The sequence below is a fragment of the Pelophylax lessonae genome (assembly GCF_965119305.1).
Source record: "Pelophylax lessonae genome assembly, chromosome: 1".
Taxonomy (NCBI): Eukaryota; Metazoa; Chordata; class Amphibia; order Anura; family Ranidae; genus Pelophylax; species Pelophylax lessonae.
In genome coordinates this window covers 258,341,840-258,630,197 of record NC_138768.1, presented here as the reverse complement: position 1 = coordinate 258,630,197, position 288,358 = coordinate 258,341,840, and the positions used below count along the sequence as shown (strand labels likewise).

Sequence of the window (288,358 nt, the reverse complement as noted above, 5' to 3'; positions counted from 1 at the left end):
CTTTACTGATCCTTAGGTAACTTCAGGGCTATATAGAAGAGAAAGGCAACAAGTAATGTAGGAGGTAGCTTACTCCCAAATCGAGTATCTCAGATTCAATAAAGCCCCTCCTCTCTCGCTTTTTCAAAGGAGGCCTTTTTAAATACCTGCGCTCGCTGAGTGACAAAACAAAAGTTCCTGGTGCTCCAGCAGACAAACCGGATATAAGTGAGCCTCTTTACACCCCACCCCCACAGATGTCAGTGCAAGATGCGGACCCAAGGCCAGTGATTGCGCATGCTTGGTGCAGAGCCCAGCAGCTGCATGTACAATCCCCAAACCGAAGCCTCTCCCAAAGAGGTGCGGCCTCACAAGGTGTCCATGCCAGCCTAGATTACAGGAAGCAGAGTTGGGGAGGAGGAGATGCAACTGGGTCGGGCCTTCAAACTAGTTGGAGCAGCAGAGGAAAAAGGGGGGCTCCGCCCACACAATACCCCTGAAAGGGTGGCATCCAGGTCACCACAATTCGAGCACCAGCTAGTTAGACAGCACTCAGCCTGATGGTTTCCACGGGCATCAATAAGGGGACCCAAAGCCACACAGACCGTCCCCACCAGCAGGTACCCAGTCCCCCATAAGAGACCCAATGATGAAGGAAAAAATAAAGCTGTTGAGTACTGTGTATTGTGATGTAAGAACTCTGCATGAGAGATTCGTGCAGCTTCATCAAAACTGTAAATCAAAAAATACCTAAGGATAAAGATATTACAAAAACAACACACAATTTACATGTATTGCGACATTTGCAAGGAATAAATACGAACATATTACTTCGAAATATCACATTTTTGCAGGAAAATTGGTGGTGGATACGGTAAACCATCAGTACCTAGACAAATGAGGGAAGGAAATGGTGAAAATCTACATATTCCAAGTAGGGGGGGGGGGTTTGTTTTTACAAGAAGGGTTTGTAGCCAATTCCTTTGTTTAATCCAGGATTTTTCATAGTCTGTAGGGAATATATCCATTGGGTCTCAATTTGTAGTAATCCCCCCCCCCCCCCCAATTCTGTTCTAATGCATAAAAACCAATAGAATGGATATTAAATTGGTGATATAGTCCTACATGTCTACTGATAGGCGTTTCCATTTTTTTATTTTTAATCAGGGATGTATGGTCTCTGATTCTTTTGAAGAAAGGGCACTTGGTTTTTCCTATATAGAACGCATTACATTTGCATTTCATGATATAGACCACACCTATTGTCTGTTTTCTTGAGCGCTTGTATGTTATTTCTGGATAAGGTTTAACATTTTTGGATCTTTTGATCCGAAGTAAAAAAAAAAAAAAAAAAGAAGAAGAAGAAACCAATATTTGTTATACAGTGGATACGGAAAAGTATTCAGACCCCCTTAAATTTTTCACTCTTTGTTATATTGCAGCCATTTGCTAAAATCATTTAGGTTCATTCTTCTTCCTCATGAATGTACACATAGCACCCCATACTGACAGAAAAACACAGAATTGTTGACATTGTTGCAGATTAAAAAAGAAAAACTGAAATATCACATGGTCCTAAGTATTCAGACCCTTTGCTGTGACACTCATATTTAACTCAGGTGCTTTCCATTTCTTCTGATCATCCTTGAGATAGTTCTACACCTTCATTTGAGTCCAGCTGTGTTTGATTATACTGATTGGACTTGATTAGGAAAGCCACACACCTGTCTATATAAGACCTTCCAGATCACAATGCATGTCAGAGCAAATGAGAATCATGAGGTCAAAGGAACTGCCTGAAGAGCTCAGAGACAGAATTGTGGCAAAGCACAGATCTGGCCAAGGTTACAAAAAGATTTCTGCTGCACTTAAGGTTCCTAAGAGCACAGTGGCCTCCATAATCCTCAAATGGAAGACGTTTGGGACGACCAGAACCCTTCCTAGAGCTGGCCGTCCGGCCAAACTGAGCTATCGGGGGAGAAGAGCCTTGGTGAGAGAGGTAAAGAAGAACCCAAAGATCACTGTGGCTGAGCTCCAGAGATGCAGTCAGGAGATGGGAGAAAGTTGTAGAAAGTCAACCATCACTGCAGCCCTCCACCAGTCGGGGCTTTATGGCAGAGTGGCCCGACGGAAGCCTCTCCTCTGTGTAAGACACATGAAAGCCCGCATGAAGTTTGCTAAAAAACACCTGAAGGACTCCAAGATGGTGAGAAATAAGATTCTCTGGTCTGATGAGACCAAAATAGAACTTTTTGGCCTTAATTCTAAGCGGTATGTGTGGAGAAAACCAGGCACTGCTCATCACCTGTCCAATACAGTCCCAACAGTGAAGCATGGTGGTGGCAGCATCATGCTGTGGGGGTGTTTTTCAGCTGCAGGGACAGGACGACTGGTTGCAATCGAGGGAAAGATGAATGCGGCCAAGTACAGGGATATCCTGGACAAAAACCTTCTCCAGAGTGCTCTGGACCTCAGACTGGGCCGAAGGTTTACTTTCCAACAAGACAATGACCCTAAGCACACAGCTAAAATAACGAAGGAATGGCTTCACAACAACTCCGTGACTGTTCTTGAATGGCCCAGCCAGAGCCCTGACTTAAACCCAATTGAGCATCTCTGGAGAGACCTAAAAATGGCTGTCCACCAACGTTTACCATCCAACCTGACAGAACTGGAGAGGATCTGCAAGGAGGAATGGCAGAGGATCCCCAAATCCAGGTGTGAAAGACTTGTTGCATCTTTCCCAAAAAGACTCCTGGCTGTATTAGATCAAAAGGGGGCTTCTACTAAATACTGAGCAAAGGGTCTGAATACTTAGGACCATGTGATATTTCAGTTTTTCTTTAATAAATCTGCAACAATGTCAACAATTCTGTGTTTTTCTGTCAGTATGGGGTGCTATGTGTACATTCATGAGGAAGAAGAATGAACTTAAATGATTTTAGCAAATGGCTGCAATATAACAAAGAGTGAAAAATTTAAGGGGGTCTGAATACTTTCCGTACCCACTGTATATAGCGTTATCCTTCTGATGTCTACTGTATCTAGTTAGGATTCTGGTTGTTGTAGATTGTGTTTCTCTCTTGGGCTTGTAAATGACAACCTGTCCTGGGCCTTAACCCTGTTAAAGGCTTTCTTGAGGCTGGTTTTACTAAAGCCTCGTTCCAATAGAAATTTTTGCAGGGCGTTAGCCTCTCTTTGAAAATCTGTCCATGGTACAATGTAGTTTGCTCCTCAAAAACTGACTAGAGGGAATACTAACAACTAAAGGCTTAGGGTGTGAACTTGTCGCATGTAATACAGTGTTGCCTGATGGTTTTCTATATAATGTGGAGCAAAGGAAGCCTTCCTCATTAATAAAGAGCTCCATAACTAGCAAAGTAATCCTCTCTTGGTGGAAGTTGTGTAAATTTTAGATTCTAGGTTTGGCATTCCAAATTTTTCAAAAATGATATCAGGTCATCCTTTGCTCCTGCCCATATCAAAAAGATATCTATGTAACGATACCATGATACTATATTGTTCAATGCATCCATTTGTTTGTCATAAGAAAAGAGCTCACGCTGCCACCCCCCAGGTACAGGTTCCCATATGAGGGACAAAAGGAGAGAAAATGCAGCGCCTTCTAAGTGCAACAGAACGATGATTTAATATGATGTATATATAAAAAAAAACTCACAATGGAAAGCTTATTAACCACTTCCGGACCGCTTACTGTACTTGTACTGTACTGCTGGGGGCAGCTAGGGGGCGAGCGCGCGCCTTCGCCCGCGCGCTCCCACCTAGCCGATGCGGGTGTCAGGCGGTTCCGGCTGCTGCCGACACCTGCGATCACTCCCTGCTGAGAGAGGACGGTCGGCTGTTGTAAACACAGTCGACCGTTCTTCTCACTGAAATGATCACAGAGCCCATGTGATCCTTCTATATAGGATCACATGTCTCTATGGTCATTTCAGAAGCCACGACCCCCCCCCCCCAGTTAGAATCATCCAGCTAGGCTCACATTTAACCTCATCAATCATCCACAGGGTTAACCCCTTCCCTGCCAATGTCATTATTACAGTAAGTGCATATTTTTACCACAGATTACTGTAGTATTGTCACTGGTACCCCCAAAAGTGTAAAAAAAAATGTCAGTTAGGGGTCCAATCTGTCCGCCGCAATGTTGCAGTCCCGAAAAAAAAAAAAAAAAAAAAAAAAAAACAAAAATGACAAATCTTTCCTGTAGTTAGTAGATGCGACAACTTTTGCGAAACCAATCAAAATACGCTTATTGCGATTTTTTTTTTACCATGTAGCAGAAAACAAATTGGTCTAAAATGTTAAAAAAACTTACCGTTAGTGTACTGGTTAACGGCCTCTCTCTTAATCCTTCCAGGACGGCCTACATATGAGAGATTGTGGCTCGGCCTCACAGGAAACACAACTAATTTGCAGCTGTTAAAAAAGGTCCCAACCATCCTTGAGCTTCAGTAATAGAAAAGTACCTTTCCAACCGAATTTTCAAGGGATACAGTTATTCAATAACATACAGCTACACATATATACATATAGATATATATACATTTTTATCTCACCACCATCTTGGGCGGGAAGTAGGCCGGCCGTCCTGGAAGGATTAAGAGAAAGGCCGTTACCAGTACACTAACGGTAAGTTTTCTCCTTTCATCCTTCCAGGACGGCCTACATATGAGAGGATAATAAAGGAATCCATACTGGCCTACCTTAGGGCGGGACCGCTGCCTGTAAAACCTTTCTGCAAAAGGCAAGGTCTTGTTGTGACAGTACTTCCACACGATAGTGCTTTAGGAAGGTATCTTGGCTGGACCAGGTGGCTGCATGGCGGATCTGCTCCCAGGATGCTCCGGATTTTTCGGCCCAGGAAGTTGCCATGCCCCTTGTGGAATGTGCCTTAAGATTTGTTGGTGTGGGGGTACCCGACACCTTATATGACATACCAATGGCTTGTTTAATCCACCTAGAGATCGAGGGTTTTGATGCTTGTAATCCCCTCCTTGGTCCAGAATGTAGAACCAATAGGTGGCTAGATCTCCTAAAGCCCTTGGTTCTTTCTAAATATGCTAGAAGGCACCTTCTTACATCTAAGCAATGGAATTTTCGTTCTTTTGCACACTTAGGTTTTTCACAGAAAGCTGGGAGAACCATCTCTTGATTCCTGTGAAAGGAAGACACTACCTTGGGTAGGTACAGTGGGTCTGGTTTAAGAATCACCCTGTCTTGGAGAATTCGCATAAAGGGTTCCTTTATGGATAAACTTTGTAAATCTCCCACTCTCCTGGCTGTGGTGATTGCTAACAGAAAGGTTAACTTAATTGACAAAATGTTTAAACTAATTTTGTTCAAAGGTTCAAATGCTTCACTAGATAATGTCTCTAGTACTAGCGTTCGGTTCCAAACTGGAACATTAGTTCTGTTAATTGGAGATACTCTTCCCCGAGCAAACAGAAACCTTTTAATTAAAGGCTCTTTGGCCAGACTTTTGTCTAAAAAAAACAGAAAGTGCTGCTACCTGTACTTTAAGGGTGTTCACCGCCACCCCCTTATCTACCCCATCCTGTAAAAAATCCAGAATCATCGGGATTGAGGCAGAGGAATCTTTCTTCTGACTCTGCCAAGTACAGAATGTTTTCCAGATTTTGGAATAAATTTTCCTAGTTACTGGCTTTCTACTTGAAAGGAGGGTCTCAATGACTCTGAGCATCCCTTTTTCTTTTAAGATTTGGCGTTCACTACCCAGGCTGTTCGCTGAAAGAACTGCGGTCTGGGGTGAATCAGAGGTCCTTGTAGTAACAGGTCTGGAACTTCTGGTAGTTTCCATGGTGCTGTCACTGATAGGGATACCAAGGTTGCAAACCACGTCCTCTTTGGCCACCCAGGTGTGACCAGGATGAGGCGTCGTTGCGGCCATCCGCTGAGTTTCTGCAGAACTATCGCAATTAGATTCTGTGGGGGAAAGGCATAGGCTAGCCTGAAGGGCCAAGGTTGTGCTAGAGCATCCAAGTCCAGCATGCCCCTCTGTTTTGTCAGAGAAAAGAACTGTCCTACTTTTCGGTTCTGCCGAGTGGCAAACATGTCCACTTCTGGCTGACCAAACTTTTGGACTAGGCGTTGAAAAATTATGGGGTTCAGTTCCCATTCTGCCTGTTTGATGTGATGACGACTGAGGAAGTCCGCTTGCCAGTTGTCCTTCCATTTTATGTACATGGCTGAAAGGGAAATTACTCTTTTCTGCCCAGTTCAGTGTCTCCTGTGCTAAACTTAGCAGAGAGCTTGATCTGGTCCCCCCCGATGATTCAGGTAAGCTACTGCTGTAGCATTGTCTGAATGGACCTGGACTTCTTTCCCTAGAATGTCCTTCTCGAAGGCTTTTAAGGCCTTTTCCACAGCCTTCAGTTCCTTGTAATTGGAGGAGGCTTGACTCAGCTTTGTATCCCAGGTACCCTAGGTCCGTGCTTCTTTTAGGTGAGCTCCCCACCCTTCGGAACTTGCGTCCGTGGTAATCCTTACAGGCAGCTCTTGGCCCCATAGTCGCCCCTCCTCTAGGTTTTGGGGGACTGTTCACCATTTCAGTGACAAAATTACTTGCGGGGACAGTGTAATTTTCTCGTCTATGGAGTCCTGTCTCTTGTTCCAAGAGGCCAGGTGAAAAAATTGGAGGTCTCTTGAATGTAGTTGGGCCCACTCTACAGCTGGAATACATGCTGTCATTAGCCCTAGAACTCGCATGATCTGTCTCCTGGAACACCAAGGATGAGAGCAGATGTCTCTTACCGCGGAGACCACTTTTTCCACCTTTTCCCTTGGGAGGAAAAGCTTTTTGAGTCTGGTATCTATTTTGTATCCTAGATACACTTGGACCTGGGCTGGCTGTATTGAGGATTTCTCCAAATTTAATAGCCATCCTACCGCTTGAAGAACTGACATCACCTTTTGGGTGTCTGCCATAGCCTGTTTTTCTGATCTTGCAAAGATCAACATATCGTCCAGATACGGGATCAACTTTAGGCCTTGTAGGTGAAGATGGCCTACTACTTCGGCCAAGATTTTTGTAAAGATCCTTGGACTTGCTGCCAAGCCAAAAGGAAGAGCTCTGAACTGCCAATGTGCAGTGCCTTCTTCCGTCACAATGGCGAATCTGAGAAATGCTTGATGTTCCGGATAAATTGGGACATGTAGGTAAGCATCTCTTAAATCCAATGTTGTCAAGACATTCTGGTACAGATTTTTTCTGACCGCATAAATGTTCTCCATGGAGAACTTCTTGTATATCAGAAATTTGTTTAGTTTCTTGAGGTTTATTACTAGTCTGAATTTTCCTGAGGGTTTTGGCACCACAAATATGTGGGAGTAAAAGCCTTGGAATGCCTGTCCCTTTGGTACAGGTGAAATTACCCTCTGCTCCGCTAGTTCCTGAATACCCTCTAACAGTGCCTTCCTCTTTTGTTCTATTTTTGAGGGATAGGTTAGTGTTATTTCTGGCACCGGCTGTGAGGCAAACTCCAGTCGGTACCCTTCCCGAATTATCTGGAGAATGTAGGGGCTGGCAGAGAGGTTTTCCCATTGGGAAGCAAAATGGGTCAGTCTGCCCCTACCCTGATGCTGGCGTCAGTTGGTTTCTTTGGACTTAGGTCCAGGTTTAAGGAACAATAAGTTGGTTCCTTGTTTTCCCTTTTCAGGACCACCTCTCCTGGCCTGTCCCTTGAAAGGCCTTCTTTGATTTTTGTCCTGGAAGTTCCGAAAGGAATATCTTCCCGTTTTGTCCTTTCTCTTACTGGGAAATTTTTCCCCTTTTTCTGCAGATCTGGACAAGGCATCATCCAGTCCTGACCCGAACAGCAAAGAACCCTCAAAGGGTAATGCGCAGAGTCTTACTTTGGAGGCTATATCACCTTCCCATGCTTTGACCCAAAGCGCCCTTCTAGCAGAATTTACTAGTGCTGCTGTTTTTGCAGATGCTACTATTGACTCCACAGCCGAGTCTGCTAAGTAGGATACTGCTTTTCCAATCATAGCCAAGGAATCTATCAGGTCTTGTGATCCCGCCATTGTGGGGACATGTTTTGACAGTTCCTTGAGCCAAAAGTCTGCATTCCTGGCCATACAGGTATCAGCTAAGGCTGTAGTCATATTATATGCATTAGAATCCCAAGCCTTTTTTAATAAGGATTCAATCCTGCGATCCATAGGATCCTTAATATGACCGGCATTTTCAAAGGACAAATCTGTTCCTTTTGATAGCTGTGCCAGGGGAGCGTCCAGTTTTGGATTTTTTGTAAATACCTCCAATTCCTGTGGCTCAAAGGGATACCTTCTTTTCCAGCTATTTGGCCTGGATAAGGCATGCGTAGGACATTTCCATTCCTGGTGTATTATGTCTTTTAACGACTGGTGAATGGGAATGGTTCTGTACTGGGCTCTTTCCAAGCCTTTGTACACTTTGTCTTTACTGGAAGACTCCTTTACTGGGGTAGGGATTCCTTCAGTGGCATGTACCACTTTAAGGAGACCCTCCATGTATTCCAACGAAAAAAGGTTTTTGTTACTTTTAAACTTCTTTTTCCTCCTCACTGTTACTTTCTGAGTCCTTATCCGAACTGGAAGGACCTCCCATGTAACTAGTGCCTTCCCCTGGATCCTCCTGTTCCCTGACTTGTGTTGAGGGAATGGTTTGAGACCCTGACCAGAGAGAGGAGGGTCCTCTTGACCACCCACTATCCTGGGAGGATAAGCTATCCTTGGATACTTCCTCTGCTGGGGTTTGAGGGATAGCTGCTGTAGTCCTAAACGACTGAATAGTAGCTAACATTTCCTCTTGCATGGATTTAAGAAAATCTTTCATTAGGATTGATGCTTCCTGCCCTGCTAACTTATTAATACAAGTATGGCATAAGGGCTTTAAGTAAGACTTAGACAATCTAACCCCACAGTTCCCACATTTTCTAGACATGCTAGTGCTGACTGTGGAAGGGGGTCTGGCAGGGGCTTCCTGTGCCGGTGGCAGACCTGTGTATAACACAAGAAGACAAAAAAAGAGACACAATAATGTGACACAATAGCATCTCTAGTCTACCACTGCGGCTAACATTAGGTCAGGAAAATGGCAAGGCATGCCTGTCTTGCAATAGACAGCAGTCGGCCCGCCATCGGTGTAGTCACTTACCCGTTCCTGTCGCCACCTGCGCTGCCGCTTTTTCCTCTGTAGGGAGTGCGGACATCCGTGTCTCTTTTTGGGGCAATTTCAGCCCTCTCGTAGCCGGAGAATCAGCCATGAGCTCACATGGACCCGGCGTCTCCTCCACGCTGTGCCTCTTCCGGGTATCACCCGCTCCACCTCTTCCGCCAGAACTTCCGGTCTTCATAGCGAGGCTTGAGGCGCGCTCACTGGCGGGAAATTCGAAATCCTTACCGCCCAAAGGAGCTAATGGAGGAGACTTCCTGCAGAGACAACAGGACTTCAGGTATAGAGGGACCTTCACTGTAAGGTAAACCGCACTACTTGGCATGTGGGCGACCTGGAAGCTCCTGTTTCCAGGATGCAGATAGGGAGGAACCTGCCATTAGGCCGACGAAGCTGCCTTCCAGGGGTACCTCTCAGACAGTCCTTTGCCTTCAGGTTAGTAAAAAAAAAAAAAAAAAAAAACGTTCCGATGTGAGGTTGGAAACACAACTGAACTGAAGCTCAAGGATGGGTGGGACCTTTTTTAACAGCTGCAAATTAGTTGTGTTTCCTGTGAGGCGGAGCCACAATCTCTCATATGTAGGCCGTCCTGGAAGGATGAAAGGAGAAATTTAGATTTTTACAGTTGAGAATGTCATAGCAGAATGTGAAAAATATATATTTTTTTTTTTTTCAAAATTGTCGCTTTTTTTGTTAACCACTTAAGCCCCGGAAGATTTTACCGCCTTCCTGACCAGGGCCTATTTTGCGATTCGGCACTGCGTGACTTTAACGGACAATTGCGCGTCGTGCGACGCTGTAACTAAACAAATTTGACGTCCTTTTTTTCCCACAAACAGAGCTTACTTTTGGTGGTATTTGATCACCAGTGCGATTTTTTGATCATGCGCTATAAACAAAAAAAAGAGCGTCAATTTTGCAAAAACAACAATTATTTTTCACATTATTTTATATGAAATTCCCCAAAAAAAAAAAATTTAAAAAATCAAAAATTTTTAACATTTCAGGCCAATTTGTTTTATGCTACATATGTTTGGTTAATAATAATAAAAAAAAAAAAAAAAAAAACACAAAAAGCGTATTTTGATTGGTTTGCGCAAAAGTTATTGCGTTTACTAACTAAGGGAAAGATTGTCATGGTAATGGCGGCGATCTGCGATTTTTTTGCGGGACTGCGACATTGCGGCGGACAGATCGGACCCTTGACTGAAATTTTTGACACTTTTGGGGTTACCAGTGACATTACTACAGTAATCAGTGCTATATATATGCACTGTTACTGTAAAAATTACACTGGCAGTGAACGGGTTAACTTAATTTGAGAGGAAGGGTTAAGTGTGTCCCTAGGGGCGTGTTTCTTACTGTGATTGGATGTGGCTTGATGTGTAAGAACAGAGATCAACGGTCCTACATAGTAGAACCGTGTGATCTCCATTCTTACACAGGGAAGAATGACAGGCGGCTTTGTTTACATTAGCCACCTGCCTTTCTTCCCGTGTAACGGACGATCGCGAGTGCCCGGGCTCCCTAGAGCCTCACAGGCTAGCGACATAGTACTACGTTGCTTTGCCTGTGAGGGGCTGACCACCGCAGTAAATAGTCATGCGCCGGTCGGCAAGTGGTAAAAGTCCCGCACTCCATATTTTCTTGAACTCTAGACTAATTGGGATGTTGGTGCTCATTTTCTTTATTTGATCCAATCCACAAAAACACACACACATTAATATAATATATATATATATATATATATTATATACACATACACACATACATATACATACACCTTTTTTATTTTAAGCTAAAGTGGTTTCTCACCTTTGAGGGGCTCATAGGGCCAGCAAATGCTCTAACAGTTAGCGAGGGATCTTTGGGGCTGACACAGTATTTGGGCTGAGCGAGAAAGTCGTTCTGTTCCGTTGTCCAGGGTACTCCAATAATTGGAAAAGACGAGTTATCCTCCGCTCGAAGTAGAGGGACATAAAAATGCCCTGGGAGTAAAATTGTAACAAATTATAAAATTGCAAACTCCTACATAAAGGCATACATTGAAGAAATCAAAAAGAAAATCAAGTACAAAAAAAAAAACTGAATTTTTGTAAAATCTTACCGTAAAATTCCTTTCTCCGAGCCCTCCGACAGTCGCCGCCCCTTCCCAAGTCTTCACCAATGGGTATTGACCTTTGCTCCGCAGGAGTAGCTAGGCAACAAGATTTGTTAATAACAAAAGCTTTTAGCATAGACACACCCCTAGGGGCTATCCCCTTGGGAATGCTGGTGCAGGGAGGTATTGACTAAGGGGACAGCCCCTAGGGGTGTGTCTATGCTAAAAGCTTTTGTTATTAACAAATCTTGTTGCCTAGCTACTCCTGCGGAGCAAAGGTCAATACCCATTGGTGAAGACTTGGGAAGGGGCGGCGACTGTCGGAGGACGTAAGAGAAAACAAAAAACAGCACATACACTCACATATAGTACATCCTAAAGAGGATTGCGAGTCGTAAAAACGGGATTTATGTCTTACTGTAAAATTCATTTCTCTGATGTTCATTGGCGGACACAGCTCCTGATCTTCTTAACCATTGGGTTATACTGCCCCCTACAGGAGTAGGACAGTAGGCAGAAAAAAAAAAAAAGTTTGACTACGCCTATGGGCATTCCTAGGGAGTATACTCCCACTCTTACCTATAGGCTCTCAGTTTTATTACAAGCAGTGACTGAAGAAATCCAACTCCACAGAGGGGAGGGTACTGTGTCTGTCAATGAATGGAGAAATTACTTTTACGGGAAGACAAAAATCCCATTTTCTCCATCGTTTGACGGACACAGCTCTTGATCTTCTTAAGCATTGAGACGTCCCAAAGCAGTGTTAAACATGAGGGGTGGGAACAGGAGAACAAATTCCCTAAGGCTAAACCATAGCCAACCAGGTAACATGGAGCTCACCTGAAAAAAAACAAAAAAAAAAAAAAAAATACACCCTCAAAGAGGACCAGGTCCTCTAAACAGCAGTCTGCAAAACATTGCGGCCAAAGAAAGCATCTGCAGATGCCAACACCAATTTTGTAAAGGTGTGCACAGACGACCAAGGTAGCCGCCTCACAAACACCTGATGGAAGGCCCAGGAGGCACTAAGCGCCCTAGTAGAGTGCACAGTAACAAGGAAAGGAGGAACCAAATCCTTCATCAAATATGCTTGAAACACCGTCTGTCTGATCATCTGGAAAAGTTTGCAGCAGAAGCGGACAACCCCTTCCAAGGTCTTTCCGTGAGCATAAATAGAGAGTAAGACTTCGTAGCTACCAGGTACACCCTAATTGCCGAACTACATCCAAGGAACCCAAATTTCCTTAGGCTGTTTTGGCTTGGGACACAGGGAAGACAACACAATGTCTTCATTCAAATGAAAAACAACAACAACTTTTGGAAGGCACGCCAGACAGGGGCGAAGAACCACCTTATCTCTGTGAACCACCAAGTAAGAAAAGACACCGCCAGCGCCGACACCCTGCGTGCAGAAGTGATTGCCACCAAAAAGGCCACCTTCTGGGATAACGTAAGCAAAGGAACCTCCCTAGGATTTTCAAAAGGAGGTTTCTGGGAGGACTGAGCACCAAAATTGAGGTCCCAAGGCGGCAAAGGAGATCACACTGCAGGAGCCAAGTGTCAAACTCCCTGGATAAAAAGTACGCACCAAGGAAAGTGTGGCTAATGTTCGTTGAAAGAAGACCGCCAAGGCTGAGATCTGGTCCTTGATAGTACTCAAGGCCAGGCGCTGCTCAGCCCCCCGTTTGAGGAAGGTCAAGATCCGAGTCACTGAAAAGGAGCGAGGATGAACTCCAAGAGACTCACACCACACAATGTACAGACTTCCATGTACGATGGTAGATCTTTCTAGAGGTACGTTTTCCAGCTTTAAACAGCGTAGGAATCACTGAATTAGACAAACCTCTATCTTGCAGCACCTGGCATTCAAACAGCCAAGCCATTAAATCCAGCGACTGTAAAGCAGGATGGAAGATTTGCCTTGAGACAGCAGATCTTTCCTGAGAGGAAGTCTCCAAGGAATATCAGCGACCAGCCCCACCAGATCGGCGTAACAAAACCGGCGAGGCCAGTCTGGAGCCACTAAATTGACCAGAATACCTTCTGCCTCGATTCTGCACAGAAGTCTTGGCAGAAGCTTGAGAGGGGTAAAGGCGTAAATCAGACGATATTGACCCCACGGGCCACAAGCGCAACTTTAGAAACTTTTTAAGCAGGGAGTACTCATAAGGGTACCGCAGAGCAAAACGCTTAGGGACCACAAGGAGCATTTTGGACGACCCCACTGTTTAGCGACAGTTTTGGCAAAGTAAACGGGACAGGGGAACACCCTTGCCGCTGTGGAGGGCTTGTGGGTGCCAAAAAGAACTGATCCCTCCGATGCGGCATTAGCTGCATACTCCATTTTTAAAGTCTAAAACACAGATACAATCAGTGCATCCACCAGCGCCTTTTTATGCGCAGCTACAGGAGCAGAGGAATCATCCTCACTGAAAAATCTGGGTGTGTGTACACAAACCCAGCAGGATGACTCGCATCCGCGGCGGTCAAATCAGAGTCAGGATCGGATGAGACAGATGAGGCAGGTGAAGGCAGGGAATGCTTTTTGCTAGCCCATTTCCCCAGGACCAAATCCACCTTGGACACCAAAGACTTCTGGACCTGGAGGGCCTGGCAGCCTCTCAGAGGGGATCAGGTGGGTAAATGTGCTCAGAGCGAAAAAGGGGGACCCAAAAAAAAAGTGTAAAAACATTGCTAGGGACACCCCCACTGCGCTGGCAGCACAACTGGTTGCCAGGCACGGAGCACCAACCGATCCTATAGCAGAGAGGGAGAGGACCCCATCAGACTAACCACCCACTGATCAGGCATCGTAGCACCAGGCTACCTGCACACACATGCAGTGATCAGGACCTATATATGCTTCAGAGTCATGGCCGCCCTATTGGCAATGAGAAACCACTAGAAACTTGCAGCCCAATCTACAGCACACAGGCTGCAAGAAAACAGCGGCTCCCAGAGATCGGAGTTACGCCGCGTCCCGGGAACACGGTGTCCCTGCTGCGGGTACGCAAGCACAATGAGACAATGTCAGAGGATGTCTGCCTAGAACAAGAGAGCACCCCGCCTGCCATTTGTCTATACAGTGGGGGGGGGGGTTGCTAGTTAAAAAGAAAAGCAGACAGGGTTAGATCCAGACTACCATACACAGAAAATTAAGCTTGTACCTTTTAGATATTCTCTAATCTTTGCTTTCAGTTCTGTAGATTTATTTTTGCTTCGTTCACATATTACCTGTATGCAGAAAAATTATTAAATTAACATTTAGAAGTACTTTCATCACGTTGAATATTGGTACATTAGTGATAAGCTGGCTGTACCGATAAACATGTACTAGATATTAAAAATTGTCATGAAATATTAAAACTAAAACCATGCAAATAATTTCTGAAACACTTTAAAAACAAAAGTTCACACACGACCTTGCATGTAAAAAAAAAAAAAAAAAAATGCATTTTTTTTTTTTTACACTGCAGCTTGCAAGGCATTGCACCAGCAATTATTAGATTGCGGGTGCAGTGCCATGCCCCTGTAGACACTCAGTACAGCTTTCTGCCTGTACCTCTATATGGGCAATTACTGAAGTGCAGGAAGAGTCAATGAACTATCAGGGTGATCATCGGCGCTCTCGTATTTCATTGAGAACCATTAGCCGTCTGCCATAGGGGCAGATGGACTTGTACTGTTCATTCAGAGATCTCTGAGCAATGACACAGCTGTATGGCAAAACAATGCACAACGGAACAGTTTTTAAAATGTGACAGCGGGTGCAGGGAGAGAATTGGGCGTAGTGGGGGACTGTTCCAAAATAATGGATATGGATTTGTAAAAAAAATTGATAACCATTTCTCATTTAGGATCCACTTTACAATATGTGCCACTTTGTGATGATCTATCACATAAAATCTCAATATTATATTTAGGATTTTGGTTGTAACATGACAAAATGTGTAAAATTTCAAGGGGTACGAATACTTTTTCTAGGCACTGTAGGTAAAGAAGCAACTATAGCAACAAAGCTAAGGAAAGATAAATTGTTCCAGGACAATGAAAAACATTCTAAAGTATTAGGCAAGCCAAGTAATACCTCTGGTCCTTTAATGCAGTGCACAGCAATTCTAGAACTTAACGGTTTACATGAAGCACAGAAAAGCAATATTACCTCTTCTGGCGTCTGATCATACTTGTTTCTGGAATTTTTTATAACGTCAGGATGTGAACATAGCGCATTGACTACCTCTGCATTTCCAAATTTGCAAGCAAAATGCAAAGGAGTATCAAAAGCCTGAAAAGAAAGTATAAAACCAATAAAAAGTCAATATTTAGAGAGGATTTTTTTGGAATAAAACTAAGCGATCAGTAAAATTATTTACCATTTTATCTGGCGTGTTAAGATAAAGGTCAACAATATACCGAATACGTTTCTGCAGCATAACATCATCATCATCGGGATACATGAGCCTCATGAAATCTGGGTTCTCCAAAGTATTTAGCAACAGCTGGCTGATTCCAGCCTGGTTCTCTTTGGCAGCTACATGCATGACATTGTACCTGCAACCTTCCTGTAGAATACAAAATACATTCAGAGCAAACACATTATATAGAAAAATAATTAGATGCAGAGACAAACAGGTATAGAGGTTCACATCAACCAATCATAGCAAAGTTTTGATTAATCTGACCAATCAATCTTACCTGTTGCAAAACTTTTTAGAAAATAAATGCTTGTTAAAAAAATACAGCAAATCCTCGCTGAGCAGGCGGGTGACAGGATACAGTCAGCTTTCCTCCATGGGCGGTTGGATTGAAAACTGAACGCTGTTTACATCCGATGGTCATCTGATTCACCAGACGGATGGAGAACGGATCCCCCATTTGTATGTTTTTAGTAGATAGAATCGAATGTCAGCAGGTGCAAGCAGACATGTCGATTTACATTTGGCGCTCCATAAAAGGAAAGTGGATGGTCTGATCGGGTCCACCTAAAAAACTGACAGATGGACCTGATCGGCCAGCCTGGGTCAAAAAGGCTTTAATTAAAAAATAAAAAAAAACACAATTTCTTCGTTTTTGTTTTGATAGAGTGGAGAAGGATTAGAACACCTATCCGTGCATCCTCTCTATTTGCCACGTTTATCATCATCATCATCATCATCATCACCACTGAGTGCCGGTTCACATTAGCACGATCACAGGGATCGCATGTAATTCGGAGCGCACTGCTCCTAAATTACATGCAATCTCTGTGTGGTGTAAATTTCAGCCATACACTTTTTATGGCTGAATCCACACCGCAATCGCACTAAACACGCACATGACCATTTTTTTAATCCGCAGAAGAATCGGATCGCATGGTGGTTCACACTAGTGCGATCCGATTCTGTGCGAACTTGTAGATCGCACTGCGATATGTGATCTTAACTGGGGGTGTCAACTTTTACTTGACACCCCCTGCGTATGGCATATGGTATCGAACAAATGTGAACCGGCACTGAAAGTGAACTTAAAGGAAACAAAAACCACCCACCACAAATTTTAGGTTGTCCTCAGAACACTAATAGATGGAAATATCTTCCAATAGGGATGACATTTCTGGTGACAACCAGGGATTCCCTCACTTTGGAAGTGAGAGGAGATTCCTCCAGACAGGGACAGGAAGGGAAGGGAAATCTCCCCAATGGGATGGGACACCTTTGGCAAAAATAAACCTAAGAGGTTTTAACCCTCCCTTACTCTATCCAAAATTGGAGGAAAAAAAATATCCAACAGGGCCTGTTGAAGGCAATGAAATTTTATGTACATGGATAGAAAACTGGTTACATGAATGGGTGGGTCTCGAGAGTAGTGATAAAGGATTTACAAATTGTGGGTGGCATGCCCCAGGGTTCTGCCATGTGGCCAATGAGGTTCAATTTCTTTATTAAAGACACAGAGGTAAGAATCAAGAGCTTGATTTCAGTGTTTGCTGAGGATACCAAATGATGCAGGGAAATAACTTTGGCACAGGGCACAGCTTCATTACAGGAAGACCAGGACAAAAAAAACAGGTTGGGCAGCACCAGATGTGGCTCCATATTAGGAAAACTAAAGTTATGCACTTGGGGTGCCAAAAATACACATGCAAATTACACATTAGGAAGAACTCTCCTGGGAGAATCAGTGATGAAAGAGGACCCGGGGTGCTTGTAGATCACAGGCTTAGCAATAGCATGAAATACCAAGCTGCAGCTATGAAAGCTAGCAAAATATCATGCATTAAAAAGGGCATATATTCAAGAGATACTTCCATAATTTTACCCCGTTACAAAACAGTGGTTAGGTCTGATCTTAAATATGCAATTCATTTTTAAATCAACAACCCTCAAGAAAAATGTTAAATTAGAAAGAGTTTATTAACGGGCAGCATAAATGAATAAGGGGGGTGGGGGACCACACCCATGAGGCTCAAATACACACTGAAGTTGGAGGTGCTTAAGAGGGAAGAGGATTACAATGTAGACATACTGTATATCATAGGTGACTTCAGTAGGTCACCTGAAAGGGAGGTTTAGATTGAGAAAATGGTTCTGAACTGTCAGAGCAGTAAAAATATAGAACATTGCTGATAAAACACTTAGGGTGCGGCTTGTCTACAATGTCATCATGCAACGGCTGGCCAATCGCAAACAATGTTTTTCCTATGCAAGCTATTAGCCTGCTGTTTTATCCTGGTTGTATCGTATTGCTACTGTCTTGGAGTACCGTGAACTTTGGAATAAATGGTGAGTATATAAAACATGCTTCACTATGCAAGTTTATTTCTTTAACCACTTTAAGACCAGAAGGATTTGCCCCCTTAATGACCAGGCCACTTTTTTCAACTTGGCACTGCATGAATTTAACTGACAATTGCACGGTCGTGCGACGCTGTGCCCAAACGAAATGTACGTCCTTTTTTCCCCACAAATAGAGCTTTCTTTTGGGGGTATTTGATCACCTGTGCGATTTTTATTTTTTGCGCTATACACAAAAAAAAAAAAAAAAAAAAAAGCGACAATTCTGAAAAAAAATTAAAAAAAAATCTATATTTTTTTACATTCCGCTATATAACATTCCCAAAAAAAATTTAAAAATCAAAATTTAACATTTTAGGGCAATTTGTTTTCTGCTACATTTTTTTTAATGCCAAAAATAAGAATAAAAATCGCAATAAACGCATTTTGATTGGTTTGAGCAAAAGTTATTGCGTCTACTAACTACGGGAAACTTTTTAACTAGTAATGTCAGCGAACTGCGACATTGCGGCAGAGAGATCAGACCCCTGAATGACATTACTACAGTAATCAGTGCTACAAATATGCACTGTTACTGTAAGAATGACACTGGCAGGGAAGGGGTTAACATTGTGGGTGATCAAGGGGTTAAATGTGAGCCTAGGGGAGTGATTCTAACTGGGGGGTGGGGGGGCATGGCTTGTGAAATGACCATAGAGACCTGTGTTCCTATATAGAAGGATCACAGGGACTCTATGATCATTCCAGGGAGAACAGTCAGCTGTGTTTACAAGAGCTGACTGTTCTCTCTCAGCGGGAAACGATCGTGTCAGACGGCAATCGGAGCCGCCTGCCCGCTGCATTGGCTTCTCCGCTGACGAGCGGGGGCAGGAGCGCACGCTCGTCCCCTAGCCTCCTGCTCGCGACGGACATACAGTGACAGCTGCTTGCTCAGGAGCGGCTGCCTGCTGCAGTACATCTGCGGCGGGCGGTCGTAAAGAGGTTAACTTGTGTTATATTGCAACCCGCCCTTGAGTGGCAATTGTCTCCACGGGATGCCGGACTTTGGGATTTACCATATGAGAGTTTGCACATTATAATTTGTGGTCCAACCTTTCTGGTAAGAGGCGCCTGTCAACTGCTGCTATCTTGTGGTGGATTCCACTTTTTTCTTAAGCACTTACTGCACCTTTTGAGTAAATGTGGATTTTGGACATATCATGGAGGCACTTGATTTGATGAACTTTGCTTTTTACGAATTTCTGGATTTCTTTTTGTGCATGGACCCAATATACACTGCTCAAAAAAAATTTAAAGGAACACTTTATCAGAGTATAGTATCAAGTCAATTAAAGAGGAAGTAAAGCTTCCTCTGCAACGTGAACCTATAGGTAAGCCTATGATAAGTTTAGAGAGGAGTCATTTATATGTAATGAAATGAAAATAGAAGGTACAGAGGAAAAATTCAGAGGATGACATCCTAAAAAAATCCTTTATGATACATCTTTAATGCCGCCACAATTGAGTGGGGATCGGCCTAACCACAACAACATTAGCAAAAAATATTTCTCCACTGAAGGTGGGGAAAAGAAAGAAGGTTTTTTGGCTGAATCCTGAGTTAGGCAGAGAGACAATGAATGAATGATTCCAAAATGTAATGTGTGGTAAAAATACATTCCATTACATGAATGTGCGGGCATAAAAAATGCATCAAAAAAGGAAACCGTGACAATATTTGTTGTCACTTTCCTTTTTTGATACATTGTTTATGCCTGCACATTCGTGTACTGTAATGTATTTTTACCACACATTAAATTTTGGAATCATTCATTATTGTCTCTCTGCCTAACTCAGGATTCAGCCAAAAAAAAAACATTTCCCCCCCCACGCTTAGAGAGGAATAACACCGCTCAGGTGAGTGTCTACAATCCAAGGAGGGTGCTGGACCTTGTCTCGCCACCGCAAACAGCATATATGAAGAAATTGGTCACACACCACCAGGAGATTCAGTGAAGATAATCTTTATTGTACATGCAAAGCCACAAGGTACAGCAGGATGGATATGGTAGACATGTTTCACACAAATTCCATATGCTTGTTCACTACTACTACTACTACTAGTGAACAAGCCTGTGGAATTCGTGTGAAACACTTCTACCATATCCATCCTGCTGTACCTTGTGGCTTTGCATGTACAATAAAGATTATCTTCACTGAATGTCCGGGTGGTGTGCCCACCAATTTCTTCATATAAGCCTATGACAAAGCTTACCTATAGGTACTGTAAATATCTCCTAAACATGCACCGTTTAGGAGATATTTGCTTTGCATGCAGCCAGTGACATCACTGGCGCATGCCCTTTGAAGGAACGGCCGCCCGTACCATTCCTTCAGAGTCCTGTGTCGTGAACGGCGGGATCCGCACAAATGAGCAGGAAGGACATCACAGCTCCGGCCAATCAGATGGTCGGAGGAAGAGAACCCAGAAAGGAACAGGGGTGAGCATGTCAGCGGAGAGCGGGCGCTTCGTTCTAAGGTAAGTATTCCAAAATTAGTTAGGCAGCAGGGAAGCCGATCCACGGGGCCGGAGGTCGGGATTGCTCCCCTTGGAAAGAGAACAATGGTCTGCTGTTGTAAACACAGCAGACCGGTGTTCATTCCAGAGAACACAAGAGCGCCTGTGATACTCCTATTTAGGACCACAGATCTGTGTTGATTCCACAAGCCCATCCCTCTCACAGTTAGAAAACTCCCCCTAGGCTCACACTTACCCCTTTGAGTTAACCGATTCCCTGCCAATGTCATTACAGTAACAGTGCATATTTTTAGCACTGATTACTGTAGTAATGTCACTGGTCCCCCCAAAAGTGTCAAAAATGTCAGTTAGGGGTCTGATCTGTCCAGCCACAATGTTGCAGTCCCACTAAAAATCGTAGATCGCCGCCATTACTGGTAAAAAAAAAAAAAAAAAAAAAAAAAACCACCAACAATTCTTTCCCCTAGTTTATAGGCACAATAACTTTTGCGCAAAATATGCTTTTTGGGGATTTTTGTTACCAAAAATATGTAGCAGAATACAAATTGGCCTAAAAAGGATGAAAAAAAAACTGATTTTTAAATTTTTGGGGGGAACGTTATATAGCAGAAAGTGAAAAATATTGTTTTATTTTTCAGAATTGTCGCTTTTTTTGTTTATAGCGCAATAAATAAAAAGTGCACAGGTGACCAAATACCACCAAAAGAAAGCTATTTGTGGGGGGAAAAAAAAAAGGACATAAATTTTATTAGGGTACAACGTCGCAGGGGCACGTAATTGTCAGTTAAAATAACGCAGAGCCGAATTGCAAAAAAATGGCATGGCAAGGGAGCAAAACCTTCTGGGGATGTAGTGGTTAAACTCCTGGGATATTGATCTGCTCAGTTAAGAAGAAGAGGGGGTTGTTAATCCGTTTCAGATGCTTTGGTGTTAATTAAACAGGTGCACTAGATGGGCAACCATGAGACGACCTCCAAAACAGGAATAGTTTTACAGGTGAAGGCCACTGTCATTTTTTCCCCTACTCCTCTTTTCTGACTGTTTTTCACTAGTTTTGCATTTGGCTAGGGTCAGTGTCACTACTGGTAGCATGAGGCGATACCTGGACCCTAAAGAGGTTGCACAGGCAGTCCAACTCCTCCAGGATGGCACATCAATACATGCCATTTCCAGGTTTGCTGTGTCTTCTAGCACAGTCTTCAGAGCATAGAGGAGATTCTAGGAGATGAGCAGTTACTGAGGAGAACTGGAGAGGGCCATAGAAAGTCCTTAACCCATCAGCAGGACAGTTATCTGCTCCTTTGTGAAAGGAGGAACAGGATGAGCACTGCTGTAGCCCCACAAAATGACCTCCAGCAGGCCACTGGTGTGAATGTCTCTGACCAAACAATCAGAAACAGAATTCAAGAGGGTGGCCTGAGGGCCCAATGTCCCCTAGTGGGCCCTGTGCTCACTCCCCGGCACCATGGAGCTTGATTGGCATTTGCCATTAAACCCTAGAATTGGCAGGTCAGCCACTAGCGCCCTGTGCTTTTCACAGATGAGCAGTTTCACCCTGAGCACGTGACAGACGTGAAAGGGTCTGAAGAAGCCGCGGAGAATGTTATGCTGCCTGTAACATCGTTCAGCATGATCAGTTTTGGTGGTGGGTCAGTGATGGTCTGGGGAGGCATATCCATGAGAGGGACTCGCAGACCTCTACAGCCTAGACAATAGGACACTGACTGCCATTAGGTATTGGGATTAAATCCTTAGACCCATTGAGGGTGACATGTGGTGAGAGTATGCAGCCATTTCCCTGGAGGATGAAGGAATTGATACCATTGAATAGCCCCACTCCCTCACCTGCCCTAATTCCAATAGAACACCTCTGGGACATGTGTTCTAAGTTTCTGTCCATCCGAAGCCACCAGGTTGCTCCCCAGTCTGTTCAGGAGCTCAGTGATACCCTGGTTCACATCTGGGAGGAAAATACCTTAGGACAGCATCTGTGTCGCATTAGGAGAGACGTTGTCAGGCATGCATACAAGCACGTGGGGGCCATACAATCTATGCACAATTTTTTCACTTTGATTTTCAGGGAGTCTTTAAATTCAGCCCACTGTAGGTTGATCATTTTCATTTCCATCAAACAATGGGTCATCCTTTTGTTCCAAACACATTACCCAGTCCATATCAGTACAGATATCCAGTATGATATTTTTCCCCACTGAGATCTGATGTGTTTTCAAAGTTTTCCTTTCATTTTTTTGAGTAGTGTATATGCACTTTTAGTTACACATCTGCACTTTTAACTAAATAAAACTATAGATAACCACTATGTGGTTATTTTAAACTGTATTTTGGCACATTTGCACTTATAATATTAGCGCTGCATTTTTGGTTTTCAAAAATATAGAACTTTCCCCAGGAAGTGATACTAGTCAAGTGTTGACAACCTCAAAAAAAAAAAAAAAAAAAAAAAAAAAACTTAAGAGGCCTTCCTCAGGTAGCAGAATATATAGGCAATTCTAGAGATAAAAAAATAAATAAATAAAAAATAAAGAAAAAAGAAACACAAAAAAAATAGTTGAAGCCATTCAACGCCTCCCATTCAAGTCTATAGTAAAAACTTCAAACACTCTGGCAGGCAGTTGCAGTGTGGTTGCGGGGATAAAGTGGAGTTCCACCCTATTTTTATACTTACCTCCATCTTCTCGCTCCGGGTCACCTGAAAAAGAAATGGATAAATCGCATATTTTTTTTTTTTTACTTACCTCGTAGCGAAGAAAAAAATACTTACCTTACTTCCTTCTTCCTCGGCCACGGCCCGTCGTCACTTCCTGGCTCTGCAATGATTCCTGGGAGCTGAACGTCATAGCTCCCAGGAATCATTGCGCCTGCACCGGCCCCGACGTCAGTTCCGGGTCGCGCGCGTCATCCCCTTCTAAACAGCTTCTGGGCATGCCCAGAAGCTGTAGAGGGATGACGCGCGCGACCCGGAAGTGACGTCGGGGCCGGTGCAGAGCATCGTGGGACCAAAGAAGGCGGAAGAAGACGCCGAAGGGGATCTCGCTGGCTTCAAGCTGCCCACATCTGAGATGGCAGCGCTGGACAAGACGTTTGCAAGGTAAGTATTTGTCCTAACAGGTAAGTGCAACCCGGGACAGATCAGAGGCTAGCCATTGTGGAATGCACTAGCCCTGACTGTCCCGGGGGTATTAAAAAAAAAAAAAAAAAATCCAGGGTGGAACTCCGCTTTAAGATTAGTTTATTTCCTGTAATAGAATAAGCGTTTATGGAGCAGTTTTAACGTGCCTTAACACTCAAATGCTTCAAAACTGCCCATAGAGCGTTTGGGGAGCATTTTTAACCAGTCATTTACGCTTGTAAAACGCAAGTCTAATGCCCATACTAAAGCCCAAACTAAAGCTCACTGAGGCCAGTCTAATGCCCATACTAAAGTTCAATAACGCAAATCTAATGCCATACTAACGCTATAGGAGCGTTTGTTAAGCGTTAGTCAAGTGTGAACAAGTATGAATAAATATATAAAATTACCATAACTTAATAACTAATAAAGTGCAAAAAATCATGTGGTACCCCCACTCAGGGGTTACATAAATAATCCAATGAGTGAAAAATACAATAAATATATGAATAGTGCCAGTCCACTGGCACTATTCATATATTTATTGTATTTTTCACTCATTGGATTATTTATGTAACCCCTGAGTGGGGGTACCACGTTATTTTTTGCACATGTATTGCACGTTGCACTTTATTAGTTATTAATTTATGGTAATTTTATATATTTATTCATATTTATTCATTATTTAATACCTTGTTGCACTGTAATTTGGCACTGCACTTTGAGAAAATTTGGTTACTACCATATTTTTTGAACAGCTGCATTTAGGTATAGCACGTTGTATATATCCATAGCGCGGTACACCTTTACTTTCAAGTGTGAACAAGCACTTACATATTTAAACAGCTCTGATTTTAGGTAAAAAGTTAGAGCATTTTTCAGCATCTGAAAATAATGCCAAGCGCATGTGTGAACAATCTTACCTGTACCACAGTTGGGTTGTCTCCTGATCCTATAAGATAACGTGGATTGCTCCAAATTAAATCTGAGAATGTGGCTGAATCTCCTTTTTCCACAGCTTTCCTCAATTTTGCTGTCAAATCCTGAGTCCTTGGACTCTTGTAGCTGTTTGCCTTTTCCTTGCTGAGACAGTCTGTTTCTGGGGTGGAGGATGCATCTAGAGATTGCAGAAGATATAACAGTTTTTGTATGCAAAGTAAAATCTTTTTCTTGAAGTCCACAGGAGGGACACAGGACGTCATTTTCAGTTATACTGTCACCTACAGGAGGAGAACTGGACACCTGCAAATAAAACTGTAGACCAGGATAATCACTCCCTTCTACCAGCATGCCTCAAGTTTTGAAGCAAGCAGTACAAACATGATCATAAAATACAAAGAGGAAGTATTTAGGTCCTTCAATGGACAGGACATAGGTTTTTAAAAATTTTAAACATGGGTTATATGCAACTACCTTAAGGTGATTGGACACTGACAAAACAAAAGCTGCACGCATAGCCCCTATATAGCACCCTTCCACTCCCAGTAAGCCTCAGCTTTGCAGTAAGCAAAACAGAGATCATAAAGAACAGAGGGGAGAGACCTATGTTCTGTACACCAAAAATGGATTTTACTCTAAGTCAAAAGAGGACTTTTGAGTTACCTGTAAATTTTAAAATCCTTGAGTACAGTACAGGACACAGGCAACTCAGTCATACGCCATAGGACACCCCCAAGCAATGCATAAGAGTGGGCAACAAATAGGCAAACTAAACCAAAAAAGTGTAAACTGAAGACCAGGTGGCAGCCTTACAGAGTTGGGAACAGAGGCTTGGTGTCTAAAGGCCCAGTATACTCCAACAGATCTGGTGGACTGGGTGCATAGCAGTGCAGGAGGAGGCACATGTTTTTGAACATAAGCTCTAAGTAATCAAATGCCTTAATCCCTGTGCAATGGTGGATTTTGAAGCAGGGTGCCCTTTGCAAGGTACCAAGAAAAGCACAAACAGAGAATCACTTTGTCTGTCTAATGGAAGCAATAGCTTTTAGGTACACTAATGGCTTTGATTGCCTTCAGGCAATGTAGAGAGACTTGCTTTGGATGTTTAGGTGTAGGGCACAAGGTTGACAGAAAAATGTCCTCATCAGATGGAACACTGAAACCCCCCTTAGAAGAAAAGTTGGTCTTGGGTGTAATGCAACATTCTTCTTGTGAGTATGGGGAAGGATCTTGCAGCGACCATAAATGCTACTTTACCTTGTTTTTTTTTTTTATCTCTCTGCCCGTGTTTCCTGAATGGTCAAGGATTAGACTCCTCCCCAGCCTGACAGACTTTCATCTGTTAAGATTTTTCTAACTGTAGAGAATAAAAAATATTTTCCCCACTGTGACCCTATGTTCACACCTATACGCTTATCTGTGCGATTTCCATAGAAACGCACTACAGTCCATTCAACATGGTTTCCTATGGTACACATTTACATCTATGAGATTTTCAGCTAGTACATTTTTGGAAAGGGTTGGACTTTTTTTTCCCCCACAGCAGATTGCGTTTTTCAATAAAGTCACAACAGAAATACAAGTGTTGGGCTTGTGATACATCTCCCCCCCCCCCCCAATATTTTAATATAAAGCTGGTTGCTATGGAGCGGGGTGGGGCAGGGCAGGAAGCCCCCCCCCCCCTCCTGAACCATACCAGCTCGCATGCCCTTGGGGACAAGGGCCTCTTCCCCACAACCATGGGCAGTGATTGTGGGGGTCTGCAGGTGGAGGGCTTGTCGGAATCTGGGAGCCCCCTGTAACAAGAAGGTCCCCAGATCCTGCCCCCCCCCCCCCAATGTGAATGAGTATGGGGTAAATTCACGGAAAAATTGTCACGTAGAAGAAAAAAAAAAAAAATGAAATGTCCCTCAATGTAGAGCCAACGTCAAACACGTTGCACCCGGGAAAAAAAGCTCTGCACTCGTTGAAGGCTAATTGGTGACTGCCCACTCCTCCCCCTCGAATAGGAATTGGGCGGGACCACCTGGTGGCCCCACGCTCTTGTTACGTCACCGACTTAGCATGCACCGATTGTTGATGTCACAAGGGGGCATTCAATCAAGTGCCCCTTGCCCATTTAGGACTGGTCAGACAGAGGAGCGGGAAGTCGGCAGTTAGCCTTTGACGAGTGCGGAGCTTTCCCCCCCCCTTCACTCTCGGTTCGGTGGGCGACGTAGTTGACATTGGATGTACATCAGGAACCCCCACGGCTCATTGGTTAGGCTGCCTTCCCTTAGCAACCAGCTAAATGCAGTGTATTTTGTGCGTGTCCCCCTTTAAAAACAAATGCAAAAATGTATGAAACATGCATGCAAAAACCCAGGTCTGAAAATGCACCGCAAAACATACCTGTAAAACGCAACAACCGCATAGATATGAACCTAGTCTTAGAGCTGAAGTGGTGATCCACCATGACAAGGACTTTCTTTCTTGGGTGGATTGGACTTTGGGTAGATCCAGGGAAAGAGCCTGCTTTTTTCATGCGGACAATGTTTAGTTGGAGAGTTTTTGAATGGATTTGGGTTAGGGATGCACCGATCCGATATCGCCCCCGATACGGGCAAAATAGCTGGATCGGTAAAATTAAAAGATCCACGGGCCGATCTGGTTCTGCTCTTTACATAGCATGTGAGGGAGCAGAGAACAGCTGTCAAAGGAAAAAAAAAAGAGCCTCCTGCAAATGCCTTTCAACTCTCCCAGTTAAGTAAACACAATGATTACAATGTATCTTTTCATTCAGTCTGCCCGAGGAGGGAAGTTTAGAGCCGGTGTTCCGTGAGAATTACCTACCCGTGAGAAAAACCTACCCTCGTCACTTCCGGTGCACCCTCATTGTCTGTAACGCGGCGGTGACATTAAAACAGCTGCCCGACAATATGAATCATCTCCGCTCCTTCCCCTGACACTTCACTTATGTCGGCTAGCAAATATAAAAGCGCCGCCGGGTGTATGAGAAGATACATAACGGACCCGCCAGCCGCTTTTATATTTACTCGCCGACATCAGTGAAGTGACAGGGGAAGGAGCGGAGTTGATTCATATTGTAGGGCAGCTGTTTTAATGTCACCGCCGCGTGGGTAGCTTTTTTTCACGGACACCCTAATACTGTCATACTACTGCGCATGCCCAGTAGTCAGCTCCTTATCTTTTTCATTCGGTTTCCGGGGCTCTGAGTATGCGCAGTGCTGCGCTGCTCAGCTGTTCCTGCCCGGAAGTGACGAAGGTAGGTTTTTCTCACGGGGTAGGTAAATCTCACGTTACACCGGTTCACATACAGGCGACCCGACTTGCCGGGGCGACCTGTGAAGTCGCGGTGCACATCGCGCACCGCGACCTCGGAGAGACATGCACGGACTTCATATCATTGAAGTCAAAGCAGGTCGCCCCAAAGTAGTACAGGACCCTTTTTCTAAGTCGGAGCGACTTGTGTCGCTCCTATTAGAACGGGTCCTGTGCTAATCTATGGCAGACGACCTACGGCGACTTGTCAGGCGACCAAGTCACCTGACAAGTCGCCCCAGTGTGAACTGGCTCTAAACCTCTTAAAGACTAAACATGACATTTTAGATTTTGAATGCAAAATGGTTTTAAAAAAGGTATCTGGCGATACCGATCCGGAAGTATTTTTTGTTATAAGCTCACACAACAGTACTTTCGGGATCGGACTCTGCAATTTCACAAAGCAAAAGATCGGGATCGGGACCAAAAAAGTCGGATCGGTGCATCCCTGGGTAAGAGGTACTGCCTCAAAAAGGATCCCACCACAAGACTACTTAGACCTAAGTATTATATGTGCAGGGAGAGCAGCACTTTTGAAGTGGATCACCTAGCCAAAAGCCTGAAGCATCGAAATCATCTTTGGGACATTTTCTGAGAGTTGTAAGGGAGATTAATCTTTAAGCAGAAGGTCCTCTAGATAGCCTGTCCCCTAGATGTCCTCAGTTCTGATAACGGTAAGCAAAAGGTGCAAAAAACTGAATTTTTGTAAAATCTTACCGTAAAATTCCTTTCTCTGAGTCCTCCGACAGTTGCCGCCCCTTCATAATCTTCACCAATGGGTAATTGACCTTTGCTCCGTAGGAGTAGCTAGGCAACAAGATTTGTTAATATCAAAGCTTTTAGCATATCACACCCCTAGGGGGCGGTCCCCTCAGTCAATACCTCCCTGCTTCCAGCATTCTCAACTCAGTTTGGTAGCATAGCAGTAGAGTACATAAACCCCAAAAGAGGGGCGGGGGCGGCGACTGTCGGAGGACTCAGAGAAAGGAATTTTACGGTAAGATTTTGCAAAAATTCCGTTTTCTCTTATGTCCTCCGACAGTCGCCGCCCCTTCATAATCTTCACCAATGGGACGTCCCAGAGCAGTGTAGACATGAGGGGTGGGAAAAAAACGCAGCCACGCATAAAGCAATGCAGTACCCACATCAGAGAAAGGAACCTTACCAAAGTAAGAGAACCAACCTGGCAACAGGAAAACGTGCTCAACAGGAGCAACAACCCAGGAAGAACAAGTAACCCAGGGGTAAAAACACCCCAACAGCCAAGGGCCCAAACAAGGGACCCTAAGGCACTGCCGCACTAAGAACTTTACGGCCAAAGCAAGCATCTGCCGATGCCTGAACATCCACTTTGTAAAATTTGGAGAAGGTGTGAACGGACGACCAAGTCGCCGCCTTACACACCTGGGCCACAGAAGCCTGATGACGATAGGCCCAAGACGTACTCAGAGATCTGGTAGAGTGCGCCTTCACAGGGAAAGGAGGAACCTTCCCCCTCAAAGCATAGGCTTGCACAATCGTCTGTCTGATCCATTTGGCGATGGTAGCAGCCGACGCCGCCATGCCCTTCCGAGGTCCCTCTGGAAGGACGAATAGGGAATCCGACTTGCGAAAGGACTTAGTCGATGACAGGTAAAACCTGATCGCCCGAACATCCAAGGCATGCAAAGCCACCTCCTTCGGATGCTTAGGCTTTCGCGCAAAGCGAAGGCAAGACAATGTCCTCATTCAGGTGAAATTCCGAGATCCTCTTCGGAAGAAAGGAAGGGTTAGGTTTGCAAGACCATCTTATCCAAGTGAATCACCAAGTAGGGAGAGCTGCAGGACAAAGCCGCCAGCTCCGACACCCTACGAGCCGAAGTTATAGCCACCAAAAAGGCAACCTTTTTGGACAACAGAGACAACGAGATCTCCCTGATCTTTTCAAAAGGAGCATGTTGCAACACGGACAGAACAAGGTTCAAGTCCCATGGAGGCAAAGGCTCCCTCCTAGGAGGGGCCAAGTGTCGCACCCCCTGAACAAAAGTGCGAATCAACGAATTAGACGCCATTGGGCGCTGAAAAAGAACGGCCAGCGCAGAAATCTGACCCTTAATCGTGGCCAGTGCCAAACGCTGGTCCACTCCAGTTTGGAGGAAAGCCAACACTCTCGACACCGAGTATGAGCGCGGAGAAAACCCCCTGGACTCACACCAAGCGAAGTATGCTTTCCAAGTACGGTAGTATATCTTACCGGAAGAAGCTTTTCTAGCCTTAAAGTAGGGACGACCTCAGGGGAGAGACCCCTATCCCTCAGGACCTGGCTCTCAACAACCATGCCGTCAAAGCCAGCGACTGTAAAGCAGGATGGAATATCGGTCCCTGCGACAGAAGGTCTTCCCGAAGCGGCAGACGCCACGGAGCGTCGACTGCCAGATTTACGAGGTCTGCGTACCAAGACCGGCGAGGCCAGTCCGGTGCCACCAGAATCACCGTATGCGGTTCCGAGGTTAACCTGCGAAGGAACCTGGACAACAGTTGAATCGGAGGGAAGGCATACATCAGGCGATACTGATGCCAGGGCGCCACCAACGTGTCCGGGGCGTCCGCCCGCGGATCGCGCGTCCTTGCCACGAACCTTTCCACCTTGTTGTTCAGACGAGACGCGAACAGGTCCACATCCGGAAGACCCCACTTCGCGCACAACTTCTGGAAGACATCCGGGTGAAGGGACCACTCTCCCTGGTCCAGGGTCTGACGACTCAGATAGTCCGCCTGCCAGTTCTCCATCCCCGGAATGTGCACAGCCGTTATCACTGGGACGTGCGTCTCGGCCCACGACAGAATGACGTTTACTTCCCGAGCTGCACGGGCACTCCTGGTGCCCCCTTGATGGTTGATGTAGGCCACCGCTGTGGCATTGTCCGTCTGAACTCGAACCGGACGGCCCTGAAGCCGTTCCGACCAATGCAGAAGGCAAAGTTTTATCGCTCGCAATTCCAGAATGTTGATCGGAAGGGAGGATTCCTCCTCCGACCAAGTTCCCTGGGCGGACAGAACGCCCAGAACACCACCCCAGCCCGACAGGCTGGCATCCGTGGTGATCACCGTCCACGACAAAGGACTTGCCCCCCGACACCGCCGGGGACTGGAGCCACCACAAAAGACCACTTCGGGTGTGGCGGCTCAACGAGATCCGCAGATCCAGAGATTGCGGACGCCCGTCCCACTTGGCCAGGATCTCCGCCTGAAGACCCCGCGTGTGAAACTGGGCGAAGGGAATCGCCTCGAAAGCCGAGACCATCAATCCCAGACACCTCATACATGTCCGGAGGGACGAGCACTGAGTGTCCCTGAGGGACCTGACCTCGTCCTGAAGTGTCCGGAGCTTGTCTTCCGGCAGGAAGACCTTCGCTTGAACAGAGTCCAGGATCATTCCCAGGTAGGGAAGACGAACCGACGGACACAACGTTGATTTTGGAAAATTTATCGTCCAACCGAACTCCTGCAGAGTCTGCATCGTGGCGGACAGGTCGTTCACCAGGCCCTGACTGGTCGCAGACCGAAGCAAGATATCGTCCAGATACCCCAAGACAGAGATGCCCTGGGCTCTCAATAAAGCCAGGACCGGCGCAAGCACCTTGGTGAAAACCCGCGAAGCGAGACCGAAGGGTAACGCCACGAATTGGTAATGATCCTCCGCAATGGAGAATCGAAGGTACCTCTGGTGACCCTCGAAAATGGGGATGTGAAGGTACGCATCCTTCAAGTCGGTGGAGGCCATGAATTCCCCCAGAACCAGGGCAGCCACCACCGAGCGCAGGGATTCCATGCGGAACTTGCGAACCCGCACAAATCGGTTCAGAGCTTTCAAATCCAGAATCGGACGTACCTTGCCCTCCTTTCTGGGCACAGTTAACAGATTGGAGTAGAACCCCCGAAATCTGTCCCGATGAGGCACCGGAACCACCACTCCCTGGGCCCGCAGGTCCCGCACCGCCAGGTGCAGATCCTGCAAACGCTCCGGAGACAGCTGAAGATTTGAGGGGAAAAATCTGCTCGCCGGCCGAGAGAGAAACTCAATCTTGTATCCAGATCGAACGATTTCCTGAACCCACCTGTCCCGAATGCGGGCCAGCCAGGGTTGAAGAAAGCCGAGCAAACGTCCCCCCACCCCAGAACCGGGTGAGGGCGCCCCTTCAGGCCGAATTGGTATGGGCAGCGGACCCGGACTGGCCGGACTTCTGCTTACCTGCCCACGGCTTCTTCTGGGAGCCTTGGCCCTTGAAGGACTTGCCCTTGTATTGCGACCGGAAGGCATGAAAGGATCCCTGAGAGGGTCTAAACGAGGTATTCTTCTTACCGCGAACCGACTTATTCTTGTGAGTGTGGGGTAAGAGTGCTCTTACCCCCGGAAATTCCCTTTATCAGAGTATCCAAAGAGATCCCGCGTAGGGAAGATTAGCTAGAGTCTTGCGAGAGGATTGGTCAACCGACCAACATATCAGCCATATCAGGCGACGGTTCAACACCGCTACACTGGAGAGGCGTGCAACCAAAGGGACCAAATCCAAGTCCGCATCGCACAAATACATGACACCCTGATGAATTTGATCTACCATAGCCAATGTTGTCGGCGGAGCAGAGTCAGCCACCAGGGTGCGCCTGAGCACCTGCGTCCAATCCGCAATAGCTTGGGCTGCCATAATGGAAGCAAAAATAGGCTTCAGCATAGAACCAGCAACCGTATAAGCATGACGGGCCAGAGACTCCAATCTCCTGTCCGTAGGGTCCCGGAACACCGGGGTATCCTCAGCAGGAATCGCAGTAGATTTATTCAAAACTGCCACCGCGTGATCCACCTGAGGCGGCACACACCAACGCTCATCAGTGGTGGGTGCAAATGGATAACGCAGCTTGAACTTACTTGGCACAGTAAAGGGCTTCTTTAAATTGCGCCATTGCTCATCAACAGCGCGCTGAAATTCCACAGGGTAGGGAAAAGCCTGCGCTGTTTTGCGTTTCCTTTGCGTCCCATAAGAGGACATCAAAGCAGGAGGACTTGGTTCATCCTGCAGACGCAGTGTTTCCTTGATAGAAGTAATCAACTCATCCATGAGTGCAAGCTCTTCAGGCGAGCCAGGGGGAGAAGTATCAACTCCTTCTACCTCAGCCTCCCCCTCAGACCCCACAAGGTCCAGAGATGAACGAGACCCTGAGAAGGGCACTCCAGCCATGGCAGCCCCATCGCCCTCCGAATCAGAGGAAAGATAACCTGGGCCGTTTTGCGGATCGATCAGCCATTAGCATCTGCACCTGAGAAGCCAAGTTCGCTAGAACAGCAGCCAGATCAGCCCCCTCGGGGGATGCAGCAGCCCCTTGGCCCCCCACCAGGGTGGGAGGAAACTTGCAATCCTGAGAATCCATGCCCCAGTATCAACTGAAATAAAGGACTGCCCCTTTAAGACCGCGGCGAGCGCAGCCCACCGCACACTACTGGATGTACCGACCCCCGCAGGGATAAGGAGCACTGAGCAAGGAAATACAGGATAAGGAAGGTAAAAACCTGGAGAGACCACACAGCTGCTGCCACCGATCGCTGTTCCAGTGAAAAAGGAAGTGATGCAATGACTGACCGCCCTATATAGCCTTTGAAGGCTTCACAAACATGGCCGCTCGGCTGAGGGAATTTAGGCAATAAGAAAATGGCGCCGACATGTGCTTGTATGAGCGATCGCCGCAAAAATGGCGGCGTTTGGCGCCAAAACACCGCGCTGTACCACACAGGGCCGGTCACCACAGTTTGCCAAACAAAATGGCGGGCCGCATCAGCGGTCGCCGCACAGCATGTCTGAGCCCAGTCTGCCCCATACATCTCACACAGCAGAGCGGGAGAGCCCCCCCCCCCCCCGCAGCCCACAGAAAGGCAGCTATCACAGGAATCTGACAGGGAGCTCAGCACTTACACAGACATGCGGGTCACACAGTCACAGACTGACACCCAAACAGACAGGTCCCCACATAGAAAAACACTTACCATTCCGGATGGCGTGGGGAGCCTTCTCTAGCGACCAAACCGCTGTACTGAGGACAGGGAGTGTCGCAGCCAGGACGCAGTGGACTGCGGTGCGAAACCGCAAATGGCGTCCGGTGAGGTAGCCACCTCACAGGCAGCATCCCTGCAGCGAACAGGGATGGGTCGTTCAATATGCCAGGGAAACCTGAGCCGAACGCTCGATGGCAGGCTGGGGAAACCCCTGGCTCTCAGCCCTGGGATCCAGGGTGGCCAGTCCAAGACCCAGCTCCGCATGATCATCTTCATCCGAAGAAAACTAAACTAATGCTGAGAAAAAAACAGCTAAGTAAAAGAAAGAGAAAAATACTGGAAATAAAATCAAAAAGAGGATAGAAGGCTGAGACTGAAAGCCCCAGCACAGGAACAGTCAGCTACTCCTAAGCTAGGCAATTGAAAACTGAGTTGAGAATGCTGGAAGCAGGGAGGTATTGACTGAGGGGACCGCCCCCTAGGGGTGTGATATGCTAAAAGCTTTGATATTAACAAATCTTGTTGCCTAGCTACTCCTACGGAGCAAAGGTCAATTACCCATTGGTGAAGATTATGAAGGGGCGGCGACTGTCGGAGGACGTAAGAGAAATTTTTTTTTGTATACACCCTGGGAGCAGAGTACAGGCCAAAAAGCAACACAAAACACAAACTGGAAGTGGCAGTCTGCCACTTTGAAGTGTAAAAATCACTGAGGGAGGTGGGTAGATGGGAACATGCAAATGGCATCTGTTAACATCCAAGATGTCTATGTGTTCCCCTTGTCTCAGAAAGACATTTAGGCCCCTTTCACACTTGTGCAACTTGTCCTTCGACTTGGGACTGCAAAGTCACATGACGCATCATATCCCAAAGAGTACCATTCATATCTGTGCGACTTCAAAGTAGTCTCTGCGCTACTTTGGTGCGACTTGAGGTCTATAGACCTCAAGATTACACAGGCATTGCTTTAAGTTGCATCAAAGTCACGCAACTTTAATGTTGCACAAGTATGAAAGGGGCCTTACTGATCTTGCAGATTCCATATAAAATTTTTGCATTGTGAAGGAGTTTGTTTAGGATTTTCAATCCAAAATAGGTTGGGCTTTTGGCACCAAAATAAGGTTCAAGTAGAATCTCTTGAGCCTGTCCCCTGCCAGTATCGATACAATAAAAAGTGGTTCGGGGCCTTTTGCACATTTGACAGTTTTTGGTTGCGCTGAAAGAAGAAAGCGGTGAGGTGGTAGAGTTGTGAACTCTTATCGTGTATACTTTTGAAATCACCAATTGAACCCATAGGTCTGAGGTGTCTGACCAAGAAATATGCAACCTGCAATAGACATTCCCCCACATTTCGGAGTGAGGGAGCTCAATCATTGTGAAGAGAGCTTTGAGGAGGGATTGGTAGCCTTCTTGGACCAAGCCTAGTGTCGAAAAAGGGCTGAACTTGCATTTAAGCTAAACCTTGGATAGTTTCCCTCCTACAAATTTTCCCTCCTATGACAGCTTATGAATTGGTCAAGTGCCTCACCAGACGTCTTCCTTGAAAGGGCATGTGTGTGTGTGTGAGGTGCCTTTAACAGGAAGCTTCAGCTGTCCAAGCCTGAGAATTCTGCATGTATTAATGAATTGTGTCATCCTGGATATTTGCCTCATGACATGTTACAGGCCATCTACATTGAAAAGAAGAGTAGATGGCAGCTGCAACTGTTGTGCAACCCCGCAATCCTGCAAGACAGGGTCATGTTGGTTATTTAATCGTCCAGTTAGTCAGGATTTGACCACAGAAACCGTAGCAAGAGCTGGTTGCAGAGCTGGGATTGCCAAGTTAAAAAGTGTGCTTTTAAGAAAGTTTACATTTTTCTGGCAGTGGAAGCTTTAAAAAGTAAAAATATAGTGAGATGTTTGTTTAGCATAGATGGCAGGGTATAACACAGGAATAGCCCACATTTTGCAAACTGTTTGCACTAGATTGAGCACGGAAAAAGCTTCTGGAGGAGTTAAAATCCTTTTCCTGAGTTAGGAAAGGTTTTGGAAGTTTGTTCAGGTCTCTGTGTCCAGGAGGGTGTGGCGAGAATGAGAAGATTCAGTCTGCACACTATGCCAAGGCCTTTGCACACAGAAGCAATAAGTTCTGCAATGTTGGCAAACATGTAGCGGGGAAACTCATGTGATGTAACAATGAAGTAGAAAAGTCTTCTGCAGCTTCCTCCAACACTGCCTCCACATCTACTTTATTCCCGACTAATTGCACCCTCTGGGACCAAAAACATTCTGTGTGCACCAGTTTTAGTAAATCTCTGTCATGTAGGACTAAAAAAAGACTCAGTCAAGCGGGTTGGCCACACCTGAATAAGCCAAGCAAGACTCTGGAGATGGGATAGACGGTTAAATCAGAGGGCTGCAAAATTCAAACTGCACCAGAGCGGGTGTGCGAGCTGGGGACACCAGGTATAGCAGGACTGTTCAACCCCCCAGATATGTTGCAACTACATAGCATTTAAAGTAGCATTTAAAGTAGAGGAAAAACCTAAGTAATAAACCAATATTTAATTTTTCGCTTCCCTCTTACCATGACCCTGCAAGCATTTTAATAAACCGCAAAATTCCCTTTCTTTAGTGTTTCTATGCAGTTATGTGGCCACAAAGTTCTGAAAGTAGGAAGAATTATATAGTTAGTGACATCACCCACTGGTATCTATTGCTCCAAGCTGTTGTCAGCAGGGAGAGTGTCTTCTCCCTCCAGCCACACCAGAAGGAGTTAATGCTGGAGTTTTGCAGCGAAGTCACTGGAGTTCAGTCTTTGTTTCATCAGACCAGAGGTCTGTCATAAATGACAGAAAAAAACGTTTTCGGACCTCTAGGTATGTTCTAACAGCATATTAGTGACCATCATCTTTTAAACACTGGCAAAAATTAAACAGGTACTTCCTGTATAAGAGGGGTTATATAGGGGAGGACTTCCGGTTTAATCTGCCAATGTCCATTCACCTATAGGTGGTGCATAACCCACATACCACATAGTTATGGCTATAACCTGCTCGGTGTCTCGTGATGTACGATAAAGTTTTTTTTTGTTTTTTTAATAGGGTCAAAAAATTGCAAGACCTGGCCACATCCTGGAGTTGTGAGACTTGGTATCACAGTCAAACATTGAGACAGTTAACCCTCTAGAGTTCCCTCTAGTATTGAAAAGTCAAGTTTTATTCTAGTACTATGCTTTTTCCATATAGAAAAATTCTAAATATGTTGTCTATGTACTTGAAATTTTGGGAGATCCATACAGGGACATTATGTAAGATTACACCACCTCCGACCGCTCACAGTAAATATATTGCAAGTGGGCAGTAGGATCAGGCTCAGCAATGCACATGTCCCATGAGGCATTGCTCCTCACACATTCACAAAGTCCGACACTTACTGACACGTATGGACAGTGCACTGAGCTGTAGGTGTGCTGAACTTGATTTCCTGATATGTGAACCAATAATGCATTCTGTATGGAGACCAACTAATCGATTATGAAAACCATTAGCATATACTTTTATAATCAAATATTATCATCAATTCGTTGTTTCAGCCCTATATCCATTTACAAGGCAGAAAATAAAAGCAAAACAACTTCAATCCAGTCGTCTGATTTATGGACATTAGTCATATAGGTAAACACTTACCTCTAAGAAGGGGAGAAGAAATCTTTACAGGGGAAACAGGCAGTGAAGATTTGCTGGGAGAATAGTAATCACATATTCCTCTAGCAAATTTTTCAGCGTCATCTCTGGAATGGAAGGCCTTAAAACGTGACCCCTTCATCATTTTCACAACCTGAAGTACTTCCTTCTTGTTTGTATAAATGTGCACATTTTCTTTTTTAAAAAAAAAAAAAATAAAAAAAAAAAAAAGAAGAAAGGTTACATTTTTTTTAATGTTTCATGGTATTTGCACAGCAATTTTTCAAACGCAATTTTTTTTTTTTTTTTTTTTTTTTTTTAGGAAAAAACACATACATTTTAATGCACGAACACATAATAGATAGCCCAATTTTTTGGTACAATATAAAAGATGTTATGCCGAGTAAGTCGATACCAAACGTCATACTTTAAAATTGTGCACACTTGTGGAATGGCGCCAAATATGATACTTCAAAATCTCCATAGGTGACCCTTTAAATTTTTACAGGTTACCAGTTTAGAGTTAGAGGAGGAGGTCAAGAAATATTTCTCTTGCTCTAACAATCGCAGTGATACCTGTGTGGTTTGAATGCCCTTTACATATGAGAGCACGACCTACATATGCGTCCGCTTCTGCTTGCAAACACGAGGGGATGGGAGCGCTTTAAAAATCTGTTTAATTTTTTATTTTATTTTTACACTTTCATTTTTTTTTAGCACTTTTATTCCTATTACAAGGAATTTAAACATCAATTGCAATAGAAATAGGGTATGAGAGGTCCTCTTTACAGAGAGATCTGGGGTCTAGAAGTCCCCACATCTCTCCTCTTTGCTGCAAAACCTGAGGGGGGGTAAAAAAAAAAAAAAAAAAAAAAAAACACCTCATGCTTGGCGCCTTCGCAAAAGGTTCAGGCACCGTGGTGACAATCGCACTGAAGCGGTGTATGCAGAGGATTGTATTGTGAAATGCTTGTTTTTTTTACTTCTGACATGGGAGTGCATTTTCATATGGAAATAAATACTGTATCTATCGGCGGATAACACACACCTCAATTTTAGGAGCGAAATTTCAGGAAAAAAAGTTTAAATTTGAAACAGCTTTGAACAGAACTTTTTTTTTTTTTTTTAAATCAAGGACAGCCTCACCAGTGCCCATAAATGCAGCTTTAAAAGCGCAGTGTCAGTTATTGCAGCCTCGCCAGCGCCATTACACAGAGCAGGGGCGGATTGGGCCGAGGAGAAGGGAGGGCGAGCGGCCGCTGCCATCTGAAGTCCCGCCACCTATGATAGCCATCACACGTACCAGCCACAGAGGCGGGACTTCCAATGACAGCGACCGCTCATCCTTCCTTCTCAGCCCAGCCCGGCCCGCCCGCCGGGCTTTTTTTTTTTTTTTTTTTAAGATATTGGCGTTTAACACGCACTGCAGCTTTTCCCTCCATTTTTAAGAGGAAAAGGTGTGTGTTATACGCCGATAAATATGGTACTTATTAGCGATTTTTGCACTATAGTTCTTTCCTCTTGCCTCCTATATGATTAACACCATGCTTTCCTCCTATATGATTGACACTGAGAGCCACTGACTTGAGTGTACAGCCAGTGGGAATGGTGCCACTTAAAACACTGCAAAGTGCATATAGATCTACTTCACTAGTGAGGTCCATTTAAGCAGGTGAGAAGACACTCACAAGTGGGTGTATGGCACAAGCCCTCCTCGGCACTGAAAAGCATTTAAAACACCAAGTTTGGCTGTTTTGAATACTGTCAGTCTTTTTAATTTGGCGCCGAGTCCCCTCCTTGTAATGACAGCCAAGCAGCTTCTCAGCCGCATCGGTTGTCATTACAAGTCAGCCGACCGTCGGCTATGGACACCGGTACTGGAGTAATGCCTCTAGCTGCAGGCATCACCCCAGACATGCAGTTTCCCTAAATATCGGTTACCTTAGGAGCCTATATATATATATATATATATATATATATATATATATATATATATATATATATATATATATATATATATATATATATATATATATATATATATACACATATACATATACATACACATACATACACACATTTTCTACATGGTTTTCTGATATTTATTAATGCACTATAATTTGAATGCACTTTATTGAAGGAGAGTGCTGCACTTTGTGACTATAGTATATAAAGTATTTATAGACCCTGGGTTATAGGCTCATAGTTTAAAAGGTGACTGGATACCAACAAAGCTTGCAAGGACACGCTTCAAGTCCTTAGTTTTGTAGCAAGCAATGCAGAGTAACCAAGGAATGAAAGGAGAGTGGCCTGTCATTTACTATACTCCAAGACAGGGGTCAGCAACCTTTTTCCACTTAAGGACCAGATTCAATGTATGTGAATGCATGGAGGGCCACATTCACCTGCTTATAAATGAAGATGACATTACACAGCCCCGACACCTCTGGCCCCCTTTACATTACATTACACAGTCCCTCCTGCACATTACGCAGCCCCCCTCCCTACACACACCCCCGCATATTACACAGCCCCTCCCCCCCCCCCCAGCTACTTAAGTCACTGTGTTATGTTCCACAACTAGGGATAGACCAACAGTTTTTTCAGGGCAGATACCGACTTTCCGGCCACCCTTCAGGCCGATATTCTGCACATTTATAGTTTTTTTTTTTTTTACACGGTCCTTCAAATAAATAAAAAAATGTTTTAGCACTTTTATTGCTGTCACAAGGAATGTAAACACTCCATAACACTTTATAGGGGCCTGAAGGCATCATATCCCCCTTAACTCCGGCTATGTGGGCGGTGGTGAGGGTGTGGACTCTCAGGATAGTCGCATCCAATCGGAGATTGGCTCGCTGGTCTACGTATACCCCACTGTGATTTAACCCACACTTGGCGGAGTTCCTGTCTGTTTCCGGATCCCGCCTTGTGGGCTAATAGGGGCATTAAGACCTTGGCAGACAAGTGATGTCAGCACCCGGACAACATTTGAAAACCTTAAGGCTAAGTTTCAGCTCCCCATGCCTTTTTCAGGTTCCTCCAACTCCGCCATGCCTACCATGCGCAGTTCGTCACTCCCATAACCGGCCTGGAGCGTAATGACCTTGAGTCTCCTATGGGACGCTGACCTGCACAAACCTTTATCCACGATTTATAAGGCTCTGATGCCCTCCCTTCACGCTGGAATGGATGGGCTGTAGGCGGTGTGGTGTGCGGAGGAGGAGGGGCTGGATAGAGAGGACTGGGAGGATATGTGGGACCTCCCGTTTAAGCCCCTCATAGCAACTAGGGATGTGTCATATTGGACAGAATTTATTATATTCCAGAGGGGCTGCATCGTATTTATCCTAGTGTCTCGGCTTCCTGTTGGAGATGCACTTGCGACTCTCCGTTTTTCTCCCACATTTTTTGGGAGTGCCCTCTGATCGCTTCTTACTGGCGGGAGGAGTCTCGGTTCATTTCGAGCTTGACCTCCGTTTCGATCCCTTTAACAGTGGGAATTTGTCTCCTTTGACTAGTGGATCAGTTGGCAACGGCCAAGGCGACACGTACCCCGATTTGTAACCTATTATTCTGTGCAAAGAAAGCGATAGTCCTGAGGGGGAGGTCAGACCTCCACTCGACCCTTGGTTTCTGGAAGGGACCAGTTAAAACTGTGGTGCCATTGTACAAGGCAACATACATTTCCAGGGGTTGCCCCAAAAAATGTGAAAAGGTCTGGCAGGTATGGATAGCGTCTGCACTAGCGGTGGACGACCAAAACTCTGTAGCTGGAACATCATGTGTGTGCAGGTGTCTGCATGGTGGACAGCCCTCTTGTGAATGCATGGCGATGGTGAATGGAGCCTGAGTTTGAAATTCTCCTGGCAGTGACCCAGGATGTTGGGCCTGGTGGGGTTGCACAGCGGGAAACTGAGGGGGAGGAAAAGTAGTCTCCTGACAATGTATTAGGTGTGCTTTCTTATTTCCATTATCCAATTGTTGGGCACTGAGCAGTATGCTTTTGGGAGGTTACAGTTAGGACCTCCAACTTGTTTTTGTAGTGTTAGTGGTTAGGGATTGTGTTTGTTTAAGCCGGGGGATGCCCCACAGGCTTTGTTTTGTACCAATTTTATTTATTTTTTTCAATAAAAAGAATTTAAAAAAACAAAAAAAAGGAATGTAAACATCCCTTGTGACAGTAATAGGTGGTGACAGGTACTCTTTATGGAGAAATCTGGGGTCTGCAAGACCCCAAAACCCTAGTCTGCACTTAAAAGCATTCAAAACGCTGGCTGTTTAGAATATGGTCATATTTTTAAAATCTGGCGCCTTTAAGGCTCTAGTAACCGGAAATTATGTCATTACATTGCTTCCTGATTACTACATTGAAGACCCAATAAAAGCCGATTCCGGCTTTGTTGGGGTCTTCAGCCAGCCGCCGTACATGCCAGCTGGTCACTCGGGCCTCCCACTGGGACGGAAGATCCAGATCTCCCGGCGGCAGAAAGGGTGGTGACAACACACATGTCCCCTCCCACCGCTTGTAATAACAGCTGGGCGGCTGCTTAGCCGCATCGGTTGTTATTACAAGAAGGCAGACCATCCGCTCTAAAAAAAAAAAAAAAAAACAATACTGGAGTGATGTTTGTAGCTGCAGGCATCACTCCAGTACAACCACTTGAAGCAATAGCGGCAAGTTTGTAGCGGATAAAAAAAAAAAAAAAAAAAAGAAGGTTAATATCGGCCTCCGATAATCAACCCCATCGATAATCGGCCAGTCCCTAGTCACAAACATCCCCGTTTGCTAATGACAAGTTTCCCAGTGCCTGTGCTTTATTTATTCGAAACATTCAAAACAGCAATGTGCGCCAAACTATATGTAGCAGGTGGAGTCAAAAAGGGATTAAAAAAGATCACCTCCAGACGGAGAAACCATTCTCCTTGATCCAAAGTCTTGTCGGCTGAGGAAATCCGCCTGCCAATTTTCTACGCCCTGAATGTGAACAGCGGAGAAAGCTGGAACAAAGCGCTCTGCCAATCGGAGGATGGTGGCCACTTCCAAGGCCACAAGGGCACTTTTGGTGCCCCTTGGTGATTGACATAAGCCACGGCCGTGGCATTGTTCGATTGAATGCCCACTGGACAACCCCGAAGATGCTCGGTCCAGTGAACCAGGCAAAGCCTGATCACTCTCAGTTCCAGTATATTTAATCGGCAACCTGGAATCTTCCAGGGACCAGACTCATTGAGCAGAAAACCTGCCGAGAACCCCTCCCCACCCAGATAGAGACTGGCATCCGTGGTGACAATCATCCAATAGATCGGAAGAAAGGATTTTCCTTGAATGAGCATCGGAGACCGAAGCCACCATATCAGGGACTCCCTGGTCCGCTCACTCAGCTGGATCCGATTGTCCAGGGAATTGGGATTCTTGTTCCATTTGAGAAGGATCTCCTTCTGGAGGGTCCTCGTATGAAATTGAGCGAAAGGTACCGCCTCGCAGGACGCCACCATCAGTCTCAGAACTCTCATACAAGTCCAAAGGGACGACCATTTGCTGGACAGCAACAGCTGAGTCACTGTCTGGAGCTTGTGGAGTTTTTCCAGAAGGAAGAAACACCTTGGCTAAGGACGAATCCAAAGTCAGGCCCAGATAGTCCAGTCTCCTGGAGGAAACCAGGGACGACTTCTGTAGGTTCAGAATCCACCCGAACTGTGCCAGAGATTTCATGGTGATCTCCAAATTTTTAATCAGAGCCTGTGGAGACTACGCACGGAGAAGGAAGTCGTCCAGGTAGACCAGGACTGAGATCCCCCATCGTTGCAACAGCGCCAGAACCGGAGCCAAATCCTTTGTGAAGACCCGGGGAGCAGAGGCAAGACCAAAGGGCAACGCCACAAACTGAAAATGGTCCTCTCCCAATGCAAAGCGCAGAAAACGTTGGGTGTTCTGCGTAAATGGGAATGTGAAGGTAGGCATCTTTGAGGTCTATGGATGCCAGAAATTCCACGATGCAGGGAGGCCACCACCATGCAAATAAATTCCATCTTGAATTTTTGCACCCGTATGAAGCAATTCAGCACCTTTAAGTGCAGGATTGGACGCACCTTTCCCTCCTTCCTGGGTACTGTGAACAGATTTGAATAAAATGACCCAAAAACGTTCGGTACACGAAACTATTACTCCCTGTTGTACCAATTCCTGTACTGCCCCCTGAACCTGTAAGCGACCCGGGGACAGTCACACATTGGAAGGGAAGAACCTTACCGGTGGAACTGATCGAAGCTCGATCTTGTACCCCGACCGTATGACCTCGTGAACCCATTTGTCTTGAATCCGGGAGAGCCACAGGTCCGGGAACCGGCAAAGATGTCCCCCCCACACCCTTGATATGGTTGGGGGGCGCACCTTCAGGCCTTGTCCTCAGGTCTTGAGGAACCTGATTTTTGTTTTCCAGACCAGGGTTGCTTGGAACCCCCCCGAGGGGGGCCTTGAAGGGCTTTGCCTTATCGACTGATCCAGAGGGACGAAAACACTTCTTGTGTGCCGAAAAGGAGGGTTCCCGTCTGCGACTGGGGTCCTTACCCTTGGTAGCCTGTGGGAGAAAAGTGCTCTTACCCCCAAGTAAGACCTTTGATAATGTCATCCAAGGTAGCTCAAAACAGGCAATTCCCCCTAAAAAGGGAGATCAGTTAAGGCTTCCTTTGAAGCCTGATCTGCAGCCACAGCATGAGCCGGAGGACCACAGCCGAAAACGACAAACGCCCAAGTATTTGAGCAGTATTCAGCGCGGCATCGCAAACAAATTGCAGCCCTTCCATTTGGTCCAGCAGTTCTGAAAACAGCAGGGGGAAGGTGTCTCCCCTCCAGGTCACGGCGCAGTTACATAGTTACATAGTAGGTGAGGTTGAATAAAGACAATAGTCCATCCAGTTCAACCTGTGTAGGTGTGTGTGGCTGTAATCATCTCACATACCCCTGAATGCTCTGATCCTTGAGATGCAAGTCTAAGAGTCTTTTGAAAGCCACCACACTACCCGCAGAAACCACCTCTTGTGGTAGAGAATTCCACAATCTTGTAGCCCTAACAGTAAAGAACCCCCCACGTTGCCTGAGGTTAAAACGCTTCTCCTCTAATCGCATTGTATGCCCTCGAGTCCTCATGCAATCCCTTCGAATGAACAGCTTTTTTTCTAAGCTGGAATCCCCATTAAGATATTTATAAATTGCTATCATGTCCCCCCTCAGACGTCTCTTCTCCAGGGAGAATAAATCGAGCGATTGTAGACACTCTTCATAGGCAAGGTCCTCCAATCCCCTAATTAGTTTAGTTGCCCTTCTCTGGACTCTCTCCAGCTCCAACACATCCCTCCTGAGGACTGGCGACCAGAACTGGACAGAATACTCCAGATGCGGTCGGACCAGAGAGTTTTATAAAGTGGAAGGATTATAGTCTTATCTCTGGAATACATCCCTTTCTTTATGCATGCTAATATTCTGCTGGCTTTGGCAGCTGCCGCTTGACATTGCATGCTGTTGCCTAATCTATCATCAACTAAGACTCCCAGATCCTTCTCCATTTTTGATTCCCCCAAGGGTTCCCCTCCTAACGTGTATTGTGTGTTTATGTTTTTAGTCCCCAAGTGCAAAACCTTACACTTCTCCACGTTAAACCTCATTTGCCATGTCGTTGCCCACTCTGTAATTTTGTCCAGGTCATTCTGTAGGATATCTGCTTAATGCTGTGCAGTTATTCCCCTGGCCAATTTTGTGTCATCTGCAAAAACTGATATAGAACTACTGATCCCGTCCTCAATGCTGTTTATGAATAAATTGAACAAGGTTGGTCCCAGGACTGAGCCCTGGGGCACCCCGCTTACAACCTCAGACCAGTCTGAGTATGCACTGTTTATTACCACCCTTTGGACACGCCCTTTAAGCCAATTCCATATCCAAGAGCAAACCCTGCTGTCGATACCTGCAGACCTTATTTTATAAATTAAGCGCTTGTGGGGAACTGTATCAAACGCCTTAGCGAAATCCAAGTACACCACATCCACTGGTCTCCCCCTATCTAGCTCACAGCTCACCTCCTCGTAGAAAGTTAAGAGATTGGTTTGACAAGAACGCCCATTTGTAAACCCGTGCTGATTACTGCTGATGATGTTGTTTTTAGCAAACTCTACGATATAGTCCCTTATCATCCCCTCCAGAAGTTTACATACTATTGATGTCAAACCGACAGCCCTATAATTTCCCGGGATATGCCTCTGGCCCTTTTTGAATATTGGAATCATGTTAGCTTTCTTCCAATCCCCTGGTACATCTCCTGTCCTAATACTGTCAGCAAAGATCAGGAACAGTGGTCTCGATATAACTTTACTGAGTTCCTTGAGTACTCTCGGATGTACGCCATCTGGGCCTGGTGATTTGTTTGTGTTAAGTTTATCCAGCCTTTCCCTGATTTCACCCTCTGTTAGCCATAGTGGCAAGTCCTGTGTATTACTACTAACCATACATTCATGGTCAGTAACTTAGCCCATTCAGTTAATGTCTGCAAAACCAGGACAATGCTAAACATCGGTCTTAAAGCAGGCTCCCCCAAGGGGGAGAACATAGTGCGGGACACAGACTCCGCCCTACAATCCACCGGATCCCTAAAGGACGGGAAATCCTCCACCGGGATCACAGTAGCTTTATTCAGTCTGGAGACTGGCAGATCCACCGTAGGCGGCACCGTACACTTTTTAATGAGGGACTCAAGGGTAGTGCCTAGCAATCCGCTTAGGCATCCCAGGGAAGCGTTTTGGACGGTCCCATTCTTTCTTAATTATATCATGAAAGCATGCGGGAAAATGAAAAAAACTTTTGCGAAAAAGCAGTGCCAAATGCAACCTGCGCATCAGTCGCAGCTGCGTCCTCCATTTTTAGGGTATCACGTACAGACACAGTGCGTCCACCAGCGCCTTGGGCGGCAGCAAGGTCATCCTCACTATCGGAGGAGACGGGGCGCAAGGCAGTAGACCCGGAAGGGAGACCCGTGTCAGCAGTGACTGATTCAGACTCAGATTCTGAGGCATCAGGCGAGGCAGGGGTAGGCGGAGGGCGTTTTCTAGCACCTCGCCCCTTAAAGACCACCTCCACCCGGGACACAAATGAGTCCAGGACCGCCAAAAAATGCATCTATAGTCAGCTGGGAACCTGAGGGCCCTGCGGCCACCTTGAGGGGGATCAGGTGGGGGACACATGTTCAGCAGGGTCCATGTTACACCAGGGGAACCCTTTAACAAAATTTAAAAAAACTGAATTTTTGTAAAATCTTACCTGTAAAATTCCTTTCTCTGAGTCCTCCGACAGTCGCCGCCATCTCCATATTCGTCACAATGGGGTATTAGACTTTGCGCCGAAGGAGTAGCTAGGCAACAGAATATGTTAATATAAAAGCTTTAACACATCCCACCCCCAGGGGGTGGTCCCCTCAGTCAATACCCTCCTACTTCCTGTATCCATACCTCAGTTTCAGTGGAATAGCAGTAGAGTATACAACCAACCCCAAAAGAGGGGCGGGGGCGGTGACTGTCGGAGGACTCAGAGAAAGGAATTTTACAGGTAAGATTTTACAAAAATTCTGTTTTCTCTTACGTCCTCCGACAGCCGCCGCCATCTCCATATTCGTCACAATGGGGACGTCCCAAAGCAGTGCAAACATGAGGGGTGGGAAATGCAGCCGCGCCCAAGGCAACGCCGTCTCCACAGCAGAGAAAGGAACCTTACCAAAGGAAGGAAACCATCTGGGCAACAGAAGAAAAAAACTTGCTCAACAGAAGCAAAAACTCAGGAAAACAAATAACCCAGGGATAACAACATGTATCCCAAACAGCCAAGGAGCCCATACAAGAGGCTCTAAGGAACTGCCGCACTAAGAACCTTGTGGCCAAAGGAAGCATCCGCCGATGCCTGAACATCCACTCTGTAAAATTTTGTGAAGGTGTGAACAGAACGACCAAGTCGCCGCCTTACACACCTGGGCCACAGAAGCCCCATGACGACAGGCCCAAGACGTACTCAGAGATCTTGTAGAGTGCGCCTTCACAGGCATAGGGGGAACTTTCCCCTTCAAAGCATAGGCCTGTTCCACAGTCTGTCTGATCCATTTGGCAATGGTAGAGGCCGACGCAGCCAAGCCCTTCCGAGGTTCCTCAGGAAGGACAAACAAGGAATCCGACTTGCGGAAAGATTCAGTAGATTTCAGGTAAACCCTAATCGCCCGAACATCATCCAAGGAGTGCAGTTCCACCTCCTTCGGATGTTTTTTGCTTCGCGCAGAGCGAAGGTAGGACAATATCCTCATTGATGTGAAAATCCGAAACTCTCTTCGGAAGAAAAGAAGGGTTAGGTCGCAAGACCACCTTATCTAAATGAAGGACCAGATACGGAGACTTGCAGGACAAAGCTGCCAGCTCCGAAACCCTTCGAGCCGAAGTGATCGCCACCAAAAAAGCGACTTTTTTGGACAACATGGACAACGGGATTTTCCTGATCTGTTCAAAGGGAGCATGTTGCAGCACGGACAGAACAAGATTCAAGTCCCAAGGAGGTAAAGGTTCCCTCCTAGGAGGGACCAGATGTCGCACCCCTTGAACAAAAAATACTAACCAAAGAGTTAGACGCCACAGGACGTTGAAAAAGAACGGCCAGCGCAGACACCTGACCCTTGACCGTAGCCAGCGCCAAACGCTGGTCGACACCCGTCTGAAGGAAGGACAACACCCTAGACACCGAGTAAGTGCGCGGTGAAAACCCCCTGGACTCACACCAGGCAAAATAGGCCTTCCAAGTACGGTGATAGACCTTCCCCGAGGAAGACTTCCTCGCGTTAATCAAAGTGTGAATGACCCCCGGAGAGAGACCCCTATCCTTCAGGACCTCGGTTTCAACAGCCAGGCCGTCAAAGCCAGCGACCGTAAAGCAGGATGGAATATCGGCCCTTGAGACAGGAGATCTTCTCGAAGAGGTAGACGCCAAGGAGCGTCGACCGCCAGATTCACGAGGTCCGCGTACCAGGACCGGCGAGGCCAGTCCGGTGCCACAAGAATCACCATGTGTGGTTCCGAGATCAACCTGCGAAGGAACCTGGACAGCAATTGAATCGGCGGAAACGCATATAACAGCCGATACTGATGCCACGGGGCTACCAACGCGTATGCCCGAGAATCGCGCGTCCTTGCCACGAACCTTGTTCAGACGAGACGCGAACAGGTCCACCTCCGGAAGACCCCACTTCGCGCACAACATCTGGAAGACATCCGGATGGAGAGACCATTCCCCCTGATCCAGGGTCTGGCGGCTCAGATAATCCGCCTGCCAGTTCTCCACCCCCGGAATGTGTACCGCCGATATCGCCGGGACATGAGTCTCGGCCCAGGAAAGAATGTCGGGCACTTCCCGAGCCGCACAGGCACTCCTGGTGCCCCCTTGGTGATTGACGTAAGCCATCGCCGTGGCATTGTCCGTCTGAACCCGGACAGCCGCGCAGTCTGTCCGTCCAAACTTGAAGGCAGAGATTTATCGCACGCAACTCCAGAATATTGATCGGAAGGGAGGATTCCTCCTCCGACCAAGTTCCCTGGGCGGACAGAACGCCCAGAACACCACCCCAGCCCGACAGGCTGGTATCCGTGGTGATCACCGTCCATGAAAGAGGGCGAAAAGACTTAACCCCCCCCCGACACCGCCGGGGACTGGAGCCACCACAGAAGGTCCCTTCTGGTGCGATGGCTCAACGAAATCTGGATATCCAGAGATTGCGGACGCCCGTCCCACCTGGACAGGATCTCCGCCTGGAGACCCCTCGTGTGAAACTGGGCAAAGGGAATCGCCTCGAAGGCCGAGACCATCAGTCCCAGACACCGCATGCACTTCCGCAGGGATGAGCATGGAACGTCCCTGAGGGACTGGACTTCTCCCCGAAGAGTCTTGAGTTTGTCGTCCGGTAGGAAGACCTTCGCCTGGACCGAGTCCAGGATCATCCCCAAATAGGGAAGACGAACCGACGGACACAGCGTCGACTTTGGATAATTTATCGTCCAACCAAACTCCCGTAGAGTCTGCACTGTGACGGACAGATCCGACTCCAGACCCTGGCTGGTCGCAGACCAAACCAGAATATCGTCCAGGTACCCCAGGACAGAGATGCCCTGGGCCCTTAACAAGGCCAGCAGCGGTGCAAGCACCTTGGTGAAAACCCGCGGAGCCGAAGCGAGGCCAAAAGGTAACGCCACGAATTGGTAGTGATCCTCCGCAATGGCGAATCGAAGGTACCTCTGGTGACCCTCGAAAATGGGGATGTGCGCAAAATGCGCATCCTTCAAGTCGATGGAGGCCATGAATTCCCCTGGAACCAGGGCAGCCACCACCGACCGCAGAGATTCCATGTGGAACTTGCGGACCCGCACAAAGCGGTTCAGAGCTTTTAAGTCCAGAATCGGACGTACCTTGCCCTCCTTCCTGGGCACGGTGAACAGATTGGAATAGAACCCCCGAAATCTGTCCCGATGAGGCACCGGAACCACCACTCCCTGAGCCCTCAGGTCCCGCACCGCTAGGTGCAGATCCCGCAAACGCTCCGGAGACAGTTGAAGATTTGAGGGGAAAAATCTGCTCTCTGGCCGAGAGAGAAACTCGATCTTGTAACCAGATCGAACGATTTCCTGAACCCACCTGTCCCGAACCCGGGACAGCCATGGTTGTGGAAAACCGAGCAAGCGTCCCCCCACCCCAGAACCGGGTGAGGGCGCCCCTTCAGGCCGCACTGTTGTGGGCAGCGGATCCGGACTGGCCGGACTTCTGCTTACCTGTCCACGGCTTCTTCTGGGAGCCCTGACCTTTGAACGGCTTGCCCTTGTAGTGCGACCGAAAGGCACGAAAGGACCCCTGAGAGGGCCGAAAGGAAGCATGCTTCTTACCGGGAGTCGCCTTAGCCTTGTGGGATTGGGGCAAGAGCGTGCTCTTACACCCCGTGATCCCCTTTATCAGTGTATCCAAGGATTCGCCAAAAAGGCGAGAACCGTCATAGGGCAGATTGGCTAAGGTCTTGCGCGAAGATTGGTCCACCGACCAACACTTCAACCAAACCAAGTGGCGGGACAACACCGCCACACCGTGTACACGTGCGGCCAACGGGACCATATCCAAGTCCGCATCGCACAAATACATGACACCCTGATGGATTTGATCCACCATATCCAATGTCGCCGATGGGGCAGAATCAGCCACCAAAACGCGCCTAAGCACCTGCGTCCAGCTCGCGACTGCCTGGGCCGCCATAAGGGAGGCAAACAGAGCTTTCAGCATAGAACCCATAATAGAATAGGTATGACGGGCAAGAGACTCCAGCCTCTTGTCCGTGGCATCCCGGAACACCGGGGTATCCTCAGCAGGAATCGCAGTAGACTTATTCAAAACCGCTATCGCGTGATCCACCGGAGGCGGCACGCACCAGCGCTCATCAGTAGCGGGCGTGAAAGGATAACGCAGTTTGAACCTACTGGGTACCGCAAAAGGCTTGCGGATATTTACGCCATTGTTCCTTAACAGCGCTCTGGAAATCATCCGTGCAGGGAAAAACCTGCGATGTTTTGCGTCTTCTCTTTGTCCCATAAGCCGCCAAGGCAGTAGGAGGACATGGCTCATCCTGCAAGCGCAGCGTCTGCTTAATAAAAGCAACCAATTCATCCATGAGTGCAAGCTCTTCAGACGAGCCAGGGGGAGAATTATCCACCCCTTCAACCTCAGCCTCCACCTCGGACCCCACGAGATCCAGGGAGGAACGGGACCCCGATAGGGAGACCCCAGCCACAGCAGCCCCGTCACCATCACCCTCTGAATCAGAGGAAATTGAAACTCTGGGCCTTTTTGAGGATTGAGCAGCCACCAGCATTTGCACCTGAGCCGCAAGGCTAGCCACAATCGTAGCCAAATCCCCCCTGGGGGGGGAAACAGCAGTCCCCTGGCTTCCCACCAATGTGGCAGGAAATTTGCTTTCCTGAGAATCCATGCCCCAAAGTATGTGGAAGAATAAAGGGTTAACTGCCCATTTAAAAAGCGCAGCGAGCGCAGTACAATGAGACCCCCACAGGGATAAAGTACAACTTGGGCAAGGATACAGGGATAGGGAGGTAAAAACCTGGGGAGACCGCTGCTGCTTCTGCCTCGATCGGTGGCTCAGGAGAAAAGGAAATGCTGACATGCAGAGCGCTCTATGAAAGCCTATGGAAGGCTACAAGAAAATGGCCAAATGGCCCCCATCAGTGTAAACATGCGGCCGGAGCGAGTGCAGCCAAAATGGCGCCGTTTGGCGCCGAAAACCGCCGCTCCTCCACCTCAGTGAGGTGATTAAAAAAACACCATAATGTCATAAAAACATGGCGGACCGCCGCAGCGGTCACTGTAATGTGCCCCAAACACGATATGATCATGCCCCACAGCACACAGCTGTCACACACACACAGGCTGACACAGGCAGTGCAGCACAGCCCCCCCCCTCCTTGCAGCCCACAGCATGCAGGCAGAGAGATAGGGAATTTAACAGTGTGAACACAGGCAGGGTTACACAGTCCCAGACTGACACCCCCCAAACAGACAGGTCCCCACATAAATACACTTACCTCCTAGATGGCGTGGGGAACCCGCACAGGCGAACAAGCCGCTGCACATGAGGCAGGGAGAGTCGCATCCAGGACGCACAAAATCGGGGTTAAGAAACCGCACAGCGCCCAGTGAGGTAGCCACCTCACCAATCATCCCTGCACCGAACAGGGATGGGTCGTTCACTGTGCCAGGAGCGTTACCTGGCTGAACGCTCGATGGCAGGCCGGGAAGCCACTGACCCACAACCTGCGACCAGGGGGATCAGCTCGAGACCCGGCCCGCACGAATCCTCTTCATCAGAAGAATTAACTAACGCTGACAAAAACAACAGCTAAGTAAAGAGAGAGAAAAAACTCAAACAAAAATCCAAAAAGAGAAAAGGCTGAGACTAAAAGCCCCAGCATAGAAACATCCAGCCACTCCTGACAAGCTAGACATTGAAACTGAGGTATGGATACAGGAAGTAGGAGGGTATTGACTGAGGGGACCACCCCCTGGGGGTGGGATGTGTTAAAGCTTTTATATTAACATATTCTGTTGCCTAGCTACTCCTTCGGAGCAAAGTCTAATACCCCATTGTGACGAATATGGAGATGGCGGCGACTGTCGGAGGACGCAAGAGAAATTTAATTTTTTTATTAAAAAAAAAAAAAAATGTCCCGCCACGCTACAGCGCCCTCAAGTGGTCAGGCAGCGCGCCTAGTGACCCCCCGCAGAGAGAGAGAGACCTCCCAAAGGCTCACCAACCCACAGCAAGCTGCACCAGAAGGCCCAGAGTGTCTCAGTAATACGTGTCAGCAGCGATCTTCCTCCAAAAGAATGCCTGTAGATCAGTGTGCCCGGGTCTAGGGAGGGACTCCACCCACATACACGCCTCCAGGACTCCCACACAGCGAATCTATGCACTGAAATACGAGCCGGGTGTACCAAGATGGCCGCCACCATGCAGAGCACATGTGGGCTACAAAAAAATGGCGCCCCCCCCCCCCCCAGGATTACAGACGAAGCGATCAGCAGATGGGCCCTGGGAAGACAGGTAGGAACCCCCCGCCCCCAATTGCGGCCTGTACCCCAGATACAGCCCCCTGTAGACATTTTACATCCCAACATCCCCAGTAGTGAGGGGGAAGGCACAGAGGGGAACCCGGGAAAGTGAAGGTCTGACCGTCCCAGGGAAGGGCCCGCGTCCACCCCAAAATAGGGAGGAAAGGGAGGGGGGGGGGAACATTTACTCACCATACCGGAACAGGCGGGAGCCAACTCCTGACAGAACCCCTCGCCGCCGAAGTGGGGGGGCTGTCGGCCAAATAGGAACGGTGCAACTGGGCCTCAGACCGGCCGTATGCGACCTGGTGAGACGTTCCAACTCATGGGGCCAGTCCCCGTTCAGTGGGACTATGACGCGGCCGACTCAGCGGAGCTAGGGCCTGCATGCGCTCGTTGGCCGGCTGGGGTGACCACTTGATCTCAACATCCAGCCCGTCGCCCAGATCCGGCATAATTGCTTGTAAATCTCACAGGAACAATCTGGAGAAAAAAATAGCTAAAAAAAAAAAAAAAAAAAAAAAAAACTAAATTATCTAAAAAGCTTGCCAGGGCCAGAGATCCCAGCAAGGAACTTAGGTCCTTACTCCTGATTAGGCAGATTAAAACTGACATCCTATAGCAGGAAGAGAGAGGGTATACCCCCTGGGACTGCCCATAGATGTAGCCAAAACTTTTTTCTGCCAAGTGTCCTACTTCTGTATGGGGCAGCATTACCCTACTGTTCTCAAGATAGGAGAACTGCGTCTGTCAATGAGCGACAGAAAGCCAATTTTTTTAGCTGGCTCCTAGATTTAAAGCAAATTTGTCAAGCCTTGTAATAAATGTTATACTTAAGGAATTTGTATGATCTCTTTGCACATATCACACAACTCCAAAAACGTGATAAAACACCCGATTAGGTTGGATAAATGGGAATACGCAGACAGGGATGTGGAATGTCCACAGGTGTTAGGCATTCCTCCTTTCTCTGGGAGGCAGCTATTGACTTTGCAGATTCCATATAAAAATGTAAAGTCTGAAGGTATTTATTGAGGGATCTTTAAAGTGGTTGTAAAGGCTAAAAAAACTGGATTTTTTTCTTACCGTAAAATCCTTTTCTCTGAAGTTCAATGACAGACGCAGCTCCATATAAATCTTGACCATTGCTGCCTCATACAGGAGTAGAACACTAGGCAGGAAAAAGCTTTTTTACCACACCTATGGGGCCGTCCCTGCAGGCATACACCCACACTCTGCTATAGGCTTCAGTTTCGTTGCAAAACAGTGTTTAGAGGAAAAACCCCATCCCACTCAAGATAGAGGGGCAGGTGCTGCATCCGTAAATGAACTTCAGAGAAAAGGATTTTACGGTAAGACAAAAAATCCAGTTTTCTCTATTGTTCATTGACAGACGCAGCTCCATATAATTGACTATTAGGACGTCCCAAAGCAGTATTTGCACGAGGGGTGGGAAAACGCAAGAAAAAGAACGTAATTTGCTGGTAGTGCTCTCAGGAACAAAACAAACTAAAGTAAAGTCTTACAAAAAGGTTCCCAAAAAAACAAACGGCTAAGACCGAACTCCCAGCAGGGCACTGGGTCCTACTCCTAAACTAGGCAGAAAAACTGAAGCCTATAGCAGAGTGTGTGGGTGTATGCCTGCAGGGACAGCCCCATAGGCATGGTAAAGCTTTTTCCTGCCTAGTGTTCTACTCCTGTAGGGGGCAGCATAACCCAATGGTCAAGATTTATATGGAGCTGCGTCTGTCAATGAACGATAGAGAATTTTTTTTTTTTACCTTAATGCATTCTCTCCATTAGGGGAAAAAAGAACGGCAGAAAAAAAAAAAACATTTACAGAACAGGTCCTAGGTGAAAATTGTGGTAAAGTATGACTAGCGGTGGGTGTTATGTAACATCTGGTCATCCACATGAAACTAAGCTCTAAGTGGTTACATTTTTTAGCACCAAGCTAAAAAATGTTTGCACCTATTAAATACATTCCAAACATAGCCACTGTTTTTACAGTAACTGAAACACGTGGCTGCCTTACCTCTCCATGATGCTGGAATGTACATGAAGTGCAGGTTTCACCCATCATGGCGAGCACAATCCCAAAGTGGCCATCAGGGTATGAGTTCCAAAGCAAAAAGGACCACTGCCCTGGACCTATATAGCACTCTGGCTGACTAGAGCGCTTTGTACTTAATGGCAAGGTGAGGAGCGCCCGTGCAGATTCCAGTGCCCGAAGCAGCATTACAGGCCAGAATGCACTGCTTCTGTTTTGATATATGAAGAAGATGGAAGAATTAAAAAAAAGGAAAAAGTATCGACTTAGGATTCAAGCAAAAGAACTAAGGACTCAGAGTGGAGTAGGGTTATAGAGCATGTCCCAAATGCTTTGCCAGTAACCTATCATCTATAAAGCTACGAGTCTCTAACCCAGGGTCTATAAATACTTTTTGCCTGGGTCCTGTACTGTAGGATTAAAGAAACATTTTTTAAAACCCAAATACATATGTAACCACAAGCGTCAGGTTTAGCTACATACAACAATTGTGCTATGCATGTTACATAAATTGCCATACATGACAGAATAAGAGCAATAATGCTAGGGTCATCTTTCAGCAATAACTCTAAACTGATGAACCTGTTAAGCGTTTAAAACACAAGTTGACAATTTAGGGTACTGAAGGTTGTTGCCATTTTAGATCGCTTTAACACAGGCAGACTCTGCAAGCGTTTCAGCCTATTCAGCGGGGAAGCTGTCCGCTGATCAGGTGGATGACAGATCCGTGTCTGCTCCACTTATGCAGAGCATACATAGCCCGGTTTCCTCTATGGGCGGTCGTGTGTAAACGGACAACTTGCCCATTTATATCCGACCCGATCTGGCAGACGGATGGGGGATCCATCTGTTTTTAGTAGATAGGATCGGCTGTTGGCACATGTAAAACTGTCCTTGTACATCCGCTGCTCCAGAGAGGGCAATAGATGGTCCAATTGGGACAAAAAAAAAAAAAAACTGACATGCAGACAAGATCAGTCCACCCATGTGAAAGGGGCCTTACAAGTGCATGACATTTTAGGGCCTGACATGTCTGGTATTTACCCGGCACAAACTTTATTTTTGATTATAAAAAAAAAAAAAAATTAAAAAAAAATAAATTTGATATTACACTATATTGCGCTGGTATGCCCTAAAATTAGCTTGAGCATAGTTACTAAAAATAGGTTTGACAAAACTGTTGCACTAATATCTTTTGAGATACAAATTTCAACCATCACTTTATTGGCCAATGTCCCCGCTTTTAGAAAATATAAAACGTTTAGGCTCTTCACTGATATCAGGTCTAAAATGTGTATTTTAACAAGGGGGGGGGGGGGGGAGACGTTCTGTTAGGGAAAGGATTAGGGTAAATTTGAAAAGAATGTAATAGGAAATGATAGATTATACAGAAAAAAAAAAAAAAAAAAAAGAGACTTACCATTTTTGATCAGACTGTCTTCATGCAATGGACAAACAGCATAAAACACAGGGGGGTCATTAGAATGGGTTTGGTTGGTGACACATGCTTCATCCACTAGGTTCACAGGAGCTGCAGAATGATGTAGTGATGTAGTGTCTTCAACAGGGGGGTTCAGGCCAACATTATACCCAAATTCCCGCTCTTCAGAGCAATTGCTCACATGGAAACTCCGTGTATTTTGGGTACAGTCAGCTGTGTGCACAGCCTCATTTGAATTTACAGTCTCTAAATTAACACCTTGCTGTTCCAGTAATGTTCGAGCTAGCTTCCGCTCAAATGTTGATCGAGTGGTTGAAGTAATAGGCCCACATTTCAAGCCAGCTTTAAGTATCTCCTCCCTCAGTTCATCCGGGTCCAACAACTTCAGATTGGTCAGAATCTCTTCCATACTCTGCCTGCCTATAAAAAAGGAAAGAACAGTGTTCTAGTCAGCAACTGTGCCGTTTAAACCGATACAGAAAACGAAACGCATGTGAAATGGTTGATTAGCTTATTTTCTTCCCATACAGTTTATATGCCTCTCATACAAAATATTTACATCTAACTGGCTAACTTCCGTTCTAAAATGCATATGAACTCAAAAGTGCAGATTTCAGATGTTATAGGAAACACTGAAATGTTCATTGTGCATAAGCAGTACAGTAAACCCCCCTCCATTGCGGGGGTTATGTTCCGGACCCAGCCGCGAAAAGTGAAATTCCGTGAAATAGAAAAACCCTATTAAAATGCATTGTAGGCATGTTTATTTTACTGTCACTGTACGTGTAGAAGCATTTTAAGGTCTTTAAAACACACACTTTTAAAACAATAGAAACTCATTTAAACACATAAAAGATACTAAGAGACAGAGCAAGAGCTATGAAAAACACAAAAATTTCATTTTTAAATGATTTATATAGTAAAATAACATTCCAAAAAAAAAAAAAAACGCAAATTACCGAGACCGCAAAAATTGAACCGCGATGGAGCGGGGGATTACTGTATCCAGAGTTGGGGGGGGCAATGTAATTCTCTCTGAATGGAGCTGCGACTTGGCTGGAATATGTTAATGTGCCTAGGCAATCCCGCTAGGATGACAGCTTCATAGCTGTATCTTTGAATCTAAGGGTGTACTTGCATGAGGGGGTATTATACCCCCCCCCCCCCCAGGGCTGCACTCAAAACATGTTTGAAATGAAGAATTCCTGAGTACACTTATTTCTCTGCCAGCCAGACCACAGTGATCCCTGCTTCCAGGCTCATTAATTTATGGGAACAGACCAGGTTTTCACTCATGCTGAAGTGAACTGTACTGGACTACAAGTGAACCATGCCCCAGAATATCTCTTCCAAGCGGTCCTGAACATGGTTCAAAGCACTCATGCAACACAAATGAAACAGACTAAGGGAGAAATTCATGCCCAGGTATGGTAAAACCTTTCAGCAGGAGTGCACCCTCAACTTACTTATCAACCAGCGACCTACCAGTGCATGGCTGGATTGGAAGGGTGATATACTGGTTATTACTTCAGCAATGTGAGAGATACACAGTGAGGAATGAATGTTGTTCCTCCCACTAAGTGGCCTCAGAAACTCGAAGACTAGTAGGAATTTGTAATTTCTGGTTTCGGTCTCATGTAAACAAGCCGACACCAGCTTGAACAAGCATCTGATCAAACCGATCTTGAATTAAACTGACCAGAATAAAAAAAAAAAAAAAAAAAAAAAAAAATTCAAAGTGCTCCTCCTCTCTCCACGCTTGCACGCAAAGGTAAATGCATATGTAAACTGTTCGTACCACATTTGTGATGTGTATCGCTGAAAACATAGTGAAACCAACTATTCTAGCACCAGATCCCCTATGTAACTCTAAAATGGTAACCTGTAAAGGCTAATAAACAGTCGCCTATGGAGAATTTTAAAAGTACCTAGAGTGTGATAACTATTCAGTTCAGTAAAACAAGCAAAGAATCTGGGCATGGAAAGAAGGCTGGGAGAAGTTGGCAGCACTGACCCCACAGTGCTAGTGGGGAAATTGTTTGCCTGGTAAGTCTGCCATAACGTGCCGATATGCAGTGATAACTAGCACATTATGGCATAAAAGCGCCTAGAGCATTTTTTTTTTTAATCAGAGGTTTCATTCTGCTTTTGAGCTCTTAAAAAGGTTTCTTCTTGCTGGAGGCTGTCAATTTGTTGAAGGCCAGAGCCCCTGAACAGCAGTAAATCATAAAGCAGAACTAAACCAACCAATTTAACGTTTTCAAAAGCAGACATCGCCTGCTAACTCACTTTTCAGGAATCTTCCAGGACAGCACACAGAGAGGCTCCTCCCACCTAACACAGGAAACACATGATCCACATTATAAAGGCTGCTCCAGAGATAGTACCTCGGTATTTAACAAATAACCGAAAGCTGTTATATTGAAACACTATTACTCTAATGGTAATCCATCAACTTTAAGACATGTTATGGGGGTATAACCATGACTAGACACGTCAATCATAATAGGGGGAATTGGGCCATCCTGGAAGATTCCTGAAAAGTGAGTTAACAGGTAATAACCACCTTGTGGAGCTCAGAGGAACTGCAGCCTTGAGAAATGTCTCATAGTGGGAACACGGCCTTGTGCTGTGTGTGTACTGTATATCCTTCCCCTTTATCTCCTCCCTGAGTGTATGAAGAGTCGGAGCGCCTGCCAGAACAGCAGACAGAGGAGAAAGCCGAGTCTAGGAGAGAGACTGACAAACTGCAGCAGACTTGCAGGAGTGAGCGAGGAGGATCCAGTTCCTCTGCCATTGGAGTCTCCTTTCTTTTATGGACCACTTTAAGGGAGCTCCTGCTAATGAAAGAACATAGGTCGGAACCTCTGAGTGGCAATCTAAGGGTGACCAAAATAACAGGAAGCAGAGGATTTAAAGCTCTCTGGAGGTTTATGATGGAGTTGGAGGCTGACACCCAAATTATATGTTCAATTAAAGGCGCAGTGTATTGGCTTTCTGGTGAGTGTCCATTACCTTAACCACTTACCCACTGGGCACTTAAACCCCCTTCCTAACCAGACCAATTTTCAGCTTTCAGTGCTCTCACATTTTGAATGACAACACTGTCCCCATATGAAATTTTCATCCTTTTTTTTTTTTTTTTTTTTTTACACAAACAGATTTCTTTTGGTGGTATTTAATCATAATTGGGTTTTTTATTTTTTGCGCTATAAATGAAAAAAAGAGCGAAAATTTTGTAAAAAAATGAATTTTTCTTCGTTTTGGTTTTAAATTTTGCAAATTTAGTCATTTTTCTTCATAAATTTTGACTAAAATTTATACCGCTACATATCTTTAGTAAAAATAACCCAAATAAGTATACATTATTTGGTCTTTGTGAAGGTTATAGAGTCTACTAGCTAAGGTGCCAATCATTGAAAATTGATCACACCTAAAGTACTGACGGCCTATCATTTCTTGAGACCCTAACAGGTCAGGACAGTACAAATACCCCCGAAATGACCCCTTTTTGGAAAGTAGACATCCAAGGTATTTAGTAAGAGGCATGGTGAGTTTTTTGAAGTTGTAATTTTTTCCCACAATTCTTTGCAAAATGAAGATTTAAAAAAAAAAAAATATTTTTCACAAAATGGTCATATTACGAAGTTATTTCTTACACACTGTATAGGCATACTTGCAACTACACCCCAAAATACATTCTGCTACTCCTCCTGAGTATGGCGATACCACATGTGTGACACTTTTCCACAGCCTGACCACATACAGAGGCCCAACATCCAAGGAGCACCGTCAGGCGTTCTAGAAGCAAAAATTACACATATAATTTTCTGACGACCTATCACACTTTTGAAAGTCCTGGCGCACCTGCACAATGGAATTACCCACAAAATGACCCATTTTGGAAAGAAAAAACACCCCAACACATGATCTAGGAGGCATAATGCGTCTTTTGAACATGTCATTTTTTTCCACAAGTTTTTGGAAAATGTGGAAAGAAAACCAAAACGCATTTTTTTTTTTTTTTTACACAAAGTTGTCCATTTATTAGACATTTCTAACACATAGCATGTACATATCAAAAATGACACCCCAAAATACATTCTGCCACTCCTCCTGAGTATGGCGATACCACATGTGACACTTTTCCACAGCCTGGCCACATACAGAGGCCCAACATGCAGGGAGCACCGTCATTTTCTGACTTTGCATTACAATTTTGTGAGACACTGTAGGGCACTGATAAGCATTGTAGTGGCACTGTTGTGGCCCGGATGAGCACTGACATGGCATGGATGTGGTACTGATGAGGCATGGATGCGGCACTGACGTGGCATGGATGCGGCACTGATGAGCACTGACGTGGCATGGATGTGGCACGGATGAGCACTGACGTGGCATTGATGTGGCACGGATGACCACTGACGTGGCACGGATGACCACTGAAGTGGCATGGGTGTGGCACGGATGAGCACTGATGTGGCATGGGTGAGCACTGAAGTGGCATGGATGTGGCACGGATAAGCACTGACGTGGCACGGATGAGCACTGACATGGCATGGATGTGGCATGGATGAGCACTCACGTGGCTTTGATATGGCACGGGTGAGCACTGACGTGGCACGGATGAGCACTGAAGTGGCATGGATGTGGCACAGATGAGCACTGAGGTGGCACGGATGAACACTGACGTGGCATGGATGAGCACTGACGTGGCATTGATGTGGCACGGATGACCACTGACGTGGCACGGATAAGCAATGAAGTGGCATGGATGAGCACAGATGTGGCATGGATGAGCACTGAGGTGGCATGGGCGGGCACAGATGTGGGATGAATTGAGCATGGATGAGCACTGAGACAGCATGGGCAGGCACAGATGTCGCACAGATGAGGCACGGATGAGACATGGATGAGGCACGGATGGGGCACTAATTGGGCACAGTTGAGGCAGAGGAGGCGTGCAGCTGCAGTTTCTCTCCTCTCCTCGCACGCTGTACCGATTGCTGTGTACAGCGTCCGAGGAGAGGAGAGAAATGAACCGGACATGCGCCGGTTTGTTGTGACGTGATCGCTCCGTCATTGGATGGAGCGATCACGTGGTAAAGGACCGCTCTCATTGGCCCTTTACCACGATCCGTGATGCTTCGGGTCCTCGGGACCCGGCGAGCACGGACACTCCCGTGTGCGTGCCCCAGGTGGCGCGCGGGAGCGCAATTCTGGGAGGACGTTCAGGAACGCCCTCCCAGAACTATACAGCCACTTTGCAGCCGTATTTTTACAATGGCCGGTCGGAAAGTGGTTAAAGGGAATCACAAGAGGAGTGGTGAAGGTGCATGGTGTGAACATCCAAGTAATATGTACACCTGTTGGAGGAAAGGACATTATCGCACTGCCAATTTCCAATTCCCACTGAAAGCTTACTGTAAACAAGGATGTTTTAATATCGCTGCTAATGTTGGTCTTTTCCAATTGTAATGGTTTAACCACTTTAGGACCAGCCGCCGCAGATGTACTGTGGCAGGCTGGCTCGTACAGGCAAAGCGCCGTACATTTACGGCGCTCACTCCCAGGGCCGCGGGACGAACTCCCGAGCGCCCCCGGCCCCACCAATGGTCTGATTGGGTTCAGAACCGATCAGTCATCAGGTCCAGGCCAATGATTTTTGGCCTGGACCTGCTGATCGGTGCTGCCCAATCAGAAACTGACTTGTGCCTGTGTAATGTAAACACAGGCACAGAAATGACCCGCTCTCTCCTCCCAAAATCCTTTTTGGATTCATAGAGAGAAGATCAAAACTGAGTACTGCACACAGCACACACCTAGCTAGGCACACTTAACCCCCGATCATTCCCCCAGTTAACCCCTACACCCCCTGTCACATTGCACACTATAGACAGTATATAGTATTTGCCTATATTTCTGTATTAGTGTGACTTGGTTTAGCGCTTGCGACCTTTTATTTTAGGCTTAGGATACCCGCCAACCCCCCCATTAAAGATTTAACACCTTGATTGCCCTAGTTAACCCCTCCCCCCGTCACATTGCACACTATTTACAGGTAATATAGTGGTTTTCTGTATTTGTGATAGTGTGACTGTGACTTCAGTTAGCGCTAGCGAGTTAGTTTCTGTCCCAAGTAGGTTACCACATAAATAGTTAACCCCCTGATCACCCCCAGTTAACCCCTACACCCCCATCACATTGCACACTATAGACAGTATATAGCATTAGGCTTATGATAGCCGCCACCCCCCCCCAATAAAGATTTAACCCCCTGATCCCCCCCTTCATTGCCCTGTCACAGTGTCCCTTTTATATTGTAGGTTTTTTCTGATCACTATTATTAGTGTAACAGGTGACATTAGTTAGCATTCGCGTCAGTCTAGGACAGCGCAGATCCCCGGCGAATAGTTAGAAATATTAGTTCCCACAACTTGGTTTTTGCACGATCAGCATTGATTCTTGCCAGCCCCTCCACCCAACCCAGCCCACCCCACCTAGGCAAGTGCAGTAATCAATAGATTACTGTCACTTCCAAAAAAGCAACACACACAAAACCTCTGTGTTAGCAGAGCCAGGCCTGATCCCTGCTAGCATTAGCAGTTTTTTGGTAGCGGTTGAAATAGTTCTTGACAACCAGGTGCTTTTTATCCTGCGAGTCAAGAAACTGTACCTGTAATTTTTTTTTGCTAAAATGTCCAAATGGTGGTACGGTAGTGGAGAGGCCTACAGTATACTGACCATGTCAGATGAGAATGATTGGGGAAGCCTCACTGGCAGAATCAGGGTCAGTATATGAACCTTTAGAGAACAGTGGCTCCCTGACAGATAGCTCCGACAACAGATGGGTCCCTGTCAAGATCAGGTGTACCCGACCCCATTCTGGAGTTGCTGAGGTGCAGGAATTGAAGGGTGCTAGTATGGAGCAGCGAGGCAGTACTGGTGAACTGGCAAGCACCAGTGGCCTAATACACCCTGGACCTAGAACAACCAGCACTGCAGTATCGATTGGTGACGTGGTGGGTCCCATAAGTGCAGTTGAAGCTGGTGCGTTGGCTAGTACAAGTGGCCCGCAGCCACCGCAAATTCGAAGACAGGCCCGTAGAGCCCATAGTGCCCTCCCCGATGCGCTGGCATATCCTAATTGGCAACCCACTGATACAGCGCCCGTACTCCCAACCCCCCCCCCCCCATTCACTCCCCAACCTGAAATTCATGTGGTAACAGACAATTTTACTCCCCTGAATTTTTGAGCGTTTTTTCACTGAAGATCTTTTCAGATCCATTGTGGACCAAAGCAATTTATACGCTGGTCAATACATCGCCGCCAACCCAAATTCATCCCTTGCCAGACAATTCGGCTGGAAACCTATAACGGTTTCCGGGTTTAAAACCTTTCTGGGCCTTTCCCTTAACATGGGCATAACCAAAAGGAGTGAGTTGTGGTTATACAGTATTGGTCCACTAACCAAAATCACCATATGCACGTGTACTCCGCTTTCATGTCAAGGGCGAGATACGAGCGAATTCTGCGGTTTATGCACTTCAACGACAATGAAATCTGTCGTCCTCGGGGAGACCCTGAATATGACCTTCTCCACAATATTCAGCCCCTCGCAAACCACTTCAATCAGCGGTTTGCAGCCTTGTTTACCCCCAAAAAGTTGTCTGCATTGATGAGTCCCTGATTAAGTTTACTGGCCGCCTTGCTATGAAGCAGTATCACCCCAGCAAGCGTACCAGAAACGGGGTCAAACTGTATAAAGCTGTGTGGCAGGGCCATAGGCTATACAGTTAGTTTCTGGGTTTACGAAGGAAAAGATAGCACTGTGGAGCCCCCTCAACTGCCCAGACTACATAGGGAGCAGCGTTGGGACTTGGTGTCACCCTTATTCGGAAAGGGGTACCATTTGTACGTGGACAATTTTTATACAAGCGTGCCAATTTTTAGTTACTTGCTTGAACTACAAATTAGCACATGTGGCACCGTGCGACCTTCTCACCGGGGCTTCCCCCAACAGCTTGTAAATTCCCGTCTTAGTCGGGGGGGGGGTTCAAATTCCTACGGCAACGGGCGTTTTGGGGAAACCCCTGTGTGTCCACGAATATAACCTTAATATGGGAGGGGTGGACCTCAACGACAAGCTTTTGGCGCCGTTCTTAGTCGCCCGTAAAGCCAGACGATGGTACAAAAAGTTTCCATTTATTCCAATTGGCTATGCTGAACGCCTTTGTGCTATACAAAGCGTCAGGACGAACTGGATCCTTCCTAGAATTCCAGGAAGAGACCATCTGAGCGTACCTGTATCCAGGAGGTGCTCCGGCCCAACTTCCCCTACCAGATGCAGTGAGCCGGCTGCATGAGAGGCACTTTCCACAAGTCCTCCCGCGTACCCCTACCAAAAGAAACCCCCAAAGAAGATGCTGTGTCTGTAGCAGGCGCAGATTTAGGCGCGACACCCGTTATTGTCCCGACTGTCCTGACCAACCTGGTCTCTGCATTGAGACAATGCAAAAAAGGTTGGGACTTTGAATGAGAGACATGACTGAGTAAAAAATGTTATATCATATTTATTGATACATAAAAAAGGGAGTAATAATAATGTATTGCACGTATAGGCTAGCATGGTATAATAACAGTGAAGTGATAGAGTACATATGTACACCCCGACAATGACAATCTCAAAAGAACCAACATGGCAATGAAACAGTAGTACAGAGTATTAGCATGACATCATAACATCCATTGACTGACGCGTTTCGTGGACTAACGCCACTTCTTCAGAGTCAGTGTATGATCATATCTATAAGTAAATGAGTATAAGCGTATAAGTACATTGCATTAGATGGTAGTCTGGAAATTGGGGGAGAAGGGGAGAAAAAGGGGGGGGTGGGAAACAAGGTCCCCATAGCCCCAACACTTACACAGTGGTTCCAACAGTGACTGGTTCTGGGGGTGAGGGGAGCAACCCCCTGATGTCTCCCCCGGGAGCTGAGGGCACGAGGGGTCCGCGGGTAAGGCGAAGGTGTCACATATAGAGTAAATTTGTAGAAATGTTGCTGGGTAAGCGGAGTATATCTGAATAGAGTAAATGGCCATAATTAATGGTGATTAATTGTATTAGGTATACAACTTGATGTTACTGAACTGATGTGTGTGGTGAAGGAAAATAAAAATGGTGTGAGGATGGAAAATGAAGTGAGGTGAAATGGGGGGATGTGATGAGGGACTGAGATAATAAAAAGATTGTAAAATGGTCATGGTTATGATAAATGTATAACAGTAGCCAAAGTATATCTATATGAAATGAGTATAAATATTAACTGTAATAGATAAGTATGTACTATATAGGGGATATAAGGCTACTTAGTTGGTATGTATAGTAATAGAATACCTACATGGCTATGTACTTTGTGAAGAGCATAATGCTAGTAAATGGTATATGTAGTAAGGGAGTTGTGGTAAGGGAATGTCAAAACATATTAGCTTGGAAATTATATTGAGTGAATGGGTGTGGGGGTGATATGTGGTGAAGTGAACAAGTAAGGCAGCAAAAAAAAAAAAAAAAAAAAAGGGGGGGGGGGGGAGTCTTGGGATGGTGGTAAAATTGTGAACGAAGTGATAAATGTGAATAAAGACGGAAGAAGCCCGACTGATAGCTGTGCCTGAGTAAGGAAGCGTGTAATAGTAACTGAATGAAGAGCGGGGTGAGAAGGGAAGGGAATTAGTGTGAGAGTAGTAGAAGTAGAAAGATTATATAAAATGACCTGTAACAAGAGTAAATCCAGCCAGAAAGGAGAGTGTGCATTGGGGACTGTTTCCATCGCTACCACACACTAGTGGAGTATTAGCGTAGCGTACAGCATGACACAGTGTAGGCCACACTAACACAGGGTCTCAAAAGATGCTCCATGGCTATCGACATTTTGAGAGACCCTAACCTGGAAAGTTCAAGTTGAAAAAAAAAAAAAAAAAAAAAAAAAAAAAAATGTAAATTCCAAAAAATATATAAAATACAAAAGCCAAAAATAATTGTCATTTGAGTTATTTTTCTGTTCTTCTACTCTTCCTACTGTACTTTATTGTTTTTCATTCTATTGTTAGTTTGCCTTGCAAACAGCGTTTGCGCTCAGCATATATGGAAATCTATGATGGCAGCGCTGTAGGAGGTGATCTTACAACTGCAGTTAAAAAACCATTAGGTATACATGGAATTTTGTCATGTATACCCATCTTTAGAAGTGGGTTTGGATGTTTTGGGCGGCTAATGGTGGAAATACTACACAATTTTCTTGTGGTGATTTCTGTTAGGTTCCCTTTTTTCGTTCAGCCCACAGGCTGCATGGAAAAAAAAAAAAAACCTACACTGTGTCAAACAAGGACCAGCAATGTACTGGTACATTGCTGGACTTTGAGTGATTATACCAGGATGCCTGCAGATTTAGGCCTCATCTTGGTATAGTTTTTTACAGCAATTCTAGCGGATAATTGGCTGCTAGACTGCTTTTACAAACAGTGGGAGGGGACTTCCCCCCGCCCCCCCCTCTCCCGCTGCCTTCCGTGGTTTTTCTCGGGCTCTCCTGTCCCACCGGTTAACCCGAGAGTGCAGCCGGTGGTTCAATTATCTAACCATAGATGAACACTTTTCGAAAAGTAGACACCCCAGGGTATTTGCCAAGATGTATGGTGAGTATTTTGCAGCTCATTTATTTTGGAATATATTCTGCAAATAGCTTAGGGTGTCTACTTTCTGAAAAGGGGTCCTTTTGGGGGGGTTTGTGCTGTCTTGGCATTTCATTGCCTCCGAAACTGTGATGGGTAGTGAGGAGTGAAATCAACAATTTACGCCCTTTGAAAGCCTGAAGGTGGCGATTGGTTTTCGGGGTCCTGTACGCGGCTAGACTGCAAAAAAGTTTCACATGAGGTATGCCCATACTCAGGAGAAGCAGCAAAATGTATTTTGTGGTGTAATCTCACATATACCCATGGCATGTGTAGGCAATATATCATTTAGTGACAACTTTGTGTTAAAATATATATATTTTTTTAGTCATACCACCAAAAGAAAGCGGTTTGTGGGGGGGGGGGGGGGGGAGGGACATAAATTTTGTTTGAGTACAGCATTGAATGACCGCGAAATTGTCAGTTAAAGTCACGCAGTGCCAAGTTGAAAAAAAAAAAAAAAAAGGGGCCTGGTCTTTGAGCAGCCAAATCCTCCGCTCTGAAAGTGGTTAAGATGGTTTATTAATGCAAATATGGTGAGGTAACATACAGAGTTTTATAAGATTTTTTTTATTTTTATAGCAGCAACTCTATCAAAATATGACAGAGGAATAGATTGAGATTCCTTTAGTTTGAGCGCTGGGTGAAGGGTTTGTTGTGTATTTACACATCACTTCATTTTAAACAGGTAATAACTGTTTTCCAAGTCATCTTCCAGGACGGCTCACAGAGAGGACAACAGAACCACAGGGTGCACTGATCCGATATTAGGATGGAATATCGGCCTCGACACTGCCAAAATAGCTGGATCGGGGAATCTGTAAAATTTACAGATCCACGGGCCAATCCAGTTTAGTCACAGCAGAACCTATCGCGGTGTCTGCTGAGTACCAGCTCAGCCGTCACTTGCACGGAGCCGCTACTTCCTTCATAGGTCCGGCTCACAGGTGGAATGATATAAGATGCACTCAGCCTGTGAATGGAGGAGCCATACACAGTAAGCAGTGGCTTTGCTCTGTACTGCAGCCGCATGCTTCCCGGGCTCAGCCAGACAGAGTGCCTACAAGCAAATCCCTGCAAGTACCCTTATACTGTATACTGAGTATATATAACACATACACATTATATACATATACACACACTTTGCACTTTTTACATGTTTACAGTTTGATTGCTATTGTATGTTCAAGCAATAAACTTTTTTCTTGTGGCTGCATTTTATTCTTCTTTTTCATTTTGAGTTTGATTACATATTTTAGATTTTGAATGCACAATTGTTAGGTCAGGTATCGGGACTAGAAAAGTCGGATCGGTGCACCCCTACATTGAACTACCCGATTAGGGCAGGACCCCTGCTTGGAGTACTTTTTTCCCCCCCAAAGGCCTGGTCTTGGCTCGAGAGTAGGTCCAACCTGTAGTGCTTCACGAAGTTTGGAAGCTGGTCCAGGTTGCGGCTTTGCAGATTTGGAGTGGTGATGCTTTGGCCCTTTCTGCGCAAGTAGTGGCTACTGCTCTGGTAGAATGAGGTTTGATTGTCTAAGGTGGAGTCAGAGAAGATGCCAGATATGGCTCACAGAACGCTGCCTTTAACCATCTGCCAATGGTATTTTGCGAAGCCTTCTTACCTTTGTAGGGTCCACAGAAGAGAATGAGTGAACAAACCAGTGATAGATCTCCAGTCCTTTGTGCGTTCGATGTATGCAATCATGTACCCAGCATCCACGCTACTGAATTCTTCTTTAGCATTTTTGGATTTTGCACAGTAAGATGGGATTACAATTTCTTCTGTTCTATGAAAATTGCTTGCTACTTTTGGAAGAAAAGCAGGGTCCAAAGACAGGACGATTTTGTCCAGCGAACTATTACAATATGGTTCAGCGACAAGAGCACATGAATTTCAATGACCCTTCTAGCCGAAACCAAACACCACCAGGAGGGCTGTTTAAGCGGTAGGAGCCTAATGGAACAGGTCTCAAGAGGCTCGATGGGTTCACTGCAAAAAAACATTTAGGTACTAATGCAAGTGGGGTGCGTTTTTACCCAATGGCCGTTAATGTCTTGATTAAAAAGGTTCCTCAGCTATTCTAAAACTCAAATTTGAAAGGGCCGACACCTGGACTTTAAAGCCCCGTACACACGTACCAATTGTCGGCCGCAAATATTCGGCCGCCGACCGATCGGCCGATTGTAGGCTTGTTAGTATGATTCTTCCGGCAGTCGACAGCGCATTTTCGGCCGAACAGAATCTGTTGAGCAGACTTTAAAATATTTGTTGGCCGTCACCAGAACGGCCGATTGTTCGCCAGTCAGTACAGAATTCGGCCGACAATCAGCAGATTTGCAAGACTGGGCATGCTCCGAAAAGAAAAAAACACAGGGAAAGTTAACCATCACATGACATCACTTCTGCAGTCGGCTGTTATTGGCCGACAAAATTTGTGTGCAGTCTTTTGCAGTTTTCAACAGACACGACAGCCCTGGACAAAAGACGGCCGATCGTTTGGCCGACGATCAGTACGTGTGTACGGGGCTTAAGTGTACTGAGGACTAGCCCTCTTTCTGCTCCCTCTTGTAAGAAGTCCAGTATTGCCAAAATCATAGGACCTTCCTATCTTGATATTATTTATGCGCCAGCTGTAGCACTCCTTCCAGATCTTATTGTAGATTGAGTTGGTGGAAGACTTCCTGCTGGTAAGTATGGTGTAACTTTTCCTGACAGACCCTTCTGAGTTAGTAATGCTCTTTCAGAAGCCAGGCCATCAGAGAAAGTTGTCCCACAGTGGGATGATTTTCTGCTCCCTGGTAGATCAGATCTGGTGTGCAGGGCATATCCATGATTTTGCTATGCTGAGCTTTAGTAACCCCGTGAACCAAGCCCGCTTTGGCCAGTAGGGTGCTATTAAGAAGAAAACAAGACCAACTATGAAGTATCATGGGACTTTTAGGGTGCATTTCTTAGTTCATTGAGATAATAATGATCATCAGAACACAGATTATCGTTTAAAAGGGAAATTTTATTTTCCAAAAAAACTGTTTTTATTAAATAAATGTTAAAATGCATATGAAAAAAAAAAAAAAACACACATGGAACATACAAAATTCATGCCTTTCCAACAGGCAAAGTGTGAGGCATGATTTCTCGAAACGCTAAATTTGACCGGTTTCGCCAAAAAGCAGGATTCCTCAGAAAATTTTAGCGCAAAACAATTACTCTTTCTCCAATTATGGAGAAACAATGTAAGTGGGCCTCAGGATCTGAACCCATGAACGTCCAGCAGCAAAGCAGGTGTAGCCACTAATGGTCTCCCGCAGAGGGAAGTATTCCAAGAGGGAGAAAAAAAAGGCTAGCAAGCTCAGAAAGGGCAAGTGAAGGTAAAGAAGATGAATAGGCAAAATTATATGTTTTCATAAGGGTTTATACACAATCCCACGGTGATCACAGGGATCCCTCAATCTCCAAGACCATCAGGGGGAGTTCAACGGTTGCATATATTGTACTCAGATGTTGTATGCCATTAAAAATATTTAAAATAAGAATAGCTAAACATAGCCCCAAATGAATGCGGCCACCTCCCAAATGGGCAAGATAGTTGTCCAAAACACCCCCATCAGTAAGGGGATGGAATAGTCAAAGTAGACAAAGTCCACCTGTTATTCATACAGAGGTAAAGGTAGAGCATGTCTTATCCAGACCGCAAGTTAAGGGCAAGAAGGCTTTTGCTGATGAGGAGTGAGAATTTTTGATTATCTTTGGGATTGGCGCGAACAGTGGAAAAGCATACACCAGTCCCGTTTTCCAAGGTTGAGATAGGGCATCCAGTCCAGAAAAGGAATGCATCTCCGCAAATTTTTTTTTCCCCCACTTTCCTGTTCCTTCTTGTGGCAATTCGGTCTATTTGGGGACTCCCCCATATTGCTGTGATCGGTTCAAATATGGTCCAGTTCAGCCACGATTACATTTTGTGCAAGATTTCTCTGCTTAGAAAATCTGCTAGGGAGTTTTGTTCTATCCTTCAGGTAAACTGCCGATAAGGATGCTAGACTTTTCTCTGCCCAAATCAAGATCTCTTCTGCAATTCTCACGAGACTTGCTGCCCTTGTCCCACCTTGTTGATGTAGCTCAGTGTTTCTCAACCTTTCAGTCAAGGCACCCTTTACAATGACACACAATCTCGAGGCACCCCATTCTAAAATGTAAAAACTAAATTACTAGTGTTACATAATGCAGCATCACCCATATGCGTAGGACACCCAACATTAGCAGTGATTTATTCTTCCAAAGCAAAACACCTTTCCACACTGGTACCAACTAGTATTCCAATATTTCTCTTATCCCTCAGTTTATCTCCCTCACTCAGCTAATGTGACCCCAGTGCTGATGGAGAGGGGCAGGGGCAAACAAGGGCAAAACGTCCTCCTTATCAACTGATGAGGTCATTGTTTGTGAGAACACTGGCAGTTGGAAAAGAGCTTGAAAAGTTTGCTCTGAATCTAGGCGCCAGCTAAAAAAAAAAAAAGTTAGGAGCCAGTTTTTTTTTTTTTTTTTTTAAACCAACAAAATAATTTTTTCAACAACAAAACCCCTTCAGTTATGTAGCCCCGATGTGTACATTTTACAAATGCACAACACAGAATACTCCCCCCTGCCAACAAGAGCACACCCTCTCGGATTTAAATACCATGATTCTATTCTCAAGTTTCCATGGTGCCCAGCTCAATGCCATGACAATAGGGTAGATAGCGCACTGCATACCTGACCCCCTATATAATACAGCCCCCCATCCTATATAGACATTCTACCCCCCCACTCCACATACTACTGTCCCCCCTTCTGCAGTCTTACAACCCCCTCTTTAGCACATCTCCGCCATGCTGCCCCCCCCCCCCAAATATCTTGTGTAGAAGTATGACCCCCCTCTACATACCATGGCCCCCATTCTCAATAGACTACTTTTGTCCCCCCTATATAGTACAGCTCCCATCCTGCAGTGAAAAATAGGTCCACATATGGGCTATGCCATGGATGGAGGGGATGTGAAGGGGAGGTTCTGTGTAACCAGATTGATGAGGGTGATTCCAAGAACTGGCCATGCTGGGGTGACACATGGACTGATAGGACAATCTGGGGGTGTTGGGTATTTTAATGCCTGTAAAGTTTTCCTGCCAAAACGGTGAGCATAAAGGATCTGATGTGATGTGCTCCCCAGCAGTCAGAGCGGTGCTGGTGTGACACCACCAGCTGGGAGAGTTGCTTACCTGGGGGTTCTGGGCCGGATCTCCTTATCCACTGTGGCGGGCTTGCAGTTCATCAGCTGTCTGGTCCTTACGCTGCTCCGGTTGGTGGGTCTCCTTGCCAGGCCAGTGGCACAGGTGTACTTCTGGCCAGCCTTGCGCACGCGTGGGTGTTGCGGGCTGGGGATGGTGATCTCGGTCTTCTGGATGTGTGAAGGGGGCAATTGGGTCCTCCCTTTTGATGTTGGGGTACACCTTCCTCTTTGGCTTCTCAGTGCCAACACTGAATTTGGGGGTGGGTTTGGCTGGACTCTGGTCTTCTGCCCAGAACAGGTGCCTGGGAGCAGGAGCGCGATCGTCAGGGCTGATGGCTTTTTGGACTTATTGGTGGACAATGAAGATGCAAACATGGCAGCGTGAGCGGCTGCCTGAATGCTTGGACATGCAGCCCTGCCTATGGCCAGTCAGGTCCTGTGCGTGGCTGGGTACCCTCTGAATGGGCTGATAAACACAGGCGCCAGGATGAAATTTCTAGTCTCCATGGTGACCTGGCGCCTGAGATTTGTCGAGCCCTGGGTTAGAAGGTTGTAATGGTGCACAATGAAAACCTGTGGCTTTATGTACCAATTAGGCAGGCTTGAGCCACCTGCTGGCTTGTATACAAATTTTTGGGCAGTTTCTAGGCATTTTTTCAATGCACCCCTGAAGACACGTGAAGGCGACCGTAGGCAACCTGGTTGAAAAAGGCTGATGTAGCTGACCGCTGTGATGTTGTCCGAGAATATGTCCACATTCTTCACCTTATGGTTGGGCTGAAGGACCACATCGCTTGCATCACTGCTCCTTGGCATTGGATGAGTGGCTGGTCCACCGACTGTCCCAGGTGCCCTGGACCATCTGCTCAGTCATATGAGCTCCCAACCGCTTGCATCCGTCATGATCACGACCGGATTTTGCTGTGACCACAAGTGAGGTTTTCCCTGTCAACCACTACTTGGATTGACGACCTCAATTCGAAGGAATTTCCACAATCATTGGGAGGGATTCTTTCTGGCCATTCAAGACTCCTAGCATAAAAGCTTGTAAATGACTCGTGTAGCTGAGCCCACAGAACCCCTGGGATGGCTGCTGTCATTAGACCCTGTATCCTCAGATTTTTTATTGAGGTTTCTGAGGTTAAACACTTCCTTCGTTGACGTCTGAATTTTCTCTTCGGTTAGGAAGATTTTTGAGCGGGAGAAATCTACGACCTATTGCAAAGGAACAAGATTTAAATTTTTCTCGATTTATGAGCCAGCCCAAATTTTGAAGTTGCTCCATCACTTGCATCAGATTTTGCTCCACTTCCTCTACCGAGTCTCTGAATAGAAGTAAATAATCCAGGTAGGGGATTATTTGGATCCCTTTCGACCTGCAGGTCTTCCACTAGATTTTTGGTGAAAATCCGTGGAACGGAACCCAGTCCGGAAAGCAGTGCATTAAACTGAAAATAGAGAGAGTTTTTTCCCCGGTTTTTCACTGCAAACCGGAGATAAATCTGATTCTGGTCAAATTGAAATATATAAATAGGCATCCCTAAAGGGTAACCACTTTCTTAGGGGGAAAAAATAGCAAACAAAGAAAAAATAATATAGCGTATACGATTGCAATAAGTCATATTGTAATTGAATGTTATTAAAAATAAACTTTGCTTTTCAATCTGCAGCTGCTGTAAGTATCTGAAAATGCAATGCAATATGGCTACCTGGAGTTCTGTAAACAGAATGTGTACTGAATACACCCCAGAAACAATTTCCTGCTTGTGTGATTGGTTTACCAACTTTCCCAGAAGTCTGCCCAAGTATGTACACAAGTAAGATTTCAGGTATCCCCTTAAACAAAAGTCCATTTTGGGAAGATACTCCAAATAGGAACACATCTAAAGGGATGCAGGCCCAGCAGATTTCCTCAGTGCTCTGCAGCTGCACAGCTAATTGATAGTTATGAAACCACTCCCATTAGACCTACTCAGCTAAGTAGGAATCTGCAAAAAAGGTTGGTATAATCCTTGCAATGTACATAGACCACCCAGAGGGGAATGTTTTTTTCTTAACAAAAGTGGAGTAAGTCTAGGGATGCCATAAGTAAACTTGGTGTCAGAAGTTCTCTGGTGGAGTAAATGGATTCCATTTTGTATTTCACATGCGCATTGAAATTTTTCAGATTCAGGAAAGGTCGGTATTTGCCTGACAGCTTCTGCCTGAGAAAGATGAGTAGAACCCATTCTGTCTCTGGCTTTAAAGAGGTTTTTTTTTTTTTTTACCCTGAAAGAGAAACCCATAATGAGCTAGTATGCATCGCGATATACTAGCTCATTATGAAATACTTGCCTTAGGAGCCCCCACCGTGCCGCCTGCTTACCTTTATGACGGGCGACATGTTCAGTCACCCATCTTCCAGGATCGCGGCATCCGGCCATCTGATTGGCCGGAGGCGCGGTGACGTCACTCCCGCACACACGCGCGGGAGCCGACGGTCACGGCACGGGGCTCTGAAGGAACAGCACCAGCAGCAGTTTCTTCAGAGTGCATGCACCAGCGACGTCACTGGCTGCATGCAAGGTAAATATCTCCTAAACGGTACATGTTTAGGAGATATTTACAGTACCTATAGGTAAGCCTCATCATAGGCTTACCTATAGGTACAACTTGCAGAGGAGGGTTTATTTCCTCTTTAAGAGATGTAACTGATCGCTTTTTGATCCAGCATCTCCTAAAGAAGAGATGACATTGCCCTTGCCTTTTGTCTCTGAGCAGTTTGTTGCCATTAATTTTTTTGGGGGTCTGCCAATCACTTAAATTCATTCTGGATCTAGTAAGATCAGGATAGAGAATAGCGTTTTGGTGATGGTGTGCCATTGTGGGAAGAAGGACCCCAATCTTACCTCCACCCTGCCACCTGAGTCATTCAGGCTTTTGTTTTAATTGGGAGGGCTTGGAGAAAACACTCTTCCTTTCCCCCTCTTGTAGTTCCATACCCTTTTCTGGTCTTGTTCATCTGGGTCTGACTTTCCCCCATGCTGGTTTCTAGGGATTTGGAATCCCTTTGCCTTGTCAGCAGACCTTACCAGGACTGATTCAAGTTACTTACCAAAAAGCAATTCCCCTGAGAAGGGAACAGTCTGGATTTTGAAGCAGAATCTCCATTCCAGGACTTTAGCCAGACTGCTCTCCTAGCCTCATTTATAAAGGGCATCTGCAATGTATGCCACTGTTTTGTTTTAGGTAGGAAGAGCATCTAAAATGTCTTTTAGCAGTACCCCCTTCTAGGAGAGAGTAAAGTTATTTAGCCATATATCCAGTGTACGCGATGGCAGCTAAAGCAGATTAAAGTTTGCTGTGTAGGCTTCCAAAGCTTGTTTAAAAAAAAAAGGTACCCTTCTGGTTTTTTTTTATCCATTGGATCGGTATGGGATCCTGCATCTTCAAATACTAATTCTTTGATACTTTCAATAGTGAAGCGTCAATTTTGGGGCATTTTTCCCAAACTGCTGTACCTTCCTAAATGGAAAAATCGCTAACTTCAGGTTGCTGGGGAAGAAAACTCTTTCTGGCTCCTTCCATTCCTGAAAGATTGTGTATGTCAGGGAAGAGTGATTGGGGAAGGTCCCTGCTTGTTTTTTTTGTAACCCTACAAATAAATTAACCACTTAAGGACCGAGCCTATTTTTGACACATTTTGTTCACAAGTTAAAATCAGTATTTTTTCCTAGAAAACAACTTAGAACCCCCAAACATATATATTATTTTAGAAAAGACTCTGGAGAATAAAATGTCGGTCATTGCAATCATTTTTGTCACGCGGTATTTGCGCAGCGGTCTATAAAGCGCCATTTTTTTGGAAAAATTTTGAAAAATCACATTTCACTGCATTTAAAAAATACTAAACAGTAAAGTTAGCCCATTTTTTTTATATATTGTGAAAGAACATGTCACGCCGAGTAAATAGATACCCAACATGTTACGGTTTAAAATTGCGCCCCCCCGTGGGATGTCGACAAACTACGGTCAATAGAGATCTCAATCTGCGACGCTTTAAATTTATTTAACGGTTACCAGTTTAGAGGTAGAGTGTAGCTCTTTTTTTTAAATTATTGCTCACACTCTGGCGATCGCGGCGATACCTCACATGTGTGGTTTGAACAGCGATTTCATTTGCGGCTCGACTTGCGTATACGTTTTTTTTTGTGCGCGAGCTAACGGTGACGGGGGCGGCTAAATTTTTTTTTTTTTTTTTTTCCCATTTATTTTATTTATTTTTTTAACTTTATTACAGTTTTAAAAAAAAAAAAAAAATCTGATCACTTTTATTGCCGTCACAAGCAATGTAAACATCCCTTGTGACAGCAATATGTCGTGACAGGTACACTTTATGGAGGGATCGAGGGTCTAAAAGACCCTAGACCCCTCCACTACACTTCCCTGTATGCAAAATGCCAAAAACGGCGTTTTTGCATACAGCCGATTTTCAAATTTGCCGCCTTTTGCGGCACAGTAACCCGGAAGTGACGTCATGGACGCCGCCTCCGGGTTACGTCAACGGAGCACCGATCGATGCTGTTTCCGGCATTCATCGGGACTCCATCCAGCCGGCGGACGCGCCGGCTGGGTGCTCGGGGCTCCCGGTGGGACGGGAGCCCCGAGCAAAGCCACGGAAGGCGGCGGGAGGGGGGGGGGGGACGTCCCCTCCCGCCCCCCCGGGTACCGATCGAGCGGCTCCCGAGCCGCATCGGTCAGTACCGACGGAAAGCCAACCGTCGGCTTCAAACCACGGTACCGGAATGATGCCTCTAGCTAGAGGCATCATCCCGGTACACTACCGCAAAGTTTACTGACGTAGACCTACGTTAGTATGCGGTAAGTGGTTAATAACGTACCAAAAATTCTTTGCGCCTCTCACCCTCATCAAGCTCTTAAGGTATCGTAGATGGCTTTTAGAAGCTCCTCCTATTTTCTCTGATGGGAATAAAAACCTCTGACTTAAGTAGTTTTTTTCTTTTGAGTTCCCTATTTTCTGGTACGGAATCAGACTCCTCACTATTTAACACAGGGCTTGACAAATTTTCCTGAAATCTAGGAGCCAGCTAAAAAAGTTAGGAGCCAGTTTTTTTTTTTAAACTAACAACCAAGCTTTATTTAATAAAACGGATACTAAATTTACACATAAATACGACTAGAACCCCACTCTCCTCTAGCGCAATTGGATGAAAACAGACTGTCTGTCTCTTTCCATCCGATGCCATCTGATCCAATCCATGGGATGGATAGAAAATAGAACCACCATCCGTCTGCTTTTGGCGGACAGGATCAGATGGCGGCAGATTACTGCTCCATAGAGGAGAATGAAGGGTCCGATCAGGTCTGCCTGAAAAACTGACAGGCGGACCTGATCAGACAGCCTGTGTGAAAGGGGCCTTCGGCTGTGGCATGGCGATGAGGAAAAAAAAAAAAAAAGATATATATATATTTTTTTTTTTATAATAATAATAATAATAATAATAATAATAATAAGAAAAAATATATATATTTATTAATAATCAAAAAAAAAAAAAGAAAAAAATATTATTTAGTTTTTACATTAAAAATATAAATTTAAATTAATAATAAATAACCACACTCCCTGTCAAAGGTAACTAACTGGACAGGGAGATGGTAATGTATTGTGAACAAACCGTGGAAACAGTAATTACAACAGTCATTACTCCCGGCCACCACAAGAGGGCACCAGTTCCCCATTGGAAGCCTCATCTCAAGTAGGCCGAAAAGCCGGGGCCTCAATTTTTGTACGGCCCGGAAGTCCGTGCACTCCGTGCGCGGAAGTCCGTACAATAATGACAGGACACCCTCTGCAGGGCACCCCAGGCGCCAGGTCGCTAATTCTAGTCGCAAATGCGACCTGGCGCCCGGGTTTTGTCGAGGCCTGATCTAACATTTCCTCTAGAATTCCCAGATTGGATACATCCGCACTGGTCGCTGTGCTAGGACCAGCTTCGGAGGTACTGGATAGGGAACCCCCACCGCGAGTATCTTGGTGTTTAAAATCACTGCAGTGTCGGAGTCATCTTTTTCATGGAATCTAAAAACCAGGCACAGAAGGGGGAAGGAGGGAGCCCATCCAACAACAGCTCGTTCAGTATGGGAGGTACAGACTCTCTCAAAGGAAAAAAAAAGCAGGTATTGGTGGAGCAGGAAGCCTGGTCTCAGGACAGCACCTAAGAGCTCCTGACTCTCCACTAGGTGTTCCTCAGCAAGAGGAACCCAAAAACTGATGAGCTGTGGGAAGAAACCTAATTTTAAAGTTTGGTGGAGGTGGCGTTTCCTGTTGGCAAGTGGGAGGAGCCATCTCTGGTGCTGTCCTGAAAGACGTTAAAGGGAAGAAAGGTATTTAGCAAAAAAAAAAAAAAAAAAAAAACAAACACAGTAACCACTTTATGCAGCATGTCGCTTTCATGAGGTGTCAACACTTGTCAGTCAGCCGCTCCCACTCATTTCAATGGTAATACTCTATAGCCACACCTTAACGCCTATAGCATTTATGACATGTTGGTGAAGCATTTATAGAATGTTAACAGGTCATTGGGGGAGAAAGTGGCAGTTCTAGATTTCCAAGTGCATTCTGGGATACTGGAACAGGCACAGAGCAGCTCCAGCAACTTCCTTGTTGTACAAAACAGTCATGTAGTAACTCCATTCATTTGTGTTCAGGCAAAAGCATCAACCAGCCAGCAATACTAACAGTGCCTGGAAGGAGCACAGGCATTGACCATTATTGTCAGTAGGAAGCTTTATACCCAAGCTGGACCAAAGTGTCAGATCAAAGTATATGAATCCATCTTGCAAAAAAGTCACACTAAAACCCAACCACGCCTCAAAGTAGATTATTTCCTCTACAAACGGATATAAAAAGTCTACACACCCCTGTTAAAATAAAATGTCAGGTTTCTGTGATGTAAAAAAAAAAAAATTACATAGATAAATACATTTTAGAACTTTTTCCACCTTTAATGTGACCTATAAACTGTAAAAATCAGTTTAACAACAAACAAATGTTTTTAGAGGAGGGGTAAAAATAAAAAAATAAAACTAATGTGGTTGCATAAGCGTGCACACCCTCTTATAACAGGGGACGTAGCCGTGCTGAGAATTATGCAATAACATTTAAACCCATGTTAAATAGGAATCAGTACACACCTGACATAATTTAAAGTGCCTTTGATCAACCCCAAAGTTCCGTTGTTCTAGTAGGTCTTTTGATAACATTTTCTTAAGTTGCAAAAGCCATGGACCGTAGGGAGCTTCCAAAGCATCAGAGGGATCTCATTGTTAAAGGTATCAGTAAGGAGAAGGGTGCAAAAGAGTTTCCAAGGCAACATATATACCATGGAACACAGTGAAGACCTTCATGAAGAGGAGAAATAATGGCACAACAACGCCCCTCCAAAATTGATGAAAGGACAAGAAAGAAGAAAACTGGTCAGGGAGGCTGCCAAGAAGCCTACAGCAACATTAAAGGAGCTGCAGGAATATCTGGCAAGTACTGGCTGTGTGGTACATGTGACAATCTCCCGTATTCTTCATATGTCTGGGCTATGGGGTAGAGTGGCAAGACTGAAGCCTTTTCTTAAGAACAACATCCTAAACCCAGCTAACTTTTGCAAAAATACATCTGAAGTCTCCCAAAAGCATGTGGGAAAATGTGTTATGGTCTGATGAAATCAAGCTTAAATTTTTTGGCCAGAATTCATAAAGATATGTTTGGCGTAAAAACAACACTGCACATCACCAAAAGGACACCATACCCACAGAGAAGCATTGTGGTGGCATCATGCTGTTTTTCTTCAGCTTGGACAGGGGCCCTAGGCAAGGTAGAGGGAATTATGAACAGTTCCAAATACCAGTCAATATTGGCACAAAACCTTCAGGCTTCTGCTAGAAAGCTGAACATGAAGAGAAACTTAAAGCATGACAACGACCCAAAGCATACATCCAAATAAGCAAAGGAATGGCTTCACCAGAGGAAGATTAAAGTTTTGGAATAGCCCTGCCAGGGCCCAGACCTGAATCCGATTGAAAGATTTGGAGTGTTTTTGCAAAGCAGAGTAGGCAAATACTGCCAAGTCAAGATGCGCCATTTGGTAGACTCATACCCAAAAAAGACAGTGCTGTAATAAAAGCAAAATGCTTTATCAAAGTATTAGTTTAAGGGTGTGCACATTTATGAAAACATATTTCAGTTTTTCATTATTACTTCCTTCCACCTAAAAGATTTCAGTTTGTTCAACTGAGTTTTACAGTTTACGGGTCACATCAAAAGGTGGAAAAAGTCCTGAAATCATTTATCTCTCATTTTTTAATATTCAAATTTTTTAATATCAAAGAAACCTGACATTTTAACAGGGGTGTGTAGACTTTAGATCCACTGTACATAATTTCCCCTTGAAGCATTTCTGATTAGAAGAGTAACACTTCCATGGGCATTTATAAAGCATTCTTGAAGCATTTTCACTGCTTCATAAACACAATGAAAACACAAATACATCATAAGTGCTATAGGTGTGTTAATAAGTATGGATTATGAATAACAAAGCAATGCACACTTGTGAAGGAAATCTAAGGCTATGTACACGACTACACGTTAAGCTCTCTTTCATTCAACCCAGCGGGCTGAAAAAGAAAAAACCTGAAAAGGTGTCTATACTAAGGATTGTTAGTGCAGCAATCTCCCAAACACCTCCTCACTGGCTGTGATTGACAGCAAAGGGAGCCAATAGCTCTCAGCCAAAGAGGAGGGAGAGCCGATGCTTTTGTGCACATCGCTGGATCAAGATCAGGCTTAGGCAAGTATTGGGGGGGGGGGGCTACACACTGAAGGTTTTTTTACCTTAATGTATAAAAAGGAAAGAAACTGAGCTGCACGATTAGCCGTTAAAAGAAAAATCACCCCCCCCCCTCAATCTTAAAACGGCATGTCCTCGATTCTTACAGAGCTGTTCTCTGCTCACTCACAGCTGTCAAAAAAAAAAAAAAAAAAAAAAGCCCCCTCCCCAACAAATGTTTGTCAACATTGTTAAGGCCGTTATATAACTATAACCACTTAAGCCCCAGCCCTATTTGACACTTTTTGTTTACAAGTAGGGTTGAGCGGACACCTAGATGTCCGTGTTCGACGGGTTCGGCCGAACTTTAAAAAAAAGTCCGGGTCCGTGTCCCGGACTTTTACCGAACTTTTCCCGGACACCGAACCCCATTGAAGTCAATGGGGACCCGAACTTTAAGGCACTAAAATGGCTCTAAAACACCAATGGAAAGGGCTAGAGTGCTGCAAATGGCAGCAAAACGTAGTTAAGAGCATGGCAAGTGCTCTGCAAACAAATGTGGATAGGGAAATAACTTAAAAACAACAAAAAAAAAAAAACCAGAAAAATAAAACAATGTTCTTCATCTCTGAAGGACGAGGCCCATATGGAGTAGGAGGGAGGTTGAGGTGGTGGTGGATGTGGCGGTGTCATAGGCGTGCGCACAGGGTGTGCCTGGTGTACCTGGGCACACCCTAATCACCTAGGGCACATAGCATTATCGCTCTGTTTGCCAGTGAGGAGATGGGAAAGATCTCCCTCGCACCTGCTCTGCTCTATTTCTCTTTGCCAGCAGGGAGAGTAATGTATCGGGGCCATGTACATGTAGGCAAACACATGCATGTGTATTTCAACTTTGGGGTGCACACCCTAATGCAATAGGCTGCGCACACCTATGGGCGGTGTAGGTGGAAGCGGCGGTGGAGGAGGACCAGGGCCGGATTAAGAGCATCATGGTCTTGGTGCTGAGGATTTTGAAGGGCCTTAAGGGCCGTGCCTTGGCATGCACCCAGAGGAGGAAGGGTGCAGCCATGCATGCCTAATTCAACATGGAATGCTGTCTCTGAAGCCCATAAACACATCCATGCATCGGCAACTGTCCCTCCTTGTCCGGCCTTCGCGCTGTGTGGGGAGGTTCTGAGGGTGCTGCCTGGGGAAGCGAGCATAGAAGCCAGACTTCTGTGTTTACAAGTGACAGAAGAGCGGTCACAGTGAATATGGCCAACCCGGGGCCTATATAAAAGGTAGGGGCCTGCATGGAGCTGCAGCTCCAATAGCCCCTACGTTAATCTGGCCCTGAGGAGGACGACGAGGTAGCCAACACTGCTTCTTTTCACAAATTTTAAATGAGTGTACACCCCAAAAGAGTGAGAAAGAGCAAAAATGGAACAATGGCTGGGTAAGGTCGGTATCCATTGCTATTCTGCACAAGGTACGGAAATGTCCCGTGTGATCCATGCCTGGTTCATTTTAATGAACGTGAGCTTGTCCACATTGTCTCTGGACAGGCGGCTGCGCTTGTCTGTTATAACACCCCCAGCCGTGCTAAATACCCGTTCAGATAATACACTGGCTGCAGGGCACGCCAGCACCTCCAAGGCGTAAAGGGCAAGCTCAGGCCATGTGCCCAATTTGGAGACCCAGAAGTTGAAGGGGGCAGACCCCTCATTCACTACATGTAGGCGTGTGCACACATACTACTCCACCATGTTGGTAAAATGCTGCCTCCTGCTAAGACATTCCATCTGAGCTGCTGGTGCTGCTGTTTGTTGTGGCGTGCTGACAAAGCTTTTCCACATTTCGGCCATGCTAACCCTGCCTTCTGAGGTGCTGGCGGTGCCCTGGTTGAGTTGGCGACCTCCTCCTCCTCTGCCTTGTGCTTCCACTGTGGCCCCGCTGTCAGATGGGAATGCCAGCAGCATCGCGTCTACCAGCGTGCGCTTGTACTCGCGCATCTTGCGATCGCGCTCCAGTGAGTGAATTAAGGACGGTACGTTGTCCTTGTAACGGGGATCCAGCAGCGTGGCCACCCAGTAATCAGCACAAGTTAGAATGTGGGCAACTCGGCGGTCGTTGTGGAGACACTGCAGCATGTAATCGCTCATGTGTGCCAGGCTGCCCAGAGGCGACGAAAGGCTGTCCTCTGTGGGAGGGGTATCGTCCGTGTCCTCTGTATCCCCCCAGCCACGCACCAGTGATGGCCATGAGCTGGCCTGGGTGCCACCCTGCTGTGAACATGGTTCCATCTCCTCCTCCAGCTCCTCCTCCTCCTCATCCTCCAGAACTGTGCCCCTGCTGGACAATTGTGTCCCTGGCGTTTGTGTGTGCAGGAACCCACCCTCGGAGCCCCTTGCGAATGACTGCCCTGAAAGCCTTTGAAATGTTACCTCTTCATCCTCCTCCTCATCCTGTGCCACATCCTCTTCTCCTCTTCCATCATCGCCCGAATTGTTTTTTCAAGGAGGCATAGAAGTGGGATAGTTAAGCTGAGAACGGCGTCATTGCCACTGGCCATGTTGGTGGAGTACTCAAAACAGCGCAACAAGGCACACAGGTCTCGCATGGAGGCCCAGTTATTGGTGGTGAAGTGGTGCTGTTCCGCAGAGCGACTCACGCGTGCGTGCTGCAGCTGAAACTCCAATATGGCCTGCTGCTGCTCGCACAGTCTTTCCAGCATGTGCAAGGTGGAGTTCCACCTTGTGGGCACGTCACATATGAGGCGGTGAGCGGGAAGGCCGAAGTTACGCTGCAGCCCTGCCAGGCGAGCAGCAGCAGGGTGAGAACGCCGAAAGTGCGCACAGACGGCCCGCACTTTCTGCAGCAGCTCTGACATATCGGGGTAGTTTTTAAGGAACCTCTGCACCACCAAATTCAGCACATGCGCCAGGCAAGGGATGTGCGTCAAACCGGCTAGGCCCAGAGCTGCTATGAGATTTCGCCCGTTATCGCACACCACCAGGCCGGGCTTGAGGCTCGCTGGCAGCAACCACTCATTTGTCTGCTGTTCCATGCTCCTCCACAACTCCTGCGCGGTGTGTGGTTTGTCCCCCAAACAGGCAAGTTGTAAAACTGCCTGCTGTCGTTTAGCCCTGGCCGTGCTGAAGTTGGTGGTGAAGGTATTACGCTGTCCGGATGAGGAGGCGGTAGAGGATGAGGTAGCGGAGTAGGATGAGTTAGGAACAGGAGGCAAACTGAAGCGCCCTGCAATCCTCGGTGGTGGAAGGACATGTGCCAAATTGCTATCCGCCTCAGGCCCATCCGCCACTGCATTTACCCAGTGTGCCGTTAGGGAGATATAACGCCCCTGACCGTGCTTACTGGTCCACGTATCAGTAGTTAGGTGGACCTTGGCACAGATGGCGTTGCGCAGTGCACACCTGATTTTTTTCCCCCACTTGGTTGTGCAGGGAAGGGATGGCTTGCCTGGAAAAGTAGTGGCGGCTGGGCACGACATACTGTGGGACAGCCACCGACATAAGCTTTTTAAAACTGGGCGTCTCCACCAGACGGAATGACAGCATTTCAAAGGCCAATAATTGTGAAATGCTGGCATTCAGGGCCAGGGATCGCGGGTGGGTAGGGGGGTACTTCCTCTTCCTCTCAAGTGTTTGGGAGATGGAAAGCTGAACGCTTCCACGGGACATTGTGGAGATGGTTGTTGGTGACCCAGGTGGTGGTGTTGCTGACAGATCATCTGTTTGCGGGGTGGCAGGTGCCGGTATGACTACAGAGGTGGCTGGAGCGGCCGAGACTGCAGCAGAAGAGGAAGCAGGATGAGCCAGAGACGTTTCTTGGTTTTGAAGGTGTGTACTCCACTGCAGCTCGTGCTTTGCACTTAGATGCCTGATCATGCAGGTTGTGCTGAGGTTGAGAAGGTTTATGCCTCGCTTCAGGCTCTGATTGCACAGGGTGCAAACCACTCGTGTCCTGTCATCAGCACATTTTCTAAAGAACTTCCACGCTAGAGAACTCTTTTGAGCTGACTTTGGTGCGCTCGTTCCCTTGCTGCGTTGGGCAGTAGCAGGCGTAGTGTCTAGGGCACGGCCGCTCCGCTTCTGCACCCTCTTCTGCTGTGCTGGTGGCTCTGTGCGACCACCGCCTCTTCCTCCAAACTACTCAGGTCACCTGCATGACCTTCATTCCATGTGGGGTCGAGGACCTCATCGTCCTCCACATCATCTTCCACCCAGTCTTCACCCCTGCCCTCCCTGTCGGTCTCCACAATGCTGAACGCCGCAGCAGTTGGCACCTGTGTTTCGTCATCATCGGAGACGTGCTGTGATGGTCCTTCCATGTACTCATCTTGAGAAATAAGTGGTTGGGCATCGCTGCACTCAATCTCTTCCACTTCTGGGGCAGGGCTAGGTGGATGGCCCTGGGAAACCCTGCTGACAGAGTCCTCAAAAAGAATAAGAGACTGCTCTATGGCTTGGGGCTCAGACTGCTTGCCTGATTTGCAAGGGGGTGAGGTGAAAGACGGTTGGACATTGGCTGCAGGTGCCAACTCTGACCTTTCTGCAGTAGACTGGGTGGGAGACAATGTGAAGGAACTGGAGGCACTGTCAGCAGCAAACCAATCTACTATCGCCTCTCTGTGTTCTGGCCTCATCACTTCTAGAGGCGTATGATGCCCTACCAAATACTGATGCAGGTTCTGTCGCCTACTCACACTTGAGGAAGGTGTTTCACTTGTGCGTGTAGCTGGCACAGATCGTCCACGTCCTCTCCTTGCAACAGGAGCTCTAGCAGCAGCACCACCACGACCCAGGCCACGGCCCCTATTTGACGCTCTCCTCATATTTCTGAAATTTAAGATCTTGCCCTAGAAAGGTCTTTATTGAATAGCGGAACAAAAGAACAACAGTATCGCACGGGTGTATCTCACAGTCAAATATGCAAACTATGCCGCAATTTAATGTTTTTTACACCAAAAGGGTGTGTATTGAATAGCGGAATAGGATAAAAAACTGTATCTCACACGTACAAACACAGACTAGGCCCGATTAAATTTTTTCCTACCCTAAAGGGAGGATGAGGAAGAGGAGTATGGAACAGGCAGCACCCTCAAATCTTCAGAAGTATGAGATGAACCCCAAAAACTTGGAAAGGTGGATCTCACACGTACCGACACAGACTATTCCGCAATTTAATTGAGCCCCAAAGGTTTTTATTGAATAGCGGAATAGGAAATATGATAAAAAAAAAAGTGTATGTTTTTCACACGTACAGAAGCACACTAGGCCCCAATTACTATTGTTTGTACACCTAAAAGGATGGATGAGGAGGAGGAGGAGTATAGAACAGGCAGCACCCTCAAAGCTTCAGAAGTATGAGATTGTGTTCACTGTACCCCACAAAGGTTTTGTTCACTGCACCCCACAAAGATTGTCTTCACTGCACCCCACAAAGGTTTTGTTCACTGCACCCCACAAAGATTGTGTTCACTGTACCCCCCCAAAGATTTTGTTCACTGCACCCCACAAGGATTGTCTTCTCTGCACCCCACAAAGATTGTGTTCACTGCACCCCACAAAGATTGTCTTCACTGCACCCCACAAAGATTGTCTTCACTGCACCCCACAAAGATTGTCTTCACTGCACCCCACAAAGATTGTGTTCACTGCACCCCACAAAGATTGTGTTCACTGCACCCCACAAAGATTGTGTTCACTGCACCCCACAAAGATTGTCTTCACTGCACCCCACAAAGATTGTCTTCACTGCACCCCACAAAGATTGTCTTCACTGCACCCCACAAAGATTGTCTTCACTGCACCCCACAAAGATTGTCTTCACTGCACCCCACAAAGATTGTCTTCACTGCACCCCACAAAGATTGTCTTCACTGCACCCCACAAAGATTGTCTTCACTGCACCCCACAAAGATTGTCTTCACTGCACCCCACAAAGATTGTCTTCACTGCACCCCACAAAGATTGTGTTCACTGTACCCCCCCAAAGATTTTGTTCACTGCACCCCACAAGGATTGTCTTCTCTGTACCCCACAAAGATTGTGTTCACTGTACCCCACAAAAGGTTTTGTTCACTGCACCCCACAAAGATTGTGTTCACTGCACCCCACAAAGATTGTGTTCACTGCACTCCAAAAGGATTGTCTTCACTGCACCCCACAAAGATTGTGTTCACTGTACCCCCCAAAGATTGTCTTCACTGTACCCCCCAAAGATTGTCTTCACTGCACCCCCCAAAGATTGTCTTCACTGCACCCCCCAAAGATTGTCTTCACTGCACCCCCCAAAGATTGTCTTCACTGCACCCCCCAAAGATTGTCTTCACTGCACCCCCCAAAGATTGTCTTCACTGCACCCCACAAAGATTGTCTTCACTGCACCCCACAAAGATTGTCTTCACTGCACCCCACAAAGATTGTCTTCACTGCACCCCACAAAGATTGTCTTCACTGCACCCCACAAGGATTGTCTTCACTGCACCCCACAAAGGTTTTGTTCACTGCACCCCACAAAGATTGTGTTCACCCCCCAAAGATTTTGTTCACTGCACCCCACAAGGATTGTCTTCACTGCACCCCACAAAGATTGTGTTCACTGTACCCCCACAAAGATTGTGTTCACTGTACCCCCACAAAGGTTTTGTTCACTGCACCCCACAAAGATTTTGTTCACTGAACTCCAAGAGGATTGTGTTCACTGCACCCCAAAAAGATTGTGTTCACTGCAGCCCACACACAGAAAAATGGACGTGGATCACTGACACCTGCCTATCTCCTATCCCACACCACACAGCAATATCGATTGTAGAACACACTTTCCCTAAAATTCAGCAGACTCTGTCCCTAACAGGATTGAGAAGAGATCGTAGATCAGGAGAACTAAGTGCAGACCCCACCCCACACAGCAATATCGATTGTAGTTTGTAGAACACACTGACCCTATAATTCAGCAGACTCTATCCCTAAAATGCCTACAACTCGCCCTGCCTAAACACTCCGACCTGTCCCTCAATTCTATCTGGACACAAATGGTTTTTTCCTGCCTATCTTTCCCTAATCAGCAGCCAGCACGTTGATGTGTGCTCTGTCCCTGATCTAAGCAGCATAATGACGCCGCTGCGGCTGCCTCGAACTTATAAAGACTTGGTCACATGCTTCAGACGGCCAATCACAGCTACTGAGACATTTGCAGGCATGGCTGGGATGGCTTAAGGCACACCAGTTAAACGATTGTTGATTGGCTGTTGAAAGCCCGCCATGAAAAGAGCGCCAAAGCATGCAAAACCCGGAAATAAAACGACCGAACGCGGATTTTTACCCGAATATACAGTAAAGTGTCCGTGTTCGTGTTCGGGTAACAAAAATCCAATTATTCGGTACGAACACGAATAATACAGTCCGTGTTCGCTCAACACTATTTACAAGTTAAAAGCAGTATTTTTTCCTAGAAAACTACTTAGAACACCCAAACATTATGTATATTTTTTTAGCAAAGACTCTGGAGAATAAAATGTCGGTCATTGCAAAACTTTTTGTCAAGCGGTATTTGCGCAGCGGTCTTTAAAACGCCATTTTTTTGGAAAAAAATTGAAAAATCACATTTCACTGCATTTAAAAAATACTAAACAGTAAAGTTAGCCCATTTTTTTTGTATATTGTGAAAGATGATGTCACGCCGAGTAAATAGATACCCAACATGTTACGGTTTAAAATTGCGCCCCCCCGTGGGATGGCGACAAACTACGGTCAATAGAGATCTCAATCTGCGACGCTTTAAATTTATTTATTTAACGGTTACCAGTTTAGAGGTAGAGTGTAGCTCTTTTTTTTTTTTAATTATTGCACAAGCTCTGGCGATCGCGGCGATACCTCACATGTGGTGTTTGAACAGCGATTTCATTCGCGGCTCGACTTGCGTATACGTTTTTTTTGTGCGCGAGCTAACGGGGGCGGCGAAATTATTATTTTTTTTTTCTTCCTATTTATTTTTTTTAAACTTTATTACAGTTTTTTTAAAAAAAAAAAAATCTGATCACTTTTATTGCTGTCACAAGCAATGTAAACATCCCTTGTAACACCAATATGTGTGACAGGTACACTTTATGGAGGGATCGAGGGTCTAAAAGACCCTAGACCCCTCCACTACACTTCCCTGCATGCAAAACGCCGAAAACGGCATTTTTGCATACAGCCGTTTTTTAAATTTGCCGCCTTTTGCAGCACAGTAACCCGGAAGTGACGTCATGGACGCCGCCTCCGGGTTACGTCATCGGAGCCCCGATCTATGCCGTTTCCGGCATTCATCGGGACTCCATCCAGCTGGCGGACGTGCCGGCTGGGTGCTCGGGGCTCCCGGTGGGACGGGAGCCCCAGGCAAAGCCACAGAAGGCGGCGGGACATCCCCTCCCGCCCCCCCGGGTAACGATCGAGCGGCTCCCGAGCTGCATCGGTCGCTACCGACGGAAAGCCGACCGTCAGCTTCAAACCACGGTACCGGGATGATGCTTCTAGATAAACCCGCAAAGTGTACCGACGTATCGGTACGTTGATATGCGGTAAGTGGATAAACAAGGTATCATTTCATTCTTTTAGATCAAAGGAATGAATTTCTGTCAGTGAGGGCACTTGTTGCTTACATGTTAAAATCAGTTTTTGCTAGAAAATTACTTAGAACACACACACTAATATATATATATATATATATATATATATATATATATATATATATATATATATATATATATATATATATACATATATATACATATACATATATATACACACACACACACACACACACACACACACACACACACACACACACTTTTTTTTAAGCAGAGACCCTAGAAAATAAAATGGCGATTGTTGCAATCTATTGTCACACTATTTGCGCAGAAGTCTTTCAAACACCGTTTTTTGGGAAACAAACTACCACTTTAATGAATTTAAAAAACACTAGACAGTAAAGTTCGCCCGATTTTTTGGAATAATGTGAAAGGCTACCCTGAGAATCGTGATGTTAAATACCGAGGTTATGGCAGCAAATAGCTACCATAACTGCGGTATTTTTTTTTTAAACGGCGGACGGTCCGCTTTAACATAAAGGTGGTCCCAGAGGCTTATTCTCCGCAGGATCACCTATATGGGCGGCAGGAGAGGTGCCCCCCCCTCCTGTCGCTTCCCGGGACCATTGGTAGCAGAGAAAACGATCCGGTCCACTCTACTCTCAGGCAGGAAGTCAAGTGAGGACAAGATGGCCCCCACTCTACCCTTTGGCCTTGGAGGACTGGAGCAACTTCACTTTTTCATCTACTGACGAAGTCAATCACATGACGTAACGCGTATAGGGTTCGGAGCCTGCTATCGGATGTCTCCTCGCTCTGCATCTCAGTACTGAGAGGATCATATTATCAAGCCCGCACAGCTGATTTTGCCTGAAAATGTAAGTTGGATATCTATTGTATTTTTGCCCTAATATAGCTATACATACAGACAGACAGCACAAGATTTGTCCCTATTTTTTGTCTCCCATTGGAAAAAAAATCGCTAAGGACAGTGAGTGTGGAGGATCACATTTCACAAGTTACCACTGAGACAGAATGACCCCTATCCTTCAAACAGCCATGCTGTTAAAGCCAGGGACCGTAAAACAGGATGGAAAAATCGGCCCTTGAGACAATGGATCTTCCCGGAGAGGAAGTCTCCAAGAAGCATCGACTAACCTTACCAGATCTGCATACCAAGACCGGTGAGGCCAGACTGGGGCCACCAGAATCCCTTCCACCTCTATTCTGCGCAGAAGCCTCAGCGGAGGAAACACAGATCAGCCGATACTGACCCCAAGGAGCCACCAGTGTGTCTCTGGTGTCGGCCAGAGGATGCAGAGAACTGGCTTCAAACCTCTGTACCTTCTCATTGAGCAGAGAAACTAAGCGGTCTACAATCGGTTGTCCCCCACCGGACACACAACAGGGAAAACCTCTCCACGTGTTGGGACCATTCCCCCTAATCCAACACCTAACAATTCAAGTAATCCGCCTGCCAGTTCTCCACTCCAGTTATATGTACGGCGGAGAGGGCTGGAACAAAATTTTTATGCCCATATTAAGATCTCAGCCACCTCCCGGGCCACCAGAACACCCTTGGTGCCCCCTTGATTGACGTAAACCACAGCCGAATCATTGATTGAACCCGAACTGGACAACCCTGCAGACGATTATCCAGTGACTCAAGCAAAAGCTTTATCACTCCGAGATCCAGATTATTGATAGGAAGTCTGGACTCTTTCAGAGTCCAGGTCCCCTGGACACACATCTTTCCAAGTACTCCCCCCCCCCCCCCCCCCCACAGCCAGACAGGCTGGGATCCGTGGTTACCACAGTCCAATACAATAGAAGGAATGACTTGCCCTGACGCAGGGTCAAGGAACAGAGCCACCACAGAAGAGCACTTCTTGCATTTTCACTCAATCGAATCAGATTGCCCAAAGATGTTGGATCCTTGTTTCACTTGACAAGAATACCCCTTTGCAGAGGTCTCGTGTAGAACAGAGCAAACGCAACACCCCCAAAAGTAGACACCATCAGGCCTAGAGCTCGCATGCAAATCCGCAATGAGGACAGAGTGCTGGATAACAGCAACCGAGTCACCCTGTGCAACTTTTGCAGCTTTTCCGGGGGAAGAAACCCTCAGAGGTTGAGTCCAGAGTCAGTCCCAGATAAACCATTTTGGAGGCTGGGACCAGACTTTTCTGAAATTTATGGTCCAATCGAACTATTGCAGAGCCCGTACATTGATTGACAGAATGCCCACCAGAACTGAGTGGGGCTCTGCTCTTAAGAGGAGATCGCCCAGGTACCCTAGTCCTGCAATCCCCTGCTGTCACAGTAATGCCAATACCGGAGCCAACACGTTGGTGAAGACCCTGGGGACGGAGGTGAGACCAAAGGGTAACGCCACAAATTGATAATGTTCCTCTCCTACAGCGAGCAAAGACACTGGTGTCCAGCGTAAATAGGGATGCAGATATGCGTCCTCAATATCGATAGGGGCCAAAAAGTCCCCTTGGTGTAGGAACACCACTACCGTGGGAATGAACGCCATTCGAAAACCTCTGTACCCGTACAAAGCAATTCAGACCCTTGAGGTCCAGAATTGGACGCACTTTCCCTTCTTTCCTGAGAACAGTAAACCGGTTTGAATAAAACCTTTGAAAGCGTTCCCGAGAGGGAACCGCCACAAACACCCTTTGCAACAGCACATATTGTACCATCACTTGTAGATCCCTTAACTGATCGGAAGAAAGGCGTAGATTGGACGGGAAGAATCGGTCGACGTTTGGGACCTGCATTCGATCGGAGCAGCTCGTAGGCCCATTTGTCCCGAATCAAGGAGGTCCCTGGTTCCAGACAGAAAATGAAGACGTCCCCCGCCCCAGATATGGGTGAAGGTGTCTCTTCATGCAGACAGAGATTTGTCAGCAGATCTGGAGGGGCCTGTTCTCGGCTTACCCCACCACGTCTTCTTGGAACTCCCAGATTACCTAAATGGCTTAGGTCCTTTCTCCTGCGTGCCGTAGGCACGAAGTGGCCGCTTATTTGCTAAAAAAAAAAAAAAGGGCCCCGTCAATTACACGGTGACTTGCCCTTAGAGGATAGAGGGGAAAAAAAAAAAAAAAAAAAAAGAAGAGTACTCTTTCCACCTGTGAGTCCTTTGAGAAGTTCATCCAACAAAGACCCAAATAGGCAGTCCCCCATGAAGGGGAGATCCGATAGAGCCTTTTTAGAAGCCTGGTCCACAGAGCAGCTTTTTAGCCACACCATGCATGGTTACCATTATTGCGTTTAGAACTCAACTGACACGCGACAATTTTATCACAGTAGGCAGGAAAAGGGAGTACCTTTGAAGCTTTTAGGGGGGGGGATCTGCAGGCCCCCGAGGGGACTGGCGTCCCCATGTTAAAATTTTCTGCACCGATAGAATCAGTGCATCCACCAGCGCCCTTGCATGCGCAGTAAAAAAAACGGAGACATCCTCACCGCAAGGCACCCGAAGTGCGTGGACGCAGACACAGTAGAGTCACTATATGCCAAGCTCACCCTGAGAACATAAGCATGGGAGGTCGCTGACCACAGTCCTGCAAGGAGAGGCCTGCTAAAGTTCCACAAAAGAATCCCTATTAGACCTAAGGGTCGCCACCATAAAGGACAAAAAAGGACATAGGCGTGGTAACGTTTTTTTCCTGCCTAGTGTCCTACTTCTGTAGGGGGCAGCATAACCAAATAAGTAACTGCGCTAACCTGTAATTTATATAGATATTACTATATGCCGTGTGTCCCTCTTGATATAAATTGTGTGTGATATCATCTACGCAATAAAGTGCATATAGGGGCTCTAATTATGTGTGTGATGTCTCACATCTACACATTAAAATGCATACGATTAATATAAAAAACTGGTGCTCTGATTATGCATAAAAACTGGCTAATATGTAATAAATAATGTTGAAAAAATATATATATATATATAAATAAACCTTCACATCATATAGCATACAGTTGATGAAAACAATGCTATTAGGGATTTATCTATCAACCAGTCCTCTATATTTCACTTAGGCTTTTGTGTCCACAAACGCCTATATATTCTTGATTGAAAGAGGAAAGGGCTGTAGTGCCAAAGTCCTTCATATGATAAACGTGCTCCAATGCCGGTATTGTGACCCTTCACCGATCACCATGCGTGCTTATTAGTGGTAAGAAGACTCACTTACCAGATGTTGTTGATTCCTGGTGGCCTACGCCAGCAGGAATCAGTTTGCGCTTGGGTTTTTAAGTGTGTCCCGTCTTCTCTGTGCCTCCAGGATCCGCTGGATATGACTTGTGGTCCACAGTGGTATTTGGGACTTCCTCCTTTGTATGTGCTTTATGGCTCAAAATAAAAGCAAAAGGCTCCTCATAGTGCAAAGTATTAAACGACTCCTTTATTTTTAAAACCTATTTAAAAACACTCCAAAAAAACTTTTTTTAAAAAACACTACATGAGCCAAAAAGAGCCAAAACAAGCCGTAAACATACACTCTTGCGGGGAAAAAAAATTCCAAATCGTGAATAAACTCCCAATAGTAACAGTCTCCAAGACGTCAATTTGCTGACGAAACGCGTCAAGTTGGTACGCACGCCGCCACGCTCAGACCCCGCTGGTGAACTGCACGCCGCGATCCCACTTCCAGGTAGGCGGATTCACATACGAACACGGTAATAGCTCAGCCGCGAGGCTGGAAGGTGTTTGGAGAGGGGCAAGAGCGGTACATTTTCTAACAGAGACTGTTACTATTGGGAGTTTATTCACGATTTGGCATTTTTTTTCCCCACAAGAGTATGTTTACGGCTTGTTTTGGCTCTTTTTGGCTCATGTAGTGTTTTTTAAAAAAAGTTTTTTTGGAGTGTTTTTAAATAGGTTTTAAAAATAAAGGAGTCGTTAAATACTCTGCACTATGAGGAGCCTTTTGCTTTTATTTTGAGCCATAAAGCACATACAAAGGAGGAAGTCCCAAATACCACTGTGGACCACAAGTCATATCCAGCGGATCCTGGAGGCACAGAGGAGCCGGGACACACTTAAAAACCCAAGCGCAAACTGATTCCTGCTGGCGTAGGCCACCAGGAATCAACAACATCTGGTAAGTGAGTCTTCTTACCACTAATAAGCACGCATGGTGATCGGTGAAGGGTCACAATACCGGCATTGGAGCACGTTTATCATATGAAGGACTTTGGCACTACAGCCCTTTCCTCTTTCAATCAAGAATATATAGGCGTTTGTGGACACAAAAGCCTAAGTGAAATATAGAGGACTGGTTGATAGATAAATCCCTAATAGCATTGTTTTCATCAACTGTATGCTATATGATGTGAAGGTTGATTTATTTATTTATATTTATCTAACATTATTTATTACATGATATTAGCCAGTTTTTATGCATAATCAGAGCACCAGTTTTTTATATTAATCATTGTATGCATTTTAATGTGTAGATGTGAGACATCACACACACATAATTAGAGCCCCTATATGCACTTTATTGCGTAGATGTGAGATATCACACACACATAAATATCAAGAGGGACACACGGCATATAGTAATATCTATATGAATTAGAGGTCAGCGCAGTTACTTATTTTTCATACTTGCATAACTATTTCATGGTTATTTAACTTGCAGCTTTCCATCACCTATTTATTTATTTATTAAATACACCAGAGGCGCGAGTGACACAATACACACTCCAGCATAACCAAATGGTTAAGAAGAATATGGAGCCGCGTCTGTCAAACGATAGAGAAAAATGATTTTAACTTGTAAACAATTGTCAGAAATAAGCCTGGTCCTTAAGTGGTTAATAAGCAATTCCCATCTAAAGCCTGGCTCACACATATGCAGGGTGCAGTAAATGTGTTTTCTGGGTGAGGTTTGTGTTTTTTTCATATGCGTTTTTGACGCATCTGTTGTTTTGAAAGAGAAACCAAAAGAAATACATAAAAAAACGCGAGCACTGTGTTTTTAATGTGTTTCCATTGAAGTCTACTGCACCAAAGACACAACCTGCTGTGGGGGGAGGGGAAGAGACCCTGACTCTTCAAAAACTCACCCATCCATAGGAAACCATATTAAATGGACTGTAGTGCGTTTCTGCGAAACTGAAAACACACTAAAAATTGCATAGATGTGAGCCAAAGTGGTTCTAAAGGCTGAAGTATTTTTAACCTTCATGCATTTTATGTATGAAGGTAAAAAACCTGTGTGCAGCAGTCCCCCCAAACATTCACCTGAGCTCCCTCTTGATTCAGCGTTGTGCACGAGAGCATCTGCTTTCTGGGGACTCTCCCTCCTCATTCGCTGAGACAGCAATGGGGGGCTATTGGCTCCCGCTGCTGTCCATCACAGCCAATGAGGCAAGTAGCGACTTGGGAGCGCACCTGTTTGGGTGCCCCATTACAAGTTGCTTGCTGTGGGGACACCTAACAGGAGGAATGAGTTAGGGGTTGCAGCAAGGGACCTGAGAAGTGGAGGATCAGGGCTCCTCTGTGCAAAGCCACTGCACAGAGCAATTGCCTTTAACCACTTAAGCCCCGGAGGATTTGGCTGCTCAAAGACCAGGGCCTATTTTGCGATTCGGCACTGTGTGACTTTAATGGACAATTGCGTTGTCGTGCAACGCTGTACCCAAATGAAATTGACTTCTTTTTTCCCCCCACAAACAGGGCTTTCCTTTGGTGGTATTTGATCACCTGTGCGATTTTTATTTTTTGCGCTATAACCAAGAAAAAAAAAAAAGCGCGTCAATTTTGAAAAATTAACAATATTTTTCACATTCTTTTTATGAAATTCCCCAAAAAAAAAAAAATGTAAAACTCTACATTTTTTAACATTTCAGGCCAATTTGTTTTCTGCTACATATTTTTGGTAAAAAAAAAAAAAAAAAAAACGCAAGAAGCGCATTTTGATTGGTTTGCGCAAAAGTTATTGCGTTTACTAAGGGAAAGATTTATGTTATTTTTATTGTTTTTTTTTTTAAACTAGTAATGGCAGCGATCTGCGGTTTTTTTTTTTGTGGGACTGCGACATTGCGGGGGACAGATCGGACCCCTGACTAACAATTTTTGACACTTTTGGAGGTACCGTAGACATTACTACAGTAATCAGTGCTATACATATGCACTGTTACTGTAAAAATTACCCTGGCAGGGAAGGGGTTAACTTTATTAGAGATCCAGGGGTTAAGTGTGGCCCTATGGGCGTGCTTCTAACTGTCAAGGGGCGTGGCTTTTGATGTAACAACAGAGACATACGATCCTACATAGCAGGATCGTGTAGTCTCTGCAGTTACACCAGGGAGAATGACAGGCGGCTTTCTTTACATCAGCCGCCTGCCTTTCTCCCTCTCCAGCGGGAGATCACGAGTGACCGGCAGACATTTGAGCCGCCGGTCAGTCACGCTGGGATCCCTGTGAGAGAGCGGGAGCGCGCCTCCAGCGACGCGCACTCGCCCCCTATTGGCTCGTGGGCAAGAGACGTACCGGTACGTCACTTGGCCCCGGAGGGGCTGACCGCCGCAGTATGTGTACTTGCGGCCGTCGGCAAGTGGTTAATATCAATTTTAATTAGAGTGCATCTTTGACTACCCTACCCCCAGATGTGCAACATAGCTATCCAAGACAGATGAGCCACCCTAAAGCAAGCCATACATGGAGTGAATTTCTTTCCTTTCAACATGGACAGTGTTGAAAGGGGAATCCCTCCTGCCAACCAAGTCATTATATCCTCCTGGTGTGGGGGGGGGGGGGTGCAGGCGAAGTTGGGAGAAGACTGATTATTGCTAGCAGCTATACCAGCCTCTAGCAATAATCGCATGCAAGAACTTACAGTCTGGTTATAACCAAAGTTGATCAATAAACTTTGTACATTCAGCCTGCTCATATATGGTTCGAATCCTGGCCGGTTCCTGCTGCACCTGCTGAGATTTGAACTGTCTATGACCAGCCTTAGACTGTCCTGAACACCATGTGAAAAATAAATGGAAAATACCCCAAGAAACTAAACGCAGCCCCCACATTTAAGCATGTGTAAGCTGCATTATCTTTTTTGGGGATCAGTTTAATGATGCCTTGGCAGTGTAAAGTGGTTTCCTTCCATTTAGACATGCAGAGGACACTATATAGCAGCCATTACTAGATGAATCATAGTACTTTAGAAAGTAGCAGGGAAGCATCTGCTCACCTAGCCGCACCTCCCAGCCAGGCTGCGGGTTGTAGTGTGGAGGATTGGAACACTTCTGTTTACAGAATCTCTTCTCAGCCAGACGGGCCAGCCACCCCACCACCGCCACCAATACACAGGCCAAAAGGGCCGAGTAGCCCACGGTGGGGTCCCAACCAAACAGCATGTCATAAATAGGCTTCATTCTCCCACTGAACGAGGCGAGGCCCACTTTGCTCCAACTCTCCGGGACTTCTCTAGTCTGTCTAGACGTCACTCCCTCCACAGGCCGCGTCCCCTGCCTTTCCCGCCGCGCTTCCCCGTCCGTCTGCTGATAAGACAATGGGGCTCAAGTTAGGGTCGTTCTCCCTTCCTGTCCTGAAAGCGTGTCACCCCACTCTCATCACTCCAGCCGCTCCACCGTCCTCTTACGTCCCTAGCCCGCTTCGGTGGGGTGTATAATGCCTTAGCTGGGCTCACAGCCGGACTCCTCAGCACTGTGCTGTCCCTCTGGCCTGGCTTCTCCCTTCCCAGCGCTCGCTCCAACAACTCTCCGCCCTGCTCAAACTCCCTCACAGACTGTACCGGTTCCAAAACTCAGACCCGCCCTACCTCCTCCGCCTTTATGTAGGATCCACCCGGGGCCGTGACTGTACAGCCCGCCTGCTGCGACACTTCCGCTCCGGCCTGACAGGACCCCTCCGTCTCACAGCAACGGGGCTGTCCTTAGCGTGCCTGGCATACCGGCGAGGTGGAGCTTAGATGTCGCGCCAGAGTACGACTGTGCTGAGAGGAGCACAGATGGTGACATGCTGTTCTACTGAGGCTAGTCAAATCAGTGAAACATATCTTATTGCTTGAGTGATAAAAAAAAAAAACATTGAAATATAAACTCACCGGCCATCTTTGCCTTCATTCTTCGTGGCATAGATTCAACAAGGTGTTAAAAACATTCCTCAGAGATTTTGGTTAAACTATGCTCAATTGGTACTAAGGGGCCCAAAATGTGCAAAGAAAATATCTCCTACACCCCTACCACCAGCCTGAACTGTTGGCACAAGGCAGTATGGATCCATGCTTTCATGTTGTTTATGCCAAATTGTGTCTCTACCATCCAGGGGAGGATTGGGGCAGGGGGGGGGCAATTGCCCCCTGGGCCGCTCTGATGCCCTGTAAAAAGGCTGCACCGCTTCTGCCACAGACATGCCTACAGGATTCCTGGTGAAGAGAAATAAAAAGTCCCTGCTGCTGACCTACTGAGTGCGGGTTGAAGACAAAGGTAAAGCGCAGGCCTCCCTCCCAGCATGGACAGTGTAAAATGTGTCTGAGCAGAGGCCGGTTCCATGCCCCACTGGAGACTCTTCTGCCCCGGCCAGCCTCAACCCGACTGTCCCAACTCCCCCCAACCTTCCATTGCTGGCCAGGTTGGGAACCTGGATACAGCCGGTAAGTAGAGAGTGTCTGGAGCAGGGCTTCAGCTGGGAATGGGGGTCAAGAGGAGGATTGGGAGAGTGGGAGGGGGGTAAGGGAAAGTGGGAGGGGGCCCAGTCGCTGCACCATGGGCCTATGGTTTGTACTTGCCCCCTGGGCTTAAATTTGCCAGTCTGCCCCTGCTACCATCTTAATGTCAGTGTAAAGATTCAGGAGTAACTCTCAGTCAACCAACTAAGGTTCAAAAAGAGCCTTTGCCTCTTCAGAGTAGACAAGCATGTTCTACAACATCAAAGTTTTAGAATATTTTTCTCTTTTGTGCTGCGCTGCTTCTTGACGATTTCTTCAACTTTATTAAGCCAAAGACAATGGTCGATGGCTGTGTACATATCCAATTAAGCGCCGGTTCACACTACCGCGACGCTACTTCCCGGGGCGACCTCCGAGATCGCGGTGCAAGCAGCGCGCCGCGACCTTGGAGCGGCCGCCACGGACTTCATAACATTGAAGTCTATGGCGGTCGCCTCCTGGTCGCCCCAAAGAAGCTCCGGACCCTTTTTCTAAGTCGGAGCGACTTGTGTCGCTCCTATTAGAACGGGTCCGCAGCTTCTCTATGGGAGGCGACCTGCGGTGACCTGTGAGGCGACCAGGTCACCTCACAGGTCGCCTTAGTGTGAACGGGGGCTAAGAGGAATGCAGGATTTGACGGCATTCAAAAAGGTGGCGTATAATTGAACGTTTGTATGTCTTAACCACTTGCCGACCGCCGCACGACTATCTACGTCGGCGGTCAGCCCCTCACAGGCAAACTAACGTAGGGCTACGTTGCTTGCTTGTGAGGGTCTAGGGAGCGAGCGCGCGCCCCCCGGGGCGCGCTCCCGCTCCCGCGTGGTCACGGACCCCCCCGCGCGTGTGACCAGCGGACCCGATGTCCGCCGGTCACTCGGCGATCGGCGGGGGAGAGGGAGAATGTCAGGCAGCTTGTGTAAACAAACTGCCTGTCATTCTCCTCGCTGCAAAGACACTGATAAAACGGATCTGGTATGTAGATCCGTTGATCAGTGTCCTTACAGCTAGAGCCACAGCCAATCACAGTAGAAACCACGCCCCTAGGGACACACACAGCCCCTCCCTTCCAAATAAAGTTAACCCCTTCACTACCAGTGTATTTTTACAGTAACAGTGCATATGTATAGCACTGATTACTGTAGAAATGTCACTGGTAACCCCAAAAGTGTCAAAAATGTCAGTCAAGGGTCCGATCTGTCCGCCGCAATGTCGCAGTACCGCAAAAAAAATCGCAGATCGCCGCCATTACGCGTTAAAAAAAAAAACAACAAAAATGACAAAAATCTTTCCCTTTGTTAGTAAACGCGATAACTTTTGCGCAAACCAATCAAAATACGCTTTTTGCGATTTTTTTTACCAAACATAGGTAGCATAAAATAAATTGGCCGAAAATTTTTAAAAATTTTGATTTTTACATTTTTTTTGGGGGAATTTCATATAAAAAAATGTGAAAAATATTGCTATTTTTGCAAAATTGACGCTCTTTTTTTGTTTATAGCGCGTGATCAAAAAATCGCACAGGTGATCAAATACCACCAAAAGAAAGCTCTGTTTGTGGGAAAAAAAGGACGTCAAATTCGTTTAGGTACAGCGTCGCACGACCGCGCAATTGTGCGTTAAATTCACGCAGTGCCGAATCGCAAAATACCCCCTGGTCGGAATGGGGGTAAAATCTTCCGGGGCTTAAGTGGTTAACTAATACAGCCGAGACGTAGCAAGAAAAAAGTCGGATCATCAGGGACCTCATAATCAGTGAATTTTTGAACGATCCTCCTGTCCTCTCTCCAAAAACAGTCTAGTTTGGACAGGACCAGAATATAGGAAGCAATATTCCCCTCTCCTTCCGGCATCTCCAACAGGGGTCAGTAGTGTCTGGGGAAAATGTATGTAAGAGAGACGGTTTATGATGATACTATTACGTCAATGAAACATCAAGAAATGGTGACCGCACACCCAAAGTTGAAATCAAACATAGGAGTAATTTTATTCTTCATCACAGGCATCAATACAGGACTGCTATTACGTCAGAAGCCTAAAAATGTTTTCTTAAATATGCGTGCAAATTGAGGATTTGAGGGATAGTCTGATAATGTTATTCTGTTGGTCAGGGGTAAACGTATGATTCAGGTCAGTTTCTTACTTCAATATGCAGGGTAAGCAGGGCTGGTCCAAGACATTGTGCTGCCTGAGTCCAAAAATTAAATGCTACCCCCCGCCCCCCAAAAAAAAAAAATCACGCCCATCAAAAGGCCCACACAATTTTTATTTTATATCATGATAAATAAAACTAAAATTAAATGTATCAGGTAGTCAGATTTATATGCAACAGCACCTTTTCTACATGCACAATTATATGTCATACCATTATCTTCAATTCCAAACCACAAGCTCCAGTATTATTTTGTTTGTCTGAATGTCTGACATCATAGCACATACAACAATCACATAAGGAAGGTTTCCCGGAGGAGACCCTCCACCTCCTCATACTCATCAGTTTGCACTACGGCGGCAGCATGAGATGGGAAAATGTTGCCCGTAATGCGCTGCAAACTGGTGACACACAAAACTACTGGAAAAAATAATCTTGGGCATCAATTTTCTGCCCCTCTCAAAGTTCTGCCTAGGTCCAATGGACCCAGTGGGACCCATGGTAGAGCCGGCCCTGAGGGTAAGTAATGGTCTTCAGAAGGGGAGATCAGTAGGTTGATTGTTTTAGAAAAAACATTGGGAGCACTCCAAAAGGTAGTTAGGCTACAGCAAAAGCATCGTGCAGCCAGTAAGAAATGTAAAAAGTGGTGCAATTGATTTGAAGTTCAAGCGATAGGGGCCTGAAGAGTCCGTTAAGGAGGGAATGGAAGGCCAGGAATTAGTCATAAGAAAATATGACACCTGGTGGCAACCGGAGTTTTATAAAGCTCAAAAAGACATATCTCCAAGGTTTGAAGAGAATTGCGGGTTTCCCAATATGAGGGGAAGAGTGTAGAGTCTCAAGATGAGAGAGAGGCATGAGCAAGTAGGTGTGAACATAGTCACGTCATAGGTCCTATTACAGGGTGCGCCTTTAAAGTACATGGCAGCACTTTGTAGAACCATGGCGCCCCTGAAAGCGGTACATCACTTTGAGCTTGTTTAAGTTAGGGCTAGAGCTTAGCGTTTCGGTGTTGAGACCAGTCAATTAGTCTGCTTGGATGAGTTGCCTGATTATACTTATGAATATCCAGGACTGCTAAACCTCCATATTGTTTCGGAAGCGCAAGATGTTGACGTGGAAGACAAGGGTGCTTATGTGTCCAAATTAAACCAATAAATTATGAGTGGGCCTGCTTGAAGAAGCAGAGGGGGGGGGGATCACTATTGGCAAGGCTTGGAAGAGGTAAAACATTTTTGGTAGGATACTCATTTTTATGAGGTTGCAGTGTCCAAACCATAAATGCAAGCCTCAATGCCAGGTCTCCAACAAGACACGTGTCTTACTTAAGAATGGGGCATAATTAAGATAAAAAATATGGTGTAAGGTAGAGGGGATATGTGTGCCCATATACTTCAAGACAAAATCCTTCCATCCAAATTTGAAGCTCAGTTTCAGAGTCCTAGGGAGGGATCTCCACTCCCTTTGCTTCAGATTTACCAAAATGTATTTTGAGGTTGGCCAGTGTTCCATATCAGTCAAACTCCCATAAAAGGTTCGGTAGGGACATCAACGGGTTGGTCAAAGAAAAGAGCATATAGTCAGCGTACGCTGAGAACTTGTGTTGAACGCCTCCAATATCTAGGCCAGTAATATCCGGATCCTACAAAGAAAAGGTTCAAGTGATAAGCGAAAAGGAGGGGAGAGAGAGGGCACCCCTGTCTTGTCCCATTGGTACTGGGGAAGGATCAGAGAGAACTCGATTGGCTTTAACTTGAGCCATAGGATTTTAATATATCTTGGCGATCCAATTAAGTATGTTGTCCCTAAGACCCACGTGCCGTAAGACAGAGTACATAAAACTCCAGCTGACCCGATCAAACGCTTTCTCAGCGTTTGTGCCTAGGAATAAGCACAGAGTGTGGGTCATATTGGCTACATGAATCAGGTTAAGAACCTTAACTGTATTATCCCAGGCTGCCCGGGTTGGGATAAACCCAACTTCGTTCAGGTGAACCAATTGTGGCAAATGATGCTGCAGTTGGAAGGCCAGGATTTTAGTTAACAGCTTAAAGTCAATATCCAGGAAGGAGATTGGCCTATAACTGCCACAGGAAGATAAATAAAGTTGGGTTGGCCAGCTGCTCTATGGGAGTTAACATAATGTGCCCTGACTCCTCCCCCCTGCATAGGGGCTGAGAGCCGGAGCTTAAATTTAGCTTCTACTCCAGGAGCACTAAAAATGTACTGTGCTTAGTATGATTTAGCTGGCTCTGATGAAGAATAATGTCACTGAAATGTGTAGGCCTCATTCACTGTAGATGGGCATCACTTAAGCAGCTTTTTCTATGTGCCTGTAGTTGCTTTCCTTTGCGAGTATAATCAAATACTTTATTTTCTAAATACATTTTTTTTTTTACAGTAATGCACAAGGGCTGGTATGCCTTCTGTTTTTTGTTCTTGTACCAAATGATTTATGCTCAATATTCTACTTTGGAAACAGATTTCCAGGAACACCTCCTAATGGAGAGATTGTTCTCTGTGATCAAGGTGTTGACAGTTTAGTAAATCTGTAAATTTTCTAGACCAGGAATATGACTGCTGACAGAGTTGGAACGTGTTGCTCTGCCCAGATCAGGATGCACTTTTTCTCTCTGGCTGCCACCAAGCTCCTTGTTCATCCCCGATGGTTGATGAATGCCACTACTAGGATGTTGTCTGACTGGACCTGGAAAAGAATGGTCTGACAACTGCTCAGTCCATTGTAGGAAAAGGCAAATTGCTCATAGTTCCAGAATATTGTTTAGAGGCTTTGCTACTTTGTGCAAACAGCCTAGCCCACTTTCTATTGGGGACTGTGAACAGGTTGGAAGAGAACATGTGGAATATTTTTTGAGGGAAAACATTAACAATAACTCCCAGAACTAGGAGTCCCTAAAGCCTGGTAAGGATATGATCTGCCAAACACTGCAGAGATACTGGGAAATTTATTAGCAAAAACCTTGCTATAGAAAGGGAACAGAACTCCAGCTAGAACCCCAAGGCGACTGTGCCCCACACCCACCATGTACACTGCTCATGCCTTTATGTCAGGCAATTATTGATCACTCTAATTTTCAAGTGAGGGTAAGGTTTAGGTGTCAGGGCCCTGTTGAGCAGAAGGCCTTGCTTCTGATTCTCTGGCACCCCAGAAGGTATTGCATTTGCCTCAATGACAGGTGTGCAATTTTCACAAAACAAGCTTTCTCTGCCACAGTTGAAATAAATGCTGCAGGTAGAACATTTCTAAAAGGAGGATTGTATAATAGGTTCACCTGTTTCTGCTGTTCTCTATTTTAAGTTAAGACATTGCCACTTGCAAACGAGCAAAGAAGGCAAAACACCTTGGATCACTCATCAGAAGAGGAAGTTAGTGTAAGAAAGCCCTTAGAGAGCAGTCATACTCGCCACACGTAAAACTAGGGCCAGCCTTGGGGTACAATAAGACCCTACTGACGTCTGGGCTTATTGCAACTGGTGGTACATACCAATTATGCCAAACACTCATAGGAAGCCGGACCCATGGTGTGAATGACTGTTTAAAAATAACACAGAACATAAGAGACCTTAAAGACAGGCTTGTAGGTGAAAAAAAAAAGAGAACCCAATTGTCAATAATCTTTAGAAGACAGGCAGGAGCTCAACGGTAGATGACATAAAAAGCCAGTTTTTATTGCCAAAAATTAACAGATTAAAAAATTTTAAATCATTGGATGGCAGCCTAAATGGAAAACCTTACTGTGTCACTGTAGCTGTGTCTGCATCGTTGGCGATGGATAATCATGGGTGCTGGTGGAGAGGCAGGGACCTAAACAGGACTCCGGGCAGGGGACACACAGAGTGTACAGAAGGAGGCCGAGCGGTGGATGGACTAAAGCCAGAAGAGGTGAGAGGCCGTGGCATGCAATGGACAGCTGGATGTTGGCAGGGCCCCGGTGAACATGGAACATGAGAGCACACAATGGTAGGATCTATCTTTCCTGGAAAAATATTTAGAATTGCACATCACACCCAGGGGTCTGAGGAAAAAGAAACAATGTGATTTTTTAGACCCAGACCTCAAAAAAGATTGGGAGCTGTTGGCAGAATTTTGCACAACAAAATGGATGTAAGATATCGTAATGCAGAGAAATAGGAAACTTGAACTAGCACGCACTAGAGTTCAAAATACCAAAAAGAGGTAGAAAAATTCAATGATTCTTGTCTTTATTCCAGATGGAGGGAAGTTCTTAAAAATGTAAAAACAATGGAGGAGATAGACTCATTTAAAAAAAAAAAAAATAGAAAGAGATATTGAAGACTATCAAATGGAGAAAGTCTTCGAATGGAAACAAAATATCCCCCACAAACACCCTCATAGGAATACGAGTTCTGAAATTTCTAGGAACCTTAACAAACACTAAGAACAAGATCCAAAAAGAGCCCCCACAAAAACGTTCTAAAAAGTATAACGAGATGGCTCGATCACCTCCCAATAAAGCTTCTGTTCAGGCACAACCATATCAAGCTGAAGGTTCATTTGGGGCAAACACATCCCCAATGATGTCATCTTCCATGCCTCCATCCACTAATGATTCCAGCTCTAGGACTTCTAATAATTCCAATATGAATCCGAATATGTGTAATCCTTCCACCCCTCACAGTTCTCCACAGTCAGCTGCGAGGTTACCACCTCACAAGGTAAACCTAGCCCTCTTAGAACCTTTCAATTCACCCATTTCCAACCGGTACAGTCCCCTAGTACGGCACTTGGAGTCCTTTACCATGCAAAGTATTTCACAACCATCTACCAATTTGGTAGACCATGCTCTACAAGATCCAACAAAAACCCATTCCCCTACCAGTGTTAATCCTTCTGGGAATCCTTTTTTTGTCATATCACCTAAAAGCACATTTAAACTAAAATTGTAAAAAAGAAAACTACCAGAGGTCGAAGAGGGGGGAAGAGCCATCAAGGTTAAACAAAAAAGAAAGCAAAGGGAGCAAATAGATCTGACACATACAGTGCCTTGCGAAAGTATTCGGCCCCCTTAAACTTTGCGACCTTTTGCCACATTTCAGGCTTCAAACATAAAGATATAAAACTGTAATTTTTTTGTGAAGAATCAACAAGTGGGACACAATCATGAAGTGGAACAAAATTTATTGGATATTTCAAACTTTGTTAACAAATAAAAAACTGAAAAATTGGGCATGCAAAATTATTCAGCCCCTTTACTTTCAGTGCAGCAAACTCTCTACAGAAGTTCAGTGAGGATCTCTGAATGATCCAATGTTGACCTAAATGACTAATGATGATAAATAGAATCCACCTGTGTGTAATCAAGTCTCCGTATAAATGCACCTGCACTGTGATAGTATCAGAGGTCCGTTTAAAGTGCAGAGAGCATCATGAAGAACAAGGAACACACCAGGCAGGTCCGAGATACTGTTGTGGAGAATTTTAAAGTCGGATTTGGATACAAAAAGATTTCCCAAGCTTTAAACATCCCAAGGAGCACTGTGCAAGCGATAATATTGAAATGGAAGGAGTATCAGACCACTGCAAATCTACGAAGACCTGGCTGTCCCTCTAAACTTTTAGCTCATACAAGGAGAAGACTGATCAGAGATGCAGCCAAGAGGCCCATGATCACTCTGGATGAACTGCAGAGATCTACAGCTATGGTGGGAGACTCTGTCCATAGGACAACAATCAGTCGTATACTGCACAAATCTGGCCTTTATGGAAGAGTGGCAAGAAGAAAGCCATTTCTTAAAATATATCCATAAAAAGTGTTGTTTAAAGTTTGCCACAAGCCACCTGGGAGACACACCAAACCTGTGGAAGAAGGTGCTCTGGTCAGATGAAACCAAAATCGAACTTTTTGGCTACAATGCAAAACGTTATGTTTGGCGTAAAAGCAACACAGCTCATCACCCTGAACACACTGTCCCCACTGTCAAACATGGTGGTGGCAGCATCATGGTTTGGGCCTGCTTTTCTTCAGCAGGGACAGGGAAGATGGTTAAAATTGATGGGAAGATGGATGGAGCCAAATGCAGGACCATTCTGGAAGAAAACCTGATGGGAGTCTGCAAAAGACCTGAGACTGGGATGGAGATTTGTCTTCCAACAAGATCCAAAACATAAAGCAAAATCTACAATGGAATGGTTCACAAATAAACATATCCAGGTGTTAGAATGGGCAAGTCAAAGTCCAGACCTGAATCCAATCGAGAATCTGTGGAAAGAACTGAAAAGTGCTGTTCATAAATGCTCTCCATCCAACCTCACTGAGCTCGAGCGGTTTTGCAAGGAGGAATGGGTAAAAATTTCAGTCTCTCGATGTGCAAAACTGATAGAGACATACCCCAAGTGACTTACAGCTGTAATCGCAGCAAAAGGTGGCGCTACAAAGTATTAACTTATGGGGGCTGAATAATTTTGAACGCCCAATTTTTCAGTTTTTTATATTTGTTAACAAAGTTTGAAATATCCAATAAATTTCGTTCCACTTCATGATTGTGTCCCACTTGTTGATTCTTCACAAAAAAATTACAGTTTTATATCTTTATGTTTGAAGCCTGAAATGTGACAAAAGGTCGAAAAGTTCAAGGGGGCCGAATACTTTCGCAAGGCACTGTAGTACCATCAAAATGTACAACTTGTCCACACGTAGCCTAAACAGAGCAGAAATGTCCCTTCTCCGCAAAGCTCTTAGATTTGCCCCTTCTCGAGGCCCTAATCCTTTTGGTCTTTTTAAAGATCTACATAAATTAATTCGCACTTTACCCATCAAGCATCATTTTGCAAAACCACCTGTTCTATGCAATTCTCTGCTGAGCAATGAGGATTTGGATATAAGGCCTACTAGGATACCAGAAAAACCCCATAGTCCAAACTGTGATTTTGACATAGTACACATATTAGCAGACCTCTGAGACAAGGGTCACACTGATACCCAGCCCATGGATTGGTATTTTGACCCTGTTGTCAAACATACAGATCTTAAACCAAAATCCTTGTTTTTTCCAACTAAATCAAAAGGCCGTTCATTGAAACTTTCTCCCAGGCAGTTCACCAGGATCTTATGACTGTTTGCAAACAATATGATAACAGTAAATCAAGGAATTTATCATCGGCAGAACACAAAGCACTTATTGAACTAGAGGCCAATGCCAGGATTATCATCAAGCAGGCTGATAAAGGGGGCAGTATAGTCATCCAGGATAGAAACGACTATCTTAAAGAAGCATATCGGCTTCTATCAGATGAAACAACATATACCGTTTTAAAAACTATCCACTCCCAGAATATCAACAGACCATCAATTGTTTAGTTAATGAAGCGTATAAAGATGGAGTCCTAGATAAAAAGGAAAAAAAATTCTATTACCTTCAGTAATTAGTACACCCTATTTTTACCACTTACCAAAGGTTCACAAATCTCTGGCACACCCTCCTGGACGGCCGATTGTGGCAAGTACGAATAGTTTTGCAAGGGTGTTATAGCAATATATTGATTTTTTTCTGCAGCCTATTGTAGGAAACCTACCGGCTTTCATCAGACTCCAGTCAAGTCTTAGACTCATTACAATCTTATGCCTGGGAGAGAGCTATCGGTGAGCGTCTTTGGATGTATGTTCTCTTTATACATCTATTCCCCACAATATAGGCCTGAGAGGTTTACAATACTTTCTTTATAAGGATCTCATGGTAAATTCCCGACAGACACAGTTTAAAATTGAAGGCACAGAATTCTGTCTCCAACATAATTATTTCACCTATCTAGATAAGTTCTATCTTCAACTTCAAGGCACTGCAATGGGAGAAATTTTTGCTCCTTGCTACGCAAACATCACAATGGTTTACTGGGAGGAGCTGTACATCTGGTGCCACAATCCCTTTGCACAGCACATCATCTACTATGGGAGCTACATTGACAATGTCCTTATCATCTGGAGTGGTACTAATGAGCAGTTCCATTCTCTTGTGTCTGATTGTAACAACAATACCTTAGGCTTACAGATTACATATGTTATAGACCCAGATAAATTGATCTTTCTAGACCTGGAGCTGACACACCAGCATGGTAGGATTTTCTCTAAAAATCACTTTAAACCCACTAGCGGCAACTCATATTTGCATTATTCCAGCTGTCACCATCCCATATGGTGTAATAATATCCCTGGTGGTCAGTGCCAAAGACTATGCCAAAATTGTTCTAAAAAAGAGGCCTATAATTAACAAGGCCAACTACTTATGGGAAAACTGCATGAGAAAGGGTTCCCTGAACCTTTATTAAACAAGGCTTTTCATAATTACAAATCCTTTTCCCACCCCTGCCCAATAAGGTTCAGTGTGGAGAAATAGAACCAAAAGTTGCTAGGTTTGTTACAAACTACAATGATAATTATCATAAGATCACTCAGATCTTATGTAAACACTTGAATATTCTATTCAAAACATTACCGGAAAAGCCTTAGGTTAACATTCAGAAAGGCAAAAACCCTCAAAAGCACGATAGCTTCCAGTAAGCTAAAAAGTAATAACCAGAGGAAAACCACCATGGACATTTGTTCCTTTTTCAATAATAGAACAAGGTTCTTCCAGTGTCTGAAAAGAGGTTGCCTTACAGGTCAATCAATTTCCCATGAGGAATCAAGCTTCACCGACAAGAAGGGTCATACTTTTAATATTGACAGTTTATTACCTGTTCTATTGAATATATATGTGATTTATTCGCTCCGATGTCCTTGCAACCTTCTTTATGTCAGTTGTGCCACACATACTCTTTGCAAACGGATAGGCGAACATAGGAAGCTAATCAAGGGAGGTAAATTTCAATTTTAGTCTTATCAGACCAGAGCACCTTCCTCCGTACATTTTGGGAGTCTCCCACATGCCTTTTTGCAAACTCAAAATGTACCAATTTGTTTTTTGCTGAAAGTAATGGCTTTCTTCTTGCCACTCTGCCCTAAAGCCCAACTCTATGGAGCATACGGCTTATTTTCGTCCTGTGTAAAGATACTCCAGTCTCTGCTGTGTAACTCTGCAGCTCCAGGTTTACCTAGGGTCTTGGTGCTTCTTCTCTGATTACTTCTCAACAACACTGTCCCTTACTTGTTTGGAGAGTTCCCGGCGCTTCGACAGGGCTAATCCTTCATTCCCCTGTACTGGACGGTGGTCCCCGAGGTTGCCAGCCTGTCCAGATGGGGAGACGTTTTGGGCACGGATGTGCACAAGGGGTCTGGACTCTGGGGGAGTCAAGACTTCTGATCAATATACTCGAACTTCAGGCAATAAGATTTGTCTGGCTCATTGGACAAATTGCCTTCAGGAGTGCCAGATAAGGATTCAATCCGACAATGCCACGGCCATGGCGTATGTCAATCACCAACGGGGCACAAGAAGTATCCTGCTGGCTCAGGAGGTAGCTGGCATTCTAAGGTTCAGCTGTGTCTCCAGTGGTGAACTCCTGAGGTAGACCTGTTGGCCTTTCGTCTCAACAGGAAGGTACAGAGAATGGTGGTTTCGGGATTTTCTGGCTCTTGGACTCGCAAAGCCTTGCGGTCCAAGATTGGACATACCTTGCCTTTCTTCCTGAGAACTGTAAACAGGTTTGACTAGAAACCTTGAAATTGTTCTGATTTTCCAGAACAATACCCCTTGTAGTAGAAAGACTTGCATCGCCCTGAAGAGAACCCACAGGCAGTCTGGGAACAAACGCACATAGGAAGGAAAGAACCTCACTGGAGGATAAGACCAAAACTCGATCTTGTAGCCAGACCAGATGAGCTCGTGGACCCACCTGTCTTGAATCAGGGAGGTCCATGGGTCCGGAAGAAGCGAAGACATCCCCCCACCTCAGACATGGGGGAGGGCGCCCCTTCAGGCAGAAGAGGGCTTGCCTGCAGGTCTGGAACAACCCGCTCTCTTTGACGAGATGCCTCGCCCCTGGCAGCCTGTGGAAGAAGAGTTCTCTCCCCCCCCGTAAGACCCTTAATGATATCATCCACTGACAGCCTAGAAACCCAAAAGGAGCCGCATCCAGAGAGGCAACACAAACGGGAACCCCTGGACCAACTGGTCCACCTGCTCACAAGAGCAGGGGGAAGATCCTGGTCCAAATTGGCCACAGGAAACATGTGGCGGACCAAAGTCTCGGCTCTCCCGTCAAAGGGGGCTTTAAAAGCCGGAGACTCCTCCACCGGAATTAGAGTGGAGTTATTCGGCCTGAAACCTGAGAATCCACCACAGGCAGGGACTCTTCAAAAGGGATACAGTCCATGGAAAAAGCTTAGTCACCGACAAAATGTGTTTAGGTCACTAACTTGCAACATTTTTGTCAAGTAGGCAGAAAAGGGGGACACCTTTTACCGCTTTTGGGGAGAAGCGGGTACCAAAGGGGACCAGCACCTCCAATGGAGCGGCAGCTGAATCCTCCAATTTTTCAAGTTGCCCGCACTGATACAAATCAGTGCATCCACCAGCGCAGTTTCATGCACGGCTGCAGTAGAAGAGGAATCATCCTCACTATCAGAGCACTCAAAGTGCGTCAACGCAGACCCAGTAGGGTCGCTATACTAAGCTCGCCCTGAAACATAACATCAGGATTGTTACACAGACACAAAACAGGCAGGTGAGGGTCACGAATGGACCACCTACTACACCCTGCGAAAAAACAAAAAAAGGGGGTCGCTCTCCAAGCCCCGCATGAAAATAAATGGCCCCCTTAAATGGGGCTGCCCACGATGACGCGGACACGTAGGCAAGGTACCCAGAGGGTCCACAGCGCTAAAGGGGGGGGTGCCCTAAGCAATAATGGTGGCATGCTCTCATCAAACAAAGGTGACCACCCCAACAGCATCCCCCCCCACAGGGAAGGCGCCAAGCTGACCACATGCCTAGCAGGCCGCACCCTAAATTTAGATGGATGCCCAGCCGCACAGATACCATCCAAGGGAAGGCTGGTGGCTACAGGACACTCACAGGGAACCACCTCCCCCCCCCCCCTCGGAGGCACCCACTTGGCCACAAGGCCCAGTAGGCCGCAATCCACTGCCTACATTTTTGTGGGCGCCCAGCCGCTTGGAAGCGAGCCCCAGTGGAGCTGACCACCCAGGGGCAGCAGAGGGGAAGGCGGATGCCCAAACGGGAGGCAGTGGTCTCAGCCACCCTCACAGGGGCCCCCTCCCAAAATTTCCAATGAGTAGGCCGCAAAGCCTTGGCCTAAATTTTTGTCCGGATCCTCCCGCGTCCCTACCCTATTCACCAACCGCCAGGATGGCAGGGAACCCTGCTCAACCCCCGTGGCGCACCAGGAAAACCCGGTCAGCAGCAGCTCCAACCAGCCCCCCTTAAGAGCATGTGGCAACAGCCAGCTCATAACCTCACCCAGGGAGGGGGTAGGCTGAAAGATCCACAGTGACCACCAAAATTTTAGAGGGGCTAGGGGGAAGGAGGGGAACCTGGGGGTCCCACCTCCCCAGGGAGGGGCCCACATAAACCCCAAAACCCTCCAGGGGTAGAGGGGGGACAGCTACTTACAACACCAGGAACAGGATGGGCAACGTTTGGGACAGGACACCACTGCATCTTAATATGGGCGCTGTCGGCCAGGAGGAAACGCTGACTCAGGCCAAAGCCAGTTCGTATGCGCCCTCCCGAGACGTTTCACTCGCAGGCCAGCCCCTGTCAAGTGGGGTATGTCACGGTGATCTAGCATGGAGCTGCGGTCTGCAGGCACTCGCTGGCCGGACTGGGGGGGACTCTAAGGATCTAGATTATCCAGTTCGTCTCCCAGTCAGGCACTTGATTGTAGATCACAGGAACAAAATAATAAAAGGAGGAAAAATTTCATTTAAAAAGAAAAAATTGCCAGGACCAGAGATCCCAGCAAGGAACTAGGTCCTTACTCCTGACTAGGCAGAAAAAAACTAAGTGCCTATAGCTGAGAGTGGGTGTAAACCTCCAGGGACTGCCCATAGGCATAGTCAAGCTTTTTCCTGCCTTATGTCCTACTCCTATAGGGGACAGTATAACCCAATGGCTAAGAAGAATCAGGAGCTGTGTCCATCAATGAATGAAAGAGAAAATGCGCTTTTTCTTAGTTTCTGTTATAAAAGTTTGCAAATAAGTACATTTTCTTTATAAATGTTGACGAAAATTTATACTGCTACATTTCTTTGGTAAAAATAACCAAAATCAGTGTATATTATTTGGTTTGTGTGAAAGTTCAGAGTCGCAGACACTGAATGTACTGATTGTAAACAGTATGTACTGCCAGATGCAGTAAGACTCGATTCACACTAGCGCGACTTGTCAGGCGACTTGTCAGCCTGACAAGTCGCGCTCCCTCGCGGTCCATTGACTGCTACAGCACCCGTTCTAATAGGAGCGACACAAGTCGCTCCGACTTAGAAAAAGGGTCCTGTACTACTTTGGGGCGACCTCGGAGCGACTTGCATAGACTTCCATTATGTGAAGTCCATGCAAGTCGCTCCGAAGTCGTGGTGTATGGGAATGCACAAGTTGCCCCCGAAGTAGTACAGAGTTGTGCCGCCCCAGTGTGAACCGAGCCTTACTTTACACATCAATGGTGCCAGCTCTGTGCCAAAGCCAACAACCTCTCCAAATGCAGACAAATGCACTAGGTAAAGTGAGTGTGTTTGTGTGTGAAGATCTAAAGTTGTTGTAACCCTAAGAAAAAAAAAAAGAAATGCTCCTTTTTCTTTAAAGCATGATTTATAGCAGGGATGTCAAACTGGTGACCCTCCAGCTGTTCCAGAACTACAAGTTCCATCATGCCTCTGCCTGTGGGAATCATGCTTGTAACGGTCAGCCTTGCAATGCCTCATGGGACTTATAGTTCCGCAACAGCTGGAGGACCGTCAGTTTGACACCCCTGATCTATAGCATTGTGGTTGTGCAAAGTAGTTTGTCCCTTTCTATGTTGTAAAATACTTGGTTGATCCTGTCTGTCCCTGTGTCCCCCCTATGTGTACTGACCATAGTAATCATGACTGCTGATCCATAATACTGTGGTCAGTCTTCACACTGTGTGGTCAGTCTCTCCCTTTCTGTCAGCTCAGTAGTCTGTGTAGTGAGAGTCGAACTCCTCCCCTTCCGCTGCTTTTTCTGTAAAGTAATGTTTATATAAATCACTTGCATCCCCTCTCATTGTTGAAGATATAAAGCACAGTATGTCAGTTTAAATTATAATTGTAAATACCTTCTTGCACAGCGCCGCTGTGTGGTCACGTGACCTCCCTCTACTGGCTGGCATGCAGAGGGGAATCTCAGCCCCTCCTGTTGCTCTCCTTCGATCGGAGAAGAAGAGCGGAGGGAGGTCACGTGACCGCACAGCGGAGCTGTGCAAAAGGGTATTTAGTATTAGAATTAAAAAAAAAAAAAAACTGACATACTGTGTTGTAATGTCTTCCTAAAACAGAGGGGATGCAAGTGATTTATACAGTATATGTGACTTACCAACCACTTTAAAGATGCAAAATCCGCAAATATGATTTTTTTTACTAAGACAAGAGAACAACATCTTAACAAAAATAGTTTATTTCACAAAAAAAGAAAGAAAGACTCCTTATGCACATAACTATCCACATGCTTTACACTGTATTATATGTACAGTTTTAACAGTTTAAAAGCTGTAACTTTATATTATATAGGAATATACCACATGTAATAATAATAAATGTCCTTAAGATACATATTTCTTTCTATAAATAAAATCACAAACATTGTCAATGAAAACCATTCCTTGACTATACAACAAATTTGTCAAGCTATCCACCAGATTGTTTCACAACTTGCCACAGACTGACAACACAAGCCATCAACCCCAAAATTCTGTTACGGTTTTACAATTGTTATGACTTAAAAAGAAAAGGACAGTGTAACACTCAGTGTCTACTTTCAACAGTCTACTGCAGAAAAGAAAAGAAGCAAAAAAGTTTACCCAAAACCTTTACTACTAATGAACGCTGGTGGGTGTAAGGACCCATTTGATCTCTTTGGAGTCCTGGCAGTGAGCATTCTCTACTTGAATCTCTAGATCCATCCCCAAAAGCTTTTCTTAACACATCTAGCTTCAGACCAAGCAAAGCAATCAAATTCTGCTAGTTGACATCTCCATTTATTCAGGTGGAGCCCCAGAGATGTAAGCAACAAATATCCACTGACAACTATCCAACACATAACATTATAATTTATTTATTGATATACAGTATGTAGTCTTTTTGTGGAGAGAGACAATATAAAGCTTTGTTAATGCTGAAATCTGGGCTAGAAAGTATTGTTTACATATAAGAGCCATGTGTATTCCCATTCCCACTTGAATCTTTCTGTACCTTCTGTGTATTAATCAAACATAAAACAAAATAGCTGCTCAACTGTGTAGCCATCTGGGAGTAGGATAAACCCGTGCACTGGCTAAAGTGTCTCCACACTCCAACAAAGATGCATGCAGCAAAATCAGCTGGTAACCGGTGTCATCCAAAAATATTATTCCTTTATTGACTGCATGGTGGGTATACAAGACGGAAGGCTAACATGTTTGGGCTACTCAGCCTTATCGCACATCTAAAAACATACTGAATAAACAATTAAATAGACATCCCTACTCCTAAACCAAGCAGTAGAAGAAGGTGGGTAATAATTAAAATCAATTAAGTGAGCAACAGTACACAATTAGCACAAGTACACTATATTACCAAAAGTATTGGGACGCCTGCCTTTACACGCACAAACTTTAATGGCATCCAAGTCTTAGTCTGTAGGGTTTAATATTGAGTTGGCCAACTCTTTGCAGCTATAACAGCTTTAACTCTTCTGGGAAGGCTGTCTACAATGTTTAGGAGTGTGTCTATGGGAATGTTTGACCATTCTTCCAGAAGCCCATTTGTGTGGTCAGGCACTGATGTGGACGAGAAGGCCATGCTTGCAGTCTCTGCTCTAATTCATCCCAATGATATTCTATCAGGTTGAGGTCAGGACTCTGTGCAGGCCAGTCAAGGTCCTCCACCCCAAACCCACTCATCCATGCCCCGTTTGTGCACTGGTGCACAGTCTAGTTGGAACAGGAAGGGGCCATTCCCAAACTGTTCCCACAAAGTTGGGAGCATGAAATTGTCCAAAATTTCTTGGTATGCTGACGCCTTAGGAGTTCAGTTTACTGGAACTAAGGGGCCAAGCCCAACCCTTGAAAAACAACCCCACACCTTAACCCCACCCCCACCACCAAATGATTTGGACCCATGCACAAAGCAAGGTCCTGACCACAACCCAAAAGAACACCTTTGGGTTGAATTAGAGCGGAGACTGCGAGCCAGGTGTTCTCGTTCACATCAGTGCCTGAGCTCACAAATGCGCTTCTGGAAGAATGGTCAAACTTTCCTATAGACACTCCTAAACCTTATGGCCAGCCTTCCCAGAAGAGTTGAAGCTGTTGTAGCTGAAAAGGGTGGGCCAATTTAGTATTGAACCCCACGGACTAAGACTGGGATGCAATTAAAGTTCATGTGCGTGTAAAGGCAGGTTTCCCAATACTTTTGGTAATATAGTGTATATGACAAAACTGAATTAAAATCCAATAAAGAACTAATCACTTTAAGACATTGATAAAATGTAAAGCTATATTCATATTATTTATAATCCCTGGTCTATCCTAAATGGCCTAAGCAAATAAACAGATTGATAAAAATAATAATTATTGAAAATCGCACAGAACATCCACGAGGTATTATAATTCAACAATTGCGTTAGCCTTCCTTGCTGTATACCCACCTGCAAATAAACAGATTAATAAATAATTTTTTTTAGAAATAGCTTGTAACAAACATGGGTTATTATAATTCAACAAACTGTCCATTAAATGTATTTTATTTCAAAAAGAGCCCCACAACCCACCTATGATTAGGACCGGTGGGTGCCCTGGTTAGTATGGTGTAAATCCATCACATTTCCCTTTGTAACACCTTGAAATGTGTATCACCTCCTCTAGATGGCTTCAAAACCCGCTCTATACCATAAAAAGAAAAGGAGCTCATACATCCATCATGCACATCTTTTGTAATCATAATAATCAGTGGTTATTTACAAGAATGTATACTTGTTAATCTGTTTATTTGCAAGATATGTGTAGGATACACCTGGAATTATACCCAATACGAATAAAGCTTACATTTTATGGATGTGATAATTGTGTGCTGTTGCTCACTTAATTGATTTTAATTAATTTCCATCCGCTTCTTCCACTTGGTTCAGGAGTTGGTTTCTATTTCATTCTTTGTTCAGCATGTTTTTATTTTAGCTAAGTAGCCAAAATGTGTTAAGCCTTCCGTGCTGTATAACCACTATGTATTCAATAAAGGATTTATTTTTCTGCATGGCATGACTCCTGCACTTTGCCTCTGATTAGGGGTTTCATAATATAAAGATCAGTCAGCGCTGCTCTCGCCTCTTGTGCAGAGTCACTGGTCTTCTATCTACTCCCCTGTAGTATTTATTAGTGAAGGGACCTAACCTGTCCCATTCACAGATTTACTCTCTGCAAAGGCTGTATATCGCATATAAATTATGTTCCCACTGCAAAGACATTAGGTACACACAATTTTGATTTTTGTTTATTGAAGAATATATTTCAATAAACATTTTTTGTGGCAAGAGTTCAGCTTTAAAGTATGTACCATTTGAAGGTTACCCTGCATATTTCCTCCTTTTAATTAAACTGAATAATGAATTTTAAAACTGAAGTCCACCTTTTCTGGGGACGAACCTTAATTTCAAAGTTTTACAACAGTTATGGGGGAAAAAATTTGCCCACTAATCTATCAAAATTAGTGTTTTGCCAAATGAGAGCCGGGGTTGAAAAAGTCATCCAAACATTATGAACATACATTTTAGTAACCACATATGTGTGGGTATCAACTATAACTATTAAAAACCTAACCGTACCATAGAGAAAACATTTTAATACCCTGAAATACGACCTCTAAATTAGACATATATGGGCTGTTTGAAAATTAAATGTGTCGGAATTACTCAGATTTAAAATCATCAGCCTGTTCCATAGTAACTGTTTGTTAAAGAGGAACTTTAGTCAGAAAATTAAGTCCTGATAGGTCACTTCATGATGGGCAATTTTGCTGCCATAACTATGTAAAACACTAAAAATAAATGTCTATATGGTTTAAAATCCAGTAATGCAATTTTTCTTCCTGCTCTGCACAGCCCCAGTCACTCTTATTCTCGACACTCAGCAGATAATCCGTGAGTCCCAAGAGGCTGATCTGCTGGCAGTCTAAAGATTTACTGCTGCTAAGGAGGTGGGAAGGAAACAGGAATAACACAGACCGTGCCAATGGAAAACACATTAGGGAGGGTGACAGCACAAACGCTACTGCCAGGGAGACCCAAAAGAGTTACACCTACAAGGATAGTGTCCCTTCTCCTTTTATGTTGGCATTAGCAGCTGTGAATCCACTGTCAGCTACTGCAGCCTTCCTCTCTAACTGAGCCAAGACATACAATTAAGACTGGAAACGCATCCATTTTTTTTTTTTTTGCAGAAAGGGACATATAGTTTTTGAAATTAAGGAGGAGAGTTTCTCAATAAGGAAGTGACTGGTCTGGGCTTCAACAAACTGGCAGCCTCCAGCAAGAAGTAGCAAGAGCGGCGCTGGACGCATTTTACAGCACACACTCATTTTTGTAGCATAATTTTTAAGTGTGGAATGTTTGTACCTTGCTAAAGAACACCATTTTGTCCTAGGCTGTGGTCTGCCTAGGATTTTTTATGCCTCACTTTTGTAATGGACTAGAGGTATTGTATATTACAATAAAAGAAATAACTGCATGAAAGGAAAAAATATATATTCTACTCCGAATGGTAGTAGTCCATTTATAAACCATACAAAGTACATAAGAATGCAGCTTATCAACATATACAGAATCAATAACATCTAAGGACATATGTATGAACAGGCATTTTACCATTTGTAAGTAGGTCACCTCCAACCTAGTCCTACTTTCATGCCCAGGGAGTTCTCCCAGTGCCCACTATGATAAGTTAAAAAAAGTGGAAAGAGATGCAGGGTTAATGGTTTTTTTGATGCATGTATGAAAAATCACCTCATTCAGCTAACACAATCTCCAGTGTAATATTGTGGAGGGTACTAATGAGAACAGTCAGTGAAGGTATGTGGTATGTACGTGAATCTAGTCAGTAATGTGTCAGATGCGAAATGTGTAGTGCGTAAACAAAGAGCAGAACTTTAGCATGTATATAAAATTGTTTCGGTAACCACACCCACTTGCTTTTTTTGGACTCAGCAGGAAGTGGAACTGAAGTCATGTGACAGCACTGAAGATTCAGAATTCAGCCACACCTCTGAAGAAATCCAACTGGATGAAAAGCGTATGGGATGACACCAGTACGCTCCGAAGCTGTGGCTATTACATTTTACAACTTTGGATGCTTATCTTTTATTCATGTTTATAAGTACCCTTTTAATAAACTTTCTGGTTTATTATACGGGGCTTCACTACTAGTGCTTCATTGTTTCCTTGATGGTGGCTCTCCCATCCATGAGAGCTTAGGCACTTCCTTCCACACATTTATATCTACCTGAGAAGGAGTGGAGAGGAGGGGAGGGTTTCTTTGGCATTCACAGCCGATTCCCCATTGGCTGCTTTCTACATGCTCCATATCCATGGAGGTCTGGTAAGCAGCCTCTGTTGGACACTTTCTGGTGGTGTGTGCCATGTTTTCACAGGAACATTGGTGATGGGATAACATCTCTCTGCATGGACTTCAGGCAATTACATGCCCTAATTTTAGCACTGCATTTGGACTTTCCATTTTTTATATATCTTATCAACAGATTGATGCTGGCTGCTTTTTACAGGATTGTATTTTAACATCTATCATAGCGCAGATATTTCCCATTGTTTATATAGAAATGCCAACATTAGGCTTTTACAGCAGAAGATTTTTTGTATGTCTCTTCTGTAATTAAAGTTTTTTACCCAATAAAAAGATTCTAAAGATTGTACACTCAGTTGCACAAGAGAAGCTCAGTGTACACTCTCAGCAAGCCAGGTACTCATGCGCAGGGGTGACCTCATCCAGCCAATCAAGATGGCCGAGGGCTTTAAACTCAGTGGGAGAATGCAGACACTAGGTCACTGGAGAAATTGGTTTGAGAGGGAAGTTCAGTGTGCTTATGTTCTGCTTTAAGTGACTGTTAAAAGAATGTTTGAACCTGGCTGTTGTGCAATAATACAGAAAACTCTTTCATTTATAAGGTCAATTTCTCCTACCTAAAAAATGTAAGGTGAAGATTTATATTAATTAATTCCTGCATTATAGTGCCTAGAATCAGTATACAGTGATATTATTAAAATCACTAACACCACCAAATTTCATTCAGAAGCCCACTGCTTTTAAATTGCACCCAAATGCAAATCCACACCACACGGATGTGTTTTTGTACACGGCTTCAGAAATGCAGATGCAGGTAAGTTTATTGCCATATTCAGGATGTAACATGTTACAAATGCACAAGCCACTGCTCCCCCGATCCCCCATTCTGAAAGCTAGCAGGGGGCCCCCCCCCCCTCGCTAGCTGTCACACTCTGCTACAAACGTGGCCATTCGAGGCTCCGGCCAAATCATCTATTCACAGTTTTCTGTGAATGGGAAAACTTCAAGGTCTGACAGCCTTTGTGGCTGTCGGCTTGTAGTTCTCAATTAACTACCACGATAGTGTTGAGCGTTGTGGTAGTTTATTCATGCTTCCTGTCAGAGTGTAACTGCCTGTCCGTATCTGAGGTGCGACCAGACAGCTACACAGACAGTCTGCAGGACCCTGACATTAAATCCACGATCTGCTGATCATGGGTGCAATGCTTTACAGGTCCATTACAAAAAAATGAAAAACATTTAAAAATGTACATTTATTATTTTATTTTGTAAAGGTGAACTTATCCTTTAATGCAAAGTAGTGGAGCACACAACTGTGAAGCCAGCTTAAAAGTCTCCTCTAAGTCCCCGTTCACACTGGGGCGACCTGTGAGGCGACCTGGTCGTCTCACAGGTCGCCTTCCATAGGGAAGCTGCGGACCCGTTCTAATAGGAGCAACACAAGTCGCTCCGACTTAGAAAAAGGGTCTGGAGCGTCTTTGGGGCGACCCGGAGCGACCGTCATAGACTTCAATGTTATGAAGTCCGTGCCGGCCGCTCCGAGGTCGCGGCGCGCTGCTCGCACCGCGACCTCGGAGGTCGCCCCTGGAAGTCGGATCGCCCCAATGTGAACGTGGCCTAAGAATAACAAAAAATAAAATAAAAATAAATAAAGTGTTTTAGGGAGTTACTGCACTTTGTCTGTGACATTGTGCTGACCCATATTTAAGCTTTTTTCCCCCAAAATAATAATAATGATATTCCACTTTAGGTTAGTATGCTGTTTTGAGATTTCATAGTTTTGGTCCACCAGCAGACAGCTAGTTTACTAGGCCATTGCTTACGTTCAAGATTACTTCATAGCTGTGACACATGCGGAAATGTAATAGGAAATAGCATTAGTGAAAACACAGGCTAGAACATATGTGTAGGCTGGCCTCTGCTACTAAAAATGCTAGTTGCTTGGCTTTTAAGCTGATCCAAGGATTTCAATATTTTCTGACTCAATGAGAGAACAGACAGAGACAAAGATATGAGATTATACATGCTGCATACTTGTTCTGCTCCAGTGAATTAATGGACTACAGCTAGTCCGATAAATAGCATTTTCAGAGGGGTCAACAATGACAGCCAACATATTGCTCTCAGCACAGTCTTCCTTATAATGTTGTCTGAAGTTTTTTTTTTGGTTTTCACTTTAGATTGTAAGAGCAGCGTTAAAGAACCAACATTGCAGTCTAGCATATTAGCAATGTGAATTTCTAACTCAAACTTAAAATATGTAATATATAGGTATAGGTGCAGCATAAGGCAAAGCAACTTGAAAAGTAAAGCAAATAGAACCACACTACACATGGCATCTGCAGAAAAATCCTTCTTTCTGCAAACAGTAATCTAAGAAACAAAAATGTCTGGCAACCAAAATGCACATAACTGCAAATCTGTGTCAGAACAACAGAACATTTGTATGTTATAGTAAAAGCAAGGCACTACGCTAACCATTTTAGTGGCAGATGCCATGTCATTATAATGGAATTTTGCAGGCAGCAAAACTATAAATGCCAAGATTCATGTCTAGTTATGTTAGAATGAAAAATTACCCATATAGCAAAAATTAAGGAGCATTCCCCTGTACAATAAAAAGTGCGGTGGGTACAGAACATTAAAAAAAAAAAAAAATCTTGATACAAATTATTCTCTGAAATATTGTTCAATCTAACAAATTCAACCTAAACATATACAAATTATCTATTTACATTCAAAAGTAGTATGAAAAATCATCTAACTTAAAGCGTACATTGGAATCAGAATTATCATTGTCAGAGCTTTAGCTTTTTTGAAAGGAAAACAGGTTGTAAAAATCAACTTCAGAGTGCAAGACAGCACATATGCACAGAATGATGTATGAAGGTACATATATTAAAAAAAGCAGAAAATACAAATGTAACAACAAAGACCTGCAAATAAAGAGTATAGTATACCCAACCACAGGGCCACACTGATCAATCACGCTGATACGCCCCACCTATTTCTGACCCATCTGCATCTCTTCTTAGCAGACACCCCCCTATCCAGTATTCCCTCATTATCGGGACTAGGGGCTTTGCTTCTGCAGCCTTACAGAAACAAGTCAGCTGTATGAATAGTTAGGTTTCAATCTGCTAAGCAATGATCACAGCAGGATGATGGTCTTCTGCTTCTGCTTTCCAGGGAGGTTGTTCTATGGAATACCTATTGGTATTATTGCATAGAGGTATCAAACACAGATGATTTTTATTTTATTTTAAACTGGGAAACCCTGCCATTGTTACACTGATGGGGTGTTTTCTAACTTTTTATGAATGCAGAAAACACCTTTATTATACCAATAATTACCTATGTTTAGACTTTAGTGATATCCAAGTATTACACTAAGGTGTGTTCATAATAAAAAGGAGTACAAGTCTTGTTTCGGATTGATTTGCAAGCTATATTTTAAGGTTTATTCACACAGCATTTAATGAAACATTTAATGATGATCATTTAGCCGAATGATGGACTGCCGACATTTGTAGACAAATAAGTAAAACATCCTTGTTCATCTGGTAAAAACCTTCTCCACTTTGTGTAATTTGTGTGAGGACAGTTCCTGAGATGACCCAAAGATGAACTTACTCCTTAAGAACAGGCCTTTGAGGATTCTGAAGATAAGATGCTAACTGTACTCTTTCTTATTTACTGTTATAGGAAGGACCCCTGCACAAGAGCAAGATTGTTTTAGGCACATTTATCTGTGATTTCCAACAGGCGTCTTCCACATTCTCCTGTAAAGTCCAAGCATCTTGGTTCTCAACTGAATATATATATATATATATTATATACAATAAATAATTGGTGTGTTAAGAGAGAGCTTCTTACACTGTGCTTTTTGGTGTGCATATGTTTCTGGTATAGGCAGGCACACACAGAGTTCCTACCCTCCAGTATTAGAAAGCAGCTATAAAATAACCGAACGGTTAAGAATCATTGTTCAGTTCTTTTTGGCTCACAGTTATTGACGTTCTGATCATTCTTGGGGAGACTAGAACTAGTGAGAGGCAACTGGACAGGTTCTGCCAAGTCCGGTATGTGTCCTTCAATGTGGTTCCACGATGTCATTGATTCATGTACAGTTAAAGTGTGTTCTTCCATTTGACGCTGGAGACTGTCCATTTCTTGCCTGAAATTAAATGTACTGTATGTTACCAGAGTAGACAATTATTGTACAGTTTATAATTTTTTTGTATCAGCATTGTTAGAGTGCAACTGCTCTTATTTTATTTATATCTTTTAAAGATGTAGTTTATATATTTTATATCTTACACTTATTTGGGTAACTCTTCCTACCCCCTTCCCTGACCCACAACCACCTTGTCTTCTACTCACCTGTTTCCAATTCACCAGTGTATTGGCTGTGCACTGAACAGCCTCCTATCATAATATTCTATGCTGGACATGATCATGGGCACTGCTATCTGCATTCAATTCTATGCAGAGTCTTTACTCAGAGTATAAGCTCTCCATGTGATTAAATAGAGATTGCGGTACACCTATGTGGGCCCAATAACCAAGATTCTAAAAACAGGCTATGCTGTGCCTAGAAGGCTGCATAGATGAGTTCTTTATGGATTGGGAAATGGTTAGTATGGGATAATTACAGTATATTATCAATATTTGTTTGCTGTAAGAAAAAAACTTTCAAGGTAGTAAGAATTCCTTATTTAAAAACACTGTAGTTACAATTTATCATGTTTCAATTTGGAAATAACCCAAATGTAAATAGTTAGTCTACCCCAAAAGTAATATTTTAGTTATAAGTGGAGTATGGTATAGTGCGTCATCTGACTATTGTCTTGGAAATTCTGGTGGCATCTTTTGAACTGCACAAATCCTGGGTTTGTTCCCACCCATTTTAAGATTGTTGCACTGTCCTGACCCCCTCTGGATGTTCTCAGTCCTTCTGCAGACTTCTTTATTATTGTAACAAAAAAAAGATATCTGTTCATAGAAGCTAGAACAGCTAGGAACTCAAATGAACAATCTACACCAACAGTTGGATATCTGAACTAATCAAGCTAGTTTTGAACGAATTCCCGGGATATCTGAACTAATCCAACATCCTTAGAATTAAAGGCCTGACAATAGAAAGTTTTTTTTATTCTATACCTTTTTTAAAAGATTTTAAAGAAAAAATACATGCATTGTTTAAAATGTATTACTTTAATTGTTGAAGACAGCTGTTTAGATTATTCAAAGGTTCTTTGCTTATAGAAGTAGGTTTCAGGAGTTCCTCTAGTAGTGAAGCTGGTACTGGACAGTCTGGTATCTTAACTGGAGTTACTGGATTGGATGAGGTTATATCTCCTTTCAACTCTTTCCGCTGCATAAAAAGAAAATTAAAAACATTAGAAACATTTTTTTTATATAGATATCAAATTATATTTAGTCTGAGACACAAAAAAAACAAAGTTAAAATGATAAAAAAAAAATATGATTATGCAAATCAAAATGTGTTATAAGGATGTAAGCACTGACAAAGAGAGTAGCTTGCTTTACAAAGCTCTCTGCAGTTGTGGGCATTCAAACAGCAGAGGCTGCACATATTTTGAAAGGAGTGTGCGCACTCACTTTATACATAACCATAGTAAGATGGAATGATGAATGCAAAAAAATTAGGCCCTTTTGTACAAAATAGTTATTCAGACTTTCTCTGATTCAGAGAATTGATGTGTGCTGCCTACAACTACACTAGTGATTATGCGAGAAGGTTTAAACATTAAATTAAAGCGTTCTTAAAAAAAAAATCACGTTACAATGTTTATTTTTTAATTTTTTTACTTTTATATGAGTAACATATTTTTGCTTTAAAAATAATGACACTTGGATAAGCACCTTCTTGAGACGACCTTGTCTAAGATCAAGTTTCAGCTGCTGATTTTGCTGCAGCAAGGTTTTCATGCTATTCTTCAGCTCTGTCACCTTTGCCTGTAGCATGAATTTATCCTTCTGGGTCATAGTGAGATCCTCACGAACAACTTCAAGCTCAGACTTTAGATTCTAAGAAGGACAGAAAGAGCAGGTAAAAAAACAAGGCTAACCAAACAAACATTCAAATTTAAACAGTTACCTGTTTAAAATGTATCTATGATACGCATAAACACAGTTTGGGAGATGTCACATTTTTTGTGATTTTCATGGTAAAACGCACAAAAATATGTCCTCTGAAATGTTTAGGTGTGCAGGTTAAAATGCACCCATCACTTGCAAGTATTAGGCAACAGGGAATCCACATTATTGAACTCAGACTTTCTGCCTAGCAAAATAGATCACAAGGTATAGAGCTATCATACAGGCCACAATCATACAAGTAACGTAATGATTATGTTCAATGACTTTTTAGAGTCTGTTATGACTGTGTTTGGAAGCAATACATACCCTTCAGAAATAAAGGGATAGAAAACAATATTGGCCAGCACATTCACCAGTCACTTAAATATTATTGTATTTAAAATGACTCTGCAAATAAGTATCGTAAACGTGCCAGAACTTTCTATATCTACACTTCTATGGGTCAGCCATAAAGCTGGAATGTCAACCAGGAAACTAGCTTTTCAGAAATAGCAGCCTCCATTAGTCTCTCATAACAGATTCTCTTTAAGTGGCTTTGCTTTCATGTAATTTAAGACCGCTTTTAAGGCACTTTTTCAAATGTGCTGGTTAAATGTATAACTCAATATGTACATCACACCTTCTGATGGGTGAGCCTTCAAAATGTATGACTGTACCTAAACACAATATTAGTTTTACGCTGTCTCATTTTTAGGTTTATAGAGATATGACTAAATGCATAACAAATATCTAGATGGAATACAAGTCAGTGAAGAAGTGGAAGTATAATGTACCTGAACCAAGGTCTGGACATTTTCCAACTCTCTATGGCTGCGTTGCTCAGTCATGTCCAGTTGCTGCTTCAAAGACTGAATCTCATGCTCCTTCTGTTCCAACTCCCATTTAAGGTCTTCCACCTGAAAAAAAATTAAAAAGATATAAAAAGCTATACAGTATTGCTACAGCAAACAGGAAAAAAAAACAACCTTTATTCTCTTTAAAAATACCTATAATATTTATCCAAAGTCAACATATTCAACAATATTCCATCAAAACGAAACTGCTTCATTCTCATATTTGTCTTGCTTGACTGCAAGAGTTATTGTGAAGAAGATCTACAGCAATGCCCGGCCAGGATTCGAACCATGTATGGGCAGGCAGAATGTAACTAAGTTGATCGATCAACTTGGGTACAACCAGCCTGTCAGATTTTACATACGATTATTGCTAGTGGTTATTATAGCCACTAGCAGTAATCATTGTATTCTCCCAGTGGCCCTGCCAGGAGAACACATTGGCTGTGTGGAAGGGTTTCCCTCATCAACACTGACTGTGTTGATGGGGGAATCAAGTGGTTATCTTTCCTGCAAACTGTGGTTGCAGGAAAGAAAATTACACAGTCTATGGCTGGCTTAAAGACAAAACTCTTTTGTTTTGGATAACGGGGGGACAGGTTAGAATCCCTGTCAGGTTAATGCTTTTTGTGACCCTGTGAAGGAGATTCAACCTCTCTATTTATCCTGCTAACTGTTGTCAGGCCCAGCACCCGCATGCAAGCCTGGAGGGATGACAATCTGCTGGACAGCAGGCGATAAATCCCAGCATGCAACTTCTGGAGTTTGTGCAGAGGAAGGAACACTGGCTAGAGCGGAGTCCAGATTCAGACCCAGATAATCCAATTTTCTGGAGGGAACGCGGAGGAAGCGCTGGTGACGGGCACAGATTGAAATGTGCCAGTACGCATCCTTGATGTCAATAGAGGGAAGAAAATCCCCCTGAAGGAGGGATGCCACTACGGTGCAAATGGACTCCATCCTGAACTTCTGTACCCGCACAATGCAGTTCGGGGCCTTGAGATCCAGAATTGGATGCACCTTGCCCACTTTCTTTGGGACCGTGAACAGATCAGAATAAAAACCCGGAAACCACTCCGAGGTCAGAATCGGGACAATCACACCCTGAAGCAGCAGGTTTTGCACCCCCCCCAAACCCCAAAGAGAGCTTGCAACCGGGCCGGGGACAAGCGCACATTGGAAGGAAAGAACCTCTCCAGAGGGTAAGAACGAAACACGATCTTGTAGCTAGACCGTATCACTTCATGGACCCACTTGTCTTGCACCAAGGAGGTCCACAGGCCCGGAATCCAGCGAATACGTCCCCCCAACCTAGGCAAGGGGGAGGGCACACCTTCATGCTGAAGGAGACTTGTCTGTGGGTCCGGAGAATCCTGCTCTCGGTTTGCCAGACCAAGGCCGCTTGGAGCCTCTGGAAGGGGACTTGAAAGGTTTTGAACCCTTGTCAGTGGACCCTGAGGGACAAAAAAAACTTTGTGTGAGCCGAGAAGGACTGGCCACGTCTACGACTAGGTTCCTTATTCTTACAGGGTGTTGTGGAAGGAAAGTACTCTTTCCCTCTGTGAGACTCCTAATGATGTCATCCAGGGTAGCCTTAAAACAGATGATCTCCTTGAAAAGGTAGATCAGTTAAAGCCTTTTTTAGAGGTCTGGTCCGCAGACCAACACTAAAGCCCCCCGTACACACGTACCGATTGTCGGCCGAACGATCGGCCGTCTTTTGTCCGGTGCTGTTTTGTTGTTTGAAAAATGCCCAAGACTGCACACGAATTTTGTCGGCCAACAACAACCAACTGCAGAAGTGATGTCATGTTCTGGTCTACTTTTCGTGTGTTTTTTCTTCACTGAGCATGCCCAGTCTTGATCATCACATTTTTGTCGGCCGAAATCTGTACTGACTGACGAACAATCGGCCGTTCTTTGTTGGCCAACAAAAATTTTAAAGCCTGCACACCAGATTTTGTTTGGCCGAAAAGTCGCAGTCGGTTGTCGGAAGCATCATACTAAACAAGCCGACAATCAGCCGATCGGACGTTGGCCGAATATTTACGGCCGACAATCGGTACGTGTGTACGGGCCTTTAGGCCACAATACGCACCTAAGTACCACTGCCCAAACAGACAGTCTAGAAATCAGGGGAGCTGCATCCAAAGAGGCATCACAGATAAACTGTAGTCCCTGGAACAACTGGTCCGCCAGCTCAGCAAAGGCAGGGGGGAGCTGCTCACCCTCCAGGTCACGGTGTAAACGTTTTGCCCACTCGGTCAGAATTTGCGACACCAGGGCAACAGTGAAGACTTGCCTAAGTGCCAAACCCGCAACAGTAAACATATTGTGAGCCATAGACTCCGTTTTTCCGGTCAGCCGGATCCTTACAGGCCGGCAATTCCTCAACCGGGATCATGGTCGCCTTATTTAACCGGGAAAGCGGGGGGTCCACCACCGGTGGAACAGTCCACTTTTTAAGGAGAGACTCTTCAAAGGAGTACCTCATCGCAAAGCCTTTAGGAACCACAAAGGGATGTTTTAGACGCTCCCACTCTTTTGCGACAAATTTGTCAAAATAGGAGGGAAAAGGAAACACCTTTGCCACTCTAGACAACTTGTTAGTGCTAAAAGGGACCAGCGCCTCCGCCGCAGCTGCGTCCGCCATTTTTAAAGTTTCACACACAGACACAATCAGTGCATCCACCAGTGCCTTTTTGTGCGCAGCTACAGGAGTGGAGGAATCATCCTCACTATCCAAAAAGTCAGGGCACGTGGCTGCAGACCCCGCAGGGTGGGCCACGTCTGCAGCGGGCCGAATCGATTCAGGATCCGAGGAGACGGATGAGGCAGGGGAAGGTGGGTGGCACTTTTTGCTAGCCTACCACCCACCTGGGACACAAAGGACTCCAGGCCCTCAGTCAGTGCATGGTTGGGACCCAGAGGGCCCCGCAGCCTCTGAGAGGGGGTCCAGATGGGGAAATGTGCTCCAAAGACTCCATGAGTAAAAAGGGGGACACCCACAAAAAGTGTCAAACACTGCTAAAGGACACCCCCACCTCACTGGTAACACCAGCATTCGCCAGCAACAGAGCACTCTACAATCCTGCAGCAGAGAGAAGGAAGACCCCACCAGACTCATCACCCCAACAGACAGGCATCAGCAGCACCAGGATAAACTGCACTCCATGTGCGGCATCCAGGGAAAGAAGAGACCCAAGAGTCAGCACCAGGGGACAAGGAGGGGCACCCACAGCTGAAATCGCTGCCCAGAGGCTCCTCTGTAATGGCCCCCACTTATTCCTATGCCGGAAGAATGAAAAATGGCCACCGGACTACACAAACATAGCTGATGGCCTTTACACAATATAGGCTACAAAAAATGGCGGCCGCACAAAGCTCCCAGGAGGGATCCCTGGGGCCCAGGAAAGGCACCAGAAGGAAAGGGGGAACCAGGCAGGAGCCCCCACAATGTACAGTCCCCCCCCCCAGCCGATAGCCCAGTCGCCGGAAGCACATAAGAGCTTGTTTGTTGTTGAATGTGGAGGCTAGGATGTCCACATTCGGAATCCCCCACTTTTGGCATATTAGATTAAGAACATCTGCATAAAGGGCCTATTCCCGTTGCTTTCTACTTGTCCACTCCTGCTATGTGGACCATAGAAATCTCTAGACAGTGGGTGTCTGTCAATGAGATGATCTGGTCCACTTCGAAGCAACCAGACTCCTGGTGCCCCTTGATGGTGGGTATAGGCCACTGTCATGGTTTTGTCTGACTACATTTTAAGTGGGTGGCCCTTCAGAAGTGGGGTCCAGTGCTGCATGGTCAATCTGACTGCTGAGCTCGAAAAATGTTGATGGGGTGCTTGGCTTCTCCCACTGGCAATGTTCCGTAAATGGTTATGGATTGGAATACTCCTCCCCAGCCTAAGAGACCTGCATCTTTTGCTTTATATTTCAAGTGATAGCAAAAAAAAGACTTTGTCAGAACCCAGGTCTGAACCTGCAACCTCTGCTTTGTGTATCGAGGTCTCTTCTTGCTGAGCCACCTGGGATGCTAGACAGCTCTCTGGACAATGCCTTGAATGATCCTGCCTTGATCCTTGTTTCTCTTGAACTATGAACCCTTTGTTCCTTCCATTAACTTTGTATTTTAGCCATGCCTTTGCACGTCATGTTTGCCATTTTATTGTACTCTCTCCAGCCAGTATCTTGCTGGTCACTCCTGCTGCTGTCCATATCTTCGCTACCACTCGTTACCGATCTTCGGCTTGTTCCTCGACTATGCTTCTGCTTGATCCCAATCTGCAAACACTTGTTACTGACCTTTGGCTTGTTCACTGACTACGCTTCTGCTTGATACCTACCTGCTATATTTGCTACTTGACCCTGGCTTGCTCACCTCCTGGTGGAGTGATCCTGAGGACCGCGACTTGGTACTAACATGCAGCAAAACCCACATCCAGCATCTAGAGCTCGCCTCAGGTTAGCCTGCATAATCTGCCAGTGCGATCTGCTTGTGTAATTATCCTACTGGTCGGTAGGAACCTCTCAGCTACAGCTAGTGGTCTCCTAGCCTGGCCGAGACAGTGACAAACTTCTTTCCTGTTAGGACTGGGTGGTGATCTACCAAGATAGAGAATTCCTTGCTTGGCTGGACAAGAGCATGGGTAAAATTAAGAGAAGGAACCTGTCAACAAGATGTTTTGGTGGAGAGTTTTAGAATTTAAGGACGAGTTTGCATACAGTTAGGAAAATATTGATCCCCTGCAGATTTTGTAAGTTTGCCCACTTACAAAAAAAACGAAGGGTCTATATTTTTTATCATAGGCGTGTTTTAAATGGTATAGACAGAATATCAACCAAAAATCCAGAAAAAAAACACATTAAATAAATGCTATAAATTAAGCTGCAGTTCAGTGAGTAAAATAAGTATTTGATCCCCAAGCAAAACAGGACTTAGTACGAAGTTGAGAAACCCATTGCTTAGCGTAAGACATTTCTTGTAGTTGGTTACCAGGTTTGCACAAATCTCAAGAGGGACTTTAGTCCACTCTTCTTTACAGATCTTCTGTAACTCCTTAAGGTCTCCTGGCTGTCTCTTGGCAACTCAGTTTCAGCTCCCTCCATACATTTTCTATAGGACTAGGGTTTAAAGACTGACTATGCTACTCTATGACCTTAATACCTTTAAGAACGGCAAGTCGAGTTAATGCCAAAGAGCTTAATTTTGGTCTCATCTGTCCACAGCACTTTCTCCCAATCCTTCTCTGAATCATTTAGATGTTCATTGGCATTACTGTACATGTACAAAATAAAAAGAAGAAGGTTATAACCGCGCTAAAGGCAACAAATAGTGAGCTGCGACTTCAAGTGTGACCACACCCTTAAAAATTATATATTGTATAAGTCGCGCTAAATTGAAAAATAAACAAATGAATGTCCAACTGTTTAAAGTCCCAAATAACAAAGTGACTGGTGATGTATGAAATCTTGTGCTGCTTCCAAAAGATCCCGTAGGAATTGTGCTTACCAGAACGGCAATTTTAAATTGCAGAATTCATGTGATGAGATGAGTTCACGAGCCCAGGTGATCCAATGGAATTCTAGCGCAAGGAACTCCCAATATTGTGGTCGTGTATCATGTGAAGGAAAAATAATAATCCATAGCGTGATACCATACAAAATAGTCAATAATATAACTGTGTAGGACTACAAATACTGTGAATCCTTCACCAATTGTGCAGCCGTTTACCAAAATGACTAGTGAAAGGGCATGTAATCAAATCAAAAGAAAGGACCGCCACCAGACGTAGAGCCTCTTACCAGATAGATCTTTATAGATGTGTTCTATCCAAGTATAGAAAAGGTGAACCACCACCAGACATAAGGCCTCTTACCAGATGGAAATGAAAAGCCAGCAGAACATTGAATCCACATGCACCAATATCAGCAAGCCACCCAAGAGCGCATAAAGCCTCTTACCAGACCACAAGAAAAATGCTCGATAACACTTGGTATATTTTCCCAATGGAGAGGTAACTTCAAGGTCCCAATGACAATCCGGGCAAATCACTGATAAGTACCACGATGTACCGCTTAATGTGCCTAGGTGGCCTCTCAGACCCCCTATGCCACAAGCTGAGCCACTGTGTTTCTCAGGGTTGCAACGCCAGACCAGCCAGCATTAGTATTAGTATTTGAATCCATGGTCAGAGTCTTTCTAGGTGCCAAAAATTGCGACTTTGTTGTTGCTGGTGCCTGAACACCGTAACCAACCCCTCACAGTTACTCTTGCTGGGCGCAGGAATGGGACATGCTGGCTGGTCTGGCGTTGCAACCCTGAGAAACACAGTGGCTCAGCTTGTGGCATAGGGGGTCTGAGAGGCCACCTAGGCACATTAAGCGGTACATCGTGGTACTTATCAGTGATTTGCCCGGATTGTCATTGGGACCTTGAAGTTACCTCTCCATTGGGAAAATATACCAAGTGTTATCGAGCATTTTTCTTGTGGTCTGGTAAGAGGCTTTATGCGCTCTTGGGTGGCTTGCTGATATTGGTGCATGTGGATTCAATGTTCTGCTGGCTTTTCATTTCCATCTGGTAAGAGGCCTTATGTCTGGTGGTGGTTCACCTTTTCTATACTTGGATAGAACACATCTATAAAGATCTATCTGGTAAGAGGCTCTACGTCTGGTGGCGGTCCTTTCTTTTGATTTGATTACATGCCCTTTCACTAGTCATTTTGGTAAACGGCTGCACAATTGGTGAAGGATTCACAGTATTTGTAGTCCTACACAGTTATATTATTGACTATTTTGTATGGTATCACGCTATGGATTATTATTTTTCCTTCACATGATACACGACCACAATATTGGGAGTTCCTTGCGCTAGAATTCCATTGGATCACCTGGGCTCGTGAACTCATCTCATCACATGAATTCTGCAATTTAAAATTGCCGTTCTGGTAAGCACAATTCCTACGGGATCTTTTGGAAGCAGCACAAGATTTCATACATCACCAGTCACTTTGTTATTTGGGACTTTAAACAGTTGGACATTCATTTGTTTATTTTTCAATTTAGCGCGACTTATACAATATATATTACTGTACATGTGCCTTCTTGAGGAGAGGGACTCGCTGTGTTTGGAGGAAGAAAAATGCTGACTATAACCCTAAGAACACCATCACTACTACAGTCAAGCATGGAGGTGGAAACATTATGCTTTGGTATGTAGGAATGAAGGTGATGGCGCTGCTTAGTCTATAAGGTGCAAATAGGTACTGAAATATATAAAATGTTGTGTGTTATACACAGATGTAATTAAAGAATAAATATATGATGTGAAGGTAAAACTCAATAATTGAGATGAAAGATAAAAAATATATAATGATTAAAAAATAGAAAAAATGGCCACCAGAGGGCGTAGTGCAAAGTGCAAGGTGCTACAATGAATGAATATGCCTTCGTATATATATCCAATAATAAATATGTGACAATTCTGGATAAATAATCAACAAAAATAATACAGAGTAAACAACCTTAAATAAATGTGGACTCAAATTGATAAATGAGTAAATAAGTGAATAAATATGAATGGTGATAAATGAAACAACAAATAGTGCTAGGTGAATCCAATATCTAAATGATAGAAAGGTGCGGGAAACTTATATACAAAATAGGTAAATGTGCGGAAAAAAATAAATGTGCAGGAGAATTTTATACAAAGTGCAGCAGGAGGTGGTATTTTATCAGTTCATATAATAAGATGAGTCCGTAAATGGTGAATATGCGAGAAACTTTTCGGACAAAGTAAATGTGCGGGAAATTTTTTTTTTTTTTTTAAAAGTGCAGCAGGAGGTGATATTCAATCAGTTCATATGCTAGGATGAGTCCATAAATTAGTGAATGTGCCCAGGGGAATAAGTGAACGGTATCTTACGGTGACCCCCAAGGTGGGTGACTGGTGAGTTGCGGGATGACCCCTATTAGAAAACCTACTCACCAGATGTACCCACCCCACACAGGGGTATAGAGCGGGTACTGTGGATGTGTCTTGCTGGTCCTTGCTCTGTGTGGTAGTTCCCTTCCTGGGGGAGATGTGATGTGGGGTCCACGGGATTTCTCAGGTATCCCAAATTGGGGTCCGGTAGTAGGGTCCTGTCCCAATGATAAAGTATCCAACGTTCCGTGGGGGGATCGGGTATGGCCACTCAAGGGTATGTGGATGGGAGGGTCATAAGGAGTGAAAGAAAGCTCGATAGTGTAATATCGTTTAGGCTAATTTTTATTCCAGCAGCAAAAAAATGGGTACTCACAATAAATCAATCAGTATTCAGCGTGGTATTGGCATCCCGGAACGCAGTGCGTTCCAACTGGAGACCGGAACCGGAAGTGACGTGACGGCGCTGTACGCTTTTCGTCATGTGACGTCTTCTGCAGCTGAATACTGATTGATTTATTGTGAGTACCCATTTTTTTGCTGCTGGAATAAAAATTAGCCAAAACGATATTACACTATCGAGCTTTCTTTCACTCCTTATGACCCTCCCATCCACATACCCTTGAGTGGCCATACCCGATCCCCCCACGGAACGTTGGATACTTTATCATTGGGACAGGACCCTACTACCGGACCCCAATTTGGGATACCTGAGAAATCCAGTGGACCCCACATCACATCTCCCCCAGGAAGGGAACTACCACACAGAGCAAGGACCAGCAAGACACATCCACAGTACCCGTTCTATACCCCTGTGTGGGGTGGGTACATCTGGTGAGTAGGTTTTCTAATAGGGGTCATCCCGCAACTCACCAGTCACCCACCTTGGGGGTCACCGTAAGATACCGTTCACTTATTCCCCTGGGCACATTCACTAATTTATGGACTCATCCTAGCATATGAACTGATTGAATATCACCTCCTGCTGCACTTTAAAAAAAAAAAAAAAAAAAAAAAAAATTTCCCGCACATTTACTTTGTCCGAAAAGTTTCTCGCACATTCACCATTTACGGACTCATCTTATTATATGAACTGATAAAATACCACCTCCTGCTGCACTTTGTATAAAATTCTCCTGCACATTTATTTTTTTCCCGCACATTTACCTATTTTGTATATAAGTTTCCCGCACCTTTCTATCATTTAGATATTGGATTCACCTAGCACTATTTGTTGTTTCATTTATCACCATTCATTTTTATTCACTTATTTACTCATTTATCAATTTGAGTCCACATTTATTTAGCCCCGGTTCACACTACTGCGTGTGCGGGGTTCGCATGTCATGTCGGAGCGCACTGCTCCGACATGACATGCGATCAGCTGTGCGGTGCGAGTTTAGCCATACAGTTTGTATGGCTAAATTCGCATCGCACCCGCAGCAAACACGCACAGGAGGCATTTTTGCTGCCGCATCAGGATCGGATCGCACAGCGGTTCACACTTGTGCGATCCGATCCTGTGCGAAGTGCACGATCGCACTGCGATATGCGATCAAACTGGGGGTGTCGTTAAGATTACATTGACACCCCCAGCGGATCGCATATGGCAGTGTGAACTGCCGGGGGTGCGTGTGCGATGCGGGAACAGGCTGCGAATTCGCAGCCTTCCCGCATCGCATCAGTGTGAACCGAGCCTTAAGGTTGTTTACTCTGTATTATTTTTGTTGATTATTTATCCAGAATTGTCACATATTTATTATTGGATATATATATACGAAGGCATATTCATTCATTGTAGCACCTTGCACTTTGCACTACGCCCTCTGGTGGCCATTTTTCATATTTTTTAATCATTATATATTTTTTATCTTTCATCTCAATTATTGAGTTTTACCTTCACATCATATATTTATATATTTATTCTTTAATTACATCTGTGTATAACACACAACATTTATATATTTCAGTACCTATTTGCACCTTATAGACTAAGCAGCGCCATCACCTTCATTCCTACATACTTATTTATATAGCCTTCGGCTATAGTTCAAGGGAGGTTGCAGCTTATCTGTGCACATATCTGTTTAATTTATCCTTGGATAGCCTTAGCGCGGATTTAATCAGATACATTATGCTTTGGGTTTCTCTGCTAAAGGTACAGACCAACTTTGCCGCATTCAGGGACCAATGGACGGGGCCATGAATTGTAAAATCTTGGATGAGAACCTTCTTCCCAAAGTCAGAACACTGGAGATGGGTCGTGGATAGGTCTTCCAGCATCACAATGACCCAAAACATACTGGCAAGGCAACAAAGGAGTAGCTCAAGAAGAAGCACATTAAAGGTCAGGGAGAGGCCTAGCCAGTCTCCAGACCTTAATCCTATAGAAAAATGTACTTTGAGTTGCAAAGAGACAGCCAAGATACCTTATTTAGAAAAAAAAAAACTGTAAAGAAGAGTGGACTAAAATCCCTCCTGAGATGTGTGCAAATCTGGTCACCAACTAACAAGAAACACCTTACCTCTGTGCTTGCCAAGGGTTTCTCCACTAAGTACCAAGTCATGTTTTGCTTGGGGATCAAATATTTATTTTACTCACTGAATTTCAACTAAATTTATAACATTTGTATCATGTGTTTTTTGTGGATTTTTGGTTGATATTCTATCTCTATAGGTATTAAAATACACCTATTATAAAAACGACAGAAACTTAATTTCTTAGTGAGTGGGCAAACTTACACATTCTGCAGTGGATCAAATAATTATTTTCCCCACTGTATGTGTGGGCGCGGGTTTGTGCCTGGGATCGGCTGCGTGTCTGTTCCCCTGGTTCAGGTGCGATTCAGGTTCAAATTTGTGCATGAATTCGCACCTGAACTGGACCCAAACACGCACAGGACCCTTTTGCAATCCACTCTGCGGCCGCCCCTCAGACCTGTGTGAACCGGCTCCATTGAGAGCCAGTTACACTCGCATGTCATGGGAATTGGATGCAGAGAAACCCGCATCCAATTCGCACATATGTGAACTCAGCCTAAATGGACAAACGGTACTGCCTCTTAGGAGGCTACAATAAGGCCTGGAACTCTCATTGGGAATCTCAATGTGCGATGACTCTTGGATCCCAATTCTCAAGCATGTGCTTCTAGAGAAATTCTAGAGTATTTCTTGGAGAAATACTTTTGCTTGGGATGTGCCCAGGCCCAGGTATTTCAGACAAAGGGATGGCTGAAGAGCAGATTTGTTGAAATTGATCACCCAGCAAAAAGCCTGGAGCATCGGAATTGTCTTAACATTTTTTGAAAGGAGATGAGTCATTCAGTAGATCGTCTAGATGGCCTGTGACCTGGTTGTCCTGAGTTCTGAGAAAGAAAAGTAGAGGTGCTAAGACCTTAGTGAACGCTTTGGGAGCAGAGGATAGGCCAAAATGGCAATGCAACAAACTGGAAGTGGTGGTCTGCCAAAGCGAAGCACAGAAAGCACTGATGAGGTAGGTTAATGGGAATTTTCAGATAGGCATCTTTGATGTCCACAGATGCCATGTATTCCCCTTGTCTCAGAGAGGCAATTACTGAACTTGTGGATTCTATGCAAAATGTTGGTATTTAAAGGAATTTTTTAAGTGATTTTAAGTCCAGAATAGGATTAATAACCCCATTGGGCTTCAGTACTGTTTTAGAAGAATCCTTTGAACCGGTCTTGTGGTGGTACTGGCACAACTAATCCCTGGGACAAAAGGTGGTTCAGGGCATTCTGCAGAAATAACTATCTTTAGGCAGTTTTTGGTTGTAGAAGTAGTAGAAGTTTAAACTCTATTTTGTACGCCTTTAAAACCACCAATTGAACCAACAGGTCTGAGATATCTGTGACCCAGAGAAAAGCAAACTGCAACAGATGTCTCACCACTCCCCTTAATGTGAAGAGGGCTTTGGGGAAGGCTTGGTGGCTTACGTTTTGAATTTGAAGCCTGGTTGGAGTAGACCGGTGCTTTGCATTTAGAGAAGTTTTTAGAGAGGATTCCAGAGAAAGGTGGTTTTCCCCTTCCCACCTGTGACTTCTTTGATGATTTGATGAAGTGCCTCATCACACAGACTCCTTACTTGGGAAGGCATACGTGTGAGGCACCTTCCTCCAATACTGCTTCAATAGCCTCGTTATTCCCTTCTGTGTCTTCTAGGTCCAGCATATCGGGATCTGATATGCTGGAGAAACAGGAGTAAGGAGAAGAGGTGTAGTGTTTTTGGGCCCTGGAAAAAGATAGATGTACTGAGGCTGTAATCTGTTTTAAGGAAATGTGGCACAGATTAGACGAATTCTGCTTGAGTCAAATGGGCTTTTTGTTACATGTCTAAAATAGAGCTAGAATCGAATGCTGAGACCGTGCAGCTCTGATTGATTTAGAAGAGCAATTCAAATTAGATTATAAATATCAAATACCTGTTTTACAGATCCCTATAAATATTAATTGATCATCAAATGTGTATGTTTTGTGCATTAATATGGTGTAGGCGCAGTCAAAGATGATTGACACTAGCTTTCATTTTGTTCAGACAGCATCTGTATCCAAGGCTCTTTTTTTTTTTTTTTTACTTTAAAGGTATTAGCAATTACATTAGATATATTTAATACCCATTTATTCTAAAACAAAGAACTTCTGTGGGTTTCTTAATGAATGCAGTCAATCAGCATACTATATCCCACCCCCATAGTGTTTAGCAATAGGAGGACATGGAGGAGGAGGGAGTGAGGGTAGTGTCATTTACTCTATAGTCACGTGGGCTGCTAATACAAGAAGAAAGAGCAAATGAAGAGCTTAGAAAGGGAACTGAAATTGAGCATGCTCCGTGGAGGACAGCAGCTAGGCTAAACAATCTCAACCTGCAGTGGGGACACAGAGAAGATAGGAGGGACAGCTGAAGACAGGATCAACTAGGTATGTTTCACTCTACACAAAACAAATGCTTTAGTGGCTTTGTGAGTATGCACACACTGTTATAGAACACGTAACAAGAGTTTTCTATAGTCTGGGTTTAACAATTCAGAAGTTCCGTATTACCTCTTGATTGATTTCAGGCTTTTTGCTGAGTTGTTCGTCCAGTTCCCTCTGCAACAGCACCAGCTGGGAACGGGCTTCAGCCAGCTCCTGCTGGAATTGGGACAGTTCTTCAGAGTGTTTATCATCCTGAGTCCTATAGGGTAAAACCATGGAAAACAATTACATTGAGCCTGCTGCAAAGATAAATCTTTATTAACATTTTATAAAAATAATATCTGTATGTAATCTTATGTCTAGGAATTCAGTTTATTTTAATTTTTTTTTATTTACTGTAAACATACATGAAGGTAAAAATAAGCATTTGTTTCACACCAGATATTCAATAAAACAGCACAAAAGCAAAGTGCAGTAATCATCTTGAACTGATTTAACAATAGTACATTCTGACTGGTGCCTATACAGTACCTTGTATAGCTTATATAATAATTACTATCAAGTTTTTTTTTTTAGGTCTTGCAAGAAGAAAAAATATTGTATTTTTGTACTCTTTGGTACATAAAATCCTTATTTTGGAGTCCATTGAGGGACACAGCTTCCATCCCTCATATGCCATCATTCTCTCTTTGGACTGATTGCTACAACTGAACAGGTGTGAGGTGGATGTGTTTATAAGCCTCAAAGGGGTCAATGTGCCCAATGTCAGTTTCTCCTGTAGGCAGCAGTATAACCCTAGGTTGCCTCTTTATCATCAAACTGTGTCCCTCAATTGACTTGGAGAAATAGATTTTATGATGAATACAAAAATCTTATTTCTGTATTGAACATTGAGGGACACAGCTTGATAAATACTAGGCAATCTAAGGAAGTCCAAAAGCAGTCAAATGAGGGTCAAGTTCACCCATACAACACAGGCAAACCAGCCCCCCAAAAGAAAAAAAACACAAGGGCATTAAATGGCTGCTACCATAACCATTTGATTAAAATCAGCATCCGCCAAAGCAGACACATTGATCTTGTAAAACTCAGAGAAACTCGCAGAAGAACAGGTCACAGCCATATCAAGGCCTGGTGATGAAAAGACCAAGAAAACACTCACAGGTGTGGACTTTAAAGGGGAATGAAGGGACTAGGTCTGTCATATCAAATACCTGTCAAATCCACTTAAGAGATGGTGGTTCTGGAACCTGGAGGACCACTTTCTGAAACTTCTGAAATACAGGATTACATGGAAATTTCTTTGGAAAATTTAGCCAGCAGCAGCCAGAGCAACATGGCTCCCACAAGTAGCAAGCTTCTAAAAAGGTAAATACACCACGGTCTGAGAATCGAAGAAAGGCGAGCTCCCATGTGGCTTGTTTGTAAAATTACAAAAAAGTATAAAGGAAACTCAGTAGTAAAAAGAAGGCTCTTAAAGTTCACCATTATAAAACAAAATGAATAAAAACACATTTTTTTGCAGTTAAAAAAAAAAAAGTAAAACATTGCACCCTCAATCAGCAGATTACAGGTGCATTCTCAGGCTCCTGCAGACTGTCAGCGTATCTGTCCACTCATATCTTGTATAGGCAGGCAGTTACACAATGACAGGAAAATTCAAACTACCCAGAGCACTCACTAGTGACCTGGTAGTTCACGGAGAACTAGCCGTCAGCCGCAAAGGCTGTCAATACTTGTAGTTCATTTACTCACAGACCTCTGTTAATGAATTACGTGACCGCGTTCTTTTCAAATTGTAACAGCAGGTGCAGGGAGAGAATTCTAGGCCCACAGGCACAATGGGGGCGGGGGGGCGTGGGGATCAGCGGGAGGCTGCAGGAGTGGAAACACTTTACATGTTCCACCCTAAAAACGTGTGTAACATATCCTTTAACCCTACCCAAAATGGCCTTGGTATAAAACAGAGAATAAAGCAGACAGGTCACTCACAACAGTGAGTCTTCAGACATAGGGACAGAAAGATTTCAGGTGGCCATAAATGGATAAAATTTCAAAGTAAATTTGTAAGGGAAATTCTAAGGAAAATTTGTATGAAACTTTTCAGAACATTCTCAAATCATTCAAATGTTGTTTAAGAGATTTTGTTTACTTTAAACATTTGATTTTAGAAAGACTGGACTTTATGAAACAAAAATCAGATACACTGTTAGAAATTTGTCCCTTTGAGAGATAAATTCCATCCTCTTTTAAATTTTCTCTTCACTGCAATCAAAAATAAATGTTGATTTGACCCACTATTGGTTAGAAAAACAAACCCTCTTAAAACAATATTTTCCAAAGAATCTTCATTCTAAATTCTACCCATCTATGGCGCGCTATCCACAGGTCTGGTTGCGATAACTTCATACGCAATAGGTAAGTCAATAAAGGCACTGGCCTGACCTAAAAGCAGCGTTCTGTGCCAATTGGAACACAGATGGATAGTTTTTGTCAACTGCAGGACATTCGCAGAGAAAGCACAAGTATACTTTATCAACTGGGAAACCTGAGCTCCCTGGATAACTGGAGAGACTTCCAGAGTTTACAATAACCGGGCTAAATTGCCAGAAGTCCATTAATTGTAGAACATTTTCCAATTTAAGAAAAAACTATACTGTAGCAGAAAGAAATAAAACGTCAATTTCTCCTGGGGCACTATACATAACTGCATAGATGTGAGGTGGGAGGGGTAAAACTATTAAGGTCGCTGGCCTTCATCAGTCTTCTATATGCCTAGTTTACATTTCTTCTGCAAGCGGCAGTATAACCCTGGGTTACCTAGTCATTGTGAAGCTGTGTACCTCAAAAGATGATAGACAAAGCAGATTTGTACTACATATGCCCTTAATGAGGGATATTAGTTTTAAATTACTTACTGTAATTTTTCAGCTTCAGCCTGAAGTGCCTGAATCATCTGTTCCTTTGCTTGAAGTTCCTTTTTCACCTCACTAAGCTCAAGTGCTGCAGCCCTGTAGTGCCTCCTGTTATGTGCAGCTTCAGCCTTGGTGCTAGCAACCTGCGAAAATAACATACCAATACGTTTGAAAAGAAGATACCGTATCTAAAAATCAACAGTGCTGTCCCATTTTAGGATGGAAATTCAGCTAATGAAGAGAATAACCAGTTAAAACTGAAATTACTTGGCTACTAATGACCCCTGTTTACTGGCACAGATGTATTTCCTATTCCTACTCCTGAGCACCAAGGCATTAACAGGGAAACTGCAGATTGCACCTAAAAGACCCAACTGCTGGAAAAATATGGCACGATAAAATAATTCTATTAACACCAACATATGAAGAAAATGTTCTGCTAGGCAATGTAACAGAGCTCTCTCCTAGCTTAAAGAGGTTGTAAACCCTCTCTTATAACTTGTACCTATAGGTAAGCATTTAATAAGGTTTACCTATAGGTACTGTAAATATCTCCTAAACTTGCACCGTTTAGTAGATATTTACTTTTAATGCAGCAGATGACGTCAGCCATGGAGAGCATCACCTCAACATTCTCCGTATACATTGACCATTTCCTGCAACCTCTGGCCCAAGGGCTGCAATCCTACATCAGAGATGGAATTCATTTGTTGGAACTCCTAGGGCCGTACAAATGGGATGACGCATACCATTAATGTTAGTTCACTATACACATCAATCCCACATGAGTATGGATTAGCAGCCCTGGATTACTTCCTATCGGAAGACCCAAATATGAATTTGCGTCAGGCGGAAATAGTCTTGGAGGCCACCCAATTCTGCCTTACATAATTATTTTGTTTTTGACAACCAGTTTTATCTACAAGTACAGGGCACAGCTATGGGAGCAAACTTTGCTCCCTCGTACGCTAACCTAGCTATGGGCTTTTTGGAATAAAAATACAATTTGGAATAACAACCCCTTTTTCAAGCATGTAATCTTTTTTGGGAGGTACATAGATATTATCATCATCTGGGAAGGCACTCCACTACAAGCCTTGGAGTTCGTAGCTTATTGTAATAATAATCCGTTTGGTTTGAGAGTTACACATGTATTTGATCCTTTCACCCTGACCTTCCTGGATCTAGAATTGTATCACAATGAGGGCACAATACATGCTAAAACCATTTCAAACCTACAGCTGGGAACTCATTTTTACATTACAAAAGTTGCCATTATCCAAAATGGACTCAGAACATCCCCTGAGGGCATTTCTGTCGCTTGAGACATAACTGTACCTCCCAACAGGACTATATGGAGCAAAGTACCATCATGCCAGACAAGCTTAGGGAAAAGGGGTATCCTGAATCTTTGATTCTCCAGTCCTACAACCATTTTTTGGAAGGAATTCCACCCAAGAAGTATTCCCCGCCACTTCCAGTCATGCCACCAACAATCCACCTCAGGATTGGAGATGTGGGTCATTGAACAAATGCCCAAGCATCTCTCTAAGGCAGAAAGATTCTTTAAATTATGTGAAAGGGAGACCTTTTGGATTTACTCGTTGGACTCTGTTGCCAGGAGGCCTCAATGAAGAATTGGAAGTCTCCACTATCTTGTAAATACCCTTGCTAATTACAATTAGTAGTATTGGACATACCTCTAAATATAATACTAATCCACCTTCACTTATCAGATCAAAGATATATATATATATATATATATATATATATATATATATATACACATATATACACACACATACATACACATATACACACACACACACATTTTTTTTTTTATCCATACTTTATATATATTTTTTATTCGTCAGTTTCCTTTCCCATGTTTTTGGTCTACTACCATACATGTGCACGGGGTGTGTGTGTATGTGTATGCATGCAAACAACCGTGTGTGTGCATGTATACATCTACATGTGCATCAGATTGTCACAGTTCCAATCTCATTAATTTCCATTCACTTTTCATTTACTATTTTTTTTTTTCCATACCTTTATAATTCATCCCTTCTTTTTTAATACTAAAAATTTTAGCACATCCAGGGAGAAAAGTGACAAGTGCAAGAGGAGAAGCTCGTCCATCAGCCGAGAAGCACCAGACCCACTGCCCAGGACTTTTATTCTCATTACAGGCCGTTTATTACACAAATTTGAGTGTATACATGTTTACAGTGCCTTGCGAAAGTATTTGGCCCCCTTGAACTTTTTGACATTTTGCCACATTTCAGGCTTCAAACATAAAGATATAAAACTGTAATTTTTTGTGAAGAATCAACAACAAGTGGGACACAATCATGAAGTGGAACGAAATTTATTGGATATTTCAAACTTTGTTAACAAATAAAGAACTGAAAAATTGGGCGTGCAAAATTATTCAGCCCCTTTACTTTCAGTGCAGCAAACTCTCTCCAGAAGTTCAGTGAGGATCTCTGAATGATCCAATGTTGACCTAAATGACTAATGATGATAAATAGAATCCACCTGTGTGTAATCAAGTCTCCATATAAATGCACCTGCACTGTGATAGTCTCAGAGGTCTGTTTAAAGCGCAGAGAGCATCATGAAGAGCAAGGAACACACCAGGCAGGTCCAAGATACTGTTGTGGAGAGGTTTAAAGCCGGATTTGGATACAAAAAGATTTCCCAAGCTTTAAACATCTCAAGGAGCACTGTGCAAGCGATAATATTGAAATGGAAGGAGTATCAGACCACTGCAAATCTACGAAGACCTGGCCATCCCTCTAAACTTTCAGCTCATACAAGGAGAAGACTGATCAGAGATGCAGCCAAGAGGCCCATGATCACTCTGGATGAACTGCAGAGATCTACAGCTGAGCTGAGTTGGGAGACTCTGTCCATAGGACAACAATCAGTCGTATACTGCAAAAATCTGGCCTTTATGGAAGAGTGGCAAGAAGAAAGCCATTTCTTAAAGATATCCATAAAAAGTGTCGTTTAAAGTTTGCCACAAGCCACCTGGGAGACACACCAAACATGTGGAAGAAGGTGCTCTGGTCAGGTGAAACCAAAATCAAACTTTTTGGCAACAATGCGTTATGTTTGGCCTAAAAGCAACACAGCTCATCACCCTCAACACACCATCCCCACTGTCAAACATGGTGGTGGCAGCATCATGGTTTGGGCCTGCTTTTCTTCAGCAGGGACAGGGAAGATGGTTAAAATTGATGGGAAGATGGATGGAGCTAAATACAGGACCATTCTGGAAGAAAATCTGATGGAGTCTGCAAAAGACCTGAGACTGGGACGGAGATTTGTCTTCCAACAAGACAATGATCCAAAACATAAAGCAAAATCTGCAATGGAATGGTTCACAAATAAACATATCCAGGTGTTAGAATGGCCAAGTCAAAGTCCAGACCTGAATCCGATCGAGAATCTGTGGAAAGAACTGAAAACTGCTGTTCACAAATGCTCTCCATCCAACCTCACTGAGCTCGAGCTGTTTTGCAAGGAGGAATGGGCAAAAATTTCAGTCTCTCAATGTGAAAAACTGATAGAGACATACCCCAAGCGACTTACAGGTGTAATCGCAGCAAAAGGTGGCGCTACAAAGTATTAACTTAAGGGGGCTGAATAATTTTGCATGCCCAATTTTTAAGTTTTTTATTTGTTAATAAAGTTTAAAATATCCAATAAATTTCATTCCACTTCATAATTGTGTGCCACTTGTTGTTGATTCTTTACAAAAAATTATAGTTTTATATCTTTACGTTTGAAGCCTGAAATGTGGCAAAAGGTTGAAAAGTTCAAGGGGGCCGAATACTTTCGCAAGGCACTGTATATGCCATAATACATTTTTTTAAAAGGTCTACACTTAGAGGCACCTCTGTACTTTCTTTACCTCTGTATGGCTGCCTCTGATACAAGTGAACTTCATCTTACGGTGTCCCCCACACGGCAGGACACTACATGTTTCAATACACTGTACACAACCCATGAACTAGCGCCAATCTCGGTTGTTATTGTTGATGACGTCATCGGCGCATATGCTCTAAAGGAATGGCCACCCGTGCCGCTCCTTCAGAGCCCTGTGCTGTGAACGGCAGCTCCCGCGCATGCGCAGGAGTGATGTCATTGCGCCTCCAGCCAATCAGATGGCCGGAGGAGGTGAACCAGGAAACAGGACAGCCGAACATGTTGGCTGTGTCCCTGCTGAGCAGGCGGCACTGCGGGGGATTTGTTCTAAGGTAAGTATTTCATAATGAGCTAGTATGCGATGCATACTAGCTCAATACACCTTTGTCTTACAGGGTTTTTTTGGGGGGTTTACAACCTCTTTAATTCTATAACATTAATCACAATTAAAAGTTCAGAATTATTGGATCACTGGCAAGGAGACATTGTTTTCTTAACTGGTAAAGAATGAAAAAATGGTTTAAATCTATTAGGAAACCGCGATATCCCCCAGAGGTCAAGTTATGCAAATTTAATATTTGTACAACATCCAAATTCTAGAGTGTTTCTTACAGAATCTGCAGATAAGACACTTCGGAGATCGCGTCACAATTTTTACATTAAAGCAAATAAACCAGATTCACCCATGGCCCGCATGCTGGCGTCACTCCATAAACCATTTAAGCCCATACATCTTAAAATCTCGAGAGATACATTTTCCAGCAACTCCATAAAAACTCTTAAGAAATTTAAAACACATCTAGCTACTCTATATTTATCTGAAAACAATTTGAATTTTTCTGCGGTAAAACCGACTCTTTCTCAGTCTCAGATGGAATTTATGGAAAAATCAATAACACCAGATGAAGTGTCCCAAGTTATAAAAATCACTAAAATTAAATAAAAGACCAGGCCCTGATGGTTTTTTCCGATTCCCTTTCGCCTATCCTAGCTAATGCTTTCAATACACTTCTTAATGGTGAATCCTTTAAACAGGAAACTTTAACAGCAATCATCTGTATGCTCCCGAAGCCTCAAACTGATGACACGATTTGGTCGAACTATCGACCCATTTCCTTATTAAATTTAGATATTAAAATTTTAGCCAAAATTATAGCTTCCAGACTAAATAACGTCATAGGACAACTCATTCATAGAGAATGAGATCAAGTAGTTTCATACCTATTCGCCAAGCTACTGACAACATCAGACGTGCAACTCTGTTATCTCATATGGCTAAAACACGCCGCATCCCCTCGTGCTTCCTATCACTAGACATTAAAAAAGCATTTGATACCATATCCTGGCCATATATGCAATATACTCTTAGTAAATGGGGTTTTGGCCCAAATTGTTTAAAATGGATCTCTGCGCTTTATAATAAACCTAAAGCATATATTAAATACGCAGGCTATAAATCAGACTTGTTTAACATAGAGAGAGGCACGCGTCAGGGGTGCCCTCTCTCCCCTCTCTTATTTGCCCTTCTCATAGAACCTCTAGCACACAGTATTAGAAGTAATCCCTCAATTTCTGGTATAGAACTAGGTGGTCACCATCATAAGTTGTGTTTATTTGCAGATGACATTCTTCTTTTTCTATCATCTCCCCATATATCAGCCCCTAATCTCATTGCTAAACTTAATAAATTCGCTGCTATTTCAGGACTAAATATAAATTTTAAAAAATCCACAGCCCTTAATATCTCATTGAGTGAATCGGAGTTAAATTTAGCGCAGAATGCGTTACCTTTTTTAGGGTCTTTGAAGCACATTCCATATTTGGGTATAAAATTTACTCCCAACCATTCTGATCTTTATGCAGCCAACTTTACTCCATTATTGAAAAGAGTTACTGAACTACTGACGAAATGGGCATCCCTTCCATTGTCGTGGTTTGGGAAGATAAATGCAATCAAAATGGTTATTCTATCCAAATTTTTATATTTTCTTAGGGTCCTGCCAATTCATATACCTGCACATTTTCTTTGAATCTTACAACGTAAAATAATTAAATTCACCTGCGGTTCAAAGAAAAATGGATTTTTGTAAAATCCTTTTCTCTTAAGCTCATTGACAGACGTAGTCCTCCTTGATTAATATCAACTTGGGTTATACTGCCCTCTACAGGAGTAGGACTAGACAGGAAAGAAAACGTTCTGGCCACACCTTAGGGGCAGTCCCAGAGGGTATATCCTCTCTCTCTCTGCTACAGCAAATCAGTTATGTCACAAAGCAGTGTTTAGAGAATTTAACCCAACCCAACTCCAAAACAGAGGGGCGGGTACTACGTCTGTCAATAAGCTTAAGAGAAAAGGATTTTACGGTAAGATCTTACAAAAATCCATTTTTCTCTGTCGCTCATTGACAGACGTAGTCCTCCTTGATTAATATCAACTCGGGACGTCCCAAAGCAGTACCACAAATGAGGGGTGGGAAAATGGAAATCAAAATCCAATCTAGAAGGCCCAACCGGTGCCAACTAGAAGTTTTAAAGGCTCTTCAATCAAAGGATGAGACTCAACTGAAATTCCAATGGAAAAAAACCCTCGAGGTAGACCACCGGTCTCCTCAAATTGCGGCCTGCAAAACCTTGCGGCCAAATGAGGCATCCGCCGATGCCATCACATCAACTTTATAAAATTTTGTAAAGGTATGCACCGACGACCAGGTGGCCGCCTTGTACACCTGGACCACTGACGCCTGATGGCGGTAGGCCCAGGAAGTACTGAGCGCTCGAGTGGAGTGCGCCTTAACAGGGAACGGAGGATTCCGACCCTTAATAGAATAAGCCTGTACCACCGTCTGTCTAATCCATTTGGAGATAGTCGCGGCAGATGCAGGCAACCCCTTTCTGGGGCCATCCGTGATCACAAAAAGTGAATCCGTCTTACGGAATGATTCCGTAGCCTTCAGGTATACCCTGATTGCCCAAACCACATCCAAGGAATGCAACGCATATTCCCGAGGATGATTGGGCTGAGGACACAAGGAAGGTAGCACAATATCTTCATTCAGATGAAAGTCTGAAACCACCTTAGGAAGAAAGGATGGCTTCGGATGAAGAACTACCTTATCCCTATGAACCACTAGATATGGGGAATGGCATGATAATGCAGCCAGTTCTGACACCCTGCGTGCAGAAGTGATAGCCACCAAGAAGGCCACCTTCTGGGATAATGTAAGCAAGGGAATCTCTCTGATATTTTCAAAGTGAGGTTTCTGTAGAACCGACAAAACCAAATTAAGATCCCAGGGCGGTAAGGGCGCGCGGACTGGCGGAGCCAAGTGCCGCACCCCCTGGATGAAATTCCGCACCAAGGAATGAGTAGCCAAAGGCTTCTGAAAGAAGATTGCTAATGCTGAAACCTGACCCTTGATAGTGCTCAAGGATAGTTTCTGCTCAACCCCCTTTTGCAGAAAAGCCAAGATTCGGGTCACCGAATCGGTACATGGGGGAAATCCCAAAGATTCACACCATGCGATAGAAGTCTTCCATGTGCGATAATAGACTTTGCTGGAAGTCGCTTTCCTTGCTTTAATTAGAGTAGGAATAACTGAAGCTGACAACCCTCTGTCCTTCAGTACCTGGGTCTCAATGGCCAGGCCATTAAAACCAGCGACTGTAAAGCACGATGGAAGATTGGTCCTTGAGACCGCAGATCCTCCCTGAGAAGAAGTCTCCAAGGAGCGTTTGTGACTAGCATGTCCAAGTCGGCCTGACCGGCTTGACGAGGCTAGCCTAGAATTTCCAGGATAACTGGAGTTCCCTCCATCTCTATCCTGCGGAGAAATCTCAGCAGCAATCTGAGAGGAGGGAAGACATATAGTAGCAGACACTGCCTTTACAGGCCGTTCAGCGCGCCTGCTGCGTCCGCTAGAGGATCGCGGGCGCGCGTTACCAACCTCCGTGCCTTCCTGTTGAGATGATATGCCAACAGATCCACCTCCGGGATGCTCTGATGAAGACACAGATGGTGAAATCCTTGGTGATCGACCTAAGTCATCACCCTGATATTGTCTGACTGGATCCGAACCAGGCTGCCCTAGAGCTGCTTGGTCCAGGCAATCCGACAAAGTCTGATCGCTCTCTGTTCCCACACATTTATCAGAAACTTGATTCCTATCAGGAGTGATGATTTCTCCTGGTTGAGCATTAGAGACCGAAGTCACCCGGCTAGAGGCTCCTTGGTCCGCTTGCTCAACCGGATCCGATTCCTGGAGGGAACTGAGAATGATCCTTGGAAAAGGTAAAGAAAATGATCTGTTCAAGGAACGGGAATTATCGCTCCCTGTAGCACCTAAATGTTGGAAGGGAAGAATCGCACCGGTAGCAGTGATCGACACTCGATCTTGTATCCTGATCGTATGATCTCCTGAACCCCTTAGTCCGGGATTCAGGAAAGTACTAGATCTGAACACCGGTGAAGACGTCCCCCCACCCCTAAGCCGGGTGGGGGCGCACCTTCAAGCTGTATTAGCTTTGACTTCAGGTTTGGCTGAGTCGGCCTTTTGTTTGCCCGACCAGCGCCTCTTGAACCCTCCTAGAGGGGCTTTGCCTTTCCCGCTCGCCCCAGCGGAGCGAACAAACCCTTTATGAGCGGCAAAGAAAGGTCCACGCTTGTTACGAGGTCCTTTAGCTTTAGCAGCCTGCGGCAAAAAAGTGCTCTTGCCCCCAGTGACATCCTTAATGATTTCATCTAGGGTGGCCCCAAATAGGCGATTCCCCTGAAAGGGGAGATTCGCCAAGGCTTTTTTGTAACCTAGATCCGCAGACCAGCACTTTAACCACAGCACACGTCTGAGGACTACCGCTGACATCGATGCATGCCCTAACAAGGGGGTGGCATCCAGGGCTGCGTCACAGACGAACTGCAGTCCTCAAGTCTTAAGGTTTCCCGGACCGCCACAACTAGTGCGTCCACCAATGCTGCTTCTTGTGCTATGGCGGAGGCAGGAACGTCCTCCTCACTGTCTGAGGGAACTTTACCTGAGACAACAGCCCCTGCAGAGGGACCTGCAGCTGCAATGACCATCTCAGAATCTGAATCTGAAGTATCAATGAAATAGGGGTAGGCGGGGGTCGCTTTCTCCCCCGTCCCTGACAGGCCATCTCCACCCGGGATACCAAAGACTCCAAAACTGCTGTAAATGCATCAATATTCTGTGAACTGGAGGGTCCTGTGGCCACCTCGAGGGGATCAGGTGGGGGCACCTGTGTGGCAGGGTCCATGATTATTCCAGCACTTGCCGGAAAAAAATGATTTGCAAAAATAAAACTTTTTTTTTTTTTTTCTTTAGACCCCCAGCGCCACAGCGCCCCTTAGTGTTACCTGCTTTAGGACCCCTACAGAGAGAGAGAGACCCCAAGGCTCCCCACTTGATGCTCAGAAGTTTCAATACAACCTGTTCCAGCACTGTCTATTACAGACAGGAAGTCTTTGGCTTGCTTTCCCGGGTAAAAGGAGGCGACTCCGCCCCTTTACACGCCTTCCGGCGCCTCCCCATAGCTCCTCAAGGTGTTTGGTCACCTCAAACATGGCCGCCCCCATGCTGGAGACACGAGGCTACGCCAATATGGCGGCCTTGTGCGATCTGCAAAACAATGGCGGCGGCCTGTGTAGGATAGCGGCGGCTAGCAGCGGCCTGCGGGAAGTATGTATTCGGCCTGGCGGCCTGCGGGAGTGCCTTGGCCCCACAAACTTCACCATGAATGGTGAAAAAGCCTGGCCGGCGGTATAGGACCCTGGTGGGCCGCATGCGGTCCGTGGGCCGTCGGGAGCTGTGCAGCCCGTGTAAGTGACCGGTTGCTGGAGGAATGGCGATCTGGACTGCAGTAACTCAGGCTGTGTACACACTCTGACAGGTAGGATACCTTTTACTTCAATAGTAATGCCCTTTTAGTACTGCCACTGACTTCAGTCACCTTTACAGTCTTACAATGACTCTAGATTGTCAGCTCCCAAACCAAGCCTCCTGGTTTCTATTCACAAACAATCACACTCAAATTGGGGGATCTGTGACCTGTAATAGGATAGAGGGGAGACCCATCCTACCATCCCAGAGAGGGGCCCGCGTCCCCACAAACCCGACAGGGGGGGGAGAGGGGGAACATTCTACTCACCATACCGGAACCAGGCGGGCGCCAACTCCTGACAGAACCCCTTTCCACCGGGGTGGGGGGGCTGTCGACCAATACGGACGCCGTGACTCTGTTGGTCATTGGCGTCCAGGCGAGACGTTTAACTCGCAGGGTCAGTCCCCGTCCAGTGGGACTATGTCGCGGCCGACCCAGCGCGGAGCTATGGCCTGCACGCGCTCGTAGGCTGAACTGGGGTGACCACTGGATCTCAACATCCAGCCCGTCGCCCAGTTCAGCTTTCTTGCTTGAAGATCTCACAGGAACACTGGAGAAAAAAGCTGTCTAAAAAAATCTTTCTAAGAAAAAAATCCTGCCAGGACCGAAGATCCTAGCAAGGCATCTAGGTCCTTACTCCTAACTAGACAGAAAAAAAATGATTTGCTGTAGCAGAGAGAGAGAGGATATACCCTCTGGGACTGCCCCTAAGGTGTGGCCAGAATGTTTTCTTTCCTGTCTAGTCCTACTCCTGTAGAGGGCAGTATAACCCGAGTTGATATTAATCAAGGAGGACTACGTCTGTCAATGAGCGACAGAGAAACCTAGATTGCCCGAATCCACATTGATTCTCCCCAAAACAAGGGGTGGACTGGGTCTCCCCAATTTTGCCACATATTACAAAGCTGCGCAATTGGCAGAATTAACTAAGTATCATGCCACTACTGAAATTCCCTTATGGGTTACGGTAGAATCTATTGAATGTGACCCCATCTCAATTTCCAATCTCTTATGATTACAACCATCAGATCAAAAACATATTACTAATCCAATTACCAAGCATTCTCTCTCTTTATGGGATAGACTAAAGACTAATTATAATTTACAGTCTACACACAATCCACTACAATCTTTTCTGAGAAATCCAGCCTTTTATCCGGCTTGGGAATTCCCAAATTCATTTCGGGCATGGTCTAGGTCAGGCCTGTCAAGGCTATTTAATCTGGTCTCTAGCTCTTCTATCTTAAGTTTTCCTGAACTTTGTGAATCACATCATTTACCACATTCAGAATGGTCTGAAATCTGGTCTGTAACGAAATCTTCTTCTTCAAATATTATCGCAATTGAATCATCATACAAGGTTCTTTCACGATGGTACTTGGTACCAGCTAGAATCGCCAAGTTTACACCAAACTATCCGGCCTTTTGTTTTAGAGGTTGTACGGAAATAGGTACACATGTTCATATATGGTGGAATTGCTCAATTGCTACAGTTTTTTGGAAAGAAATATTCTCTCTAGCATCTAAAATGTTTGAAATAGATATTACTCCAGATCCAGTGATTTCCATTTTAAATTTAAAATCTGCATGCCTGACACGAAAACAATTCAAATTATTCCTTCAGCTTCTTAATGCCGCTAAACAAACCATAGTTTGCCAAAAGTTTGGAAGACTACAACTTTGAATCTTGTAGAAGTTAAACATAGGATGAATAATGCATTATTACATGCAAAAATGGAAGCCATGGATTGCGATAAATTTAGTACTTTTATAAGCATTTGGGACCCTTGGATTAAACATGGCCTATCACCGGGTTTTGAGGAACAGGTTCTGAATGCTTGATAGTTAAGACTTATATTTTATTTACTTTGTATTAACTTTTGTGGTACAAGTTCTATTCTCGATGCCCTCTCCTTTACCCACTTTACCCTACCCACACCCTGCTGACTTCTTCCTTTTCCCTCCCCCCCCCCCCCCCACAGCCATGTTCTGAATAGCTTCTCAAAATCTTAATATCTCAGAATATCATATTAATAATTCTACCTTTTTCTTTTGTTCCTTCCTTTTGTGCAAACTTCACTATACAGTATAACATTTATAATACTTATGTAACAATAACAGTATTTCTACTTCTGTTTTTGTTTTGTAACTTGCTTTATGGCTGTTTTATAAGACTCAATAAAAGTATGGAACGAGAAATATGATCGTATTCATGAACAAGGTATCTCAATACTACAGATCTATGCAAAATGATTGGTCATTTTCAACCCGGACAACTCAATTTGATCAAATCTGATCTAAACAGAGCAAAAAATAAAGTTATGACTATTTGATTGTTTGCAGATTCAATTGCTTTAAACAAATCTATGATCTTGGGGTGGGGAGCAGTGGCGGCCGGCCCATAGGGGGCGCAGGGGCGCCGCCCCCCCCCCCAAAAAAAAAGAAAAAGAAATAAAAAAGATTTAAAAAAAAAAAAAAAAAATTTTTGCCCACAAGGGGCGCCCGTCTCATTGGTGCCTATGGGGGTGGGGTTTTCCACCCGCAGAGGCGCCGATAGACGGCCTTCTGGGGCGTAACTGTAGCGCAGAGCTCTGCGCTCCACCACCCCTCTTTCGGCGTCCGCCGCATTGGTGCCGATGGGGGTGGGGTTTTCCACCAGCAGAGGCGCCAATTGGCGGCCTTCTGGGGCGTAACTGTAGCGCAGAAAAATGCGCTACACCACACCCTTTTGTGATGTCTTGGATCATGATTGGTCCAGACTCCAGCCTGGACCAATCATGATTCAGGACATCCATGGTGACCTCGTTGGGGGCGGTGCCGGTGCGTGCATCAGTCACTCACCGTCACCGCCCGGTCACTTTCCCGCCGCAGCCCGCGAAGAAGAGGAGTCGCGAGGAGGGGAGAAGCCGCCGCCAGGAGCCGAGCAGAAGAGGACGGACATCAGAGTCGCGAGGAGGGGAGAAGCCGCCGCCGGGAGCCGAGCCGTCGCCAGGTAAGTGCCTATTCCACCACCTGCGCCATGCCTGTGCCATGCCTATTCCACCACCTGCGCCATGACCTTACCACCACCTGTGCCATGACCTTACCACCACCTGTGCCATGCCTGTACCATCTGTGCCATGCCTATTCCACCACCTGTGCCATGCCTGTACCATGCCTATTCCACCACCTGCGCCATGCCTGTGCCATGCCCATTCCACCACCAGCGCCATGCCTGTGCCATGCCTATTCCACCACCTGCGCCATGCCTGTGCCATGCCTATTCCACCACCTGCGCCATGCCTGTGCCATGCCTATTCCACCACCTGCGCCATGCCTGTACCATCTGTGCCATGCCTATTCCACCACCTGTGCCATGACCTTACCATCACCTGTGCCATGACCTTACCATCACCTGTGCCATGACCTTACCATCACCTGTGCCATGCCTGTACCATCTGTGCCATGCCTATTCCACCACCTGCGCCATGCCTGTGCCATGCCTATTCCACCACCTGCGCCATGCCTGTGCCATGCCTATTCCACCACCTGCGCCATGCCTGTGCCATGCCTATTCCACCACCTGCGCCATGCCTGTACCATCTGTGCCATGCCTATTCCACCACCTGTGCCATGACCTTACCATCACCTGTGCCATGACCTTACCATCACCTGTGCCATGACCTTACCATCACCTGTGCCATGCCTGTACCATCTGTGCCATGCCTATTCCACCACCTGCGCCATGCCTGTGCCATGCCTATTCCACCACCTGCGCCATGCCTGTGCCATGCCTATTCCACCACCTGCGCCATGCCTGTACCATCTGTGCCATGCCTATTCCACCACCTGTGCCATGACCTTACCATCACCTGTGCCATGCCTGTACCATCTGTGCCATGCCTATTTCACCACCTGTGCCATGCCTGTACCATCTGTGCCATGCCTATTCCACCACCTGCGCCATGCCTGTGCCATGCCCATTCCACCACCAGCGCCATGCCTGTGCCATGCCTATTCCACCACCTGCGCCATGCCTGTGCCATGCCTATTCCACCACCTGCGCCATGCCTGTACCATCTGTGCCATGCCTATTCCACCACCTGTGCCATGACCTTACCATCACCTGTGCCATGACCTTACCATCACCTGTGCCATGCCTGTACCATCTGTGCCATGCCTATTCCACCACCTGCGCCATGCCTGTGCCATGCCTATTCCACCACCTGCGCCATGCCTATTCCACCACCTGCGCCATGCCTGTGCCATGCCTATTCCACCACCTGCGCCATGCCTGTACCATCTGTGCCATGCCTATTCCACCACCTGTGCTATGACCTTACCACCACCTGTGCCATGACCTTACCATCACCTGTGCCATGACCTTACCATGACCTGTGCCATGCCTGTACCATCTGTGCCATGCCTATTCCACCACCTGTGCCATGCCTATTCCACCACCTGCGCCATGCCTGTGCCATGCCCATTCCACCACCAGCGCCATGCCTGTGCCATGCCTATTCCACCACCTGCGCCATGCCTGTGCCATGCCTATTCCACCACCTGCGCCATGCCTGTACCATCTGTGCCATGCCTATTCCACCACCTGTGCCATGACCTTACCATCACCTGTGCCATGACCTTACCATCACCTGTGCCATGCCTGTACCATCTGTGCCATGCCTATTCCACCACCTGCGCCATGCCTGTGCCATGCCTATTCCACCACCTGCGCCATGCCTGTGCCATGCCTATTCCACCACCTGCGCCATGCCTGTACCATCTGTGCCATGCCTATTCCACCACCTGTGCCATGACCTTACCACCACCTGTGCCATGACCTTACCATCACATGTGCCATGCCTGTACCATCTGTGCCATGCCTGTACCATCTGTGCCATGCCTATTCCACCACCTGCGCCATGCCTGTGCCATGCCCATTCCACCACCAGCGCCATGCCTGTGCCATGCCTATTCCACCACCTGCGCCATGCCTGTGCCATGCCTATTCCACCACCTGTGCCATGACCTTACCATCACCTGTGCCATGCCTATTCCATCACCTGTGCCATGCCTGTACCATCTGTGCCATGCCTATTCCATCACCTGCGCCATGCCTGTACCATCTGCGCCATGCCTATTCCACCACCTGTGCCATGCCTGTACCATCTGTGCCATGCCTATTCCACCACCTGCGCCATGCCTGTGCCATGCCTATTCCACCACCTGCGCCATGCCTGTACCATCTGTGCCATGCCTATTCCATCACCTGTGCCAAGCCTGTGCCATGCCTATTCCACCACCTGTGCCATGCCTGTACCATCTGTGCCATGCCTATTCCACCACCTGCGCCATGCCTGTGCCATGCCTATTCCACCACCTGCGCCATGCCTGTACCATCTGTGCCATGCCTATTACATCACCTGTGCCATGCCTGTGCCATGCCTATTCCACCACCTGCGCCATGCCTGTACCATCTGTGCCATGCCTATTCCATCACCTGTGCCAAGCCTGTGCCATGCCTATTCCACCACCTGTGCCATGCCTGTACCATCTGTGCCATGCCTATTCCACCACCTGCGCCATGCCTGTGCCATGCCTATTCCACCACCTGCGCCATGCCTGTACCATCTGTGCCATGCCTATTACATCACCTGTGCCATGCCTGTGCCATGCCTATTCCACCACCTGCGCCATGCCTGTACCATCTGTGCCATGCCTATTCCACCACCTGTGCCATGACCTTACCATCACCTGTGCCATGACCTTACCATCACCTGTGCCATGCCTGTACCATCTGTGCCATGCCTATTCCATCACCTGCGCCATGCCTGTACCATCTGCGGCATGCCTATTCCATCACCTGTGCCATGCCTATTCCATCACCTGTGCCATGCCTATTCAATCACCTGCGCCATGCCTGTACCATCTGTGCCATGCCTATTCCACCACCTGTGCCATGACCTTACCATCACCTGTGCCATGCCTATTCCATCACCTGTGCCATGCCTGTAACATCTGTGCCATGCCTATTCCATCACCTGCGCCATGCCTGTACCATCTGCGGCATGCCTATTCCACCACCTGTGCCATGCCTGTACCATCTGTGCCATGCCTATTCCACCACCTGCGCCATGCCTGTGCCATGCCTATTCCACCACCTGCGCCATGCCTGTACCATCTGTGCCATGCCTATTCCATCACCTGTGCCATGCCTATTCCACCACCTGCGCCATGCCTGTACCATCTGTGCCATGCCTATTCCATCACCTGTGCCATGCCTATTCCACCACCTGCGCCATGCCTGTACCATCTGTGCCATGCCTATTCCACCACCTGTGCCATGACCTTACCATCACCTGTGCCATGCCTGTACCATCTGTGCCATGCCTATTCCACCACCTGTGCCATGGCCTTACCATCACCTGTGCCATGCCTATTCCATCACCTGCCCCATGCCTGTACCATCTGTGCCATGCCTATTCCACCACCTGTGCCATGACCTTACCATCACCTGTGCCATGCCTGTACCATCTGTGCCATGCCTATTCCACCACCTGTGCCATGACCTTACCATCACCTGTGCCATGCCTATTCCATCACCTGCGCCATGCCTGTACCATCTGTGCCATGCCTATTCCACCACCTGTGCCATGACCTTACCATCACCTGTGCCATGCCTATTCCATCACCTGTGTCATACCTATTCCACCACCTGTGCCATGACCTTACCATCACCTGTGCCATGCCTATTCCATCACCTGTGCCATGCCTATTCCATCACCTGCGCCATGCCTGTACCATCTGTGCCATGCCAATTCCACCACCTGTGCCATGACCTTACCATCACCTGTGCCATGCCTATTCCATCACCTGTGCCATGCCTGTACCATCTGTTCCATGCCTATTCCATCACCTGCGCCATGCCTGTACCATCTGTGCCATGCCTATTCCACCACCTGTGCCATGACCTTACCATCACCTGTGCCATGCCTATTCCATCACCTGTGCCATGCCTGTACCATCTGTTCCATGCCTATTCCATCACCTGCGCCATGCCTGTACCATCTGTGCCATGCCTATTCCACCACCTGTGCCATGCCTGTACCATCTGTGCCATGCCTATTCCATCACCTGTGCCATGCCTATACCATCTGTGCCATGCCTATTCCACCACCTGCGCCATGCCTGTGCCATGCCTATTCCACCACCTGTGCCATGCCTGTACCATCTGTGCCATGCCTATTCCACCACCTGTGCCATGCCTGTACCATCTGTGCCATGCCTATTCCATCACCTGTGCCATGCCTATACCATCTGTGCCATGCCTATTCCATCACCTGTGCCATGCCTGTACCATCTGTGCCCTGCCTGTACCATCACCTGTGCCATGCCTGTACCATCACCTGTGCCATGCCTGTACCATCTGTGCCATGCCTATTCCATCACCTGTGCCATGCCTATACCATCTGTGCCATGCCTATTCCATCACCTGTGCCATGCCTGTACCATCACCTGTGCAATGCCTGTACCATCACCTGTGCAATGCCTATTTCATCACCTGTGCCATGCCTGTACCATCACCTGTGCCATGCCTGTACCATCTGTGCCATGCCTATTCCATCACCTGTGCCATGCCTATTCCATCACCTGTGCCATGCCTGTACCATCACCTGTGCAATGCCTATTCCATCACCTGCGCCATGCCTATACCATCACCTGTGCCATGCCTATACCATCACCTGTGCCATGCCTATTCTACCACCTGTTCAATGCCTATACCATCTGTGCCATGCCTATTCCATCACCTGTGCCATGCCTGTACCATCTGTGCCATGCCTATACCATCACATGTGCCATGCCTGTACCATGACCTCAAAGTCATGCAATTTTTTTACCTTGTTTTTTGCCGCGAAGCAATACCTATTACATTTTTGTTTTTGCGCCCCCCCAAAAATTTTGAGCACCAGCCGCCACTGGTGGGGAGCATATGTGGCCACCACTGGACTAGACTAACTTAAAGTGTAACTCAAGCTTTTGTTACACTTTACATAGTTCATTTGGGTCTAGGTGACCCAAACAAACTAAGCCCCTCACTAAGATGTGTGGCCACTGGGTGTGCTGTATAAACGCAGCTATATACAGCACTGTGTTCTTGGTTTGAGCCAAGACTTCCTGTCTCATACCGGAAACACAAATAGCGGCGCTCGGCCATTCATAGAAAGCGATGTATTCTCGCAATGAAAACAAAGCTACCTCTAATTGGCAGTCGGAGAGGTGGGCTGATAAGGTCACAACCTCTGACTTAGCCGATCAGAGGAAGTTTTGTATTTATTGCTTGAATACATCACTTTCTATGAATGGCTGAGCGCCGCTCAGATAGACTCTACTGTATTCCAGGTATGAGACAGAAAGGTCTCGGCTCGCACCTGGAACACAGTGCTGTATGCAGCCTCATCTTCATACAGTTTACACCGCACATCCAGTGGGCTCACATGTTAGTGAGGGACATAGTTCGTTTGGGCCAGCTTGAACCAAATGAACTATGTAAAGTGCAACAAAAGCTGGAGTTCAGCCTTAAAGTGAATTTCTGCTCTGTTAGGCCTCATTCACACGGGAAAATTTTGCAGCTGCTTCTAGGGGCATCAGACATTTTTTTCCTGCCTCTAAACCCAGATAAATGATTATCCTGGACAATTAAATAAATTCATGTTCAAGCAAGCCTTAATGCGTTACTTTTACAAGCGTCAGGCTTTTTTTTTTTGCCAAAACATTGCTGCCAGGAGTAAAGGCTTTTAGGAGAGTTTCCTAAACATTCTGTGTGCATGAGGCCTTACATTTACACTTAGCTAGCTCTTTGTACTGTTAATTGAACAAACCTGAGAGTTGGAAAATAAAATTAATGTCGATACCCAAACCTTTTTTTTCAGCTGTGCATAGAGTAGAGAAGGTAAAACCCCTGTCAGTTTATTTTTTGTTGTGTACCATTGGGGAGATCTCCCTTCCAGTCATGGACACAGAACAGAAAGTGAGAGCAAATCTGTGCAAAGTAATGGGAAATTCTTAGACCAGCAATTCTCAACTAGGGTTCCATGGAACCCAGGGGATCCTTGAGATGTGGCTGATTGACCTGAATAATGCATGGTGTGGCATTCTGACCAACACTGTAAGGGGGGCATTGCTTCCACTTGCCACCAATGTAAGGGGCATTTTTACCACTGATCACCGATGAATTTGTTTTAGCAAGGGTTTCCGAGACCTAAAAACTATTTTAAGTGTACTGTTGAATTGAAAAAGGCAACGGTCTTAGACAGTTGTCCAAATTGGAAGATTTAGCCTGTATTCCTGTTTTGGGGTCAACTGGAACATTTAGGATTTCCCATAATTTTCTATTTCTGTTGCAGCAGTCAACAGGACAAACACAAAGGTTAAATCTCCCCAGTTGGGTCACATACAGCAACAAGCCTCCCCCCCAGTCTATCATAAATTTTCCATACACTTCAAAGCTGATCTTCACTCTCTAAATGAACATAAGTATTTTGAATGCTTATGTTGCTGGCATTGGTAAATAGATATGAACATTTATTATATTTGTTTTAACCTTTTTTTTTTTTCTTTACATTTCTTTAGTGGTTTTCAGGCCTTGGATAATGATGTCATACATTCCAGGAATCTTCAGGAGGGGTTTTCCCAGCTAAGCACACCCTCCTGCATACATGCCTGAGCTAAGGGAAGATAGATTCTAGGAAGTAAATGCTTCATGAATCATCTGCCCTTACTCAGGATGGCCACGGTCAGAAATGCTAGAGGATGTTTTACAAAATAATTTCTCAGCAAAGTAAAGCACTGAGACATTGATGGACGGATGAGATTGCTCTGAATACTAAAAAATTATTAAATACTATTTTTGGTTTGTAGTGCATAGATGCTGTGTGGCTCCACTTTAGGAAATTCCTGTTTCAATCTCTATACCTATGCCTTAAAAATAGGAAAGCTGGGGCTGTACATTACTTGCCAAATTAAAAATCATATTAGTGTATTTTGTTTCAAACAAGAGTACTCTCAGACTCAGTGTGTTACCTGTTCAGCAAGACTGTTGACTTTAGCTCTCTCTTTCTCTAAGGCATCTTGTAGACTCAGCACTAGTTCTTTCATTTGCCGATCTTCTTCTTCTTTACGTTTAAGAACTGCCTGAACCTGTTCAAGACAACAAAGTATTTAAACAAAAGCAGAGAAGTGGCTTAAGCCTGGAACACACGGGTCAAATATCAAAATGGACATGCTGGATATATCTGTTGAACAGGCATGCTGGAAAACCAGCAGTCGATCAGCATTCCATAAGCGCTTGCAGCCAATGGCTGTGTGTGCTGACCAGTGTGTTCTGGTGGGTTGGATTGGAGACAGTCCCCCTATGAGAACACAATAGCTCCATGGGGAGATCATGGTGGGTTGGAGACAGTCCCCCTATGAGAACACAATAGCTCCAAGGGGAGATCATTGTACTAATATGGCATAGTTAGCACAGCGAGCTCTTCAGTTATTTTTTCGTTCAGCACACTGGGTTGAACAAAAAAAAAATGTAAGTTTGCCTGACACCTAGACACCTGCTGTAGGCCCAATCCTGCTTTTGTCAGCAATATATTTATAGACAATAATATTAAAATGAGAAAAAAGCTCTTAAAATGCCTGGGATGAAAGTTCCTGCAAAAAGTTCATTTCACATCCATTTTTAAAAATAATTGCATTACATTGTAAAAGAATAAAATTGCCTCAGGGATTTTAACCAATTAAAGACCAAGCCTATTTCTGACATTTGTTTTTTACAAGTTAAAATCAGTATTTTTTGCTATAAAATTACTTGTAACCCCGAAACATATACATATTATACAATAAAATAGAGATCACTGCAATACTTTATGTCACACGATATTTGTGCAGAGGTCTTACAAACGCAATGTTTTTGGAAAAAATACACTTTTTTGAATTCAAAATAAGAAAACAGTAAAGTTAGCCCAATTATTTGTATAATGTCAAAGATGATGTTATGCTGAGTAAATTGATACCCAACATGTAATGGCGACAAACTACAGTACCTAAAAATCTCCATAGGCGACGCTATTAAAATGTTTACAGGTTACCAATTTAGAGTTACAGAGGAGGTCTTGTGCTAGAATTATCGCTCTACCTCACATGGCATTACCTCACATGTGTGGCTTGGAAATCGTTTACATATGTGGGCGCAACTTGTGAGAGCGTTCGCTTTTGCATGCAAGCTTGGAGGGAAGGGACGCTTTAACTTTTTTTTTTTTACACTGTCCCTTTCGAAAAAAAAAAAATGAACACTTTTTTTCCTATAACAAGGAATGTAAACACATCTTGTAATAGCAATAAGCATTACAGGTCCTCTTTAATGAGTGATCTGGAGTAAAATAGACCTCAGATCTCTCATTTACACTTAGAAGCAAAAAAAGAAAAAAAAACAGAAAAAGAAAAAAGTCATTTTGCCATTAAAACCAAAATATTGGCTCTTTAAGGCTATTGGGCGGAAGTAATGTTTGATGTCGCTCCGGTCCTCCAAGGGCATAGAGTCGAGTGGGGACCATCTTGCCCTCACTCAACTTCCTGCCCATCCATCCCAATAGGATCATTTTTGTCACTACCGGTAAGTGGGGAAAATTATCACGAAGCAGGAGAAGGTGGGAGGGTTCACTTCTCCCGCTGCCCATAAAAGTGATCCCGTGGCAAATCCGCCATCGGGACAACTTTTATCAGATTCCGGATCGCCTGCTGTGTAAAAAACACTGGGGTTATGGCAGCTAGCCCGGTATTTAACGTCAAAGTACCAACGTAAATACACGGTGGGCGGTCCAGAAGTGGTTAATAACCAGTTATTATACATTTTTATTTTAGTCTTATATCTAAACTCAAAAACACTTCCCTACCTACAGCGAGGGGAAAAGGTATTTGATCCCCTGCTGATTTTGTACATTTGCCCACTGACAAATAAATGATCAGTTACCAAAAATCTAGAAAAACGCATTTCAAAACAGTTATAAATTGATTTGCATTTTAATGAGTGAAAAAAGTATTTGACCCATTCGCAAAACATGACTTATGAGTTGATGGCAAAACCCTTGCTGGCAATCAATCACAGAGGTCAGATGTTTCTTGTAGTTGGCCACCAGGTTTGTACAGATCTCAGGAGGGATTTTGTCCCACTCATCTTTGCAGATCCTCTCCAAGTCATTAAAGTTTAGAGACTGACGTTTGGGAACTCGAACCTTCAGCTCCATCCACATATTTTCTATGGGATTAAGGTATGGAGACTGGCTAGGCCACTCCAGAACCCTAATGCGCTTATTCTTGAGCCACTCCTTTGTTGCCTTGGCCGTATGTTTTGGGTCACTGTCATGCTGGAATACCCATCCACAACCCATTTTGAATGCTCTGGCCGAGGGAAGGATATTCTCTAACAAGATTTAATGGTACATGGCACTGTCCATTGTCACTTTGATGCAATTAAGTTGTCCTGTCCCCTTAGCAGAAAAACACCATCAAAGCCTAATGTTTCCAACTCCATGTTTTACGGTGGGGATGGTGTTCTTGGGGGTAATAGGCAGCATTCCTCCTCCTCTTCCTGCAAAGTTAGTAGAGACACGTATTGACAGGCTAAATGTTGTAATTAAAGCAAAAAGTGGTTCAACAAAATACCGACAGAAGGGGGTGATCCTTTTTCCAACTTGGTGATTCTGTTTTTTGTGTTATATCTTTCACTTAGATGTTATAGGTTGCACTGAGTAAATACAGCTGGATAATACGAAAACGTGTCTGACTTCATTTCAGGGTGCAAAGCAACAAAATGGAATTATTTGAAAGGGTGTGATCCATTTCTATACCCACTATATATATATATGTATATGAAATCCAAAATGAGCCAATATTTGGCATGACATTTCAAAATGTCTCACTTAGATATATATAACACAAAACAATTCCAAAAAAGTTGGGACACTACAAATTGTGAGAAAAAAAAAAAAGAACAGACTAATTTACAAATCTCAAACTTATTTTATTCACAATATAATATAGATAATATATTAAATGTTGAAAGTGAGACATTTTGAAATGTCATGCCAAATATTGGCTCATTTTGGATTTCATGAGAGCTACACATTCCAAAAAAGTTGGGACAGGTAGCAATAAGAGGCCGGAAAAGTTAAATGTACATATAAGGAACAGCTGGAGGACCAATTTGCAACTTATTAGGTCAATTGGCAACATGATTGGGTATAAAAAGAGCCTCTCAGAGTGCCAGTATCTCTCAGAAGTCAAGATGGGCAGAGGATCACCAATTCCCCCAATGCTGCGGCGAAAAATAGTGGAGCAATATCAGAAAGGAGTTTCTCAGAGAAAAATTGCAAAGAGTTTGAAGTTATCATCATCTTCAGTGCATAATATCATCCAAAGATTCAGAGAATCTGGAACAATCTCTGTGTGAAAGGGTCAAAGCCAGAAAACCATACTGGATGCCCGTGATCTTCGGGCCCTTAGACGGCACTGCATCACATACAGGAATGCTACTGTAATGGAAATCGCAACATGGGCTCAGGAATACTTCCAGAAAACATTGTCGGTGAACACTATTCACCGTGCCATTCGCCGTTGCCGGCTAAAACTCTATAGGCCAAAAAAGAAGCCATATCTAAACATGATCCAGAAGCGCAGACGTTTTCTCTGGGCCAAGGCTCATTTAAAATGGACTGTGGCAAAGTGGAAAACTGTTCTGTGGGCAGATTAATCAAAATTTGAAGTTCTTTTTGGAATACTGGGAGGCCATGTCATCTGGACTAAAGAGGACAACCCAAGTTGTTATCAGCGCTCAGTTCAGAAGCCTGCATCTCTGATGGTATGGGGTTGCATGAGTGTGTGTGGCATGGGCAGCTTACACATCTGGAAAGGCACCATCAATGATGAAAGGTATATCCATGTTCTAGAACATTTGCTCCCATCCAGACGTCGTCTCTTTCAGGGAGACCTTGCATTTTCCAACATGACAATGCCAGACCACATACTGCATCAATAACTACATCATGGCTGCGTAGAAGAAGGTCCTGGGTACTGAAATGGCCAGCCTGCAGTCCAGATCTTTCACCCATAGAAGATATTTTACGCATCATAAAGAAGAAGATGCGACAAAGAAGACCTAAGACAGTTGAGCAACTAGAAGCCTGTATTAGACAAGCATGGGACAAAATTCCTATTCCTAAACTTGAGCAACTTGTCTCCTCAGTCCCCAGACGTTTGCAGACTTATAAAAAGAAGAGAGGATGCCACACAGTGGTAAACATGGCCTTGTCCCAACTTTGACATGTGTTGATGCCATGAAATTTAAAATCAACTAATTTTTCCCTTAAAATTATACATTTTCTCAGTTTAAACATTTGATATGTCATCTATGTTGTATTCTGAATAAAATATTGAAATTTAAAAACTTCCACATCATTGCATTCTGTTTTTATTCACAATTTGTACAGTGTCCCAACTTTTTTGGAATGGGGTCTATATATATATATATATATATATAATATATAATATATATATATTTGATCCCCTGCAGATTTTGTAAGTTTGCCCACTTACAAAGAAATGAAGGGTCTATAACTTTTATCTTTGGGATATTTTAAATGACAGAGACAGAATATCAACCAAAGTTCCCCACAAAACACATGATGCAAATGTTATAAATTGAGTTGCAATTCAGTGAGTAAAATAAGTATTTGATCCCAAAGCAAAACATGACTTAGTACTTGGTGGAGAAACGCTTGTTGGCAAGCACAAAGGTAAGACTTTTCTAGTAGTTGGTTACCAGGTTTTCACACATCTCAGAAGGGATTTTGGTCCACTTTTCTTTACAGATCTTTTCTAAATCCTTAATGTTTCTTGGCTGTCGCTTGGCAACTATTAGTTTCAGCTCCCTCCATTAATTTTCTATAGACTGGAAACTGGTCTAGGCCACTCCATGACCTTAATGTGCTCTTTGAGCCACTCCTTTGTTGCCTTTGGCAGTATGTTTTGGGTGATTGTCATGGTGGAAGACATTTGGGTCATTGTCATGAGGGAAGAAGGTTCTCATCCAAGATGTTACAATACATGGCCCCAGCCATTCAGCCCACAATGCGGCAAAGTCGGCCTGTACCTTTAGAGGAGAAACAGCCCAATCCTTCTCTGAATCATTTAGATGTTCATTTCAATCTATCGCGGCGTATTGCGTTACCAATTGTTTGGTGACTGTGGTCCCAACTGTCCAGAGATTATTGACAAGCTCCTCCCATGTAGTTCTGTGCTGATCCCTCACTTTTCTCATGATCATCCTTATCCCATGAGGCAAAATAATTGAATGGAATTATTGTTGGTTGGTTGGTGATCAAATACTTATTTTACTCAATGAACTGTCTCTCAATTTATAACATTTGTTTTTTCTGTTTTTTTTGTGGTTGATATTCGGTCTCTATAAATTAAAATACACCTATGATAAAAATTATAGACCCTTACCTTCTTTGGAAGTGGGCAAACTTAGTCTTTAGGGGATCAAATAATTATTTTCCACACTGTATATATATATATATATATATATATATATATATATATATATATATATATATATATATATATATATATATACACATACATACATACATACATACATATACATGCACACACAGTGTATATACCAATATAAATAACTTTTTTTTTTTTTTTTTTTATAAGGGATCGCGTAACCTCGGTTCCCAGCAGCATAAAAAGCTTGGAGAGGTGGGAGTGGGGACTGACGGGGGCATGTCAGCAGGAGGCAGTGCAAGGAACAAAACGCTGATCTTCACAGTGAAGGGTTGTGCAGGGAAGCGTGTCTGCACAAGTCTTGGCCATTAGAGGAAAGGCATGCTGTGCTCCCAGCACAGCCAGAAAACTGAACCTGCTGGGAAGAATGTGCTTCAATGCCTAGCATGGCCAGTTTGAAATAGGAAAGCAGGGGGAGTGGCAGAGTCACCAGGTTTTTCACACAAAGAAATCAATACAAAGAGAACAGGGTACATTTTCACACAAGTGCATGGTACAACAAATACATATTAGGAATATAAAAAGTTGGGGTAATACACACTTTAAATTCAAAATCAAAGTACACTACCACAAATCCCATGTAGGTGAGTGTGAAAAAGTTAAAAATTTGACTATCTTCAAGCAACCATGTGTACAGTTTCTCAAACAATCTTCTTGCGTGTCGTCCCAGGTAAAACACTCAACCACCACTAAGAGGTAAGAAGAACCATAAGAAAAAACCTCTTTTTTAAAGGAAGGTATAAACAGCACAGTGTACCACAACAGCCAAACTTCTTTATCGCCCTAAATCTTTATAACCAGAGGTATGGTTAGGGTATATGCATGATATCACAAGTTCATACACTATAAAGAATTTTGCGATTTCAATCGCCTTTCTAAATATAAACAAACATCAACCAGCTATATTTTATTTAGGAAAGTAAACCTCCTAGAATATCTATTACAGGCATTTTACTGATGGAAGGACCACAGTATGTCCACTTATTCTGTACCTGCAGGTTAAGTTGGACCAGGTCTGCCTCTCTTTTTGCCAGTGCAGTCTCAAGAACGTTGTTATGCTCACGCAAAGTAGCATTGGATTGTGCGAGTCCAGACAACTTTCCTCGTTCATGTTCTAGTTCTAGAGTCAGCTTCTTATTTATTTCTTCCAATTTTTTAATTTTTCTCTTAAAACCACGAGACTCCTGGAGCTGAAGCAATATTTAAAAACAACAAAGGCATATTTGAAGCCTCTAAAATAATTTCATACAAGCTTTAAAACTGTATCCTAAGAACACATATACTTTTTCATATTTAACTGTCACTAGAAACAAGACCCATAAAAGACTAAAAATGTATATAGAGTTAAAACGTTAATTTTCTGTCGGTGTCCTGTGTGGGAGATTTCCCTTAAATTCTTGTCCTGGAACCATAACAGAAATAGAAAGGAAATCTCTCCAAAGTAGAGACAAAGTTAGGCAGTTGCCACTGCTAGAACTGGAAGATTTGTTTCTCATCTCCTGTTATGGTGGTAAATGTAAAACACTTCTGCCTTGCAGCACGTGTGTGTGTGTGTGTGTGTCTATATATACAGTATGTATGCATACGAATTAGGGACCTTAGATTGTAAGCTATTTGAGTGCAGGGACTGATGTGAACTTACAGTAAGTAAAGTGCTCCGAAAATTGTTGGTGCTAAATAAATAATGTGAGCACAGCAATAAAAGCCGGGGTCCTACCCTTCCCTACCTTATCCAAACCCAAAGCCAATTTGTCAATCAACAGGTCATTCGGCATGAACGTTACAAAATCTATCTTTATGAATCTTTATGAAATCTATCATCTTTATGAATCCTGAAAAAATAAAGCTTGAGCCTAGCATACCTCATCTTCTAGTTCAAGGACCTTCTCCCTGTATTCCTCAAGTTCCTGGCTAGTCAGTGATATAACCTCTTGCAGCTCACGTTCCAGCATGGCCTTACTCTGGCTAACAGATTGCAGTTCACTTTTTAATGCTTTTAATTTTTCCTGTTAGAGAACAAGATATATTGTATGCATTAGAGAACAAGATATACTGTATTGCATGCATCCATAAAACATGTGAACACAAACACATACATGTGCAAAGCATCTTTTAGTCTAAACAAGATTACTGTTCATTTATTTTTTTACAAATGAGTTAAAAAACTGAAAACATTCTATTCCAAGTAGCATTTAAACTTCATATTAAACCAGTGTGTTGCTCCGAATATTCCATCTGATACCTCAAATGCTTGACTATCTCCACCCTCAGAGATTTGTGCTTTGAGCTTTTTGAGCTCTGCTTCTGCAGCTTCTTTTGCTGTCAAAGCTTCTTGGAGGCGACGACTTAGGATTCCCACTGCATTTTCATAAGCTTTGTGTTTGGCTTTCATTTCTTTTTGGGCACTTGTCAGATCTGTGCCTAACCTCTTCATTCTCTGCTTTTGCTCAGTAATTGCCCTTTAGTGTAACAAACAAAAGCAGTTTTAGACCATTTCAACAATATGTCATTCCAATTATGTAACATTTCAATATATCTAAATTCTGACAATTAAATTACTAACTCTTTCAACTGTACAAGGTCTCTAAGCACAGAATGTCAGTTTACAAAAAAGCCTTTTCGAAAAATATAATGTGCTCCATCACATTTAGGGGGATATTATTAAAGTGTCAAAAACAACTTTCACTAAACATTCGCTGAGGCTGAATCGATCACTTTAATTTAAAACATATGAACCTGAAGATTTAACCTATAGTGAATATTTTAGTGAGTGTCCGATTTACTGCTTTACAAGTATGTTCCTTAGTATTAAAAGAGGCGTTCCAAACACCCCCCCCCCCCCACCACCACTGTAGCGAAGTGCGCCAGAAGTGGGAGGGTACCTGTCAAAACCAGGTACCCGCTCCCCCACACCCCCTACCCCCCAAAAGTTGCAAAACAAGGGAAGCTTCCCCTTTTGGGTGGAGCTCCGCTTTGATATCAGATATAATGACAATAAACAAAACATACATGTGGGGTATTGTGTGTGAGCAGAAACTGTCGTAACAATTTTGGAAGGTTCTCTTCCACCTTTACATTGCCTTTTGATAATATTCTATCAACAATGTTTGTGGATTTTCAAATAAGGAATGCAGACAAAAATCTTTTTGAACACACAATATTAAAACAAGGTAGAGCTGCACGATTCTGGGTAAAATGAGAATCACAATTTTTTTGCTTAGAATAACGATCACGATTTTCAGCGTAACATCATCTTTTACATTATACAAAAAAATTGGGCTACCTTTATGGTTTCGTTTTTTTTTTAATTCATTAAAGTGTATTTTTTCCCAAAAAACTGCGTTTGAAAGACTACTGCGCAAATACAGTAAGACATAAAAGATTGCAACGATCGCCATTTTATTCTGCTAAAGATATATAGAATGTTTGGGGAATCTAAGTAATTTTCTAGCAAGAAATACTGATTTTAACTTGTAAGCAACAAGTGTCAGAAAAAGGCTTATTGCCGGTTGTGTTGCACAGGATTCCAGCCAAGTCGACAGGCACATGCAATGGTCCAGAGACTGAGCTTTCTTGTGCCACTCATGCAGAATGTTGCAACAGTTTGGAGAGAAATGGGCACATGGAACTGCTCTAAAAGGAGGCCATAATGAAGTTCAGGACCATCATGCACAACCGTAGGGAAGACCCTGGACAAAGAATAATCCAGAAGGACTAAGGACTCCAAACAATTTGGTTACAGCACTTCTGGGGGTTCAAGATCCGCACCTTTACAGAGTTTAAACATATTGATGGACAATGACTGACGGAATCTGTGCCAACTGCTCCCTTAGTAGGAGGTTTTCCAGGTATCCCACTACTATTGTAATTCCCAGAGGAAAAAATAAGAAAGGGTTTGTTTTCCTCAGAAGAGAGGAGATGTCCATTCTTATAGGACAGTGGTCCTCAACCCTGGCCCTCAAGGCCCACTAACAGGCCAGGTTTGCAAGATAACTGAAATACATCACAGGTGATATCATTTGCTGGTCAGTGATTGCAGTATTCTAGTCTGCATCTCCCCAAGGTAATACTTAAAATCTGGCCTGTTAGTGGGCCCTGAGGACCGCAGTTAAGGACCACTGTTATAGGACACTATCAAAAGCTGGAGCAATGATGGGAGTAGGAAGGGTTTACTAGGCTGTCCTTACAGCTTTGTTTGCCAGTGTCTAATCTCCCGAAGGCTGCAAAATAACCCTGCAATTTGGGAAAATTATTATTTGATCTCCTGAAGATTTTGTAATTTTGCCTACTTACAAACAAATGAAGGGTCTATAATTTATTTTATCATAGGTGTATATTAAATAATAGAGACAGAATATCAACCAAAATTTCAGAAAAAAAACACATAATACAAATGTTATAAACGGAGTCGTAGTTCAGTGAGTAAAATAAGTATTTGATCCCCTACCAACCAACAATAATTCTGGCTCCCACAGACTGGCTACAGTATGTGCTCATGTGGTACACAGATTGGTCCTGTCAATTTAGGAAGGTGCTCCTAACGACAACTCGTTATGTTTAAAAAAGACACCTGCCCACAGAATACCTTTCTTTCATTCAAACCTCATGTTCATGGGCAAGACAAAAGAGCTGTCAATGGACGTCAGGGACAAGACTGTAGACTTGCATAAGGCTGGAATGGGCTACAAGACCATCAGCAAGATGCTTGGTGAAAACGAGACAACTGTTGGAGCGATTATTCGCAAATGGTAGAAATACAAAATAACCATCAATCTCCCTAAGTCTGGAGTTCCATGCAAGATTTCGCCTCATGGGATAAACATTATCATGAAAAAAGTGAGGGATCAGCCCTAAACTACACGGGATGAGCTTGTGAATGATCTCAAGGCGGTTGGGACCACAGTCACCAAACAAATCATTGGTAACACAGTACGCCACCATGGATTGTAATCCTGCAGCGCCCGAAAGGTCTCCCTCTAAGAAGACACAGTACATGCAGGTCCGTCTGAAGTTTGCCAATGGACATCTAAATAATTCAGGAATTAACTTGACTGGCCGTGTTTGGAGGTAGAAAAATGCTGACTATGACCCTGAACACCATCCCTTACAGTCAAGCACGGATGTGGAAACATTATCTTTTGGGGCTGTTTCTCTGCTAAAGGGACAGGCCAACTTTGCTGCATTGAGGGGCCAATGGACAGGCCATGTATTATAAAATCTTGGATAAGAACCTTCTTCCCTCAGGCAGAACACTGAAGATGGGTCGTGAATGGGTCTTCCAGCACGACAATTACCCAAAACATACTGTCTAGACAACAAAGGAGTGGCTCCAGAAGAAGCACAATAAGGTCATGAAATGGCCTAACCAGAGTCCAGACCTTAATTCTATAGAAAATTCATAGAGGGAGCTAAAACGTAGAGTTGTCAAGTGACAGCCAAGAAACCTTAAGGATTTAGAGAAGATCTGTGAACAAGAGTGGACCAAAATCCCTCCCGAGATGTGTGCAAACCTGGTAACCAACTACAAGAAACATTTTACCTCTGTGATTGCCAACAACAGTTTATCCACCAAGTAGAAAGTCATGTTTTTTTTCTGGATTTGCTATTTTGTCTCAATCCTTAAAAATACACCTATGATAAAAATGATAGACCCTTCATTTCTTTGTAAATGGGCAAACCTACAAAATCTTTGGGGGAATCGAATAATTATTTTTCCCTATGTATGTTCTTGAAATATTCATCCTTAATTTACAATTTGAAAAAAGCTTTAATTTTTTTTCCCCATTTCAGATTGACTTTGCATAATATGAAATAGCGGTTAAGCATTATTATTGGCTCTGGATACTGGACAAATTACTCTGGTCACTAACTGCTGCTCCTGGTGGGTCTCAGCAAAAATCACAGGATTCAGACTAAGGCCATCGATTACACGATTTTGAACAACCGTGATTGCTAGATTCCCCTATCAACACAATCAGTGTTGATGGGGGAATCCCTCTCACTGAACTATTATGTTCTCCTGGTGGGAGAAGCAGGGGGGGCGTGGGGCGCTATCCCTGCCAGAACTGTGATTATTGCTAGACAATATGGCTACTGGCAATAATCGCATGTAAAAATGGGATTTTTAACTTACTGTAAAATCCATTTCTCTGATGTTCATTGACAGGCACAGCTCCTGATCTTCTGGACCATTGAGACATCCCAAAGCAGTGTCAAACATGAGGGGTGGAAACAGCAAGAAACAAATTCCCAAGGCTAAACCGTAGCCAACCAGGAGCTCAACCAAATCAACTGTAGCCCACCTGAAAAACATTACACTCCCAAAGAAGGAAGAAGCCCCCTAAAAAGCAGCCTGCAAAAAAAGAGGCATCCGCAGATGGCAACACATTAACTTTATAGAATTTTGTGAAAAGTGTGCACCGACAACCAAGTAGCCGCCTTGCACACCTGCATTACTGATGCCTGATGACGAAAGGCCCAAGAAGCACTGAGCACCCGCATAGATTGCGCCTTCACAGGGAAAGGAGGAACCTGACACTTAAATTGAAAAGGGCTGAGTCAATACAATTTCCTTGGGATGCTTTGGCCTGGGACACAAGGAAGGCAACACAATGTCCTCATTCGGATGGAAATCAGAGACCACCTTTGGAAGGAGCGATAGACAGGGGCGAAGAACCACCTTATCTTTGTGGACCACAAAAAAAAGGGAAGCGACAACACTGCCAATTTCGACACCCTGCGCGCAGAGGTTATAACCACCGAAAAAGCCACCTTCTGGGATAGCGTAAGCAGGAGAATCTCCCGAATATTTTTAAAGGGAGGCTTCTTTAGAGCTGAAAGCACCAAATTGAGATGCCAAGGCATTACTTCAGTAATGTGGGAATCACCGACCCAGACAAAGCTCTATCCTTCATCACCTGGCTTTCAAAAGCCAAGCCGTCAAAGCCAGCACCTGTAAAGCAGGATGGAAGATTGGCCCCTGGGACAACAGATCCTTCTTGAGAGGTAGTCTCCAAGGGGCGTCGGCGACCAGGTCAGCATACTAAGACCAGCAAGGCCAATCTGGGGCCACTAGAATGAGCGGAATTCCTTTTGCCTCGATCCTGCGTAAGAATTTCGGCAGAAGCTTGAGAGGAGGGAAATCAGATGATACTGGACCCTACGGGGGCATCAGCACATCTGTGGTGTCAGCTAGCGGATTCAGTGACTGTGCCACAAACCTGTGCACCTTCCTGTTGAGCCGAGATGCCAACAGAACCACCTCAAGTCTGCCCCACCGGAGACAGCTGATGAAACACCTCTGGATGAAGGGACCACTCCCCTTGGTCCAATGCCTGCCACCTGAGATAATCTACCTGCCAATTTTCCACTCCTGGGATGTGTATGGCGGAGAGGGCCGGAAAAATCTTTCTGCCCACCGAAGAATGCCAGGTACCTCCGCAGCTGCCAGTACACTCCTTGTTCCACCCCGGTGATTGACATAAGCCACGGCCGTGGCATTGTCCAACTGGATTCGCACCAGTCACCCCCTGAAGGCTATGTGTCCAGTGATTCAGGCACAGCCTGATCGCTCGGAGTTCCAGGACATTGATCGGGAGTCTGAACTTTACCAAACTCCCTGAGCAGAGTTCCAACCCAGGACACCTCCCAACCCGGACAGACTGGCATCCGTGGTGACCACTGTCCAATACGGGGGGAGAAAATATTTGCCCTGGCTTAGAGCTGGAGAGCAAAGCCACCAGATCAGAGACCCTTTTGTTTTTCGGCTCAGCCAGAATTTGATTGTCCAGAGACTTTGGACACTTGTTACATTTGGCCAAGATCTCCCTTTGCAGGGACCTCGTATGGAACTGTGCAAACGGGACCGCCTTAAAAGGTAGAAACCATCAGGCCCAGCACCTTCATGCAAGTCTGAAGGGGCGACCACCTGCTGGACAGCAATCGATGAATTGCAGCATGCAGCTTCTGGAGTTTTTCCAGAGTCAGATCCATATAGTCCAGTTTCATGGAAGGAACCAAAACGGACTTCTGAAAATTCAGAAGCCAGACAAACTCCCTCAGCCCAGGTAGCCCAGCCCTGCGATTCCTCACTGACGTAACAATGCCAGCACCAGAGCCAACACCTTTGTGAAGACCCGAGGAGTAGAGGCAAGACCAAAGGGTAACGCCACAAACTGATAATGCTCCTCTCCCACGGCAAAGCGGAGGAAGTGTTGGTGACAGACACATTGGAATGTGTAAGTAAGCATCCTTGATATCGATAGAGGCAAGGAAATCCCCCTGATGCAAGGATGTCACCACCGTGTCAAAAAACTCCATTCTGAACTTCTATACCCGCACAAAGCAGTTCATGGCCTTGAAATCAAGAATTGGATGCACATGCATTCTTTATTCAGGACCGTGAACAGGTTTGAATAAAACCCTTGAAAACGTTCTGGAGTTGGAACCAGAACAATTACCCCTTGAAGTAAAATGTCTTGCACCGCCCCGAAGAGGGCTTGCAATCGGTCCAGGGACAGACGCACATTGGAAGTAAAGAACCTCTCCGGAGGTTAAGAACGAAACTCAATCTTGTAGCCAGACTGTATCACTTCGTGGACCCACTTGTCTTGCACCACGGCGATCCAAGGGGCCAGAAACTAGCGAAGACGCCCCCCGACACCAGGCACGGGTGAGGGCGCTCCTTCATGCAGTAGGAACCCTTTCTGCGGGTCTGGAGAAACCCACTTTGGCATGCCAGATCAAGTTCACTTGGATCCTCCCGAAGAGGCCTTAAAAGGCTTTGACCCTCTGTCAGCCGAACCTGAGGGGGTGAAAAAATTTCCTGTGAGCCAAGAAGGACAGGGCAACGTCTGTATCGAGGTTCCTTACCCTTACTAGCCTGCAGAAGAAAGGTGCTCTTACCCCCCCTGTGAGACTCTTAATGATGTCATCCAGGGTAGCTCCAAACAGGCGATCCCCTAGAAAAGGAAGATCAGTTAAGGCTTTTTTAGTGATCTGTTCCGCAGACCAACATTTGAGCCACAAAACATGCCTAAGAACCACTCCCGAAACAGTCTAGAAATCAGGGGAGCCGCATCCAAAGAGGCATCACAGATATACTGCAGCCCCTGGACCAACTGGTCCCCCAGCTCCGCAAAGGCAGGGGGGAGCTGCTCACCCTCCAGGTCACGGTGTAAAAGCTTAGCCCAATCGGTCAGAGTTTGTGACACCAGGGCAATGGCGAAGACCAGTCTGAGTGCTGAGCCAGCCACAGTGAACATACTGCGAAAGCCTCCGCCTTTCTGTCAGCCAGATCATTAGAAGCTGGCGATTCTTCTACCAGAATCATGGTTGCCTTATTCAACCTGTAAACCGGGGGAATCTTCAAATGTGTACCTCGTTGTGAAATGCTTAAGGACTACAAAAGGGACGTTTTGGGCATTTCCACTCTTTTGGGAGAAATCTGTCAAAATAGGAGGGGAAGGGGAACACCTTTGTCGCTCTAGACGGCTTGTGAGTGCCAAAGGGAACCGGTGCCTCCGCCGCAGCTTTAGCTGCATCCTCCATTTTTAAAGTTTCATGCACAGACACAATCAGTGCATCCACCAGCGCCTTTTCGTGTGCGGCTACAGGAGTGGAGGAATCATCCTCACTATCTGAGAACTCAGGGGGCGTGGCCACAGACCCCTCAGGGCGGGCCTTGTCCGCTGCGGCCAGAATCGATTCAGAATCTGAGGAGACAGATGAAGCAGGGGAAAGTGGGGGGCGCTTTTTACTACCTCGGCACCCAAAATCCCCCTCCACCTGGGACTCAAAAAACTCCAGGACCGTTGTCAGTGCATCAATGGATGGTTGGGACCCTGGGGGCCCCACAGGCTCTGAGAGGGAGACAGGTGGGGAAATGTGCTCCAAGGACTCCATGAGAAATAGGGGTACCCCACAAAAGTGCAAAAAAAAAAAAAAAAACACTGCTAAGGGACACCCCCACCACGCTGACAACACCACCTGGTCGCCAGTCACAGAGCACACCCTGACCCTGCAGCAGAGAGAGGGAGAGGACCCCACCAGACTCACCACCCCACCAGGCAGTCACCAGCAGCACCAGGATCAAAGCACTCCATATGCGGCATCCAGGAAGGAAAAAGGCCCAGGAGTCAGCACCAGGGAATTAAGGAGGGGCTCCCACAGCTAAAATAGATGCCCAGAAGGCTCCTCAGTAATGGCCGCCATTTATTTCAATGCCGGGCTAATGCAAAATGGCTGCCGCAGCTACACAAACATGGCTGTCAGCCTATACAGAAAATAGGCTACAACAAAATGCTGGCTCCACGAGGCTCCCAGGGACACAGAGCAAAAAGGGGGGGCCGTGGCAGGAGAACCCCACCAGGTGCAGCCGATCGCCCAGTCGCCGGCAGCGCACCCCCCCTTCCCCCATTGCCAGTACAGCACCCTGCCCCAGGAGGTAGCCAGACCACCATACAACCTCAGTATAGGTAGAGGGGGGGATGGGGGGGCAGAGAAGGGGGTGATAGATGACCCACATGACCATCAAACTCAAGGGGGGCCTAACAGGAAGAAGGAGAACCCAGGGGTCTGGTCGTCCCAGGGAGGGGCCTGCATCCACCCCAAAACTCTTCAGGGGGGAGGAGGGGTGATAGCTACTCACCGTATCAGGAACCAGGTGGGCACCGCTCCAGACAGAACCTCATCCCCATCGAAATGGGGGGGGGGCTGTTGGCCAGGAGGAAGGCTGCGACACAGGCCGAGACCCGGTCATATGCAACCTAGCGAGTCGTTTAACTCGCAGGCCAGCCCCCGTCTGGTGGGGCTACGTCATGGCCGACCTAGCCCGGAGCTGAGGTCTGCTCACGCTCACCCCAGACTGGGGTGACCATTGGATCTAGATTATCCAGCCCGTCGCCCAGTCCGGCAGTTGATTGTAGATCTTACAGGAAAAAAGAACAGGAGAAAAAAATCTATCTAAAAAGAAAAAAAAATGCCAGGACCAGAGATCCCAGCCAGGAACTAGGTCCTTACTCCTGAATAGGCAGAAAAAAACTGAGTACCTATAGCAGAGAAGGAAATATACCTCCTGGGACTGCCCATAGGCCTAGTCAAGTTCTTTTTCTACTCCTGTAGGGGGCAGTATAACCCAATGGTCAAGAAGATCAGGAGCTGTGTCCGTCAATGAAGGAAAGAGAAAATCCAACATGCTTGGTTGTACCCAAGTCGATCAATGGATCAAATTGGGTACAATTAACCTGCCCATAGAGGATTAGGGGGGCAGATTAAAATGTGTTGGAGGGCATAGCCTGGTTGAAGCTCGGGCTGTCATACACCTCCTGACAGGCTTGTGCTTTAATGTGCGACTTTTAAGACTTCCTTTCCCTATTGCCCATAGATGGTTCAAATCTCGGCCGGTTCCTGCTGAACAGGCTGAGATTCCAACCTGGAATGAAACACAAGCTCCCACTAAGTGTAGCTTTATGAACTTTAATGTAAATAAAACCAAAGAGTGTTACTCACAAAAGTGAAAACATAATGGGTACATCAGGAAATTAGAGACAAAGTCATCTTCAAGGTAGAACTGAAGAGATGAACACCCGTGGGAGGGAATCCAATTGAACAGGTTCTGGGGCTCCGCAGGCCGGTTTCCGGCACTTCCGAGACTCATGGGACGCACAGCGCTGCAGGCTTCCCGCTTGACAGTCTGAAGGAGCGCATGCTCCTTAAACACGTCGCTGAACACAGAATGCCATATTTGGAAAGTGATGTCATACTTGCAGCGCTGTGCATCCCATGAGTCCCAGAAGTGCCAGAAACCACTGGCAAACCAGGCCGCGGAGCCCATGACCCTGTTCAGTTGGATTCCCTCCCACGGGTGTTCATCTCTCCAGTTCTACCTTGAAGAGGACTTTGTCTCTACATTCCTGATGTGCCCATTATGTTTTCACTTTTGTGAGTAACACTCTTTGGTTTTATTTACATTTAAGTTCATAAAGCTACACTCAGTGGGCGCTTGTGTTTCATTCCATTGCTTCCCCAAGAGTTGCCTTCTTCTTGCTCTACACACTGCTGCCAGCCTGTTTAGCATTTTATGGACTTTTTATGGACACTTATGGACCTTATTTATATGTCCTAATTTATGTTATTGTTTCCACATTCTGCCCCTTGCCTTGTGCTCAAAAGACCCCAACCCATTGCCTATGTTTGTGCAGATTTTATGCTTCCTTTGAGATTCCAACTCTCTATGTCCGGCTTTATAGAAACTGCCAAACCTCAAAGTCAAAGGAATGTGCAAGAGTGTGATTGACAGAGGAAAGTTAAACAGTAAGGGTCCATGTACACTGCAACTTGTAAACGGCCGTTTAGGAGCAGTTGGGCATTTTTTTTCAGAAGCCCCTGAACCCACCTCTATGTTATCTTATCTGTCCATGTACACAGGGTCGTTTACAGTAATTTACAGGCAGTTGAGTTCAGTGTCGTTTTTTGGAAAGCAATTATTTGCGTTCGAACGTGTGTTTAACGGTGTTTCAAACGCAAAAATGCGACCGAAAGCAATCACCCGCGTTTAGCGCTAGCGTTTTTCCATTTTAAAGGGGAATGATTTTTTGACCTCTAGAAACGGTTCTGAGCGCAAACGCCCGCTAAACGCATCCAAACGCGGCATGCAAGCGCGACACAACGGATGTTTTAAACGTCCTTTAATTTCCAGCGTTCAAGTGACTTTTTAAAACGTCCCGTGTACATGTAGCCTTAATCTAAACTCTTTAGCAGGAAACAGATTAAGATCATTAAACAGCTAAGATAACTAATACAAATAAATAATTAAATAATGATTCAATGCACAAACTGCCAGCTTTAGAAATTGTGCTGTAAGGGACAGTAGAATTTAATCTCACAAAGTAATCTGTATATTTATGCTTTTGGAAACTTTAAAAAAACTTACGTCTTTTATATAGTACACAAAAAACGCAGCCCTAATTCTAGGGTGGTGCTCAATTAGCGATAAACACCAATTTAAATAAAATGGCTTTCAAAAAACATATGAAACAAAAAGGGAATACATTAATTAAAAAAGAAACGTGTCCACAGGAGGAGAGTCTCAATAGAGAGCGATTTAACAGTCCTCCTTATACATAAAACAACATTAATGTATAATGATTAATCGGTGATAAGCATCAGGAGAAAATCCACGGACACAATTAACAATTAATCAGTTCCCCTTAAAGGATCTCCAATTGTAAAAAGTTTGTAAAAAACTAGTTTAGTTCAGTCTAGTGGACTGGTATCAGAATTTTAAAGTGATTGATTTTTCTTTACAATCTTGAGACCTAGCGTGAATATTATATATATATTTAAACTTACGTCTTTGCTTCATTCTGTAACATTTCTATTTGTTCCCGAAGTGCAGCATTATCTTGGGTCAGTGTGGTTATCTGATCTTTGTCATATTGCATAGACTACAAAAGAGAAAAAAAAAAAAAAAAGACATTTAGTAACATATCCACTGCAAAACATCAACAAAGCAAGAGATCGCACTAAACTTAAGTAGGATATATCGGTATATGTTGAGTTTTTTAATCAGCAGGCTGAAAATAAATAAATAAATCTCACAGGGATCGCTATATAAATGCTGTTTAATTTTAATCTCCCCCACTGTGTCTTTGTAATCTGACAGTGGGGAGTTTACCCCTCATCAAGGTGCCCTGGTTAAATGCTGGTTTTCCAGCATGACCATTAGACTGGCTTCTGCTGAACAGACAGCAGTATACACTAACCGAAATTCAACTGCTTCCTCCTGAGCCAGCCAATTTTCAGTCCGCGTATACCCTGCTTAAAGCGGAGTTTTAGCCTGTAAAATAAATAAATGAAAGCAGCTGCAAATACTGTAGCTGCTGACTTTTAATTTAAGGGCACTTACCTGTCCAGGGATCCTGCAATGTCGGCACCCCAAGGCGATTCGTCCATCGGCATCTTCACTGAGGGAAACAGGAAGTTAAGCCTTGCGGCTTCACAGTCTGTTTCCTACTGCGCATGTGCGAGTTGCGCTGCATTTTCTGAATGGTCCCCTTGTCTTCTGGGACCTGTGCGTCTCCCAGAAGGCAGTGGGGGGGGGGGGGCGGAAATTGAGTTGATTGCCGTGTGGCAATCTTACCCGGAAGTGGGAGCGGGTATCTGTTTTTGATGGAGGGAGGGTGCGAAAAAGCGGAGCTTTCCCTTTTGGATGGAGCTTTGCTTTAACAGAATCTTCAATGTATCTTCATTTGAACAACCACATCAGATTTAGTTAATCAGAAGACAGAAGGTGGAAATACTGCACACTAGAACACAGTCATTATACAGAAATGTAAAGATACGGCTTCAGGGAAAGTTAAGAGGAGCTCAGGCTGAAGTCATATCGTCACCTTTCTGTAAAGTGGCTATATTCTGGTGTGGGGTGATTTCTACTTTCTGTCTTCTTATTTGCTTCTGCTAGCCTGGATGAGCTTGTATGAACGCCAGCACCCATTTTGTTCTTAGGACTTGTTCTGCATACTGCACCTAATTCTTTACAGATTTCAAAAGCAGGCTGCATTTGCCCATGGACACAAGCCTTAACTTTGTGCTAATTTCTGGCTCACTAGAACTGGTAATTTTTCAATACCACACGTGTAACCACCTACAGATAGATAAACTAACGCAATACCCAGTTCCAGTAGAGTTATTTTAAATTATTCCCCTAGGACTTCAGTAAAACTAAGTGCAATCCTGTGACCCACAGAAGAAGTAAGGACATAAGGGATTGGTAGTAAGAAACCTAGGAGACAGAGGCAAATACACCCAAAACACAGGCAAATTAGCCCAACAAGAAAAACCCCAAAACAAAATATTTAAAAGGCATTAAATAGCCACTTCAAGAACCTTTTGACCACAATTAGCATCTGCAGAGACAGATAGATCAACCTTGTATAATGTAGAGAACGTTTGTAAAAACAATCGGTTTGCAGCCTTACAAATTTCTCAGCAAGGGTTACCCAAAAAAACAGGCATGACCTGAGTCCGGTGCTAACTGAACACAGATGGGCTGTCACAATTTCAGGACTGTAAAGAGAACCCCAGTACACTTAATGGACTAGGAAAACTTGTGCTCCTTCATTAACTAGAAAGACTTTCAGGATTTCCAATATCTGGCCTGAATCTACTAGTAGCTGTTGATGGCAGAAAAATCTTCCACCTCATTTAAAAAATATAGCTGAAGAGAAACATCCATTCTCCTAAGGAAAATCTGAGTTGGTGTGAAGTGGGAAGGGTTAAACCCTAAGGGGTCATGCCTTCAGTTTTTTATGGGCCTAGTTTCCATTTCTAATATAGACGGCAGTATAAAACATGGACGATAGAGAAAATAGATAATTGATATGTAGCAACGCATTTTCAGTAAAATGGTAGCTTTCTTCTTAGCAGTTACCATATAAGATATCAGCTGTGTGTTGAAAATATAAATTTCTCACTATGGCACCTTTAATAAACACATCTAAAGGCCCCGTTCAGACCTGTGCATTCAAGTTGCAGTGTTATGTAGAAGAGGATAAGGGGGGGTGTCTCTAGTCCTGTCCTTGGGGCAGGTTCCCCAGGTGAAAATAAAATTTGAAAAAGAACACTAATGCAGCTACTACTACTACTACGGACTAGTATATAAGAATACATACTGTAAATATTTTAGGCAAGGGTTTGGAGAAGCTCGAACCCCTTCCTGCCCAGCTCTGGCAGCCTTTGAACATAGTCTGTAAGCCAGAAGGGCAGGATGGAGTTCCCGAATACATGATCAGCTGTCACATTAGTCACATGATCAACAGCCCATCCCTTCAGCTCCCAATCATAATGAAAAACAGGGAGCTGTCTAAGTTTTTTTTTTTTTTATCTAATTCAATATTCAGATTTGGTGCTTGCAATCTTTACTGTAAGCTTTTTTTTTTTCTTCTATGAATCTTGGCTCTAACAGTATTCCAGGCACCAGAGAAATGACACCCTATCTACTAATTATCACACATCTGAAAACAACAACTGTTTTAAAACTCTACAAGCTTAAAGTGGTTCTAAAGCCTAAACGTGTTTTACCTTAATGCATTCCCTGCATTAATGTAAAAAATATTTAAGTGTTCGTATCCTCATCCCCCCCTTATACATACCCAAGTCCAGTGATGAGGGAGAGAGAGCAGTGCCGCTGCTCTTAGCCACAGCACTGGACCAGAATTGGACTCAGATAAGTTTTTGGGGGGGATGGGGGGGGGGGCTGAACCTAAAAGGTTTTTAACCTTAACCACTTAAGCCATGGAAGGTTTTACCCCCTAATGACCAGGCCATTTTTTGCAATATGGCACTGTTATTTTAACTGACAATTGCGCATTTGTGCGACATTATACCCAAAAAAAAGTTGATGTCCTTTTAATCCCACAAATAGAGCTTTCTTTTGGTGGTATTTGATTACCTCTGCGGGTTTATTTTTTGCGCAATAAACAAAAAAAGAGCGACAATTATGGAAAAAAAAACTATATATTTTACTTTATAAAACATTCCCAATAAAAAAAAATAAAAAAAAATAAAAATTTTTCATCATTTTAGGCCAATATGCATTCTGCAACATATTTTTGGTAAAAAAAAATCCCAATAGATGTATAATATTGGTTTGTGAAAAAGTTATTCCGTCTACAAACTAGGGGAAAGATTTATTAATATCGTTTTTATTTATTTTTTTTAACTAGTAATGGCGACGATCAGCGATTTTAGCAGGACTGCGACATTGCGGCGGACAGATCAGACATCTGACACTTTTTGGGGGGGGGGGGGGGGTGGACCAGTGACATTACTACAGTAATCAGTGCTAAAAATATGCACTGTTACTGTACTGACAATGGCAGGGAAGGGGTTAACACCAGGGGCGATCAAAGGGTTAAATGTGTGCCTAGGGGATGCTTTCAAACTGTGTGGGGGATTTACTTACTGAATGAACACAGAGACCTGTGTTCCTAAATAGGAGGAACATAGGATCCCGGTGTTCATCACTGAACAGCGGTCTACCCTGTTTACTTCGGCAGACCGCCGTTCTGTCTCCATATAGATCGATCGTGGGTGCCCGGTGGACATGGCGGGTGCCCATCGGATCCGCTAAATGGCTCCCCCTCTAGCCAATTGGCGCGTGCGTGCCCCCACTAACTGCTACACGAAACGACGTACAGATACGTCATTGTGCAACAGAGCCAACCTGCTGCAGCATAATTACGGCGGCTGGTTGGCAAGTGGTTATTGTAGAGAATGCATTAAGGCAAAAAAAAAAACCTTTAGCCTTTACAACCACTTTAATCACAAGTACTTTAGATAAACAAATAACTGTGTACACCATGTTGTAATTCATATCAACCAATTATATGTGATCCTGCTACTCTGAATAAAACAAATAGCTAAAATTTAAATACAGTATTTATTGGAATGTGCATCAGTTCAGCTTCACTTGCTCTGAAACTAACAGAGCTAAAAAAAAAAATATGATACAGGTATACTAGTACCCGTGTACCTACATACCCTTCACCATAAAGGCATTTTAAAATGGCAGAAGACTTAATTTATGATGATATTTAGCTAGAAAGACACTTTATTCCAACCTGTAAACGGATTTCCATTTCATCTCTGTCATTCTGAGCAGCCTGAAGATGTAATTCAAGTTCTTCCATTTGTTGTTGCACTTTCAACATTTCCTTCATAACCCGGGCTTGTGCCACCTCTGCTGCAGTTTTCTCCCCCTGGACCTTTAGCAGCTCCTTTCTTAGTTCCTTCACCTCAGAGTCCAGCTTCTTTTTAGTAGCTTTTAGCTCACTAATCAGTTGGTCCTTCGAACTGGCATCTCGGCGGTATGCCTCGACCATCACCTAAAATTGCAGACACCAGCATGAATGCAAAAAATAAATAAAAAAATAAAGAATGCTCCATTTTTGTGAATGCTGATGAAACGTCTGGTATTGAAAGCTTAAAATAATAGCAATAGAACCACTTTAGTACTAGGGCAAATATACCTCTTCGTTTCCAGATGTTTGTCATAGTTTGACTGACAATATCTTGTCATGGAATTGTGTATCCAAGTGAATGTTATATAATTTTTATTGGATTTTTTACGTTTCCCTATATAAACCAGAAAGACCAAAAACCTTGGAAAAAAAATCATTTTTCCTTCCTTTCTGTTAAAAAGCATGTAAAATAAAAATGGCAGTTCTCTACATAGGATTAGAGGTTTATTGCTCTTGTGTTCTACTATTAATTTAACTCTCTGAACAAAGAGGACTCTTATAGGATATCAACTCCACTATGTCTACCTAAGCCCTTCAGGGGGTTACTGTACAGGTCATGTATAGTGGCAGGATGGAGTGAAGGGGATTTATGTGCACGATAGGGGAAGTGAGGGGGTTGAGGGGGTTAATATACAGGTCACATACAGAGACAAAATGAAGTTGAGATGTATAGGGAAAGGGGCAGGGGCTGATGGGTTAAAGGATCCCACAATCAAATTCAGTTACCCACTCATTGAAGCTGCTGCTGACTGGGATCTGCTGTTAATGAAGGATCCCTTATTACATTTCTCCTGCTGCTTCCTCTGTTGTAAGAGAAACTGGAGGGCTCTCAATTATATACACTAACAGCAAATGACAGCTCTGATCATAACCATAAGTGTATTGGCTGCCCCATTGTGTTATGTGCAGCATCATTTATAAACAGCGCTCCCGAAATACCAATCCAAGTCCCCCCAATTTTCTTTTACAATATGGCAGTATAAAAGGTGATTAAAGATAAGCTTTCAGTCACTACTACAGAATACAAGACAGTTACATACCCCATTAAATTGTGTTCTCGAAATCAAGAAAGGTGAACTCAGGTAGCTACATATACATTTTAGAACCTTTGCTAGTAAAATTCTGACAAACTAAGATAATGCTGTAAACTGATTAGGTGTACCTATTGTAGAAGCACACAGCTGGTATGTGGCTTCTTATTACAAAAATACTATGACAAGTCTGTACACAGTATACAGCAACTTCAATATATATATATATATATATATATATATATATATATATATATTGTGACAGGAAGTCAGGTAAATCTGGGAATGTAGTCACTGAGAGGAGACACATTCCCACCTGCTTTGAAAAGTTCACTGATACTATAGGGTGTTGGCTGCAAAAAGAGCCAGCAGGAAGTTGAAAACCATTCAGCTGTTCAGAATGAGGAGATCAAGGCCTCTATAATTTGTCCAGAGAAAATCTATTGAGTGCTGCCTCCTGTCGCTGTGTGAGCTGGGAAGAGGAGGACAGACATACGTGTACCTCCCGACGCCGTGTGGGCATGGGAGAAGGACTGCTGCCGCCTGTCGCCGTGTGGGCTGGGAGAGGGGGACAGTCGGATGTGTGCCTCCCGACAAGCTGGTGAGCATGGGAGAAGACCCCCTACAGCGATGTGAAGCTAAGGAGGGTAACCACGAGTGAAGACGTCTCAAAGGTGAGAAGACAAAGTGTTCCATGTGAAGAGTGTGAAGAGTAAAGGGACCTGTTAAATGAACTGTGTTCAATGTGAAGAATCTGAAGAGTAAAGGATCCTGTTATAAATGAACATGTGTTGATGTGAAAGAAACAAAGGGACATGTTCAATGGACAATGTTTGTGCTGTGTGAAAAGCAAACAAATGGACATTTGAGTGTCTGCTGTAGGATCAGCAGTGTCGGCCCAACAGTAGGTTGGAAAGACTTCTTAGGTAGGTTCCAGCGTGAGAAGGTAGCCGCCCACAGAGGCAAGGATTTATTTTGTCTTTTATTTTATTTTGGCTGTTTTGACGCTTGCAATTGTGTGGAGTAAATTGCATGAATAAATCAGTCTTGTTTTCAACCTCTGCTCGGCTATCTCTCTGTGAAAACGCACCCCCAAAGGGGTCATCCACACCCGCCACCGAGCTAATCCCTTACATATGGTGGAGGTATGCAGTGGGCATAAGCAGAGATCCCTGCAAGGAAGTGCAAATGTTTGATGAACTTTGTCTGGTGCATGAGATTGCACAATCTATGTGTGCAGGAGAGAAGATCCTGACAGAAAAAAAAAAAAAAAAAAGTGTTTTAAAGAGACAGGGGTCTCAAAATTTTTTGATGAACTTTGTTGTGTCTGGTGCAAGTGACTGCACAAACTGTGTGCGCAGGAAAAGAGATCCTGCAAGAGAGAGAAAAACTACATGTGTTGAAGAGACAGTGGTCTGAAAATTGTTTGCTGGACTGTGAAAAATTTGTTTGTGGAGTTATTGAAGATGGGGCGGTCCAAACGCCTGAAAAATGCAAAGATAGATGAAATGAGAGACCGGATTCTATGGATGGAGGGGATGTTGCCGTCTGAACCAGCCCCATCCATGCCTAAAGAGAGTCTACTAAAGAGGAAGGTTGTTGTCCCTAGCAACACTGATGAAACTGCTATGGAGACGCAGTGTGCTCAGATGAAAAGTAAACTCAAAATGGAGGAGATGTTGAAACATCTGATTATATCAAATGCAGCTCAACAGCAAGCAAATGCAGCTCAACAGCAGGCAAATGCGGATTTTCAGCGGAGCTTTGCAGCTCAGCAAAAGGCTCACCAAGAGAGCATGGCAGGCTGGAAACAGAGACGCCAGCAGCCAATGGAGGCCATCGGTTTGGAAGAAACCGAGTATGTGTGCAGGGCTGAATTGGATGCCTTGCAACGGAAAATGGAAGAAAAGGAACAAGCCTTGGAATTGCTTAAAATGGAGCATAGAAACTTGCAGGAAATGAATGAACTACTCAAGTCTCATGTGTTACAGTGGGAAGAATCCACTGCTCTTCTTTTGGTCGAGTTGCAAAAATGTCAAGACACTATAAAGGAGAAAGATACCATCCTCATGGAAAAGGAAATTGAAATTCAGACTTTGCAGAAGCAAAGTATGTGTGAAATGTTGGAGTTGCGTAATCAGCTGGAAAAAAGTCTTCAGTGTTTGGAAGTTACAAAAATAGACCTGCAGGAGTCGCAGGAACAGAATGTCGCTCTGAAAACGACATTGTCTCTCAGCGACAACGAGAAAAGTGAAAGAGAGGCTAAATTACTGAGTACTGTGTATGAGCTCACCACTTTGAGCAATGTGGTAGATGAATTACGTGCAGACTGTGAAAGTTGGAAAGGTGAAGCCCAACGTTTCCAGCAGCAGTTAAAGGAGAAAGAAGCCTGTGTGGCAGAATTACAGTCTCATTCCCAGAAACTAGCCAATGAGGTGAAGGCTCTTATGCAGGGAAAAGGAGATTGTGAACATAAGAGGGAAAAAGTAGAGGCACAGCTTCTGGAATCGCAAGTCAAGGTGTCAGAAGGTGACCGATTGTGTGCTAAGCTGTCAGAGAAGGCAAACCGACTGCAGGTTGAGTTGGACAATGTTACAAATCGGCTTTCTCAAGCAGACAGAAAATCTAGAGAAATTGCGGAAGATTTTTCTATCTTGGAATCGCAGCTGCAAGACACGCAGGAACTCTTACAGGAAGAGAGGTGTCAAAGGCTGAGTTTTAGCACAAAGCTCAAACAAATGGAAGATGAGAAAAATGGCTTCCTGGAACAATTAAAAGAGGAGGCGGAAGCAAAGAAAAACCTATCAGAGCAAGTCGCAACATTGCAAGCTCAGATAGCGGATATGAAAAAACGCATGGAAGAAAGCGTTGGTTCATTACAGTGTGTTGAAGATGTGAAAAAGAAGTTTGATCAGATGCTTGGTGAAGAGAAGACTGTGTCTGCAAAATATGCAGAAGAACGCGCACGTGCAGAAACGGAGGTGCGTGATAACGAGAGCAAAGCCCTGTTCTTGGCTCGCTCTTTGGAGGAAGCTCTAGAGTGTAAGGCTGAACTAGAAAGTGTTAACAAACAGCTGCGTACAGAAATGGAAGAATTGGTCAGCTCCAAGGATGATGTTGTGAAAAGCGTTCAGGAGCTAGAAAAGTCTAAGCGAGCCTTAGAACAGCAAGTAGAAGAGATGAATATTCCGTTGCAGGAACTGGAAGAGGAATTCCAGGCAACAGAGGATCTGTCCCAAAGAGGGGATAGTGTGCCTGATGCAGTTTTTAAAAGGATCAGTGTTTTGGGGTCTGTCCTGAGTGAGCCTCAGAAATGTGATGACACGTGGCTTGAATCACCCCTTTGGAATAAACCGTTCCTTCAAAAACTTCAAGCATTGGAAAATGTATCATTAGAGCTTCAGCAAACAAAAGAGTTGTGTAAGAAATGTGATGATTTCTCAGTTCAGGCTGAAAACCTAGTGGAGAAAACTAAAGCGGAGAAAACTAAAGCAAGTGATATAAATCTGGGAGAAAAAAGCAAACGCCACCTAGTGGAGAAAACTAAGGCTGTTGGTGAAAACGTGAAGCAAATGAATAAGTGCCTTTCAGGGAGTGTTTCCAAAATGGAACTGGTGAAAGACGGGTGGCAGAAGTTTGATCGTGATCTTGAGATGCATTCCATGTGGAATTCAGATAGAGAAAAAGAACTAGGTGACCTTGAGCGGTCAAATAGTTCAGCAGAAAGTGCATTGAAGAAACCTGTAAAAGAATGTGTTGCAGTTCCATGCTTCTTCACTGATGCAGAGAGGAGGTCTATAATGGATACCACCCAGATCGCTGGGTTCAACTGTGTTGTTGCCTTTAACCCCTATGTTGGTGTAAGGAAAGTTGATGATGTTCTGGTTGACTACTTCTGTGAAGAGTTTGGCAAGAAATATAAACTGAATATCAAATCAAATAGTAGGCCTTTACTGCGACTCGCTCAGGAGGGCGAAAAGTTTAAGAAGTTGATGAGTGCAAATGCTTCAGATCTGCCTATGAATATGAAATGTTTGAATGATATTGATATCTCTGGGAAAAGGAACAGGGGTCACTTTGAAGAAATGTGTGACAGCCTGTTGTCTCAATTGGAAAATCCTCTGCACAGCATCTTAGAGCAAGCAAAGCTCAAGAAGGAAGATCATTCCCTTTTACAACAAAAAGTCAATGATTGTGTACAGCTGTATGGAGAGGCAACTCAAGTCACAGAGGGATGTCAAGAGTCCCTACTTGGAACAAAGCTTAGTGAAGCAAAGGTTCTCAAAGTTTTGTGGAAAACATTTATGGATTGCAGAGAGAGGCGTCTTAAGAATGTTGAAGACATTAAGACTAGCCCAATTGAGTTGCCTATGGATCACGGTCCTCCATGGTGGATTGGACAGACGGTTATGAGGGACAAGCTGTCTGACATTTATGAGAAAGCTGTCAATGAAGATGACAGAAACGAGAAGGAGCAAAATTATGCCAAAAATGCAGTTGAAGAATGTGTATATGAGATGAGAGACAAACTGTGTGGCATTTATGAGAAATCTGTCAGTGAAGATGACAGAAACAGTTTCATCCGGAAGCTTGAGGATAATAGGAGGCTTATCAGTGAGTCAGCAGTGCCTGACACATGCGTGCCTGGAAATATGTGTCCCAACCCTAGGGTTGAAACAAGAGGGGGGGGTATGTGACAGGAAGTCAGGTAAATCTGGGAATGTAGTCACTGAGAGGAGACACATTCCCACCTGCTTTGAAAAGTTCACTGATACTATAGGGTGTTGGCTGCAAAAAGAGCCAGCAGGAAGTTGAAAACCATTCAGCTGTTCAGAATGAGGAGATCAAGGCCTCTATAATTTGTCCAGAGAAAATCTATTGAGTGCTGCCTCCTGTCGCTGTGTGAGCTGGGAAGAGGAGGACAGACATACGTGTACCTCCCGACGCCGTGTGGGCATGGGAGAAGGACTGCTGCCGCCTGTCGCCGTGTGGGCTGGGAGAGGGGGACAGTCGGATGTGTGCCTCCCGACAAGCTGGTGAGCATGGGAGAAGACCCCCTACAGCGATGTGAAGCTAAGGAGGGTAACCACGAGTGAAGACGTCTCAAAGGTGAGAAGACAAAGTGTTCCATGTGAAGAGTGTGAAGAGTAAAGGGACCTGTTAAATGAACTGTGTTCAATGTGAAGAATCTGAAGAGTAAAGGATCCTGTTATAAATGAACATGTGTTGATGTGAAAGAAACAAAGGGACATGTTCAATGGACAATGTTTGTGCTGTGTGAAAAGCAAACAAATGGACATTTGAGTGTCTGCTGTAGGATCAGCAGTGTCGGCCCAACAGTAGGTTGGAAAGACTTCTTAGGTAGGTTCCAGCGTGAGAAGGTAGCCGCCCACAGAGGCAAGGATTTATTTTGTCTTTTATTTTATTTTGGCTGTTTTGACGCTTGCAATTGTGTGGAGTAAATTGCATGAATAAATCAGTCTTGTTTTCAACCTCTGCTCGGCTATCTCTCTGTGAAAACGCACCCCCAAAGGGGTCATCCACACCCGCCACCGAGCTAATCCCTCACAATATATATATATATATATATATATATATATATATATATATATATATATATATATATATATATATATATATATGTGTGTGTGTGTGTGTATAAAGTACCCAGGCCTTCATAATATACCTTTTAGAATTTGTAGTCTACACTAAAATACACTGAACAAAATTATAAAACACAACACTTTTGTTTTTTCCCCCTATTTTTCATGAGCTGAGCTCAAACATCTAAGATTTTTTTCTATGTACACAAAAGGTCTTTTTCTCTCAAATATTGTTCACAAATCTGTCTAAATCTGTGATAGTGAGCACTTTTCCTTTGCCGAGATAATCCATCCACTTCACGGGTGTGGCATATCAAGATGCTGATTAGACAGCATGATTATTGCACAGGTGTTCCTTAGGCTGGCCACAATAAAAGGCCACTCAAAAATGTGCAGTTTTACTGTATTGGGGGGGGGGGGGGGGGGGGAGTCCGAAAACCAGTCAGTATCTGGTGCGATCAACCTTTGCCTCACGCCGTGCAACACATCTCCTTTGCATAGAGTTGATCAGGTTGTTGCTTGTGGCCTGTGGAATGTTGGTCCACTTCTCTTCAATGGCTGTGCAAAGTTCCTGGATATTGGCAGGACCTGGAACACGCTGTTGTATACGCCGATCCAGAGCATCCCAAACATGCTCAATGGGTGACATGTCCGGTGAGTAGGCTGGCCATGCAAGAACTGGGATATTTTATTACAGCCGTCATTAAATGGCGGCCCACGGTCAAGGAGCGGCCCCTGCACGATGCTTCCTCCTGGACCCGTCAGGCCGCCACTGTAAGTAGTCATTGGTTTGCTGGGACCGCGGGTGTCCCAGCAACCAGTGACATCCTGTGTGTGCGCCCCGCCCCCTGCTTCTTTCTTCGGCTCCCTCCCAGCCGGCCGCAAAAATGGGGCGTGACGTCATGGGCACGCCCCGCCCCCCTGCTCCTAACTGCGGCTCCTGACTCTCACACTCAGCCTAGCCGCGAGCTTGGGCGTGACATCACATGCACGCCCCGCCCCCCTGATGTTCGCAGCTCCTGGCTCTGGCATTTTCCGCTCCCAAAGTTATGTGGGGCACATTTTTTTAGGGGGTTGCTTATTTTTATAAAATGCAGACTGATGGGCATATTTTGTTAAGGGGCACACAGATGGGCACATTTGTCCCCATTAGAGTGCCCCATAAAATAAAATATGCCCATTAGAGTGCCCCCTAACCTAAAATGTGCCCATCAGCGTGCGCCTTATTTTATGTTAAGGGTCACGCTGATGGGCCAATTTTATGTTAAGGGGCACTCTAATGGGCATATTTTATGTTATGTTAAGGGGCACTCTAATGGGCATATTTAATGTTAAGAGCAACGCTGATGGACATGTTTTGTTTTGCCCATGGGCGTGCCCCTTAACATAAAATGAGCCCATCAGAGTGCCCCCTAACATAAAATATGGTCATCAGAATGCCCCCTAACATAAAATGTGCCCATCAGAGTGCCCCCTAACAAAATGTGCCCATCAGCGTTCCCCTTATTTTATGTTAAGGGTCATGCTGATGGGCAAATTTTATGCTAAGGGTCACGCTGATGGGCACATTTTATGTTAGGGGGCACTCTCATGGGCACATTACACATTTTATGTTAGGGGTCACTCTGATGGGCACATTTTATGTTAAGGGGCACTCTAATGGGCATGTTTTATGGTAAGAGCAACGCTGATGGACACGTTTTGTTTTGCCCATCAGCGTGCCCCCCTAACAAAATGTGGCCATTAGAGTGCCCCCTAACATAAAATGTGCCCATCAGAGTGCCCCCTAACATAAAATATGCCCATCAGCGTGCCCCCTAACATAAAAGGTGCCCATCAAAGTGCCCCTAACATAAAATGTGCCCATCAGTGTGCCCCTTATTTTATGTTAAGGGTCACGCTGATGGGCAAATTTTATGCTAAGGGTCACGCTGATGGACACATTTTATGTTAAGGGGTACTCAAATGGGCATATTTTATGTTAAGAGCAACGCTGATGGACACGTTTTGTTTTGCCCATCTTTCTGAGTCATAGCACAGACTTCAGATTCAGACCTCAGCCCAAAGAAAATTTTAGCGACCGGATCTCCTTGAATTTTAATTCATTACCTCTGTTTTATTATAAATAATATTAATGTTTTCAGCTTCCAGGAATTGTAAACAGATCCTTGCAACATGGGGCGGTGCATTATCATGCTGCAACATGAGGGGACGGTCGTGAATGAATGGCACATCAATGGGCCTCAGGATCTCGTCACAGTATCTCTGTGCATTCAAAATGCCAACAATAAAATGCACCAGTGTTCATTGTCCATAACATTTGCCTGCCCATACCATAACCCCACCGCCACCATGGGCCACTCGATCCACAACGTTGACATCAGCAAACCGTTCACCCACACGATGCCATACACGCTGTTTGCCATCTGCCCTGTACAGTGTAAACCGGGATTCATCCACGAAGAGAACAACTCTCCAAAGTAGCAGACGCCATCAAATGTGAGCATTTGCCCACTCAAGTTGGTTACGACGATGAACTGCAGTCAGGTCGAGACCCCGATGAGGACGACAAGCATGCAGATGAGCTTCCCTGAGACTGTTTCTGACAGCTTGTGCAGAAATCTTTTGGTTATGCAAATCGATTGTTGCAGCAGCTGTCCGGGTGGCCACACCCGTGAGGTGAATGGATTATCTCAGCAAAGGAGAAGTGCTCACTAAACACAGAGTTAGACATATTTGTGAACAATATTTGAGAGAAATAGCTATTTTGTGTACATAGAAATTTATTTATACATTTATTTTTACTTATTTATTTGGAATAAATATCTATAAATTAGGAAAAATACATAACCTGAAAAATAATTGGATAATCACGGTTTTTTTTTTGGTTTACTTACCTTGTTTTTAAAGAAAAAATGGATTTTTGTAAAATCTTACCGTAAAATCCTTTTCTCTTAGCTCATCGACAGACGTAGTCCTCGGTGATACACCACCTTCGGGTTATGTTACCTCCGCAGGAGCAGGACTAGACAGGAAATTAAAAAGCTCTGGCCACACCCTAGGGGCAGTCCCAGAGGGTATATCCTCTCTCTCTCTGCCTCAGCAAATCAGTTATGTGAAAAAGCAGTGCTTAGAGAATTTAACCCAACCCAACTCCAAAACAGAGGGGCGGGGACTACGTCTGTCGATGAGCTAAGAGAAAAGGATTTTACGGTAAGATTTTACAAAAATCCATTTTTCTCTAGCGCTCATCGACAGACGTAGTCCTCGGTGATACACCACCTTCGGGACGTCCCAGAGCAGTATCACAACTGAGGGGTGGGAAAATGGAAATCAAATCCCAATCTAGAAGGCCCAACCGGTGCCAACTAGAAGTTTACAATGCTCATCCTTAATGATGAGACTCAACCAAAAAAAAGAGAAAACAATTTTTTTTTTTTTTTTTTTTCAAACAGAAAAAAAAAACCCTCGAGGTAGACCACCGGTCTCCTCAAATTGCGGCCTGCAAAACCTTGCGGCCAAATGAGGCATCCGCCGATGCCGTCACATCAATTTTATAGAATTTTGTAAAGGTATGTACCGACGACCAGGTGGCCGCCTTACATACCTGGACCACTGACGCCTGATGGCGAAAGGCCCAGGAAGTACTGAGCGCTCGAGTGGAGTGCGCCCTAACAGGGAACGGAGGACTCTGACCCTTAATAGAATAAGCCTGTACCACCGTTTGTCTAATCCATTTGGCAATGGTCGCGGCAGATGCAGGCAAACCCTTTCTGGGGCCATCCGTGATCACAAAAAGTGAATCCGTCTTACGGAATGATTCCGTAGCTTTCAGGTATACCCTGATTGCCCGAACCACATCTAAGGAATGCAACGCATGTTCCCGATGATGCTTGGGCTGAGGACACAAGGAAGGTAGTACAATATCTTCATTCAGATGAAAATCTGAAACCACCTTGGGAAGAAAAGATGGCTTAGGATGAAGTACTACCTTATCCCTATGAATCACTAGGTATGGTGACTGGCATGATAATGCAGCCAGTTCTGACACCCTGCGAGCAGAAGTAATAGCCACCAAGAAGGCCACCTTCTGGGATAGAGTAAGCAAGGGAATCTCCCTGATGTTTTCAAAAGGAGGTTTCTGTAGAACCGACAAAACCAAATTAAGATCCCAGGGCGGTAAGGGCGCGCGGACTGGAGGAGCCAGGTGCCGCACCCCCTGGATGAAATTCCGCACCAAGGATTTGGTAGCTAAAGGCTTCTGAAAGAAGATTGCTAATGCTGAAACTTGACCCTTGATGGTGCTCAAGGCTAGCTTCTGCTCAACCCCTTGTTGCAAAAAAGCCAATATTCGAGTCACCGAATAGGTACGTGGAGGAAATCCTAAAGATTCGCACCACGCAATATAAGTCTTCCATGTGTGATAATAGACTTTGCTGGAAGTCGCTTTCCTTGCTTTAATAAGGGTAGGAATGACTGAAGTAGACAAACCTCTGTCCTTCAGTACTTGGCTCTCAATGGTCAGGCCATTAAAACCAGCGACTGTAAAGCACGAAGGTAAATTGGTCCTTGAGACCACAGACACTCCCTGAGACGAAGTTCCCACGGAACGTCTGCGACTAACATGTCCAAGTCGGCCAGGCCGGCTTGAGGAGGCCAGCCTAGAATTTCTAGGACCACTGGCGCTGATTGGATCTGAACCAGGCGTCCCTAGAGCTATCTGGCCCCGACCATCCGAGAAAGTCTGGTCGTTTTCTGTTCCCACACATTTATCAGATACCTGATAGTTATCAGGAAAAGTGATCTTTTCTGGTTGAACCTCAGGGACCGAAGTCACCCGACTAGAGGCTACTTGGCCTATCTGGTCAACCAGATCCGATTCCTGTGAGGTATCGAGACTAATCTTAGGAAAAGGTAAAGGAAAAGATCTTTTCAGGGAACGGTAACTACCGCTTCCTGTGGTACTTAAATGTTGGAAGGGAAGAATCGCACCGGTAGTAGTGGTTGATGCTCGATCTAATGTCCTGAATACCGGTGAAAACGTCCCCCCACCCTGAAACCGGGTGGGGGCGCACCTTCAGGCTGTGTACTCCTTTGCTTCGGGTTTGGCTGGGTTGGTCCCCTTCTTGAACCCTCCTGGAGGAGTCTTGCCTTTCCCGCTAGTACCAGCCGGGCGCCCTTTATGGGCGGTAAAGAAAGGTCCTCGCTTGTTGCGAGGTCCCTTAGCTTTTGCAGCCTGTGGCAAAAAAGTGCTCTTGCCCCCAGTGGCATCCTTACCCTAATAGGGGAGTAGTGTCCAAGGCTGCGTCACAGATAAACCGTAGCCCTTGTATGATCTGTTCCATCAAATCAGATGTCTCCTGGGGAATATCTTTTCCCCTAAGATCTTGGCGTACCATCTTCGCCCATCGTAAGTGTCTGGGAAACTAGACCAATAACGAATACTGGTCTAAATGCTGACCCTATCAGAGAAAAGATAGTGCGGGACTCTGCTTCTATCTTTCGATCCACCGGATCCTTAAAGGACGAAGTGTCCTCCACTGGAATAACCGTGGCTTTATTCAGCCTGGAAATAGGCGGATCCACGACTGGTGGTACCGTCCATTTCTTAATGATGGATTCCTCAAACGGACAGCGTCTAGCAATACGCTTGGAAATAGTAAAGGTACGTTTAGAATGCTCCCATTCTCCTTTAATCTGATTACCAAAACATTTAGGTACAGGAAAAGCCTTCGCCGTCTTGATGGGCTTATTAGTCCCAAAAGGCCTCTCTGTTTCAGTTGCCTCTGCCGGTAAAGCCTCAAGTTTTAAGGTTTCTTGCACTGCCACAACTAGTGCGTCCACCAATGCTTCTTCCTGAATTATAGCAAGAGAAGAAGCGTCCTCCTCACTGTCTGAGGGGGCTTTACCTGGGATAACAGCCCTTGCAGAGGAACCTGCAACTGCCGTGACCATCTCTGAATCTGAGTCAGAGGTGTCAGATGGTATAGGGGTAGGCGGGGGTCGCTTCCTTGACCCCCGTCCCTGACAGGCCGCCTCCACCCGAGCCACCATAGACTCCAAAATTGCTGTAAATGACTCTATACTCTGCACCGGCGGGTCCCGAGGCCCCCTCGAGGGAAACAGGTGGGGGAATATGTGTGGCAGGGTCCATAATAACTCCAGTTACTTCCTGGATAATATAATTCAAAAGTAAAGAAAAAAACTTTTTTTTTTTTTTTTTTTTTTCTGACCCCCAGCGCCACAAAAAAGCCCCTTAGTGTTACCTGCTTAGGGATCCCTATCGATCGAGAGAGAGAGAGATAGACCCCCAGGCTCACCACTTGATGCTCAGAGTTAAACTGCAACAGCTTACAGCGCTGTCTTGACAAACAGGAAGTCTTTTGGCTGGCTGCCCAGGAAGAAAGGAGGCGGCTCCGCCCCTCTGCACGCCTTCCGGCGCCTCCCCCAAGCTCCACGAGGTGTAGGATCACCTCAAACATGGCCGCCCCCATGCTGGAGACACGAGGCTACGCCAAAATGGCGGCTCGTGCGATCCTGCAAGAAAAAATGGCGGCGGCCTGCTGAATGTCGGTGTGCTGCACACAACACTGTCTCTGCCTGGGGATATGGCGTGGTTGGCGGTATCGGCCCCTGGCGGACCGCATGGCCGTTCGGGAGGCCTGCTAATAGCTGGAGATCTGATTTGGAAGGCAGTCTACATGTCCGTGGCTTCTGACTGGTAGGTAGCTTATACTTAACCCATAAGATTCCCAGAATGCCACAGATTACATCTTTTAAACATGTATACAATAGATTGTTAGCTCCCAAACCAAGCCTCCTGGCTTTTTGTACACAAAAAAATCACACTCAAAGTAGGAGGATCTGTGACATGTTATAGGATAGAAAGGACTCTTTCTTACCATACCGAGAGGGGCCCGCGTTCACCACAAAACCCGTCAGAGGGAAAGGGGGAACATACTACTCACCATACCGGAACCAGGCGGGCACCAACTCCTGACAGTACCCCTCTCCACCGGGGCGGGAGGGCTGTCGACCGATACGAACGCCGTGACTCATGGTCTTTGGCGTTTCAGCGAGACGTTTAACTCGCGGGTTCAGTCCTTTTAATGGGACTTTGTCGCGGCCGACCCAGCGCGGAGCTATGGCCTGCACGCGCTCGTAGGCTGAACTGGGGTGACCACCGGATCTCAACATCCAGCCCGTCGCCCAGTTCAGCTTTCTTGCTTGAAGATCTCACAGGAACACTGGAGAAAAAGCTGTCTAAAAAAAATCCTTTAAGAAAAAATTCTTGCCAGGACCTAAGATCCCAGCAAGGTGTCTAGGTCCTTACTCCTAACTAGACAGAAAATAACTGATTTGCTGAGGCAGAGAGAGAGAGGATATACCCTCTGGGACTGCCCCTAGGGTGTGGCCAGAGCTTTTTAATTTCCTGTCTAGTCCTGCTCCTGCGGAGGTAACATAACCCGAAGGTGGTGTATCACCGAGGACTACGTCTGTCGATGAGCGCTAGAGAAATATACTTACCTTCCTTCCACTTCCTCCCTCTGCGGCCGTGGCCCGCGCTGTGACTTCCTGCTTACATTGACTCCTGGGAGCCGAGCGTCATTGCTCTCAGGAGTCAATGTACCTGCCCTGGCCCTGTTTGTGACTTCCGGTGCAGGCACGTCATTCCATGCTAAACTGCTTCTGGGCATGCCCAGAAGCTGTGCAGGGATGACGCGCCTGAACCGGAAGTCACAAACAGGGCCAGGGCAGGGCATTCTGGGACTCCGATGCCACCAAAGAGGACACCGAAGAGGACACTCCGGCTTCAGCTGCCCACACCTGAGATGGCAGCGCTGGACAAGACATTTCCAAAAGGTAAGTATTTCTTCTAAAATGTAAGTGAAACCGAGGACAGTTCAGAGGCTATCGTTGCAGAAATGCACTAGCCCTGACTGTCCTGGGGGTGTTTTTATCTTAATTTTTTTTTTCAGGCCCAAACTCCGCTTTAATAGCAATCTGCTACAGGGATCATTTCACCTCCTGGGCTTAGAGCTGCTTCCTGGCTGTCACTGACAGACAGCAGTTCCAATGCTAAAGCCGATAGGGGCTGCAGAAACCACTAATGCCTGGTATACCCAATGAGATTATTGGACGAACGATCATCTGTTTTTTTTGTTTTTTGCATGCTAATCTCATATCAAAAATGAAGAGTTTACTAAAGTTAAGAAAACTCTCGTAAAACAGAATAAAATTTGTGATGTAATGTGTGTGTATTAGTCCATTTGTATTGTAAAAATGTGCCCCACATACCTTTGGGAGTAAATTAAAATCGTACGATCTGGTATCGTACGAGGACAATTTTCGTGCTTGTCCGATCAGATAATATCGGATGAACTGTTGTGATCAGCTCTCGAAAGCGATGTACTAATATCAGATTATCCAACGATTCCTAAGTGGTATTTTTGTACGATTTTCTGACCATGTGTACAGGCCTTTGGACTGGCCACCATTTTAAAACATAACGGTGATAGCTCTGGGACAAAGAGCTACTCTACCTGTGCTTTTTTTAAACTGCGCTTACACCAAAGTGATTAAGTAAATAAAAGAGGTGAAGACTTTTTGATCGCAAGCAAATTACAGTATATGCACCCCTAATCAGATTACTCCCTGTGCTCAATTTCCCCTTTATTAACATTCCTTTAAAATGAAACTCCAAGTTTTTTTGAGAAAAATGCATTCCCCTCTATGTGATTTATAAACACTGCAAGAGTTTTAGCAAACTATGTTGCAAATTGGCCTTGTTTACACAGGTAGCAAGGTGGGAAATAAAAATAGGTCGTTGAACCATGGATTCATGGTTCCCGACCGCCCACCTAAATGATAACATGCAGACAGAGGCAGTCTGAGTGCCGGTTCACATTTCTGCGATACGGGAAAGCTGCGAATATACAGCGTGTTCCCGCATTGCATCCGCACCCCTGGCAGTTCACACTGCCATATGCGATACGTTGGGGGTGTCAATTAAAAGTTAATGACACCCCCAGATCTGATCGCATATCGCAGTGCGATCTGAAAGTTCGCACAGAATCGGATCGCACTAGTGTGAACCACCATACGATCCGATTCTGCTGCAGACCAAAAAAAGGGTCCTATGCGTGTTAGTTGCGATTGCCATACCAATTCAGCCATACAAACTGTACGGCTGAATTTGCACCGCATAGAGATCGCATGTAATTTTAGGAGCAGTGCGCTCCCAATTACATGCGATCTCTGTGATCGCAGAAATGTGAACCGGCACTTACCCATGATGCAGCCATTCCAAACTTAACTACACCTATCACATTTTTCTATTGAAGTCAACAGGACCAATTTTAATAAGGAAAGCAATTTTTGTATCATAGGGATTTGTATAAAGGGATGCAATTTTTGTATCCCTTTAGAAGTAGGAATGCCCTAAGGGAGCATCTCACCAAAAATGAATCTCCTTTTGCACTGTATGGCTAAAATATTCATGTTGCCCCAGTGACGACGTTCATTAGAACGAAACGTATGTCGGGTTAGTGGTAACGGTGACGTCTTATTGTCTTTAAGGACGCCAGATGCGGTGTGTAACCGATTTGCCTATAATATCCTTCTAAGTACATGTCTATACCAAATAAATTGTTTTTTATGGATGTCTGCGCAATGAGTTGTTTCCTCCTTTTTCAAGTGTGACACAACGAGCTGGAATGTGAATTACTAGAACAGATTGATATTAAAGAGATATGGTTTATCCATCCATACTGAGAGCCTGGATTTGCTAAGAAAGTGTCATCCCATAGATGAGGTGCTCTTTGCTTGCATTGAAAAAGCCACAAAAGGCTGTTAGACCTGCAAAGGTCAATCCATCTGGTAAGAGGCAAATCCTCTTTTGTGTCCAGTGGAGCACGGTGTATTTAAATAGGTTCACAATTTTATACAGGAAGAATCACCTCTGAATGGTTGTTGGAAATCTACATCTGATCACACTATTTTGTGCATGGGACTTTTTTTCATCTATTTAACCATGGACTCACTTTTGGTTTATTTATTTCACTTTGTTTGTGAAACACCACCCTTTTTTAATTGATGCTACAGTATTAGTGATTTTTTTAGCACTGCTTTTTTGGATAAGCGCATTTATTTATATATATATATATATATATATATATATATATATATATATATATATATATATATATATATATAAACCTGCATCACTGACGCCTGATGGCGGAAAGCCCAAAAGGCACTCAACGCCCACGTAGAGTGATCCCTGACAGGGAAAGGAGGAACTTTGCCCTTAACAAAATACACCTTCACCACCGTCTGTCTGATCCATCGAGAGATGGTCGCCGCAGACGCAGCCTAACCCTTACGGGGTCCATTCGTATTCACAAACAGATAGTCCAAATTACAAAAGGACTCAGTAGTCTCCAGATACACCCGTATCGCCCGAACCACATCCAAGCAATGCAAGGCATTTTCCTTAGAATGTGAAGGTTTCAGACAGAGTGACGGAAGCACTATGTCTTCATTCAGATGGAAGTCTGAAACCACCTTAGGAAGAAACGACGGATTAGGCCGTAACACTACCTTATCCCTGTGTATTACCAGATAAGAGAGCGGCAAGAAAGCGCCGCTAGTTCAGAAACCCTGCGCGCAGAGGTGATAGCCACCAAAAAGGCAACTTTCTGCGACAAGGCGAGCAAGGAAATGTGTCTTATGTTCTCGAAAGGAGATTTCTGAAGAACCAATAGAACCAAATTAAGGTCCCAAGGAGGTAACGGAGACCTCCTAGGGGGAGCCAAATGGTGAACCCCCTGAAGAAACGTATAAATCAAAGAATGTGTAGCCAAAGGGCGTTGGAAGTACACAGCCAAGGCCGAGATCTGACACTTAAGAGTGCCCAACGCCAAACGTTGGTCAACCCCTTTCTGTAGAAAGGTCAGGATCCTGCTGAAAGCAAAGGATCTAGGATGCAGCTTCAGCGATTCACACCAAGCAATGTACATGTAGCAGGTTTTCCAGGCATTGGGCCTGATGTGGGTCTGTCATTGTTACCGGTGACACCTTCAGCCCATTTAAGCAGAATACCCAAGTGTGAGATTGGAGACCATGACCATTGCAGCATCTTTGGTTTGTTTTGTTTATTTGATAATGGGGATGGGAGAAGGGAATGAGTGGGATACTCCTCTGGGTCAACTAGGTACAACTGGGACACACTGCAGAAAAAAATGCCTGTTAGCCCTGTCTTGACGCCAGCTGGATGCCGACCAACGCTTTCTGGCGCTTAAAAAATACTGACTTGCTGAATTGTGCTTGAACTTGTCTTTGACACTCTGGTTAGCTCAAAAGTCCTGTAAACAGCTCCCTCCAGCCCTTCACTGACTGAGGTAGCTCTTTGTAACTGCTTGTGCTGCTGCAACTCTCAACACTGCACGCTGTACACTTTAACTCTTCAGGGCCCAACCGCTGGCGCCCCCTTTACACTTCAGGGTCCACACTGGCACCCCCTTTACCGCTAGCTGGCTCCTGGATCCCTTGGACCTTCACCGGAGTGGTCCCCTCTGCAAGGCAGACCCACAGAGGCAGTTTACAGTACTCACGAACTAGGAATGCTTTCCTGAAACTGGACTCCTCTGCTCCGCTGGTCCTCGGCACACCGGATCCTGTCTGCAGCTCAGCTCAGCTTACTCTTGTCTCTTGTCTCCTGAGGCAAGCCGCACGGGACACCCGATCCTGCTGACAGGAGGAGAGACAGCCATACTCTCCCTACTGAGACTCTGCCTACCGCCAAAGATGCTGCGTCATGCGCTCCCCTCACACTTATACCCACTCCCAGAACCCTGTGCGGCAGAATCTGCCTTTCTGGGGTAGATATAGGCCTGAGTGTGCCATTGGCTGGGTTTCTTCCACTGCCCAATGAGAACCCTCTCATGGAGCACAGTGGGGAGAATTCCCAGTCTCAACAGCTACACCTGGGAGACATGACAGCCCAGCTGAAAATCGTGGCCCTGCTGTTGCCAGGGGCAACCGGCCTAGTAACCAGTGGCAAAATCCCAGATGAGCCCCCAAATGTAGCAGGATTTCCAGGCATTGGGCCTGACGTGGGTCTACCATTGTTACCGGTGACACCTTCAGCCCATTAAAGCTGAATACCCAAGTGTGAGATTGGAGACAATGACCATTCCGGCATCTTTGGTTTGTTTTTTGTTTTTTTTGATAATGGGGATGGGAGAAGGGAATGAGTGGGATACTCCTCTGGCTCAACTAGGTACAACTGGGACACTTTGCAGGAAAAAATGCCAGGTAGCGCTGTCTTGACGCCAGCTTGATGCCGACCAACGCTTGCTGGTGCTTAAAAAAAATACTGACTTGCTGAACTGTGCTTGAACTTGACTTTTGATACTCTGGTTAGCTCAAAAGTCCTGTAAACAGCTCCCTCCAGCCCTTCTCTGACTGAGGTAGCTCTTTGTAACTGCTTGTGCTGCTGCAAATCTCAACACTGCACGCTGTACACTTTAACTCTTCAGGGCCCAACCGCTGATGCCCCCTTTACACTTCAGGATCAACACTGGCACCCCAGAATCTGCCTTTCTGGGGTAGATACAGGCCTGAGTGTGCCATTGGCTGGGTTTCTTTCACTGCCCAATGAGAACTCTCTCATGGAGCACAGTGGGGAGATTCCCTAGTCTCAACAGCTACACCTGGGAAACATGACAGCCCAGCTGAAAATCATGGCCCTGCTGTTAGGCAGCTAAGGCCCACTATAATTTGCCTAGCACCTACCTTGTAGGGTGCTACATATGCTTTCCGCGTACCATGATAAATCTTCCGAGAAGTGGACTTCCTAGCCTTGAGTAATGTAGTGATCACAAAATCGGACAGACCCCTGTACTTTAACACCTTGCTCTCAACAGCCAAGCCGTTAAAGCCAGCGACTATAAAGCAGGATGAAAGATCAGACCCTGAGATAGAAGATCTTCGTGCAGAGGAAGTGACCACGGACCTGCGACCTTCAGCCGAATCACGTCGGCGTACCAGGATCTCCAGGGCCAATCTGGAGCCAGCAGAATTACCGGAATACGCTCCAACTCGACCCTGCGTAGCAGGCGAGATAAAAGTTTCAGCAGAGGAAAAGCATAAATTAGCCCGTACTGGCTCCAGTGAGCCACCAGGGTGTTTACTGCATCGGCCAGATGATCTCTGGACCGAGCCACAAGTTTGAAACTTTCCTGTTTTGTCTGGAGGCGAACAGGTCCACATCCGGGGTCCCCCACCGGGGACACAGCTGGTGGAACACCTGTAGATGCAGGGACCACTCTCCCTGATCCAGGGTTTGACGACTCAGGTAGCCAATTGTCTACGCCAGGAAATTTACGCGGCGGATAGGGCTGAGACGTAGTCCTCTTCCAAGCGCAGGATCTTGGCTACCTGCAGAGCCGCCAGGGCACTCCTGGTGCCCCCTTGATGATTGACATAGGCCACGGCTGTGACATTGTCAGACTGGACTTGAACAGAACACCCCTTGAGATTGTCCTTCCACTGGAACAGGCTCAACTTGATCGCTCTCAGTTCTAGAACGTTGATATGGAGCTTAGACTTTTTCAACGTCCAGGTCCCTTGAACATTTAGGGTGCCCAGCAATCCCCCCAACCGGTCAGGCAGGCATCTGTCGTCACCACCGTCCAGAATACTGGAAGGAAGGATTTCTCATGGAGAAGATTCGGAGAGCTGAGCCACCAATTCAGGGAGTCCTTGGATCTCCAACTCAAACGAATCAGACTGTCCAGGGATAGAGGATCCTTGTCGCATTTGACAAGGATCTCCCGTTGCAAAAGTCTTGTGTGGGCCAGAGCATATGGTACGGCCTCGAAGGAGGACACCATCAGGCCCAGCACCTGCATAGATGACCTGAGAGACACCAGGTCGCAGGCCAGCAGCGACAGAATCGCTTCCCTTAACTTTTGTAACTTCACAGGAGGTAGAAATACCTTTGCCAAAGCTGAATCTAGGATCATCCCTAGATACTCCAGTCTGGTTGTTGGAACCAGGGCAGATTTCTGAAGGTTGAGATTCCAACCAAACTGTTTCAGAGTGTATATGATCACCTCCAAATCCCGTTCCGATGTCACAGACGAGTCCGCTCGGAGAAGAAGATCGTCCAGGAACCCCAGAATCGCTATTCCTCTCTGTCGTAGCAGAGCCAGGATAGGGGCTAACACCTTGGTGAAGACCCTGGGAGCAGAGGCGAGACCAAAGGGTAAAGCCACAAATTTAAAATGGTCCTTGCCCATAGCAAAGCAGAGGAATCGTTAATGACCCTGGCAAATAAGGACCTAGAGATAGGCATCCTTGATATTGTTTGAGGCCAGCAGTCCCCCTGATGCAAGAATGCCACCACGGACCGCAGGGCTCCATTTGAAAATTCTGAACGTGCACAAAGCGGTTCAGAGTTGGACGCAATTTGCCCTCCTTCCGTGAAACGGTAAACAGGTTCGAATAGAACCCCCAACAGCGTTCCTGATGAGGAACTGGTACAATCACGCTTTGTGACAGCATATCCCGAAGCGCTTCCTGCAGCCCTGCAAGGCGGTTTGGGAACAACTGAAGATTGGAGGGAAAAAATCTGTCTGGCGGACGGGAACGAAACTCTATCTTGTACCCGGACTGAATTACCTCATGGACCCACCTGTCGTGCAACAGTGAGATCCAAGCATCCGGGAAGAAACTGAGACGTCCCCCCATCCCTGAAGTGGGTGGGGGCGCCCCTTCAGGCAGAAGGGGTCTGCTTGGAGGTGCTGGGGGCAGAGGATTTTGGCTTACCAGCCCACCGTTTCCCGGATCCTTTTCCGCCTGAAGTCTGGTTTTCTGCGGCACGGTCGCACGAAAAAGACGCTTCTGGGCTGTAAAGGAAGGACCTCGCTTACGCAAGGGAGACTTACCCTTAGTTGAGTGAGGAAGGAGTGTGCTCTTTCCCCCAGTGACCCTCTTGATCAAGTCATCCAAGGAGGAACCAAAAAGGCGATCACCCTGAAAGGGAAGATCTGCCAAAAGCTTTTAAGAAGCCTGGTCGGCCAGCCAGGACTTTAGCCAGATCGCACTGCTGATGAGCACACTTACCACTGATGCTCTGGAACGTCCAGGTTAGCATCGCATACAAATTGCAGAGTCTGCGTTAAATGGTCAGCGAGTTCCAGGGCAGATGAGGGTTAAGAGGTTACCGTCAGTGCCTCTCTCAGAGCCTTTACCCATTCAAACATAGTCTGAGAGACTAGAATGGTAGTCAGGGCAGGCCTGAGAATAGATCCAACTACCGTATACAGGTGTCAGGATAAGACCTCAATACGTCTTTCAACCAGATCAGGGAGAGAGGAGGATTCTGCCACCGGTAAAACCGTGGCCTTGTGAATACACCATATCTGGGGGTCCACCTGAGGGGGGGACCGTCCATTAGCGTAAGATCTCTTCCTCAAACGGGTAGCGTCTAACTAAACATTTGGGAATTGGAAGCGTGTGATTAGGTCGCCGCCATTGTTCCTCCACTAAGGCGGACAAGACTTTGGGACAAGGGAAAACCTTGGCCAATTTCTTTGCCCTGAGGGATCCAAAGGATACCGAGGCTCCTTGCGATTTAGAAATTGCATCCGTGATTTTTAGGGTGTCCCTCACTAAGGATATCAAAGCATCTACCAGCGCCTTTTCCTGTGCCAAAGCGGGTGTGGAAACATCCTCTACCACGTCAGAAAAGTCTGAATGCGGGAAGGCCTCCTCCAAAAGGGGGTCTGCGTCGCTAGCGACCATATCGGCCACAGAATCTGAGGTCTGAGATGAGACAGGCGAAGGCCGAGGGCGTTTCTTAGTAAATGCTGCCGCAATAACTTTGTCCATTTTCCTGGACATTTCTTGCATCACAGACAATAAAGTCACAGCATGAGCATTAGAATCGGGCCCCAATGATACATTGGGGGTCGCAGACAAACTTGGGGAATCCATGTTAGACATATGGCCAAACAGTAGGATTGCACAGTAAGAATGTAAAGAGCAGACAGGAAAACAGGAGCAATGGCCTAAGAGGGAGCAATCCGCGCCAAATCGCCAAATATTAACACCCCTGAGGCTAAGTGAGGTTACAAAGGCACCAGAGGTCCCAGCAAGTCCGCCGCTACTGGCGTGCACTGCTCCTTTAAGAGGCGATCGCGATGCACGCAGCGCTACCCAGGGGAATAATCCTAAGCCCCTAAAGGCCTGAAACCCCTCTGAAGATGAAAAGGTGAAGGCCAGGGTAATTAAACTCCTCTAGAGTAGTTACCACATGGAGAACACAGCAAGGTCCATCAGCAGCATGGAGAAGAGAAGGTAGAAGGAAATGCCCCCACCCACAAGAGCCAGAAGCTCCTGTGCTGTTTTGTCTACAGCTCCAGCAAAATGGCAACCAGCATTCGAGTGATGGGGATACCCAGGCAGGCTGCTGAGGCCTTTTAAGGCTGCAGGCCACGGCAAAATGGCAGCTTCGTGCCGATGAGCATGTGACCTCGGGCCTAGTGAGGCCTACCCTAGTAACAGGCCTGGGGGCCCTGACGGGGGTCATCCTGGCGGATGAAACCCCCCCCAAGGTAGCAGTATGAGGTGCAACTATATACCCCCCTCCAAGGCCTCCCCCCCCCCCCCCCCACCGTCCACTACCCGCTATAGAACCTGAGGCGACTTACATAGGGGACCAGGGTAGGGAGAGGTCAGGGTAGGAGGGGGAAGGTCCCAGATGACCCCTCATAGTGGAGGAGGGTGGTAGGAGGTATGGGTACCTGAGGGTCCTACTCACCTATCAAGGAGCCCACATCTGCCCCAGGCCCGCTAACCAGATGAGGGGACTGTACTTACCGGACCACGCTGCTGAGGGTGGGCGTCCATCCTGACAGACTGCCTATGCACCGCAGTGAGGGCGCTGTCAACCAAGGGGCACGCTGTGACGTTGGCATGCCAGGTGTGTGCGTCCCGGCGGTTTGTTTCACCCACAGGCAAGTCCCCGTCTGTGGGACTATAGTCACTATGGAGACCCAGCGCGGCGATACGGTCTGCAAGCGCTCGCTGGCACAAACTGGGAGACCGTAAGGCTTTCATATAGCCAGTCCGAAACCCAGTCGGCATTCAACAGGAACTGGAGTCAGCAGCAACAAAAAATAAAATAAAAAAGGTTCGCTTTAAGACATTTAAAACGCAGCTAGGACAAAAAGGTCCCAGCAGGGAGCTGTTTGGCCACTCCTAAGACCAGGCAGCTAAAACTGAAGATGCAACGGTGAGGCCAGAGGGAATAACTCAGAGACCATGCCCCCCTGGGCGTGTCAAAGCCTTTGGCTCTACTTGGTCACTCCTAGAGGGAGGGGCTTATTACCCATCCGTCTATGATTTAAAGCAGCAGTTACGTCCGTCGGTGGACGAAAGAGAAATAGGATTTCTGGCTGGTCTGTAAAATCTTTTTCTTGGAGTATAGTACAGGACACAGGATCTTAAATCCTAATCAGGAGTTATATGAAGATACCCTCATGTGATTGGACATTGGCATAAAACGCTGAAAGGAAAATGCCCAAATATAACCTCTCCCACTCCCAGCAAGTAAAAGGTTTGTAGAAAAGCAGTAGTGATACCAAGGAACAGGTGTCCTGTTCTGTACTCCAAGAAAAATATTTTAGAGGTAATAAATTGTACAGTACAGGACCTTAAGTCTTAACCATGGGATGTCCTAAAGCAGTCTATTTAACAATGGCTCAAAAAAGGCTTGATAGTACTCAGAGCAGCTTGAAGCACATTAAACCCCGAACTGGTATCAGATGAGGTCTGAACATATACCTGGTAAAACTTAAAGCTGTAGCAAAGTTCGCCTTTTGATTTATACCTACAGGTAAGCCTATAACAAGGACTACCTGTAGGTACAGTAAATATCTCCTAAACGTTCACCAGTTAGGAAATATTTACTTTAATAGCAGCTGGTAACATTACCAGGGTATGCAGTGCTGTCCATTCAGAGCTCTGTGCCACAGGAGAGATGTCATCGCAGCTCAGCCAGTCACACGGTCGAAGCTCGCAAACCCAGGAAGAAGACTGGGTGAAGATGGAAGCCCTGGCATCATTGACAGCACACTGCTGGGCTTGGTTTTAAGGGAAGTCTGTCATAACGTGCTAGTATGACGTGCATACTAGCACATTATGACATCTTGCAGGGGTCCCATTTTTATTTATTTTTTGGGGGGGGGGGGGGTTTACTACCACTTTAACAAACATGTGAAAAGAAGACCAGGTGGCAGCCTTGAAAACCCTGGGAAATAGATGATTGAGGCTGAAAAGCCTATGCAGATCTAACAGATCTAGTAGAGTGAGCCTAAGCAGGAAGGGGGAAACCCTATCCCTCAAACTTTTGCCTTGAATGATGAACTGTGTAATCCCAACAGGCAACAATGGAATGAGAGGCAGGCTGTCCCCTCTATGCACCCTCAGGAATGACAAAGAGCAAATCCAAACCTCTAAAAGAATCCGTAATAGAGACGTAAACTTGCACAGCATGTACCACATGCTCTCTTCGGAATGTTTCCAAGCAGGTAATAGGGAAGGAAGAGCAATGTCCTGGTTAAGGTGGAAAAATAATTAGGCCTCATGAGAGCTTTATCCCTGTGCAACACTAGGAAAGGCTCTTTACAAGATGAGACCATGAATTCTGCCCTGCGGAGGGGACAGCAACAAGAAAGGCCACCTTGTGAGTGTGGTTGGATGAGGTAAAATTCGCTAACTGGTTCAAAAGGTGGCCAGTGGCAGGAAAATAGCACCAGGTTGAGATCCCGCAAGGTCACTGGGGAGTGTACAAGGGAGAGCAAAGTGAGCAAAACGTAGAACAATGGCCCTAAATAGAGTGAGCAGCAAGCAGTCTTCTAAACACAAAAGCAAGGACCGAAATTTGACCCTTGATGGTGATCCAGACCAGACACTATTCGGCCCATACACAGTACTTCCTAGGGTAGACTTTACTAGCCTCGAACCATGCAAAGTAAACCTTCCAGGTGTGATGGTAGAAAGTAGACTTTCTTGCTAATTGAGCTGTAGAGATGTTCAAAGCCGAGAGTCCCTTACCTCTCAGGACCTGGGCTTCAAAAGCCAAGTCAATAAAGCCAACAACCAAGAAAGTAGGAGGGTGGACCGCCCCCTGGGATAGGAGATCTGGACAATTCAGAAGGGACACAGAGAATCTAATTAGAGTCAGAGTACCACATCCGCCTGGACCAGTTCTATGCAATGAGAAAAACTGGAACATTCTCTTCAAATCTCGATCCTGTGGAGGAAACAAGGAAGAAGCTTTGGAAGGGGAAAAGCATAGAACAGGCTCTACAGAACCCACAGCGGTTACTAGAGCATCCACTACAAATGCACCAAGGTGTTTCTGCACCTGAAGACAAACCTGTCTAGTTTTTCATTAAACCTGGATGCGAGAAGATCCACATCTGGTTTTACCCACCAGCAGAGAGCTTGGAACATCTCTGTGTGACTGAAGAAGTCCGCCTGCCAATTTTCCATGCATGGGATGTGCACGCCAGTTAGGGTGGTCATCATAATCTTCCTAGTCGCAGGGAGAAAGAATTAGCACCAATCCAGTGCCAAATGGGACTTCGACTATGCCAGGAAGAGTCTGGCTTTGCTAGTCAGACTGGGATGATCCAGAGACTTAGTCAGCTTATCTCACACAGCCAGGATATTAAGCAGGCTAGAGTGAAACAGGGCTAGAGTCAAACACAGAAGCCTCATTCAGAAGCGAACAGAGGAGCCACAGCAGGTAGGCTTGTGCCTCTTTTGTTATTTAGGAGCAGCATTTGCTCTACGTTTTACATTTAGAAGAGTGGCGCAAGCATTATGCTTTCACCACTATTTATCAGTTCTCTGCAATGTACTGTATGCAAGTACTTTGTTAGGAATTTACTACTTAAAAGAGTCAGGAATCTATTTATATAGAAATTTATTAGAGATGAAATTCTTATAATTATTATTATAACCATTTATTTGAGAACACTAAAAAAATGATATATATAACCTTAAAAATATTAAAGCTCAACTCCAGGATACCTTAAAATTGTGGGCAGGTTTACTGGGCAAAGTATTTAAGGCTACATTCACACCTGAGCGTAGCGTTTTCGCGCGTTTTTTACCGCGATTTTTACCGTGATTTACAGGCATTTTTGTGCAGGCGTTTTTTGATTGAATAGATACCAATGGAAAACGCCTGTAATCTGCCCAAAAAGAAGCTCATGTACTTTTTTGAGCGTTGGGCGTTTTGTAAACAGCGTCAAAACGCTCAGATGTGAACAGGGGCCATTGAAATGAATAGGATTTGTCTTGTTGGGCGTTTTGAGAGCTGATCCTACAGCAGAAAAACTCCCCAAAAACGCCTAGATGTGAACGGAGCCTTATATAAACATTATGTGACACAACTTTCAATTCATTGTGTGCACACACTACATTTTTATACCTTCCATATACAGTATCACCCTTAAACGTAAATAAAAATAAACATACCTTTAAAATAGAAATGTAAGTAAATAAACTTTTTTTATCTATACAAATAGAATATATAATGTTTACCATAATTACTAGATGTTTACAGTATGAAAAAAAACTATATAATGTATTAAAGCAAGATAATAACAAAAGGGGCTATTAATATAATGTTAAATTACATTCCAGCAACTTACAAAAAAACTATAATCTTAACAAAGCATTCATTTTTTTTTTTTTTTTTTAAGCACCTTACCTGCTCCTTACAGTTATATATTGCTTGCCAATGGACTTGTTTGTTTGTTTTTTTTTTTAATTCTTTGCTGCACTACTTGCTTTTACTCCCTTATCTTGTAAGGAGTTGCTGGAAATGATGTTACTTCTACCATTTATCCACCTTGTGGTACTTCTGGACTGACAGCACATTTATAAAGTTGCCGATTACATTATGTACACTTCTTAAGCACATTTTTATGGTTACCCTTTTAATAAAGTTTGTTTTTAACAATATGAAATTATAATTGTATCTAATTTTTAACAACCGTTACTGTGAGTTTTTTATTTTTTTTTAGCAGCAAAGCATGGTATGTATATGGAAACTGTTAATAGTATACCCAATGTGTTAAAATACTCTATAGTAAAATACTTACTTTTTGCTGGACAAATTGCTCCTTCACTTTCTGAGTCTGTTTTTTTAAAGTTGCATTCTCTTGCTGCAGTGTCTCCACCTACAGAGTATTAGAGAATTCTGTAAACATTTTGTAAATGCATACAAAGAATAGTGACTCAGCACTTTGTAACCATATTCTAGTTTTCCTTTTATTACATTATATCACCTTTTCACAATTTTCTGTATGTCAAAGTATGATTTAAAAAAAACAGCACACACGTTTAGAAATAAATTCATGAAAAAGTTTTCCACCTGTCCAGATTTGATAGCAAGGTCCTGGCGCAACTGTTCCAAAATTTCTGTTGCAGCTTCAGTCCCTTCTTCCAAACGTTTGGCTCCTTGGTCTAAACTTTCTTGTTCCACCTTGGCAGTCTGCAATGCCACTTCTAAAACGATCTTCTGATTTTGTAAATATTGAATTGTGTCATCCTTTGAAGAAACATCATTTTGGAGCTCCACAAGCCTGGCCTCAAGTTCATCATACCGCATCTGGAGGTCATTTAGTGTCTGATCTTTGGTGTGAAGGATTTCTTGAGTGGATGTAAGCTGTTTCAAGATTTCAAGATGTTCTTGCTGGAGAGCTTCAAGCTGCAGGTCTTTTTGATGCAAATTTAGCTTAATCTAATACAAGACATGAACAGAAAACCAAATTAAAACTGTGGACCTCTCTCTTCGCTATAATCTATAATTCCAACCCATACATGTTAAAGTAAAATCAAAAGGCAGATTTTTTTTTTTTTTTAACACACATGTCATATTTACCTGCTCTGTGTAGTGGTTTTGCACAAAGTAGCCTTGATCCTCCTTCTCGGGTCCCCTGCTGGCTCCCCTGGACCCATTCTCATGCCAAATTCCCCCATAGCAAGCAGCTTGCTATGGGGGCACCCAAGCATTCTCGCTCCTGAGCCACTGCTTTGTGTTCATTCACACATAGAGCATGGATCAGCCCCTCCCCCGCTCCCTCCTCATTGGCTCACTGGCTATGATTGACAGTCTCAGCCAATGAGGTGGAAGAGACTCAGGAGAGGCAGTGGTCTTGTGCACATCGCTGGATCAAGATGAGGTTCAGGTTCAAGGTGAGGTTCAGGTAAGTATTGGGGGGGGGGCTGCCGCACACAATTGTTTTAAAGTAAAAAAAAATCTTGAGCCATTACAACCACTTTAAGGTACTTTCCTAAGAAAAATAGGGACTGCCAGTGCTGATATTTGTTTCTAAAATGCTAGTTGCTTTGCTGTTATGCATACCTACTGTTGTCAATACTATCTGAAACACTGACCCAGAAGTATATATCTCACAAAAAATAGCGGCCCTTACTTGCATTCTTTGATGACTCAAAAAAATTACCAAAAATGTCACCATGACAGCTTGGCTACATTGCATAATAAGTCATGGCGGCCTCCATGTCTCTTTCAGGAAAGGTTTCTTTGAACCATTAAAAAAAAAAAATAGGAACCAAACCTGCTCTATTTCACGTTCTAAAGCAACAGCGGAATCTGCTAGTTTCTGCAACTGCTCTCGCTCCTCCTCAAAATCCTCAAGTTTTCTTTGAAGATCTTCTTCCACCATGTTCTTTGCTTCCTGGATCTGCTGGAAAGCAGCCTCATGATCCAACATGTCAGCCTGAAAATGAGGAACAAAAGAAAGTCACTGCCTACACAAAGTTCAAGTCATAGCAAAGCAAGTCACTTTTTTCAATGACGGGATATACAATAAAATAGGATGTTAGTACAATGTAGGGGTTTTTAAATGAAAAGGTGTTAAGAACAACCAGGGTATTTTTTCCTCAGAGAATAGGTGCAGGAACCCCCCCCCCCCCTCTTCTGAGTCACCCATTGTCTCCACCCCTCTTTACTTCTAAGCACCGTCCCTTGGTTACATCCCCTACCCACCTCACAGTATCGCCCCTTTTAGAGAATACAGAACCAAATATAATTTTGTGGTGCTAAATCATTTGTATGGAATTTGTTAATGATAACAAGAAAAGCAGTAAAATAGATCCCTTGCAGCCAGCAACAATAGACCCCCAGTAAAAATAGATCCCCCACACAACAGTAGACTCCACCAGCAACAATGGACTCCACCTCAGCAACAATAGATTCCCCACCCTGCAACAATGGGATTACCCATAACCAAATACCACACCCAGCAACATTAGACCCTCATCCAGTATCAATAAAGGCTCTCCCAGCAGCCAGCATCAATAGACCTCTACTTCAAAAGTAGATTCCTACCAGCAACATAAGACCCTCTCCCCAGCAACAAGATATCCCCCACCAGCAACAATAGACCGTCACACAAAAACAGATCCCCACCAGCGACAATAGATACCCCAGCAGCTAGCAGCATTAGACCCGCCAGCACAGCCCACACCCCTTGCTATTACATACATTCAGTGCTGGAGGTGCAGGAACTGCGTTCCCCCACGTTCCTGCTGAAAAAAAGTCCTGAGAACAACTATGTATGACATGTACTGTATGTGACCATGCCTGTACCTGCTGCTGTCCGCTTGCAGTATATTTACTGTGAGTGGTCTGCAGGAGGTTAAAAACACCATGAGTAAGACATGAACAGTGAATGTTTTGTAAAAAAAAATGTGGCCTACCTCAATATTCTGGAGTTGTGCAGCAATGCGCTCTTTTTCCTTTATTGTCCTGTGCTGTGTCTCTGTCAGTTGATGTGAGAGTGTCACGTTTTCTATTTTAAGGTGCTCTAATACCCCAGCTTGGGTCATTTGTCCGGCCTATGGGAGAATGAAGCAGAGTGATAATTAGGTTATAATTACCCAAACTGAAATTTTTTATAATGCTAAATGCATTAGCACCAAGATGTGCATATACCTGTATATTTGCCATCTCGCTCTGTAGTCGGACCCGAGCTTCTTGAGCCAATGTGAGCTGCTGTTGGTACCACTCACGTGCCTGTTGCAATGAGGATATTTCCACTTTTGAGGCTTTGAGCTTGTTAGTTAGTGTAGTGCGATCCAGTTGCACTTGCTGTAGCTGGTACTGCAGCGAAACAGTCTGCTGTCGCAGATCATGAACTATGTGAAAAAAAAAACTTATGTTCAAAGTTATAAGCACTGTCCCAATATCCCTAATTCATAATATTTTATTCAATACAATCTGCAATCCCCCATATTATACTCACATGCAGAAATAAATAAATAAAATTCCTAAACTTGCATTAGGTTGTAGTTAAAGTGGTTTTAATGGCAGAAGGATTTTTATCCTAAAGCATTCTATGCTTTAGGATAAAAAAAAAACCTGTGTGCAGCAGACCCCCTCAGCCCCCTAATACTTACTTGAGCCTCACTCAATCCAGCGATATTGCACGAGAGCCTTTGCTGTCCGGGACTCTCCCTACTTATTGGCTAAAACAGCAGCAGGCGCTATTAGCTCCACTGGTGTCAAAGTCAGTGAGCCAATAAGGAGAAAGAGGGGGCAGGCCCGAGCCACGGATCCATGTCTGAATAAATACACAGAACAGCGGCTCAGGTTGGGTTCCCCCTTAACAAGCTGCTTACTGTGGGGGCAGGAGGGAAGGGCCAGGACCAAAGGAGGACCCGAGAAGAGGAGGATCTGGGCTGCTCTGTGTAAAGCACAGCACAGAGCAGGCAAGTATAACATTTGTGATGTTTAAAAAAAAAAAAAAAAGACTTTAATATCACTTTAAGCTCTAAAATTAACTTAAAGGCCATTTCTTTTAATTAAAATAAAAAAGAAATATTTAGCTGCTCTGTGCAACGATATTGCAGAGAGCGGGCCCTAACCTCTTCTTTGACAGTGCCCTGCTGGCGTTGTCAGCTCCATCTTCCTGCGTGTGCCCCCATAGCAAGGCACGTGCTATAGGTGAACTGGTGCGGACGCACTCTTGAGCTGAGCTATGTGCGTCCACAGCCACACACACTGCTGGTAAGCCATGCCCTCGCCCCAACTCCTTCCTCGCATGAGTCGGACTGACAGCAGCAGTGGGAGCAGCTGCTTGGGTCTCTTGTGAGAGCAGGAAGTGGAGGAGCGATTATGCAGATAGGACAGCACTGGAGCGGTGACAGGAACCAGGTAAGTGTTAAAGGATTGCGGAGGGAGGGGGGGGGGGATAGTTATAGGGGTGTTTTTTACCTAAATGCAGGGAATGCTGTTAAACTTTAGAATCACTTAAAAAATAAAATTTTGCAGATTTCACTGGACAACGATTTGGTTGCTAATCACAAAAATAACCTGTAATTTAAAATATTTTATACCGTTTTAGAGGAAACCGGTTCATGCAATACCTGTTGTCTATGCTGCACATGCAATAAACATACTGTATGAAAACATGAAACTGTTGTTGAAGCACATTCAGTACACCAAGTACAACAGGAATATCTGTGGAGATCTAAAAAGTAGTGGCTCTGCTGCTTGGAATGCAGTTCACAACTTACTTTTGTTACATATGTGAATGGGACAGCCGTACAAGAGAGTCCCATTACATTAAAAAGAAATGGCCACTCAAAGATTTTAGTTCCAAAATCATAAGCAATACTTTTAACTCTGCAGCATGTCAGAAATGTTATGCAATTAAATACATTATAGTCATTAAAAGTTAATTTCTTATTTCTCAAATTCCAGTCTTTCTGAAACTAGATTTGTGTTCAGTTTAAATGGGCCTATCATCACCAAAGATTTTCAGAAAGCAAAACTTTTTAAAAAAAATTGTTGTCCAGTGTTTCAGGTTGTCTACCCTATCCTAAAATGTATAAATACAATTAAAAAACACATCCTTTGCAAAGGTGTGCAACCCATGATGCAATCCAATAGTACACATAACTCATACGTACAAAATCACACAAAACACACAAAACATTTTAAAAAATGATTACACATTCTCTATTGTACATTAAAACAGATTTCAGAGTAAGAATTTAAACAAAGTAAAAGTCAAAAGGATGACACCAAATAAAGATTTTTGTTTTTGTTTGGTGAGGGCGCCCCCCCCAATCTGCTCGCATGGCGGGAGGAACTGTGCGGGTTTTGGGAAGGCAGCCGCCCGCGCTCCCCGCTTGCTGAGGACCAAATAAAGATTTTTATCAATGTATAATAAAAATGCTCAAAATAATAATAATTTTAAGTAGCATTTGTTACCCGAGTCTTGGAATTTGACACACAGTTAACAGTAGTATCTAGAAAGGAATTGCTGTTAATGCTTATAGCAAAAATACAAATACAGTGCATACTAAGAGCTCTTTTATGTAAGTAAAGAATTGTCACCTGTGTTATCCTTTTGAATAATAGCTCTCTGCAACTCCTCCACTTTACTCATCAACCTCTGATATTGCTCTTCAGCTAACTGCAAATCATTGGTTAAAGAGGCCAGGCTGGTATTCTTTACTTCCAATGAGTTCTGAAGATCTGCCATGGCCCTCTCCAGGTCTAGGCAGGACTTCTTCAGGGTGACAACCTCAGAGCTCATTGTCTCTTGCCTTTGTTGGCTAGCCAGGCTTTGTTCAACCTCAGCTTGAAGCCTGGTGTTCACTGCTGCCAGTTGGGCCTGTAGTTCTGTCTTTTCTTTCAATGCCTGTTTAGAAAAGCATATATGACTTAACTGGCACATTTAATAAGATTTTAAACAGAACGGAATCAGGATACAAATATGGGGGCTGCGAATATAAACTCGTTTTTGAAGGTGTGTGCTTTGTGACTGTCTTGTATATCAGTTATTCACTCTTTAGCAAGCTAATAACCAAAAACAAGTATATGCATATAAAGTTTCCTGACACCTGATATTCAGAGGCTTAGTCTACCCATTACTAACCATGCAGTGGAAAGAGGATAAGCATGACAGCAATGGAGCATAGACCTTCTAAACCAACTCCACAGTGTGTGATCTGATTCTCCTCTTATTCAGGGAATGCTGGGAAAAGCAGCATCTGAGCAGTGCTTGCAGCCAATGGCTTATCAGTGTATTTTGGTGGGGAATAGGGAGGGGGGGGCGCCCCTGTCAGAATACAATAGCACAGTGGGGGAGATCACTGCACCAACATTGCTTATGATGGTACAGTGATCTGTCAGGTTTTTTTTTTTCAACTTCCAACTTACTATGTGTACCAGGCACAACAATAAACACACAGTGTGCTTAAGCCGATAACACACAAACAACTCTAATTTCTCATGTCTTTATTGAAGACACCCATTAATCAGTCTCAGAGAAAAATGTAAGTGAACCCTTGGAGTTAATAGCTGGTTGAAACTCATTTGACAGCACTGACTTCAAGCAAGCCCTTATGGTAGCTCTGGATGAGACCCACACAACGCTCAGCAGAAATTTCTCACCATTCCTCTTTACAAAACGGTTTCAGATCAGACCCATTTGTAGGTCTAGTGTGAACATCTCTCTTGAGGTCATTCCACCACACCTTTATGCAGTTAAGATCTGGGCTCTGACTGGGCCATTCCAAAAGGCACATTTTCTTTTTCGAAAGCCAGTCTGTGGTGCATTAACTTCAATGCTTAGGGTCATTGTCCTGCTGTATCACTCATCTTCTGCTAAGCTTCAGCTGGTGGACAGCCACCCTGACATAATCCTGTAGGATATTGTGGTAAACTTGGTAATTTAATTTTCTGTTGATGATGGGGAGTACTCCAGGACCTGGGGCAGTGAAACAAGCCCAAATCCTGATGTTCACTCCACCATACTTCACCATTGAGATGTTTTGATGTTGGTAAGCGGTGCTCTCTTTCCCACCATACATAGAGCTGAGTATTCTTCCTGAACAATTCAACTTTTGCTTCATTAGTCCACAAAACATTTTCCCAGGTGTTGCGGTTTGCCAAAGTGCTTGTTTTTTGGAGAGCAGCAGCTTTCTCCATGGTGTTTTGCCATAGATACCCTGCCTGATGACAGACTTACATATGGTAGATTATGTTTGTCAGTTCCTATGATATCTTCAAGCATTTAGCTGTTACTCGGGAGTTCTATTTTTACCTCATTGAGGATTCTGCATTGTGCCTTGGCAGTCATCCTGGCTTGGTCGCCTACGTCTAGGAAGAGTAGCCACAGTACTAAACTGTCTCTATTTATAGACAATTTGTCTGTCGACTGATGGATGCCTAAACACTGAGATTTCTTTCTATTTCTTTCCAGCTTTATGCAGATAGACCACTGTTGATCGAATGTCTTCAGAGAGCTTCTTTTTGGGAGGCATGGTTCACATCAGCTGATGCTTCTTACGAACAGCATTCTTAAAATGTTTGAGTGTTTTTATCAATTAAAGGAGCTCTAAACCACACCCCCAAACTGATTTCATTAACTGGACTCCAGGTGTGCAAACTAATGTCAAGCTATTGTTGACATAGTTAGTTGGGATGTACAAATATATCGGCCGAAAATAGGGTTATTGGCGTTTTGTTGATAGGAAAAAAAGGTGCCAATTATGGCCACTGAAAAACGCCCCGTGATTTTGTCACGTTTACGGTGTGTTTTTCATAGGTCATGTGACAAAAAAAATGCATCAAAAACACAATACGGGTGCGATTTTGTTGAGTTTTTGCCTCATTTTCAATGCTCATCAGTGGGGAGGTGCGTTTATGGTGCAATTTTTTAAACTGATCAAATATGCACCAAAAATGTGGTAAGCAGGATTTTTAACACGGCAACAGACCAGTGTGAAGACATACATAGAATTTAAAAGGATGCATTTTTCTAGAGCTTTTTTAAAAAAGTGCTTTAAAAACTGCTCAGTGTAAAAGCAGCTAATTGGTCTAAAAGGTGCCGATAATGTCCGAAAATAAATTCATATTCATTTAAGTTCATGATTCATTCATATATAAAAATATATAATTTTTTTCGTTTAAACTGTCCATTTTAGTTTCGCTTTTCGGCCAAATGCATCCTGAATTTTCGGTTTTGGACCAGAATTTTCATTTCGGTGCACAACTAGTATTAAGTCTATGGGTTTGCTTACTTTTTTCTCCAAAACTGCGAATGTTTAATGGGTGCGTTCAAAAAAGACATGAGAAACTAGAATTGTTTTTATGTTATCAGCCTAAGCACAATGGAGGGAGATTTACTAAAACTGGAGCACTCAGAATCTAGTGCAGCTGTGCATGGTAGCCAATCAGCTGCTAACTTCAGCTTGTTCAATTAAACTTTGACAATAAAACCTGGAAGCGGATTAATTTATATGCTGATTTGCACCAGATTTACACTCTTAAGTTTTAGTAACTCTCCCTCTTTGGCCCCTTTCACATGGCGACAGAGTCTGTTCTGATCGATCCACTGATCCCGGCTGAGCAGGCAGATGACAGCTCCGTCTCCGCTCTGTGTGCGGAGACGGAGCTGTCAGATCCCCGCTGTCCTCTATGGGGAGATCGGATGAGAACGGACCGCCTGTCCGTTCTCATCTAATCCAATTTCCATCCATCCAGATTTCAGGGACAGGATCGGAATCGGATAGCAGCGGGTGTCATCGGAGATGTTTCCGCTGACATCCACTGCCCGATAGGGATGCATGGAGCATCCGATCCGGTCCGCCTGAAAAGCTGATAGGCGGATCAGTTCGGATTGCCCGTGTGAAAGGAGCCTATGTGGTTGTCTATTGTTGTGACTCAGATCACAATTTTTGGCACATTACTGCAGAAAAACTTAAATTCAAAAAGGTTCATATACTTTTTGTTGCCACTTTACAGTGCATTGAAAAAGTATTCCTACCCCTTGGAATATTCCACTTTTTGTCATGTTGCAACCAAAAGAGTCATTGTATTTTATTGGGATTTTATGTGACTGACAAACACAGAGTGGCACATAATTGTGAGGTGGAAGGAAAATGATAAACGGCTTTCAAAATGTTTTACAAATAAAAATCTGAAAAGTGTGGCATGTATTTGTATTCAGCCCCCTCCTGAGTCAATACTTTTTTTTGTTGCAATTACAGCTGCAAGTCTTTTTGGGTAGGTCTCTACCAGCTTTGTACATCTAGAGAGTGAAATTTTTGCCCTTTCTTCTTTGCAAAATAGCTCAAGCTCTGTCAGATTGGATGGAGAGCATCGGTGAACAGCAATTTTCAAGTCTTGCCACAGATTTTTCAATTGGATTTAGGTTTGGACTTTGACTGCGCCATTCTAAAACACATGAATAGGCTTTGAACTAAACCATGTCATTGTAGCATTGGCTGTATGTTTAGGGTTGTTGTCCTGCTGGAAGGTGAACCTCCGCCCCAGTCTCAAGCCTTTTGCAGACTCGGTTTCCTTTTAAGATTGCCCTGTAATTGGCTCCATCCACCTTCCCAATGACTGACCAGCTTCCCTGTCCCTGCTGAAGAAAAGCATCCCCACAACATGATGCTGTCACCAACATGTTTCACGGTGGGGATAGCGTATTCATGGTTATGTGCAGTAGTGCTGCAATGACTCGTCGACGTAATCGATTACGTTGACTACAGAAATACGTCGACATGTGTGAAAGGTGTCGACGCGTCACACGTGACATCTACACGCCCCCTGCTCGTGCCGGCCGTTTGCCTCCTTCCCCTCCTGGGAGTGCATGAGACTGACACTGAGGCATGAAAAGACCGGGAGATAAGGTAATCATGCAGGCATCAGTTTACATTGTTCCCACATTCCTCCATTGTATGCCAAGTCATTTAACTGTAGCCCCCCTGCCTGAGGAAATCCTATCAGCAGCTTCTGCTAAAATACTAAACGAGGCTTCCCGGAGGTCACCGTCCGTTATCAGTCCTGCCCATCTCCTCATCCATTGTTCTATACCAGTGTCAGGATGGGGGGGGGGGGGCTTCCTGTGTCTTGGCTGCGGTTGTGATTGCATGTTCCTGCAGCTTTCTATACATGAGGGACAAGCTGAGCTGTTACCATCATCTCCCCTACCCAATAACAGAAAAGTCCAGCAGTTACCATCACCCCCATAACGGAAAAGCCCAGCAGTTACTACCATCACCCCCCCCCCCCCATGAATAAAAAGTCCAGCAGTTACCATCATCACCCCCGTAATGGAATAATGGAAAAGTCCAGCAGCTACCATCTCTCCCCCCCCCCCATAAACACAGCGCGGAGACACAGCTGTCATCCTCCTGCTCAGTGGGGGATCGGCAGATCGATCCCCCGCTGAGAAAAGTGGACTCCGTCCAATGGACGGAGTGTGTGAAAGGAGCCTTATGCTCCCTTTGCCTGGCCTGTTAGTTTAGGTGGATGGCCATGTCTTGGTAGATTTGCAGCCTTACTCCTTCCATTTTCGGGTGATGGACTGAACAGTGCTCCCTCTCCGTTATATGTTCAAATATTGGAATATGCTTTTATAACCTAACCCTGCTTTAAACTTTTCCACAACTTTATCCCTGACCCGTCTAGTGTGTTCCTTGGCCTTCATGATGCGGTTTGTTCACTAAGGTTCTCTAACAAAACTCTGAGTGCTTCGCAGAGCAGCTGTATTTATTACTGAGATTAAATTACACACAGGTGGATTCTATTTACTATTTAGGTGACTTCTAATGGCAACTGGTTCCACTAGATTTTAGTTAGGGGTATCAGAGTAAAGGGGGTTAATTACAAATGCACGCCACACTTTTCAGATATTTAATTGTAAAAAAAAATTGGAAAACCATTTATCATTTTCCTTCCATTTCACAATTATGTGCCATCTTGTGTTGGTCTGTCACATAAAACCCCAATAAAATACATTTACGTTTTGGTTGTAATATGACAAAATGTGGAAATTTCAGGGTATAAATACTTTATCAAGGCACTGTAAATAGTCACACAGGTAGTTTTTTTTTTTTTTTTCAACCCAGCAGGCTGAATAATAAAAAAAAAAAAAAAAGGAAGAGGAGGAGCCCATGAGCACCTCTCTGTAATAAACATGAGAATTTAGTACAGCGATTTAATCGCCGAGTTATTGTATTCTGACATGGGGACTGCCCCCCCACCAGAACACACCAGTCAGCACTTGCAGCCAATGGCTGCGAGTGCTGATCAGATGCCAGCCAGCCGGCTGCTTGTTTTTCAGCATGCCCAAGGTCAGCTTCTGTGGGGCAGACCACTGTGCACACTAACTAAATTAACAAGTCATGGAAACAGCTTTTTGGATCAGGTTTTTATACAACCCAAACAGAAAACACAAGTTTAGGTTTCTATTTTGTGTATATTCTGTTCAAATAAGATGCACAGCCATGGATTAATATGAAACAATGCTTCATTCTTTCCAAAAAGTGATGACATAAAAAATAGTTGCCCCATGTATTTGGTCCCAGAGTCAAGTGATGAAAGTGTAAAAATACATACTTTATTGATTATTCTATAAAGATGTTCCACAATAGCCTGGACAGATTTGTTGATACCTCTGGAAAAGATTATAAGTAACTGGATCCTTGTGATATTGTAAACTAACCATTTTCTGTAACTAGCATCACACATCTTCAATTCTGGCAGCCACAGCTATTCGCTGCTGTCCACATAGCCAGCGATCACTGCAAGTTTGACTATATCATAAATGGCTGACAGATTTAATTATTCTAACCTGACTGGCTTCTGTTGTCAATGACTCCAGCTGTCCTTCCAATCTCATCTTCTCTTTCAGCACCTGCAACAGTTCATCGTGAGTCCCAGCAATGGAGCTTTCCATAGAAATGCTACAAATCATAACAAAGAGAAGAGACTACTAGTAAAAAGAAAGTATTGCATTTTCAGTGAGCACATATAGTGATTTTTTTTTTTTTTATTGTAATGTTTACCTTAAAGTAAGCTTATATTAAACTAAATTTAATACCTTCAAATATGTACAAGCTGTCACCTTCATTGTTGGTATTCTATTCAACTGTAAAGATTAGCCACTAGAATAGCTACTACAATGACTCTGCCTGCCTAACAACTGTTAAGAAAAAATAGTTAGCCAGAAGAGGGAGTGTGCATTTTCTTCAGTGAGTCGAAGGCTCAAACATTTGTTGAAAGTAATAATGCACAAGCGATTTGTGTACTACAATGCAGGAAGCAGGGAGTGTAATGAGCAAAAAATAGATAGCCACATTTACATATATCATCACAAACTATACAATCGCTTGGAGGTGAAAGTTCTGCATCTGTGAACAAAGGTGATAACACTTTACTGCTATGTGGAGACCAGTATCAGAATAGTAGTGAATAAGATGGGACACAAAGATTTACTAAAACTGGTGCAGCTCTGCAAAGTAACAAATTAACTTCTAACTTCAGTTTGTTCAATAAAGCTTTGACAAAATAACCTAGAAGCTGATTGGTTACTATGCTCAGCTGCACAAGATTCTGTGTGCACCAGTTTTAGTAAAACTCCCCAATAAGCATTTTGTTATAGAATAGGTTCCCCTTTTAGACCCCGTTCACACCTTTGCGACATGCAATTTTGTGATGCATTTTCGGAGCAGCACCATTCATTTTGAATGGGTCTCCCTCTGCTCCACAAACGTGCCAAAGATGCTCATGTACAGCACCGCGTTTGGGGTGCTATTAGGAAATAATTGCACCGCAACTGCGTCCAGAGTTTAGCTGAGATTCTGGATTCCAACACGCTCAGGTGTGAACAGGGCCTAATAAAAAATAAATAAATAAAAACACATCATTTTGCAGATAAAAATATGTACATTTGTAATGTTTTTACGCTGCAGCATTTAAAGCATTCCATGTGTAAATGCAATGCCACGATCCTGCAGACTCTCAAGTCAGCTGTGTGCCTATAACTCCAGTACAGGCAGACAGTTACTGAACTGTAGGAAGAATCAATGAATTATAATGCTTCATTAGCGCCCCCGCAGTTCATTGAGAACTACAAGTCGTCTGCTGCAGCAGCCAACTGTACTTGTAGTTCTTTCATTCACAGGAAACTGTGAATGAATGATGTGGCGATGTGTTCGGAGCCATTTTCAAATTGTGACAGCAGGTCACGGAAATAAGATCCCCTGCCAGCTGTCATGAAGTGGGGGCACTGGTGGCAGGTGGTTGGTGCATAGGAGCATTTTACATTAAGTATGGGTTTAACATTTCACATGCTCCAAAAGTGGAATTTATCCTTTAAGATAAAGTTGTAACATTAGGAAAATACCACCATGTAGAATCATTCAGAGGAGTAGTAACATAAAGGTCCCCTTAAAAAAGTTTTAATAAAACTGTGCTTCTACCACACCAAGATGGCAGCCCTCTCCATGAACACTTGTAAAACATTAGTAAAACTGGTTGTGTTGTATAGTGTGGCAGGGTGGATTTGATTTAAATCACAATTTAAATCACAATTTAAACCACTAGTAAAAATGCTTAATTTAAATCAAATAGATTTAAATCTTAATTTTTAAATAGAAACTTTTATCTCTGTCCCGTAGCGGCTACTCTGACCCGCTGTTGACTTCCCGACAGTCCCATTCACTTTAAAGGGGACGGCTGGTGATGTGGCAGTGACACAACAAGGTGAGGGAGATGGTGGCAGTGAGTGAATGCCCGCTAACAGGCGCTGCCATGATGGATCTGAAATGACAGGTGCTCATTAAATGGAAGGACTCATTCTTGCTTGTAGTGTGAATTCACCAAAACAGTGAATGTTATCTCAGCCTGCAGAGCTTGGATTCATTAAATGAGTTTACCAAAAAGTAAATATTGCAGAAAACAAATATATATATGTATATTATATACACACACACACACACACACACACACACACACACACACACACACATATACACACTCACATGCTACATAATAACTAAGCTCCATTTTATGCTGAATAAACTAAGTTATTAATGTATCTTAACCACTTCCATACCGGCACTCCGCTCCTGCATGTAAAAATCATAATTTGTTTGCTAGAAAATTACTCAGAAGTAGAACCCCCAAACATTATATTATATATATATATATATATATTATATATATATACATATATACATATATACACACACACATATACAGTAATCCCCCGCTCCATCGCGGTTCAGTTTTTGGGGTCCCGGTAATTCACTTTTTTTTGTAATGTTATTTTACTATATAAATCATTAAAAATGAAATATTTTTGTGTTTTTCATAGCTCTTGCTCAGTCTCTTAGTATCTTTTATGTGTTTAAATGAGTTTCTATTGTTTTAAAAGTGTGTTAAAAGACCTTAAAATGCTTTTACACGTACAAATGCATTTTAATAGGGTTTTTCTATTTCGCGGAATTTCACTTTTCGCGGCTGGGTCCGGAACGTAACCCCCGCAATGGAGGGGGGTTTACTATATATATATAATTTTTTTAGCAGAGACCCTAGGGAATAAAATGGCAGTCATTGCAACTTTTTATGTCACAAGGTATTTGTGCAGCAATTTTTCAAATTTTTTTTTGGAAAAAAAACTGGATTTTTTGACTTACCGTAAAATCCTTTTTTCTGAAGTTCGTTGACAGACGCAGCTCCATATTCTTCTTAACTATTGGGTTATGCTGCCCCCTACAGGAGTAGGACACTAGGCAGGAAAAATCTTTACCACGCCTTTGGGGCAGTCTCTGGGGGTATACACCCACTCACTCTGTTCTAGGCATTCAGTTTTGTTGCAAGCAGTACCAGAAGAAAAAAACCCCAACCCAACTCATATATAGAGGGGCGGGTGCTGCGTCTGTCGATTAACTTCAGAGAAAAGGCTTTTTACGGTAAGTCAAAAGTCAAGTTTTCTCTATCGTTCATTGACAGACGCAGCTCCATATTCTTCTTAACCATCGGGACATCCCAAAGCAGTATTAAGGGGTATTAAGTATTAGAGGGGTGGGAGAACAATGCAGAAAAGAACGTAATTCCCAAAGGCTAAACTTAGCCAACCAGGTAACATGGAGCTCAAACGGGAACTGGAGCTCACCTAGAAACAACATACACATCTCAAAGAAAATAAATTGTCTTTTAAACAGCAACCAAAACGGGTATATTGGCGCTCCCGGACAAGATGACACAAGAACAAAGTGGATGCTGCTCAGAATCTTGAAGCATTAAAACATTTATTAAAAATGGGTTTAAAATATGCTCCTTGACAGAAAAAAGCCGGTGGTATGCCCAGGGTGCAACAGACAGCAGTCAGATGACAAAGCAGTCAGAAATACCTCAGAACAAGGAGGACCCAGGAGCGGGGGGGGACAACGACTATCCACCTGTGGAGCCTGGATGGTATGGGGCTTGAGAGTGGAACATCAGCCTCGATCAACCCAGGGAGCCTCACTGCTGGTATGCCTCCGAACTGGGTGATGTCTGAGATGTTGAGAGGAGGGGGGGGGGGGGAGTGGAATACTCAACCCCCACAGACAGCTCCGGTACCGGATGGTACACACCCGAGGCGGCGGCGGCCGCTGCTCCTCGGACCCAACTGCAGTGGTGCCGGATGATGACGTCACCGGGCGCCTGTCAGGGACGTGCGCACCGAGGGCTGCTTCACAGATGTAACTCTACAGCCGCCGGACTGGACCAGCTTTTTTCTGTCAAGGAGCATATTTTAAACCCATTTTTAATAAATATGTTTTAATGCTTCAAGATTCTGAGTAGCATCCACTTTGTTCTTGTGTCATCTTGTCCGGGAGCGCCAATATACCCGTTTTTATTGCTACATTTCTTCTCAGTTGGGACACGGACATGTAATTATTGGTGCATTTCTTTGGGCATTGTCCGTCCTTACTGTTCCATCCCTGCTTTCTGGTCACCGGCACCACAGCGCCAGGATTTTTTGTATATATTCTTTTAAACAGCAGCCTGCAAAAGCTTTGCGGCCAAAAGAAACATCCAAAGATGCCAACACATCTACCTTTAAGAAATTTGTGGACGTGTGCACAGATGACCAAGTAGCCCGTTGCAAACTTGTATTACTGACGCCTGATGGAGCAAAAACCCAAGAGGCACTCAGCGCCCTCAGTAGCCACCAGGTAAACCCTGATTACCCTAACCACATCCAAAGAATGCAAGGAAAATTCTTTAGGATGCTTGGGCTTAGGACATAATGAAGGCAGCACAATGTCTTAATTTAAATGGAAATCCGAGACCACCTTAGGAAGAAATGACTGATATGGTCGAAGTACCACCTTGTCTCTGTGGACCACCAGATAAGATGAGCGGCATGACAGCGCCGCAAACTCCGACACTGCGCGCAGAGGTAAAAAGGCTAGCTTCTGTGACAGTGTAGGCAGAGGAATTTCCCTAATGTGTTCAAAAGAACGTTTCTGAAGAACTGACAGTACCAGGTTAAGATCCCACGGAGGTAACGGGGACCGTATCAGAGGGAGCCATGTGGCGAACACCCTGACAAAATTAGTGCGAATCAAAGAATACGAGGCTCAAGGGCTTTGAAAAAACACCGCTAGAGACAACAACTGGCCTTTGATAGTACCCAAGAACAACCTCTGCTCAATCCCTCTTTGGAGGAAAGTCAATATCAGAACCACTGAATATAAGCGCGGATGCATCTTAATGGATTCACACCATGCAATGTATAATTTCTATGTATGATGATAAATCTTCCGAGGAGGTAGAATTTCTGTTCAAAAGTGTGGGAATCACAGAGTCAGAAAGACCCCTATCCTTCAATACCTGGCTTTTAACAGCCACGCAAAGAAGGCCAGCGACTGTAAAGCAGGATGGAAGATCGGCCCTTGAGACAGCAGATCTTCCTGAGAGGAAGTCTCCAAGAAGCATCAGCGACCAATCTCACCAGATCGGCGTACCAAGACCGGCGAGGCCAGTCTGTAGCCACCAGAATTACTGGAGTCCCTTCCACCTCCATTCTGCGCAGAAGCAGTTTTAGTGGGGGAAACGAATAGATCTGCTGATACTGTCCCCAAGGAGCCACTGATGCATCTGCTAGAGGATCCAGAGAATGAGCTACAAACCTCTGTTACTGTAATAATGACACTGGCAGGGAAGGAGTTAACCTAGGAGTGAGCGAAGGTTTAATTGTGAGCCTAGGGCAGGGTTTTCTAACTGTGGGGGGAGGGACTTGTAAAATAATCACAGAGACCTGTATTTACAACAGCGCTCGCCCCCATCCCCCCCCCCCCCCGGAGTGCTCCTACGGATCACCGTACAGGTACAGCGATTCGCGCAGCTGAGCCAGCCTGCCGCAATATATATATATATACAGCGGGCGGTCGGCAAGTAGTTAAACACAAAAACGAGTGGAACTCCGTTTTAAAAATGGTCACACCATATATCTCATTGTGTCACAAAGGAGGGGGAAAAAAAAAAAAAGGGGGCTTTTTTATAGTGTAAAGCCATCTAAAACTCTTTATTCCATAAAAACAGAACACTCACGTTCACGTGCTTCTAAACTGACACTAGTATGCAAGTTCAATCAAAAAGCGGAGTCTTCTCCCGCCACAATGCAGAGCCGCTAACCTAGCGTGCATGGTGACGTCACAACCAAGCCCCGCCCAGGGGACACTAATATTTATTTTGCATGAAAGATTTGCACGAGTAATTAACCATTCTTATATGGGATGTTTTATTGCATTACAAGTTATACTGTGTATTAATTTGTGTGTATGCACATTGCACTTTTTGAATGTAACGATTTATGAAAGTGTATGTATTTGCACTTTGATATAGATTATTTATAGGAGTTGCATTGCACATTCTGGATAGATCGTTTAGAGGAGTTTATACTTAATTGTTTGGGTATACATTTATTTATTTTTTTGAGTGTATTGGTGGCAGCGCTGTCCACTTCCCTATACATTTTTTTTATTTTGTCTATACTTCAAAATTGGATAGCAGCTGCATTTTAGGGAATTTTTAAAAAAAATCTGTGGCGCAGTTCTATACATAGAGTTACAAAACTGTCTCTGATGTACCAGTTTAACATTATTAATACATCACTCTCAACACTGAAAACATTTTTTTCATGGTTATTACCTGCTTGAAATGCTGTCTCGCCGACTTCTAGGTTCACCATTTCCCTCCGACTCCTGAGTTTGTTGCTCTGCAGCAGCAGCTTGTAAGACATCTCTAAGGGAAGGATAGTGCCCTACATCTTCTGGAGCTATGCTTTGCCCATTGACAATGTATTCCTCTTCTCTCCTGGGTGATACAGCAACAAAATAAGATCCTTGTCCAGCAGATACACTACTGTACGTAGAGCTGTCACTCTCATTTCCATCAAGTCTAGTTCCCAGATCACTCCCATCAAGTTCAGAGCAGTTGTCAACATTGTAACCCTCAAATTTCTGTCCTTCCATACTAATTTCTGACACTACTGAGGTGAAGCTCCCCCTGTTGGGCTTTAGAGAGCCAGGCGATGAATCAGAATAACCTATGCTGGGATTGCTGGGTTCAGAAGATTCTGTACGATAGTCTGCTAGAGAACGAATTTTGCTAGAAGATTTGGATGATTTGGAGGACTTTTTCACTTTGGAAGACGATGGGAGGCCAAGACTGCCCAGTTTTGGTCCCCGTGGAACACTTGTGCGCAAAAAGGAATACTCCTTAGTCATTGCAACAGTACTGGCCCGAGGAAGATTATCTGGATTGAACATCAGTTCAGGATCCAAAGTGCTTGAAGGGCGATTTTTAGGAGTCGACTGATTAGACTACACAGAAAAATAAATTAACATCACAATACAGTATATTATTACATGTTAAAAACCATTGTTTTTCAAACACTCATGAACACAGAATATTTTACAATTTTTGAGCAAGGAAAAAACACAAATCAAGGACTGATTTCATGTGATAATATCAGTCTGGAAAAGGCAATTTGATGGTGGGGGGAGTCAGGAAGTGGTAGTACTCATGTTTGGCCTTTGTCTGTGCCCTCATTGGGGAGATTTTCCCTTCACTTCCTTACCAGTGACAGTTGGGACAAAAACGTGAGCAGTATTAAAAATATGACAGCTGTTACCAAACTGATTTAGAGCTCGAGCGCGTGTCAGACTGCTCAGCAAGACTCACACAAAGCACAGTGGTCCAGCTCTGTAGTTGCTGCCCATGCCACAGGAATTTGTAGAACGGCAGCAGATTATTACATCTAAAACAGGCAAGTATGTAAAGTCGAATTACTTTCAGAACCCTGAATTACATGGTTCATTTTTTTTTTACGGGGTACATTTAGGTTTTTCAAACTAAATAGCTTTACAGCTGATTGACTGCATTTATGCCATAGCTAAGGCACTTTGTTGCTGCAATTGTTTTTTTTTTTTTTTTTAAATAAAACTTGTATAAAATGGTAATTTTTTTTTAAATAAAACATCTCAGTGTCAAGAGTGATACTTTCTGTACTACTAGTGTGTTTAAGAGCCGGTTCACATACAGGCGACCCGACTTCCCGGGGCGACCTGTGAAGTCGCGGTGCACAGCTCGCACCGCGATCTCGGAGCGGCATGCACGGCCTTCATATCATTGAAGTCAATGCAGGTCGCTTCAGGTCGCCCCAAAGTAGTACAGGACCCTTTTTCTAAGTCGGAGCGACTTGTGTCGCTCCTATTAGAACGGGTCCTGTGCTACTACAGAGACAAGTCGCTCCAGTGTGAACGGGGTCTAAAACAAACAAATATATTAAAAAAATGTAACTGTCTCATAGAAGGTTAAACTGTATCTAAACCCAAAACAAAAAAAAAATGCAATATACTGCAACTTACTAGTCCTTAATAGTAATGCCTTTTTTTAGCCTTTTTCACCTAGTAAACCTGCAAATAACAGACTTTCTGCCCTTTTAGGTCTACACTCATCATTGTCACAAACTGGACTTCAAACCATGTCTGCCTTCATTCATCTCATGTTGTATTATTGGGCTAGTAGTTTAACCACTTTAAGACCGGAAGATTTTGCTGCTTAATGACCAGGCTCTATTTTGCGATTTGGCACTGCGTTATTTAACGGACAATTGTGCGGTCATGCGACGCTGTACCCGAACGAAATTGACGTCCTTTTCCCCACAAGTAGAGCTTTCTTTTGGTGGTATTTGATCACCTGGGCGATTTTTATTTTTTGCGCTATAAACGAAAAAATGAGGGACAATTTTGAAAAGAAAAATATTTTCACATTCTGCTATATAACATTCCAAAAAAAAAAAATTTAAAAATCAAAATTTTTTTACATTTTAGGCCAATTTGTTTTCTGCTACATAATTATGGTAAAAAAAAAAAAAAAAAAAAAAAAAAAAAAAAAAAAAAAATCGCAATAAGCGTATTTTGATTGGTTTGCGCAAAAGTTATTGAGTTTACTAACTACAGGAAAGATTTATGTCATTTTTATTGTATTTTTTGCAAGACTGCGACATTGCGGCGGACGGATCAGACCCCTAACTGACATTTTTGAAACTTTTGGGGGGGTACCAGTGACATTACTACAGTAATCAGCGCCAAAAATATGCACTGTTACTGCAATAATGCCATTGGCAGGGAAGGGGTTAATACTATTGGTGATCAAGAGGTTAAATGTAAGCCTAGGGGATTCTAACTGTGGGGGGGTTAGGCTTGTGAGATGATAAGAGAGACATGCGATCTTCTATAGCAGGATCGCATGGTCTCTGTGATCATCTCAGGGAGAATGACAGATGGCTGCGTTTACATCAGTGGTCCGTCCTTCTCTGCCAGCGGGGGGGGAGATCACGGGTGGCGGGCGGGCATCAGAGCCGCCTGTCACACGCACTGGCTTCATTCACACTTAGCGAACACATGCAGTTGAAGTTAAATTTCACAGTGGGGTCGATTTACAAAAACTGGAAAGTACAAAATATGGTGCATCTGTGCATGGTGGCCAATCAGCTCGTAACTTCAGCTTGTTCGATAACTAAACCCAGGACCCTGCATTCATTAGATCAGGTCTCCCACAATACACAGAACATGGAAATGTAATCATTTTAGTAAATATAAACTTGTAAATACCTTTTCTCATCAGCAGTAAATAGCAGTGTTGTGACTTCTATCAGTGCCTGGTTAAAGCTTGTAGGAGGAGTTTTCATACTGCACTGGCTTTCCTATCAGGATGCTGGACCCCTGACCCTCTGTTTGGACAGTGCTGATTGGCCCTGTGCTGATCACATGCACTCTCCCAAGAAAAAAAAAAAACTCTGGCAATACACAGCAAACTGAGCATGTGCAGCCTGACTCCAGTAACTCTGTCCTATCCGGACATGGTATGGGAACACCACAAGAGGAGAATCTGTGCATACAGGATCAAACAGCCTTTTTACACCATGCAGACAATTAGCCCCTTAGGTTCCACAAGTATAACAAGCATGCTTTACTCCAGTGGTCCTCAGGGCCCACTAAGAGGCCAGGTTTGCAAGATAACTGAAATACATCCCAGGTGATATAATTTGCTGCTCAGTGATTGCAGTACTCTAGTCTGCATCTCCCCAAGGTAATACTTAAAATCTGGCCTGTTAGTGGGACCTGAGGACCGGAGTTGAGGACCACTGCTTTACTCCATATACAGACTTATATTACTGTTGTGGGTTTAGTAACACTTTAAGCTTTGACAAAAAAAAAAAAATGGAAACTGATTCTATTTCAATGCAGAACTGCACCAGATTTTTCACTCTCCAGTTTTAGTAAATCAACCCAAGTGTCTCATAACTTGAATTTTATACGTTTTATCTTCCCACAGAAAAATATCCCACTCTTCACAATCATGCCTTGACAACGTCATTGGTTTTCGGGAGCAGCACCTTTATTAGTGATTAACTATTTTCAAGGATGCAGCACACAGAGCAAAATTAGAACCAAAAATATCTGATGAGCACCTAGAGAATTCATTGTGAATTGCTACTACATCCATCAAACCAGATATTGATATTTTAGTTTATCAAAAACAGTGTCAAATATCGTACTAGTTTTAGGTCGTCCTCTTTTACTTTTTATAACAAAAAATATTACCATAAAATGAAGTTTTATCACTCAGATGAGTACATTATCTTTATCAGTGATCTGCCCAACTTTTTCTCATCACCTATCCTTATTGTTAGTGTTTTATGTATGGCCCAAAATAATTATTTTTCTTACAGCGTGGCCCAGAAAGGTCATAAGGTTGTGTGTGTGTGTGTGTATACAGTATCTCACAAAAGTGAGTACACCCCTCACATTTTTGTAAATATTTTATTATACATCTTTTCATGTGACAAGACTGAAGAAATTACACTTTGCTACAATGTAAAGTAGCGAGTGTACAGCTTGTATAACAGTGTAAATTTGCTGTCCCCTCAAAATAACTCAACACACAGCCATTAATGTCTAAACAACTGGCAACAAAAGTGAGTATACCCCTAAGTTAAAATGTGCAAATTGGGCCCAAAGTGTCAATATTTTGTGTGGCCACCATTATTTTCCAGCACTGCTTTAACCCTCTTGGGCATGGAGTTCACCAGAGCTTCACAGGTTGCCACTGGAGTCCTCTTCCACTCCTCCATGACGACATCACGAAGCTGGTTGATGTTAGAGACTTTGCGCTCCTCCACCTTCCATTTGAGGATGCCCCACAGATGCTCAATAGGTTTTAGATCTGGAAACATGCTTGGCCAGTCTATCACCTTTACCCTCAGCTTCTTTAGCAAGGCAGTGGTCATCTTAGAGGTGTGTTTGGGGTCGTTATGTTGGAATACAGCCCAGTCTCTGAAGGGAAGGGATCATGCTCTGCTTCAGTATGTCACAGTACATGTTGGCATTCAGGGTTCCCTCAATGAACTGTAGCTCCCCAGTGCCGGCAGCACTCATGCAGCCCCAGACCATGACATTCCCACCACCATGCTTGACTGTAGGCAAGACACACTTGTCATTGTACTCCTCACCTGGTTGTGGCCACACACGCTTGACACCATCTGAACCAAATAAGTTTATCTTGGTCTCATCAGACCACAGGATATGGTTCCAGTAATCCATGTCCTTAATCCGCTTGTCTTCAACAAACTGTTTTCGGTTTTCTTGTGTATCATCTTTAGAACAGGCTTCCTTCTGGAACGTCATCCATGCAGACCAATTTGATGCAGTGTGCAACGTATGGTCTGAGCACTGACAGTCTGACCCCCCCACCCCTTCAACCTCGGCAGCAATTATACGTTTATTTCCCAAAGACAACCTCTGGATATGACAATGAGCACATGCACTCAACAGCTTTGATTGACCATGGTGAGGCCTGTTCTGAGTGGAACCTGTCCTGTTAAACCACTGTATGGTCTTGGCCACCATGCTGCAGCTCAGTTTCAGGGACTTGTCAATCTTCTTACAGCCTAGGCCATCTTTATGTAGTGCAACAATTCTTTTTTTCAGAACCTCAGAGAGTTCTTTGCCATGAGGTGCCATGTTGAACTTTCAGTGACCAGTATAACACCAAATTTAACACACCTGCTCCCCATTCCCACCTGAGACCTTGTAACACTAACAAGTCACATGACACCAAGAAGAGAAAATTGCTAATTGGGCCCAATTTGGACATTTTTCACTTAGGGGTGTACTCACTTTTGTTGCCAGAGGTTTAGACATTAATGGCTGTGTGTTGAGTTATTTCGAGGGCACAGCAAATTTACACTGTTATACAAGCTGTACACTCACTACTTTACATTGTAGCAAAGTATCATTTCTTCAGTGTTGTTACGTGAAAAGATATAATAAAATATTTACAAAAATGTGAGGGGTGTACTCACTTTTGTGAGATACTGTATATTATATATTATACATACATACATACATACACACACACACACACACACAGTGCTCAGCTTAACCACTTACCGCAAATCACCGTAGCTGTACATCGGCTGACATAAGTGGTTGTACCGGGGTGATGCCTGCAGCTAAAAGGCATCATCCCGATACCATTTTTTAGAGCCGGCGGTCAGCTTTCAGGCGGTAACGACCGATGCGGCTTAGGAGCCACTCGATTGTTACCCCAGCGAGCGGAAGGGGACGCCCCCCTGCCCCTTGTTCCCGGCTCTTCCCGGGTTTCCTGTCCAACCGGGAGACCTGAGCAACCAGCAGGCGCGTCTGAAGGGCTGGTTAGAGTCACGATCAAAGCCGGGTCTCCGATGACGTAACCCAGTGGCGGCGTCCATGATGTCACATCCAGGTTACTCGGCTACAGGCGCCAAATGTAAAAAGTTACTGTATTCAAAAATGCAGTTTTTTTAGCATTTTGAATACATTGAAGTGCAGTGGAGGGGTCCAGGGTCTTTTAGACCCCCGATCCTTCCATAAAAAGTACCCGTCACTGACTATTGCCGTCACAAGGGATGTTTACATTGCTTGTGACAGCAATAAAAGGGATCAGTTATTAAAAAAAAAAAAAAAAAAAAACTGTGCTAAAATTAAATAAATAAATAGGAAAAAAAAAAACAAACAATTTTAACCCCCCCTGTCGCCGTAAGCTTGTGCACAAAAGAAAATGTTCAAACCACACATGTCAGGTATCGCCGCCATCACCAGAGCAATAATTTAAAAAAAAAAAAAAAGAGCTACTCTGTAGCTCTAAACTGGTAACCGTTTTAAAGCGTCGTCTATGGAGATTTTTATTGACCGTAGTTTGTTGCCATTCCGCGGGTGTGCGCAATTTTAAACCGTAGCATGTTGGGTATCTATTTACTCGGTGTGACATCATCTTTCACAATATACAAAAAAAAAAAAAAATGGGCTAACTTTACTGTTTCGTTTTTCTTTAAATGCAGTGAAATGTAATTTTCCAAAAAAAAAGGCGTTTGAAAGACTGCAAATACAGCGTGAGAAAAAATATTGCAATGACCACCATTTTATTCTCCAGAGTCTTTGCTAAATATATATATATATATATATATATATATATATATATATATATATATATATATATATATATATATATAATGTTTGGGGGTTCCAAATAATTTTCTAGCAAAAAAAACTGATTTTAACTCAGAAATGGGCTCGGTCCTTAAGTGGTTAAATGAGTACGCCGCAACAGATTTATCAAAAAATCTATACTTTCCTTTCAGAATCAACATTTTCTGATGGACACTATACTACAAAATACTGCCACAAATATGGCCCATTGATTGCAACCAAGATTTGATAATTTGCACACAAACAAAAATGGGATTTCTAACTGATGTTCATTGACAGACACAGCTCCTGATTCTTCTTAACCATTGGGTTATACTGCCCCCTCAAGGAGTAGAGACACTAGGCAGGAAAAAGCTTGACTACGTCTATGGGCAGTCCCAGGGGGTATACACCCACTCTCAGCTATAGGCACTCCGTTTTGTTACTAGCATTGTCAGAAGAAAGCCACAGAGGGGTGGGTGCTGTGTCCGTCAATGAACATCAGAGAAAGGGATTTTACAGCAAGTCCAAAATCACATTTTCTCTTTAGTTCACTGACAGACACAGCTTCTGATTCTTCTTATTCATTGGTATGTCCCAAAGCAGTGTTAAAACATGAGGGATGGGAACAACGAAAACTAAATTCCCAAGGCTAACCAATGCCAATCAGGTAACATAGAGCTCCATCAAACTGGAGCTCACCTGAAAAACAACACACCCTCAAAGAGGACCAGGTTCTCTAAACAGCAGCCTGCAAAACCTTGCAGCCAAAAGAAGCATCCACAGATGCCAACACATTCACTTTATATAAACTTTGTTAAAGTGTGCACTGACGACCAGGTGACCGCCTTGCAACTCTGCGTCACTAACGCATGATGACGGAAAGCCCAGGAGGCACTAGGTGCCCTAATAGAGTGTGCCTTGACAGGGAAAGGAGGAACCTGACCCTTGATGGAAAAGGCCTGAACTACCATCTGTCTGATCCATCTGGAAATGGACACAGAGGAAGCGGACAACCCTTTGGGAGGTCCGACCGTGAGCACAAAAGAGAGTCTGACTTCCTAAAAAACTCCATAGCTCCCAGGTACACCCTAATTGCTGAACCACAGGGATGTTTAGGCCTGGGACACAGGGAAGGCAACACAATGTCTTCAGTTAAATGAAAGTCAGAGACCACCTTAGGAAGGAATGACGGACAGGGGCAAAGCACCACCTTACCCTTGTGAATCACTATAAAGGTGAATGACAGGATAACGCCGCCAGTTGCGACACCCTGCGTGCAGATGTGAAAGCCACCAAAAAAAGATACCAGGGCAGCAACAGGGCTCGCACTGAAGAAACCAAATGTCGGACACCCTGAAGAAAGGTATGCACCAGGGAGTGTGTGGCCAAAGGTCGTTGGAAAAAAAACAATATCTGGCCGTTGATGGTACTCAAGGCCAATTGCTGTTCAATCCTCCGTTGAAGGAAGGTTAAGATCCAATCCACCGAGAAGGAGCGAGGATGAACCCAAAGAGACTCACACCATGTAATGTACGTCTTCAACGTACAACGGTAGATCTTCCAAGAAGTAGATTTCCTAGCTTTCAACAGCGTAAGAATCACTGACTCAGACAAACCTCTACCGGTCAGCACTTGATGTTCAACAGCCAAGCCGTCAAAGCCAGCGACTGTAAAGCAGGATGGAAGATTAGTCCTTGGGACAGCAGATCATCCCTGAGAGGAAGTCCCCAAGGAGCATCGGCGACCAGCTGAACCAGTTTGGCGTACCAAGACCGGGGAGGCCAGTCTGGAGCCACTAGAATGACTGGAATATTTTCTGCCTCGCTCCTGCATAGGAGTCATGGCAGTAGTTCGTAAGGGCTGGAACAAATCGGCAGCCCACCTTAGAATGCCGGCTACTTACGGAGCCGCCAGGACACTTCTTATGCCCCCCTTGGTGATTGACATAGACCACCGCCGTGGCCTTGTCAGAATGAATTCATACCGGACACCCCTGAAGACTAACAGTCCAATGAGCTAGACAAGTCTGATCGCTCGGAGTTCCAGTACATTAATCGGCAGTCTGGAATCTGTAAAGGATGGGGACTCCCCAACCAGAAGGAAGGAAGGAAGTGGGAACCACTGCGTTTTGGACAACCCCACTGTTTTGTGACAACGTTGTCAAAGTAAGCGGACAGGGGAACACTCCCGCCACTTTGGAAGGCCTGTGGGTGCCGAAAGGGTCCGGCGCCTCCAACGCAGCATCAGCCACAAACTCCATTTTGAAAATGTCACGCACCGACACAAACAGTGCATCCACCAGTGCCTTTTGCTAGAGGAGCAGAGGAATCATCCTCGCTATCTAAGCACACGCGTGGACACAGACCCAGCAGGGTGACTCGCGCCCACAGCGGTCGAAACAATTTCAGGATCTGATGTAACAATCAGGTGAGGGCGGCCAAATGCGATCCCGCAAAGGGGACGCTGACCGAGGGCCCACCAATGGAGCCCCTACTGGACCCCGCAAAAAGGGGGTCGCCCTCCGAGCCCCTCCATAGAGGCCCACATAATTGGAAATAGCTCCCTTAAAGACGTGGACGCGCAGGCACGTTACTCTGATGGTCCCGCAGAGGTCCCACAAGGGGAAGGTGCCCCACACAATAATGGCGGCAAGGCTGAACTGCCCCCACAGCGCCACCCCTTCCAAGGGATGCGCCAAGCTGACCGCATATGCCCTAGCAGAACGCAAGCTGTAGCCTAAATTTTTCGTAGAGGCCCAGCCGCAGGTGCACGAATCCCAGTCCGGCAGATGCCCAAAGGAAGAGTGGGGGCTTCAGCCAAACTGACTGGGGCTGCCCTCCAATGGAGGCGCCTGACTCAGCCGCATGGTCTAGTAGGCCACAAGCCGCGGCCTAAATTTTTGTTGGCGCCCAGCCGCCTGGACACGAGCCCCAGGGAAGCCGACCACCCAGGGCAGCGGAGGGGAGGGCAGATGCCAAAACAGGAGACAGCAGCTTCAGCCACCCTCACATGGGTCTCCCCACATAAATTCCAACCAGTAGGCCGTAAAGCCACAGCCTACATTTTTGGCCAGATCCGGCAGCGTGAGGCGTGGACCCACGGATGCTAAACCACTTGCTTCCCCAGGCCAAAAGCTGCCACAGGGAGTCCAGAGGACATCCCTGCCCTAGTCACCAACCCCCAGGGTGGCAGGGAACCCTGCTCAACCCCGTTGCACACCAGGAAAAACCCAGTCAGCAGCAACAAGCGCCAACAAGCCCCCCTTAGAGCATGTGGCAAAAGCCAGTTCATACCCTCGCCCATTGGGGAGTGGGGGGCAAAAGAACTACAGTGACCACCGAAAGTTTAGAGGAACCGGGGGGGGGGGGGAGTGGAACCCGGGGGTCCCACCATCCCAGGGAGGGGCCCACCCACGTCCACCCCAAATCCCTTCAGGAGTAGAGGTGGGGACAGCTACTTACCAAACCAGGAACAGAGTGGGCACTGCTCCAGACAGATCACTGCTCCACTGGAATGTGGGAGGCCAGGTCGTATCCGCCCTCGCAAGATGTATAACTCACAGGCTAGCCCCCATCCACTGGGGCTATGTCGCAGCCGACCTAGCGTGGAGCTGAGCCCTGCATGCGTGCGCTGGTCAGACTGGGGGGACCCTCTGGATCTAGATAGGAAATATTTCCATTTAAAAAGAAAAAAAAATTGCCAGGACCAGAGATCCCAGGAAGGAACTAGGTCCTTACTCCTGACTAGGCAGAAAAAGTGAGTGCCTATAGCTGAGAGTGGGTGTATACCCCCTGGGACTGCCCATAGGCGTAGTAAGCTTTTTCCTGCCTAATGTCCTACTCCTGTAGGGGGCAGTATATCCCAATGGTTAAGAAGGATCAGGAGCTGTGTCCGTCAATGAGTGAAAGAGAAAGTATTTTTGCTAACAAATTAGAAAGACCATGTTGCAAAAATGCATACACCCCAATGAAGAGTCTTAAGAGCAAAACTAAATTTTATACAAAATCCTAATTAACAAGAATTCAACTACAGGGGAGTCCAATTATTTATTAAACAGGTGTCCAGCAGACAGCCGATTATAAAAGGGAGTTCCTTTCCATTTCATGCGGTCAGCAATGGCACCACATGGAAGAGAAATGTCAAGGCCTGAGAAAGAAAATAATTTCTTTACACAAGAAAGGTAAAAGGCTACAAGAAGATCAGCAAAGCTTTACTTATCAGTCAGAATACTATAGCAAAAGTGACACATGAACATTGATTTAGGATATATGCACCCAGCATTGAAGATATCTCACTGTGCATATAATCACTTGCACTTTATATAAATAAGGGGTCATTTATGCATCATATTTTTTTGCACATACTAATTTCTTATTGTTCACCCTGCACCTTTTTTCCCCAGTGAAGTATATTTACACCTTGCACAGGTGTTACACGGTTGCACATATCACTTTAATATTTATTACTGGATATATATATATATATATATATATATATATATATATATATTTATTTATTATGTCTTCACCCTCCGCTTATTAAATTTTATATACAGTGGGTACGGAAAGTATTCAGACCCCCTTAAATTTTTCACTCTTTGTTATATTGCAGCCATTTGCTAAAATCATTTAAGTTCATTCTTCTTCCTCATGAATGTACACATAGCACCCCAGACTGACAGAAAAACACAGAATTGTTGACATTGTTGCAGATTTATTAAAAAAGAAAAACTGAAATATCACATGGTCCTAAGTATTCAGACCCTTTCCTGTGACACTCATATATTTAACTCAGGTGCTTTCCATTTCTTCTGATCATCCTTAAGATGGCTCTACACCTTCATTTGAGTCCAGCTCTGTTTGATTATACTGATTGGACTTGTTTAGGAAAGCCACACACCTGTCTATATAAGACCTTCCAGATCACAATGCATGTCAGAGCAAATGAGAATCATGAGGTCAAAGGAACTGCCTGAAGAGCTCAGAGACAGAATTGTGGCAAGGCACCGATCTGGCCAAGGTTACAAAAAGATTTCTGCTGCACTTAAGGTTCCTAAGAGCACAGTGGCCACCATAATCCTCAGAACCCTTCCTAGAGCTGGCCGTCTGGCCAAACTGAGCTATCGGGGGAGAAGAGCCTTGGTGAGAGAGGTAAAGAAGAACCCAAAGATCACTGTGGCTGAGCTCCAGAGATGCAGTCAGGAGATGGGAGAAAGTTGTAGAAAGTCAACCATCACTGCAGCCCTCCACCAGTCGGGGCTTTATGGCAGAGTGGCCCGACGGAAGCCTCTCCTCAGTGTAAGACACATGAAAGCCCGCATGGAGTTTGCTAAAAAACACCTGAAGGACTCCAAGATGGTGAGAAATAAGATTCTCTGGTCTGATGAGACCAAAATAGAACTTTTTGGCCTTAATTCTAAGCGGTATGTGTGGAGAAAACCAGGCACTGCTCATCACCTGTCCAATACAGTCCCAACAGTGAAGCATGGTGGTGGCAGCATCATGCTGTGGGGGTGTTTTTCAGCTGCAGGGACAGGACGACTGGTTGCAATCGAGGGAAAGATGAATGCGGCCAAGTACAGGGATATCCTGGACAAAAACCTTCTCCAGAGTGCTCTGGACCTCAGACTGGGCCGAAGGTTTACCTTCCAACAAGACAATGACCCTAAGCACACAGCTAAAATAACGAAGGAGTGGCTTCACAACAACTCCGTGACTGTTCTTGAATGGCCCAGCCAGAGCCCTGACTTAAACCCAATTGAGCATCTCTGGAGAGACCTAAAAATGGCTGTCCACCAACGTTTACCGTCCAACCTGACAGAACTGGAGAGGATCTGCAAGGAGGAATGGCAGAGGATCCCCAAATCCAGGTGTGAAAGACTTGTTGCATCTTTCCCAAAAAGACTCCTGGCTGTATTAGATCAAAAGGGGGCTTCTACTAAATACTGAGCAAAGGGTCTGAATACTTAGGACCATGTGATATTTCAGTTTTTCTTTTTTAATAAATCTGCAACAATGTCAACAATTCTGTGTTTTTCTGTCAGTATGGGGTGCTATGTGTACATTCATGAGGAAGAAGAATGAACTTAAATGATTTTAGCAAATGGCTGCAATATAACAAAGAGTGAAAAATTTAAGGGGGTCTGAATACTTTCCGTACCCACTGTATATATATATATATATATATATATATATATATATATATATATATTTTTTTTTTTTTTTTCTTATACATTATATTTGTTTATCATCACTGGTTTATTCATATACTGTATATTTTTACTACACCTCCCACAAGCCACTAGTGTCACCACTATTTATTGGGTTTGCACTTTATGTCATTTAGTCACCTTACTGGATTTGATTCAATCAGGTCACGACTCTAAGCACTTTATGTTATACTGTGATATGGATGAGATTTTTTGTGGTTTTATGGTGCACATTTTTAATCAATTATTGATGTGGTGATGGATATATATTTATTAATTCCTATGTAGGTATACATACTGTTCACCTTGATATACCTACTAGAGTGTATCTATTTTCAATACAATTTGGCAGCGCCATTTTCCCTACCCTCTTGTTTATTTGTAAGGGTTGAAGGAAATTGCCATGCAAGTTCATTGCAGTTAGCTAAAGAGGTAGAAAGCCAAACTGGGGTGATTGTTTCCCGTGACACAATACAACATACACTGCAGAGGAATGGCATGCATGGGTGACGTCCATGAAGGAAGCCTCTCCTAAAGTCCATGCACAAAAAGTCCGCCTAGAATATGCCATGGCCCATGCTGGAAAAGAAGAAGACTATTGGGACTCTGTATTCTGGAGTGATGAGACCAAGATAAAATGTTTTTGGAACTGATGGCTTCAAAACCATATGGTGTCACAAAGGTGAAGAGTATAAAGAAAAATGCATGGTGCCTACAGTGAAACATGGTGGTGGCAGTGTCCTTCTGTGGGGCTGCAGGAGTGTTGCTGGTATCGGGGAGCTGCATTTAATTGATGGCATCATGAATTCACATGAGAAGATGCTACCATCACTCTGTGCCCTTGGTTGTGGCACACTTTTCCAACATCATAATGAACCAAAACACAAATCTAAGGCCCCTGTTGCATTTCTGAACAGGTTGAAAGTGATTCAGTGGTCAATTATGTCTCCTGATCTGAGCCCAATCTAACACCTATGGGGAATTCTGAAGAGACAAGTTGAGCATCCCTTTCCACCCAGCATCCAAGCTCTAAAAGAGGTTGTTTTTGAAGAATAGAAAAAGATAGATCTTGGCCTAGAACACTTGGTGCTGTCCCTACAAATCATGGACGTCATACAAACTACTAGATGTAGTAGATTTGTTGTGGGGTGTATTCATTTTTGCACCAAGTAATTTGAGGAAAACTGAAGATTTTGTAATTTAAGTTATATTATTAACCCTACTTTCATGTAATGAGCTAAAACAAATGTTCTTGTGTTCATTGAGATATTGATTTAAAAGGGGTGCACTCATTTATGCTTAGTACTGTGTGTATTTTATATATATATATATATAATTAGTAATGGAGAGGATATCGCTACAAGAAAATGTTCTCACCCTCTCCTGCTGACGTTTAACTCTGTACTGTTTCAGCTGCTCCTCCAAGCGACGTCTGGCCTGCAAGCGGATTTGCTCCTCTCTCTCAAGTGGAAGGGAAGCATCACTGGAGGCTGAAGAGAACACATACATCAAAAATAAGAAGTGCACAACAGATAGGAAGAAAACAAGATCTCATATATATGGAAGAATCATAAAGATGATCCCAGTTCTTCAGTAATGTACTGCGCTTGAAAAGAGCACTGCATTTTGAAAGGAGCATGTTGAAAAGAGAAATTAGTTGAAAAGAGCAAAGCAGAAAAGAAAATAAAGATACATGGAGATAATCTCTACTGTCTGTAAATAGTACTGTTTTGCCAATAGTAAGAAACATATGCCATAAATAGGCCTAACTAACTAATAATGTACTGAAAAGTGTTATGACCATGTGAAAGGTAAAGATTCCCACCACAACCATATTTCCATATATACAGCCAACCAGACAGAATGACTTGCCCTGGTTAAGAACTTGTGAGTGACTGTACCAGAATATAGACCAGGGTGCAGCACTTATAGGGCCTTCTATCGATTCATCATTATACTGAAGCTGCATGCTACAAGTAATATGGTAGCTCACATTAGGAGATGCATCCTTTATTTACCCCAATTTATATAACAGACATAAAAAGCGCCTCAATATAGAACTTCTAATATGTTTAGGTGCTCTTTCAGTTTGTCAGCCAAATAAGTAAAGATGACCAGTATCCAAGTGCATTTTCAACAGTCACTGCAGTTTAAATGACCATATTAAATAAATGTGTTACTTGGGTTACTGGAAAAGCAGGTTAAATACATGCGTGTGTGTACATGTGTCTATGTTGTTTAAAATATATCTGTGATGGCCTCTGTTTTGCAAGTTCTACCTGACATTGCTAAACAAACTTACCTTAAAAAAAAAAAAAAAAAAAAAGTTTAAAACTGATGCCAATTTAAATTAATATTGATTTCACTAGACATATATAGTGGCCTATTTACAGTATCTCACAAAAGTGAGTACACCCCTCACATTTTTGTAAATATTTTCATGTGACAAAACTGAAGAAATGACACTTTGCTACAATGTAAAGTAGTGAGTGTACAGCTTGTATAACAGTGTAAATTTGCTGTCCCCTCAAAATAACTCAACACACAGCCATTAATGTCTAAACCTCTGGCAACAAAAGTGAATACAGTCTTAAGTTAAAATGTCCAAATTGGGCCCACAGTGTGAATATTTTGTGTGGCCATCATTTTTTTTTTGTACTGCCTTAACCCTCTTGGGTATGGAGTTCACCAGAGCTTCACAGGTTGCCACTGGAGCCCTCTTCCACACCGGCACATGATGACATCACAAAGCTTGTGGATGTTAGAGATCACCTTCAGTGAGGATGCCCCACAGATGCTCAATAGGGTTTAGGTCTGGAGACATGCTTGGCCAGTCCATTACCTTTACCCCCAGCTTATTTAGCAAGGCAGTGGTTGTCATGGAGGTGTTTTTGAGGTCGTTATCATGTTGGAATACTGCCCCGCAGCCCAGTCTCCAAAGGGAGGGGATCATGCTCTGCTTCAGTATGTCACAGTACATGTTGGCATTCATGGTTCCCTCAATTAACTGTAGCTCCCCAGTGCCTGCAGCACTCAGGCAGCCCCAGACCATTACACTCCCACCACCATGCTTGACTGTAGGCAAGACACACTTGTCTTTGTACTCCTCACCTGGTTGCCGCCACACACACTTGACACCATCTGAACCAAATAAGTTTATCTTGGTCTCATCAGACCACAGGACATGGTTCCAGTAATCCATGTCCTCAGTCTGCTTGTCTTCAGCAAACTGTTTGTGGGCTTTCTTGTGCATCATCTTTAGAAGAGACTTCCTTCTGGGACGACAGCCCTGCAGGCCAGTTTGATGCAGTGTGCAGTGTATGGTCTGAGCACTGACAGGCTGACCCCCTACCACTTCAACCTCTGCAGCAATGCAGGCAGCACTCATACGTCTATTTCTCAAAGATAACCTCTGGATATGACGCTGAGCACGTGCACTCAACTTCTTTGGTCGACCATGATAGGGCCTGTTCTCAGTGGAACCTATCCTGTTAAACCGCTGTATGGTCTTGGCCACCGTGCTGCAGCTCAGTTACTGGGTCTTGGCAATCTTCTTATAGCATAGGCCATCTTTATGTAGAGCAACAATTCTTTTTTTCAGATCCTCAGAATACTTTGTCATGAGGAGCCATGTTGAAGTTGCAGTGACTCATATGAGAGAGTGAGGGCGATAACATCAAATTTAACACACCTGCTCCCCATTCACACCTGAGACCTTGTTACACTAACGAGTCACATGACACCAGGGAAGAAAAATGGCTAATTAGGCCCAATTTGGACATTTTCACATAGGGGAGGCCTCACTTTTGTTGCCAGCCGTTTAGACATTAATGGCTGTGTGTTGAGTTATTTTGAGGGGACAGCAAATTTACACTGTTATACAAGCTGTACACTCAATACTTTACATTGTAGCAAACCGTAACTTCTTCAGTGTTGTCACATGAAAAGATATAATAAAATATTTAAAAAAAAGTGAGAAGGGTACTCACTTTTGTGAGATACTGTATCAAGACCTGCAAAAAAAAAAAAAAAAATGTTTACTTTTTCAAATTTCCTACTTGCTGTCAAAATGGCTTTCAATTTATAATAGTATGCAATAGTGGAAAGTGGAAAGACAGGCAAAAAACATGCTATGGAAAAAAAAAAAAAACACCCTCTCAGCTCTCGAAGTCTTCTTCAGTTTCATTTCTATACCCAATGGTTGCCCAAAATAGAGCACTGAGAGTTAAACTGACTCTCTACACAATCTTAAGAAGTGAACATTATTCAACAGGTGTACTAGCTCGTTACGATGACAATAAAGCTCAGTTCACACTGATGCGATGCGGGAAAGGCACAGGAATGCGGATGCGGTGCAATCTGAGCCATACAAAATGATGGGCTCAAATCGTACGGCACAGAATCTCATGTGATTTGCACAGAAATGCGGTGCAATTCGTGTGCGAACCAGATGTAATGCGACGCATTGTATCAGCGTGAACCCAGCGTTAAACTTGTGTGAAAAAAAAAAAAAATTAGTCGAAGGCTGGCTATAAGTTTTTCTTCTATTTCAACCAGGGGGGCTAAACAAAAAAAAAATCCCCACTAAACCTTTGTATTCTGACAGCAGCCAGTGATCAGACACTGATTGATCAGGAAAAATCAGACAGGTTGGCTGTACACAAGTTAATGGAAAAGATAAAACCAAGCTGCTCATAAATGGATTGAAATTCATCCAGTCCCTGCTGAACCAGCCAAATATCAATCCATGTATGGGCACCTTAAAATTACATACATTTTCCTGATTCTAAGATGTTGATATAAACATAGAGAACTATGGTTATTAAGCCTCCATTCATATTAGGTCGCTCCGACTTAGGGGGGCGACCTGTGAAGTGGCGTGCAGCGCGACTTCGGCACGACTTACACGGACTTCATAAAATGAATGTCTATGCAAGTCGCCTCCAGGTCGCCCCGAAGTAGTACAGGACCCTTTTTCTAAGTCGGAGCGACTTGTGTCGCTCCTATTAGAACGGCTCCTGTACTACACAGTGGGAGTGTGAGGACCGCGACTTGTCAGGCTGACAAATCGCCTGATAAGTTGGATCAATGTGAATGGACACTAAGAGCCCATTCAGACAGGGGGGACACGACTTGCTGGGGTGACTTGTGTCGCTCCTATTAGAACGGGTCCTGTGCTAATCAATGGCAGGCGACCGACCGCGACTTGTCAGGCGACCAAGTCGCCTGACAAGTCGCGCTAGTGTGAATGGACCCTAAGGCCCCATTCACACTAGTGCGACTTGTCCCGCGATTTTGGACCGCAAAATCGCATGACAAGTCGTTTTCCATTATTTTCAATGAGCCCCATTCATATCAGTGCGTTTTGAAGTCACACCGACTTCAAAAGTAGTTCCTGCACTACTTTGCCACGATTTTAATGTGTTTTGAGGCATATAGCAATGCCATTGCTTTCAAAATCACGTCAAAATCGTGGCAAAAATCGTGCCGCAAAATCGCAGTAAAATTGCGTCGCAATAGTGTGAAAGGGGCCTTAGATGTGAATGGCATTTTTTCCTGACAAACCTCGTCAAAACAAACAAAGCCTATGTAAGCAGAGAGAACATGTGAGTACTTAGGATTAGATGTATTGTGTAGTAGCCTCAGAATAATCATCTCAAAAAGAAGAAAAGGCTGAAAAATAATTAGTAGTTTCCATTTACCGATCAAACCATGAAAAAAGTAGAAATTTCAATCAAGAAACATCATAGGAGCACTTTGCAAGTAAGGATAATAGTGCAAAGCAATAGATGGGATTGCACTTCAGAAAAAGAGGCGCTTACACAGGTCAGTTTCCTGCATATGAAGGCTTAGCTTCAGCGACTGCAAAGCTTCTTTTCTAAGAACTACGCCCTCAGTACTAGGTTCATTGAAACCAGCCACACCTGGAGGGGCTGCACTTCTACAGTCCTTTAGTGGCTCGGTGGTTGGAGGGGGATCCGTATACTGTGAGAGAGGCCCATTCTGACATGCGTCTCCAGAATTGTTCAACTCCATACTGCTTTCTTCTTTTGGCAATTTATTAGAATGTAAGCTTGTCACTAAAAAATAAGTAATATAACAAAATGTAAAACATTTGAATCACAATATTTTAACAGTAGACACTATTGGAACTTTAAATACATAAGAAACCAACCACAGAACTAAAAAAAAAAAAAGAAAAAAAAAAAAGAGCAAAACAAAAAGGAGGATTAAAAAGACTGACTGGCCAGATGAAAGATTTCTTAAGGCCAAGTTCACCCTTTGCACCATGCTACAGCTGTATTTAGCATATAACATGGTGTAAATTACTCCCACATCCCCCCTTCTTCCCATTTTACCGATCACAGGTGCAATACTGCAGGTTCCTGTAAGAAGTTAATAATAAATGCACATTTTTTTCCCTGCAAAAGTATGTGCACATTTATTATTTTTTAAAAGAAAAACTTAGCCTTTAAACACGGATGTAAAGCAAATTTGACAACAGGAATCAAAGCACAGGATCAGCTTCAAATCGACTTGAGAATAAAAGATTCAAATGATACCTAAAGCATTTGTAAAAGGTTTTTTTTTTTTTTTTTTTTTTTTTAATAAAATAACAAAACATGTTATACTTACCTGCTCTATGAAATGGGTTTGCCCAAAACCTCCTCTTCTGGGGTTCCCAGCACTCTTAGCACCAAGCCACTTGCTATGGTGACACACCCACACCTATGGGCTTGAACCTGAGCTGGGCTGTGTGCATCCATAGACACACACAGCGTGGCTCAGCCTTGTCCCCATTCTCTGCTCACAGGATTTGATTGACAGCTGAGGAAGCTATCGTTACCAATAATGGCCCTGTGAGTGGACAGAGAGGAGAGAGCCACTGAAAACTGGCACAGCACTGTATTGAGATAAGACTAAGGTAAGTATAAAGTGAGGTGAGGGGGGCGATACAAACACTGGGACAATTTTTACCTTAATGCAGGGAATGCATTAAGAATACATTAAGAATACATAAGGGTAAAAAAAAAAAAAAAAAAGGCTCTATGGTATATTTGGATTCACTTTTCTTCCTCTAATGCGCTCACAGAAATGCTCTCAACCCCTGGGGGTGCACCACCATCCTTTCCATAACTCAGGCCTACCACCGTGTAATCATGTAGCACAATCTTCCTAACCTCCCTTTCCCTCGCTTATCCTCTTACCGTATTTGTAGCTACCCATGTGATACCTCTCTCAACCAGCTGGGCCTTCGGGCCCTACATCTCTGTCCTCCCATTCCCTATCCCCTTTCTTTCCTCTCTTTTTTGCTGTTGTGGACCAGACAATGGATACTTTTATGTTTTCCAATATGGATATACTGTATATGTTTTCTGTATATATTCTACCTGTGGATTTAGTACGGATAAGATGTTTGTACTAACCCTGTTTTTTTTCTGTAGGACACAACCTTCAGTTTGAACTGTTCTGTCTTTACCTTTACATGTCATGCTTTGGGCGATAGCCATTGTTGCCGACTTTTGTAACCATATGGTTGTATCCTACCTTTCCCTTTGTTAAAAAATGCAAACAATAAACACATTTTCAACTCTAAAAGATGCGAACAACAATTTTCTCAGTGAAAGCACATGTACATTTGTTCTGTACGAATGGGCAAAAAAAAAAACACATCACACACACACACACAAGCCCATTTTTTGTGCTGGTAGAATATTTTTCATTGATTTAAAAAATGTAAAATACTACATGTTGCACAAGATGGATCTAAAAAATCATAGGAATTTCCGATGCAAATTACTATGGACATTTTTCATATATAGACCACAAAGTGTCAGTCTTCTCAAAATTAATATATTAGTAAAGTTGAATGCTTGTTGTGTGAAACGCCCACATTATATTCTAGGAGACACCAATGGCAAGATTTCCCTGCCACAGTGCCCAGTTGTTTCTCCGTTCGTCAATAGAGTCTCAATCATTTCTCTTTTTCTGCACAGTAACATTAAAGCATAACATTTTTTTTTTTTTTTTTAAATGTGAGCAATAAACATTATTACTGCTCTTCTCTATAAAGCAGTCTGACACACCCTCCTACCCTGTCACAACTACAGCAGCACAATCAGAAAGGAGTGCGAGCTTTGTAGACGGTAAGACTGACTTTGCTGACCTCTCATTATGAAAATGATAGATTCCTGGCTGCCCAGCTTCTCTGATGCAGAACAAATAACAAAAATCATGAGTTCATTCTTGGCAATCTTCTTATAGCCTAGGCCATCCTAATGTAGAGAAACAATTCTTTTTTTCAGATCCTCAGAGTTCTTTGCCATGAGGTGCCATGTTGAACTTTCAGGGACCAGCACGAGAGAGTGAGAGCGATAACACCAAATTGAACACACCTGCTCCTCATTCACACCTGAGACCTTGTAACACTAATGAGTCACATGACACCGGGGAGGGAAAATGGCTAACTGGGCCCAAATTGGGCATTTTCACTTAGTGGGTGTACTCACTTTTGTTGCCAGCGGTTTAGACATTAATGGCTGTGTGTTGAGTTATTTTGAAGGACAGCAAATGGTTATACAAGCTGTATACTCATTACTTTACATTGTAGCAAAGTGTCATTTCACATGAAAAGATATAATAAAATATTTACAACAATGTGAGAGCTGTACTCACTTTTGTGAGATATATATATATATATATATATATATATATATATATATATATACATATACACATACACAGCTGTACTACTGTGGAAATGCCCATGCAATGCATTTTAAGTATTACATTTAAAAAAACAAAATGTAGAAGAATTAAAAAAACAATTCTCCAATATCCTAGATGTATATCATATATTTTTTTGTATAAATAGAGAAGATATTTAACAACCTCAGTGCTGCCTCTTCAGTCATTGTAATGTCTTTTATTTATTACCTTGTGGAGACAGGCATTACTGGGTAGAGTAAATGAAAGAAGGGAAGAGAAGAGCAACTGAGAAGGGAACGGAGAAATAAAAGTAAACCACGGCAAATATCAAATAGGAGTAGGATTTACTGGGGAAAAAAAAAAAAAGTGAATGTTTTGGTTTGTGGAAAGTCGCCTCTTGCATGACTGAATGAGCATGATGGGGGTTAGTCTTGTGTCAAGCCACTCAAGGGGGTGTGGGTGGTGTCATCTAAGGTCGGAGTTCCCTGGTACAGGAAGGCACTGTAATGGGGCCAGATAGCCCATATGTTCTAGAATCTAATATACTGAACTTTGAATGGGGCCACCCATTTTTCGGGTTCAAATGAGATCTGTCACCTTTCTGGTCCAATCTATTCTGTGAAGGAATGTTTTACTATGTCAACATCCTCTCCAACACAGTGAGATAGGAATAAATAAAACAGTAGTCAGTCTAGCGGGGACCTTGAGCTTAGCGAAAGAGGGCTAGGAGAAATAAGTTTACTGTAAACATAAACATCTGTGCCTTTAGGCTCCGTTCACATGTAGGCGTTTTGGGGCGTTTTTGGGGAGTTTTTCTGCTCTAGGATCAGCTCTCAAAACGCCCAACAAGACAAATCCTATTCATTTCAATGGCCCCTGTTCACATCTGAGCGTTTTGACGCTGTAAGCAAAACGCCCAACGCTCAAAAAAGTACATGAGCTTCTTTTTGGGCAGATTACAGGCGTTTTCCATTGGTTTCTATTCAATCTAAAAACGCCTGCACAAAAAACGCCTGTAAAATTGCGGGAAAAAATTGCGGTAAAATCGCGGTAAAAACGCGCGAAAACGCTACGCTCTGGTGTGAATGTAGCCTTAAGGCCCATTTCACACGATCAGACCGATCCAGTCCACCTGTCCATTTTTCAGGCAGACCTGTTCGGGCCACCTATTGTCCTCTATGGGAAGGCGAATGTCAGCGGATATGTGTCCGCTGACGCCCGCCTGGCATCTGATCCGACAAAATCCGCTGAAAACAAACGTATGCGATACGCTCGCCATCTGTCCAGCGGGTCGGATCCGATAGGTTTGGATGAAAATGGACAGGCTATCCATTTTTATCCAATCACCCCATAGAGGAGAGCGGGACTCCGACAGGTCTGTCTCTGCACAGTGAGCAGAGATGGACCTGTCATCTGCCTGCTCAGGGGGGATCAATGGAGCGACTGCCACTGAGCAAGCGGAGTCCGTCAAAACGGATCCACCCTGTGTAAAAGCGGCAGAAAAGATCCATGCACACTGGCTTAAAAAAACACCAGTGCTCTTGGCAGAAAAAAAAAAAAAAAAAAACACACTCATTTTGTTTACTAAAGCCCAATTCAAATTGGTGATCTACATTTTGTTAGCGACAAAACAGACTATCGCTAAAGCCTGGAAGAAACAATTTGTTTCCTTTGAGGAAGTTTACTAGCAGATCGAGTGGATCTTTATCAATGAAAACTGGCCAGCATCCTGCTAGACACGAAAAATAAATTCTCCCAGATATGGACCCCGTGAACACAATATGCCCATCCGTCACGGTCCATGGAGAGCTATAACTTATTATATTAGACGAGAATTTGGGTGCTGGATTTGGGCATTCCCGAAGCTCACTGTCCTCCCACTTACCCCACCTCCCTACTGTGGACGTGCTTCCTTTCTATTTCTTATTTCCTTGTTGCAGATCATGTTGTTTATTCAGACTATGTCGTGATCTACTTATTGTTTTGCGGCTCATTGATACCTACTCTAACTTGCAGGCTACAAGTTTTGTTTATTAAAGTGGAAGCAAACCCTCCTATCGTTTTCAGCCAAGGAAGCTTCCATCTTGGCCTCTGTTTAATCTTCAATTGCCATTAATGCTGCACATGTGATCAGTTATGACACCAGCTATTGGATGGTTTGACAGTTTGGTTGAGAGCACCACCAATGTGAAAGTTAGCATTTCCGGCATGCCAGAAATGTGACTGTTTTTTTAAACTATTAAATCAATGGGTTTAATCCTGCATTAATATGCCATTTAAAGCTTGGAACCTTTCCATTTTTGGCAGCTACGTTCCAGCTAACATCTTTGCAAGTTCAAAAAGTTTTCGTAAGCCATGTACTAGCATTTAGGATCATTTAGCGTTTTCCTCTGGCGGCTATGGAAAATGATGGTTGGGCGCAGAATTCTTGAGAGTAAGTAATATTTGGCAACAAGATCTACACAAATATGTAAGCAAACAATACAATATTACTATTGCAAATGATAAAAACATTAACTTTTAGAAGGATTCCCCATGGATGTGAGGAAAGCCACTGATGGTTGGTAAAACCCCTCCTGTGGAATTCCAAGTGAAAACATGTTTAACTAAAGGGAGGTGGGCTTTGGCTGGGAACATGAGGGGGCATTCTGGGGAGGTGAGGCCTACCTGTTACTGGTATATTGTCATAGCAGAGGGAGAACAGAGTTTGAGAAAATGGGTATCCAGGGGGAAAATGAAAGCCATTTGGTACATACGAATGTACACGTGTTAGACAACAAGTCTATTGCAGTGTGGTATAGTAAGCAATATGGGCATTGGGGTTGGTAAAAGAGAGGGGAGGAGGGCACATACAGTCCAACCCATTGGGTAATGGTGTAGTGAAACAGGGGGTACACAACCACCTTGCAAATGAGGGGAACCTGCATGTCTAGACCCAGGCTTAATGTAAACATTAGGTCACCAAGCTAGATGTCGGTTATCGTGTGCTAGTGAGAAGCAAAGGTGGAATTAAAGGCACAAGAATAAGACCTTACTTGTCTAAGAATTATTAGGTAATCAAGCAAGTCAAGGGTCTGAGAAAGGTATCTTGGGTTTTGGTTATGGTCTGTGAATCGTAAGGAGTAGAATACTTACAGGTCCAGATGGGGACTTCGATAAAGGTTTAGTTCTGGACAGCCGAAGAACACTGAAAGTAATGCCGCCAGGACTCGGCCCCTTGCTTTGTGCGGTTTTTGACTTCTCATGGATAATGTATGTATGATAGCGCCTTTGACAGTCTACTTTTGAAATTTAAAGATGACGTCTCCCTACCTTGCAGAGTCTTGATTAGGTGGGCACTATCAGTTTCAATATGTATGGAAGGTTTTCTGTCTAAGATCTCATAGAAAATTCCCTTTAACTTTGGGAAGGGGTCTTTGCGGCTTGTAGGCTTCTAAGCCCTCTCTAAATGACTGGGAAGGTAAGAGTTCTGTTTGAAAGGGTAACTCCACTTTCACAGAAAAACAAATAGCTATTAAAAAATAAAAAAAAAGAATGATATAGTAAACACAACTGCAGCACAAGTCATATTGTATTTGAATGTTATTAAAAATTACCTTTCTATTTCAATCTGCAGCTCTGTAATTTTCTGTAAAATTCAATGTAATATGGTTACCTGGAGGTGTTCTAAACACAGAGTGTGTACAGAATACCCCCAAAAAATATTATTTCCTGCTTGTGTGATTGGCTCACTGATTTTCCCAGAAGTCTGCACTAAGATAAAAGTCAGATTTCAGGCATTCCTTGTAACAAAACTGTAATTTTTTGGTGAGATACTCCCAATAGGAAATCAGGACTATAGTAATATGAGGCCCTGTCAATTACCTCATTAGAGCCCTGCAGGTGCTGCAGCTGACTGATAATTATAAAACCACTCACCTACAGATTAACTGTGCACATGTGAAACAAACATAGGTTTCTTGAGAATAACAAAAGGTAGGAATCTGCAACAAAGTTTGTTAAAAATCCCTGCACTGTACATAGATCACCCAGGGGGGAAAGTTTTTTTTCGACAAAAGTGGAGTTACTCTTTAAGGGCTTTCAAACCCTGGCCCAGGTATGTTGTCTCAGATTTATGGTTATCAGTGTTTCATTTAAAAGCATTTTCCACTCTTAAAGCAAATTGTTCCAGGGCTGCTTTTGTAGGTTTTGAGGTCCAACCCAGTCATCGTTGCCAATGTCTGATGTAGAGACCTGGGACCTAGGCAAGTCATTGTAGAGGGGATTTCTCACCTTGTCTGAAGGTTACAGTTGGGGTATCTGACAATGGCATTATGATCTCTCCCACACTTGGATGCTGACCACTCTGACTCCAGTTAGCAAAAGAATGAGTCTTTGGCCCCCTTTTAAGGTTTTGATGTGTGCTGTGCGAGGTTCTCCTTTTAGTAGGCATGGTGTTGATAAAAGTATTTGTGTCCCCAAGATAAAAAGGAGATTAGGACAGGCAAAGCAGGAGTCTTGGAAAGATGCATCCTTACCTGTGCATGCCCAAGACACGCCCCCTCATATAATTTTTTTTTTTTTTTAGCAAAATTAGGTCTCCCTTTAGGCCAAATATAGTAGTATATTAACGCTTACTTCATCTATATATGCTGCCTGTAACACTGACCCTCTTACATCATCAGTTAAACTTGTTTATCGATGTCAAGAATCCAGATTTAGTTTGTTGCTCAGTGGAATGATGCAAGTTGGTAAACATACAAACCAACAACTAGCAATTTCTAGGGCTACATTTATGAAAATAGAGTTATTGAGAGATGGCCAGGATCAATGGTGTCCTGAATGTTGAGAAATATAGGCAGATAGTTATCCATCATGCCATACCACCAGGGAGGCTCGTGATTGACCCCAAATTTATTCTGTAGCAGGAAACTACCCCAAACATATAGCCAATGTCATTAAGTAATTTTCAGTGTAAAGAAGAACAAGGAGTCCAGGAAAAGAGCCCTGATCCCAACACCATCAGGTCTGTCTGGGATTACACGAAGAGACAGAAGTATTTGAGGAAGCCTACATCCACAGAGGATCTATGGTTAGTTCTCCAGGATGTGTGGAAACTAAAAACTACCTAAACTTTGGCGCAGTACTGTATATGTGTATATCTACACACAGTATCTGATGAAAGTGAGTACACCCCTCACATTTTTATAAATATTTTATTATATCTTTTCATGTGATAACACTGAAGAAATTATACTTTGCTACAATGTAAAGTAGTGAGTGTACAACTTGTATAACAGTGTTAATTTGCTGTCCCCTCAAAATAACTCAACACATAGCCATTAATGTCTAAACCGCTGGCAACAAAAGAGAGTATATCCCTAATCCCTAAGTGAAAATGTCCAAATTGGGCCCAATTAGCCATTTTCCCTCCATGGTGTCACTTGACTCGTTAGTGTTACAAGGTCTCAGGTGTGAATGGGGACCAGGTGTGTTAAATTTGGTGTTATCGCTCTCACTCTCTCATACTGGCCACCGGAAGTTCAACATGGTACCTCAAGGCAAAGAAATCTCTGGGGATCTGATAAAAAGAATTGTTGCTCTACATAAAGATGGCCTAGGCTAAAAGAAGATTGCCAAGACCCTGAAACGGAGCTGCAGCATGATGGCCAAGAGCATACAGTGGTTTTACAGGCCAGATTCCACTCAGAATGGGCCTTGCCATGGTCGACCAAAGAAGTTGAGTGCACATGCACAGCGTCAAATCCAGAGGTTGTCTTTGGGAAATAGACATACGAGTGCTGCTAGCATTGCTGCAGAGGTTGAAGGGGTGGGGGTCAGTTTGTCAGTGCTCAGACCATACGCCACACACTGCATCATATTGGTCTGCATGGCTGTCACCCCAGAAGAAAGCCTCTTCTAAAGATGATGCACAAGAAAGCCTTCAAAAAAGTTTGCTGAAGACAAGCAGACTAAGGACATGGATTACTGGAACCATATACTGTGGTCTCATGAGACCAAGATAAACGTATTTGATTCAGATGGTGTCAAGCGTGTGTGGCGGTAACCAGGTGAGAAGTACAAAGACAAGTGTGCCTTGCCTACAGTCAAGCATGGTGGTGGGAGTGTCATGGTCTGGGGCTGTATGAGCGCTGCCGGGACTGGGGAGCGACAGTTCATTGAGGGAACCATGAACGTCAACATGTACTGTGACATACTGAAGCAGGACATGACCCCTCCCTTCGTTGACTGGGTCGTAGGGCAGTATTCCAATACGATAATGACCCCAAACACACCTGCAAGGCAACCACTGCCTTGCTAAAGAAGCCGATGGGGAAAAGGTGATGGACTGGCCAAGCATGTCTCCAGACCTAAACCCTCAGGGCCGGCCTTAGGTGTTCAGGCACCCTGTGGCGCCCCCCATCCTCACCCCTCGCCCCCTGGTCACCTAAACATACACAAAGAGGAAAGAAATATTTGTAACAAATAAGATTTGCAGTTCCTTTGTAGAGTAATTTGGCAGTTGCTGTCAAGGGTTTGAACAGAGGTTTCTATTTTTCTGACCTTTGAGAACACAAAACATAACTGATAAAACACAGCCTGTTGGGTGACCGGAGAATTCTTTCCCTGGTGAAGAAAACACCCTTCACAACAGTTGGCCAGATCAAGCACACTCTCCAGGAGGTAGGTGTATGTGTGTCAAAGTCAACAATCAAGAGAAGACTTTACCAGAGTGAATACAGAGGGTTCACCACAAGATGTAAACCATTGGTGAGCCTGAAAACAGGAAGGCCAGATTAGAGTTTGCCAAACAACATATAAAAAAGCCTTCACAGTTCTGGAACAACATCCTATGGACAGATGAGACCAAGATCAACTTGTACCAGAGTGATGGGAAGAGAAGAGTATGGAGAAGGAAAGGAACTGCTCATGATCCAAAGCATACCACTTCATCAGTGAGGCATGGTGGTGGTAGTGTCATGGCGTGGGCATGTATGGCTGCCAATGGAACTGATTTATTGATGATGTGACTGTTGACAAAAGAAGCAGGATGAATTCTGAAGTGTTTTGGGCAATATTATCTGCTCATATTCAGCCAAATGCTTCAGAACACATTGGACGGCGCTTCACAGTGCAGATGGACAATGACCCGAAACATACTGCGAAAGCAACCAAAGAGTTTGTTAAGGGAAATAAGTGGAATATTATGCAATGGCCAAGTCAATCCCCTGACCTGAATCCGATTGAGCATGCATTTCTCTTGCTGAAGACAAAACTGAAGGGAAAATGCCCCAAGAACAAGCAGGAACTGAAGACAGTTGCAGTAGAGGCCTGGCAGAGCATTACCAGGGATGAAACCCAGCATCTGGTGATGTCTATGCGTTCCAGACTTCAGGCTGTAATTGACTGCAAAGGATTTGCAACCAAGTATTAAAAAGTGAAAGTTTGATTTATGATTGTTAATCTGTCCCATTACGTTTGGTCCCTTAAAAAGGGGGAGGCACATATACAAACTGTTGTAATTCCTACACCGTTCACCTGATTTGGATGTAAATACCCTCAAATTAAAGCACATCGTGTTTGTTTCGTTTCAAATCCATTGTGGTGGTGTATAGAGCCAAAAAGATTAGAATTGGGTCGATGTCCCAATATTTTTGGACCTGACTGTATATACACATATATACAAACACACTTTTGGTTTTCCCCCCTTTCAATTTTATATTAGATAGGTTTGAAAGTAGGCATGAACAAACTGATGTTGTATATATTGGTGACAAAATAGTAAATAAAGTTTGCATCCTCCCATTTTTGGCATTTAAAAGAGAAAAATCTAGTTTTGCTCACACACATTTTGACTGTCTTATTCAAAAGGACATAATCCTTTGGTAGACCACACCTTACAGTTTCTCTTACTTTTATTTTTTTTTCGACCTTTACACCATAAGCAACAAGAAACACCAGACTGAAACCTGTACATTTATGGTGGGATGGTAAAAAAAAATTCTGATTAAAAAAAATGCTTAAGGATTGTAAAGATACAATAAAAAAAGGGTAAATTATTTTATACCATTATAAACTTCAAAGTTGCTCAGTTAATAATTAGGAAGCAAGCTGCACAGTTGGAGTAGGTGTAACCCTGCTTTATAGGGTCAGTTCAGCCAAAATTACAATTTTAGTAGATGCTGGAACACTAAATTACCTAACACTTTTTTATATCTCAGTTTGTCTTGCTCTCCGAAAATGTTCCAACCACAAGAGTTTCAGAATTTATTAGTAATCTCAAAATACATCTCAATGCTGTGTACAATTAATGAACACGAACACAAGACAAATCATCAAAACATCTGCTATGAGGAAGACAGCCCTCAGTGGATCAATGTGGGAAGCTTGAGTGGTCCAGGTAATACCAGCAAATCTTCATTGCACAGTACAAAAATAAATATAATAATAAAATAGTGGGGTATATGAACCATGTGTTACATTCCTGCCTGTATGGGGTATAACAACAGACAACCAAGGTTCTACCTCCACCCATGACGACCAACCAAAAGTGTTTCTAATTGGCTAAGCAGCACTACACTGGAATATCAAAACATTATCATGACTCATTTTTATTTATTTTTTATTTAAAAAGACTAATAAATGCTGGTTCTCACTGCACCAGCATTACATTTTGTCCCAGACAAAATGCATTTGTAGAAGAAAAAATCCTCTCCTGATATCTGCAAGTATGGTATTAATTGCAGGTCCCTTGTAGAGTAATTTGGCAGCTGCAGTCAAGGGTTTGAAGAGGGGTTTCTATTTTTCTGACCTTTGAGAACACAAAACATAACTGATAAAACACAGCCTACATAAACAAATTCATCTTCAAAGTAAACCTGTTTAAAATTGTATTTATGTACAATTATACAACTTATACAACTGTACAACTTATGCCTCACAGCAGGCACCTGCAAATATTTCATTCATAGAGCACCCCAAACCCAGACATGTACTACTTGCAACTTAAATGGAAGCTGTGATGTCCCCACATCTGACAAAGTTCTGCACGGCCAACCTCTGACTTTAGCAAGGGGTCTATTGAAAATTGTATCCGTTTCCCTCTGAGATTACACTACAGTTTAAAATTTTCTTCATTTGCCTCAAATATGGTAATGATTCAAATAAAAAAAAGTGTTTATTCATACACTGTAAAAAGAAACTTACACAAACTAGTATAGGTTTACAAGTTAAAATGAAATGAAAGCATCAAGAATCAATTGTTCTGCTCAAGTACATCATGACCTTTTAAAGGATATCCTTAAAGTGGAAGTTCAGCCTAAAACTAAAATCTCTAAATCTACTCGCAGCCACAATCTAACACTAAGCTAATTGCCCTGTAAAGCAAAAATTGCTATACATACCTTTTCTTAAGCCAATCTGGTCTGGTCTCCAGTGGTGGAAGCTCTGTGCAGGAGACAGCCGACAGCGGCTGGGAAATGCCTGGGAAGTGATTTCACCCATAGAGTTACTATGAGGCCTCCATTGCCAGCTGCCTCCTCTGCACCCACCTGCACAGAGAAGCCACCGCTGACAGCTCATCGTGGGACTGGACAGAAGCTTCAGAGAAGGTATGTATAGCAACTTTTGCTTTACAGGGCTAGATAGGTTAATCTTAGATTGTGGCTGTAGATTTAGAGATTTTATTATTAGGCAGTACTTCGACTTTAAATAATAAAAATCAAAAAGTGTCAGCACTGCTGTAAAAATTTTGTTAAATGTACTTCTACTTTAACCACTTGCCGACCGGGTCATAGCCGAATCGGCCACAGCACAGTCAGCTTATTCTGGGAGGGTGTAGAATGAGGTCCTCCCAGAATTGCACACACACAGAGCTGTCCGTGCTCGCCGGGTTCTGGGGACCCGGCGCATCACGGATCGTGGAAAGGGCCAATGACAGCGGCCCTTTACCATGTGATCAATCTGTCCAATGACGGAGCGATCACTTGTCAACAAACCTGCGCATGTTTGGTTAATTTCTCTCCTCGCTCACTGTACACAATGATCAGTACAGTGTGCGAGGAGAGGAGAGAAACTGCAGCTGCAGCCATCCTCTGCCTCCTTCATACCCACATTATGCCTGTCCATGCCTCATCCGTGCCCCAACAGTGCTCATCCATGCCACGCCAGTGCTCATACATGCCACATTGCTCATCCGTGCCACGTCAGTGCTCCTCAATGCCACGTCCATGCCACATCAGTGCTCATCCGTGCCACATTCATGCCACGCCAGTGCTCATCCGTGCCACATCCATGCCACGCCAGTGCTCATCCGTGCCACATCCATGCCACGCCAGTGCTCATCCATGCCACATCCATGCCACGCCAGTGCTCATCCGTGCCACATCAACGCCACATTAGTGCTCATCAGTGCCACTACAGTGCTTATCAGTGCCTCACATAATTGTAATGGGAAGTCAGGAAATGATGGTGCTCCCTGCATGTTGGACCTCTGTATTTAACTAGGCTGTGGAAAAGTGTCACACATGTGGTATCACCATACTCAGGAGGAGTAGCAGAATGTATTTTGGGGTGTCATTTTTGCTATGTACATGCTATGCGTTAGAAATATCTTATAAATGAAAAAGCTTTGTGTAAAAAAAAAAAAAATGCGTTTTCATTTTCTTTCCACATTTTCCAAAAACTTGTGGAAAAAAAATGACATGTTCAAAAGACTCATTATTCCTCCTTGATTATGTGTTGGGATGTTTGCTTTCCAAAATGGGGTCATTTTGTGGGTGTATCCATTGTCCTGGTGTTTCAGAGTCTTCAAAAGTGTGATAGGTTGTCAGGAAATTATGTGTGTAATTTTTGCTCCTAGAACACCTGGAGGTGCTACTTGGATGTTGGACCTCTGTATGTGGTCAGGCTGTGGAAAAGTCCCACACATGTGGTATCCCCATACTCAGGAGGAGTAGCAGAATGTATTTAGGGGTGTAGTTGCAAGTATGCCAATAAAGTGTGTGAGAAATAACTTGGTAATATGACCATTTTGTTTTTGTTTTTTTAATAAATTGATCAAACCCAGGGTTGTAAAAAGAAAAAGAAACACTGCATCCCCCCCATCCCTGTACATGTGTGCCATATCACCAAGATGAATAACTCACTGCAGTAGAGTAGACCAACATACAGGGCTAGGGATATTGCAAATCCTACTTTAAACCATGTACACTACTAAGGAAAACAGTTAAATAATTGCACGATCAGAAAAGGAGCTTTTTGAATACGTTCTTTACACAAACTATATACAGAATACCCCATAAATATGACAAAGTGGTTGTATTACTGTCATGCATTCCATGCGTGAAGGTAAAAAAACTAGTGTACAGAGGAAACACCCCCCCCCCCAATACTTACCTGAGCCCCATCTTGATCCAGTGATATGCAGGAGAGCCTCGGCTGTTCTGGGTCTCTCTCCCCCCCCCCAATGGCTCCCACTACTGTCAATCACAGCCAGTGAGCCAATGAGGAGAGAGCAGGAGGGGGGTGTAAATGGACACACAGAGCAGTGGCTCTGTAGCCCCCACAGCAAGCAGCTTGTGGGCACTTGGCAGGTGGGAGTGGCCAGGAGTATCGGTGGGAGACCAGAGAAGAGAAGGACCCAGGCTCCTCTGTGCAAAACTACTGAACCACTGCACAGAGCAGTTATATATACATTTTAACCGCTTGCCGACCGCCCCCAGTATATTTACTGCGGTAGTCAGCCCCTCCTGGGCAAAGCGATATAGTACTACGTCGCTCGCCCAGGAGCCTGCAGAGGGCGAGCGCACGCCGCCAAAGGCGCGACCCCGCTCATTCACGGACAACCCCGCGCGAGTGACTGGCGGCTCCGATGTCCGCCGGCCACTCGCGATCTCCCGCTGGAGAGGGAGAGAGGCAGGCGGCTGATGCAAACAAAGTCGCCTGTCATTCTCCCTGGTGTAACTGCAGAGATCATATGATCCTGCTACGTAGGATCGTATGTCTCTGTGGTTACATCACAAGCCACACCCCTTTACAGTTAGAATCACGCCCCTAGGGACACACTTAACCCCTTGATCACTAATAAAGTTAACCCCTTCCCTGCCAGTGTCATTTTTACAGTAACAGTGCATATGTATAGCACTGATTACTGTAGTAATGTCACTGGTACCCCCAAAAGTGTAAAAAATGTTAGTCAGGGGTCCGATTTGTCCGCCGCAATCCCGTCAAAAAAAAAAAAAATCGCAGATTGCCGCCATTACTAGTTAAAAAAACAATAAAAATGACATAAATCTTTCCCTTAGTTAGTAAACGCAATAACTTTTGCGCAAACCAATCAAAATACGCTTATTGCGATTTTTTTTTACCAAAAATACGTAGCAGAAAACAAATTGGCCTAAAATGTTAAAGAAATATAGATTTTTAAATTTTTTTTGGGGAATTGCATATAAAAAAAAAATGTGAAAAATATTGTTATTTTTTCAAAATTGACGCTCTTTTTTTGTTTATAGCGCAAAAAATAAAAAATTGCACAGGTGATCAAATACCACCAAAAGAAAGCTCTGTTTGTGGGGGGAAAAAAAAGGATGTAATTTGGGTACAGCGTCGCACGACCGCGCAATTGTCCGTTAAAATAACGCAGTGCCGAATCGCAAAATAGGGCCTGGTCTTTGAGCAAGAAAATCCTCCGGGGCTTAAGTGGTTAAACTGTGTTAGCCTTAACTTCTACTTTAAAGTAGAACTATAGACAAAAACGTCATTTTTTTTTTCTATTTTGGATAGAGCAAGGGAGGGATACAACCCCTGTCAAATATTTTTTCATTATCGGTGTCCCGTTTTGGAGATTTCCTTTGACTTCCTGTCCCATATCCAAACAGGAGGTGAGAGGAAATCTCTGCAAATCTCTGGGAATCCCTTGGGGGTCCCCATTGGAAGATTTCCCCTCTATTACCTTTCTGGGGACAACCCAAAATTTGGGATTATCTTTACTTTCACTTTCAATAATGGTAAATAGGACAAATAGAGAGGATGATTCTGCTTAACCGGGGCATAGACAGCAATAAAACCTGACAGGGGTTCTAATCCCTCTCTACTCTATCCAAAGCTAAAATAAAAAAAAAAAGTTTTGCCTTTCGTTGTACTTTAAGTTCCAAAATTATGCCCCATTTCTCCTCAGCCAATTCTGTTGGTATGTAAGTTATGATAAAAGTGCATGAAGAATGGCTATGTCTATGGACTCCCTAGCAATGCTGCACTTATTAAAAAGAAAACTTACATTTTTTTTTATCAGCTTCAGTGCTGTCACGTGATCTGCAAGCTGCTAGTTTCAAAAGAAGCTACCTACAGAAAAGTGTTGTAAAGACGTCATTGAATTCCCCATGTATTCATACTAAATACCAAAATACCCTGTTATGTTGTCTTTTGCATTATTTACAACAAGATATGTAGGTTTTTCTACACTTGTTTATATCAAGTGATCAGAAACAATGCAATACATTCAGCCTACGTTCACATTAGGTCGCTCTGACTTCGGGGGCGACCTGTGAAGTCACGTGCAGCGCGACTTTCGGCGCGACTTGCACGGACTTCATAACATGAATGTCTATGCAAGTCGCCTCCAGGTCGCCCCGAAGTAGTACAGGACCCTTTTTCTAAGTCGGAGCCACTTGTGTCGCTCCTATTAGAACGGCTCCTGTACTACACAGTGGGAGCGTGAGGACCGCGACTTGTCAGGCTGACAAGTCGCCTGACAAGTCGGATCAATGTGAATGGACACTCAGTCTTATTTTACAAAACCATGCTAGAAAAATGTTCTAACATCATCTTATCAGAAAAGGATTAAAGGGCAAATCAATGCAACTCACCAATATTGCTATCACCACTAAGTGATATGTTCAGCACAGCTCTAGCATCAACAAGTCCATCCTGCTTGAGAGGAGTCCCAGTATCAACAACTGTGCCAGACTGGACACCAGGAGGGTCAGATCCAGGCTGCGTGCTCATATCTGCAACTTAATGTATATGGGGTAATCACTTGTGTTTGCTTTAAAATGAATAACTCTCCAATATTCGCTGTATTTCCATAAGCCAATGGATGAGCATGGTGGAGTGGCTTCCATATACAGACTGACAACACAAAACTGACTGTCAGTCCATCACTTTATTAATGACCTGAAAGACAAAAAAGCATTGTATTGTAAAAGAAAGAAAAATGTATGGTTGCACAACTTGTATACTAGATAATTACAGCTTTCACATTCAACAGTCTTAGCAACACGGTAATCTTAAACAAGTGCATGTTTGCTTTCTCACAGGGAAAAATCATGTCATTTAAAATAATACACATGCAAAAAAAAAAAACCAAAAAAAAAAAAAATCAGGATTACAATTGTAGAACTTTTGCAAAACTAGAGACCTGCAATTTCTTAGCTTTACTTGCAAAAAGTCATCAGTAACTCACTAAAGAGAAATTACTAAATCTGGGACGGACAGGATCTATGCAACCAATCAGCTTCTAGCATTGGTTCTCAACGTTTAACTGAAAAGCCAATTGGTTACTATACACAGCAGCTCCAGTTTCAGTAAATTCCCCTGACTGTATGATTATACAACATAAAATGTATAGCAGCTGCAGTTAGTTGCCTGAAGCTTGATACACGTGCAGAAACTCTTGTAAAACACCTGCAAAACGCCAGATGTGTCACTTTTTATGATGTACTACGGAAATGTGACAATATCATGAACACAGGATACACAGAAGGTTCTGTGGGAATGTTCTAGACATAGGGTACATAGAAATATCTGTGCTAATCTTTTGGACATAGGGTATATAGAAATATCTGTGCTAATCTTTTGGACATAGGGTATATAGAAATATTTGTGCTAATCTTCTGGATATAGGATACACAAGAGGAACACTGGGGCAGAATTACTAAAACTGGAGCACACAGAATCTGGTGCAGCTGTATATAGTAACCAATCAGATTCTAACTTCAGCTTGTTTAATTAAGCTTTGACAATAAAATCTGGAAGCAGGTAGGTTAATTTGCACAGCTGCACCAGTTTTAGTAAATCTCCCCCCTAGATACTAATACAGTGATTATGCACAGTGGAATGTAACAGAGTTATAGGACTGCCATCAGTCAGTGCTAGAGATAAAAGACCCTTAGGGGTATTTACTGAAACGAAAGCAGTGTGAACAGTAACCAATCAGCTTCTAGATTCGGCATGTCCAGTTTAACTTAGAAAATGAAAGCTAGAAGCTAATTGGTTACCACGCGCAACCGTTGCAGATTCTGTTTGCTCCAGTCTTAGTAAATTCCCCTCACAGACATTAAATGAGACATGCACTATACACAGGAAAGCCTGGTCACACTGCTCTCTCTGTCAGTCTCTGCTATGTGAGGATGTGGCAGGGGAGAGAATGCCAAGTTCTGCTCAAAGCGTCTGTCACTATCCGGCTTGATGGCATGACACAGAAATTAAAGCTCTGCATATAGAATGAATGCCATGTAGTGGGCTCTGTATAGGGAATAAATGCTCCGTAGAGGAGAGGGCTCTGTATAGGGGAAGAGGGCCCTATATATAGAATGAATGCTCTGTAGAGGCTTCACATCAGAAATGAGGGCCTTGTATATAGAATGAATGCTTAGTTGAGGGCTCCACATAGGGAATGAGGGGTCTATATTGAATGAATGCTCTGTAGAGTGTTCCATATAGGGTATGAGAGTTCCGTATATGAAAGGAGGGCTCTGTATATAGAACAGTAGGCTCTGCATATAGACTGTTGGATCTGCATATAGAATAAGGGCCCTGTTTATGGAGTGAGGGTTCTGTATAGAATGAAAGCTCTGTATATAGAATGAAGGCTATGTTTATGGAATCTGTGTATAGAATGAGGGCTCTGTATATAGAGTTTGGGTTTTGTATATAGAATGAGGGTTCTGCAAAAAGAATGAAATATTTGCATATAGAATGAGCGCTCTGTATATGGATTAAAAGCTCCGTATACAGAATGAAAGCTCTGTATACAGAATGAAAGCTCAGAATATAGACTGAGCGTTCTGTATATAGAATGAGCGCTATCTTTATGGAATCTGTAGATAGAATGAGGGCTCTGCATATAGAATGTGCACTCTGTATATAGAATGAGCGCTCTGTATATGGATTGAAAGCTCCGTATATAGAATGAAAGCTCCGTATATAGAATGAAAGCTCCGAATATAGAATGAAAGCTCCGAATATAGAATGAAAGCTCCAAGTATAGAATGAAAGCTCCAAGTATAGACTGAGCATTCTGTATATAGAATAAAAGCTCTGTATATAGAATGAGCGTTATCTTTATGGAATCTGTATATAGAATGAGGGCTCTGTATATAGAATGAAAGCTCCGAATATAGAATGAAAGCTCTGAATATAGAATGAAATCCTGTATAAAGAATGAAAGCTCCGAATATAGAATGAAAGCTCCGAATATAGAATGAAAGCTCCGAATATAGAATGAAAGCTCAGAATATAGAATGAAAGCTCAGAATATAGAATGAAAGCTCAGAATATAGACTGAGCGTTCTGTATATAGAATAAAAGCTCTGTATATAGAATGAGCGCTATCTTTATGGAATCTGTATATAGAATGAGGGCTCTGTATATAGAATGAAAGCTCCGAATATAGAATGAAAGCTCTGAATATAGAATGAAATCCTGTATAAAGAATGAAAGCTCCGAATATAGAATGAAAGCTCCGAATATAGAATGAAAGCTCAGAATATAGAATGAAAGCTCAGAATATAGAATGAAAGCTCAGAATATAGACTGAGCGTTCTGTATATAGAATAAAAGCTCTGTATATAGAATGAGCGCTATCTTTATGGAATCTGTATATAGAATGAGGGCTCTGTATATAGAATGAAAGTTCCGAATATAGAATGAAAGCTCCGAATATAGAATGAAATCCCGTATATAGAATGTAAGCTTCAAATATAGAATGAAAGCTTCGAATATAGACTGAGCGTTCTGTATATAGAATAAAAGCTCTGTATATAGAATGAGCGCTATCTTTATGGAATCTGTATATAGAATGAGGGCTCTGTACATAGAATGAGCACTCTGTATATGGATTGAAAGCTCCGTATATAGAATGAAAGCTCTGAATATAGAATGAAAGCTCCGAATATAGACTGAGCGTTCTGTATATAGAATAAAAGCTCGGTATATAGAATGAGCGCTATCTTTATTGAACCTGTATATAGAATGAGCGCTCTGTATATAGAATGAGCGCTATCTTTATGGAACCTGTATATAGAATGAGGGCTTTGTATATAGAATGAAGGCTAAAAAGAATGGAAGGCTGGAATCTGTATATAAATTGAAAACTCTGTATATAGAATGAGCACTATGTATATAGAATGAAAGCTATGTTTATAGAATCTGTATATAGATTTAGCACTCTGTCTAAGGAAATAAAGAATGAGAGGTGTGTATAGGAAGAGAAAGCTCTGTATAAGGAATGGAGACTCTGTATATGGAGGGGGTCTCACCGTAGTGTATGCAGACCCAGCTCCCCTGGCTCCTGTCACTCCAGTCCCAGCTTCAGCTTGTCCCCCCAGTCGGCCTCTCCCATTAGACGTGGCTCTCAGTGACCGGTCCGGTGTCTCTTCGTTTTCCTTCCCCGTTGAAACAAGTCCCACACGGAACCATAGTGCGGTGCGGCAGCTGCACGTCTGACAGACAATGACAGTGCCTGTCACATTCCGCTCTGAGCTCCAGCTGAAGATGAATAGAGCACACAGTGGCACCCAGCTATTGACAATAACGCCACGTTCCACCAAATATTAATCATCCTTGTTTCCGACTGAAAGTCAGCGGGTTGCACCAACAACTTCCGGTGACAGCTAGAAGAAATGTAGTGTTTGTGAGGTTGGCTGTCAATGTAAACATTAGAGGTATTTTGGGTACGCTTTTTACATTTCAAGCTTACAAAGAGAAGGGGGAATAAACATTGATGTTCTATGACGTAAACCATCATGTACAGTAGACACGGATAAGTCAGCGCTAACTTTAAAAGATTCATAGATGTGACTTTCTTATGTTCATTTGTCAATACATTACAGTAGAACTATGGGCAGAACTTTTTTTTTTTTCATTTTGGATAAAGTAAGGGAGGGTTATAACCCCTGACAGATTTTTTTCTCTGTGTCTCATTGCAGAGATTTCCCTTCACTTCCTGTTCTATAGCCAAACAGGAAGTGAGAGGAAATCCCTGCAAATTAAGGGAATTCTTTGGGAACCCCCAGGTCACCAGAACTCGTGTCCCCTTTGGAAGATTTTCCCTCTATTACTTTTTTGGGGACAACCCAGAATTTGGGATTTTCTTTTACTTTCACTTTCAATGATAAGAGTAAACAGCATAAATAGAGAGGGTCACTCTCCCTAACGGGGACCCAGACAGCAATAAAATCTGTCAGGTGTTCTAACTACTCTATCCAAAACTAAAAAAACAAAGTTTTGCCTTTAGTTTTACTTTAATTGTATTGATCTGTAAATTTTAAACTCCAGATACCACTCAGTAAAATCGGGGATGATTTCACAGAGGTTATTATTTTCCTGAAAGCAGAACTAGTTCCGCTGTCACAAACTACAAGCAGGCACGCTATTTATTTAAGAAGAGGCATGCAATAAAATACACCTATCTGCCTGTTTACAGTGTTGTCTGGTATGTAAATGAAGTTGCGCATGCACAGCTCAGTTTACAGCACCAGCATAATCCCTGTTGATCCTCTTCTCTTAACCACTTACCGTCCGTCATATAGCAAAATGACGGCCGCAAAGTGGTTAAATTATCCTGACTGGGCGTCATATGACGTCCAGCAGGATGCACCACTAATGCGTGCCCCCGGGGTGTGCATCATGTCGATCAGGGATGATGTGTGTCTCTCGGACACAGCCCATCCCCAATCATGGTAAACAGCCAATGAATCCACGTGTGTCCAATCCAGTCACAACTGTCAACACAGGAGCCGATCGTGTGAGGAGGAGAGCAGGGATCAGCAAGTGAGTTACATTTTTTTAATTATAACACACATTACTGTGCACCACACGGCTCCCCCCCCCCCATAAAGAGAACCTGTCACACAGTCCATCTGGATCTGTCACAAAGGCCATCAGTATCGCCATCAGTGACCTTTTACACAGGCCATCAGTACCGCCATCAGTCCCACCATCAGTGACCTGTCACAAAGACCATCAGTACTGCCATCAGGGACCTGTCACCAAAGTCATCAGTACTGCCATCAGTACTGCTATCAGTACCACCATTAGTGACCTGTCACACAGGCCATCAGTACCGCCATCAGTCCAGCCATCAGTGACCTGTCACAAAGACCATCAGTACTGCCATCAGGGACCTGTCACCAAAGCCATCAGTACCACCATCAGTACTGCCATCAGTACTGCTATCAGTATCACCATTAGTGACCTGTCACATAAGCCATCAATACCGCCATCAGTGACTTGTCACAAAGACCATCAGTACTGCCATCAGGGACCTGTCACCAAAGCCATCAGTACTACCATCAGTACTGCTATCAGTACCACCATTAGTGACCTGTCACACAGGCCATCAGTACCGCCATCAGTCCAGCCATCAGTGACCTGTCACAAAGACCATCAGTACTGCCATCAGGGACCTGTCACCAAAGCCATCATCACCAAAGCCATCAGTACTGCCATCAGTACTGCTATCAGTATCACCATTAGTGACCTGTCACATAAGCCATCAATACCACCATCAATCCCGCCATCAGTGACCTGTCACAAAGACCATCAGTACTGCCATCAGGGACCTGTCACCAAAGTCATCAGTACTGCCATCAGTACTGCTATCAGTACCACCATTAGTGACCTGTCACACAGGCCATCAGTACCGCCATCAGTCCAGCTATCAGTGACCTGTCACAAAGACCATCAGTACTGCCATCAGGGACCTGTCACCAAAGCCATCAGTACCACCATCAGTACTGCCATCAGTACTGCTATCAGTATCACTATTAGTGACCTGTCACATAAGCCATCAATACCGCCATCAGTGACTTGTCACAAAGACCATCAGTACTGCCATCAGGGACCTGTCACCAAAGCCATCAGTACTACCATCAGTACTGCTATCAGTACCACCATTAGTGACCTGTCACACAGGCCATCAGTACCGCCATCAGTCCAGCCATCAGTGACCTGTCACAAAGACCATCAGTACTGCCATCAGGGACCTGTCACCAAAGCCATCATCACCAAAGCCATCAGTACTGCCATCAGTACTGCTATCAGTATCACCATTAGTGACCTGTCACATAAGCCATCAATACCGCCATCAGTGACCTGTCACAAAGACCATCAGTACTGCCATCAGGGACCTGTCACCAAAGTCATCAGTACTGCCATCAGTACTGCTATCAGTACCACCATTAGTGACCTGTCACACAGGCCATCAGTACCGCCATCAGTCCAGCTATCAGTGACCTGTCACAAAGACCATCAGTACTGCCATCAGGGACCTGTCACCAAAGCCATCAGTACCACCATCAGTACTGCCATCAGTACTGCTATCAGTATCACTATTAGTGACCTGTCACATAAGCCATCAATACCGCCATCAGTGACTTGTCACAAAGACCATCAGTACTGCCACCAGGGACCTGTCACCAAAGCCATCAGTACTACCATCAGTACTGCTATCAGTACCACCATTAGTGACCTGTCACACAGGCCATCAGTACCACCATCAGTCCCGCCATCAGTGAACTGTCACAAAGACCATCAGTACTGCCATTAGGGACCTGTCACCAAAGCCATCAGTACCACCATCAGTACTGCCATCAGTGACCTGTCACCAAGGCCATCAGTACTGCCCTCAGTTGCCTGTCACCAAGGCCATCAGTACCGCCATCAGTGACCTGTCACACAGGCCATCAGTGACCGCCATGTCCAAAATATTTTTTACATCTGAGGAGGCATTTACAATTCTTACTATGTCAGATGATAAGAGCAACGGGGAGCTCTCATCATCTGATTCTGGTTTGGAATTCGAGCCAGTAGAGAGTAGTGAATAGGGGGCCGAATCAAAGAAGGAAACAGTCCCTCCTAAAAGAATAAGGAAACCAAGATCAGAAGACCTGCCTACCACCAGCAACGCCATATACCCCAACATCACCAACACAAATGGAGCTAAGCCCCAGGAAGAGGAGCCCAGTACCAGCACCAGAATAACTCACCAAACCAGAACAATCCCGGCCCAAACCTACCTTCTCGATGCCCTGGCAAACCGCTAATGGTTGCCTGCCAGCTCAGGGTCTGCTATAATCCCCCCTTTCACCGCGCAGCCAGGTGTACAGCCCAACACTACTCATTTTTCACAGTTAGATTACTTTTATTGGTTTTTCCCACAAGATTTGCTGCAGTATAGGGTGGACCAAACAAACCTATTTGCAGAGCAATTTATTGCCTCCTACGCCCGTATGTTCCTTTGGTTTCGTCTCACACTAGATGAATTCAAATTGTTTTTGGGCCTTACATTTAATATGGGGCTTACAAAGAAAAACGAAGTGCATGCCTACTGGTCCACCCACCCCATCCACCACCTGCCGATTTATTCCGCTGTCATGTCCAGGACACGCTATGACATGTTTACGCACTTCCTACATTTTAATGACAACTCGCAGTGCCCTCCCAGAGATCATCCCAACCACAATAAATTATATAAAATACGCACCCTAATAAATAATTTTTCCAAACAATTTGCTGAAGTGTATGTCCCAGAACAAAATCCTTGTTTGGACGAATCCTTATCCATTTTACTGGCCGGCTGCACTTCAAACAGTATATTCCCAGTAAGAGAGCCAGGTATGGGTTAAAACGAAACAAACTTTGTGATAGAGCCACTGGATATGTGCACGCCTTCTGCGTGCATGAAAGCAAAGTCTCTCAGCTCCAGCCCCCTGAGTGCCCAACATATGTTGGAACCTGTGGGAAAATTGTCTGGGACCTGGCATACCCCCTGTTAAAAAAACGTATATTATATATATATATATATATATATATATATATATATATATATATATATATATATATATATATATATATATATATATATATGTATGGAGAACTATTACTCCAGTTTGCCCCTTTTTCGTCACCTCCACCGTGAAAAAACCCTGGCCTGTGGTACCTCCAGAAAAAACAGTGAGGGCTTCCCACAAAATTTAGTCACAAAATGGTTACAAAGAGGGGAATGGGCATTTCTGAGAAATTTCCTGCTACCACATTTCTACCTTCTACATTAACTGACCCTGGCCTGTTTACCGACAATGCATTTGCCTGTCATTTTAAATTACGTTTCTGACTTCCACGTGCACTGACCTCAGCCTGTTTACCAATGATGCCTTTGCCTGCCATTTAAACCAAGTATCTGAGTTCCACGTGCACCGACCTCAGCCTGTTAACTGTTGATGCTTTGCCTGACGTTTTAAGCCAAGTTTTTGACTTCCAAGTTCACTGACTTTGGCCTGTTAATGGACCACGCTTTTTGCCTGCCACTTGGACTGATCTTTTGCCCTTTTACTATAGAACGCAGGGGTCTCACATATGTGAGGGGCTTCGAAATAGTATTCTGAGTAGAGAAAAACAGTTTTTGGAGGGTCTGGAGTCTGGAGGCTTCAAAGAGATTTAGGTGGGAGAAGCCTCTACCCCTGTCCCCATTCTTTCCTAACAGAGGTCCTTAGCTTGATGGTCCTTCCTGTTGCCTGGACCAATATTTCGGCTGTGCTGACCATATTGCTGCCTTAAATGACCCAGGATTTTACGGACCACATCTCTGCCTGCTTCTTGGACTTATGCTTTGGCTGTGCTGACAGTATCTCTGCCTGCTGCCTGTACTGACTATGGGCAGTATTACTGCCTGCTGCATAAATGATTGCTTTTGCTGTCACTGACCACATCCCTGCCTGTTACCTGGATGCTCTCCTCTGTGGACCACTGCACTACTAAAACCACAGGTAATCTTTTGTTTACCCTTTGCCCAGCAGAATGTATTTTGGGGTGTAATTGGTATGTACATGCTATGTGTTAGAAATATAAAGGTCAATAGAATAATAGTAGCGCTAAAAACACTATATAAGAGTTCTTAAAAATAGACAGTGGATGTCCACTAAAATAACAGTGTGATAGACAGCCTGATCCTCACAGTCTTTAGTTGACTAATGCCATAAGTTTATTGACGGGTTAATATAAAGCAACAAACTCCCTTCCAGATCTCCAATAAACATGGAAGTCCAATATTAATAGCGGCGGTTATAGGGTAGAAACTGCAAAACCTCCGTGTAGTCTGGTCGGGTCACCACAAATCCACCACCAAGTGCAGGGGGGCAATAAGAAATGGCCACTCACCGGATAGATTTGCTCACCTACTCTCATAAGTGAGCACCACTCGCTTAATGATCACAAATCCACATGTCACCATAGGATAGGTAAAATCGAGTAAAAGGTGGTTCCCAATCCAGTAGAGTGTCCCTTTTTCTACCAATGTCTCCCAGATATGTGGAAAAAAACAAATGTCTCCACTAGTGCAATACGTTCTCATAAGGCTTTATTGCAAAGTAAAACAACACATATTGCACTCACTTTTAGTTGGATAAATCACAGCGTATCTCATAGAAGCAGTATCGGGACCCCTTCTCGTCATCCGATGTGGCTCCACGCCAGATCGGGTAGTTGCGGATGTCCTTCGCTGCTATAGACCTCGATAGGGTGCGTCGTCTGGCCACGCCCCGACGCGTTTCGTCACTTCCTGACTTCAACTGGGGGCGCGGCCAGGACGACGCACGCTTCCTCTTTATGCTCCGCCAACATAGCGTCGCAGCCAATAATAGAGCGACCAGGTCAACCGGAAGGACGTCATATCGGCTTCCGCCGGAAGGTAAATAAACCCTAGACTCTTCCCCCGTCTGTTAATGCTCACCCACCACCTCTGCGGACAGTTGGCAATGTGAAAACACCGTCCATGGATCTAAACAGCCCGAACCAATTCCTAGGCAAACTCTAGTCTTATCGGGTGACCTGTTACTCATACACGAGCGGGCACTGTTGGTAATCATTTCATTACCAGACAAAATAGCCCGATCTAAATATATCATATAACCACAGTGCAGACCACTGCGATATTGAGCATCACAGAATAAAATCATAAATATGCATGATCTGTATATATCGATACAATATAATAGCATATGACATATAAAAAATATATATATATAAAATATATGTAAAACAGAGTATATAAAACTCAGGTTAAAATCAAACATTGTAAAGGTTTAAAAAGATTTCAACATGCAACCATGTTGAAATCTCAAACAGTATCTTGATATAAAATATTAAAAGAACTGAATTGGATAGCAGATATAACTACTACTACCTGAAGCCAAAGATAAGGGAATTCTAGGAGTGAAATCCATAGACACGAGATAAAATCAATAAATACTACATAAGCTAAAATTTAATTTAAGAGTCACTAATAAAACAATTGATATCTAATTCAATGTTTAACCCCACAGGGGCAAGGGATTGGGTCAGGAATATCCACTTTGTTTCGCATTTCGAGAGCTCTCTGACCCAATTAGCCCCTCGCCATGATGGAGTGACTCGTTCAATGCCCCAGAACATTAGTTCACTTGGGTCCCTTTGGTGGTACTGTCTGAAGTGGGCTGATACATTATGTTCCCATTTTCCATTGATAATATTGGTAATATGTTCCCCAACACGAACCTTCAGTGCTCGTTTGGTCCTCCCAATATATACCAATTTACATGGGCACATGAGTCCATATACCACGTGGGTAGTGTCACACGTGATGAAAGATTTAATCTTAAAAACCTTATCAATGACAGGGACAGGGAAAGACTCTCGTCTCCTCACATTCGTTGGGGCTAGGGAACAAGCCCTACATTGCCCACATGTAAAAGACCCTTTGCGGTCTGGGAAGAATGAAATCTTAGGTTGTTCAATCACCTTTTTTACCACCCGGTCGCCAAAGTTCGGGGCCCTTCGATAAATAAAGGATGGTTTGCTTGGCAAGGCTGGACCCAAGGTTTTGTCCATCAATAGTATTGGCCAATGCTGTTTAAATATAGCCTCTACCTTTTTATAATCGTTGGAGAAGTCGGAGAGGAAACTCCACTGTTTCGGGTCATTCTCTGGCTCTCCACTTCTAACTCTAGGGTTCAGAGGTCTCGGGGCCTCCAGTATCTTAGTGATTTCCCTATCCAGCCCAGACCTTTCATAGCCCTTTGCCACAAACCTCTCCCTCAGAATTCCAGCCTGATCGCAGTAGTCACTAGTAGATGTACAATTTCGTCTCACTCGTAAGAACTGGCCCCTAGGGATATTCTTAAGCCAATTCGGATGATGTCCGCTTTGAATGGCCAGATAGCTGTTTCTATCCGTGGGTTTGAAGAATACCTTAGTTGATAGGGAATTCCCTTCCCTTTTAATAGTGACATCAAGAAAGTGGATCTCATTCTGACTATAATTATAATCCAGTTTGATGTTATTTTGGTTGCTATTCAAATGTTGCATGAAAGTGATGAGATTCTGTTCCGATCCCTCCCAAATAAAAATGATGTCATCTATGAAACAACGGTAATATTTCAACTCTGGTCTACTGATATTAAATACAAATTTGTCCTCCCATTCTGCCATAAAGATGTTGGCTAGGCTGGGAGCAAATTTGGCACCCATGGCCACGCCAGTTCTCTGGCTGAAAAACTTACTGTCATACCAAAAATAGTTGTGGCCTAGACAGAAATCTAGGGCTCTTCTGATAAAGACCTTCTGCTCCCATGGCAAATCCTCCCTTTGACTCATAGCCCAATTGAGGGCCAATAGGGCATCCTAAAGCGCGGAGATAGTCGCACAGTTTGGGCGGAAACTGAGGATTATTTTATTATTTTACACTTTTTCTTACTCCGCTGCTATGGAGGCTATCAAGTTTCTTAGTACAAGACAGCTTGACCTTAAAAACATTTTTTCTATTAAACATGTCGCACCAGTGGATGAAGATGTTAATGCCACAGAATGACCCGAAACAGTGGAGTTTCCTCTCCGACTTCTCCAACGATTATAAAAAGGTAGAGGCTATATTTAAACAGCATTGGCCAATACTATTGATGGACAAAACCTTGGGTCCAGCCTTGCCAAGCAAACCATCCTTTATTTATCGAAGGGCCCCGAACTTTGGTGACCGGGTGGTAAAAAAGGTGATTGAACCACCTAAGATTTCATTCTTCCCAGACCGCAAAGGGTCTTTTACATGTGGGCAATGTAGGGCTTGTTCCCTAGCCCCAACGAATGTGAGGAGACGAGAGTCTTTCCCTGTCCCTGTCATTGATAAGGTTTTTAAGATTAAATCTTTCATCACGTGTGACACTACCCACGTGGTATATGGACTCATGTATATGTGGTGTGGGGTGCGCTAAACAACAAATAAATAATGAATATATAACATATATCTATGTGTGAACCAAATCAACAAAAGTAAATATATATAACATATATCAATCTGTGAAGCCAATTAATAATGCAAATCAATTGGTGCATAAACATAAAAGTTCATAAGTGTCCATAAATATTTTGCAGGTGAGTAGAATTGTATTCTATCCGAATAATACGTGTATCCACCACCGAGTGAAATTCATCCTTACCAAACGGAAATAAATAAGGTGCAACTATATTTTCTTGTGCTGAAAAAATATCCAATCTCCTTGTGAACAAACACCACGTGTAAATCACCAAGAATTAGCCTCTTACCAGATGGTAATAGGTATGCACTTGTTCAGTGAAACCACCGCCTTGCTTCCTCTTTAAAATCCTGAAGTGGGATGTAGAACCGCTCTACCTTTCTTTCTCCACTAGATGGCAACGAGTACCAGCAAGAAACACAGCCTCATCCTTCTTTACAAGCTCACAAAACCACCGTGTATTAAAAGAAAAAAAAGGGCTAATAGTGTATTACCCTTGAGATTTATTCAAAAAACAGTTGATAATGCACTTACAATTAGATGTCTTGTATTCAGCATAAACATAGGCATACGAATTCCTGCAAAGGCTTGCGGCCGGCTGCAGCACGGACCGCAAGTTGTGTGTGACGTGTGCGCCTCCTAATCTGACCGGTTTCTTCCCATAGGACTTCTACTGAGACAGGAGTCTCAGTAGAAGTCCTATGGGAAGAAACCGGTCAGATTAGGAGGCGCACACGTCACACACAACTTGCGGTCCGTGCTGCAGCCGGCCGCAAGCCTTTGCAGGAATTCGTATGCCTATGTTTATGCTGAATACAAGACATCTAATTGTAAGTGCATTATCAACTGTTTTTTGAATAAATCTCAAGGGTAATACACTATTAGCCCTTTTTTTTCTTTTAATACACGGTGGTTTTGTGAGCTTGTAAAGAAGGATGAGGCTGTGTTTCTTGCTGGTACTCGTTGCCATCTAGTGGAGAAAGAAAGGTAGAGCGGTTCTACATCCCACTTCAGGATTTTAAAGAGGAAGCAAGGCGGTGGTTTCACTGAACAAGTGCATACCTATTACCATCTGGTAAGAGGCTAATTCTTGGTGATTTACACGTGGTGTTTGTTCACAAGGAGATTGGATATTTTTTCAGCACAAGAAAATATAGTTGCACCTTATTTATTTCCGTTTGGTAAGGATGAATTTCACTCGGTGGTGGATACACGTATTATTCGGATAGAATACAATTCTACTCACCTGCAAAATATTTATGGACACTTATGAACTTTTATGTTTATGCACCAACTGATTTGCATTATTAATTGGCTTCACAGATTGATATATGTTATATATATTTACTTTTGTTGATTTGGTTCACACATAGATATATGTTATATATTCATTATTTATTTGTTGTTTAGCGCACCCCACACCACATATACATTTATCTATATTCAAAAGCACTGAATACCGGGAGCAGCTTCAACACACTATCAGCGCACCCATCCCCCCTTACAATATGGACTCATGTGCCCATGTAAATTGGTATATATTGGGAGGACCAAACGAGCACTGAAGGTTCGTGTTGGGGAACATATTACCAATATTATCAATGGAAAATGGGAACATAATGTATCAGCCCACTTCAGACAGTACCACCAAAGGGACCCAAGTGAACTAATGTTCTGGGGCATTGAACGAGTCACTCCATCATGGCGAGGGGCTAATTGGGTCAGAGAGCTCTCGAAATGCGAAACAAAGTGGATATTCCTGACCCAATCCCTTGCCCCTGTGGGGTTAAACATTGAATTAGATATCAATTGTTTTATTAGTGACTCTTAAATTAAATTTTAGCTTATGTAGTATTTATTGATTTTATCTCGTGTCTATGGATTTCACTCCTAGAATTCCCTTATCTTTGGCTTCAGGTAGTAGTAGTTATATCTGCTATCCAATTCAGTTCTTTTAATATTTTATATCAAGATACTGTTTGAGATTTCAACATGGTTGCATGTTGAAATCTTTTTAAACCTTTACAATGTTTGATTTTAACCTGAGTTTTATATACTCTGTTTTACATATATTTTATATATATATATTTTTTATATGTCATATGCTATTATATTGTATCGATATATACAGATCATGCATATTTATGATTTTATTCTGTGATGCTCAATATCGCAGTGGTCTGCACTGTGGTTATATGATATATTTAGATCGGGCTATTTTGTCTGGTAATGAAATGATTACCAACAGTGCCCGCTCGTGTATGAGTAACAGGTCACCCGATAAGACTAGAGTTTGCCTAGGAATTGGTTCGGGCTGTTTAGATCCATGGATGGTGTTTTCACATTGCCAACTGTCCGCAGAGGTGGTGGGTGAGCATTAACAGACGGGGGAAGAGTCTAGGGTTTATTTACCTTCCGGCGGAAGCCGATATGACGTCCTTCCGGTTGACCTGGTCGCTCTATTATTGGCTGCGACGCTATGTTGGCGGAGCATAAAGAGGAAGCGTGCGTCGTCCTGGCCGCGCCCCCAGTTGAAGTCAGGAAGTGACAAAACGCGTTGGGGCGTGGCCAGACGACGCACCCTATCGAGGTCTATAGCAGCGAAGGACATCCGGAACTACCCGATCTGGCGTGGACCCACATCGGATGAGGAGAAGGGGTCTCGATACTGCTTCTATGAGATACGCTGTGATTTATCCAACTAAAAGTGAGTGCAATATGTGTTGTTTTACTTTGCAATAAAGCCTTATGAGAACGTATTGCACTAGTGGAGACATTTGTTTTTTTCCACATATCTGGGAGACATTGGTAGAAAAAGGGACACTCTACTGGATTGGGAACCACCTTTTACTCGATTTTACCTATCCTATGGTGACATGTGGATTTGTGATCATTAAGCGAGTGGTGCTCACTTATGAGAGTAGGTGAGCAAATCTATCCGGTGAGTGGCCATTTCTTATTGCCCCCCTGCACTTGGTGGTGGATTTGTGGTGACCCGACCAGACTACACGGAGGTTTTGCAGTTTCTACCCTATAACCGCCGCTATTAATATTGGACTTCCATGTTTATTGGAGATCTGGAAGGGAGTTTGTTGCTTTATACTAACCCGTCAATAGACTTATGGCATTAGTCAACTAAAGACTGTGAGGATCAGGCTGTCTATCACACTGTTATTTTAGTGGACATCCACTGTCTATTTTTAAGAACTCTTATATAGTGTTTTTAGCGCTACTATTATTCTATTGACATTGCTATCAAATATTCATATTTGTTCAAGTAGCAGCTTCAGGGGTATTATTTGATTTCCAGCAGGTGCTGGTGCATCCTAAAGCACGGAGATAGTCGCACAGTTTGGGCGGAAACTGAGGATTATTTTATTATAGAAATATAAAGGGCCTTCAAAAATGCAATAGGTTGTCAGGAAATTTGATGTGTAATTTATGCTCCTAGAATGCCTGAAGGTGCTACTTGGATGTTGGGTCTCTGTATATGGCAAGGCCCTTTAAAAGTCTCACACATGTGGTATCGCTATAGCAGATTGTATTTTGGGATGTCATTTTTGGTATGTACATGCCGTGTGTTAGAAATATCATTTAAATTCACAATTTTGTGTAAAAAAAATACATTTTCATTTCCTTTCCACATTTTCCAAAATTTGTGGAAAAAAATTACATGTTCAAAAGACTCATAATGCCTCATATAATATACGTTGGGGTGTTTGCTTTCCAAAATGGGGTCATTTTGTTAGCGTTTCCATTGTCCTGGGCCTCCAGGGCCTTCAGAATTGTGATAGGTTGTCATGAAATTATATGTGTAATTTATGCTCCTAGAACACTTGGAGGTGCTACTTGGGCTTCAGTATGTGGCCAGGCTGTGTAAAAGTTTCACATATGTGGTATCGCCATACTCAGAAGGAGTAGCAGAATGTATTTTGGGGTGTCATTTTTGGTATGTACAAAAAACGGACAACTTTGTGTGAAAAGAATATGTTTTAATTTTCTTTCCACTTTTTCCAAAAACTTGTGGAAAAAAATGACATGTTCAAAAGACTCATAATGCCTCAAAGAATATATGTTCCGGTGTTTGCTTTCCAAAATGGGGTAATTTTATGGGCGTTTCCATTGTCCTGGTGCTCCAGGGCCTTCAAAAGTGTGATAAGTAGGAATGAAATTAGATGTGTAACCACTTCCATACTGGGCCAATTCGAGCACTCCTCTCCTACATGTAAAAATCATAATTTTTTTTTGCTAGAAAATTAATCAGAACCCAAAAACATTTCATATATTTTTTAGCAGAGACCGTTGGGGTATTTATGTCACACGGTATTTGCTCAGCAATTTTTCAGATGCTTTTTTTTGGGAAAAAAAACTGCTTCATGAATTGAAAAAAACAAAACAAGTAATGTAAACATCACATTGTAATAGGAATAGTGCATGACAGATCCTCTTTATGGAGAGATCTGGTGTCAATAAGACCTCAGATCTTTCCTACAGGCTGAGAAAGCCTGAAAAAAAAAAAAAAAAAAACGATCTCTGTGATCGCATGGGAGAGCCATTAGAAGCACCGGAGGGTGGCGGAACCGCCGCTATGATTATTCTTATGGTGAAGAGAATTGCCAGCTGAAAAAATGATATCTGAATGATGCCTGCAGCTGCAGGCATCATTTAGATATCTTCACTCAAAGCCCAGGACATCATATGACGTCCAGCCATATGGAAGCGGTAATATATGCTCCTAGAACGCCTAGAGGTGCCACTAGGATGTTGGGCCTCTGTATGTGTCCAGACTGTGTAAAATTCTCAAACATGTGGTATCGCTATACTCAGGAGGAGTAGCAGAATGTATTTTGGGGTGTAATTGCAAGTATGCATATGCTGTGTGCGAGAAATAACTTGTTAATATGACAATTTTGTGTAAAAAAAATAAAAATAAATATTTCTTTATTTTTCTAGGAATTGTGGGAAAAAAATTACAACTTCAAAAAACTCACTATGCTTCTTACTAAATACCTTGGATTGTCTACTTTCCAAAAAGGGGTCATTTGGGGGGTATTTGTGCTGTCCTGGCATTTCAAGGCCTCAAGAAATGAGCTGTCAGTACATCAGGTGTGATCAATTTTCATTGACTGGCACCATAGATTGTAGACTCTATAACTTCACACAGACAAAATAATATACAATAATTTGGGCTATTTTTGTCAAAGATATGTAGCATTTTGGCCCAAATGTATTAAGAAAAATTACTTATTGGCAACATTTTCAAATATAAGCTTAAAAAAATATATATGTTTTTTTTTTTTTTCCAAATTTTTACTCTTTTTTCACTTATATAGCAAAAATATAAAAGATCCATGATGAAATACCACCAACAGAAAGCTCTATTTGTGTGAAAAAAAAATTATAACATTTTATTTGGGTAGAGTGTAGCACGAGTAATTGTCATTCAAAGTGTAAGAGCACTGAAAGCTGAAAATTGGTCTGGATGGGAAGGGGGTATAAGTGCCCTGTATTGAAGTGGTTAAAGTAGTTGTAAGCCCCCTCATCTATAGTCAGTGGAAAATTGTCCCTTTACATTGATTGCCATTGAAGAAATGCATCCTACATTGGCTGTGGAATGCCACTTTATACTGTGGGTCAGTGAAATGCCCTTTTGCATTTTGTATTGTTGTAGTGCCCTCTTATATTAGTAATCAGTGGTAAAGTGCTCCATTACAATTTTTGTTTCCTTGTGCCTTCATGGCAGCATACACATGGTTGCTCCAACTCACAGGACCATAATAACTCCATAAAAGAGAGCGACACCCCTGCTCCCATCCCCTGTTGTCTCCTTAAAGCCCGCAGGATCATGGATTCGCCAGCCCCTGCCTCACCCAAAGAAATTGGTGCCACCATTCAGGATCATGCTCTCCTGAAATGAGGTCCCACCAATTGGGCTCCTAAAAGTGCTGAGGAGTGGGGGAGCCCATTTTTCTGTGGACCTTTTTGGGGCAGTATATGTCAGACTCACCATTTGGTCTTAATGGCAGCTCTGCGGCTCTCTCCTGCCTTCTTCTGCCTGTCCGGTTCTGTCTTGCTGTCCTTCCTTGGTGGATGTGGTGTGGGGAGCAGGCTATCTAACTTGGCAGCCTGTGTTTGGCAGCTGGTGGCACTCCACACGCCTCCACATCATTCTGTTTATTCAGAGGGGTGACATACGCCGCTATCCCAGCTGAATGTTGCCCTCACTGTAGTTACGCAAGTGGGAGCAGGGGGAAACTGGCTTTGTTTTGCCTCCCACCTGCTCCACTGCCTGATTGCTGCTCTAAGCCAGCATGGAAAACACCCAAGCTAGGAAAAATTTGCTTTGGATTGCACTTACGTTTTGTAAGGGCCAGTGCACTGTGTTTTCCTCTGCTGACACTGTTTGTTTTCTTTTCCTACCTCCACTCTGTCTTTAATTATTTTTTCTCTGGGGGTGATTATGTTTCTCTCTTGGCTGTCTTGGCCATTGTATAGAGCCTGTCGCCATGTAATAAAGATCCTCCACATCCCTCTAGGTATGGGGCTGCAGCTACTAGTGAGTAAGGGAAAAAAAGAGCAAGGGTCTAATTTAAACTGATGTCTGTTTGTCCCTTTCTAGCCTGCACCTGCACTCATCTCATAGAAGATCCAGTAGCCATGGCCACATGGATTGGCACTCTTCGCATTTTGCTCAAAGATGCCATGGCTCTAAGCACCATACCGATAGCTAGGCACTCTGCATCTTCCCACAGGGCGTCCAGACCCTATAAGAAAGCCTGCTAGGTCTGCATTAAGCAGACACTGCCTGATAAACTGGTCTGCAAGAGCTGTTTCTCAGAAGCCTCTAGAGACAAGGAGCAAGAGACAATTGCATCTATGAATAAAATGATCCAAGAATCAATCAAGTTGTTTTTTTCTCAGGAGATTCTTTCCCCATCTTAAAGTGGAAGTAAACCCATTGATTTAACAGTTTCAGAAAACAGTTACATTCCGGCACATGCCAGGAACGTATCTGCCACATTGGTTGAGTCCTCATCCAAACTGTCTAACCATCCAATGGCTGGTGTCACAACTGCTTACATGTGCAGCACCATGGCAATTGAAGATTAAACAGAGGCCAATATGGCAGCGTCCTTGGCTGTAAATGATTGGAGGGTTTACTTCCACTTTAACAAGAAGACTTCAACTTTTCCCTTATGCTGTTCTGGAGGAATTGGAGAAGGGTAATAAGAGACTGGTACCATTTAACCATTTCCAAAAGCTATATACCCTGTCAGATACAGATGCACAGCTGTTTGACGCAGTACCTCCAGTGGATTCCCCAGATATCAGGCTGGCAAGGAACACAATGCTGCCATTGGAAGATGTGGTCTCCTTTGGGGGTGGGCTTGACTGCAGGATTGATGCAGGCCTGGAAAAGACATACCAAGCAGCAGGAGGTGCCTGCAAGCTATCTGTGGCTCTAACTTTGGCATTCAGAACAATTAGAGCTTGGACAGAGAATCTCAAGCTAGCCCTGCAGCAAGGAGTGGATATGGAACAAATAATCAGAGCCTTGGATGAACTGAAACTGACCTCCAACTTTGT

General features: G+C 44.2%; 2 protein-coding genes across 3 annotated transcripts in view; both read right to left on the bottom strand.

Moving 5' to 3' along the window:
• The window catches only part of ANKLE2 (ankyrin repeat and LEM domain containing 2), a 118,571-nt gene extending 19,618 nt beyond the window's left edge, over positions 1-98,953 (bottom strand). Inside the window, exons 1-8 of the mRNA XM_082243411.1 lie at positions 98,424-98,953; positions 56,800-57,240; positions 37,654-37,845; positions 24,621-24,814; positions 15,653-15,841; positions 15,442-15,564; positions 14,447-14,513; positions 10,994-11,166 (exon numbers count right to left, since the gene is read on the bottom strand). Coding sequence (XP_082099537.1) covers positions 10,994-11,166; positions 14,447-14,513; positions 15,442-15,564; positions 15,653-15,841; positions 24,621-24,814; positions 37,654-37,845; positions 56,800-57,240; positions 98,424-98,607 — 1,563 coding nt within the window. The 5' untranslated portion in view covers positions 98,608-98,953. The remainder of the gene's footprint in view (positions 1-10,993; positions 11,167-14,446; positions 14,514-15,441; positions 15,565-15,652; positions 15,842-24,620; positions 24,815-37,653; positions 37,846-56,799; positions 57,241-98,423) is intronic.
• Positions 98,954-124,197: 25,244 nt separating this feature from the next.
• GOLGA3 (golgin A3) lies at positions 124,198-272,034 on the bottom strand. Of its 2 annotated transcripts, none has more exons than XM_082260173.1 (24): positions 271,748-272,034; positions 268,076-268,382; positions 251,345-251,602; positions 246,900-247,012; positions 232,446-233,119; positions 226,090-226,201; positions 219,834-220,140; positions 217,425-217,627; positions 217,190-217,327; positions 216,046-216,207; positions 214,839-215,207; positions 214,567-214,644; positions 186,562-186,825; positions 182,291-182,385; positions 171,183-171,399; positions 170,803-170,946; positions 169,933-170,130; positions 163,403-163,519; positions 143,516-143,655; positions 140,724-140,856; positions 127,672-127,794; positions 126,662-126,826; positions 125,989-126,149; positions 124,198-124,949 (listed from the first exon to the last, which is right to left on the bottom strand). In XM_082260173.1, exons 2-24 carry the CDS (start codon positions 268,212-268,214, stop codon positions 124,754-124,756), a joined length of 4,506 nt encoding a protein of 1,501 aa, XP_082116299.1. In that variant the 5' UTR covers positions 268,215-268,382; positions 271,748-272,034; the 3' UTR covers positions 124,198-124,753. The 2 variants fall into 2 exon arrangements, with proteins under 2 accessions (XP_082116299.1, XP_082116300.1); XM_082260174.1 differs by having other exon boundaries at positions 251,447-251,602.
• Positions 272,035-288,358: the final 16,324 nt, after the last annotated feature.

Excerpts from the sequence above, each read along its gene's own strand:
- GOLGA3 (XM_082260173.1), bottom strand. The coding sequence starts at position 268,214 with ATGAGCACGCAGCCTGGATCTGACCCTCCTGGTGTCCAGTCTGGCACA. Across the intron at positions 170,947-171,182 it reads GAGATAGTCAAGCATTTGAG|GAAAAATTAAAAGCATTAAA; the intron begins GTATCAGATGGA and ends GTTCTCTAACAG. Across the intron at positions 170,131-170,802 it reads TCCTTGAACTAGAAGATGAG|CTCCAGGAGTCTCGTGGTTT; the intron begins GTATGCTAGGCT and ends ATATTGCTTCAG.